Source organism: Pipra filicauda, unplaced genomic scaffold (genome assembly GCF_003945595.2).
Source record: "Pipra filicauda isolate LSUMZ 115617 unplaced genomic scaffold, ASM394559v2 scaffold66_size7647185_pilon, whole genome shotgun sequence".
Classification (NCBI taxonomy): Eukaryota; Metazoa; Chordata; class Aves; order Passeriformes; family Pipridae; genus Pipra; species Pipra filicauda.
The window spans coordinates 3241398-3529755 of record NW_024104831.1 but is presented as its reverse complement, the minus strand read 5'-3'; the positions used below and the strand labels follow the sequence as shown (position 1 = coordinate 3529755).

General features: G+C 38.5%; 2 protein-coding genes and 3 long non-coding RNA genes across 5 annotated transcripts in view; 3 read left to right on the top strand and 2 right to left on the bottom strand.

The window, feature by feature from the left end:
- The window catches only part of SCIN (scinderin), a 51052-nt gene extending 5482 nt beyond the window's left edge, over positions 1–45570 (top strand). Inside the window, exons 3-16 of the mRNA XM_027723243.2 lie at positions 1082–1243; positions 13382–13531; positions 29271–29363; positions 31753–31885; positions 33562–33650; positions 33853–34068; positions 35226–35347; positions 35532–35622; positions 38031–38201; positions 38718–38895; positions 39724–39845; positions 41502–41579; positions 42887–42947; positions 43896–45570. Coding sequence (XP_027579044.1) covers positions 1082–1243; positions 13382–13531; positions 29271–29363; positions 31753–31885; positions 33562–33650; positions 33853–34068; positions 35226–35347; positions 35532–35622; positions 38031–38201; positions 38718–38895; positions 39724–39845; positions 41502–41579; positions 42887–42947; positions 43896–44029 — 1800 coding nt within the window. The 3' untranslated portion in view covers positions 44030–45570. The remainder of the gene's footprint in view (positions 1–1081; positions 1244–13381; positions 13532–29270; positions 29364–31752; positions 31886–33561; positions 33651–33852; positions 34069–35225; positions 35348–35531; positions 35623–38030; positions 38202–38717; positions 38896–39723; positions 39846–41501; positions 41580–42886; positions 42948–43895) is intronic.
- Positions 45571–56680: 11110 nt separating this feature from the next.
- LOC113989036 lies at positions 56681–63964 on the bottom strand. The gene is made up of 3 exons (XR_005566238.1): positions 63236–63964; positions 62110–62203; positions 56681–57036 (listed from the first exon to the last, which is right to left on the bottom strand). It is a non-coding gene; the product is annotated as an uncharacterized LOC113989036 (long non-coding RNA).
- Positions 63965–64151: 187 nt separating this feature from the next.
- ARL4A (ADP ribosylation factor like GTPase 4A) lies at positions 64152–66170 on the top strand. The gene is made up of 2 exons (XM_027723226.2): positions 64152–64262; positions 64485–66170. Exon 2 carries the CDS (start codon positions 64551–64553, stop codon positions 65151–65153), a length of 603 nt encoding a protein of 200 aa, XP_027579027.1. The 5' UTR covers positions 64152–64262; positions 64485–64550; the 3' UTR covers positions 65154–66170.
- Positions 66171–100484: 34314 nt separating this feature from the next.
- LOC120324722 lies at positions 100485–247973 on the top strand. Its single transcript, XR_005566240.1, has 4 exons — positions 100485–100553; positions 126247–126303; positions 243913–243958; positions 247853–247973. It is a non-coding gene; the product is annotated as an uncharacterized LOC120324722 (long non-coding RNA).
- LOC113989038 lies at positions 125740–130613 on the bottom strand. The gene is made up of 3 exons (XR_003541106.2): positions 130533–130613; positions 129455–129593; positions 125740–125889 (listed from the first exon to the last, which is right to left on the bottom strand). It is a non-coding gene; the product is annotated as an uncharacterized LOC113989038 (long non-coding RNA).
- Positions 247974–288358: the final 40385 nt, after the last annotated feature.

The following is a 288358-nucleotide window of genomic DNA, read 5'->3' as shown; positions in this document are numbered from 1 at the left end:
AAAATGATGCTTTTGCAGTCCTACTGCATTTTTTTTTCCTAAGGTAAATAGAAAACACTCCCAAATACTTCTCACAAAAATTTTATATTTTGAAAAGGTAGTGTCAGCATTCTTGTGTCACTTCCAGAAGCTGAATATTTGAAAAGAATTTTTTTTTTATTTTGCAGCATCTGTGGGGGTTTTTAAGAATAAAGTAATGTATCTCCTGAGAATCTCCCCATAGTGGGAGCTCTGGGAAATGTGGCTCAGTCAGCCTTTTTTTCCCCATTATGGAGGCTTGTAACTTCTCACAGACTACAAAACCAATTTGAAGCTTTTAACTCTGCTTACATAAAAGAGTGAGTCATGTGCCCAGTCTTTTACATTTTATTTTTATTTGTACTTTCAAGAGCTAGTTTCTGTTCCTAGCCAAAGTCTGGGTCTCCTGGAGGAGTGGAGAACACTGCCTCACAGAGACAGACAGCCAAGCCAGTTTACAGGATTATGTTTATATTTATGACTATAGATTATAAATCAACAGTTTGGTCTCACTTTCCCAGTTTGGTACTCCTTGCTAGGTTGTCTCCTAAGTTGCAAATATTCCTTTCATAAAATTACAGAGCTGCTGTGGAATTACCCATCCCTCTACACATAACCGGCGACTGAAACCACCTGGACCTCTGAGAGTCAAGTTTGGAAAACTTAAAAAGGAGCTGCATATTTCTCTGCTTTTCCCCAGTCCTTATTTGACAACCTACTGACTTTTGTCCTAACAATGCGGTTCAGTGTTAGCTCATCCTCTGCAGGATGCAAGATAGCGCTGTAAATTCTGTGTTTTCCCTTTCCTTGTTTATCTGAAAACCCTTTGAAGCAGGGTGGCGTCTGCTCCCTTTGCTAAAGGTTCACACCTGAGAGTTCAGCATCAGCAGCAGTTTCTGTCGGGTCTCTGGTCAGTACTAGATTATCAACAGTAGATTATTTTGGCTTCCTTCTTGCTGCATAAACTTTTTTCCTCTGGTAGCTCCTTGTCTGTAGCAAAAAAAGGTAAGTTTGCAGAAATCAAGCTGAAATAAAGCTGGCTGCTTTGTTTTGTTTTATTCAGGCAGGTGGTGTTGCCTCTGGATTTAATCATGTTGTTACTAATGATCTGAGTGCCCAGAGGCTGCTGCATATCAAGGGCAGAAGAGTTGTAAGAGCCACAGAAGTCCCCCTGGCTTGGACCAGCTTCAACAAAGGAGATTGTTTCATTATTGACCTTGGAACTGTAAGTGTTTCCTAGAGCAAAATAATAATGGCCAGTCTTCGCGAGCGAAGATTTTTGGGAAAGGTCTAGAGCAAAATACACTGAAAATAAGACATACAGCATCCCTGATAAGGTCTGAATCATCCCCAAAAATCAGTTGTGCATTTTAGTCACTCATGCAAACCAACAGAAAGAATCTGCTTTACAAAATCAGTTGGTAACTTGGACGGTTTGAAACTACCCTACATGTTTCCTGAAGCGTGCACAGATTATCCTTCAAGAAATAGATCTCTTTTCCATTAAAGGCATTTGGATTTTTCAGTCCTGATGTTTGAATAGCTTAAGCTGTTCACAGTAAGTCCAGTCTGACTTTGACGCTATCACTGGCTCACTGGGATTGGTGCTAGTGTTCAGAGCAAAACACAAATTCAACCTTCACTTAAGAGCATTTCTTCATAGGTATAGAACTTTGATCACGACAATTCACCCTAAAGAAATAACTGCAAAAGTGGTTATGAAACTACTTGAATATTTCAAGGGTTCACTTGAGGAGCAATCACTTGCTTCAAGACTTTCTGCTGAGAGCAAGTAGAGACAGCACAGAAGAATATGGACAGAGATGGGAAGATAATTTTGCTTGCTTTAGATGACTTGAACTGTAGTACTGTCACCTCAGAATACATGTTAAGACTTTCTGATACTAAAAGTAGCATCTAGGATGTAGTCCACACTAGTTACCAATTTGAAGTTATTCCCACAGCTGATATGTCAAGTGTATAAAATGGAAAGCATATGAAAGAAAATAGCATCTGCAGTTATTTTTAATTGTAGTGTTCGTCAAGGAAGTGGTGAGCTACTTCGAGATTTCAGAGCTCCCCTGACCTTTTGAAAAATGAGATGAGCTCAAATGTTGCACATTTGGCTTTTTCCTCTGAAAAGCATCCCCTGGTGTGACAGTTGAAGATAATCGATATGATTACTTGATACCAATATGGCTTCGATTTATTATGATTCACAGCCTTCAGAAGGAACACCAACCAGTGTTTTTTGAACAGTATCCTATTCCTCCTATATTAGTGTGATCTAATCATCTGAAACAGCCAGGTGATCAGTATCCAAAGTTATCTCTCAATGTCACTTTGCAAAAGAGACTCAAATCATCTATTCCCTTTCAGTTAACACATGGGAGATGGCAGAGTTGGAATTAAACATTTCTAGAAAATGCTGCTTTTGCATTCAAGCTGTATGAGTTTTCTGGAGTTAACCTCCCATGGACACCCTGTGAAACTGGGTGTACTTCATGAATTCAACTTGCCCTGGCCCTTACTGTGCCACAGTTACTTAGTTTACCTAGAGTAGTTACTCAGGTCACACTGCAGACATGGCTATGATACTGATGAAGTGCACTGTGGGTATATTGCAGTGTTACCTGTATAGCTTGGGGTTCATCGCTTTTGGTGAGATTTGAGAGTGCTGTGACTAAACGATTTAAATGTAATATGGCTTTAGAGTCTTTATCTAATGCTGAGTGTACATTGTGAGCTTTTTTCTTTTTTTAGTATAACATCACTCTGGTTTCTAACTTCCTGTTTGACAAGACAGAAGTCAAGCAGCAATGCAACCCTGTGCCTTTATAGGAAGAAAGATTAGATGTGATTTTTTATTTTTTTTTAACCACTCTATGGGAAATGTCAGTCAAATCACATGACTAATAACAGTTCTTGGTCTTGTCATGTCGGTTGTGTAAGAGGGATGTTTTTTCTTGGATGTATTGACAAGTTAAGGTAAAGAGTGTTTCAGCATCCAGACATTAGTAGTTACTTCACCATAAGTTATTGTATAAACCAGACCATGCATGTGGGAGATGAAAAGGCAACGTGTGACATAGTTCAGGATGAAGTGCCTGTAGATAAATGGGTGTGGTAGAAAATATATTGTCACAGGGGAAATCTTGAGCAAGTTTTATATGAACTATATTTCAAGCTAGAATAACTGTATTTCAGATTGAAATTTTCCATGACTATGGGTCCATTGTAAATAGATGAGTCTTTACAGGACCTCTTAATTGAATGTAAGGGTCATTTAAAAAAGAAAAGGATTTTGGCTCAAGTAGATTCCTTTACTTAATAATCGAAATAAGTCATCTTAAATAGGATTGCTCTTGAGTCTTGGGATTTATTGCAGGGCACTACTGACTCATTATCTGAGGATAGTGGGCAGTAATTGCATAAAATAATGAGCTTATGATAAGTGCTTTTAATATCGAATTATTGTATCTCAAATAAGATGAATTTCCAAGATTTACTTTCCCCAGTCTCTTAACTAACCAGAAGGATGGCCTCCATGGTACTGCAAAATTGCTTGTGCAGTCCATTTCCTGTTAGATTTTATCAAGCCACTTATCTAATATAACAAAAAATCACTTCAGTTTTCCCATTGAGCTCAATTACTGCAGTATTTTAAACCCATGGTTTGAACAGATGAGGGAAAATTACAGAAGGTAATAATGATCAGGAATAAAATTGTTACTGGTCACTAAGGTTTCCCTCGTGTGGATAATGCTTTAAGTAAAAAGTATTTGTGTGCATTTCTAGCTATGTTTGCAAATTTACAGTTCATGTTCTGATGGTCACCTCATACCTAGATCATAGAATAGATTGGGTTGGAAGGGACCTTTAAAGGTCATCTAGTCCAATTCCCCCTGCAATGAGCAGGGACATGTTCAACTGGATCAGGTTGCTCAGAGCCCTGTTCATCCTGACCTCGAATGTTGCTGTGCAAGTTATTCTACCTTGATCCAGAGTTCTAACTCTATCAGAGTCAAACCTCAGCTGGAAATAATATTGAAAAATAGTGTTGTAACTCTTTCTTGTTTTGTTGGGTTTTTTTCTTTTTTTTTTTTTTTTTTTTTTTAAACAAGAATTAATGTTGCCATATTTAGTGCCATTCATTTGAGTGCAGTGCGGACTTCCCATCCATTGGCAAATCAAAAAGCTGTTGCTGCAGCCCTTCCACAGCCCTGGGAAACCTCTTTTCTGAGCCTGACCCTGCTCTTAAATGTGGTTGGGATCCCGTGGGTATGTCTTGCATATGCACAACCCACACAACACCCTTGGTTGATGTGTTACCAAGCCACATTTACAGCACTTCAAATACCCTGCCCAGGTCTAATCTTCCCTTCTTTGAACTGTTTTTGGCTGGAACAGAAAATATCTGCAGAAGGCAGAGAAAACACTGTATGTGATATGAGGGGAGTCATTAGCTGCGGGTAATGTGTGAAGTCTTTTGTTCAAGCAATCTTCTGTAACATCATGAACTGAGAGCATTGGCCACTACACTGATGTTCCTGTACAATGCATGATCCAGGAGAGTGCCTGGGGTGCCAGACCCTGATTTAAGATTTGCTTTTTTGTCTACAAGGGTTTTCCATGACACCCCTTTAATTAACCTGGGGATCTCTCCAAAGGGAGCCTTTGGGACAGGGCAGGAAAGACAAGTGCAGGGCAGTTGCTGAGAAGGCCTGGACACCTTACTGTGTCAGGTGCTGCTTAGTGTGTCCTATCCTGGCATAGATCTGCTCAAATCCTCCCAGAAGCTGTTATCTTCTGCCATACTTCCCATCCTGTCCTGAGCTATTCCTGGTATCCCACCCAAGAGGCACCAGGATGAGTTTGACAGTTGTTGGCCACCATAAACTGTCTGGCCTTGCTCTGTATTTCCCCTTTACCTCCAGATGCAGCTCTTCCTCTATAATACCATCCTCCAGCCACCTTCCCTTGGCCACATCCATTTTTCCCCCTTCATCTCCAAGACAATTCTCAAAACAGCAAGGAGCATGGGAGGGCATGGAAAATGACCACAGAAGGTGAGGAAAGAGCTGAATCATTGTGCCATTTAGTGAATAACATACACACAGTTTCACAGGCTATTTTAGGATTTATCTAGATGCATATGTAAATATACTCTATATGTTTTTATTTCTGATAAGATGTGCTAAAGATTTTCATCTTTTGTCAATTTTCTTGGTTTAAAGTGGGAAGGAAAGTTGTCAGTATTGTGAAGTTCACCCTATGTACACTGTTGTATGCTGGTGACTTACAAAACTGGAATGTTGGGATTGGAATGATAATTTGTGTAGTTATGAAAACATGAAGCAGAAGTAATGGGAGTAACAATACAATAAAACAACATGAAGTGATCAACTGATTTTATTGAAAGCTTCTCAACTCAGTTCGGGAAGCTCTGCTGTATTAAAGCTGTTTAAAGTTGTATCCTTAATGACCAGCAAAAATATCCTTTCTGCATTTGTTTGGATAGAGCTTTGTAAAATGTGAGACTTGATTCTCTCTGTCTGACTTACCTCTTGATGGAAGGCAGCAGCAGTGCCATGAGCTAAGTGACTGCAGAGTGCAGGGAGAGGGCTGTGCACCGCTCAGCCTCCTTGAAGAAATTAAGAAACAGTTGTTAAAATAAGGGTGTGAGGAAGGATGTGTCATAACTACCAGTCAGTTTTGAGCTTGGGTCTGATTGCAGTTGAAAAGTTTTGTCAGTGCAATAAAAGTTCTGCGGATGAGACATTACCCTTCTGCCAAAGGAAGAATGCAGATGGTGAGGTGATAACTGTAGCTCAAACTAAGTGAAAACTGAAGATAAACTATATTCAGTTGTCCATTCTTCCCATTCCTACAGTGGTGCTTATAAACTGATTTATATACAGCCAAGAGGTTGCTGATTTGAAAGCATGTACTTTTTAAGGACTCCAAGGGAAAATGATGATGCTAGAACTCAAAAGTATGAGACTGAATAGAGCTGTTGTGACATATCTGTCAGTATCTTCTTATTTTGAACTCCTGACATAATAGGTATGTCAAAAGAAGACAAAATTGCTGCCTTGCACAGATACTAGAAAAAATACATCAAGCAAAAAGATTGGCTTTTTATGACAGCTGCTTTTCGTAAAAGCTGTTAACTTGGTATAGATTAAATTATGTTTACAGAAAGAAAAGTAACTTCTGCTTTTTAACAGTAAAAGACCAAGAGAACAGATACTTGCTTTATGATTATGACTGTGGGGTATGATTCAGCATGTCAACCTTAAGCACAGTTGTTTTGCTTGCCTCTAATCTCCTTGCCTTCTTGGCTGCACTGTCTCTTTCAGTGGTTTTGCTTCTCTTCCATAAGAGAAAACAATTCACAATCAGACATTAACTGCTTTAGTAAAGTCACTTTAGGTGTAAACAGGACTGGAAGATTAGATTCTTGCATTTTGCAGTTCATCACTTTAAGTTTCTAATTGCTTTCCCTGGCACTAACAACTGACTCAGGTAATTTTTCCATGTTTTTCCATTCACATATTTCTCCTACAACTAACCTCTTCCCCAAGTTTCCCCCAGCTTAAACTATTGCTCATACTGTAGCAGGAAGCTGCTAAACAAGTAGCAGAGCTTGAAGAACTGAACTGATTTCATTCTTTATTAACTTTATAGACTTATTAACTTTATGGACTTATTAACAACATTAAACTGTGGTCATATCTATACAATGTATATCTTGATGACAAGCAAGCACCTAATTTTTCTGTAATACTGTGAACCAATTACTTTTACAACTCTAGTAGTGTTAAATCCAGCATTCTGGAAATTGCTATAGTGTCAAAGTCATCAGATGGAAAAAGAAATATTAAGCCCTTTTCCACCCCTATACTTCAGTTAGAGTATTCAGAGTATGTATTTTTCCTTCATACTCTATGGACTGGAAAGCTTCTCCTCACCCCCTACTTGTACACAAAAAAATGGTTGGACCAGAGACCATCCTGTAAGCTTCAGGCAGACAGGACATACATGCATGCCCAGGGGTTTGGTTAAGTTAGTTTACTTCCTGATGTTGTAGAAATCCAGATGTTTTGCTGATTGAGCTGCTGTTATCTAGAATTTATGTCCTTCTGGCATTCACCCCTTAATGCACTGTGGTATTGCAACAGCTGTTCTTAGTACATACTAGCAAAAGAGTTGTGAGAGGAAAACTGAATGTACTAACTGCATCACTCTGCTATAGCTGACTTATTTTTAGTCTGAAAATTTGTTCCATTTGAGTCAAATGGGAGACTCCAGGACTAGTTACAAAGTCACTATTGTAATTATACTAGGACCAGGCTCATGGTGGCTTCAGCAGCATTCTGGCTGAATGAATCCAGAGTTTGTTTTGGATTATCAAAACTCCACAACTTTCAATGGTTCACTATATTACAGTTTCAACATATGTCAGAGGCAGATTTGATGGATATGTGAAATGAGGTTTTTTTTCTTCTCCCTGCCTGTATCAACAATTCAACAATCAAGACAGGGAAGAAATTGAATAATTTAAGAAGACTAATGTTTTTGGAAGGCTATGTTAACTTGGTTGAATTCAAATATTCTTCTTAATATGTATCATCAGTTCCTAGAAAAAAACTGAATGTCAATGAACTGACAAAAAGTGCTGTATCCTAGTAAGTTTTATTCAGTTTTACAGTTCAGTTATTTTCCCCCACTGTGTGGACTTAAAGTACAAAAAGGTAAATCAGGAAAAGCTCCACACTCTTGCTTTAGGGCTCTGTTTTATTTCTAAACATTTGGTGTTTGAAATATGAACACCAAGGTAATATGCAATTGTTTTACAAATATCTGGAATTGAGGGCATTGAAAGCATTTCTGTTGCTTGTAGTTTATATGTAAACTTTTTTCCAAGTTTATTTGTGTTTTGTATTGGCATTTTTTTCCTTTAAACCTGTCGACTTTAATTAAGGGACTAGACTTTAACAAAGAAGAGTTTCAGCTAAAATTAACTCATGCCTTATCTGAACAGCTGTTCATCAATGACTGTGAAGAGAATGGAGTCTCAGTTGAGTGCATGCCAATCATTTTGATAGTAGAATGATACGTATAAAAGCTTTGCCAGTATTTATGCATGTTCCATCTGACTCTAGCTTTGCTGTTGTTTTTTTTTTTCTTCTTCCCTTAGGAGGTGAGCATTAGAAGTACTGGGTCCTTTGGGCATTCCAACATCACAACTTCTCTCTGACCCACCTTTCTTTACAAACCTCATCAGCCTTTCTTCTACCTGCTGTGAAACCACTACAGTGGCTTTCTGTATTATGTAGTTATTTGTCTGGACTCTGATCTGCTTCTGAACAGAAGCAGATGAACCAAAGAGAAGAGAGGAATTAAGGCAGTTATAACTTTACAGACCTTCTTTTCTTGCTTTTAGCCTTTTTGTTATGGGTAAAGCTAATGTAGTAAGGTGTTTCACAGGAGTGAGCAGATTTAGCTGAAGACCTTTCTTTTGTGCTAAGTCCTCCTGCTTTGTAGCTGAGCCTCTGATGCTCCTAATGCTGTGATTTAGAGGAAGAGAAGACAGCGTCCTGACTGACATACATTAAGTCAGCATAAATTGTTATGTTGATGTGACAGGATCCACACTATAGATTTAGCTGTCTCTGAACTAAGAGTGGTAATTTTTTTTTTTTTTCAGTTGAGGTGCAGTTACATTCTGGGAGCATATGCTGGTGTAGATGCAGACAAAGGTGGACAGGTTAGGGTGTATCAGGGCCTGCAAACAGTGAATGGAGGCACACCAGCTTATGTGCTTTCCCTAATGAAAGATTGAATTTTTATTTTAATATTTTAAGATTGAGACTAAATCTCTTAAACATTTCCTTATTTTCTACAAAAATTGAAGTTTTGCGACAAACTTGCTTCAAGTTAGAGTTTTGAAACCTATTTAATTTGTTTAGCTTTGTAATGTCTCTTAATTTAAGAGAATGCAAATCAGCAATTACAGTAGGAGCCTGGAAATTAGTAGGTATTTCAACAAAGATATAAGTCTAAAACACTTGCATGTCTAGGACATGTTTAACTAGAGCAAAAATGAGTTCTTCATGGATTTAAGCTTCTTGGGTTTTGCTGTCATTGTCCTGGCTAATGTCCACAGAAAAGATGTCATGATGCAGAGTTTATTTTCATTTGCCTACAAACTGAGCAGACTGCCAGTTGAATACAGAGGTGCCTATGTGTTTAGAAGGGGAAAATTGGTTTTTATGTCACTTGTGAAATGAGTGATTTTTATTAATTTTTTTTTTAACTTCTCTTGCTCTACGTGCCATCTGGGGCTGGACCAGGAAGCAGGAGGTGTACTTTCACAATCCCCTCCATATAGGGCAAAGTGCCAAGGTGCTCTTTCTCAGAGTTACATGAGCCATGCATAATCATGCTGCTGCACGCTTCTGTATAGTTGGGTCATTTTTAATGACCTGTGGAAATATCATATGACTTCCACAAGGTCATTTTGTGGGCCGAAAGCTACATGGTGTGACTCTTGGGGATGGTCCTGTGCAGGGCTAGCTAAGAGTTGGACTCAATGATCCTGGAGGGTCCCTTCCAACTCAGCATATTCTGTGAGTAGGAGCAGTGAATCCTGATGTTCTGACTAGAAGACCAAACTGTGTCCCCAAAACATGCAGATGGGGAGAGACCTTGCTATAACCACAGTAGTCATGGCACAGAGCTTCCCAACCCCCCTTAGGAACTCTGGGGTGGTCACTGTGATTATTCATGATAACATTTTCTCGCCCTTAGCTGTTAATTGTCCTACTGTGATCTGACAAGCATAATTATATCAATAACCATTAATAAAAGGTGGCAGAAAAGCTTTCTTCCATAGCATCTCTCTCAAACTCTGTTAAAGAGATTTTTAAAAAAACAAATACTGCAAGTACAAACTTCTGAAAACAAACTGAGATTGGCACAGGAATTACCGATGAATGAAGCTCCCTTTATTTTGAGACGAGTGAACACTTGAAGTCTGTTTTCATTTTAATGGAAACATTTTTTTGGCAGCCCACCAATTCAAAATAAAGTTAGAAAAATAAACCTAAAAATAGTGAGGGTGTCATACAGCTAAGAAATTGTGAAAGCACTGAGTGAGCTAGAGCTAATATTTTGGCCATAATTGAGCCCTTTATATGTCTAAAAATAAATACAGGAATACTGAAATACAACCCAAAAGCTCAGTATTCTGTTGGACATAGATAACTAGCTGACTTTATTTCGGATAAATCCAGATCTAAATATTAACCTTGTCAAGAAGTGGCTGTAACTTTTAAAAATCTTTTTCTGGCTTGAAATTGTTGAGAAACCCAATCTGTCTAGAAGTTGAAATGGATAAGTTATATCAGGAAGACAAACTTGTAAATATCAAGCTGAGCTTCTCTACCATGAGGCCTCGAAATTAGATGCATTACAAATGAGATGATTTTACTTCAGAAGACAAAATTAATGAAATCTAAGCTCCTGAATGCTTAAGCTATTTGTTTAGCATTCATTGAAAATACAGAAAACTATTATATGCTTGGGGACATTTTCATGACTTGTGACTGCTTGTTTCCTTTTATTAGATTATATAGTACATGAAGTTTAGCTTTCAGGCTTTTAATAAAGAATACTGTCTTTATTCTCTAGTGCTGAAGAGAATCAGGTTCTTGTTTCTCTAGCTTTTAAAATCAGGATTTTTTTAAATAACCAGGAAAGATGAAGCTTGTAAAATCCAGATCAAGGATGTTTTCAGACACTGCTTGTTGATCCAAGCTGTTTTGAGGGATTTTTGTAGACCAGAAGAAAGTCTTACAACATAAGATTTCCCAAAGTTGCAGCTAATAAAAAACATTTATTTTAGTGTATGACAAAAGTATTTTGGCTACGTTATTATGTGCAAATGTGGACTCCATAAGGAAAATAATGAAATCTGCAAATCTAAAAATCTGAAGTCCATTAGTGAAGATTTTTTTTTTTTCCTCCTTCCTCAGGCTGATTTGAAGCCTAGAGCCAGTGGACTGTAGGAGAGCTCAGTTTAGTCACTTGATGACTGAAGGCAAACTGGGAGAATAAACTATGAATGTGGGGTAGCTTGGGTGCGGTGCACCAGGTATATACTAAGAAAAGAAAATGTGAACTTATTGTCCAAGAAGTAAAGGTCTTTGTAATTGCACAATATCTTTTGTGGTCAGTACATCAAATATGATTCATTTTGTAGATGTGACTGCTTGTTTGAGGTTGCATGGCTGTTTGCCAAAAGACCTACAGAAGGCTGATAGGCACAACTGAAGTTGAACTTTTAACCTTGCTGAATGAGTAATCTCCACAAAGTGCAGCATCCACAGTGAGATAAGGCAATAGCTGCCTCACCTCCTCAGCTAGTTCTCTATTATGACTTCTTTCTCTTCCTTATTGCTTCTATAGATTGTGGGAGATAAAGAATTCCTGTTTATTGCTGCACTATCCCTAGTGACTCCTGTTTTCTCACATAATTGCAAATAAGCTCAATTAGTAAGAAGTAGGCCAGGATGAGAATGAAAAATTTCCCCAAATTTGGAAGAAGATGGCTGAAGCAGTGCATGGCAATAACAACTGTACAAAAAAAATATGCTCAAATTGAAACTTTTTACTTCCTATACATTAAATTATCTAGAAAATTCTGTTCCCTGAGTACAAACAGTATCTTTTTTTCTGGGGAAATGTGGAAAGTCAGATTTAAGATAAGGTTCAAACCTGAAGCCAAATATGTCTCCAGATTCTAGATACTTAGTAAACTGACAGTATTTAAACCAGAACTTAAGCCTACAGTCAAGTTGGTAAGGGCAAGCTGAAAACCTCACAGCTTTCATTGCATAACCATCTTCAAGTTGAAAGGGATACAGTTCTGGGAACCTGTGTTGTAATTCTGATGAAGCTTAAAACTTCATCTTTGAAGATGCTTCTGAAGGGAAGGGAGCTTGGAAGGGAACAGTGATATCATGGAGTTTGTGGGGATTTTTTTTTGTGTCCAAGCTAATCAAGAATAAATATCAGAAGTTACTAGCACTGTTTTGCATACAGATTGCATCAACATGAGCTGTCTCCTAACAACTTGCATCTGTTAGTACTGAGAAGCTGTACTTCAGCTCTTGCTTGTCTCAAACCACCATTTCATATACTATTAAAAAATGACAGTGGTCAGCAGAAATAGCTTAAAAAGCTTCTTTGAATGAAATGCGTTTTCATCTCAAATGTAAGTTTTATACAGTTATATATGCATTGTAAAACTAACCCCCAGTAACTTAGTGAGGGCTCTGATTAAATTCTTATTTGCATTTCACAAACCAGTTCAACTTTTATTTAAAGTTGAAAATTACTGTGTAATTTCTACTATTTGGGCAATTTGATAGAGTCGTGTGAAGAATCAAATTGCTTTCTTCCAGGAGAAGCAACCAGCCAAGATCAGTAATTTCATTTGACTAGCTCCTTCCAGCTCAGCCTCCAGTGGCTCTGTGGCTTATGTTCTGCCTCTTGGTAATAATTTTCATCAAGACTGAAGTCCAAATTCTTTATTTTGAAATGATTTTGAGTTCACAATGAATAATGGGAATTGCCAAAACTGGGGGTCCTTGGTCTGTGGTGTGACTGAACCAGGTGACCTGTCTTAGGCTGATTCTGGTGGCTCTCCTTCCTGAGAGGTGCCTTGGGCTTATGCTCCATTTTGGCTGAATTGCACTTTCTTTGTCATGTGCAAATCTTACCTATTCAGTCAGATGAGAGAAGGCCTCAAAGGCCCACAGGGTGATATCTGGTGGGGCTACTGTCACCAGAGCATGCAGAGCTGCTGCTGCAGTGTCTGAATGCTCCTTGTAAAGCTGGCAAAGATGCTGGGGTGGATGGTCCCTGAGTCAGCAGCTTACTTGCATATCACAGAATCAATTAGGTTTGAAAAGACCTCTGAGATCAAGTCCAACCTTTGACCAAACACCACCACATCAGCTAGACCACAGCACAAAGTGCCATGTCCAGCCTTTTCTTAAACATGTCCAGGGACGGTGATGACTCCACCTCCCTGGGCAGCCCATTCCAATGTTTAATCACCCTTTCTGTGAAGGAATGTCAAACTTAAATCTCCCCTGGTGCAGTTTGAGACTATGTCATAGATACTACAAATATCTATGTGATTTAATGCAAATCTCTGCTAGAAAGTATTTCTGAAAGATGTAGCTTCACTAATGTTCTGGTGGTTTAGATCCAGTAAGATTAAATAAGTTTCGTAATTTTGCTGTGTTGAATCCTATTGCTAATGTATGTCTTCTGTTCATTATTTTAGGAAATCTATCAGTGGTGTGGCTCATCATGCAATAAATACGAGAGGCTGAAGGCTACTCAGGTTGCTGTTGGTATTCGGGACAATGAACGAAATGGAAGGTCTAAATTAATTACTGTGGAAGAAGGGAGTGAACCAGACCGGCTCATAGAGGTATTGTAATATGCAAACCAGTTGCTGACATAGCTAGGAATAAAAAGTTTTTACACCTCAGGAACTAGATTGGATTGGGCTGAGTACAGGAAAACAGACATAGGCTATAGTAGGCCAGTTTATACCTTTACCTTCCTTATCTAAGCAGTGTTAATTGGACATTACAGTCTGAGATAATTAATCATCTGAGAGTACTTTTTCAAGAACTTAATGTTTGGTTTTTTGAGTTAGCTGTGGGGTGACTGACACTATCTGCTCTGTGTGAGGAATGAACATCAAGCTGGGACAGCACCAAAAAAGAAAAGACATAGAATTACTGTGTCTAGAAAGTAAAAAAAAATGTAGCAAATTGCATGTTTATGCACAGGGCCAAGCACACTGCTTTGCATACCCACTTCTATTCCACCTTCGTATGCACCTAGCCTCTAAAACCCTAGTAAGGCCCTTCCTCATATATTTAGAAAGTTTAACCATTTAGTTTAAAAATAGATTTTAGATTTCATAACTGAGCTGATCAAAGTAGAGTGAAAAAAAAATCTCCAATTTATGAATTTTATCAAATCTTGAAAAATTAAAAAACACTGAGTTGTTGCAGGCCACGTACTAATAAAGGCATTGTCATTTGGCATTTGTGTCCTAAATTAAGCTTTTCCCATTTGTTCTCTAAAAAGCAGGAAGAGGAAAGCAGGGTCATAAAGGAGTCCTTCAATAAAATGGAGTATATAGAGTTAGAATATTGCCTCGTATTTCAGGAAGTAACGCTAGCAGTGCATGCAGGTGTAACATTACTTTTAGTGGTGCTTACATTCGGTGTGGTCACATGCAATATAACTAGTTATTGCCTAGGCTGCAAAACATGCCAGGTGCTGAGCCACCAGCCTGTGGATATGCTGGCTGTGGTGACCCCTTTGAATGGTCTGTCCATATCCTTGCAAAAACTTTTTTTCCTGTGGATCTGTGTACAGTCGTGACTGTGCTCAGATGGGAGGTGCACCAGAGATTTTTGAAGGGGGAAAAAAATCCCCAGTAAACAATCCTGCGTCTGGCTTTTTACTTCCTTATACAGACTTTTCACATTGGCTCTGTTGTGGCACCTTTTACACCTATAACTTTTATGAAAAGAGCACAGGTTGACAATTAGAGCCCAGCCTTCTGCTCCTGATTGGAATCACAGCATTGGGTTGCAGCCCGCTGCAGCTGTGCCAGGGTGGCACTGTGGGAGCCTGCTGGCATGGTCCCTTGGCCCCAGCTCCTACTGCCAAGCTCATCCTGGGTTTACCACTGGAGGCTTTGCACGGGGCTTCTGATAAGCTTATGTGTGAGCTGGGAGCATCGATCAGGGCAGCTACACTTTGCACCTCTTATCTGGCTAAGGTGCAATGCAGGTAAGTCAGACTTCTATGCCACCACAGCAAGGACACAGGCCAGCTGCAGGGATGGCTATTGGGAGCCCAGCTGCCACCCCCTCAGAGGCTCTGAGCGGCAGGGATGTGCTGGCCTCACTCCTGCATCTGTTTTCCAGACTTTCATCTGTGTGTAACTGTTGTTTTGTAGCAACCTTGACACACAATTAAGAGCAGGAAAAACACCAAGGTTGCGTTTTGATCCTGTAGTGCATCGTTATCGTATCAGGGAATAAATCTTTTCTTCACTTGCGCAGCAGTATATGAAGAAGTTTCTGCTTTTCCTTTTGGATTGTGAATATGGAGGGAACAAAAATGGGTAGTCCAATGCAACTAGATTCATTGCTTTTATTGCCACTGCTGTAATGAGCCCAATTTGACTGAGTGAGTCTGCAGTAAAGGTTTATCTTCTAGTCTGCATCATGCTAGGTAGCCTTGATTTTTAACTGCTGCTTGCATAACGAGGTCTGCAACTCAACTGTGGCTGTCCCAGTGCAAGCTCTGAAATGTGCTGCTAATAAGCCACAAGAGTAGTTAACCTCACAAACATATAAAACCTATTAATCGCTATTCCTGCTTAAATTGTATCCAGTTCCTGGTGCTCTTTATTTGGATTTCTCCTTGCCTCCCACAAAATTGTCTCTTAACTGCTGTTAAGTTAACTGGGCTAACTGCTCTGAAGTTAACATTGGGTTTGTTTCTTCCCTCCACATCAGAAAGGATGGATTTTTGGCATCTCCATGGTTCTTGAAAAAGGTTGATTTATTTTCCAGGGAAAATAATTATGTACTTTAAATATTCATTTTGCCACTGAAATCAGAATGAGATTTCTTAAAATTATCTCCTCTGACAAATGTCAGGAATTGTTCCCCTTCCTGTTAGCTAGAAATCTACTTCCATATCAGTGGCTGAACTTGCTCATGCAGCGCGAGTAGGAGTGTGTTAACGTGCTCAGGCAGGGGCTGACATACCCACCGTGAGTACCAATGTAAAAGCTGATAGTGGTCTTACTCCTACTCCATAAGCACAGAGTTGTGATTCCCAACGAGAAAAGCAGGACTTCTGTGCCTACACCCCACCATGTAGGCAAGACAGGCTGATTGAACTAACCCTGCCACACATCTGTCTTGCTACAGGATTAGCAGAGGCAGCCATGGCTGTAATGAGGTGGTGTTTCCTGGCCAGTCTCCTTTCCTGTTGGGAGCTGTGGCACTGCAGGGGAGGTAAACTAGTCTGACAAGTTGCCTGCTCCCAACCATTTTTAGCAAGAACTGAGAACAGGCTGGCACTGCTTGAACAATTTGCCCATGGGAGAGAACTGTCTGGAGCACGCTGTACAACTGGGTGTATTGCTGTGGCAAGCCAGCAAGATGTAGCTCACTCGCCCTGAGAAAGGAAAGTGACTGGAAGCTGGGTACATAAGTAGTCTTGACAGCAGCAAGCTCTTTTTTAATCTGCTGTAGTGACCAGGGGCCACTTGGGAACACACAGCGACCATCCTGTGCTCACACTCAGGAAATGCAGCATGTCTGGAAAGCTTAGACCTGCAGTGGGTGCACAGAAGTTCTCATAAGATGCTTCAGGAATCACTAGAACTCTGACTGTGAAGATGAGGCAAAACCTTTCTGTGCAAGCACACTGAAGGTATTTAAATCTACCTAGTTTCACCTCTGTGTTTGCACTTTAGGTGAGGTACTGACTTGCAGGTTTAAATAAGCAGTGCTGTATAGGGTTGCTGCCTTGGAAATTTAAATAATAAGCAGACCACCTTGGACAAATTGCTGCTGTTGCTCTGACTGGTCTCCACAGTCACAGCAGACCATAATAAAATTCACCAGATGCCAACTCAGCTCTGATTTTCACATGTAAACAGCTGAATAGTTCCCCATTCTTCTGAATCTTAGGCCTGAAAGTTCTAATTGTGTTACAGGAAATTTTTCACCTGCATGGGACCAATCCAAAAACTGGTCTTAGCAATGCTTGAGTCAGTTTGGGAGCTCTCAATTGACTATGTTAGGGTTAGACCTAGCTACACTTTTTTTTTCTCCTTTTAAATTGAGGAAGACTAAATATGTGGTTTCAAAGATATCCTATGACCAAAACCATTAGGGTCAGTGCTAGCCCTGTATGACACCCTTGGGCCCACTGTGCTGACACTGATGCTCATCCATCTGACTGCTTACAGCGGTAAGCAGAGATCTCACAGCACTGTATTTGGACACCCAAGAGATCACTGAGACCTGAGAGAGCAGCCAAAGTAGCAGGTAGCCAGGCTTAGGACAGACAATTTTCCAACTGTAGTTGGAATCTCTGCTCTAATTCTGAAGGGAGGACAAAACTGGAGAAGCTAAAAATAGTTTCCCGTGGTCTCGTTATTTAGCATTGTGGGAAGTGGTAAGCAGGATGAGTCAATGACTCATTGCACCCTGCTTCCTTTCTCCAGTGAAGTTATTGCCCACTGTTTGACCAATGAATGTGTGACCTGTGCTTCTGTTTTCAGAGTAGTGGCAAAATGGAGAAACAAGGAGTCAGAAATGTCTTTTATCTGTGAAGTTTTGTAGTTGGACAGCAAGCTGAAGGTGCTTGCAGCAATACAGGAAGCAGAAATTAAGTTCTGAGTCACCCAAGGGAAAGATGTAAAGCATCCAATCCTCCATGCATACTGCACCAACCCCTTGATCTGTTATCATACCTCTAGAGAGGAGTAGAGGGGAAGAGAAAGTGTTAGTATATTTGTTTTCCTATATTTGTGCAATTGGAAATATTAGACACCCTAAAAGATTTTTAGATTGATAGTACTGTTCTGTCTACATAGACTCATCTCTTTGTCATAGATTTTAAATATCTCAGGCAGCTGTGACAGTCTGTCTGTATGGTATAAAAGCCAATGAAAAAGTAGGATAGACTGAGTTTTACCAAAACTAAGTGCTGAGCCTGCATCTGTGCCTTCTACTTAATTATGACAGGTTCAGCTAACACTTTTAAAGATAGTTCTGTTCTCTCTGCAGTCAAACCTGTCTGATTCATAGAACTGCTTTATCATTCCCCTGCGAGTTACTCTCTTAAAACTGCAGCTCTTTGTACCATGTGATTGCTGCAGGTTTCACTGCTGAGGCTTTTGGCTTTTGTTTTATTTTTGTAATTTTTGATGTTCATGTTTGAAACAATGAAACCTGAGAAATGCGATGGCTGAGGTGTAAAACCACAAGAAAATGAAGCGTCATGTCAGTAGGCATCTTTGAAATTACTCCTCTGCCTTTAAACAGAAAATGCCATGACTTTTGTTTACTTAACATTTGCAGTTGTCGCGTGCCTGGTTTTTTTTAGCTTTCTAGTGGCCTTACAACAGGTGGGTCATGACGTCTCATAAAATACTTGTGTAAATATTCAGTTATTGCAAATATTGAGCAACAGGGGGAACCTCTTTGTCCTTTCTGATAACACAGCCTTTCTCCTCCTCCTTTTTCTGTAAAGCCCCTAAGCAATGCTTAATCATGAGAATTCCTGAATGCCATTGTGTTCAGTGATGATTGTTTTTGCCTATGGTGTGAATAAATACCATGCATGAATGATTTGATCATATTACAGCCAATCACACTTTTCTGCCTTTGTGACTGAAAAGGGACTGGTAGCACCACACAGTGCTAGCTCAGTCCTGTGGATAAAATCCCAAGAGCACAGGCAATAAAGAGATCCCATTGCAAATGCAGGTTACAGAGGCTGTTTCTCTAGAGACCTCAGTAATGCAAACATGTTGAAAATGTCAAGTTCCGGTAAACCTTAAATTATCTGGATAGATATCTGCCCATAAGGACAGAAGAGCAAGATCACTTCTTCCTTTCTTATTAAATTCAAGCCCTTAAAAATCATATGTTACAAACCAAAGATAATTTCCAAGGGCAGCATGGAGCACAATGAGGTAGCTTGGCAAAAGTAAGTCTTGCTTTGAATTGCAACTAGCATACGTGGGTGTGAGAGTGCAAGGGCATGCTTCTCTGAAGGAGCTGGGCAGGTTCCTGCAGTCTCTGGTCACACGGATCATTACATAAGGCTCAAAGACCAGCGAGTGCCCCACCAATGAAGGTATTGGTTTGGTACGTGCTACTTTCCCAAAGCCAGCAAGAGCAAGATCTGTCATCGCAACTCTGCAAAAGCAAAAGCTGCTCTTGCTGCTCTCATAACATTTGCATTGCTTCTTGTTTACTTAATTTTGGTTGTATTATGAGCTCATCATGCTAAGGGAAGGCTTGTTTGTTTTATATACAGATGAGTAGAGGAACAGTGGGAGTGAGGGTGATGCAGGAGGAGGAGGGGTAACTTCTTAGAATAATGGTCTGTTCTAATCTTTTGTGGAATACAAACTCCAGGTGTTTGTTAGAGTTAAACACTTGTTTAATCATGTAGCTTGTACACAGTTTTACCCAAATGTGACATGTTTTTAAGCTTTGAATTGCATGTAACTATTAGGGTCCAGCCTGACCTGTTCACAACCAAGAATATACCCAATATGAAAAATACATTAATGAAGTCCTATCTATGGCTTTGGAAGTAAGTAAACCAAAGTATTTTATTATCTAAATTAAGACATATGGAAAAAAATGGACATGATTTCAGGGAATTTTGCGAAATGAATATTAGAAATGAATTTCGGTCCCAGGGCAGAGGCAGTATTGAACAGTATGTTAAAAAAGAAAGTGAATGCATCGAGAGAGGGATGAGGGCAATGGAATTTGTACCTGTCCCCAGTGCAAAGACTCAGTAATGCAGGCACTCAGAAGTTAACTACATTTTCATGAGAATGCGAAGACTTAAGCAAGCTAGTGCACAGAAGATAGCAGAACTGCTAGCTCTAGTTTCTATCAGTAGTTGCACTGGCTGCTCAAATGAATAGCCTTCTCAGGCTGCTTTGAAACTATGGGTCAAATTTACTCCTCAGGAAGACTAATATGCTTCTTCACTGAAATGGTTTTGGATATATGCAGGTACCAGCAAGAATTTGGGTCATTTTGAGCGGTAAGAGTTTGTAGGATACAAACTCAATAGTAGTCCGGGGGAAAAATCCTATATGTGCTTGTGTGTCTTTCACAGCAACACCTGTCTAGTCTGCGTAGTGGCAGTTTATTAATCATTACACTGTTTGATTAAAATTTATGATGGGCTATGAATGTGCATACAAAGTACAAACCCCTTGCCCTGCAGGATACCAGTTTCAAGCTGTCAAAACCAGCCATCCTTTGTATTTACTGAGCATATCTCCTTCCTTAAGGACAGTCCTTTTTCTTGATGCAAATTTGCATTTAAAGGAAGCAGTTACACAGCCTGTACTCAGACAAAACATGCATGGCCTGGATTTCAGTACAGCTTTGCTGCCTTACCCCAGCTGAGCATTTGGCCCAGTGTTTTCCCCACACCCGGGTAGAAAATCAGGAGTTTTGCCCAAGAGTAGCAGAGGCTGGTAAGGAGGACTCTTCAGGAATGTTGGGAGTTACCCATAATGTTCTTCAAGCTGAAGTTTTCACTCTTGGCTGCTTGAAGCCAGGTACTTAAATGACAGGGAACTAAATAGTAGCTGCAGGTGGCAAATACATCTGAAAGCCAGGCTTCTATTTAAGTCTCTAAATACAAATTTCAGTGCCTGCATTAGAAATTTAACTTCAGAAAATAAAATGTTCAGGTGCATCATACTGCATGGCATGAGCTAAATCCTTTATGAACAGCTCTGCTACGATCGAAAATCTAATTTGTTATGCTAGGAAAGTTGCTTCTATACTAGGTATTTTAGTGAATTTCTAAGATCCTAATGATTTTCTGGAAGTGCTTGTGATCAAATTATAACATGTCATTTGCATTCTTGTGAGTTAGAAAACCACTCATCTTTATTATGTTTCCTTCTTCAGCAGCTGTAGCACTTGCGAGGTTACCACATTAGTCAATTATAATCCTATAATTACATGTTAGAATATTAATGGAGTTTGTAATGTCTTTTTTCCTTTCTGTGCTAGACTATCAAGAAATCTATTGATGAAAAAGTACTATAATTTTCAGTTATTAAATGAGCATAATTAAGAAGACCAGGAAAAAGACAAGAGTTGTTAGCAGTTATCTCCACGTGGAGTTGTTTGAACTTATTTAAATGTACTTCCTCACAACAGGGGAATTTCATGGAGAAGACCTGAAAGGATAGATTTTCCTTGCTGTATAAAAATCTCAGAGCTATGATCTTCCTAGAATCCTGCATCTCCCCAAGACAAATGCACCTTGAAGGGATATGTTTTTTTTTCCCCTTTTTTTCTGCAGGTCTCTCTCATCCCAGCCTCTGTGCAGACCAACTGGGATCTGTGCACAAGGTTGCCTTTGAATTTTCTTAAGTGACAGTTCTGTAGTGCAGGGAAGGGCTCAGGGAGGAAAACTTCTTAGTCTGGGGTTTTTTTCCCCAGGAGTCTGCATATGCACAGACTGGTGTTCCCCGTCTAGGCTATATAAGACTGGAGTAAAAGTCCTCTCACACCTGGGCAAGAGTGAAGAACAGCTGTATAAAAGAAAGCTTTCCGTGTGTTGTGGGATCAGTTCAGTATTTTCACCAACACTGAGTGTAATGCTGAAGGAATCTGTAAATATAATTATTGTATTTACTGCAAGGTAGGTTGTCAGGGCCAGGTCTTCTGCTTACATAACTCCCTATAACTTTGATACTATTTGGTTTTACCTGTAAAAACTAAGAGGTAGGTAAATTAAGATGGATTAAAATACTGCAGTAATCAGTGCTGCAAATTCTAACTCTTGAGACCTGTAAATCATAGCCACTTTGTTGCACATTTTGGCTCCTTTACACAAAATTTGAGCAGGTGTAGGAGCTTAAAGACAGAAATCAGTTAGTGGAAGGCACCTAAACTAGCAGGAGCAAATTATTTTCAAAGAGCCAAGCAGGATGTATCTCCTAGAAAAGCCAGGTGAAAGAAACATCCTTGCTCTCTATCTTTTTCTCTCTCTTAATAAATATTTCATTGATTTCAAGCATCTGCAGGAGACATTAGAGAAAAATCTGTCAAAATACCCTCTGATTTGCTTTTTTAAACATTAAGGTCCAAATCTGTGCTCTGTCTTGGATGCAGGAGTTTGGGTGTCATACCAGAGAAGATCCTCTGGCATACCTGGTCCATTTGCTGTATGGGACTAGAAATGCTGAGCTTGTGGATACAGCCAGTGGTGCACTGGGAAAATTTTCCAATGGCTCGGGTAGCTTTTTCCACCTTTCTATCTCATTGACCAAGTGCTGAAACACCTTACTGCAGCTCCTTCTGTTCAGCCTGCTGATGCTGTGTGCTACAGCTGCCTGCTGCTCTTCCAGCTGCTGTGCATCCCTTGGGAACACTGATTTTCTAGCGGGGTCTCAGGCTGCCAATGGCAGGCTGCTGCCTTCAGCACAAGCTCCATGGAGTGTTTGCCATACTCCTCTTTTTACTCCAATATTGCTATGGTCCAGCCTGCCACAGCCTTGGGACCAGCCTGTCTGGTGGCTCTGCAAATTCCCAGCTGCAAAACTGGAGGCACTTAAGGAATGAAAAGCTGAGAGTTTTGTGGATTTTATCAGATAAATGTTCTTTGTGTCTGAGGTTCCCTGTTGGCATTAGTTACTCATTTATTTTATTATTATCTAACACATAAGCATGCACTGTCAATGCAGCACATAAGATATTTTGTCCACAGGACTTTCAAACAGAGATCTGCAAAGCTACAAAGACTTCTGTGTGTGCCTAAATTTATGTCCCAATAAAGCAGAAAAAGATGTAGAGGTGAGGTGATTGCTTAGTGTATTTTTAATTCTGCTGCGGGTAGGAGGTCACTGAGCAGCTCAGTTTTCCATGTTCATTCAACAGCAGTAATGGCTACAAAAAGGCTGCTGCGTTTGCATAGTCGTTGCCATTCACCCTCCTGGTTTCTTTAGTGTGGGATCACTGTTCATCTTGGAGGCATCCTAAAAGCCGGATATTTGATGACAGTGTAGGCTGGGGATTTCCTCAACTCATTTCATGCACACCCAGTCTCAGAGTAAATAGATACTGCCAGCTGTGCAGTCCCAGCAGGACAGAAGGTAGCTTGTTTTACTTTGGAGCCAAACTATTGAAAAAAATTGAATTTGTACTCTCACGCCTGATCTAGATACTTCTTTTGTGTATCCATGGCCAGTTTCACAGAGCAGAAAATTAATTTCAGAATATTGTAATCATGTGAGTAAAGGGTTCATATTCAAATTATCCCAGACAGATATGCAAAGTTGCAAATATTGTATGAAAAGCTGCCAAAGCCTAATGCCCTATTTTTAGGAAGTTAAGCATAGAGCTTTGAATAAAATTATGATTTGCATTTGAAATTCCTGAGACAACAGAAACTGGCTAAGAATGTAGGCCATAATTTATGCATCAAAAGTGCCATGAGTAACTGATGTTTTGCTATTTTGTAGCAATCTGAATTCACAGGGATCAGGTTTGGACCATAATGCCAGAAAGTCCTATGGATAAATTAGGTGGTAAACCCCAGAAGTCAATAGCATGCCAGAACTATTTGCTAATATAAACCATCCTTTTGTCCGCTTCTCTGTGCATTATGGCTGTTTCCCTCTTATTTTCAATCTGCGTTCAGACGGGTGGTAGGTCATCTGCTCAAGGTGAACATGTAATGACACCTTTTGTTGCTGGAATAACTAGTGAGAGGTAATTTCAGGCAGAAACCCTGGGAGCAGTTCAGTGAAAGGATAAATTGTTTTTCCTGTTGGGAGTGTAATTTTTTGTAAGACTATGAATGTTTGCTCAGACTGATGGAGAGATTTCCAGGTTACAATAACCAGTAAAATAGGCGTATTTGGCTATTCATAATGTGACCAATGTCAAAAGTAATTTTTGTGTGGCCCAGAATATCCTCACCAGTGGTTGTGCTCTGGCAGAGGAACCAGTAACCTAAAATAATTAGAAATTAAACTTTTGCCAGTTTAGCAGCGAAGCCCTAAAGCCACTTTTGCCTGATGATCTTCTACATAGGTACCTAGGGTCAGCCAGGTAGTTACTAGCCTGCATCATATTCATCCCTTCCTCTCTGTGATGGATTTTTTTCCTTTTACTGGCTGCTGGAGTAGATGCTTGAAACAATATTTACTTCAGAGAGACATTCCTTGTAATACTCTTCTCTGCTTTGAAGGTTGATAAAAATCTAAGCCTTTATCTACCAACGAGTTCACACCGTGCCTGTCTTTCAGATGTGTTGTCCTGCACAGAGGATTTATTCTGCCGTAGCCCACATGTGTACCTTGAATTTGTGGAGCAGGATATACTTGCTTATGGCAAAGCATGCAAGACAGTAAATGATAAGCTACTAACCCTGATTGTTTTCCAGAAGTATTAAGTAATAAAATGTCAGGCCATCTAGACAGCTTTAAGCTAGTTAAATTTCTTGCTTTTCTTTTTAGGATATAAAGAGAGCAGTTTGAGTGGTTTTATGATCTGACATTTGGGATCACAGCCACAACAAATAGTTCAGTTTCAGGCCCAGAAACCTAACCCAAACTGTATATATTAAGAAGAAACTCAAATACAGTGCTAGTGTACACTGTATAAAACTGGTTTTCTCTCTTAATTAATCTTCACCTGACGTGTTCTTCAAGTATTGTTTTCCTGCTTGGATTTTCAGCCTCACTGAACTCCTTAAACTTCTTACTCCCATTAAATAAATATCAACTATTTTATGATGCAGAGCAGGCTTCCCCAGTTATGAAGACAATATTTGCTATTTACCTTGTCACATTCCTTCAGATTAGAAACCTTTTGTCTGTGATTTCTTCTATTCTTTTTTAAGGGTGGAATTTCACTTGTGAGTAAAAACATTGGTTCTGTGTTTTGCACTTCTCTGACAGGGTGCAGGTATTTACAGAGAAGAGCTTGTGCACATGCAATTATGAAACAGGTTTTGCAGGCAGGTTAAGCTACATCACACTTACCACAAGAGTGAACTTGGGCAGTTGTTGTAGATGATCCATTGGTTTGCATTATGATATTCTTGTGCTAACCTAAGAGTTTCAACACAAACATCTAACAGAACTTAGGCAAAAATTTTAAAATTAATGCAGATTGACTTTGTGTTATATCCCCCAAGACAAGATCTAAAGGTGTGGAGTTAATGAATACTTTTGCTAAAACAACACTAACTCCAGTCTGATCTCTCACTGAGAGGTCAGCTGGCGTTAGGCTGTAGCTATGTAAAGCAAGGTAGGCTTTGCTGTAGCCAGCTGTAGATATCTTACTCTGAAACAGCTGTGAAGCAGATTAAGCTGTGATTGGTCAAAACCCCTCAGGTATACCATGAGGTTAGAGTGTACACAGTGGCAGTCACTGCAGAATAGAGGCACTACGCCCGTGGGCACCTTTGCTGAGGCCAGTGTTGCTTGTGCTTTTCTCTTGATACGCTGCACAAAGGAAGCAATGGTGGGGAGAGGATAAACACTCTGTGGTGAGTAAACAGAGAGCAAGGAGTGGTTTGACACTTTAAATTGTCAAGGACAGATAAGATGAAGTGATATGAAGAATCTCTATGGTTTCGAAATAAGCTGCAAGGAAGGATGCTAAGCCCAAAGAATGAAGAAGCTGGGGCATCATGGGTATGCTTTCAGGGCCTCTAGTTACTCATTAGATTATTTTTACAGTAGCAGTAAATAAAAAAAATAATAATCATAATAATATAATGATGCTGTTATTAAAAGGCATTTCAAGACCTGTGAGTGCAGCTTTGTATTTATAAGAGGTAAGGTTTGAAGTTTGCCAGTATGGTTGGATGCCTGTGGAAGAGAGTGACTAGGCTGTCTTGCATCCCGAAAAGAGCATGGCTATTTCTAGGTGGTATTTGTGGGTCTGAAGTCTTGGCATATTTGTAAATTAGGGTCTCAAACCTCAGAGCTTTCAGGAGAGCCAGCCTAGGGCTGTTGGTACACTGGGTCATAAGGTGTCAAGACCCAGTGGAGCAGCCTGACTGTACAGAATTATATGAGCAAATTCCTGTGTAGATAAGCTTCCACAGGATTTGTGTGAAACTAGGAGTGTATGTAGATAGGGGTCAGAAGACCAAATGTCCTTTAAATGGTCTGTTGGTATAAGTCATTGTATTGGGGTACTTTGCTGAAAAGCTTTTGGAGCCTTTGACTGCAGTTTCAGCTGGCATGATTTGTTTTCTTTTTGATCCATCACATGAGAATTATCTATGGAAAGGGAGGTGCCCCAGAGAGCTGCAGCTCAGCCAGCTTTATGCTTGCATAATGATACAACCCAATTCCAATATACCAGGTAGCTGTTGTTTAAGTAGTATTGTAATCTTCTTGATAAAATTATCAGTTGTCAAAACCTCCAGGCATATGCATTTGGACTCAACCATAGCATGGGAGTCTGGCTTAGAAGGAAAAAAGATTACTTCTCTGGAAGGCATTTCTTTGAGAAAGAACTTAATTTTTTTTTAGCATAAACTTCTTTCTGTTTAAGCACAGAATTTTTTCTTCCATGATCTATCTTGTCTTCCAGTCTATAAGACAAACAGGCAACAAATGCATGTTGGAAATTACCTTAGTCATTCCTAGCAATACTTACGTTTACTGACTGTATTTCATACAGCATCACTTCCTATATTGAGTATATATAGTGAATGCTGCATATCTTCACAAATTGGTGTCTTTGCAGCCTTAGGTCATTTATCTTGTATCATCTTGGGTTTTGATACCAACACATGAGGGTACCCACTAGCAATTCAGTGCAAGGCTTTTTTCTGATGGCCATGTAGGCTGCACAGCTCTCCTCACAAGTCCTGCATTTTCTCACCTGGTGGGAGGACCTACAAGCACCTGAGACTTCACATGCAGGAGAAAGAGGCACCCTCAAGGCCCTTCTCCATTTATTTTTGGGCTCCTCTGAGAAGCTGCAAAAGAATTACAAAAAGGAGTATCTTTTCTGCTCCCCTGCTGAAGCACAGGGCTACTTTTGGCCAGAGAAGCTACTATGTTTAGTGAATTGTGAATGGATTTCCCTCGAACCACAATGTTTCTACCCTTTCCAGGGCACTTCATCTCATACCTGTAACTGCACCTGCACAAAGGGGGTTCTGACCCCTCTCTCTGTGCCAATGAACTGAGATTTCCTAAGATCAGACTTTGTGAGTCTGACAATAATTCTCTACCTAGCTCAGAAAAATATTTCTACATGCAAGTTTAAGACATGAAAGGTCAGGCCAGTGATCTAAACTGTGCTGGGCCCAATTTTAAAGCCCAATTTTTAAAGCATAGGTTCTGCTTGGTTTAATTGCCACCACAGTGGAGCACCTAGACTGTGCTGTGAATAGAGAGGCTTCTTGTGACAAGATGCTTTCACAAACACCAACAGGCACTCTTTGTTTAAAAATATTCAGAGTGACACTCAGATAGCTTAAAAAAAATTATATGACTTTTGATGATTTACAACAATGCTGTAAAATAATTTTGGTGCCACAGATATTCCCACAGCAAGGGAAAACACTGACTTTAACTGCATCAGGAATCACAATTTTGTTTAGTGTTTTGGGTTTTTTCTTGTAAATACCTAATTAAGCAGACAACTAGCGAGTATGGACCTGTGGGAGTTTTATTAAAAGGACTCTTTTACCTTCTGAATTGTTACTGAAAGTCAAATGTTACAAACCTCACAAACTTGTTCAGCATCTATTCAGGCAAAGAGGTATGCCTGTTATTTAGCGATTTTATGTCCCTGGCATTACAAGAACAACTAATTCTTGGAGTTCTATGGCTTATGTGCAGACTGGTAGGAAGGGAAACATTTTCAGAAACCTTGTGCCAATAAGCCCCATATGCCCCCTGTTTTAACCATTCACTGGTAGTACTCTGTTATGAACATGTAGCCCTACTTGGCCTGTAATAACGAAAATCTGCAGCCATGTAGAGTAAATTCAGGAAATGCTGGCTGATACCTACTGAAAAGCTACTGATAACATCTTTCTGAAACACTCAGGGCATGACTTTCTTCTCTTCAATGAGTCACAGCCAAAATATTTTAGCTTAAACTGCAGCAATCACACTTGGTAAGGCTATTTTTATTTAGTTTTCTTTTTACTGTTTTACTGACTTTACCAGGTCAGAAAACTCCACAGATGGCAGATTTCTATTAAATATTTATTCTGTATTGTTTTTCTTTCCAAATTCTTTGCAGCTGTGTGCTTTGTCAGGCTTTCCTGTTATCAAATATTTACAGTGTTTTTGCATGTGACTCCATGTTATATGCAAATGCACAGCATATTAAACATATAATGATCAAGTTAATGGGAAGGCTGGCACTGCCCTTGTACTTAATGTTAATATTTAGTCACTCAGACGTATCAATTATTACCTTTGCTCTGGGACATAATTTCATAGAAATCCATAATATTCTGTATGTAACATTTGGATCTGGTCATATATGAATCATTGAGGAAAGACCATTAACAATTAAGTGTAACTAGGATCTAATCATGACTACTGACTACTGACCCAACATATTCTTGATGAACCTCTGTAAATTTATTGCAGTGATAGTTGGTATAACATTGCCCATGGCATAAAACTACCATGATGAAAAACACCCACAGTATTAAAATTGATATTCTAGTGGTAGAGCATGAACATGTATTTCTCACGCCATAAATTAGACCCTAGCTAAATTTTCCCCATTAAAATGAGATTAAGAATCTGGAATTTTAAAGATTATTTAACTCATAATCTGATATTTTATATTGTTAATTGAAATAATTTATAATTTTAACTAATATATTTTGTTCTTTATTTTAATTTTAGTATTGTTAGTATTAGTTATTAATTTAGTATTGTTAGTATTGCTCTTTAATTTTAGTATTGTTGAACATTTTAAGAATAATATCATTACAAAAATTGTAAGATGTGTATGCTGACAGTTTAGAAGTTACTGTTAAGAAAAAGGGAAGATAGACATGAACACACACATAGAATAGGATCACATAAACGTTTGTGTGTGTGTGTGTATCCATGAAGCTTTTCTCCATATATCACTTCCTATCCCAGTACAGATGACCAGCAAGTTGGCCTGTGGGAAAGACATCATGGAAATGTAAAGCTGCTGGAGATCTGACACAGTTTTTAAAAATTATCCACATGTTGGTGAACAAGCTATCCATGCGTTTGGTTTTAGATTGGATTACATATAAAGATGATCCCAATGATTCGAAAACTGGGACAACACATTAGTGTTTATGTATTTATGCTACTGCACCTACTCTCTCTGCATTGAATTTGTTATTCTTCTGTACAGGTTTTAGGGAGCAAGCCAAAGCTTCCTGAGTGTGGTGATGACGATGATGAGCTGGCTGATATTACAAACAGGAGAAGCGCTAAACTATACATGGTAAGTCGTTTATTTGTTTGTTTGTTTGTTTATAGTTAGGTACTCTCAATACCCTGCATTTATTCATTCCTTGTATGTGGAGTTCTAGCTTCATTTACAGAACTGCTGTCGTTTTAGTTAATTTGCAGCCAATGGACAAGTTTCTCAAAGGATGTCAATCAAGACAGCCCAGGTAATTTAAGGGAAAAAAATTAATTACATTTCTGTTTACTCAGGAAACAGGGCCTATAAACCACTCAGTGCAGGTCAAAGAAGAATTAACTGGTCTTAAATCATCCTGTCTTCTTAATTTAAATAGTGAGAGTTTTAGTAGTCATATGTTATTTAGTTATTCTTAGCAGAATTTGAAAGATAGACAGGTTTTTTGTACATATTTTATATGTACAAAATCAAAGGAATTTGAATGCCAGATTCCTTTCTTTTGCAATGCCCTTTTTCTCCTTTCTCACCTGCAATGGTTTAAGTGTCACTGCCAGAAAAATTAGCTATAAACAAAATGGATAAATATTTTCTCCATTTAAATCAGTGGGAGTTTTTTGTTACATTCAGTAAAGTTATGATAGGCATACTGCTGTTTCCTAGAAGAGACATGGAATTTATTCTTGGATGTATCAACACAGTATCTGATCTATATATAAGGTTATGGAACTATTTCTGAAAAGCAAACAGACTCCAGGCCTCTATTTTTTATCTTTTACTTTTTTGCCAAAGCTCCCCTTTCTTTCATATTCTCCCACCTGAGAAAATATTTGGAAAAGGGGGATGTTTTTAATGAAATCAAGAAAATACTTTATCCTCCTTCCCCCCCAGTAAAATAAATAAATATTTTCTCCTGAAAACTGCAAGAAAACTTTTTTTACAATCAGCTCTCACTAGTGCTGAGATCTGGACCTTTCTCTTCAGCACTTTGGCTCCTGCAATGAGATTGCCCAGTGTGACAGAAAAGAATCTCACCGGTATAAAATGTGCTTTATTCTCTTCCCCGTTATCACTCAACAAGGAGGATTTGCCCAACAAGTGGCAACACTGACAGCACATAGTGCTACTGGATCCCCAGGTGTGTGACCTTTTAGGATGAGTCACTCCCTCCACAGTTCCTGAATCCCACAGACCGCAGCAGGATGGAGCCACCTCTCTCCCTGACTCTTACATGATTTTTCCACTACCCATAAACGTGGCTGGGGCTTACAAGGAGCCTGTGTGAGGTGATCAATGTTACAAGGCCATTTTTAGTCCCAGTTGTCTATGTGTTTTGTTTAATCCACATTAATCATTCCTTTCATGCCAAAAAATCTGGCGCATCTTTATAGCAGGGTTTTAGGTGAAAAAAATGGAATAAAAAAGAAGGCCTGCATGTATGATCAGGACCACTGTAGTAAGACATAAATAGAGAAGAGAAAGGGCTTGAATGATTTTTAGAATCCTAAGAACTCTCTGGAATTTTTGTGGCTATGTAATAAATTCATCTGAGTACACAGTCCTGCTAACAGAGCTCTATTAGCTAGATTTAAATGTGCTGCAATATAACAGTGAGTGCCAAAGGCAGGAGACAGATCTATGGTGAGCCCTCAGAGTAGGTATAATAGTTGATTTTTATTTGTTGTGTGCAGTGGTACATTCCTTCTTGTGCTTCTGTAATATATATCTTATTTATATCTTATCATAATATATATCTTACATTGTAATGTAAGATATAATAGTGTATTTAAAATTAATATTTAATTACAAAAGGAAATAAAGACTGCTAGAAAAGTTATTACAATAGTAATAATTTATTTTCACTAGCAATAACTGGTCTTTTCAGCTATACAGGAGTGAATTTTAAAAGGTTTTAAAGGTTTACATGAACTTACAGTGGTGGAAGGGGTTACAAAGCAGATTCTGCAACAGGTTTTATATTACAGTTTCCAATTAAAGAACAGTAGGTTATAAATGTAGGTATTTTATTTGTTAGTGTCAGCGTAAGACTATTTTATTATTATTTCAAATGCTGTTTTTCAGGTTGTACATGTATCTTTGGCTTCAGTGTGGGTGGTTTGGTAGCAGGGCCTTTACCAGTTCAGCCGAGGACATAGAAGGGACTGAAGAAAACACAGATTTTTTAACTTTGAATAGTTGAATTAAAGTGGAAGAGAAACGAATTTAAAGAAGTTGTGTGACAGGGACTCAAGAAACTCCCTAAAATTAACACTACATCTCCCTCTATTGGATGTAAAATGAAATGAAACAGAAATAATCATTGACCTACTTTACTTTTCAGCAGTACACAGATTTCATATAGCCATATATAAAGGATTGGCAACTGATTTTTATGGTAATTTTTGGAGCAGAAATTAATTTGGTTATAAAAGCCAGAGTTGATCTAAATTTGAAATTATTGCTTTCTTAGGTGTCAGATGCAAGTGGATCCATGAAGGTTTCTGTGATAGCAGAGGAAAACCCCTTCTCTATGGCTATGCTTTTGTCTGAGGAGTGCTTCATTTTAGACAACGGTGCTGCCAGGAAGATTTTTGTGTGGAAAGGTAAGAGGTCACTTCATTGGAAATGCAGAAGCTATGCAGAGATACTTAAGGAGTTGACACAACACCCTTGGGACACTAGCAAGAATTTAATACTGGCTGCTCACAGTACCCTGAACACAGTTCTTCCCTGGTGTGGTCTGTGGACAAGGATTGCTCACTTGTATAAGGGCCAGAAGACTAAGTCTTGTCTAAGGATCCTGGCTATTTTTGAGGCACCTGTAAGCTTGGGTGCTTAAATGCTTATCTGAGCGGTAATTACAAAGCAAACATAAATAATTCTATGAGTTCTCTATATTGTCATCAAATCCCTGTCTTCTGGGGCACTGGACACTGAATGTTCTGTATGGGTAGATATCTCCATACATTGCTCCACAGAGGTGTGAAATTGAAAGATGTGCATCCCAGGCATCAACTAAAAGCTTGCAAATACTTTGATGCTTCTCTTTTTTTAGTAAATATTTCTCCGAGGTATCATCAGTGTGTGTAGTATTGTCTACAATGGTTTTGTCTGAATGTTTCCCCGGAGAAGAATACTACTACTGGGGAATTAGGTCTGTTGTGGTGCTGCCATTAAATCCAGTGCTGAGTACCTCCTTTTTTTTTTTTTTTTTTTTTTTTTTTTTTTTTTTTTTTTTCAGAGGTAGTGTATTAATTATTCTTTGGCATTTGCATTTTGTTTTACCATGCGAAATAGCATATAATTAATTGATAACCTTGTCAAGACTCTCAAGTCAGTCCAGGAAGCATTGTAAGCATTTTGCTTGAAAACTTCATTTGCAGTTAGGGAAACATCCTTTAAAAGAAAATATTTTGGAAATGTTATGCTCAGATGGCCTAAGGTCTATCTGAATCCCTAATTTTTGCTCCATGTTACAGCTCCTAGAAGAACCAAGCCAACAGGATCAGGCACAACATAAATAAAATATGATTTAGGCCATTTGACTGTGGTCCTTTGTGCTCCTGTGTGTATCCTCACTTTGCTGCTGCCAGTAACAATAATGTGTGAAAAACCCTTACTAGACTGTGAGTCTCACCCTTGCACTGGAGACTGCAGTTATCATCTCTGCTAGACATTCTCAGACCACTAGGCTGAGAAGTGTGAATTACTTCAGTAACAGTCTCATTCGATATGGGATACAAGGTATAGCTTATCAGAGCATCTGATCAGATTAAGAGTTCTTTGGAATATAGTCACTGACAGCCAGCTGGGATGCAGACCCCTACACAGTGTCATCCTACAGGGACTTTCAGAGATGTCTAACACTGAGTAAAGCTGAGCAAGGAGCAATGGATAGATAGGGAAGGGTGGTGGTAAATAGCACAGCCCATCCAGACAAAATGGATGTTTCTAGTACTCAGACTGTGGCACTGCCTGGAGAAGTGGAGGCAGTTCTGGAGGGCAGCTTTATTTACCATATTGCAGCCCAGCAAAGGAAGAGTTAGAAAATGCCCCCCCCCCCCAATAATTTATCTGTTTTCAAAGCTACTGAGGTGCTGTTTCGGTCATTCAACTTTGTGTGAATCTTCTTGCTTATGCTGTGTCTAGCATTTGTGTTTGTTCAAGACTGAGGAAAGAGCAATGTCAAAGAGAACCTGGCTCAAGGACATCTTGTGTTTGCAGGTTCTGTGAGCTCATTGCCCTTTCCCATGTGTTGTTATCCTTCTGTTTTAATCAGGCAAAGATGCTAACCCTCAAGAGAGAAAAGCTGCCATGAAGAATGCTGAACAATTCATACAGCAGATGAATTATCCTGCCAACACACAGGTGTGATCTATTTATGAGGTTATACCAGGACAGTGTGAGCTCTGTTTAAGACTTTGTTTTTAAGTCAGAAAAAAAAATATTTTTAAGGGCTTATAAGACCTAAGGGCAATATTTCACTAACATATAATTCAGGAAAGTTTCTGTTTGAGTAACTATGTCGGTTTTGCTTTCCTTCCATTTCACGTGTCTTCCTTCATTTCAGATTCAAGTCCTTCCCGAAGGAGGTGAAACGCCAATTTTCAAACAATTTTTCAAAGACTGGAAGGATAAAGATCAAAGTGATGGTTTTGGCAAAGTATATGTCACAGAGAGAGTGGCTAAAATTGAGCAGATTGAATTTGATGCTACCAAGTTACATGAGTCTCCACAAATGGCTGCCCAGCATAACATGGTAGATGACGGTTCAGGGAAAGTAGAGGTAATTTTTGTGTTGTATTAAATTGTATCCTATCTATTTAATGTGTTCTGCTACTACTACTGGGATAAGCTGCTACTCTGTGTTTTAATTTTTATACTGTTGTTTAGAGTAGCACTACATTAGTGGTGATGTTACTTCTACCATCAGAAAAGGTGCTTTGAAGTAGAAGGTGAATCTCTTTTAGCCGTATGCTGGGTTATGTTCTTGTGGTGCTTATGACGAAAGACGTACCAAAAATAGAAATCAAACAGCAGAAATATTCCCCCTTCTACACAATACCATATAAATATGTATTTTAAACATGATCCTTAGCCTAGAGAAAAACTTCTAGCTCATATCAGCTTGAAATCTGGAGTGGGAAGACTTGCCCTTGGAGTCAGAAATTCACATGTCTTTATGTGTGTATCCAGTCTGGTTTCTAGAGGAGCCTTCTTTGTCCCTACTGTGTCTCTCGGGCAACCTGGATTTGGAGAGAAAAAGATGACTGTACAGCCTTTCTAGATCTGTCCATATCCCACTTCAGGATTATCTTTGGACAACACAGGGCTGGCATGGCATTGTATCAGCTTGGCCTGTTGAGTGCAGATTGCTTGTTGGGTTTCTGGAAGAAAAAGAAGGGATGAATACTTACTCATTGGTCTATTTTCTGGGTTTCTGACCTCACACTTGGATTGGTTCATAGGCTTGAGCCAAAGCAACTTAGATCTGAAGCATTCTTTCTGTACACTTTTAGCAGTATGTTTTTGGAGAGCAGTTATTAACTGAACTGGGCTGTAGAAATCTGCCTAACAATATGTTATCTGACTGTAGCATGCCTCTTCAAAATGATATGATAGTTTTATGATGAATAATAGTGTTGGGCCATTCATGTCACCTTAAGATGTTAAGAAAGTAGATTCAGCATAGCATTATGAGGTGATTGTGTGCTACTAAAGCATAAAGACAAAGAAAAGTGTATTGCAATCCATTGTTGATTATTCCTTCATTCAGTGGGCACAGGGTGTATCTATCTACTTCATGAAGCATCCTTCTTGGTTTTATTCTGTAACACTTGGGAACATAAACAAAGGTCACTCAAGGGATGAGACAGTAAATTGCTTCATAAAGAGTTTCAGGATGAAGTTCAACATTCTCCAGTGACTTCCTTGTTTCCCCAGATCTGGCGTGTGGAAAGCAGTGGCAGAGTTCCTGTGGGACCTGAGACATATGGACAGTTCTATGGGGGTGACTGTTACATTATCCTCTACACTTACCCCAAAGGGCAGATCATCTACACGTGGTATGTTTGGTTGCCTTTGCACAGACCTCCAGCACATGGATATTATTTTGTACTGACTTTTTGTCCTTTTGAGTAGAACCATGTGTAAGTGCAAGATTGTTCACTGTGCATTTGTCATGCATTATAAGCTCTGGGTGATGTTGAAACTGAACTTAACCATTGCCTTTCTCCTTGTCTTCCTCAGGCAAGGAGCACATGCTACAAAAGATGAACTGACTGCATCTGCATTTCTGACCGTTCAGCTGGATCGGTTGTTGAATGATCAGGCTGTGCAGGTTAGTGTCTTTTGGATAAAATTCAACAACAACAGAGCACATGATATATGCAAATTTCAATGAGAATTGAAAGGAAGAGGTTGCATTTAAAGACTTTAAATGTCAATTGCTTGTGGTCTTTATCACGACAAGCACCATGGGCTCCTTTTAAAGTCAATGGAATTTTCCCATTTGAATCATCCTTTCTGTATGCAGATGTCCAAAAGAACACAGATATACTGGAACCTAAAACTGCCTTTTCTTTCCTTTGACTTTCACTGTTTAAAAATTACATTTCAGCCCTGCCTAGACTTACAAACTCTGTGCATGGCCGATGAAGACTGAATGATAAGATCCTCCTGGGGCAACTTGCTCCGAAGCAGGTGTCTGGCAAATCTGTAGCCTTGTCAGAGCTCCCTGTCTCCTTTTGATTATGGTGGAAGTTGTGATATTTAGCACAGACAAGACACCTGACTTTTAGAGGGCCAAAACTGGGAGATATGAAAGCTACGTGACTACCAGAACAGGAAAGCCTGCTGGAATTGTACGACAGGGTCTGACTTGTCCTTGCCTCAGTGAGGAACGTAACTTGGGTTTTCCCATCCCATAGTGCTTGCATCTCCATGAAATACACTTCCTCGTGTGCAGAAACGGGGTGGGCAAGGCAAAACATTGACAACTAAATTCATAAGGAGATAAGCTAGTCCCTGGTTTGACTAGGGTGTGCTCTCCTTACATCAGTTGGGAAAAGTGGTGGGTAGGTGAAGACATGCGAGGTCTCCTCTTCTCACAGAAAAGGTAGAGCTGTAAGTTGGCAAGGGAAAAGCAGAGATTTTCTAGGCAGTAGGAGATAATTCTGTGATTCCCATTTCTTGAATACAAAAGTAAAGGGCTTCCCCCACCCACCAAGGTACACTTAATTCAGATGGCAGACCATACTTTTAGCCATTAATCGGTTATGATTTATGATTGAAATTATATTAAGGAAGGATTAGAACACTTCTAGGTAATTACTGCTTGAAATATTCCTAACATGTGTTCTATATTTGGACAGAGTCCAGCACAATATGGTCCTGCCTCATACCTAAGGCTAATATTAATACTAAAGTTATAATGATATTGCTACTAACAACTGCAATAGTAAGGTGCTTAAAAAGTCTTTTTATTAAAGCTGCAATAGACATGATACATAAAAGTACTTTTAGCCTGCAATGATTTTAGGAATATATATGTATGTATATGTGTACATATACGTAAGTGTATATATACATGCATGTGTATTTATGTATGTGTGCATTGCTATGCAAATAAATAGAATATGTTACCTGTGCTTAATGTCTGTATCAGCATTATTTGAAAGGTTTAAGTGTGCTATTTCGTATGGTCACTAGATGGCACGACAGTACAAATGACTATTAAAAAGTCAGGCTTGTAGGAATATGTTTCACCCAGCGGTGTTTGGAATTTTGGGTTTCTTTCGAGTTTGTTTGGGTTGTTTGTTGGGGTTTTTTGTGGTTTGTGGTTTTTTTCTGTTTGTACAATCCTACTGCACTTTGTCATCTACAAGTATACATATCCTCTGTTATCTTTATCAGACAGTCTATCCACCTGTGATACAAGTTAAAGCACCTGCTCCTGCCCAGCTGCAGCCACCCCTTTGGGCACCCCAGCTCCCAGATGCCCCAGGCCTCACCAGGGGCTCTCCAGTTCTCCCGCTCTACTGGCTACACAGCATGTCTCATTCCCTTTTTTTCCTTTCTTTCTGGGAGTGAAAGACAGGGAGTTGCAGCCTGCCACCTTGGTGGGTGGTACTGTTAATGGAAGAATAAATGGTTGTATACAAATAACTTTTATCATACATTAACCTAAAATCAGCTGTTCTTCATAGTGCAATGCAGTTTTTTAGATGGCAGTAGCATCTTTTGCATCTGTAATTGAAGTCCGTTTTTGTCATCCATGTTATCCTCTGAAAGATAGATTTATGGTCAGCTTTTTCATCCCCTTGCAGATAAAATACATATAAAAATAATGAATAAGTTGAATAACCATTCTCGTCTGCTTAAATACAGAGTACCTAAGCTTCCAAGATAGTTTTTCAGGGGAATTAAGTCATTGTATAAAACACTATGAAATGACAGTTCTTCTGAAAAAGAGTGATTTTCTTCTTAGCAGCCATTTTAATTAGCTAAACATTATGTTAGAAGTTTGACTCTTGTCTTTGTGTCAGCATGATTGACAAAAAAATCTCATAAATGCTCTAACTCTGTATGTCTGGAACTATATTTTTAGAACTTTTCAGCTTGCTGCCTCTCATTTGTGCTGACATGCTTAGCATTATTGGCTGACACCCCCATGCTCTTCAACAAAGACCGAAAATAACTACCTGTGTCCTTTTGTTTCTTTTATTGTATTTCTTTACATATGTACAGATCCGAGTCACTCAAGGCAAAGAGCCTCCACATTTACTGAGCTTGTTCAAAAACAAACCACTTATTGTCTACAAGGATGGGACATCCAAGAAGGAAGGTCAGAAACCTGCTCCACCCACACGACTCTTCCAAATCCGCAGGAACCTGGCAGCCATTACTAGGATTGCAGAGGTAAGGTCACCTGCTAAGTAAATCAACTATTCCCCATGGGAAACAGTATAGCTGCCACGAGCCTCTCTGACTAATCTTTTTGGATAGTCACAATTGGTAGGAACACAAAACTACAAGTGCAATCCACTGCTCTGTGTGACCAACCCATCTCATAAACCAAAGAGAATATGCTGTAAATGGCTGCAACCAATCTACATCATTCAGAGGACACTGTAAGAATATACATAGTTGACAGTCAGTTGACAAGGAATAGACAAGTCAGCAGCCCGTAGGAGACAGTCTTTATCCTATTTTATGAGATAGTCTTTCCTACTGCAAACAATCCGAAGTTTTCCCTGCCAGTCAGTTTTCCCTGTCTTAAGTTCTTCTCTAATTTTTATCAGTATAAAACTAGGGAAAAATTGAAGACCAAAAGCATAGCTGATTAACACTTCTAAATATTTTATATAAACATGCAAAATAGTGATTACATTATTTGAAAATTTGAAGAATAAAAGAATTTCTTTTTTGATCTAGGTTGATGTTGATGCAATGTCACTAAACTCCAATGATGTCTTTGTTCTGAAACTGCCAAACAACTCTGGCTACACCTGGATAGGAAAAGGAGCAAACACAGAAGAGGAGCTAGGAGCTCAATACATTGCCAGCATTCTTAAATGCCAAACTGCTAAGATTAGTGAAGGCCAGGAACCAGGTTAGTATGAGGCCATGTGGCTGCTGAGACTACACAGCATGCATGGTGATACCATCTAAATGGTTTTTGTAATCTTATATTTTGTGGGCAGAAGCATATGCTCACACTCTGCCTTTGAAAATCCAACCTGACATTTACTGTGGAGATCCATCCAGAACTGGCTGATGCACAAGTAATGCAATGCCTTAGAAGTCTGTAGGACAGTAGCAGGAGCTGCAGAGGAATGGGGTCCTTTCTTTACCCTGAGTGCCTAAGAACGGAGAAAGATAGCACATTGCTAAGGCTAAGAGAATTGGGATTGTTCAGCCTGGAAAAGAGGAGGCTTTGGGGTGACCTAATTGCAGCCGTCCAGTACCTGAAGGGAGCCTACGAGAAGGATGAAGAGAGACTATTTGCAAGAACATGAAGTGACAGGAGAAGGGGAAATGGCTTCAAACTAAAAGACAGTAGGTTTAGATTAGATACTAGGAAAAAATTCTTTACTGTGAGGGTGGTGAAGCACTGGAACAGGTTGCCCAGAGAATTGGTAGATGCCCTATCCCTGGAAGTGTTCAAGGCCAGGCTGGATGGAGCTCTGAGCAACCTGGTCTAGTGAAAGGTGTCCTTGCCGAGGGGCACTGGAACTTCCAACCCAGGCCATTTTATGATTCTTGCTAGGTTTGCAAGTTATATTGTTATTTTGACAAATTGCAGGAAATACTGTAAGAAAATGCATTCATCTTTGAGACAGAAAATAGATTGTTTGAGGATACCTGAAACACTGTCTAACAATCTAAACCACCAAATGTTAAATCCAGTGGTGAATAAATTATATATTGTGTATTTCAGAGGAATTCTGGAAAGTACTTGGAGGTAAAAAAAAATATCAGACTTCATCACAACTCTTGACAAAGGCTGAAGATCATCCCCCTCGCTTGTATGGTTGTTCTAATAAGACGGGTAGATTTATTGTAAGTATCTGAAGGATACTTTCCTCTCTGTTTTGTAGTTTCTGATGTATTTTGCCTTGGGAATCAGTGGACATTAAATGAATTTGGGGATCTGGCTTAGTTAACTGTGCTTGGCAAGAGCTAGAGAGTTGACATTTGGTGCTTTAAACAATTCAAATGCAAAGGATGGACAGAATAATTAATAAGGCACAAGTTTGCATGCAGAGCCTGCTCTGGTCTGGAACTATAGGCTTGCAGATGCAAAAATATAAGGTGCTTGCCCAGTCAAGAGCAATTTAATTCTTGCAGAGCATCACCAGATTGCTATCAATTTGCTGAGAAAGTACAGGTCAGTGCCTTGCCTCTTGCATGTTTGGTAGTGATGGTGAGGAAAAGAAATGTTGCTTGCCAAAAATCCCTAGCAGTCTGAAATTTTCCATAGAGATTTAAGATGTGTAATTATGCCTTTAAGGTATTGGCCTGTGCTCAAGGAGGTAGGAAGACCTATTTCCTTGGCAGAAGTACCCAGAGCTATTCACTGGGTATTAAGTCTGTAATTCAGGCTTAATTGCGTACTGTATTCTGGGAGGGCAACACCGTGTCACTGTTTGGCAAGGATGCACTCATTTTTAGGTAGGGGACATAGTTGCCTATCATCTGCAGTCTCCTTAAAGCACAGTCATTTGGAAAGGGATTAAACAAACAGGATCCTTTAATAAGGACTTTAAAATCTTATGAGAGTAGTAAAGTGTATTTTTCTAACAAGCTTCTAAAATACTCCTGTGAAATACAGTAATAGGAACCAATCTGTCTTTAATAGTCTGCTGGGAGCTATGGACTTGCTTTTTATCTTAAATTCCCTCCAAATTCTGAGAAATCCCCTCTTTCCTGTAGCATTTCTCTAGTAACTGAATCACCACCATTAGAGGTCCCAGAAGAGGCAGGTCAGATCATTCTGACCTTCTGGCCACTGTAACACAGGGTGGGGAAGAGGAAGGCCTTTTGCACCATCTGCTTATCGTTCCTTTAGCACTCCTACATGACCACGCATAGCCAAAGTCTTGGCAATCCTTTAAAAGTAGGAACCACTAGCTACATTATTATCTCCCTTCTCATACAGAATAATGTTGAACTGCCTTCCTATCTGCCTCTTCATTCTTGGAAGAAGCAAGCAGTCTGCCTTTCCTTTGGGTGCTAATCCTCAGTGGCTTAGTCAACTGTAATGTCCCATTGTTTATGACTGGGAGGCTTGGTTGTGTGTGTATTTCATCACTGAGCTCATCCACTGCAAACCAAAGCAGTTTCTTTTTCTTGTTAATGAATGTAAGCTGCATGAATATATCAGCTGATATCAGCTTGGTTGGTTCAAGATGCTCTATGGAAACATCCCCATCTCCTTCTGGCAGACCTGAGTCCCAGCTTAACTGTAGTCAACAATTACAATGTAAACCTTTGCTTGCCCTGAGGTTATCCTACCAATTCTACAAAACCGAGAGGTGCTTTTATAGGACATGCCATTATGTGATTTGGTTTTGATCCTTTAGGAGCAAAAAGAATGGCTCACCAGCCTTTGCACTTATCCTTTAAAAAAATAGCTTTGGTCTTTGCAAAATTGTATACCTTGACAAATCATTAAAAACAAAAAAAAAAAACCTCAAAACATAATATTCTTTTCAGATTGAGGAGGTCCCTGGAGAATTCACTCAGGATGATTTGGCTGAAGATGATGTCATGTTGCTGGATGTTTGGGAGCAGGTGAGCTGTGTACTTGACTACTGCTTTTTGTGAGAACAAGGATAATTTATTTTTAACCACTTAGTTCGTGAGATGGGAGAAAAAAACATATTGTGAGAATGGAAGCAGTTTTGTTTAATTTATACCATATATTATATTTTTTGAGCTATATGATGTGCTAGTGTGAATAGCATGATTGAATTTCCAAGCATAATGTGAAACCATGTCAGGCACTTCCTATTTAAACCAATAGAGCCTGCAAGAGTATAAGCCCCAGCAGTGTTCTGGAAGGATTCTCAATAGTGCTCATGATTTTATCACTAAAATTTATTAATTTTTAAAAAAATGTTATTGCATTAAAGATATTTAGAAGCCACAAAATACATGTAGCAGCAGCACCTACAAAAAGTCCTAGTAGAGAAACGGACAAACACTAGATCCTTACACAAATTTCTTCATGCTAGAAACTGGGTGGAGGGTGACAGAAACAATCTCCATCCTTTCCTGGGTTCACTGAAACTGAAAACGTGGAGAGCTTTTTGAATGGCAGACAAACTCACTGTGGATGCAGAGAGCACATCTGTTTCTCACAGTATATTCTCTCTACCCTTCCTCTCCTCTTGGAGGGAAAGGGGAGGAGGCCACAGATCCCATGCTTTTCAGCCTAACCCTTAAGGAACAAAAGGCTGAGGTTTTTGGAAATGAGAAGGAATGTCCAAGGTCCATGTGGGAAGGAGTGATAGGTAAGGTAGAGGAACAGCTGGTTGGAAAGTAGCTGGGATATACTGACTCAAGTAAGAAGAAAAGAAGTCTGGGACATGTAACTGGTTTCCAAAAGGATCCTGCGCAGAAAAGGAAAAAAAAGAAAGGAGTGTGTGTGGGGGGTTGCAGATCTAGGCTCTGGTTGCTGGGTTTTTCAGTGCATTATCTAGCAGTTGCCTGGGGAAGCACTGATCACAGGGCACAAATGTTGGTGCACACACAAAGCTCAAACCAGAGACAGTATTTCTACCTGCAACCAAAGGGCAATTTCCTGGGCAAATTGTAAAAGATATCCATGGAAAAGGTAATTAGATTTCCTTTCATCAGAATGCATAAAGATCCAGCCTTCCAGTGTCATAGAGAGCAGTGAGATTTCTGAGGACATAAGTACAGTCTTTTCAAATGGAGAAAAAAACATCAGTTGTGCTTTGTGAGAGCTGTGTATCTCTGCAGTCTTTTTCTTCTCTGCGTTCTTTCTCCTAGTGGAATCAACTATTTTGTACTTTACCAGCTGTACACAACTTCCTTATAACAACATGGGATCTGTATCTTTCCTCTGTTTGCAGGTTTTTGTCTGGATTGGGAAGGATGCTAATGAAACTGAGCGACAGGAATCCGTTAAATCTGGTAAATCAAATAAATTTGGCAGAATTCTGAGTGAGGTAGCATCAATATTACTTAAAGAAGAGAATAATATGATGTAGAAGAAATCTATTTACATTTACAGTGTTTAAAAGTGTTACTGGGCTTATTAAGATTTAATACAAAAGATGATTATTTTTGCCTTTAAATGTGCTTCAAAACTCTGTAAGTTTATGAAGGATAAAACTAATCAAGATAGCATTACTAGGCTGCAGAGCTTTTTAAAATATATATATATAGTAGAACTCCATGAAAAGAAACTGAACTGAAAAGAGAAAGAATTTAAAAGGAGGTCCCTACTGAGCTGTACCCTCACTAATGTATATAGAGATAGGAATGCCAGCAAGTCCTTACACTGCCACCCTTCACTAAGTTAAATTTTCAGGAGGAAATTCCAGTTGCAGAACAAATCAAGACAACTTACATGGAATGCACCTCCTTGAAAAATCATGTGTCACCTCTGGTGTGACTTCACATAGCTGAGCCGTTCTGATATAGTTTGTGCTGAAAATGCTTGCATCTGTTTCCCTGGAGCAGCTGGGGTTACCTGGCTGTGTTCCCGATATGTACTAATGTCATGTTTTGATGTCAAGGGAAACTACTCTGTCTCTCACATGGGAGAAATGAGAAGCCTGTGCATCCTCACAGCACCAGCAAATTCTTTCTCCTGTTCAAGAGCCAAAACCTAGCTGTATGGCAATGAACTGATCAGAACAGAAATCCCTATCCCTCTGTTTTAACTTCATGAAAAATTCCTTCACTGCCAGCTGGGAGAAATCAGCAGTTACCTGATCATTTCATTGCCTTTGAAATAATTAATTGAACACTGTATTATAGTAGCCCTGGGCTCTTTCACTATGGCTTTTAATGTATTTTTTTATACCAAAGGAATGAATTAATATATTACATGTTTTATTTCCTCTCTGCTTTTAGCCAAGCGCTATATTGAAACAGATCCTTCTGGCAGAGATAAGGGGACCCCCATTGTAATCGTGAAGCAGGGGCATGAGCCCCCAACATTCACGGGCTGGTTCCTGGCTTGGGACTCCAACAAATGGAAGAACTGATCTCTCCAACGAGACTCCAGCTTCAAGCCAAAGAATGATCAGAGCCCAGCTACTTTCTAGTGTTTTTAAGCATAAGCTTATGAAACAATATGATGCATCTGTTTTTTCACTTTCTTGAGCTTTGATATATTTCTGTGAATAACCTAGAAATTCTTAGCACTGGAAAGGATAAATGATAATTGTAAACTGACCAAATGGGATGAGTGGGGCTTTTCTAGTAGTAAGTACAGAAAGTGCTACCAATCTTTAATATTTAAAGAAAGAAATCTACTTTCTTTAATCTATCAATTATTCAAACAAGCTGTGGATCAGTTTATTTTAATGAGCTAAAATGGACCAAATTCTGCCTTCACTTAAAAAGCCAAACTAATACCACAGAAATTCCTTTAGATTAAGGTCAGCATAATATTGTGCAGAATTTGGCCTGATAAAGGAATAATTCTATATCTGTTGCAAGGGTAGGACTGGACCTGATTTAATTGCTAGGCCAGTGTATTGCTACACTTACTTAAAATTTCAGATGGTGTCTGATCCACAGTGGGAGCTGTGGCTTGCAGGAGGTATTTTGAGAAAGCTGTGCTTAACATGTTTACTTGCTCCACATACATACATGTGGAGCTTTGGACTGAATGCTGTTAGAAAATGAAGTCAACAAAGGTTTTTTTGAGAGACTGTCTAGCTTATTGTTATGAATTCCTTTAGATTTGTCTCTGTGAACCAGCTCCACGAGGTCTTTTTATCCAAAGTTCTTAAACATGTTGTAGTGCACTAGTGCTTTGAAGTGGAAGCAGAAGAAGCAACAGCTTCAAAAACACATACTCTGCCTTAACCAGACTGCACTTAAGCCATACTTTGCCTCAGTTGCCTTACTCAGCAGTACTCAGTTCGTTTTAAGCATGTGGATTGTTCACCTCGTCAGGTGCAGGATATCTTTCTAATTTTCTGTGCAAGTCTTAGACAAATATCAAGCACATCAAAAGCAAGGAAACGTAGCATTTCTGGGAATTTGGATGAGTATGCACCATAGAATATGGCCTTCTCTTTTGTCTTGGGCACAGTAACTTGGGCTTTTTTTTTATTCTGATGAATTTAAGAATACATTTTCAAAGTGGCTTTTATTTGTAACTTAGCCAGAAAAGTATACTTATGGGCAGAGGGAAAACTTCTTCAAATCTTGAGCATGGCTTTGATCATTTACTCTGTAATGCTTGTTTTAAACAACAATTTGTACAGCTGTAAATCATGTCAATGTGGCTTTTCAATGACAGCATTTCAGCGGTTTTATTATTCCTATAAGTGAGGTTAGAAAGTGAAATTTTAGACATTTTTGTATTTTTTTTAACATGACTGTGGTTTTGAATCTGGGTAATGCAAAATAGCAAATTTAGTCTGAGCTGATAATATCAATGATAAAAGAATTGCAAAGCTAAGAGATTAATTATAGGAGTTTGTTAGCTTTAAACATTTGTTTAAATGTCTGCTAATATAACTAGGCTGTACTGAATGTAATTTCATTTAAAATAAAATTACAAAAAACAATATTCTATATGCCAAGCTGATCTTCCTCTCTCTGACATATTGTTAGTCAGTGCCTCCACTGGTATCTAGCAAGACTTCCTAAAAAAACAAGTAGAAACCTTCCTTTTTAGATGGACAATGCAATGAGAAGTTATTTGTTTTTACTTTGGTGCCATTTTACGCAGTGGAGGCTTAACTCTTCCCAACAACTTGAAAGTTACAAACCTAAGTGAAAATCAAAGAACTGGGTGCTTATTAGCTTGTTATTTTCATCTTTAAGAAAAATTACCATTGTTATCAAGCTCTTTGGTTTTATAGCTTTTTATTTGCAAAAATTATTGACTACAGAAATAACTGTTTTTTAAAATAGGAGGAAGCAGGTTTATGTTTGTTTTTAAAGGATAGATCTTGCTTTTTACTTGTACGAGTAGATAAGATGTCCTTCTCCTGCTGGAATGAGCACAAAGACCTTTTCAGTTCCTCAGTCACTGAACAGCCTGTAATTATCTGATTGTCGTCTTCAACACATACATATGATTCTTCTCATTTTTAAAAAATAACAGTTATAGTAGCTTCTGAACCAAGGATTAGACAAGATTTGCCCTTCTTGTACATAAATATCTTCCGGAACACTGAGGGCTCTGAACTGGCACAGTCTGCCAACATATTCTCCAGCACTGTGAAAGCCTCTTTTCAGTTCCCCCGCACAAGACAGAGGAGCTTTTGTGGTCTCCTGGCCTGGGCGTTTGAATTTGTAATACATTGTCCTGGCACATTGATTACTGATGTTGAGAAGACCATTGAGAGCTCATAAGGGAACAGTGTTCTCAACTGGGCTTTAAGCACAACAGCTGCTAGCAACATTGTTCTTAGGTTTACTTGCCAGTGGGGAAGTTTATTTTTCATACATATATGTGCAGTACACACTCTTGAGGGAGGGAAGGAGGACAGACAGGATGGACTATGAGTGCTTGGAAGTGTTAAAGATTAAGCTGTTTTCAAGAAAATATTTAAGTACATAACTATGAATACACATAGCAAACCTATCTGCCTTGATCTCAGAATAAATAGAAAAAATTCTGTAGATAAATACAGTCAAGTTCAGTCAAGAATAACCTACGTGTGGCACTATTATCAAACTGTAATAGCATGTTCACTCTGTAAAGGCAAAATGAGACCCTGATTTAGCAGTTTCATTATGCTACTAAACAAAAAGCATTCATGTTCTATTGGTTGCAAATGCACCATCATTTTTCATCTTTGTTTTATTTCATTGCAACAGAAAGGCATTAGGAATTCTTAGAACCAACAGAACATCATAGTACTATATAGTATTTATATGACATAAAATACCATGAGCTTAGAATATAACTACAGATTGTGCACAGGAGAAGAACCAATTTATGGAATCACTGCTCTAAATACCCATTTTGACCGTAGCACATAGTGCTATGTAGCACCAGATCTGCTGTAAATGATTATGTTAAATGTAGCTAAATTAAATTGAACAGTTTGATTTCTTGCCAGTGTAGATTCACACAGGCTTCACCTGCACCAACAAGAAAATAATGGAGATGGGAGATGGTAGACAGTGGGGTTGCAGTATTATCCCTCAAAGGAGAACTAAAGAATTATGCAGAAAATGTTTTGCTCACTGGACTATAGTAGGAGGTGCTTTCAGACATCTGTATAGGCTACATGAGCAATTCTTGTTATGAACTTTGTAATCTTCTTGTAGTCTTCATTTTTACTGGATCTAAAAGGGCTAATAAAGAAAACAAAACCAGCCCAAACAAGTCTATACTTTTCCATGGACTGAAATTGCTCTTCAGTCTTTTCTTTATAGGAACTCTTTTCTCTATAGGAAAGCTTGGGAAGAACTCTTTTCTTTATAGGAAAGCTTGGGAAAAAGCCTTTGAACTTTGCTTTAGGATACAACTGCTTCCTCAGAATCCCACTAAAGTTCTGCCTTTATGGCTTAATTGAGCCAAATGTAAGTATATAAGATAAAAAAATTATTATCTAATGAAACCAGAGCTAGATAATACTTTGATGTGCTGACTTTACAAATTCTTGCTTTTTCTTTTTTAAAGTCAACAATTTTGTCTTTAGATAAAGAAATAGTACACTTTTCCCTTCTTATGGCTAGGACTTCTGCTGCTAAAATCAAAGGAACTTTTCAGTTAATTGAATGGCATGGCAGTGAGGGTGTGGCACAGCACTTTGGGTGGCAGTTTGCGCAGGCAGGGCAAGCAGGAAGGGCACAGCCACCCTCCCAGCTCTCTCTGCTGGGTTGTGAGGTAGGTGTGTGACTGTGGGTTTGGTTTTTTTTCCCCCTGCAACTCAACTCGACCCAGCAATGGTTTCCAAACAAGCAAAAGCCGTTGCTGCTGCTTTCCGGGGGAGTGTGCTAACCCAGACAGAACTCCCCAGGAAGGATGCAGCTGTTCAGGTCTCTGGCTGCACTGAGTGGCTGAGCCTGGCATCAGTACCAGAGGACAGCGCGAGAGACGCCTGCCTACGATGCGAGCAGGTGAATGATTTGCTGTGCTTAGTGGCAGAGCTCAAGGAAGAAGTGGAGCGGCTGAGAAGTATTAGGGAGAGTGAAAGGGAAATAGACTGGAGAAGTCATACCCTTTTGACCCCAACAGAAGTCCAGCAGGGGACGGTGAAGCCCTGCCCCTCCTGCCATCAGGCAGATGGAGCAAACCAGGTAGAGGAGGGGGAATGGAAACAGGTCCCCCATCGAAGAGGTAAAAGAATCCCTTCCCAACCCCCATCACGTCCCCCAGTGCCCTTAAAGAACAGGTATGAGGCCCTTGACCCAGAGAGTCAGGCAGAGGGCAGTCAAGAAGGTTGAGTGCCTGTGGATCAGAATCAGGGGGAAGGCCAAAAAGGCTGACATCCTGGTGGAAGTCTGTTATACACCACCCAGTCAGGATGATGAGGGTGATGAATTATTCTACAAGCAGCTGGCAGATGTCTCAAAATCACCAGCCCTTGTTCTTATGGGTGACTTTAACTTGCCAGATGTCTGCTGGAAACTCAACACAGCAGAGAAGAGGCAGTCTAGGAGATTCCCAGAGTGTATGGAGGATAATTTCCTGTTGCAGCTGGTAAATGAGCCTACCAGGGGTGGGGCCCTGCTAGACCTGCTGTTCACAAACAGAGAGAGGCTGGTGGGAGATGTGGAGGTTGGAGGCCATCTGGGGCACAGTGACCATGAAATAATAGAGTTTTCAATACCCAGGGATGCAAAGAGGACCATCATTAAAACTTCTACCCTGGGCTCCTGGAGGGCACATTTCAGCCTACTCAGAAGACTGGTTCAAAGGGTACCTTGGGAAAGAGCCCTTGAAAACAAAGGGGTCCAGGAGGGGTGGACATGCTTCAAAAAGGAAGTCTTTAACGCACAGGAGCAGGTTGTCCCATTGAGCCAAAAGGTTCAGCCAGCCTGGCTGAACAAGGAGATTTTGAAGCGATTTAGGGTAAAAAAAGAGGGCTTACTGACTATGGAAAAAAGGGCTGGCTACTCATAAAGAGTTTAGGAATATAGTTAGGTCATGTAGAAAGAAAATTAGAGAGATAAAGGCAAAATTCAAACTCAATCTAGACACTTCTGTTAGGGATAACAAGAAGTGCTTCTACAAACACATCAATAGCAAAAGGAGGGGCAAGGAAAACCTCCATTCTTTGTTGGACATGGGGGGGAACACAGTCACCAAAGATGAGGAAAAGGCTGAGGTACTTAACACCTTCTTTGCCTCAGTTTTCAACAAGAAGACAAGTTGTCCTCAGGACAACTGGCTTCTGGGACTGGTAGACAGAGACAGGAAGCAAAATAGCTCCCCTGTAATCCAGGAGGAAACGGTTAGCAACCTGTTGAGCCACTTGGATGCTCACAAAGTCTATGGGGCCAGATAGAATCCATCCTCGGGTGATGAGGGAGCTGGCAGAAGAGCTCGCCAAGCCGCTCTCCATCATTTACCAACAGTCCTGGCTCACTGGGGAGGTCCCACATGATTGGAAGTTGGCAACTGTCACGCCCATCCACAAAAAGAGCTGCAAAGAGGACCTGGGAAACTACAGGCCTGTCAGTGGCTGGCAAGGTTATGGAACAGATCATCCTAAGTGCAATCACACAACACCTACAGGATGGACAAGGGATCAGACCCAGCCAGCACGGGTTTAGGAAGGGCAGGTTCTGTCTGATCAACCTGATCTCCTTTTATGATCAGATGACCCGCCTGGTGGATGAGGGGAAGCCTGTGGATGTGTCTGTCTGGACTTCAGCAAAGCCTTTGACACCATCTCCCACAGCATTCTTCTGAAAAAGCTGGCAGCCCATGGCTTGGACAGGGGCACTCTGTGCTGGGTTAGGAACTGGCTGGAGGGCCGGACCCAGAGAATGGTGGTGAACGGGGCTGCATCCACTTGGCGGTCGGTCACTAGTGGTGTCCCCCAGGGATCAATGTTAGGTCCAGTTATATTTAATATCTTTATTGATGATGTGGATGAGGGGATTGAGTCCACCATTAGCAAATTTGCAGATGACACCAAGCTGGGGAGGAGTGTTGATCTGCTGGAAGGCAGAAGGGCTCTTCAGAGGGACTTGGACAAGCTGGAGAGATGGTCTGATTCCAGTGGGATGAGATCCAACAAGGCCAAGTGCCAGGTCCTGCGCTTTGGCCACAACAACCCCATGCAGCGTTACAGGCTGGGGACAGAGTGGCTGGAGAGCAGCCAGGCAGAAAAGGAGTTTGGATTGACAGGAAGCTGAACAGGAGCCAGCAGTGTGCCCAGGTGGCCAAGAAGGCCAATGGCATCCTGGCCTGTATCAGGAACAGTGTGGCCAGCAGGTCCAGGGAAGTGATTCTTCCCTGTACTCAGCACTGGTGAGGCCACACCTTGAGTCCTGTGTCCAGTTCTGGGCCCCTCAGTTCAGGAAGGATATTGAGGTGCTGGAGCAGGTCCAGAGAAGAGCAACGAGGCTGGTGAAGGGACTCGAGCACAAGTCCTATGAGGAGAGGCTGAGGGAGTTGGGGTTGTTCAGCCTGGAGAAGAGGAGGCTCAGGGGAGACCTCATCACTCTCTACAACTACATGAAAGGAGGTTGTAGCCAGGTGGGCGTCGGTCTCTTCTTCCAGGCAACCAGCAATAGGACAAGAGAGCACAGTCTTAAGCTCCTTTTTACAGAGAGAATAATCAGACATTGGAATGGGCTGCCCAGGGAGGCGGTGGATTCTCCGTCCCTGGTGATTTTTAAGATGAGACTGGAAGTAGCATTTAGTGCCATGGTCTAGTAACCACAGCGGTGTTGGATCAAGGGTTGGACTTGATGATCTTGGAGGTCTTTTCCAACCTGGTTGATTCTACGATTCTATGAAAACACAATCAGATGTTTAAACTACTATACGTCCTTAATGTCTAATTACATCCTCTCTTGACTGACCCAAACTTACTTTGACCTCCTCTGCCTATTAGCACATTACCTTATGCTAAAAATCAGTATACTACACTCACTTCATTTAAAGCTTCCAAAGTGCAAGAGGGAGAAGGGCAGACCAATGGGGAACTGGGAAAATTAGTGGATGATTGTTCTAGCCCTTCTCCCCTTGCATGTCATTTTCCTCTTGGCATTAAAGCATATTTGCATTACAGGGGGAAAAAAGTATTCTCTACAGAACAGAACACATAAGCTGATTTTTATGTTTTTCTTTTAAATAATAGCGAGCGGAGTTATTCCAGAGGAACAGGCAGAAGGGGAAACAGTCTATATGCAGCTTCTTCCTAAACACATCTACACTTCCACCCTGTGAGTGCTGTCTCCTCAAAGAGATGATATGAGTATACTGAGAACCACACAACTGGACATTTTACCACCACATTTAATCAGTCAGCAGTGAAATGTGGGCCTCCATGCACATGAAATAAAGCACTAAGCGAAAGCATTGATCTTTATTGTTTGTTAGACTGCAGATCATTTCCTCAGAAAATCACCTGGATGGGGGCAAGCAGGGACAGTAAAGGTATGTGCAGTGCTTCTTTGGGAATGTATCAGGAATCCAAGCAGCGAGGTTGGGACAATCTGAATGATATCCCACCAAAAGGCCCAGAGATAGACACATTTGCTTTAGCAACAACAATGCTTTGATTATCCTAACAAAGCCTCTTGACCAGTGCTAAAAGAGCACAGTTTTCTCCCTGCTGCTCTTTAACAGATATCAAAGAGGTGACTCAGGATGATTTTACAGCAGTTGGCAATATTAACATCAAGGCTGGATGCAATCAGGTGATTTTACTATCACTTACCCAACAGTCTACCATGTTTTTTGTTGTCTGATGCCCTTCCTACAGAAGAAACAGCTACAGAAACAATCCTGATTAAAACAGATCACTGGTAGGAGGAACGAAAGATAAATTTCCCTCTGGGCTTAGATCTTTACAGAGGTGGCTCTGAAAGGTCACAGGCTTCCTGTAACAGGCATGGCAGCACAGCAGAGTCTGCATTTAACCAGTTGAGTGGGGCTGTAGATCTCTCTAGATGGTGGCAAAGATTGCTGTCCTTCCCAACTCTAACCAGCTGCTCTTCTACTGGATTTGGCGAGAAGGTAGTTGTAGCAACAGCGAGAATGGACAGGAGTGGCAGTGAACATCTCAACCAAGGACAACAGGCAAGAAGCCCACTCTAGCAATCCCCTACTCTCTTGCTAGGTAGGCCCAGTCAACATTAGCTATCTCATGTGCCTTCTGCTGCCAGACCCTGTCCCATCCTGGCATTTGCAGATGCGCTCCAGCATCCAAATAATCCCACGTGTGAATTCCCAAAGCTCAAAGTGATTTTTTTTAAGATTGTGTGAGGAAAGGTGATGACAATTTGTCTGCTATTTAAAGCAGCAAACAAGGATTCTGCTACCTGTATTTCCTGTGGTCTCTGAGAAGTAAATCACTGAATTTCAGTGCTTCTATTCTCTACCTATTAAATGAGGATTTCTTTGATCCTTTCCCTGTTTATTTAAGCTGCTCTGTCTCTTACTGTGTGTTTGTACAATGCTTGACCTAGTGAAGTCACTTCTCAGTACTCATCTTGTAGGTACTGCTCATAATCCAGACAGCTGCCCGGGTTATTGGTGCCAAGCTGCACAGACTTGCTCAGAGCAAGATTAGTGAGATGAGTGTGATACCTTGGAGACCTGCTGAAGCACAGGTGCAGCTCCACCAGTGGTGACATTGGGGCAGCACAGAAAGGGCAGGGGCCAGCTCAGCTGAGAAGTAAAGCTTTTATGTTATAACACAATGTAAGCAAAAATAGATACCTCACCCTTGCAGCAGTACTGTGCAGGGGTTGCTTTGTCAGGGCACTCCTTTAAAGCTGTAACCATGGGTGCATCTGCAGCAGGTCTTCTTCAGATTGGGAACAGCTGCTCTGGGGATTATACATGTGAAAGGAAGACAAAGCTCTGCTGTATTTACAAAGGAATAGCAAAATCCTCAGGTAACTCTTTACTTTGACCAGGAGAGTGAGAATATTTGCTTTTAAAAGGTATGGCATCTTTTCTGGTCTCCCATGTCCTGAAATTTTTCTGCTGCTGTTGTCAAAGACGAGAGGCCTCTGCAGTACAGCTCATTTTGTTTCTGGCAAGTGGTGTTTTCTGAGTGACTCAAGGACTGTGGTTCTGGTAATTTATTGGATCTTTCTTCTATTATTACTGAGTTATACTGGGTAACAGACATCCACTGATACAGGGTCCTGTACACCATCAGGAATATGAACTAAGAGGACCAGAAAGTGTCCACTGACTACAGATGGAGGGATGATGATTACCAAGTATCTTGTTCATTTTGAGGCTTTGGCTTTGCATTTAAATGTTACCTCCACTGGTGAACAAATGTCTGCTGGCTGCTGCTGCTATTGGTTTCACACAATTTCACTGTTCTCTCATAGTGAAAGCTTGGAGTTAGGGCAACTGTGGTGACTGCTAATGGCTATTGTTTTATCTCAACTCTGAAAACCACAGAAAGCCATACTTGCTTTATGTGCCAGACTGCTATGCCTTCAATCAATCCTCTGCAAGGACTCAAAGGTGAGTGATTTGCAAGGAGTGCAGTGGTGCTAACCTAAAAATCCTTCTATTTGCAGTTGTGCTGAGATGAAAGACCATGCAGATGTCAATGTCACTAAATAAAAGGGTTGGGCTCTTAAAGTGAGACTCAGCAGGCAGGATCTCTAAGATTTAGTAGCTGGCTTTCACAGAATGACCTATGGCTTCAGAGGCCTTCCATCTTTAAACTATGAGGAAGGGATGCAACCATTTGTCCTCTTTAAAGCTTTCTAATGCTTCCTTTCAAGATTCAGTTTGGGTTTGCATCTACTCGTGAGCTGTATGCATCATATATTTATCATAAACTTGCCATCTGAAATACAAAGTCTTCAAAGCATGAAGAATACCCTAAATAGACCTCTTCTGTTAACAGTGTGTCCGTGCTTACTTTTTTCCTTACATAAAGAGGTATTATTTGTTTTATTTTTCTTTCCTAGTAGTAGAGAGGCCTTGAATGGAATAATTCAATTAGAAAAAACAATTATTATGTTTATAGTATCCCACTGCTGCTTCTGCTTCCTAGAGTCCTGCCTGGACTCTTCCTTAATCTTCTCTGATCAGTCCTGGTAGAGGTGAAGAGGAAGACCTTCAAAGAGGAGATGAAAACTGCAGTTTTTTATCCTTGCAGCAGTCTGAATTGCTGGCTCTTGCAGTATTGTCTATTCACTGGAGTTAAGTAACGTGATTAAAATCTCAGCTGAAACAATCTGTTCCTCCCCAGGTTTGTTTATCTGCCTTCCTTACTTTGTTTAAAGCCTGCTAAGTAGTGTTGTGTGGCCATGAGAGTCAGAACAGTGGAAACTTATATTCTGATAAAATGCTGCGATATCAACAAAAGGCTTAAAAATGTATGTGTTTAAAAATTAGTATTTTGGCAGGTTTTTATGTGAGTTTACAATTCTTGTGGCAGCAGCTGTTTGGTGCCAGATTCTATGAAAAACTTCTCTTTTTCAATATTATGAAACTGGAATATATGATGTGGTTTGTTTGAATCATATTCCCTGTGAGAGGAAAGCAAAAGTGATTTTGCAGGGACAGATTTTATAACGTCTTCAAAGTGAGTTTACTGTTGTTTTCATCCAAGAATTGAAACTTAGGAGCGTGACAGAAAGCTTTCTGCATAGCACTCCCGTGATTAGCTTGAAATCAATTTTCAAGTGACTTAGCTTCTAAAATTTAGCAAAAAGTAGGCCTAATCTTGCATTCACTGAGGTAGCTTAGAAAGAAGCCATGGTGAGCTGATAAGATTTAAAAACTCTAGACTACAGCTGAGCAAGGAGCTGAATTTACTGGTCCCCACCCACACAGTGTTTGTCTTCCCTAAAACCTTGTTCTTTCATCTTCCTCTCTTTGGTTTGTTTCTTTTCCCCTTTTTCATCTAATCATAAATACAAGCTTGGGAGCTCCCTAAGATAAGAGTTGGTTTTCCTTTTGCTATAATGTACTGTAATAGGCTCAGATTTCACACTGAAACTCTCAAGTGTTATAATTGAGAAGAATAATTACCTTTTGTTTTTTGCGTAAGTTTTAGAAACTGCAACAAATATCCAGTACTTAACTTCTGCCATCGTCTCTCAGTGGCAGAACTGAAGCCTTCATGCAGCAGTTTAGGCTAGCTGGTGAAACTTTCCATGGCCCTGGGGGAAAGAACTCCTTTGGAGGCACTGAAACTCTGTAGTTCTTATCACCTGCAGCCAAACAACTCTGTTTGGGCTTGAGAAAAATCCATCTAGAATGCTTAGCTCTCAGTCATATTCTGCAGACTGAAGTCTACTTTTCATACCAGAAATCAAAGCATTCCCTCCTTTCCATTCCCTCCTGTAAAGCTGATTTTTAACACCCTCCTGCTTCAAAACAGAATTTATTGTATTGGTCAAAATCCAAATATGTTCAGGGGCTAGATACAGCTGCCACACACTTGGCAAAGCTGTAGACCTGCTATATCATGGTTTGCATGTGCTACACCTTGGAGTGCTGTTGGGTTGGAAGAGGGGTAAATGCAGGTAGGTCTCAGCTCAAAACTCCTAGTACCCAGTAAATCTCCAAATGAAAAGCCACTCCAAAGTCTGACCTTCTTTGCAAGCTAAGAATTGGGTCATATATAATTCTGAGTGCAAATTTATGTTTTATTTTGCTGGGCTAGATTAAGTATTTTCCCCTGTGCGCTTGCCTAAAAGACAGATTAAAAGATCCATCCAGTGACACAGTTTTTGAAAACTCCTCTAAAGTGCCTCACAACTATAGAGCTAAAATGAAGTGCCTGGGAAAGACTTGCAGGAAGTGAAGCAAGCAATACAGAGGACGAGACCAGTGGACTGCACATATGCTCAGTGGGGTTTACCAGTCTTCTATGGTTGAAAAACACCAAGTTAATTTATCTGTTAAAGCATATATTTGTTTTTCTTCAGGAACATTATTAATCTATTAATTACTTCAATAAAGAAATTATGACTACACTTGAGCTCAGTTATCTGACTAAAATTAATAATAAATTGTTTCTTTCTTTAAAAAAAATAAACCCTTCCCTTGTATCTAGGGAGCCAGATACAGCCAGGTCTTTCTTTTTACTCTAAGAAAGACATGCCAGAGAATAGATATATTTCATACATACTTGTTCTGTACGTGACTAGAAGTTATAAGGAGCACTCACAAGCTCCCATTATTAGGAGCACTGACAAATCACCCAACAGTGTTTGGAGAACATCAAACAAATTGTTTGTGCTCTATTTCATTGTCTCAGTGGGGACTTCTTTCAGCTGTTGCCTCTAAGCACCAAGCTCAAGGAACTGTGATATTATCACTGTACTACCCACATTATTATATACTGAAGCAGAGACTTTAGATTTTCCACAGCCCTCCTGGGAGCTTAGGCATATCTCCCATAAAATTTTATTTCCATACACTGCAATCTCTGTGAAATCTGCTTCTATTGCTGCTACGCGTTTTTTAGGAGAGGTGAGCAACTGAGTTTCCTCTTCAAGGTGTGCACTTAACTTGATTTACAGAAAGTTATTACAGATCAACAGCGTGCTCGTTTTTAGAGTGGACCCCATTTATTGGATGGACATCACCTCTCAGCTGTTGCCAAAAGGGTCGGAACACATCCAAGAGCCAGCTGTGCTCACACCACATGGGCACAGCTCCAGCTGCTCCATGCTCCAGGCTCCCTGCTCCAGCCAGCAACAGGGACAGGCCAATCCCTGCAAATTAGTGGAGCTTCAATGCTTTGTCTTTTGTGACTGTCTTTGAAATTCTCTCATGGCAGGTTTCAGTGCACTGCATTTGTCATTTAGGCATTTCGTTAATTGTATGGCAAGTCCTGCTCTGTGAATTGAGTGCTGTATGCCTCTTCCTGTCCTGGCACTTCCTTTTGGATATGTACAGTACCTGAAGAACAAAGCATGGCTTTTAAATAAGTAACTGTTGCAAGCAGATGGATTGTTAGGAAATAACTGGCTTAAATGAATGTTTCATCCCATAAACACTTAGTAAGAAGCCTCAGTCAGAACTTGTATCTTTTTTTTTCCATGACAGTAAATTAACTGAGATACAAGTTAATCAAAGAAAAGCCCTCTTAGTTCTGATGTTCAAGGTCTGTTTGTTTTTCCTCTCTTTTACAATTCCAGCAAATCTCAGCACCCTTATACATGTTAAATAGTTATAAAATATTTTAAAAGTTCTTTGGAAAAGAAAAAATTTAATTGTAGTTTTTTTTCTTTCCTTCCTTGTTACTCTGTGCTAGCTATATCACAAAGGAAATAGCAGTATCTGTTACATTACTAATATTTCTATTATTATTCTGGAGCTGGGAATATACCCTCACATATTAAATCTAGCTATGCAGAAGCAAAACAAAACAGATGCTGCTCTTGTATTTGTATTTGAAATTGTAGTACTTTTAATCTGCTTGCAAACTGCTCCCATTGTACTAAAGTGCTATATTTAAAAACTGTGCAACCCTTTTCAAAGGAAGCACTGTGAGGAGATGGCAGCTGATGCTGAAATCTCGGCTTGATAGAATATTAAACTATTTAGAATTACGCTGGCATACGAAAAAAAGCTCTAAAGTGTCCATGGCTTTCCTGGAGCAAAAAAATACTGGGAAAAAATAAAGATCTTGGAACCAGTTCTGTAACTGGCAAGATTTTCAAACAGTAGCATTGAGTAAGCCCAGCATTCTCAGCAAAAGAGTGTGACTGACTCAAGTCAGTAGTTCCAGAGGGGAAAAAAACCAAAACAAAACGAAAATGCTGTCACAAACTTAGGGCAGGGGGTGGGGAACCTGTTGCTGAGGTGAATATGTCTTTGATCAGTGTAAAACCATTGAAGAAAACATGCAAGCCAAGGCTTGCTTTTATGTAGTATCACACATTGGACATTTTGGAATTACTCATGATGCAGAAGGCTTCTCTTGTATACTGAAGGATTAAGGTAGGAGGTATCTTTTGTCCGTTTATTAAAGAAATGTATTTGTTGGGGTTTTTTTTAGTGCCAGCTGCTTAGTGGGGGTAAGGAGACTGGAAAGCAGGGATATATGCAACAATAATGTTTTTTCTACTTGTTAAAACTGCCTCATAACTAGTCGTATGTCTGGGTTTGGATTTTGTGACTACTAACTTTGTATCATATGAAGATGGGATCCATGCTTAACCTTTACTAATTACACTCTGCTATTAAATGAACAATAAGAGAGTTTGAACAAGCAGACAGTTTTGCTATACTAGTCCTTAACACAAAGATGCTGCTGGGGACAGACCTTTTGCTGTCCCACCTGGCCACAGGAAGGAGAAGGTACTCTACTCAGACAAACACGTGTACACAAAGTGGTCAGACTGTTCTCTGCAAATCTGGAGTCACTGCCATTACAGCCGTCCCTTTAGAGGATGGAGCAACCAAAATTTCAGAGTTTGGAAGGTGGAGATTACAATTTCAGTCACTCTGAGCCAAGACTTGCTCAGTGTGACTAAGAACATTTATGAGCTAGTACCACTTTCATTCAGCTAACACACCTAAGCAGCACCGAAGATGCAACAAAGTGTGACTGTCAGTATCAAAGAAGGAGTCTTTTTGTTTGTTAGCCTGCTATGTGGCATTATTTATATTTATGAAAATGAAAGCAGCAAAATGTAAATGTTAGACTTCATGTGAAGGTAGGTATGAAATGAGAATAAGTTTAGTTAACTGTTTTAATCAGTGGTAACTTAAATTGTAACACACAGTGATTCCATCTCCTAGTGCTCTAAGCTTTGTTATTTATTGTGAGGAAATAAATCAGATTTTCTACCACCAACTCCTTTTTAATAATCAAAGCAAAATAATTCATGCAGCATGTAAGTTATCATAAAAGAATCCAGCAGATGTAGCAAAGATGATAAAAGGCTTCCTTGTGCAAAACATTTTGTATGTCAATTTAAGAGATGGTCTTAAGAGCAAAACTTCATGTGTTGCAATTTGTCAGCTATTTCATTCTTACCACTCATTTTCAAGGCGGTTCTCAGAGTCTGTGGTGAAACCACTGTAGTATTTTATTTAGGAACTCAATATTCTTCTAGAACCATATAATGACAATTCAAAGTAATAAAGTAATACTTTTTTAGTTCTAATCTTAGATCTAGGGTATAGTTGAAGAGGAGTAAGTTCAATTTTTGAACGTACAATGAAGCTACTGTTGGTTACTGTAATAATTATCATTATTGCTATTACACATTCATTAATACATATTACGCTAGCCTAGGTCTGCCATGTCATTGTATTGAAACACTGTTGATTTTTCTGTTTCATACACATTGAGAAATCTGCTCTGTTTCCACATGGAGCAGCAAGAATTGGTGGTATGAGGCTGCTAACACGTCTCTTTCATGAAGACGGAGGGTTGGGATACCATTGCTACACGCCAGCTTCTGTAGTCGGCAGCGCATTTTCCCTGCAATAATTTCATCCTCCTTATGGCTTCATTCCTTTGTGTTTTACAACTAATTCAGCTCCATGATGCAGCTGGTTCCTTCCTCTCCCTCCTTCAGCATTTGCTCCTGTGTGCTTCTGTCCTTTACTCTTCTGTACTTCTGGCCATATCCCCCTGCATCTGCAGTGTATGGGCTCTGGGTCATTTCTCTAATGTTTAATTTTTCATTTGATTTGCATCAAATTTGTTACACGCAACACATGGTGCTATTAAAAAATAACTCTAAGGTGATTAGCTATTGAACTGGATAATGAATGTCATTGGCCTATTCTACAGAATGATGGTATTTAATAAAAACAAAAGGAAGACTGTGCTTATCTGGACAGGGAATTTCAACCCCACTGACTTTGCTTTGGAAGGAATTTCTCATCTGCTGTGTCACTAGATGTGGTTGTATAAAACAGTCATATCTACTTGAGTGGAATTTACCTTTAAAATGACCAGCACTAATGAAAGCTCTGATTTAATGTCCTGCTACAGTGAACCTCTCGTGAACTGCTAGCTTTTAATTTCCATGAATTGCTATTTCCATATGAAAGGCAGTTTCTCCTGAAGAATATGTGAAGCCTTGCAAGTAGTTGTTTGATGATCCTTTGCATTTTTGTTGTTATCCGGGCACTGCAAGATAGCTCCTGTGGTGCATGTGGTGATGTGCATTAAAAGGTAACCTAAGTCTCTGCTGGGTAATAATATTTAAACTTCCAAGAATCTTATCTTTCCACTGTATGCTGATTCTTTCTTGGCAATATTTCAACCAATTTCATGGTCCGCATCCCTAATAAGGACTATCTAAGTTTCACAGAGTCAGTTAATAGCTGCAGCATTGGAAGCCTGGTCCTTTCAAACCTGTCCTGAACCAAAATTATCCCTGGACCATTATGGAATTAAAAGAAACAAAAACCCAAAAAACTACTTTACCATAGTGAGGAAGCTGCATGTTACGCAAGTACTGCTTCTTTTTCTTGAAACACAAAGGTTTGTCCCAGGCTCTCTTCTGTGCGGAAAATATTTACAGACTATATGTATAAAACATATGTAGAAAATAATATATCACTATTTACACTGGTAAATTGGTATCCAGGAAAGGGGAGAAGGTTTTTAGCCCAGAGAAGCTGAAGTTGCAGTTGTTTTCATGAGCTGAGGAATGCTGAGCCAGAAAGAACTCAGATCTGTAGCCATTAGGTAGGAAATGAGAAAAGTATAAATACATGAAATGACTCCAACATAGAAATTAGGTGCCTCCTTATTTTGCATTAAAAAGTCTGTACGTGGCTCGAGCCTTTTTTTATTGTTTCCTCTTACATGTATCTTGCAGTTATTTTCAGCTGTCATCTAAGATCAGCCTGCTCCCCCCATTTAGCTACACACTTGAAAAGAAAGTAAGTACACTTCTTTCTGTACACTTCCTTCATTCAAGACTTCTACAGGATAATCAAAGCCTTGCTTCACCCTTACCTTCAATTATCAAAGGTTGAATGTGTCAACTCTCCTACACTCCCACTAATTTAGATACCATTACTCCATAACACCTGGAACACCTGCCCAGTCTGTACGTTTGACTTCTAAAGTAGCAAGAAGTGTATGGGAGGAGTTGATCAACGTGGATTGTTATTTAATAGTTGTTTTGCAGAAATGCCTACAGGCATTAATTAAGATCAAGGTGCAAAACACTAAGAAGACTCACGGTGAAAAATAGTCCCAGTTCCGGAGAGTTCATAATTCACTTCATAGCAAGTTACAACAGGTAGATGCAATAAATTAACTGTAGGGAGTGTCCAAGCATTTTCTGGAGAGCATGGATAATTTTCATGTATATATTTACAAATATATACAAATGCTCATGTTCCTGAAGATGTTAATTTCTACTTTTTCTTAAAATGACCTTCCCGATGTCATAAAACTCTTCTTCCAAAAAACTGCATAATCTATCAGATTCCAACATGTGGTGTGTTGGATATGCTATACCTTAGAAAAACATCAGTTCTGTATCCCTCCCTTTTCAAGAGCACTGAAATATTATGTACTGACGGCTGTACAGCAGAACAAGAGATAAAGGCAAGCTTTACACATTTTATGTTTAAAATTAAAATACCTTCAATAAGGGTAGGAGCTGGCCTGTATCCCTCCTTGTGGAATTAATTGTAAAATGTGTTATTAAAAAGCTGTGTAAAGTTTGAATGGATCTTGGTAACAATCAGACGTTATGATTTAGAAGAGTGTAATATCTAATAGGCTTATTTTTGCATTAAAAATAGGGGATACTTAATTTGTAGGTGAAGATAAAGGTCGATTTGATTTATTTCAGCTTGTCAAGTTTTATGAATAAATCTATTATCTCCAGTAATATTCTGTAACAAGGTACTTCTAGCTGGTTTCCTCCAATTTTAAATTACTGAAAACCATCTATGAAATAATTAAGGCCCACTTTTACCATTACTATAAATGCTTTTCTATTACGTTGTATGTAGTGTAAAATACTGCCAAATCAGAAACCTTACCAGTTGGCCTCAGGGGTAGTAACTTGCTCCTCCTTTCCATAGAAGTAAAATCACCTTCCTATACAAATAGACCACTTCCTCCAAAGAGAATCATCTGCAAGATTAGGATGTAAATAACTAACAAACTTAAAAGCAGTGAAACATTAATCTCAGATGTAAGCAAATTAGAATTTTATTTTTAGTAGGACTGGAATGGGTATTTTAACATTTCAATAATATGAAACCTTGCCTACAGCACATGGTGGAATTTTTGTTATGTGCCTTTACTATTAAGTTACTTCTCTTTTATATAAAATTCTCTGATATTTAAAATACAGAGTACAATGCTTTCAAAGGGGAAAACAAGAAATACGATTGCCTGAATACACTAATGATTTCATTCCTTTTCAGCAGCCACATAATGACATCTTAAATTCTTCCAGAAAAAAAGCAAGACTAGTATTGAAAATGCCACTTTTTCTTTTTTTTTTTTTTTTTGCTGGAGCCCAGCTGGTCAGAATTGGATGGTTGCCCAGAGAAGCTGTGGGTGTCCCATCCCTGCAAGCGTTCAAGGGCAGGTTGGATAGCGCTCTGAGCCACTAGTGGAAGGTGTCCCTGCCCACAGTAGGGGGGGTTGAACTAGATGATCTTGAAGGCCCCTTCCAACCCAAACTATTCTATGATTCTATGATTGCAGTACGAAGTAGAGAAACTTGGATTGGTAGAGTAGATTAGCACACTAGTACTAGTTAGCAGTTAAACATATGCTTTTATCAAAAATATTGATTAAATTTTTATCTAAAGATGAAGACTTCTGCAGTATGCTCTGCTCTGAAGCCAGTGTGTCTGATCCTTCCTGGTGCCATTTTACACTGAGCTGGTGTACATCCAGCATAAGCAGGAGTAACCATCTACATTGCCACAGCTGTACAGAAGTTACAGTGGCAAAGGCTGTAAGGGAAAAAAGCTGTGGGAAGGAACAGAATGATGGCAAGATAGCAAAAGTAGCTGAGACAAAATACTCCCCAGGCCTCCTCTAAAACCTGTATGTCCTGGAAACAGTAAATGGGTTATCAGACATTAGTAATTAGTTCCGGGAAAGGCTTCACTGCTCAAATCAGGCTGCAATATTAAAATGAAGAATTACTTAAAATATCCCTGTGCTATGGGAAACCTTCCTCGTAAATAAGCTAGGTGCTGTGAGTGTTCACTCCGACCCGAGCGCTGCTGCCATCTCTGTGTGCCAGGCGTCCCTCAGGACCGCCTCATCCATTCCGTTATTCCCGGCTCCTCCCGTCTGTGTCTCCCGTTTCGCGGGGACAGGCGAAAGGCAGGCACAGTACGTGCAGAGAGCGCACAGAGCCGGACCTCAAGCCCTGGGGCACTGATATTCAAGCAAAAACTGCAGAGCACCGCGCCGACTGCGCACCGCACGGTGCCTCAGCGGCGCAGGGCGCGGCCGACCCCAGCCCTGCCGCAGGTGCGCGGGGAGGCGCCCCCGAGCCGCCCTCGGGCCGGCGGGGCGAGGCGGAGTGACAGCTCCAACAGCCAATGAGCGAACGCGCTCCCGGCGGAGAGGCGGAACACCGCCGGGCCGCCTCCTGGGTTGGTGGGAGAGAGTCGGAGTGACAGCACCCACAGCCAATGAGCGCACGCGCTTCGGGTGGAGGGGCGGGGCGCTAAGGCTGGCGGAGGGGCGCCACCGCCCGCCGCGGGGGGTGAGAGGCTGCCGTGGGCGGAGGGCGCGGCCGCCGCGGCATTCCCCGAGGGAGGGCAGAGGGAGTGAGCGAGGCCGCTCAAAGCAGGGCGTGGGCGGGGAGCGGTCCCCTTCCCCGGCCGCGCTTGGCCTCGGGTAGTCGGGCTGAGGGCGGTACGGCCCGGGCTGTACGGTGAGTGGCCGGCGCCGACAGCCAATGGGCGAGGAGGAACGAACCTTCCTCCCCGCCCCAGAGCTCAGCAGGACCAATGGGAACCCGCGGGGCGGGGCGCGTGAGCCTAGCCGCGCGCTGGGAGGGGCCCGCGCCGCCAGATGCAGGGGAGAGTCGCGCGGGCGGCGGCGACAACGGCAGCAGCGGCAGCACGAGCGCAAGCACAGGCGGCGGCGCGTGCAGTGGAGCGGCGCGCGGGCATGGGGGCGCGGGCAGCGCGCGCCTCCCGGCGCTGAGGCACCAGCGGTACGAGCGGGGCGGGGGGGCTGCCCGGGCGGGGGGGCTGCCCGGGCGGGGGGGCCGGTCCGGGCGGGAGGGACGGACGTGTGCCGTGTGCCCTGTGCCGTGTGCCCTGTGCCGTTCCGCGTTGCGCTGCTGCCCGCGGCCGCGCCCGCAGTCGGGGCGGCGGCGCTGTGGCCGGCGCGGCGCAGGCGGAGCGGGGTCTAACGACGTTCGTGTCGTTGTCAGGATCCGAGTGCAGCCGCGGGAGCCGCCTCTGCTGGTGGCAGCCTGCTGTCACCTTCCCTGCTGGCAATGGGGAATGGACTCTCGGACCAGACGCCGATCCTCTCCAGCCTGCCTTCCTTTCAGAGCTTTCACATCGTCATCCTGGGGCTGGACTGCGCTGGGAAGACGACGGTGCTCTACAGACTGCAGTTCAATGAGTTCGTCAACACTGTCCCCACTAAAGGATTTAATACTGAGAAAATCAAAGTGACGCTGGGCAACTCGAAGACGGTCACTTTCCACTTCTGGGATGTGGGCGGCCAGGAGAAGCTGAGGCCGCTGTGGAAGTCGTACACAAGGTGCACCGATGGCATCGTGTTTGTGGTGGACTCCGTCGACGTTGAGAGGATGGAGGAGGCCAAAACAGAACTTCATAAGATTACTAGGATATCTGAGAATCAAGGAGTGCCTGTCCTTATAATTGCTAACAAGCAGGACTTGAGGAACTCTCTCTCCCTTTCTGAAATCGAGAAGATGTTGGCAATGAGTGAGCTGAGTTCTTCAACACCCTGGCATTTGCAACCTACCTGTGCAATCATTGGAGACGGACTCAAAGAGGGACTGGAAAAGCTATATGATATGATAATTAAGCGAAGGAAAATGTTGAGGCAGCAGAAAAAGAAGAGATGAGTTCTATTTTGACCTTTCTGTTTTAGAGTAGTTACATGGTCAAAATTTGACTTAAGACAGCTTCCAAACCCAGGCCTGCCTGTTTGGATGCCGTTAAACTTAGTTACGTTAAACAATCAGTTGCACAACCTTGCTGTGTGAAGGAAGGCTGTGCAGTTGTGGAACTTTTTTTTTTTTTTTTTTTAACTAGTCTCTTCTGAGTTTTATGGCTCTGTATTATTTCAGAAGCCCTAATAGATGATGTAATGCTATCAGGAAATGGATGTCTAAATAGCCAAATAAAACGAGGGTTTTCTGCTTAGTGTTGTACTCATACGTTTGAGGGTGCCCTCTGCAAGCAGTTTGCGTTGAAGGTGTTTGTATTTTTAAACTTCTAATGCTCGTAAGTGGAGTGCTTAGGTGAACATTATACAGCTTTAAAAACATGTATAAAGCTAGTAACCCATAATTCCGTTGAGGCTGTTTTTTTACCTTGTTTGGGGATTTCCATGGAAGCTTGGCCACATGTGTAGGTTTGGGGTTTTTTTAATTTGGCACTTTTTGAAATTGAATCATGTTCAGTTCAAATACTTGAAATTTTAAGTGCTGTGGATTCTTCAACTCATAAAAGAAAGACTTTGACAAGTGAAAAATGTAAACAACACACTGGAGCATGAAAAAGTGGTTTCCCAACATATAGCATGTTTTTGATATGTAAGGTTTTTATTTTTTAGAAGTAGCCATTCATCATTATACAGTGCTAATCAGGTTTAAACTGTTACTCAAAATTAGTAATTTATTTCTGAATGGTGAGTCCTCCTAGTATGAAAGTAAAAGTCAACGAATTGCAGTAAAGAAGCTATAGAGAACAGTTCTGACTGCTGTGGTTCTAACCAGTGCGGCATTCTTTGCTCTACTGGTGACTTCCTGGCAGTATAACATAACGAAGTAAGGATGGAGGTAAAATTAGCAGACCACATCTTGTATCTTCCCAAAATACCCCATTTTATTAAAGTGGTATTGCTGCGTCACTTTCAACGTATGCTTTTTTTATTGTGACTCTTACAGTATTTTGTGGTTAGGAATGTAATAATGCTTTATACACTCGAACATTAGACACTACCGGGGGCGGGGGTGGGGAAGGGAGGGAAAGGGGGAAGAAGATTTTCAAGATGGGCCTGTGTTCTGCTTTAATTATGCTTTAAGCTGTTCTTGTTTACAGAGTGTGCAAACAGTGTTAACTGGGCAGGATAGTGCTTGACGGAAAAGGGAGGGTAGTTTTTCTTACTGGTACAGAGCTTCAAGTGACTCTCTAGATACTTGGTTAGCAATTGAAAGGGCTAAAGCAGAGCCTGGATTTTTAAGACTAACTTTAGTGGTGCTGTAAAAATTCATCAGAATGTTAGATTATCTTTAAACTTTTGTTGGAAATACCAGATTAAAGAAAAAGTAAAAAAAAATAGCAAAATCTAGTTCCTCCTCTCGACCAGCAAAGTAATACATTTTTCTTACCTGCTGCCATGTATCAGGAGGATGACAGCTACAAATCTGAATGTCAATCGATGTAATTTAGCTATGTTTAAAAAAAAAAAAAAAATCAGACTTTTTAACCAGTAGCTGTTTGACCAGGAGGTAACCAAAAATGCACTTTAGTGTCTTCAATAACTGAAAGTGACAGCTGTTTGTTTTTTTTAATGACATCTTGGTCCTTTTTGAATAAACTGAAGTAGCTTCCAGTGGAGCTTTTGTATGGTGGTTATATATGTACCTGCACTGGTGACATTGTAAGTCACTTACTCAAGTAATGTCTATATTTATAGAAATGTGGATGACTTCTTAAACCTCAATAAACAATTCAAAACAAGCCTGCAGAGAGAAGGTGTCTGACTTCTTGTACTGCAGTGGTACATTCTTATTGACCTCTGTGCACATAGTTCTGCTGTTATTAGAATCAGTATTTCTGTTGAAAACCAAAGTCATATAAATGTGGTGAGGTTCATAAATGTCACGGTGTTAGAAACTGAAGGTATGCAATTGAAAACTTAAGATCAGTGGCATGTCTGTATATTCACAGAAGAAACACTAGCTGCAGTGGCTCCTTTCTGAAATGATAGATCTTGCATAATTTGAAAAGTCTCTTATATAGCTGAACCTATTTTGTTATGTGCAATGTTTAATAGGCACTGTTGGGCATATATCACTTGTACTCACAGGTGGTTCCTGATTTAGTGTCTTTAGGCTTGTGTGTCTGAAGCTGTCTGAGGGATTCACGTGTACTTAAGCCTCCTCGGATTTTACAGCAGTGAGTAGCATGTGTCCAGATGGGAAGCTTCTAATTAGTTTCAGGACCAAAATAGAGACAAGATGAACTTTGTTTAGCCTGCAAATGAAAATGGCTAACTTTGAACAAGAATATCCAATCATGTGTCTCAAAACTGATATTTTCATTTCTGTTTATGTAACTGCTGGCACATCAAAATGTAGGTTACTACTAGTCTGGAGGAAAAAGCTATGCTATCAGAGTGATGCTGAGCCCGTGAATTTGGCATGTAATTAGTATAATCTGGCTAATATTTACCTTCCTATCAGATGCATTGTACTACCAGATGAAATGGAAGGCTGGCTATTTATACCCAGTAAACTGATACCAAATACTAATTGCTTCATCTTCAGTATTCATTAGGCTTCTATTGGGAATAGTTGAAAAGTCATACTGCTTGAAAAAAAACCCAAACAAACTGTATTTTGTACTGCATATTAAACATGCTGGTGTTTCATCCAGTGGCAGTCTCCCTAAACTCTTCTACACATAAAAACAGGAATGAATGATTTTAATTACAAAGATGTGATTGATCTGCACCCTAGCAATCTGGAGGAAAAAGAGAAGGTGGAGATTTCGAAAATGTTATGATCGTTAGTGTTAATACTGACTTGGAAGTAGAAGACTTTGGGGGATGAGTTTTACTTTCAGGCTATACCTTTATCTGTACTAGAACTGTTTTGCTGGAATTTTACAGTGACTGTTCTGAGTACAATACACAAGTGTAGCTGTACCTCTGAAACTGGGTTTTGTGTTACTATGGCAAAGTCTTCAACTATAAACAAAACAGTGATTGCAGTAGAGCATTCAGTATTGTAACACATTGAGTTTCTGCTGGCATAGTCCTGCCAACCTGGGGTCACTTTCTTCTGTATGATGAATCGTCAGTTCTGACCTAAATACTGGTATGTGTAAGAAAATCTTTAGAGGAGCTGAATAAACAGATGTAATTTTGTTACAATGCTGGAGTTACACATCCTAAAAATTTAAAATACTGTTTGCTAAAAGGTGCTAATGTGCTCTGTTCTTCAAGATTCTAGGTAAATACCTTTAGCTGCTTCAACTTTAAGGCAGTAAGGAATTGCATTTAAATCGGTGTAGCACTACTGAACAAACCACAAAGTCTAGTAACCTTATCACTGCTGTTTTAGCTTACAGAAGTTGGTATGGCTGTTTATGCATATGCAATCATTTAGAGTTAACCAGGCTTCAGGGTCTGGTCTCTGTTTTCTAGCTGCATAGCTGTATGTTAGCTTAGGACTGCTTCAACTAGGAAAGATACTGTAAGATAATGAGACTCTTTCAGGTTCTAACATCACTTTTTTGATGATGCACTGAATGTGCACTTACATTTGAAAAAAAAAATGTACTTTCAACCAGGTGACAGTTGAAACCTTTTTCGCTTCAAATTTTCATGTTTTATTGAGACACGATTGATCCTTTTTGTGGAAAGCAATACTTGCAGCCAGTCCGTGGTTCCCAGCCTGACTTGGGTGCTTCTGTACCACTCTGCACAGCACTTTGGTCCTGCAGGAGTTCATTACCCAGGACTCAGAGCAGGGAGGAGCTGAAAGCAGTCAGACTCCTGCAGGTCTGAGTGAAGGCAGTTCTGCCTTGGTGGAGTTATCTGCATCTTGGGTCATTTGTTTACGAATAGCAGGGTGTTAATTAGTGTCTGGCTGAAACTTTGTTGAGAGCTGAGTGTCATTCTTGACATAGGAAGAGGATTTAGGTACTGCATTGATACTACAAAGGACTTGGTAAGGCAGAATGTGGACAACGTAGGCAATCTCATCCACTAACTATATATAGGGCACCGGCCCCGACATGCCGGTCATTGAGTCAGCTGTCAGATTGCAGTGCATGAAGGCTAGCAAATGTTTGCTCATAATGCTGCAAACTTGTTATGAGAGAGAGAGATCTAGGCATGAATCAGTGCTTTTAGGATCAGTGTTTTCACTTTACTGGTGGGTGACTCATCTTTTGAGAGGGTCACAGTTTACAGCCTGCCCTGATAGATTCGTGTCCCCAAGCCAAAACAACCCTTGTTGCTGCTGGGAGGGATGTGTAGGGAGATGTTTGTTTAGTTTGAGGGATGAGGAAAGCATTTTTTTTTTATTTTTTTTTTAAGCCTGACTGACATAGGTATGTGGAGGCCTGTCCCTCATGCTGCTCTGCAGGCTGTGATTATTTTTAGGAGCAGTATGAGACTGCAGAGCTGTGTGAATAAACTGAAGGGAAGCACACAGCCCGGCTTCGCAGCAGGGTGATGCCGGGGTTTGTCATGTGGGCTCCCACAGCCATCCTGCCCATCTGACAACAAACTTAAGGGCCGCTACACAGCTGGTACGTTGCCCTTCGTTAAAGCATTGGTCAATCTCCTTAAGCTAGCCGTAAAGAAGCAAAAATGCAGTTTTGAAGACCTAGCTGAAAAACACCCCACACAGCAAATGAGGGACTTTCGTTTTCTCCCTACCGGTGTCCTGTTCTATTGGTGCTGGCTGGGAGTGAGCCGAGGGACCAGTGGGTGGGTGATGCTGCCTGCAGCCTGCCTGCTCACTGCAGGGCCGAGTAGTCACTGATTTTATTCAAAGGCAACCACAAAATCTAAGGAGAAAAACCAGGCAGGGAGGCTAGACAGTACTTCTAGGCTAAATACCTGCTTGCAAAGGGCTCACGAAAGTAAGAGATAATAATCCCTGGGCTTTGAAGATTATGGTTTCTTAGTTCCAGCTATATTTACACAGCTGCTCCACAAGAATTAAGAGCTAAAGATGACAGAATAGTTAGGAAGGAGAAGGTCAAGTATGGTTGTTGACTGTGGGGTATGTGGAGGGAGAGAAGATTTGAAACTTGTTTTTTTTCCTAGCTTTTCAAGACATATTGAGCCCTAGGGAAACAGATGTGCTTTTAGACTGCTTAATTGGTTCAAAATCTTTATTATTTTATGCACTGCAGTTTTCCTATTGCTGAAATAAACAATACCTCATTTAAGAAAGCCACCTAATCGCTGCAATAATCTCCGAGTCCATTGACAAAAGAGAAGGTTAGCAGGGGTGTTGAATCTTGTAAAATGTGCTGAGGGCTCCTGGCTGGCTCTCAAGCTGCTGTATGTCAAGGTCCTTTCTAAAAATAACAGAATGGTAGAATTTAGGTCAAGCAAGATAAAGGTGTGAAGCCTGATACCTCAGACGCTAACTACACATAGTCCAGAGGTACCACCAACCATGTAACTGCTTATCTTCTGTTAACACTGTGAATTATAATTTAGGATAATTTCCTTTGGAGCATAACATTTTCATCCCTTTCCTATTTCAGTGTCACTTGCCCTAAAAGCTTTAACAGGTTGTTTTGATATTGGAACATCATTGAGTTGGGTGTCATAAGGAAGAGTTTGTGAATGAAGAAGGTCAGGAAAGAGTGTCCACCTTTGCTTCAATGACTTGATTAGCTAAAACCAGTCTTCTTGTAAAGCGGGCTTAACATGGACAAAGGTGATCTAGAAGAGAGAAATTTTCTAAAAATATCTTGTTTCTAATACCAGCTGAACTACACTGGTCTTATAATTATTGTATGCTGTTGAAGCCGTGGGCTGCTGCTGTTCTCTTGACACCAGTTGCACGATGATCTCTAAGATGTCTTCAACCATTTATAGGCAATGTGTAAGGTCTCCATGGTAATTCTGAATTTATATATCCATGATGTATGTTTTTAACTATCTACTTGAGGTGTTTCTGTGGGTCAGTTTAGTTTCTCATAGAACCTTGATTCTTTTTGAAGCATAATATATCAAATGTCTCTGCAAACATAGTTTATTCCTATTTGGTTCCTGTTATAAGTGATACAGTAAAATGGCAATCTACGGATTGTTAATAACACTGTTTCTCTTGAACTCCAGGCATTGAATTTCTATTTTAATCATATATATATATATGTATACATATTACATTTTTCTTGATTATCCTGTATTTTGTATAGGAGCTCAATTTTGCTAATCTTAGAAACATTAGCCTCCCTGATTTTAATTAGCTAAGGAAATTGACTTGTATGTTTAAAGTCACTGTAATTTAGCTGTAATCAGTCATGTTACACTGGAGACAAATGGGATTCGTGGACTGAGCCCACACTGATGCTTTCTGACAGCTCTCCTATTGTCACATCGATACACATCCCTCGCTGTGTCTGTGGTGGCACTGGTATGAGCAAACTGTGTTTCTATATCGTTCAGTAACTGTGTTTCTGCCACTCTGTCATAAAACTTATATACAATATTTGCTTATGTCCTGCTATTGCTATTGTGACTGTGATAGGAGACTGAAAAAATTCTGTACAAACACCCAGCTGTACACTGCAACTTTAAAACAAGTACATCAAAACATGTAAATTAGTGCTAAAGTACCAGAGTTAATGCTGGAAACCGGAAGATTGGTACATCCAGCCCAGCCACTTAGTGTTGGTCATTTTATCCTTGAAGTCTCTTCATCTGTGTGTAAAACAAGAATCTCATAATTGCTCTTACATTTAAATTCATTCTTCAAAGTGCTGGGAGCTATTAAGATATTATAGTAATACAATGAAATTGAAAGTAATAGAAGGACTGTAACACTAATTCAGATTTTTTGATTGACTTGCAGCATGTTTGTGTTCAATAGTTATGCATCAGGAAATCATACTATTTCAAAAATAATTCGAGAGTTTAAAAATACAGTTCCAATGTACTCTATTATCTCTGACTGTATGTGCTTCAGCTTCACAGAAAAAAGTTACTGTATTTGAAAACAATAACTTAACTTCATATGAATCAGTGAATATTCATCAGTGAATATTCATAAACTGGATTGTTTTATGATCACCTGATTTTTGTTTGCATTTGATCATAGCTATTAAGCAAAAGTACTCAAAATTGTGTTTATGTTTAAATTAAATTGGGATGAATATATAGTCTTCCAAATCGGGCATATAAGAGTTTTCAAGTAAAGGTGATTTGCACAGATCTCAAATTTAAATAACATATGTTGTCTTAAAATAAGCTTTTATTTGGAATATTTACAAGAATGACTGGAGATGCCTTTGAAAAGATAGCTTTATTTTATATAGTACAGTGAGAGAAGTAAGTTAGAGTGATTTCAGACCTCAGGATTCAGAGGGTCTCCTGTTCTCGCAGGCTTTCTTGGCTGTAATGAATCAGTCTGCACAGGATGTGGCTGCTAACAGATGATAATGCAAAGTGAAGGGCTGGGCCATGAAAAGCCCCAGGGTGGCTCAGCGTGGTGCTGAGTTCTCACGAAGAGCTGATTGCTTTCCAAAAATAAGAACAGGAACTAGGGCAGATAATCCATGTAAAATGCACTTTCCACCCTTACCCATTCACAACGTTTTATTATTTTCAGTTTTATGGAGCTTTACATGTTGATTACATACATAATCCATCCAGGCACATACACCTACCTACACACTTCTGTTGTATTCTTGCAAACCCTGTTTCTGAGAATTTCTCTGTGATCTTGTTTTGTGGGTATAACTTGAGAATATATAAATAGATTCACATTTTCCCATCTTTTAAACCCAAGTGTGACTGCAAACATGACAGCACTAGAAATACGATTCTTTGAAATTATTTCCTCTGTTTTAAATCTTTCATTTTGTTAGGATAAGGTAATCTGGGCTGTTCACATTGCATGTGAACCATGCTCTGGTGATGCCATTACCAATGCTCAGAGTTCAGGTTGTGTCAGCACTTCTTTTATAAATATAAAAATATCCTTATTTCACAAGCTTAATAACATAATAAGCCTTGAAATTTCATACTTGTCTGAAACTTGGCACAGAGTATTAATTTTGCCTTTTACCACATTAAATAAAAGTATATATTAGAGGAGAATATAAATAAACAAAAACCCTTGTGATTTGCAGCCTTTTCTATCTCAAAGTTAATTTTGTTTATTGAAATGAAATGGTGTGAACTCACAGTTCTAAATGGAAACCTTTGAAATTTTTTTCTTAAGTTAAATGTTTCAATTGTTAGCATTTGTAAATCAGGCCTACACATATCCCACAAACTTGAAGAGCTCATTCATGGTGAGTGAAATTCTCTTATCAGTGTCAGTTGTAGAACTGGACATATACAGAGAACAGAAACATGACCATACCTTTCCTTAGTTTCTTTCATATATAATTTCAAGTCCTTTCATTCGTTAAATACATTTTCTTAACAGTGGTGATGTGTAAAAATAAATCAAATACAGGATTTTCTCCATCTTGTGAAAAAAAACACTGTGCTTGTAAAATTTCCAGTCTGTTTCCTAAACCATTAAAAAAAAAAAAATTGGAGCAGGCTCCTTTCTCAGTAGAAGTGATGAATCTTTTGATGTTTGCTCTCCCCATCTAGATAACCCTGAAATTATCCTGAGGGTTACTAAGGGCATAGCTTGCCTGGGCATAATATCTTCTTGCATAGATGCACACATTTTTTCTTAAAGGTAAAACTAATACGGGGATCCTGTATTAATGATGGCTTTAGTCTGACCTAAATCACTTCTGGCTTTTTCCTTATGGATTCACTTAAGCCTCTGCACAGGGGGTATAGAATCTGGCTGTTTGAATCTGTAATGCTTTATTCTTGCTTTGCATTCGTTTCATGTGCACGTACATGCCTGCACAAAGCAACTCTTGCACTTCCTTACCAGGGAGCATTGATCTGCTCAGAGGACTAGACGTAATCTTCACTCTTGCTTTGCCCAGCCAATTTTATAAAGGGCATAAACCTTAGATAGTTTAAAAAAAAAGGCACTTTTTTCCCTACTTCCTTTCAAATTGCACTTTCAGTGGGATGGCCATAATTATCTATTTTGTGTTGGAAAATCATTACTCACTTCAAGTGCTTTGGGTCAATTTTAGAGTGCCCTTCCATTCAATCTGATTTCCTTTTCTTTTTTACCTTCCTATTGAAAGTTTACCACATTTATAATGCCCTTGCAGGAGCAATGCGGTGTGTTTTTAATATAATACGGGCACAGCAGTCAGGATTCATTTTACTTAATATTAGACCTTTAAAAATTAGGTATTCTTATCCAATTTAGACATCTCTAGGTCTTTTTACAGTTCATGGAAAGAAACGTGTTCATTTAGGTTATGATTCATCTTAGTTCAGGAGTAGTATCTAAGGCAGGTCAGATAAATTGCCCTGTGCTGTGGCTTGTTTCTCTCTCTGCTCTAAGAAAGCATAAGCTGATTAACTCAAATATAGACACCTGCCTTTTACACCAACTGTCTATATTTATATATGAAATGATAGCCCCAAATCTGTGCCAGGTACTCTGTTGGAAAATGCAGGTGTCTGCCATTTGAAATCTGTGTCACTGTATGGCAGCTGAGAGCCTCATGCAATGCTTTGCCTTAGCAAACCCACCCCAGTGCTTGTGGGTGTTGCTCAATGACAACGCTATTTGCAGAAGGAAAATAGAAAGACCAGTATATTAAATAATACATATTTTAAAATGTGCAGTGAAACATTTTATTTACCATGAAGACCACATTTCACAGTCCAAATATTCTCATTAGAGAAATTGTAAACCAAATTACTTCCTCTTACAGTGTTTTATGGCTCAGTAAAGCTACTTGTGCATGCAAAGGTAGTTTGCCACCTAATTCAGTGGGTGTGAGATAAGGCTGTAGAACTGTGCAACAAAACTGTCATCTAGAAAATCATCTAGAAAAGCTTTTAGGTATTAAATTTCAATTATTTTTTTTAAAAATGCAAGTAAATCCCTACCTATTCACTGATACTGTAATTGAGTCTAGCAGCACCTGTGCCTGCTTCTGCACGTGTTGGGAGTTGCAATCGCTCTGGTGTGACCACAGAAAGGCTACTAGCAATCAGCTCGAAATTGTTAGAGGGTGAGAGGGATTTGGTGAAAGAAAGTTTTCTAGCTGGTGTTTAGGGCTGATCTGAGCAGAGGAACAAGATGTGAACAAGGAACTCTGTAAGCAGAGGAAATTATTAATTTCCTGCTATGGTGTCTCCAGGTTTCCTTCTGTCTAACAAGGTATGAGTAACTGAAAGCCTTTCGGATGAGAAACCCCTGACTTTGGATGGGATATGAAAAAGGGACTTCCTTGTCCCTCTATTGTGAAAATTGTAGTAGTTTAATATTTTCTTAAGTATCTATAATGGTCAAACTTTTTGTTTTTTGAAGGGTTCAAAAACCATTACAGACAATGCTCTGGGATTACATATAACTTCTTTCTTTAGGGAGTCAAACTGAAATGCTGGAATCTGAGGTAAAGGGAGGAAAAGATCTTGAAAATAGAGGTTTTAGGGTATAGTGTTATGGCTTTGATTTTTAGTGAATGATTACACTGAGCATGTTGTGTTTTTCTATAGGCTTGGGGAAAAGTGTGAGACTTTGTTTTGCGGAGGTAATTGCTTGATCTTAAAAGAAAGCTGTTGTGCAGGCTTACTGGGAGATCCGCATCCCCTAAATCACCATATCATCACATGAAACACAGTGAGGGTGTACCTCCTGGAGGCTTATCTCTGATGTGAGACCAGGTGCTATGACATCCTATCCGTTATCTCTAGTGAGAAAATAACTGTATATAGTCTCCAAAGCAGATATTATCTGCTTCCCTAAACATCCTGTTCACTCTGTGTAATGTGTGAATTAAACTGGGTTGTGAAGACGTCGAAACTGAAACTGAGACTCCTGCTGGAAACCTGCATTGTGCCTGTTAGTTCACTTTTCTCTCTTCCGTTGCAGATGTGCTTAGAAAGCCTTTACCTGTTGCTACTCAGGCCTGTGGCAAGGAATTAATAATGCATAACAGAAAATTCTGCATCAGTAAGTGGTTGCACTGGCATTCAGAGAGTTTTCAGCCCTGGAGGAGAATGGTGCAGGGGTATACTCCTGCAGAGGGCTAGAGGACCAATAGGCTACACTTGGATGTTTTGGGTAGAGTGGTTAGGATTTTTCCTGTTCCTAGGATTGGAATCCAGCAAGCATTCATCTCATTTCATGTTGATTGTTGGGCCATTGATTTTTTTTTTTTTTGACTGATTTATTACAAACTGAAAAGTAGAGATGTGGGAGCAAAGACTTGAAACAAAAAAAACACTCATAAAAATGCAGTCTTAAAAAATATATGACAACATTTTGGAGCTATTGTTAAAAAAACCCCACCACCAATCCACGCCCCCAAAAAACCTGCAGTTAACGAGTGACTCCAAGTTTTCTTTAGTAATAGTAATACTTTATAGAGTGGAGGGGAGTGGGTTTTGTTGGGGCATTTTTTGGTGTTTTTTGTTGGGGTTTGGTTGGTTGGTTGGTTGGTTTGGGGATTTTTTGGTGGGGTATTTTGTGGTTTGTTTGTTTTGTTTTGGTTGGTTGGTTTTTTGTTTGTTTGGTTGGTTGGTTTTTTGTGCAGAGTAAGCTACAGTCATACTCTTTCATCAAACCATTCAGTTCAGCGGCCTTCAGCAGTAAAGCTTCATGGATGCCTGCTGGAACAGGGCTGTTGGTGAGCTAGGTGGCAAGCACAGGAGAGCTTTTATTCAGCATGCTGAGTAGGTGTTGGGTTACTTATGTTGCAAAGCTAGGGCTTGTGTGCTGGCAGTCAGAAGGAACCTTTCTTTGGCAAACTCTAGACTTACTTGAGCTCTGAGAGTCTGCCTCATCCAGCTTGGTGATGGGAGTCCCCCAAACAGTGTGTTCTGTGCAATTAAAAGCTCTTACAGTGCTAACAGCAGTTCACCATGAGTGAGGATCCAACATGTGTTTTCCCTCTTACAGCTCAGACTCCTGTTTCCTGCAGTGATGGTGTTGGACCCTATACATATACTGTACTGTGATTCTGAAAAGCTTGATTTAAATCCCACTGTGGATCAAATAATCCTGTATCCAAGCAGACTGCTGAATTTTCTCTCTTGCCTTTAAGAAGCTCACAGAGAACACTGAGGGTATTGATACTCTTTTATAAGGAATGGAAAGCCAGGATAGGATATCTGAGAAATATTTCAATGGGGAGAGTAATGACTAATTTGTTGTTACTCTCTTTGAGGAACCCTTTTGATGCATTTCTTTGGTCAGCTGTCAGTGACATCTAGGACTAGAGGCTGTCAGTGTTGGTGTCTCTGGCCTGTAGAGCAATGCCACCCACCCAATGCCAATCCTTTGCCTAACCAGCCAGAAGCTTTGTCTGACCTCTGTGGGCTCCAAAATGTGCTATGCTGCTCACAGTCTCTCCTGGGGAAAGTGATTAAAGCTGCTCTGACATGAGCTATTGCATAACGATAGGAGTTGGACTAGGTAATGTTTCTGTCCCTCTGAAGGACAGAGGTGGGGTAGCTACCACGGCTGGTGGTCGGGGCCTATTTTTAGTGTTCTCTGCACCATGGTGCTCTGTTTCAGTTTGTGCTGGTTTGGGAAATGATCTGTTTTTTGCTGAAGTTGACGTGGAAACAAAAGCAGTGAATATTTCTTATGATTTCCATTTGGATACTTTCACTGGTGACTCTTGGGCTGATAGGTGTTTGGAGAGGCTTTGCTTACAGATGGGTGTAAGCAGAGAAAAGGGAAACAAAATGGGGGAGTAGGGACCCTCAGGAAGTCCCTGCATCTGAGTGACTGAGATGGAGGTGCTGCCCTGTCCCAGTGTATATGCAGTAACACCAGCATCACCCCATTGTCCTGCCTTAGCACCGCCTGAGGTCTCCTGGCAGTCCCGTGCCAATATCCTTGTTCCAACATACCTGGAATGTAGCCTTGGTGTGCAGCCACATGTAGCTGCACCTTGTGGAGGCAGCCCTGCAATTCAAAGTCTCCTGCTCCTGTAGAACAGTCATACCTCAGGAGGGGTGGTAGAGCCCAGCCTGAGTACTCAGTCCTCAGCTGTGTGATCTGAGGAGTGTGAGGGGCTGCAAAAAGCTGGGGATCAGGTGGGTGGCTGGTGTGATGCTTCTGCCCAGCCTCAGTAGGCAGTGCTGGAGACCAGCTCCCAGCAGATCTTACTCTGTTTTATGGCGGATGTTTGCAGATGTTGCCTTAGGATCTGTTCTTTGTCACCGCTTGTCCAAGGCATGTGGGGAGGTCTGGTCTGGGCAGTGTGTACTTGATGCTTTTTCCTAGTGCTTAAAAAAAACGCAGTGCCATTTCTGTGGTTTTTCATGTGTGCCTGGCCTTTTTGTGGCAAGCTCCTTCAGTGTCTCCTCTTAGAAACATTTCTGTGGCTTACAAGTGTTAACAACTTCTAAATGTCTTCACTGTGATAAAGTGAAAGGGATATAATCCATTGGAGTGCTACTTTTCCCAGGGGAATATTGTCTGGATAAGGGCTTTCCTATAACCAAAGTTTGAAGTCTTTTAAGAACATTATTTCCAGTATTAGCATTTCCTTATCAGCTTTTTAATCTTTAAAAGTAACTTGGGGGTGTTTATTCAATCTTTGGATTATCATGTATTTATTTATTAAGCTCTATATTAAGGCCAGATTTTATTTTTCAGGTGGAATCTCTGACTTCTGTATATGCATAGGATGAGGCAGAAGAGTTTAATTTTTTTAAAAAAACTGTAAACAGCTACATTCTTTGGCTGCATCTTTATTGTATGAAGTATTCCGTAAAAATGTTGCTTTGCATCCTGTAGCTGTACTGGCACAGTTGCCTGTGCAGCTGTATTATGGCAGTCACAGTGAGCTGATCTGGCTTCAGGTAAAATTTCTGGGTTAGCTTCCAGATTATCAGTTCTGACTGCAGCTGGCTGGACTCTATGCCAACACAACTGGAGGAGGCTAAACAGAGATTCTAAAGATAGGGCTGAATGGTGGGAGTACCTTAAACTAGTGCTCTTGCTGCTGAAGAATTCTGGATTGTGAAATCAGGGCCTTGATGTTTGCTGAGTAATAACAACATGCACAAAATATAATTCAATAAAATGTTTTTTTGTTTGTTTGTTTGAAAAAGCTGAAAAAAAAAGTACAGACTTGAAAGCATTCCTAGACAGGTATCATTGGTTACACTAGCTGCTATCAGCAAGATAAAGAGCTGGAATTATTTTAAGCAGAAGTAAGAGGCAAACATTAGTTCTTAACTGTGTCTGCTTTAATCTACAGAGGTTTCATATGATTGCTGTTTTGATATTTTCTCCTGTTATATCACTGTACTGTGTACTACAGCATTTTTTTCAGTCTCAAAGCAATGATTCTAAGTTTCTGAAAACTGCAAGTATGCAATTGCTGTACTTATGGTGATTTGGTCTCTGATTCATTAATCAGAATATGAGCTTGTTTCTGCAGAACAGGGAAATTTTATAGGCTAGAATGTTATAAGCCTCTTTTAAGCTTCTAAACAACTATCTCAAAAATGAAAAGAGTAAAACTGAAGGTTGAAAGCTCTTATTACATTCTAAAATTTCCAAGATACCTTGAAGTTTGTGAGGGCAATTACAAGATGTGATGACTGTCAAAGAGGAGGAAAATATTTTTTGTGTATTTTCGGATTTGGTGTGGAGATTTGGTTGATTTTTGTGGCTTGTTTGTTTGTTGTTTTTTAATCTTGTGTTTGGTTTTTTTCCATTTTTTTTTTTCCTAACCTGCAAGGATGGAAGGATGAAACCTTGATCCTCCTCTGAAGGCTGGCAAATAATGCCTGGAGATATCATAGTGGTTCAGGACAAGGAACTATCTGTTCTGAGGGTCATTCTATAGTACCTCAGCCTGCTTGACTATTTCTCGATGTGCATAAGGAAAGTAGACTTTGATCTTAATTGTACCTATGCTTCTTCCTTTTCCTCTTCTTGTTCCCCCACCAATTCTGTAGGGGAAAAAATATGATATCTTAGAAATGTCATGCTTGCTTAAATCATTTCTAGGTACCTTCTCTTAAAGCTTTGTGTCTTCAATTAGTGTGGGGTTGTTCAACGTGCATAATACTTGACTTCAGTATTAAACAATATTACAACTTGAATTCTGATGTGAAATTCCTTTTCTTCAAGTTTCATATCCAGTTTCTGAAGTGATATTGCCTACTGACAGCTTCTCAAATCATCTTGGTCAACTCGGTTCTTGGCTAGAAAATTTTAGACATGTATGAAAGCTTATGGTCATAACAAATCAAAATGTCACTTTTACTTCCAGTATTGTTAAGTTTTTGAATTGAATGTTTGAAGTAAGACATTATTTGCTTGGCTCAGATGGTGTTTATTTTCCTTTCAGAAGGAGGTGAGCTGTAGCTTCTTTTGAGATGGATGTAAATCTATAAAGACACAGTAATGATAGTGTTGGCTATTGTCAGTCCATCAAATTCTTTGATTAGTAATTAGATTACCTGGTAATCCGGGGAAGAGGATGCAGTTGATCTTCCCTGGCACAAGAGCCTCTCAATTCTTTCTCTTTCGCTGCTAGCAGGGAGCAGTGGCTGCTCCCAGGGCTGGAAAATACCTGTGTACCAGAAGGTTACTGCATCTGGGCTCCTGGACAGGTCAAATAGCTGTGAGGTGCCACTTCCAGGTGTCTTGAGCAGTTTGGGTGCCCTCACTACAGCATGAGGAGGTGCTCTGCAGAGAGCATCTATCTTGTTGGTCATGGCTGAACCATGGGAACTGATGACTCACTGTTGAGGCCTCTCTATCTCTGGTAACTATGTAAACTGGAACTTACATATACAAGCTCCCTCTTTCGTGGTAAACTATCCTCTGGCTTCCTGTGTGTGGATTTATTAGGGTTTAAAAATGAGTGGGTGTGTACTTAAGGAAGATTCAGACTCTTCATTCCCTTCTAAATTAACAGCTGCTTGAGGCAGCACTAGGAGCCTGGGCTGTCCCCATTGGATGCTGCATGTTCCTTGGCCTCCCTGGCAGTGCTGCCTGCCACACACAGCATCCCTGTTCCCCCTACCCAGCCAGACCTGAACCTAGGGCTCACCTCTTGCCTTCTGTGGTTCTGCTTGTATCTGTCTGTATACCTGGGCTTATATGTAGAAAATACTAGTAATGTATTCATTGCTTTATTAATACAAACAGTCACAACTCATATTTGGTCCCTCATAGCCTTTTGCTCAGTCTTGCTTTTTCTATATTTATTTAGACAAAAAATAGATACAGTGATATTCTGCTGCATTATCTAAAGTGAAAACAGGCTTAGCGAAGGGATGTGACAACTTCATTGTGATTTCTGTGTCTTCTTGGGTAGTGGAGTGACAAAAGATCTTGAAATTACTGAAAACAAGCCTACTTTGATGTAAAATATAATAATAATAATAAAAAGAACTGATATGATTCTCTTCATCCTAATTGTCTGTCTTGTGATGTACAGGCAAATATCTGTTATGTTCTTCTTAGTCTGCTATTGCATTAGGTAATTGTTTTTTCTGTCACACTTCATGTCAGGAATTTATCCTCAATAGAATTGATTAATAGATGCCATACTCTTGTTACAAGTGTGAGTAGCATGTCTTAAGCACATCAATAGGAGGCTTCACCATTTTTATATATCAGCCATCTCCATAAAGAATTGAACTTATTTTAGTATAACACCATCTGTTAATTGTTTGGTAACTCCTTAGTATAAATAGATATTCATATATACTTTGTGAAGCATGATCATTTTTTTAATACACTCAACTCCCTAAAGCAGAATTTATTAATGGTAAAACATATATATAGATATACTTGCCAACAACTGAATTCAGGTTTATCATGACTAGGTACCCTTGGTGCCTGCTCAGACCACACTTGGACACCAAAAAGATGCAGTACCTGCTTTAGCGTTTACAGACTACTTTGCTAGACTTGAAGTAAGTGGGAGGGCACTGAGGAAAACAGGAATAGCTGGAGGAAAGAACAAAAGCCACGCTTGTGTGGTTGTGTGGCTTACGTCACTTCGTTAAGTAAACAGGGTGGTTCTGCTAAGCCTTCTGACTTTGTAGTTGTAAGGATACGTGCCTCTTGTACCATGCCAAACCATCCCACTGACAGAGAAGTTAACTTGTTCTCCATCTACCTGTCATCTTGCCAAAAAGCACTGTGTAGATTGTGATGTGGGGGATAAGATCAAATGTAAGGGATCAGTAGCACCTTTGGGAATATCTCCCTCACTCCTTCTCGTGGGAGACTTGCCTGCTTGCTGTCCCCAGCTGTTAGTCTTATCATTGCATTGTCAGTATTTTATACACCTGTTCTCTTTGTAATCTTTTCTGCTGCGGTCATTCTCTGGTAGGGGGTATTAAAAAGGCATATCCAACAAAGATGTACTTATATCTCTTATGTGCTGGACTTTGTGCTTCCGTCTTTGAAACTTTACCTGGCAAAGCAGTGACGCAGAATGACACCTTGGCAATATTGTTACGTGTACTGATGTTGTAGGTGTGATCGCAACAGAAAAAAATGCATGTGCTGATATAATTTTGCTGGGGAGGAAAGTGAAGTTCAAACATCATACCACAATAAAAAACCTTTACTCATAATGTGAAGTTACAGATAAGGAAGGAAATTCCAGTTTTACTAGTCTGTCTGGGGTATGTCTGTGGTCTTGGTGGGTCTTTCTCATCCTACCTAATCTGAATCTGATCATATAAACTAAAGGGGATAAACAGAAAAGATTAATTTCAAAGGAAAGATTGTCACTTTTGCTTGAAACAAAAATGCTTATCTGGAAGTCTCTTTCCTTCTGTGGTTTGTGAAGGCATATGGGACCAATGCAAGTGCATCTGTTAGCACTGGTATGGCCACTAGCATGTATGGAGAAGTCTTTGTCACTGCCTAAGAAGTTATCTCTTTCTTTTCCAACATCCTTAGACTGTCATCTGCCATAGTGACTAAAAGACTTCCTCCCTTGAGCTGTTACTGTCTTTATGTTACTGCTCCGCTACAACCATGTGCCTTCCTGGCTGTGTATGGTGGACTTTGGGCTTATCTCCAATCCTCATTTGTTGACCAAGTCTGTTATCATCCTCTGGAATGTGGCTCTGGCACACCTGGAAGGAAAGGATGAGCTACTTTTCCCCCATACCATATACTTAATGGTACGTGCCAGGGTATGGCAGAGGCAAAGTCCTTTCAGCAGTATCACAGGACTGGCTCAGGTAGCTGTAATAGCCCATGTCTTCTCTGCATAGGCCAAGCACTGCATGTTTCAGAGGCAAGGGGGCCTGTAAGGAGCCTGAAAAAAACTAAGTAATGAAGCTGGATTTTTAGGAAAACTGTGGGCTTTGCACTCTTCCTCGGTCAGCGCGCTTAAAATAGTTAATTTTGGTTAGTTTCTTTCAATGGACAGGTATATGGTCTTTGGTTCTGAACTTAAATTGACTTCTGAGGTAATCTATCTTTTCAGTACATCTGGAAGTGTAGTGGGCTCTGGTCTCCTTGTAGCAGGAGTCTTGAGCTCCTACTTGCTCTGTCTGATGCAAATGACTACTAATGGTCTCCAGCACTGTGTGCAGAGGTAGTTCTACATTGAGGAAATGATTCTGAAGCAGCTTAGCTGGCTAAACCTGGTGGCTGAATTAAGTGAATCAGCATTCCTGGTTTAATGAAAACTAAAGTGTGTTACTGGAATATCAGTCACACTGCCTGATGACACCTCAGCTGATGTGACCACTTTTTGGATGTGATACAAGATCTTTGCTTCAGCACTTGCCTGACAGTCAGCCATTTCTTATTTTTCCTTAGCTGTGATGAGGTACAAGTATGTATGACTGTTACTACAGTAACGCTGTAATTGAATGTTCTAGTAGGAACGTGTTTATCTTAAAAACTATATTTATCTTTTTGTGAATAGTCTCAATTTAGCTAAGACCCTTTCAAAGTGAAAGTTTAAATTTATTCCACTGGAAGATGCTTTCTTGCAACAAACTTGGAAATGTATAATGAACAAATTGTGTGTGTGTAGAGGGTGTGTTGTTTGAAGAATAGGGGTTTTTTTAGAAAATGAGTTAGATGCCTGAAATATCTAAATACAGCAAGCTATAAAAGCTATTACACTGATTTTCCCAACCAGAGCAGTGCAAAAAAAGAAGGAACTAAACTGAAGAAGCCAAAACTGAAATTCTGCATCTGATTTAATGTATGGAGCCAAAAATAAAATATGTGTTTTACTTACTTACATATGCTTAGATCAAGCCTTGAATTTGAAATGGGGACAAGGGGACAATTTCAGCAGGTATTGACTCAGATTCTTATTCTCTTCCCTCTTAGCAGAAAGTCTCTCTGCTGTAAGCTAAGGAGGACCAGATCCTAGCTCCTTCCCTTCCCCAAAGTCTGTGAGTCCTGCTACAGCATCCTCCTGAAGCCTTTGGGCTATCTGCTTGCGATAGTAAATGCTGCCTATCACAGATGGAGCTTTAGGCTATTAACTAAATTTGTTAAGCACTGGGAATACTAATGAGCAACCACACTTGACACTGATGAAGAGAGTTAAACAGAAGAACTCTCAGGCTAGTGAAGGCTAGCTTTCTTTGGAAGGGATATTTCACTATGAAATCTCTTCTCCTTGGTTGGCCACTGACTGTATTTTGTTTCATTTTTCCAAGCTAGACTGTTTACCTTCTTTTGAGAGAGAAGTTCAGTTGTAGAGTTTAGGAATATGATTTTATTACAAATTCATATGTTGCTGGTGCCTTTGTTCTTAGAATTGGGACAACAGTTGTATTAGTCTTGCTATACAATACATTAGAGTGACTGAAGCACTGAAGTATGTTAGAACTTGTAACAGGACCAGTGCTCTCCCAATTAGTAGATTAAGTGGTCTAATTTGTATGAATATTGTACTTAAGACCTACTATGGACCTGCACATAATTGTGCAAAGGGCTATGCAATCACAGACCGAAATGTTAGTACTCAGCCTTGTAATTTAAATGAGATGACTAGGAATTAGAGGAATACAGGATGATGGAAAGTGGGAAGAACAGAAGACAGCAGTGAGCAGATGCTGGTGTGTGATGTGGCCTCACGGAAGACAACCATCCTTCAGAACTGGGATAAAACTGGTAATGAAACAAAACTCTGCCTTCTGAGGTTTCCTAGTGCTGTCACCTAAATTAGACCCATTCCAATAGGAATAGTGCTTTGAATATTATAATGATTTTTTTTTTTTGAACCATGAACTTAAAACGCCTTAGAAAACCATGCTGAAGCCTCTCTATTCATAGGTTTTGTCCCTTGGAGACTGGAGTTGGTAAGACAGTTCTAGAGCATGTACAGGAAGGAAGCTGGGGGGTTTATTCACTTCTGTGAGCTGAATGCTAATACTGCTGACTTTGGGAACAGGTGTTAGTAGTCTGGGAGAATTCATGCAGGTGCAATGGCTCCAATCCCTCCCCTGGGAAATGATTTATCAGCGGCTTAAAGCAATAGCTAAAACAGCCACCTGCCTTATGCCATTGCAGTTAGCAGTAATGTTGCTGTGTGAAAAATGCCATAGGTGTAGAGAGGCCGTGGTCTCTCCCTGTCCTAATCAGGAAAGAACTGTGCTGAAAGCAGAAAGTCTCTTCCATGCTTCTTGAAACTTTTTGAAGTTAATGATTTATTTGGCTGGCTGGATTGCATGTGGTTCTGAGACCATCTTCAGGTGATCTTACTGAAATGATAAGGCAGGAGAACTCTTACCTCTCCTGTTATTATTGTTTGCTTAGGTGTATACGTATTTCCTGCAAAGCCAGCTCAACAGAGCAACTAGAGCCTGGCCATGAAGTCATCTGTAATACAGGAAAGCTATAAATTCAAGCTGTTCTGCAGTTTGCATAGTTTACTCTTTTGAACTTGGCAGTTTATAGTTTCTTCTGCATGTTTATGGATTCTGCTTAGACTCTCCAAGACATTGAGTTTTTCATGTTAAAAATAACTGGAAAATAGGGAGAACAGAGTGCCTCTGAAAATCTTACTTCAAGCTATTGTTTCCCTTTTTTAGGTGAAATAAACTTCATGTGAGGTTGTGCTTGAATGTCTTCTTGATCTTTGGACAAGAAGAGTCTGGTCTTGGCATTCATGATCATTGAATGATGCGTCAGAGTTTTTTGATTTTTTTATTTTTTATAGATTTTAGAAGTAGTTATGTAGTGAATGTAGATTTTAACGTTCCAGTATTTACAGTAGAAGTAACTATGTCAGCTTAATGTTTGCACATACCAAACCCCATCCCATATCAATCCCTCAAAATTCTGTTAGCTGTTTAGTTTTCTTTTCAAGGTAGAATTGCAGAAAAACACCTTAAGGCCTGGACCAGAAGATGTAAACATAGGCAGAGTGACCTTCAAGCCCAGAACTTTGGAGGGCCTCCAAGGACTCAGCGTGCTGTGAGGAAAATGAAGATGATAAAAGAGGGGTCCCAAACTCCCCCAGACTCGATTCCTGAAGGGGTGTGCCAGGAGGTGGAATGGGGCAGAACCAGGGAGTGGACACACAGGGATTGGATGGACATTATTATAAAATCATAGAACCAGTGTCCGGACGCACACACAAGGGTATGTATTCCTAGGGCCTGGAGGCTCATTAAACCTTCTGCTCATCTTATCTCCTATACTAAATTGGCCTGGAGTCTTTTTTCTCCGTGATCTTTTAGGCAACAGAATCAAACTCTGACAGGATGCCTGGTCCAACTCCCTGCTCAAAGCACAACCAGCTCTGAAGTTGGGTACATCTGCTCAGACCCTTGCCCAGCCAAGTTGTGAATATCTCTAAAACACAAAAAGTTCCACCTCAACATGAGGAAGAACTACTTTACATTGAGAGTGGTAGAGCACTGGAACAGGCTGCTCAGGGAGGTCATTGGGTCTCTCTCTCTCTCAACATTCAAAATCCACCTGGACATGTTCCTGTGTAACCTACTCTAGGTGACCCTGCCTTGGCAGGGGGGTTGGACTAGATGATCTCCAGAGGTCCCTTCCAACCCTAACTGCTCTCTGATCTCAAAGGATTGAGATAATACAGTGGGCAGCCTGGGCTAGTATATGGTCATCCTTATTTTGACCCTCATCCTCTGAGGGAGCCAAGAGGTTCTGATGACTGACCCTTTCAGCCTAATTATTGGTCCTGTAGTTCTCTAGTTCCCATATGTGCCAACCATCCATCCCATACCTCTATGACTGGATATGGTCTGGACACTGAGGGACACTGTTGAAAGCTCTGGTAGAGCCACGGTAAAGGATATCCATTGCTCTTTCTTTGTTCAAAGTCACCCTTTTCTTGGTAGAAGGAGATCATGTCAGTTGAGCACTATTTCCTTTTGGTAACTCCCTGTTGCCAGTTCCCCATGACCTTCTCATCTTTACTGTGGTTATAAATGGCTTTGAATACTTGCTCCACAGTCTTTCCAGGGACTGTGATCTAGTCTGCGGTTTCCCAAGATCATCCTTCTTGAAGAGGAATCTGACCTTTTTACCTTTCCACAGTAATTGGGGCCCTCCTGAAACTGCCATGACCTTCCAAAGGCAATTGAGAGTGGTGTCCCAGTGGTGCTGGCCAGCAATCTCACTGGCCTCATTTGTCACATAAGCCCATAAGATTGGACAGATATTCAGATATCTGCTCTCCTAGGTGCTTTCATTAGACAGATGAACCAAAAAGGCCTGAGAGCACACCTCACCAGTAAAGGCCTTTTCTGCTTCCGTTACCACCAAGTCCTTCAGCCCCTTCAGCAACAGAACCATGTTTTCTTAAAATTGCTGTTTCTGTCTCTGTACCAGGAGAAGACCTTATTGTTTCCTCTTGCACTTTTTCACTAATTTTGGCTCCAAGGGAGCTTCAGCCTCCCTGTACACCCAGGCATTGTTCCTGTTTCCTTCAACCTTCTACTTTCTAAATGCTTCTGTGACATCTTATGAACTCATTCGGGGATGTAAACGGACTACATAAAATACCTGCCTTGGGACTTTGCTTGGGTAAAGGCAATATTGTTAGGATTAAACCCCCCAAAATAGTACCCTACTAGCATATATGAATACCCATGACTGAGGGAACTTGCAGTGCTTGAGACAGAAGTGGTGTGTGGGCTGATAAAGTACTTGCAGGTATGTAAAGGGACTGCTAAAGGTGATCTTATTTTTGATGAGAACTTATGAATATTCACTCACTTCCTTCTCAATTTCAGCAGTCACTTCCTATTGCAGCCTGTTGTGTATTGAATTGTTGGGGATGTATTCTACACCCACTCTTCAGGTGTTGCCAACTCTCACAAGCACTCTTGTTCTGATTAAAGGAATTGCCCGGTTATATTGCCTGAATTCTTTTGGCCTTATTCATATTAGCCTGAAGGAGGAGGGAAGAAAAAGCACAAACTTTAAAGGCTTTAAGTAAAAAGCCACAGCAGAGGCAGCTCATACTGGTGTAGTACAAGGCATCATCAAGGTAGGTGTTACAGCCAACCTCCCGATGACTGGCTATGAGTCCAGTGAGCTATTACAGCACTGCTGATGCTTCTTTCAGCACTCATGAGGAGGGGTTTATCTTGTGCTCTCCTTAACCCACTAACTTCATTTTGGTCTCTGTACAGCCTGCTGAAACACTTCTGGGTGCAGAATCTCCTGTGAGTAAAGCATGAAGGAATAATATAAAATTTCTCTGAGCTAGGATGAATATCAAACTAAGTTGTGTGTTACTTGACAGATAGCTCTGCTAGAGATGAATGGCTGAATGAGAGCTCGGAGATGTAATGTGGCTCTTAATGCCTCAACATGTTTCACTGGAACTGAGTTTTGCTTTATTTAGCTTGGGAAAACAGACTACACTACGACGTCCATTTTATAAATCTATTACTAAAACTGATTTTTTTTCAGCTTCTCCTGCCTTTAAGACTGCAAGAAATCCCCAGGATGAAGCCAGAAAGAACATAATCTGTTGAACTGTGATGCTGAAGCAGATTTGCAAACATCAATAGTGAATAAAATATTCTGCTTAAAAACATAAATCACTACAATCTCTGAAATAGCTGACTATGATAAAATGGCAATGAATTTTTCATGAAATAGAGCAATAGCACCAGATGGCTACTGGGCCTGTGGGAGAATCTTTCCATTTCACATTAATTCTGAAGAACAGTGAACAATAAACAGCATGTAGTAATGAACTGGTCACTCACAATGTAGTGACCCTGTTAGTTTGGATCTAAAATAAATGGATGGAGTCAGATTTTTTCTAAACTGGCATATTTTCCTGGACTTCTGTCTGAGGTCTGGCTCTATTAGTTCTTGTCTACACAGGTCTCTCTGCAATGTGTACGTGGGTGGTGTTTGGCTTAAATTGCTTTATACTCACACAGTTGTCTTGTGTCCTTTTTTTATCTTGTCAAATCCTGCTATAATTAACCTGCATTCAAAGAGATATTAGTTCAATATGGAATGTATAAAATCACTGCAAACATTCATGTGAACTTTAGCCATGTCATATGAGCTACAGTGGTAGTGTCTGCAGTGCACAGCTTTGCTTGTTGTTTTGGAACTCGTGTTAGTTTAACTTTGTACTTTCCAATGTTGAAGCAACACTTTTATTAAACACTGGTGTGTGCCCCTCTGCATTTGTCTGTTACTTAAATTTATGGCAGGTTCTAGCCACAAGTGTCTTATGTCTACCATCCTCTCTGCTGCTCTTAGTCATGGGTGGTGACCTGGTTTATCATCCCTAGCAGGGATGACAAACTAGAAATCCTAGAGTAAGAGTACAAATTGCTGTTGATGTAACACTTAGGGAAGCAGTAATTCAAGACTCAATCATGTCACCTCTCAAAACCAAAGAAAAATGCTTAATTAAAGATTCCTCAAAAAGAAAATTCATTTTCCAGAAGCCTGGGGGGGTGGTGGTTTGTTTTGTTTTGGGCTTTGTTTTTTTTCATTTGCTTTTTTTTGTTTTGTTTTGTTAGGGTTTTGTGGGTTTGTTTTTTTTTCTCAAGCCTAGGTCACATTCTTGCCTTAGATTTGAAAACCTAAATAAAATTTTCTACTTTTTTATTTTCAAAATGGCATCTAAGCTAATTTAACAAAAACAAAACATGGTTTTGGCTATTATTGCACGTCTGACCACGGTACTTTTGAGTAGTGGGAAATGGATTTGAATAAATGGTTGTGTACGTAGAAATGACGACTGCCTGAAACTGTTGCAGATTAAGATTTAATGCATACTAATCCATATGAAGTAAAAGATTTTTTTTTTAGTCATTTGATTTCATTTTACTTATTTTGTTAAGTACCCTCTACAGTTTACAGCCCTTCTCCACAGCTTTTCTGTGGAGAATTTATCTGTGTGTACTTTGCCCTCATCAATCTGCCAACACATGGGTGTATCCACTCTTGGAAGTGAAGCTCAGAGTTCTTATTTGGCTTTGTGGCGGCTGATATGTCCACACTGCACAGTAAAAGTCACGTTATCTTTAAGGAGAAACAGCATAACTTTATTAGCCTGATGATATTCTTCAACTAATGTGCCTTGTCTTCCTGCAAAGTTAGCCAGGCCGACCCCGGTGAGGTTGGCTGACATAGGTTTCTAACTAGAGGTGCTCTAAATAATCAGGATATATATTCCTGAATATACATTTCAAGAACTACACAAACCCATGAGTATACAGATATCAAGGCAAGGTATAGCTCCTGTGTACAAAATAGATTGGAGGAATTGAGTCTAAATTATCTAATTATCTAAATTATCTAATATTAATTTATAGTAATACTTTAGATTAGCCCCCAAAATATGTTAGTCAGACACCAAATTACTCTGCTTGTATAGGAAATTAAGATGTGTGGCTTGGTGGGTGAAAGTGAGGAGGGGATAGAGGGCACCTGATCTCCAAGACTGGATCTTGGAGAACCAGTGCCTAAGATTGGGCTGTGAAGCAGCAGGCTTGCACAGCCCCATGGATCTACCTAATGCCCTGAGGGACAGGTAAGGCACTGAACCAGAGAGCAGATGCTGTCTCAACACCAGCAGTTCAGCAGCAAATTACTGAACTGTATTTCAATATGGGCTGTTTCTGGCCACAGAATTCCGGTTTGTTTGGTGGGGATGGGGTTTGTAGTGTTTTCCATGCTTTCTTTAGAGTATTGTACTGCAGTATTATGATAAGCATTCTTTACAAGCCTTAAGCATGCTGCACGCTGCAAAGCTGGACAGGTTGAATCTCAAAGCTGAGACTATGGCAGGAAGTGCTGGAGTGAGAGTACGGTGTGTCCCCTTCCTTTCAGGAAGACGGCATAGTTTATGTGGTGAAGTGTGCTGTTAGCTGAGCTGTAACTCCTTGTTTCTGAGTTCACGAGTAAGTCTTACCTAAAGCAACTGACCTGTAACTTCTGGATTTTCTTTTGTTTAATTTAAACCACTTCAAATATGACCCTGAAACAAAATGAACAGGAAGATTTAGGAGTAGACTTGACAAAGCCTATTAAAAAAAATTGGCGAGGAGAACTGAAACTGTGCCAAGAAGTTATGGATGGGTGAATGGATTAAAACAAGAAGTTTAGAGGAGAGGAAGCTGGGCATTGTGCAGGAGCACGCTTACAAAGTACGTAACGTTACTCCCGTGTAAATATGTGCAACATGCTTCTCCAACCTGGCTCTGCAAGATTCTTTTATGAACACAAGGTTCAGAGCATTATCTTACAGTGGTGTGACCCAGCAAAACCAAGCAAATGAAAGAAGCACCCTTTCAGTGTTAGTCACTGTGACTCTATCTACACATGCATGCTGATGATTGCATATACAAGCTGTATTTCAGATGTCATTAGGCCTATGTTGTAACTGTCTCAAAAAGTACACTTAAGATTTTATTGTTGTATTTAACTGTATAAAATTAGTAACAATACAACAGTTCTATGCCAAAGTCATTCCACCTTAAACAAAACAAGCCATTATCTTCCTCTGTCTACATTCTCTGAGTATAAACACAGGACTGCTTTTGCTGGCTAGAGAACTGTGCTCTGGTTATTTATAGCATCGCAAAAATCTTTCCAGATTCTCTTGTTACCTATTAACAGACCATTCTTTTTGACAAAGGACAAAATAAAAATATCACAAGTATCTAGAATTATATAGGGAAAGGACAGAGACTCCTGAGACAGCATTTCTGTTGTCCTTTTTGCTTTTCAGCAGTTGCTTCCAAGTCACGCTGCTGATCTACAAGATACTCATGAACAATTCTCTTGTCTTGTGAAAATACCCCATGAAAAGCTTCATGATTCAGAGAAGAGGAAGATAACCTCCTCTACGGCTCTCACTGCTCCCTGATATCTTGTTTTACTGAGGAATGCTGATTAGCTGGACCTGAGAAGTGGTGTTCTGAGCAAAACAAATGCAGATAGAAGGAAATGTGTGGTTATGTTAGTCTCATTTCATGTTTCCTTTTTTTTTTCTACTCCATGCAAAGTCATGCCTGTGCCTGCTTGCGTAACATATATAAAAAATACTGTACTGTGGTGTAAAGAAAACATAGTTGAACATCTGAAAATCTATCTAAGAGTTAAATGAGACTTTCTGAAATAACATAGGAGAAAGTGGAAATGTTTCAACCCTCTGGCATCTGTTTAAAGCATACTGCAGGAATGAGTCCATGGTGCTGGTGGCTCAGAGCTCTTCAAAGGCAATTTTAAAGTGATGGTGTGTACACATACACGTGCAAATATACACGTGTGTATTTGGAGACTTGTGTGTGTTAGGTGGCTGCCCCTTGCCTCCCCTCTCCTTGAACCCTGGATCCTACAGCTGCTGAGAGCACAGAGTCAGGGCAGTTCCCAGTGCTGGTGCTGGGTTTCTGTGGCACTGCTGAGGTCCCTGATGGGGGAAGGAAGGTGTGTGGCTCCATTCACTCCTCCTGAATTGTGCAAGATGAGCGTCAGCATGAGGTCAAAGAAAGAGTCAAGTGCATTGATGCCATATAGTGTTTTTTTTTTCCAAGTGTTTTTTTTTTCCTTCCTCCTTCCTGATCTTGTCTAATTTTTTTTTTTTTTTTTTTTTAATCCTGGCAGCGCCCCTTTCCTCTTCTGCTATGACAGCATGAAACAGGGCAAGTGTGGCTTTGGTGGGGTTTTGAAATCGAAGAGTATATTTCCTTTCCCACTGCGTTACGCTGAGTCAGGGCGGTGGAGGGGTGTTCCTGGCAGCTGCCTCATGGCCGGGGCTCTTACAGCCGCACCCGCTGCCAGATAAACAGAACACTCTGTCTGCTTATGAGTTCTGTACTTTGGCCAGTTCGTGGCGTTTTTTCAAAGCTGTGCTATTGTTGCTTTTCTTTTGATGTGCAAAGCTGAGCAGGAGAGTGAGTGGCCTGTTTCTGCAGCCAAGAGCTCGGGAGATAACAATGTTATCAGAGCATGAGATGAATATCCATGTAATCGTGTTAATATTCAGATAGCACCGACTTTCAAGAGATAATGGAAGACTTTCAGACTTTCAGCCAGGCTCTTCTGCTTGTAACATGTAGGCTGGGTTAACCCACTGAAAAAAAGGGATGTGTACGAAGTTTCTGACCTTGATTTAATGTAGCTGTTAACAACAGAAAACTCAAACCCAGCCGTACTTCTGTATGTAATTAGGCAAGTAATAAGAGGAGGTTCCACATCAAACAGATGTATATCACTGCCCACAGCTAAGCAAAGCACATGCAAGGACCAGGACTAGAGTTAATGCTCTTCCTCATGAACAGGGAAGCTGAGGAAACTGGTTTGCGCTAAAAAAGCCTTGGAAAAGTTAACAGTAGTACTGTTGATTCTCTTACAGGAGAGAGGTTATTTGTAAGCTTTTTTCATCAATAGAATGTGTGGGCACAATGCCAGGTGGGAGTAGGACCAGCATTTTAAATTTTTAGGATAAACTGTACAGCCTTGTGCTCTTTGAGTGGATAAGGCCCTTGAGAAGAATATATTTTAAGCTAATGGGATGTCCGTGTAAAAATCAGAGGACATGTTCAGAGCTTGCTCTTGGTGCAAAGAACAAGAAGCTCTAATGCTGTCTGCTGTCTCTGCTCCTGGAAGCCACCCATGATTCTGGTGGGAATTTTCAGACAGGGTTGCTTTGATTTAGATTTTTTTTTTTTTTTTTGTACCTAGCTAAGGTGAGTTCAGTAGTCTCCCTTAGACTCTATTAAAGTTACTTTTCAGTTCTGTGTACAATTTGAGAGCTAGGCAAACATGTTGTTCTAGATGTTGAATAGGTGCGTTGTCTAGGTTTTTTTGCTGCAAATGTCAGAAGCGCCTTAGGTTAACTACAGGGCTAACTGAAGCAACAAACTTACATCCAAGATCTGTATTAGATGATATATTAGACTACTGGTGCCTTTGTAGCTCTCTTGTCCTTTGGTTCATAGAGCAAGGGAGTGAACTTAAAGTGCATTTTCCTGTGGAGGCAAAAGCTAATTCTGAGGCACTTGAGTCTTGCAAGTCTTCTCTGATCCTGAAAAACCTACTCTAGACCTGCAGAATATTATTGTGTTATGTATGCACAATAGTCTCAGTGAGATTTCTGAGAGGAAAACAAGGCATTGGGACTATGCAGTCTGCAACAGCCATTATCGTTAATAATGTATTAAAAAGAAGGTTTATAGCCCTGAGGCTATCATCTCAATGATGCATAATCTCAGAAATGCCAAGGTGACTCAGGGTGACATGATGGACCATGACATCTCTGAACTGCTCTGAAACGTGTCGTTCCAAATAGCACACATGGTGAAATGCACACAGCAAGCAGACACAAAGACTTAGTTGCCCTCTGAGTCATAAACACTCTTCTCCTTGGCAAGGATACATAGCAGCAGTAGTGTGTATTGTCTTTGCCTCATGAAAATGTGGGCTCGCTTTTATGGTCTGTAGCTAATTTAGGGATGTGAAAAATTCTGTGGGTAAATAATAATTTAATTTCCCCCTTTATCAGGATAGAAATACTTTTTGCTTGTGTCCATAATGGGGGAAGCTAAGTATGGCTCAAAAACATTGTGGGGTCAATAGGGACATACTTGAACACTGTTGCAGTTTAGCTGAAAGTTCTTAAAATTAACAATGTCTATCTGTGTGTGTTGGTTTTCAGGTGTGTCACTATACTTCTCTCTCAGATAACATTATTCTTTTTATGACAGCAGCCTCTGTTCATACAATGGTGCAAAACCAGCACTGTGTTCTTGTTTATAGATTGCATTAGGGCAGCTTTGAGCTCTTTCCTGGGGTCAGTGCAAATCAGAGTCGAGCACTGAGGCCAAAATTGCACATCTACTCTTTGACCAGTGTTGCTGGTTTGTTTGGTTTTTTATTGGATATTTTGGTGACACAATTCAATGTAGCAAAAAAAAGCATGTTGATGATGTGAAGGGAGTTGTAGGAAGAAATTTATTGGAATTATCCAATCTATAACAGAATGTCATCAAATAAAGGGCAATTCATCAGAATGCCTTAATGTCTTCTTCAATTGAAGTAGGTAGTTGCAAATTCTCAGGAAATAGAATTCCTAGTAGACACCAGGTGGTTGAGCCACTCCTCCCAACTTGTGACCTGATGTTTTCATTTTATTTTTATATGGAGCTTTTTAACAATAGCCTTTTATTATGTTTAGTGGACTCTTTCTTTTTTTTTTTTCCTTTATAATGGGCTGGGCTTCCTGAGCAGCAGAATGTTTATCTCAATTGATAATTACCCAGCAGTTTCTCTCAGAAAGCTCTACTCTTAGAGTACACTATCAATAAACTTGATCTGCGCTTGGCATGCTAAGTAGGTAATTTCATTTTAGCACCAGTTGACTTTCTAAATGAAAATAGCCTTGCTGGTATAACAGTGCAGCTGCATATTCGTTGGGTCCAGAACAAAACTGATATAGACCCTTGCCACTTCCAATTTTTTTATGCTAGAGGACTGACACCTAAGTTATTCTTGGGCTCTGATGTGATTGAGGCTGTGCACTGGGAAATTTGTCTTTGCCCATTGCATGTTCTAGCACAAACTGACTTTGGGTAATGCTAATGTGAGTCAGAGCTCTGTGGTAAACATCTGGCTTTTGCTGAGTTAGTAGCCAAGCTCTCATTCATTTCTATAGAGTCAGGCTTGTAAATATCTTTTTTTTTTTCCTCTCCTCCTGCCTCTGACACAGAGGCAGATATGAGCACATACCTGCCTATACGTTTTGTTTTAGAGCCAGGTGACCATGTTAGCTGAGGTGGTGCCATGCCTGAGGCTACAAAGTCATGGTGAACGGCTTTGTCTGATAAGTTGGGCTTGATGCTGTCCTAACATGCTCATGCAGACACTTCTTCTTTTCCAGCATGGCACATGAACTGCAAAAACTTTCATCTGCTTGGCAGAAGCCTACAGTATGCAAACAGATCACTGTCTGACATCCAAGTGAGTTATACACCAAGGCTGTATTCTGCAGTTCTTCTTTGTAAAATGATGGTGATTCTTTCATCGTTTTGTAAGATGCTTTGGATGAAAGGTGTTTAACTGACGTAAAGTATTACTGCTAGGAATGTATCTCGTTGTTTCCAGCTGCTTATGTTGCTGGCATACCACCCAATTCTCTTCCTCTCAGGCATTATTCCAGTGAGACAGAACTACTTTTAACTGCTCTTCATGAAGTGATACCCTCAAGTTCATGGCTTTGCGCTGTTTTACCACCCTAATGACTGACCTTGGTTGTACTAATGCTTTTCCTAATCCTGATAAGAAAAGTAACTTTTGCTTTTGTGCATCGACTCTAAACAGGTCTATCAGGTTTAATTAGCTGTTTTTAGTCTGTGGCACAGATAGGTATACATAGGAAACAAAAGAGTCCTAGAGATTTCTCATAAAGGCATGGATGGTAAAGTCAGAGGTCTTGGGAGTGGTAAGGAGTGAGGGATGTTACCTTCTTCAGAAAAAAACCAATCAAACCCCCCTAAACAAAGAAATAAAAAAAAACTTCATATCCGGTTCCTTTCTAGCTCTTTTTTCTTTTCTCCCCTGGCCCTGTGGCTGCATTGTGCTGTTGTGAGAGACCTGTTTGGATTGCAAAGTAGCAGTTTGCTCTTGGCATGTCCTACAAGAGCCTGATGAGAGAGAGGAGTCATTATCTAGTATCTGCCAGCAGCTCCGGGAAGAAAGAAATGGAATTTAGGTCTCCCTGAAGGTGTCTGAATTAAGAGAAATGCAGCCTTCAGGTGGTTATTATTTATAATATAACCAAGGGTTAATTAGGAAAACCCCTGTGGTATTTTGAATGTTTGAGGGATCTCTTAAAGCTGAGAAAACCAGGCTTTGGGATGGAGGCTGAAGTCTTAGGAGGTAGTCCCAGGGGACTTTTGCAACTCTACGTGACTCTTACTTTCACTGGCTCAGCTGGCTCTTTTCTAAGCTGTGACGCAGATGTTAAAGCAAGAATAGGAAAGTATTAATGCCTGATAAGCAGCAATTTGCAAAGTCGCTAAGTAATTCAATTTGAAGCAGATTACCATATTTATAGTCTGAATGCTAGCACTTATCCTGGCACATAGGTGGTATAGATAGTCATGATATTAACTGATTTGTTACATATTTGTCATAGGGTGTGTATTGTTTTCTCACCAATGCTGAACTGAAGGCTAGCTCTAAAAGCATAGGAAAAAAAACAGCTAAGGCTTTAGGTACCAATAATTCACCACGAGGAGTCTGTATGTAGGTATACTGCATCCTCTGCATCTGGTACACATCAGTTTTTTGAGCAATGGCTCGATAAACCTAGAAATCCTGGCTACGTCCTTGAAACCAGCTGTGTAAGAATAAAATCTATATAAAAAGAAACAGTCTATTTTGCAGGAATATACTTCAGGCAGCTGTGGAACTCCTACTGAAAGAAATTGCCAGACTCTGTTTCTTGTGGATTTTTTTTCCTCTTCAGACAATCTTGACAGAAAGTCTTCAGTTCATTTTCCTAACAACACAGAACAATTCAAAGAGCATAAGGTACTTCAGTGGTTCCTGCTTTGTCTCTAGCTGATATTTCAGCAGGGTACAGGTCCCACAGTGTCTGATTACATATACAACCTTAGGCCTTGGATACACCAACAAATACATAAAGCATCCAGGAATTTATTTCCTCCATTTATATGGTACCGTGGAAAAATTGTAGAGTAAAAACTTTTCAGTTTCCTAAAATACAAGTTTCTCCAACATCTTATCTGCTTAAGCAGCTAAAAATTCTCTTCACTAATATTATAATGACTCCAAAGTTGGGAAATGGTTTATCTGTTGTTTGTTTGTTTATATATGTTTGGGGTTTTGTTTGTTTGTTGGGGTTTGGGTTTTTTTTTTTTGTTCAATATCAGATACTTTTCAGCATCTCCAGTCAAAAGTTTCTGTCTAGGACATGATATTAGGTTTTGTGGGGTTTTATTCTTTAATACTTTACTTTGATCTCATAATTTGTTTCCTGAATTCTAATCAGTAACAAAACCAGTTAGTTCTGTGTCACTCAATTCTCATTTGAGATCTATGTGTTAATAAAAATCAACATCAAGTTGCAGCATGGGTTCTCTTCCAGGAGTATATTATGCAAGACAGCAGCAGTAAGCTGTGCTCGAGAAGCCTGTCTGAGAGCACGTAGCTGAAAGGATGGGGCCGTGCTTTTTTCTGCCTTGCACTGCTGCACAGATCATAGCAGGGCTCCAGCATCATGGAACTGCAAATCTAGGCAGATGTTCTTTAACAACTGTTTTGATGTGTGGTGCTTATGACAAGAAAACTCATTTAAACTTATGTTCCAAATCAGTTGAACTTAGATCCTAAAATTGAACCCTCACTGTACTCTGATTAATCTCCTTACTGTCTTCACAGCAGGAGCTATTTCTAAAATTACTGATGTGAGCGAGAGACTTTCCCTGACTTTGAGAGGAGTTGGACCAGGCATCTACTTCTATGTTATGATTTTTTTTTAGCAGCCTTAGCCTGATGGAGTTAGTGCACTCAAGATTATCTTCAGAACTGCATCGATTATGACCAACAAAGGATCTTTCTGTTATCTCTTAATGTTGAATAAAATAAGAACACATCCAACTTACAATGATAGCAAAATGCACCTGTGGGAGGCGTAGGCACAAAAAATGAAGTATATTTTCCTGTTTTGGCTCTTTGGTCACAAATATACTCTGTCTTGGACCCGGCCCTGCCAGGTATTATGCAGGGAAGTTGTGCAGATGGATACTCCTATCTCCACATCTCCAGGAGGAGATGTGGAGAATGAAGATGGGGAGGAAGGACTGTGGGGTTCACTCATGGCAAAATCTTGTGTCTTTGTAAGATGAAATTGTGGAGATTTACTCTATGTATTAGCAGCTGTCATTTTTTCATTGAAACCAGTATCAAGAGACAGATATTTGCAGTCAGTTGGCTATGAGCAGAATTTCATTTGAGAAGGATGGTTCCTAGTCATTGTAACCCTGCTCTCCTGCAGCTATTATGATGTTATAGCTATGTTACTTATCCTCACAAAATTGTCACTTCAGCTTATTATACTGTCATTAATTCAACAGGAACTTCTTGTATACTGTACTATACTTGTACTTACCGTACTATACTATACTATACTTAAAGTGCATCAAACAGCAACAGGAGTGTAGTATCCATCTTTTTTTAAAAAAAAAAAGATTCATTCCAAAGAACTAAGTAGTAAGTGGATAAGAAGCGTGGGTCAAACTTGCTATCTTTCAATTGTGACAATGTACTCTCTAATAGCAATATGTAATAGGTGTCCAGTGATGGGAAATCTGCCTAAAAGGGAGGTTAGAGTATTGCAAAAGTAGTTTTCTATAGAGTTATGGATATAATAAAAGTTATATCAGTTTCATTGGAGTGAAGAGTAGAGGTAAGGATAGAACCCATGAAAATGGTGGTCCACCTCCATGAAGCAGCCAGTGGGTGTTTATAAAGAGAGTGATCCGTGCTTGCCTCCCAGACTGTGCTGTATGGCCCAGCGACACAGGCTGAGGGTGGTGATCAGGCAAAGCATTCCAGATTCGGGCTGTTGCCATTGAGCCTTTTTGTTTTGTTAATTGCTTGGAAGCAGGGAGGGGGCTCCATCAGTGCGCAAGTACCTGATCTGCTCTCTGTCTCCTGCTTTGGGGCAGTACTTCTCCCCTGGGGAGAGCTCGTTATCCCTCCGATGCCTTCAGAAGCTGTTGGCTGCTGTTAGTGCTGCTGAATAACAATCAGGTATTTTCTTCTTTCTTCATATTTTCTTTCTTTCTTTCAAGCTATCTCCTCTGAAAGCTGTGACTCGCAGCCTTTCCACCCCACACACCATCTGTTGTTCTCTGTTTGAACCCTGCTCCCAAGATGACCCTCTGTTTTTGGTGAGGACTTATTATTAGGATATATCTGCTTGCTTTTCTCCTATGTATTTTCCAGATGGACAGTAGCCAATGGCAGATACGATATGAAAAATACAAAAAACCCCTATGCTAATACTTGTAGCTCTGGAGAAAAAAAAAATCATTATTTTAGTATAAACCTCTGCTCATGGGTTCATTTTTCACTTTCCTCTGCTTTCCCTGTTGCTCAGTTTGCTAAGGGCACTGCCTCCCACTTAATGCAGGTGTGAGGCAGGTGTTCCTTATGACTGAAGATGATCTATTTGGGGTAAGCATGTGTCAGCCAAACTCCCCACCTGCTTTTACAGTATGTTCTTTAATGTCAAGTTCAAAGGATGGCTTGAAGGTCAAAGGAGATTTTGTGATTGTTTTTGGTTATATGTCTGCATCCTTGGTATAGTAACTAGAAAAGTAAAATTGAGGGAAGTACAAGCAGCTGAATTCTTGTCAGTTGATATAATTTGAATATTGACTACTCTTATGTGTGTAGGGGAAGGCAGTTTCATGAAAAAATGCCAAAATGAGTCTATGAGGTGAGATGTGTAGAGACTGTCCTTGAGACTCACCTGTTAATATTGGATAGCTGGTGCTGATTTTGGCTGGGGTTGTTAGTATGGAGTTATTTGTGCTGGAAACAGTGTTCATAATTCAGAAATCTCTTAGTTACTGATATGTAGTGCTTACACTGAGTCAAGGCTGCTTCTGATTCCCATCCCAACAGTGAACAGGCTGGGGGTGCACAAGGAGTTGGGATGGGGAACAGCCAAGACGGCTGACCCCAACTGACCACAGGGATATCCCACACCATATGGCATCATGCTTGGCAATAAAACTAGGGAAAAGGTTCACTGGGGAGCTGCTGTTCAGGGACTGGCTAGGTGTCGGTGGGTTGGTAGTGAACAAATGTTTTCATTTGTGTTGCTTTTCTTTTGGGGGCTTTATCTCTTTCTGTTATTTCTTTTTATAATAATTTGTTTTATTATTTCAGTTATTAATCTGTTCTTAAAAGTGAGAATTTTCTCACTTTGACCCTCCCAATTCTCTTCCCTCTAGTCCACTGGGGATGTTGAGTGAGTGAGCAACTGTGCAGTGCTTAGTTGCCAGCTATGGTTAAACCATGTCATAGCTATGCCTGATTGGGGGGTGCAAAAGGAGGAGTTTGGCTTTTTTTTTTTTTTTTTAATAGGGGGGTTGTTCCCCTTTTTTTTTTCCCATAAGTGTTAGTGATAGTGCTTGCAGCCTCTGAAAGATCAAATTTAGGGGATATTTCTATGAGTAAAATGAACACACACAAAATCAGTGGGTGTATAAAATTGTATTGTAGCAAATTCTTTATCCTCTTCTAAGTCTGTCTCAAATTGACTGTAGCACAGACTCATTTATTTCCAAACTGGTTCCTGTTTTTTGCATTATTTCACATATAAATACATGCTACCGAGTGTCTGAATATATGGTATCTTTTGGTTAATTTTCTATGGAAAGTCAAGGTCTCTGAAGAGAATTTCTTTTTAAAGCTGAATGGAATTAGAAGCTGAAACATAGCAGTGCTACAATGAGGATAAATTTATACCAAAATGATTTGCATAGCTTCAGTAGTTTTCTGCTACCTGGAAACCTCAAGAGGCTAAATAATATTCTTACCTATCTGCAATTTATAAGGGCTATGGATATCTCTAGTCCACAATTTTCTCTTCATAGAGCTATGTTTCCTATTTCTGAGCCTGGCCCGTTGGTATATTTGTGGAGGTAAAGAGGTTTTTTTCTGCAATGTCTTTGGGTGTGTCTGAAAAATGTTTTCTTTTGATAAAGAATTTGTTTTTTTTTTTTCAGGGCAGCCCTTGCCATAGAAACTCATTTTCAATTTAATACTGATAGGAAGCTGTTTATTTTTTTAAAAGTTACAAACAAGTAATACTTCTTTTTTTTTTTTTCATAGCCATGTCAAGATGGTGGTTTGATAACTTGCTCAAATAGAATCTTAGGGTCAGGATGACAGTACTTGAAGTTTGGAGGTCAACATGTTCCTTTTGTGAGGCCACTGCTGATAGTACCACTCCAGCAGGGTTTTCCTGAAAGCCTTTCCCTGTGTTTTGGGCAAACATCCTACTGGTAATGGGTGGTGGTCAGACGGCTGGTGTGACTGAAGAGCTTTATGTGTGACACTTTAGGACGAGGCAGTTGTGTGAGCTTCCTGATGGGGCCCCAGTATCTTATCCCCTTTCTGCCCTGTTCTGGAGCTGCCTGATGGCATGCTACTTCTTGTAACCATCCCTGCAGTGAGGAGAGAGCTCACTTGCCTAATCCTCCTACCCCTTTCTTTCCCAGGGAAAGAGAAGAGGGAGTGGAACGGAATACACAAATGAAAATCCTGGCAGGGGCACATGAGCAGGGCTGTGCTGCAGCACTGTGTTTCCACTTCCGTCTCTCATGTCTCCCATCTGGTCCTTAAAAATGATCCCTTAGGTGGTCTGATCGCAGACAACAGTAGTCATTGCTGTGAGAGTCCTTTTGGTGTTACTGGTTTTGATCTGCTTCTGACTGCATGGAGCTTGGGCTGCAAGCCTCAAAGTATGGGATTCCTTGTTTGGGATGGCTCCCTGAGCAGCTTTCCAGAGAAAGATTATTTATTCCCAAAGGTATTTTCTCTGACTTTATAGAAGAGGCCTTGGTCTGCTGCTGCTGCTGCTTCACTAGGAATGAGCTGAAAACCTTTGTTATTTGAAAACTGAGATATTATGATGAGATACATAGATCACATGGGTAGCTGGGCAAAAAGTATTCAGTGTTAGACAGATAAAACTGCTCAAAACCACTTCCTTTCATTGTTCTTTCCAGCAGGGCTGTTCACATAGTCTGTAACTTCAGTTTTGGATTAGATAACTATGAGAAATCCTATACATATTGGGTTTCCTGGGTCAAAATTTGCTTCTTATAACTGATCTTCAATGTTTGCTTTTAATTTACTCTGAATGTCCACCTTGGCAAACTTACTCTGCCAACTATTTATAAAATATGAATGCAAACAAACAAACCCCTAAGGTTCAAACTGAAAAGTTTTTGCAGACTTCATTGAATTGTGTTTACTTTCTATTTGCCTTATGTTGGTTTATTCCCTTTTATTAAGGTGCTGGGGTGGTAGCTTGGAGCATTTTTATTTTATTTTATTCCCTTTCTTTATTCTCTGCGGCTCAGGAACACAGGAGAGAATATATAGGAACTGTAGCCAAAGAAATCAATTTCCTTTGCCTTGTGTCCAAAGAAACTGAGTTATGGATTTCATGAAAATGTGAAGTCTGAGCTGCCCCGTGCTTTCTCCCATTCCAAGCATTGATATGGGATCCATAGATTCTGTACCTGACCATGCTCTCCAGATTGCTACCATGAGATACTTGAATAAGAATTAATCAATTAAGACCTCAGGAACTTTTTTTCATGAAAAGAAAATCAAGACAGTTGTAATGAGAAGAGAGTTGCAAACAAATAATCTCACTTCTTAGTCTCAAAGGTTGAATAATTCTGTATGTATTAGCAGAATAAATTACAAAGCAAATGTGCTCAGGCACTGCATCCAGAGGGACTTCATTTTGCAGCTAATTTATTACTTGTTTTCTTGTTAGTTGGCCTGTCAGAAGATCTACTTATCTCCTGCATGAAGTGTTATCATTCTGGCTAAATGCTGTTCTCTGCTAACAGGATTAATGTTTTTCAAGTCGAAGAATGAGATATTGTAAAGCCCAAGAATGAATAGCCCAGCAGTGGACAAACACCATTTACCTGGCAAACATATGTGCCTTTTCATTTGTATGTCATTGGCTTAGGTTAAGCTTTCCCTTGACGGTTCATGAGCAGAACATTTCAGTGTTTAACATGAAGGGGCAGGACCAATTAAAGCACAGTGTGCTGAGGAAGACCTGCTCTTGTGGTCTGGGCAGTGAAGCACTGGGCAGGCGGCAGATGCTTGTCCTGCTGAGTCACTAGCTGTTTGGGTTTTGTCCTTAGAGCTCTGACTTCCCGAGTCAGCTGAACATGTAATTAGCACAAGGCTTGGCTTTTGTCTTGTAATTGTACTCTTGGAAACCCGGGAGCTTTGCATTGTTTCAGTGCACCTCCCTAACTTGAAAGATGCGGTAAACCTGAAATACAGTGTCAGAGGGTTGGTGGGATTTTTTCTCCCACCACGTGTAGTAGCTGGGGCTTGAAGGAAACTGCTGTACGTTCCTCACCTTGCTGAAAAATTATCAGAGCCGGCGTGCTGGGTGTAAACGCCCTGCACAAAGTTGTGCTGGGGGCCGATGGCCTCACACACTCAGCCTCATGGCAACGCCCAGCCGGGACCGAAGCAGAAGCCCACAGCTTCTTGCTGTACCCCATGGTGGCAGCTCCATTAAATAGGCACTTTCTTTTAAGTGATCAGGAGCAATATTTTGGCCATACTAGCTAGTTCAGGCATCAAAGTCACTGCTAAAAGTGTCAAGCATGAAGGGAGCCGAGGACTCCCATAAGACCTGTGTGTGAAATTGAGTGTAGTTTGCATAGCAAAACTCTTCATAGGTGAAACTCTGCCAATTAATTCAAGATGTAGTAACTGGCAGCAGTTCAAACTCAGAAGGCCATCCAACTGTTATTCTGTTTTGGGGGGTTTTTTTGCCTTTATTTGTAATCCTTGCTGGCACAGTAAAGGAATGTGCATTCTTTTTCTTATTTTTGCTGTGTAGCTTTGCAAGCCTCTTTGCACAAACAGGGTCTGCTGATTTCAAGTGAAGCAATGTTCACTGAAGTGATAATCTTTTATTTGTTTCCAGAGAGGTGTAGATGTAAATAAATTAGTCCTGAATTACTATTGGCAACCCTCTCTTCGAGTTCAGGCATGCTCCTGGCAGTCATGCCTGCATGCCAAGGAGTTCTTGGCTAATATCTGTCAATAGAAACCCTCACTCAGTGCAGGCATCATGAGTTACTGGTTCCTAGATTGGCTCAGATGGAAGGGATAGTCTTTCGCCTCTTTCTCCCATTAATTAGGGGGCCAGGTACTGAATTATCCAGAGCCCTGTTAGGAGAGGTGGCCGCTCCCCTAGGAATGGAATGCTGTTTGGCCATCACTCTGAAAGCCATCCCTTGCCACCTGAGGCTTATGGTTAAAAGTATAAACCTTATATATCCTGTGTATTGAAAGCAGAGATGGGCTAGAGACAGGTGTGCAGAAATAAAGTAATTCTTTCTCTGTTTCTAATGGATAATTTTAATGCCCATCCCTCTGTTTTTTATTGAGCTACCAAATATTTGAGGATACTTGTGAGAAATATGAATGTTTCATGCTAAAACTTGCCTTTATAAAAGGAGGCTTGTGATTAAGATATTGAATGTCCTCCTTCACATGGAAATTGGATAATTTGAGTGTATAGTAAACATTCTTCATTCTCCTGCTGAAAATTTCTTGATCAGTTAATTATTCATGACATTTGTTTTAGCACTCTTTCTACCAGTTCACTGACCTCTCTGCTTTTTAAGGCTAGAACAGATTGATGCCATTTGGATTAGAATAGAGCTGTTCCTGTCAGAGTAATGACTTCCCTGATGTTTACCGAACTGAAAACAAACCACACAGTGGATCTTCTACCTAGCAGGGCCGTGTTTACATCAGTGTAGAAGCGTAGTTTGAAGGTGTTTTACCATATAAACCTAAACCCCAAATGTTTTAGTATTATAGTAAGCTTAGGTGATTTAACTCAACTATGAAAAATCTCTAATGTTAATAAATTTCTTAAAACACAAAGACTGGAATTTAGGAATCTTGGAGTTAGGTGAGTTTTTTCATGTGCATGGTTTTTTTTCTCACTGCAGATAAGATCCTAAAGAAATATTACTCTGGGACATTTAAAATTACTAGAAACTGAAGAAAACCAGTTAAATTATATATGTTTGCCTGGGTAATATATGTAAAGCACATATTTATTATACAGGTGTAGGCGCAAGAGAGTTGCTGTGGTTTTTGTACTTGCACATGTTTAGTATGCTTTGTGCCAGTGATGGGAAAGGCGTGGGGTTGAACTGAAGCTGCAAGGCAGGAGAACTTTTTGGAAAGGCTGGCTCCTGACATGGGCAAAGGAGGTGGCCCAGAGCTGAAACTCCAAAAGAAATGCATGTTAGTTGTGGATGACAGAGCAGGAGGTCAGGGCAAAGGGAAAACCGCAGGAAAAGGCATGAAACCATCAGGTAACACAGCAAAGTGCTGGGAACTCTGCTTGAAGCAACAATGAAAAAAGAAAAGGAAATGTTCTTGATGATCCTAAGTTGCAAGGAATGTGCAAGTGCTGCTGAATTACTTTAGGCATGTTTGATCTTAAGTCCTGTTGGAAGGATAAATCGAAAGGTCTGGTTTGGATGAGATAGAAAATGAATTTTGTAATGGAGTAGTGGTTTGGAATGCTATGCAAGTACTAAGAGATCCACAGGATACCTCTACATAGGCCAAAGGGTGTGTGTAACTTCAAAGTGAAGTGTGTAAAGGAGACAGAAAGGGACTTACTTAAATACTTTTTTCTGATTACGAATATTGAGTTCAGAATAGAGCTGTTTATCTTCACTATGGGCCTGAACACTTCCCTCCCAGTTACAGTTAGTCAAGATAGTATAAACTATTTCTGTTTCTCCTTCCTTGCTGTTTACAAGATAAACAGTGCTGTTGGGTTTTTTCTTTTTTCTTTTTTTTTTTTTTTAAACTGTAGGTTTGTGATTAACTTCATGAAGGAAAGCTAAAATGACTTAATTTAATTTTTTGTGTGTGTGGTCCCCTCCAGTTTTGTCTTCCATATGTATATCCTCAGAGAAGAAGCTCCAGTCCTGGAGCAGCTGCAGTTTCTTTTGTGCCAATGCTTGTATACAACGGAGCAAGACTGAAGTTTACTGATTCTTATTTTATTAAATTTTTTTCAGAACTTGTAAATGAGACAGGCTTTATTTAAGACAAACTCCTTGATGGCTTCACAATGTTTCCCTGCAATGTATGCAAAAAAGACTTGAAATCTATGGTGTAAGTGTGCACTGAAACTCATTCTTGATTAATGAGGAGGAGTGTGTGGTAGAAAATGACTTGAAATCATAGTAGAAATTTCCGTTCCCTTCTTCAGCAACAATGTTGAAGGTAGTCATAGTTTGCTGACTGCTTTAGAAGATATCTTGATAGCAGAGACACATATTGTGTTCCCTTGAAGAATAAGGAAGAACAGAAACTTGCTTTGTTCTTTAGATAAGACGGTTTCTGTTCTCTGTCTTTTCTACAAATCTGGGGCTGTGTGCTGGGGAGAATGCCAGGGACTCATTAATCTGTTCCTCTGTGCTGGTGTGAGGTCAAGTGGACCCAGCCCTCCCTAATACATGTTCTACTAGTGTCTGCTCTTGAAAACCTTCAGGGGTGATTTTCCAGTCTCCCTAAATAGTCTTAACTTAGTGTTCCATCACTTTCTCAGTGCCTTCAGAATTCGCTCTAGTATTTAAGCTCAGTGTTAGTTATCACAAATAAGGCTAAAGTTCTTGTTTCCCTGTTCCTAGTGGCCATGAAAAATAATTGTTTGATGCCTTATTTTAATTTGAAAATTGATATTATATCTGCCTCTGGCATTTTTTTTCCTAATCAAATATGGTAGTTGTTTGGTTTTTCTACTACTTCTGTCATTTGCTTCTGAATTTCCTACCTGAAATTTTGTTGTAGTAGAAATATGGTCTAACAGATCAGGTCGACTTTGCTGAGGTTTTATTAGACCTGTAAACTGGACATACGCGCTTATAATTACAGTGTAATTACAGCTTCCATTCTGGATTTCCAAATGCTGTTTCATTACACTCTGTCCTTTCCAGAGCCCTCTTGCATACTTCTCATTTGGTTTTCCTGTATGCCTCTCAAGGGTGAATTTTACTTTAGTATGCCTCCAGTTTAACACAGACAGCTGCTCAATGAAGAAGGCAGAGGGAGAGTCTGTTAAATGCTAAAGGGAAACTAAATTCCTTAGCAGCTTTTTGACTCCTGCACGAAGGTAAACTAACAAAAGTACACTGGATTTCCCTGTGGGATGCAGAAGGGTGTCAGAGGTGTGAACACCAGTCAGACCATTATGATCATCTATAAAATTTCACCCTGCATTTCCCACAGACATCTTGGTTCTCATGGCTGAGATAGGGCAGCAATATTTTACCTAATACCAGATGTCTCTTTCTGAAGACTTCAAATGATTGATAATATGTAATCTGTGTAGATTATTTGATTAATGCTACTGCAGAAAAAAGTGTAAATGAGGGATTCCTCATCAGTCTTTACCTTTTGTTCCGCTACTTTGGACCTTTCAATCCAATATCCTGTGTTCCTTATGAACATCCGGCAGCAAACGTGTTTATTTTTTCCTACCCCAGGTATTTTTTAAATCAGCCAAAAGGCCAGGAAATCCCCTACCATATCAGTGGTCAAGGTTTATAAGAAATTCTTAACATTTGTTAACAATACACCTCAACACATTCCAAGGGGATGTCTGTTGTAAGGAAAGGAAATTAACTGAAATGGTGCTCTGTAAGTGTCTGTCTCTTCAAAACAGCATCCCTTGCTAGTTCATCCCCGTGTCCCTGCAGCTGTGAACAGTGGCCCTAGCAAGAGCAGAATCATTTAAGAATTTTGGTTGCACTACTAAGTGTTGAAGTGAAAAAAATATTTCACTTATGCTGTGCGAGTGGAACAGCCAGTTTCTCTCCCAGGGAGAAAAAGCACAAAGCTGAACTGAAATTACTCATTGTTTGTTGCATTTGCATTCAGCAGGAGTGCCTGTTCTGGAGGGCCAGTGCTGCTGAATCACTGATTGGGGTTTGCTTTCCTACAGTAGTGAGAGGTGATGGGTATGAATAATGCTAAGGTCTAAATGTGTGTAATTCTTATGCTGTCTTTATTCTCATGGATATGTGGGACCTTGCCATGTCAACAGCAATTCCACCCTTCCCTCCTTCATCCCCATCAGTCATTTCTAAAGCTATTTGCATATGAATTCCTATGGGCACCTCTTGCAACACAGGGGCTGACCTGCCAAAAGTAGGTCTCCTAGGCTTTCAATCATCTTGCCGCACATAATAGCTAAATAATCTTGCCTGCCTGCTAGAAAATGACCTGCACACTGAGGAAAGGGCAGATGAGGCTTCATACTGCGGGTTAAGTGCTCGGATAAGCACGCTGGTGCAGAGCAACAGATCACACAAAACTATGAAGCTGCTCCCAGCTTCCTGATGTGCAGATACCATCCACTAAACCACTCAAGGTATTGACTGGACTCAGTGCGTTAGGAAAGGGTCCATAGTGTCTATTCCCCTGGAGACTCCTCTGCATTACCCTGCTTTCAAACATGTATCTCTGCTGGCATTCACAACTGGTTAATGGAGTCCACTCTTCCCACTAAGTTAAAGTCTGTCTGTAGAAATCTTTTGTGAGGGTCAGTTGGTAGCACAGCGTATTTTAGTGTGGAAGGTGCTGGTTTCAGAAGGATAACATCAGAGAGTGTCATCCTAAACACTGCAAGGATTTGGAGCTCTTATTTCTGCAGAAGTGGAGTTTCATCCACAGTCTAAGTATTTCACCACAGATAGCAATGGGAAAGCAGAACCGTGGCATTTGTAAAGCTGTTTTTGCTTAGAGGATGGTGCTGTGAGTGCAGCTGTTGCTGGCAACCAGAATGGCTTGGCACTAGGTTAGGCAAAATGGCATTCACATAAAGAGTGGGGAAACATGAAAAGCAGTTGTAGGAAATACTCTTTGGAAAAGTGCTTCCAGATTCAATAACATGCCATAATAATTAATATTCTCCTTATGCTGAAGCATTTACATGTGGTTATATTGAAAATATAGGCTTATTGGGGCAATATGTAATGTTATCTCAACAGGACAACTCCATCACATGGAGCAAAGAAGCTAAGTATGAGCTGATAGTTTTATATATTGCCCTTATCAAACTTTCTAGGCATTGTACAGTGCAACCCAGTACATAGCATAATAAGTTAGGAGCAGTAGTAATTGTATTTTTTTCACTTATAATTATAGGGTTAATGAGTTCTTGGAAGTTTTAGTCAGTGTTATGTTCTTCTGGTCATTTTCCAGGTGGACAGTGAAAGTAAACAGAGATTGTTTTTCAAAATGTTCACATGAATATATCCTCAGTATTTCTTCTGGGAGAAAGCACAGCCTTCCTTTGTGATTGGAGGAAGTGATTCCTTTTTCTTTCAGTATTTTACATAAGATTGCAGAGATTAATAATCATAGGAGACAATAATTTTAAGGTTTCTTGGGTTTTGGTTATGCATTGAAAGCTTGAATTCTGCAGGTGCAATTTATCCCTAGTAAAGAAGGAGTGATGATCTTCAAAGAAACTGCCATGTGCCAACTTCATGTAGGATGGGACTAAAACAGTGCAGAGCTGACAAGGCTGGTCTGATACTCCTGACTAGCAACAGGAAGCTCATGCTTTTGCTGGTCATACCTCTTGATGATTAAATAAAGAAATTTGAAATTGTGATATGAATTAAAAAATGTAATGATATTTCTAAAATGAACTCATGCAGGAGATGAGAAATACAGAAAACTGATTTCCAAGACAGTCTCTTCAAAAGAGAGTAGACAGCAGCTTAGGAAATTGCATAGAAGCTTGCATTTCTGCCGTCAGTGTTCAAGTGATCCTGCCGTTTAATAATGCTCAGCTTTTAACTCAAAATCTTTTGCCAGAACAAAAATTGAATGAATTGCACAAATAAAAATACCAATGTAGCTTTAATTTTCACATAGATATAATCTGTTGCTATCATTGTTTTTCTGAAGAACTTTAGTTCATTCAGGGTGTACCTACCTTATCTCTTTAATTGACAAGGTCTTACATTTTTTGCCTTCCAGAAGCATGGTTATGTCTAACATGCAGTAAATCAAATGAAGAAAAAGTATTCAATTAGGCTAAGTGATTTGAAAGAAAATGTTAATGAGGCATTATACCTAGCATTGAAAACATCTATCCCGAGCTTTCGGATGCAGATGTTAATGTATATGGAGACTTACTCACATAAAGATTCCTGTTGAAACCCATTTTCAGTCTTTTACTTGTAGATGGCTTGATTGTTGATGAATGCATTAATTTGTGAACTTTAAACTAGACTGAAGAGAGAGACTATTGTTAACAATCAGGCTGTGCTTTCTGAAAGTCCAAGAAAAAACTTCTAAGCCGTTAAAAACAACAAAGAAAAAAAAAATTAAAGGCTGTGTGTGAGAACTCTTGGAATGCTTTTGTTCTTCTAGAAAATCTACCTTTGCTAGTAAATGTTTTCATTTATTAAGAATGATCTGACTATTTCCAGCTTTCTCTGAGAACTAGTTTGTGTTTGTCATCTCCTAGAAGAGCCTCTTAAGTTCTCTTTTATTTCTACTGAATAAGGTTTAGAAATACTTAAACCATTACTCTCTTTCTCAATGGAATGTAATTTATGCCGACCCTCCTTGAAAATGTGTCACAAAATATGTATTTTTTTTCTTTACCTATGACTTTGAGCACGCTTTGATATTCTCAAACTTGTCTTCACAACCATAAAGTCATAAAACTAGAACTAGTTATTTTAAAATCAAACCTAAATGAAAGCTGAAATGTTTTTGCAGATAGTCTGAAAATAAATTTTTACTCCCAAACAAATTCCACTGTCTCATGTAGATATAGAGCACAATAGCAGACTTGCTGCATCCTGAGGGACTGTTTTCTCTTGGTAATGCTTTGGAACTGGGATGAAGTCAGACTTTTTTGAAGAGCAACACCTGAAAGGAAAATGCATAATATATATCCTGTGGTTAGCATATATTTCCTATGATGAATTGTTAAGAAGGTGGTAAATTGTAGTCAAAACCTTGATGCCAGAGGACCATGCTTATAGGTAGGAGTAAGTGATCCAACTCTTAAAGGGAGAATAAGTAAAAGAAGGATCTGCTATTGCTGTTGAGAAAAAGGCTTCTCTGTGGTTCTAATAATGCAAAGAAATGACAGCTGCTGCTTCTGTTGAATATCCTCTGGCATCTAAAGCCTGATTCCAGCTTTGTATATCCTTTCCCAACCATGTTGAAAGACAAGGATTCTTGGTTTGAAATACAACAGTAATCTTGCCCTGACTTTAAAAATCATTTTCATTTAACTTCAGCTACTGAGGTTATGTGCAATTTTTATCCACTTACTATAATGTCATCTCATCAGTCTCCCAGTGCAGAAAAATCAAAGGCTAGGTCTCTTTTCCTTAGTGTTCAGTCATGTAGTTGATAAGGACTCGTTATTAAATTGTTTTATGAAAGAAAAGTGGAAAGCAAATAAATACAACACAATGAAACCTGTTATCCCAGAGATGTAGTGTGTGTGCATTTCCCCTCTCCCCTTGTAGTGCAGTGTGGAAATATGCTTGGAAACTGCAGCGATGGGACACAACAACAACAACAACAACAACGAAACCAGCTTGGTTGTCCTGTGTCAAAGAAATAAAAGCAAGGGAAAGTCTGCTAAAACAAACATCTTGGACTGTGGCAGCAGAACTTGAAAGATTGGACCTGCCTAATGACAGTCTGTAAGTCCTAGCTGAATGAATTTGCACAAAGCGCTAATGAAGACAAACAGTCTATTTAGGCGTGCTGGAAAGCTCCCATTCAGTGAGCAGCTGGCATGAATGTTGTCAGTCAAAAGACACAAGCAGATGACAAATAACTGAATATGTGGAAAAAATGAGATGACAATGAGCTGATTTCTCATTAACACTTCTTTTCTTCTTCTTTAGATATTATAAACACATTATTCAGAGGTGGTTGTACTGGCCTCCTAAATGCCAGTAAGTCACTGCAGTGTGCAGATGGGAAGCCGCTGCCGGGTGGAGGACAGTCCCCCTCCGCTGGAGCTGGGTGCTTTGCATCCCGAGGTATTCACCACTCTGTGCTCCCAAAGTAACTTCTGTGGGGCACAAGAAAGGCAAATTCTGTGTAAACATTGCTGTGAAGCACTAACAGACTTTTCTTGCTCTGATTAAAGAAAAATCACCATTTTAAGGAAAACTAGAGGAAGGATTACTGTCACCAGTGGAGCTGGCAGAATACCTTAAGGTGTATTATCAAAGTAGAACAGCCTATTATTTTTTTTTCCTTCAGTCGTCACAGATTTTGCATGTTCTTTTTCTTAGAATAATGGAAACTATTAAATAACTGTGAATTAAAAGCAATTAAAAATGTTGCAGAATTGCCTGGAGAGGCATTCTGCTGTATGCCAGCAGTATAAATGGCCTTAGACTGCAGTGTTTCTGATTCAGCTTCACATCCCGTGAGACAAACAGGACTATTGGGCACAATGGTTAATTTTATATTCTAGAAACTGGAATCCAATATTAATGGGACTTTTGCAGCCAAACTATGATGTCTTCAATTGTCTGAAATTCTTAGACTTGGTGTTAAGTTCCAGCATTCTACCACCCTTCCTCCCCCGATCCCCCATCTCTATCAGACTTGCCTTGCACAGTCATGCTTCCTTTTACAGTTTGGTCCTTGTTACAAATTCAGGAGGTACAAAGCAACCAAGTCCCATATTGGTGTTGTGTTGAGCTGCTTGTGGGTTTCCTACATTTTTCAATTAAAGCAAGACATTGGATTGGGCTACACTTGCCCATGGTATCCTTATCTGATGTTTGACTTCATTGAGAGTTTAAATCCTAAAGTAGGACATGTGAATTTCTGCTTTCTAAACTCAAGTGCTCAGTCCAGCTGAATGTGACGTTTCAGTCTTTACGAATGAAATGTTTGCGTTGTACACAGGGCTTTTGTTTCTTTGGTTCTTTTGTTCCTCCTCTATTCCCCAAATAGGTGGACAACTGCTCTCAAACTGTTTTTCAAGTTATATTGTAGGTTGTCCAATTTAATAGGACTGAAAGATGTGTGTGTGTGTGTCTGTTCATATGTATAAATAGATACTTACACGGTCAAAATGTTGCTTTTGCTCCCCTGAGGAGAGGATTACAGTGGCCAGCTGATAGATCCAGTTCCTTCATGTACTTCAAATCCACCACAACAGATTCAAATTATTAGTTATGCAGTATTTACAGTACTTGCTTCCCTTTTCCACATAATCATCTGTAGTCTGAAGTACTTACAGGCATCTTAAAATCCCACTTGGTGCTTATTTACTCTTTTGACATCATGTTGAAAATATAGCCCTTAGCCATTTTCCATCGATGAAAGGTGATGATACTTTCTTTAAAGAAAGAATTTTGCACAGCTAGGGGACCCTGGTCTGCTCCAGTAATACCCAGCATGAGGTTAAAAACTAACTAAACAAAAGATCTATTTACTGGGGCTCCTTTTAGTGCACTCAGCTGTGCTTGGGGTATGAGTCTCTTTCCCCATGTGATGGGAGGCACCTGCACTTGCTGCCCAGTCATGCTGTGGAGGTGTTTATATTTCTCTGACTCTAAGAAGTTCAAATTTTACAGTACACTAGAGATGATGCAATTTTAGGCTGCTGCCAAAAGGCTCCTTTTATGTGTCTCCTTTCTGCTATCATGAATGTTTTTTAAGTACTGAGCCGGTTGTGCTCTGGCTGTGGCTCAGGGCTTTAGGCTCCCTGAAGGTGCCTTTTTTGTGCCCCTTTCTGTGCTCATTGTTGCTTATAATATTTTCACCTACCCGCATAGAGGCTATCCACAGAAGAGAGAAGCTTGGGCATGCTTGTTTGTAGTACCTCATTGGCCAGACTCCTCTTTGATTTAGACGGGTGCTGGTATGGCCAGACCTGATTGTCTAAACTTCCCTTTCTCCTTTACAAGTTGATTTTTTGACATGTTGTGGCCTTATGAAGACCCTGAATGATCAGTGATAAATAAAGCAAAAATAAGAAATAAATAGAAAACCTACTCAACCCCCCAGAAACATCCTTAGACGTAATGCATTTTTCTCCTAAAAAGCCCAGCGTTCCTGAGGGATGCTAATTGGTGCTCTATTATGTGCTGTATTTTGTGGGGATTTGGATCTCTGCATATTTTAGCAGTGTCTGTATCCCTGAATGCACATTGAATCAGCCCCTTTCTCCTCTGTGTCAAAATACATGGTGACAGTTCATGAAAATAACATCTGCCAACAAGAAGAATGCTAGGCAGTGGAGCAAGAGCTATACTGCAGGCACTGAACTGGATCTGGTTCAGCCTTTTGGTGCTTTCCAGTATGGCATGGCTTTTTTGCACAGTGAATACATATCTTCAGCATAAGTAATGGCAGTTGCAGTGTTATCTTTTTTTAAAGGTTTTTAAGGTTGTTGTGTGTAATTTGTAACAAAGCCAGATGCATTTCTTCACTACCTGTGCTGTTAACACACCTCACTTCGCCTTTGTGATTTTTTATCCATCTTAACAACAGTTAAATTATTGTTCGATATTTTTGTATCTCAAAATCCAAGACATATTGGCACTGTAAAAAATAAGCTTGAAGAAATACCCCATCCTGAGATAACCCTATTCTGCAAAGACTGTAGTTCATTTTTATTTCTATTTAAGTGATGTTTCCCATTGATTTTAGTGTTGCACTCTGAATAACAATTAGATGGTTAAATAAGTATATTGGAATGATATTAATCAAGAAAATAAGCAAATGACAGAAATAATGAGCAAAGAGTGATGAAGATAGAGAAGGATTCATATGGAGTTAAATGCCTGCCTAGGACCAGCTTTCTTTGCTTCCTATCCCTGCCATGAATTGCCTGCGTGCCCAAGCAAAAGCAATGGGTAATGTAGGACCTTTTTTTTTCCCCCCCAATTTTGGGGGAGGGTTTTTGTTTGGTTGGATTTTTATCTGATTTATCTGATTACAAAGTTCTTCAGCTTTGATATGTATGTTGATATGTATGCCAGGTAGTACACCCTGGGGTCTTAATTTGGTTACAGACTCAAAATAGTACTGTAATAGTGTTTAACGATTGTCATGATGGGAAGATACAAGTTTAGCACTACATATATCAGATAAATTTTGGGAATGCTGCTGCTTTCGTGACATGGATGATGTTGATGGGATTCTATCATTCTGGCTGTTCACAGCCACTTTTGTCCTCATTTTGTTTTAAGGCACGCTTTTTGCATTCAATTGTCCCCAAAGGAAAAATGGTTGTGCAGTCTTGGAGAATTACACTAACGGGAAATTACTTGAAGTTGGTCTCATCTGAAACATGCCTACAGCATCCTGAATTCTGTAAACTGTGCCAATGTGTGGTTGAGACTATCAGGAATTTCCCAGGTTAGACTTGTGATTTGCAAGCAGTTTGAGTGATGATCCTGAAGATTTTAATATCTCTAGGGTACAAGCACTGGAATAGTGTAAAATTATTGCTACGAGTATGAGGACAAAAAGCACATATGAAAAAGATTCAAGTGGCTGATTTTGATGATAAAAGAATAGATAAACAGGCACATAAGACTTTTGTTAGAAATAAAACAGAAACAGCAAACTCGAAGTTTCAAGATATAAACACATCATAAGCTGTCAACATAAATAGTACCATGAAGAATAAAAAAAAAAAAACTCTTCTATTGCAAGAACTCTGTCTGTCTGCAGTGCATGTGATGTGATAAAGGATTTTCTTTTCTCTGTGTGGTCCCATTTGATTACAATGCTAGTGAGGCCTGGCCGCATTCCATATATAATTAATTGCAGCTTTGGTTTTAGATTGCAGCGGGGCCGGGCTGCCTCTGCCCCTTGCGCTTGTTCACATCTTTAGATAGCTTTCCACCATGCCAGCTGGTGAGTGAATAGAGCCTTTCACAGGGAGCCCAATAGGCTTGAAAGGTTGAGTCATTGTCCTTGTTGCCTCTCTAGTTAATCTAGTGACAAACAAGGTTGGAGCTGCTGCAGTTGACATTCTCTTTATTGCCTGTAATTTCAGCGTAAACAGTGTGTGTAAAGGGATTTCATCTTTTTGCCAGATCGTTTCTGTTTCTTGCTGGTTTTGGAAGGAATGTATTCTTTACGAAGAGATAGCAGTAAAAAACCCTTATGTGTTAGGTTCATTTGTTTACTCCTAGTTTCCAGCAAAGCAGACAGCTAGCTGAGCGCCTCAGGTTGTATGTTCAGGTTCCAAGTTTTACAATTTATTTTTTTTTATTCCTTCTGAGGTTCAATTCTCTCTACTCACATAAATTATTTCTGCATTGCATGTGAAGTTAAGTTATACCAACCTATCGTTTCAGTTCTTGCCTGCTTGCAGGGATGTGTTTTTGAACTGTTATTTATTTATGCAATATACAAGCTTAAAATTAAAAAAGAAAAAGGAGGTCTATTTTCTTCCAGGCAAATGTTAAAGATGTGAAAAAGATTATTTTTAATACCCTTTTGGATAGATGCAAAAAGTAGAAAATGTAATCTAACTAGGAAATTCTATAACAATAAAAAATGTCCTTTCTATGAGTAATTTTCAATTCATTTGAAAAAAAAATTTTTTCTAAAATACTTCTGATATTACTCTTATTAAATACTAAAAGATAAACAACTTTAGATAGCATGTAGTAAAAAAAGTCAGAAGTGCAAATAAATTCCATGTAGGGTTTGACACCATGCTTGTTTTCATAAGTGCTTTTGCTTGGTCATGATATCTAAAAAGTTGGAGGCCTTTTTAAAGTCTTTTGTGAGCTCAAGACAGAAAGAGGCACATATACCAATTTCTCATTTCCCTATTTTCTACTTCTCTCAAAATCAAAGATGGAAAAGTGAGTAAAAAGGGCTAAATCAACATCCAGCAAAACTGTTTGCTGGCAATCTTGTCATTTATAGAGACAGGATAAGCAAAAATGCAATTCTGGCAGTTACTTTTCTTCTGTAATGAATTATGTGTAGTACAAACCCCCCCCCCCCAAAAAAAAAAAAAAAAAAAGCCAACAACTCCTAGGCTTCCTATAGGAGAAAATTCTTTTACAACAAAAAATGTAGTCCTGTTGTAACCTCCTTCCATGAGCGTGATGCAGACACATGGTGAGCCCTTGGCACTGTCTAGGAGGCTTCAGTGTCCCTGAGCTGATCAGTACCACCACCAGCATTGCTTGGGCATAACTTCTTGCTTTACCCTCCTTTATCCTGGAGAAGCTGTGGAGAGAAGGGAGTGCACTGAGCAGCAGCACAGGGATGTCTGGGCTGCCAGAGAGGCAGGATGTGTTCTGGAGCCTCTTGGATAGAGCGCCTGTGCTACTCGTATATCTGTGCTTTACGAGATTATCTTCAATAACAGCTCTTGTACACCTGTTTCCTTGTTTTAACAATAAATCAGCTTTCTGGAATCAACCTGGGCCTCTGCCTATGTCTGCAGTAACAAATGAGCAATATGCACGTTTCACAGTTCTTAACAGGCCCAATCTAAGCTTGCACAAATGTACTGCAAGTTGAAGAGTTTGGTTGGTGCAGAGGCAGTTGAAAGAATTGTATTGCAGAGGAACTGGGACCAAAACTCTCATTAATACTAAAGGAGAAGTTTGCCTAATTCCCTGTTAACCATGCTGAAAATCTTCCCCAAGAGATACAGTTTAATAGTCATAATTTAATTTGATTTGCATTACCCCTCTTTGCCTAATTAAAAATGTATATAAAAAAGCAGAAGGCATGGAGAAAAGAACTGTTAAAATCCTCAATATTTGGGACTCGTTGTGATGTTTCACCAGTGCAGTAAGAGCAGGAAGAAAACAGCCCATCCTTTTGTAATTCTGCATGACTTGGGACAGTTATCTAGCTACAGTGGTGACTGATGGGAAATGTTGACTTTCCTGTCCATTAATCTGAACAATATGCTATTCATTTGCAAGGGTAGTAAGAGAAGAAATTTGATTACAGCACAGGTCTGAGGCTTGCTTTAATTAGACTAAAAGCAGGGGGTTTTTTTGAACCCACTTCTATATTTTCTTTATGATTGCCTTTAAATTGAGATATTCTTCTATCATGATAATCCACAATGAAATCCTCTCTCTCTCTCTCCTCTTTTCTAGTGTATAATTTTGTTCTATAATCTTACTTCTCTTAATAATCCTACAGACTTGGTTTTTTAGAGTAAATAAGCACAGCTACATTTAACCAATTCTTGATGGCCTATAGACCTTTCTACTTTTTTTTGCGTTGCTCTCCCAGGATTGAGAACAAGTTAAAATACTGTGTCTGATGATCCTTTTTGTTTGGTGGGTTTTCCCCCCTAAAGATATATTTGAAATTTAGTGTTCCAGAATAAAAAGGAGGGGGTGGGAGTGGTGCATGAGGAGACACAGAGAAGGATTCATTCCTTGCTTCATTCTGGATGTGGAAGCCGCACACGTGATGTAGCCTGTGTCCTTCAATCTTGCTGTGCAGCATTCATATTAGGCTATCTGTTCCAGGAGTCTCTGTGGCTGAAGGTCACAGGTTAAATGTTATTTCATGCTGCATTGGGAAAGTACAATTTGGAAGCTGCCTCGAAGAAAAATCTGAAATCCAATGTTGAATGATACTCATAGAGATTGGTAAAATCTCAGTGTATGAAAGAAGAATTTTATTTTTTTTTTTAATTCTGCCTTTTCTGCAATAAATAGCTACTTGAGTAGGTATTAAGTTCTGCACGGAAGTTTCCTGCAGAGGGTTCTCTGCAGATTTGTTATCATTAAGGAATACCTTGGAAAGGATTAGGATAAGACTCTTAGCAAACTAAGTATCTAGAGGACATTCTTGATAACATGTGACTGCCTTCTGACTTTTGACCTTCCCCTTTAAAGTGTTGATGTCAGGATAATTATCATGAGGCTCTATAGAAAATCAAAAGTTTAAATTGTTCCCTCCAATTAAGATGGTTTTTTAACATGGAAATGAAATATAATATATGTAGAAGTCTGTATTGGTGGTGATAGTTCATGATGGTGACATAAAAATAGTGCTTTTCGCAGCTGCTGAATTGTATTTTGATCCAAAGAATAACTTCAGCTTCACTGAAAGATTATTAATAAAGAATACAATGAAAGCAAAAATGAACAGACTTTTGGGTCTGACTACTCTCAGTTCTCTTCTGATATCCCTATCTTACCATCACCCTTTGATTCACACCAAAAGGGGGATCTAATAGATGGTTGCCTTGCCTTCATGCTTCAAGACATTCTTTTTTTCTTCACTGTCAGCAGTGATGCATCTTCACTAGTGCTAGCACAGTCCACTCTGAGGCACTTTACTCTCACCCTTGTGAGATGAGCCAAAAAAGTTTACATGAGGTTTGGGATCAAAGTCCAGCAGGCACCTGACATTCTCCCACTTCTTTCACTCAGAGCTGTTTCTGAGGTAGCAGTAGCAGGTATCATTTTAGGAAAAGAAAAAATGCTGGTCACACCCCAATCACCCTTATAAATAGACTTTCAGAAGCAAATACAGAGCAATTCTACATTTAGTATTCCTGTGGTGTTTTAAACAGAACTAGTAAGTTTTTGCTGGACTTTGATACTTTTCTTTTTTTTTTTTTTTCCCACTGAAAACAATCACGTTTGTTCTGCCTAAAGAGGAGATTTTTGTTACATCCCCTTGCAAATGGTTCCTGATCTCTGTTTATATTTCCAAATTTTTCTTCCTTCCCAGCATAGTCAGTTTGAGGGAGGAGTAGAATCACTATGGCAGCAGGCTGCTTCCCAGACGTGTCAGAGAAACCTGCCAAGTTTCTTAGGTTTATTGTGAGTGGTGCTGAGATTCTCTTTTGTGTTTGTCACGCAATCAGTTGAAAATAGCAGTATTTGAATAAGGATTTCACACTCCCTTGTTCTATCCCTGGCATGGCCACTTGTGTTTCATCATCCATGTCAGTCTCATGCTTGTTCCTGAGAGGATGGAAAGGAAATGGTGGGGTAAAATACTCCTTAATTTGCTTCTGAAGACAAAGGTCTCATCATGCCTCTTGTACTGGAGCACTGGTACAAATCGAAACAGCAGCCCCTGGAGAGTGTTCAAATGGGGTTTTCTGGAACTGCGTCACATTTGTTTCCTCACTGGAAGGTCAGAGGGCTCAGAGAAGTCCGTAACAGCAGATCAGTCTTGTTGACGCGGCAAGACTGAGCTGTTTTTTTAAATTGTGTCAAGGGTCAGCACCTCCAGCAGAGCAGCTATTGCTGTTCAGGCAGCCAGTCCTAGCAGGGAAACTCTCAGTGATAGATGCTCCTCTTGTAGGTTGTGTTATTGTCATTGGGAAAACACTTCCACAGCTTTGGCATGTGCTTACTGCAATCTGTCACATTAATTTCCAAGCTCTGTTTTGGAGTCATGCATTCAAATCGCATCTGGGAGATGCTGGGATGCCATACCTGGTCTTGGATTATATACTTTTCCAAGCTGAGGGCTGTGGAAGTGTGATAATACCTGCCCTTCAATACTACAGATCCGTGAGGAATACCGTTGGGTCTGATTTTGTGGCACCCTTATAGATATTCAGTTCTGTACTGCAGACAAGTCCTGAGCCTCCAGCTATGTCAGCTGTTTCTTATCACCACAAGAACACATCTACATCAGATGACATCAAGTCCAAAGAATGATGTAGCACCTTTCCTCATAAGTGTGTGCGCTTTGTTTTTGGGATATCCACTGGAGAATATAGGTGGTGCTCCATGCCTGTACACCAGGTTTTGATGTATGGCTGTGTTCTGGTTACTAAATGTATTTTATAGGCTACTCTGTTGATTCCCTGCGAAATGACTGAGTTGAATTTCATCAGTGTTTGGAGCTAGAACTGCCTCCGTTATATGGTTAGAATTATTCTTTACAAGTATCAGTTTCTTTCTACTGACTGTAAGGGAAACATAAATTCCTAGCTTAAGTTTTTCGAGTCACCCTGTTGGTCTGTGTACCTCTGCAGTGCTGAAGTAACTCATCTGAATCCAGCCCACACTCTTTGAAGTACCTGATTTAGAGGCTTTTGTTGCATTGCTTGTTTGTTACTTGTTATTTTTCTCCCTTTTGCACCAATAGCAACAAAGAAACCCTTATTTCTGTGCAATTCCATCAGTTGCATATAGAAATACAACAAATACCTGGGAAATCAGAATGGATCCCAGAAGGGCCTTGTAGAAATTTCTTTTCCAGCTTCAAAAGGTACTATTTACATAATGCAGTAGCTTCACTGAAATGAATGAACTGTGATTTAATGCAAGACCTTTTGTCTTTTATATCGTACATTTAAATAAAAGATGTGTAATTTTAAAATAAAAATATTTGAATTAAAGATGTCTGGTTAATGAATTTGTGAAATTGAAGCCTGTTTCTGATGCACAGCATCAAAACCTTTCACTCTTATTTTAGTAAACAGTAAGAAGCAGGTTCATATTAGCTAATCTAATCAAGTCAAATTTAATATTATCTTAATCTCAGCTGCTCCCCGTGCTCAGTTTCAATTTATGTATTACTGGGTTCCCTCTGGTCTGCTCTTCTGCTTGCCTTTGTCTGTTTAAGACTGTAGACAGCTCAGGAAGGGTCACTATCTTCCAAGACAAGCATGGACAGAAAAGTAAGTATCTGTTCATACTTTTCTTGGCTTAGACCCACATCCCTGCTTTCAAAGGACCTCTCTAGGATCTCTAATTCTTATAGGAAAACAGTAATATATTGCCATCAAAAAGTGTTTTCCATACTGTTTTTTGGTTTGTTTGTTTGTTTTTTTTACCACAGTTACATAATTCTACGGAAGTGTGGAGAGTTTCCCTTTGTTCTAACCAAAGGCTTTAGCTACACTGCAAAAGCTTCTCTATATAGGATTTTTACAGCCTATAAGCTTCTGTAGGCTTGTCTCCTTAATAGGTTTTCCAATGAGTTATTCTGCTTTTATTCATGGCTGTAGTGCTGTTGGAGTTTTCCCCTCTGAAGTTTTTGGGACAACTACTTGCGTTAACTTTCACTTGTTGCTTCCCTTATTCTCAATTCCCTTCTAACCCTTCCTCACTGGAAGAGTGTTTTCTTTATAAGCTAGGAGCAGCTCAGAAATGCAGGCCTGTAGCTTTTACTCACTACAACTGTTGCATGTACCTCCCTGAACAGCTAGCTTAAAGGAAACCATTTTCCAAAATGCTAAATGTTAGGAAAGATCACCCAACAGATGCTTGATGTGCCATCTGTTACAAACAGGAATGAGGCTGCAATGGAGGAAGAACACACTGAGGAGAATAAATCCTGTTTCTTACTCTGTGCTCTGCATATCCTGCCGTAACATCATTTTTTGAACTAATTCAGGTTTTCTTTGCAGATTTGACTTTCAGCTTTTTCCTAACATGTGCAAACAGACGTTGCAGCTGCTTCTGTACGGCATCTCAGGCACTGGTCATCTCTACTGCCCTTCTAACTGGAAGTGTGGTGCTAGCAAGTCCCAGCTGCTCTTAGAACAGGTGATAAAACTCTTGCAAGAAGAAGCCTTCCCAAGGCTCATTTTACTCTGGCCTTCAGGTGTATCTTTGAAGTTCTGAACTAGTCCTCTTGTTATTTCCTTCTGGTCTTATTTTTCTTAATCAGATGATGGAGGACAGCCAAGGCTCATCTCTAATTCTATTTTCCATGCTTTATATGCCCCAGTTGCAATAAATCTCAGACTACATTGCTCTTTGGCATCCAAGCATATTGTGTTGATGCTACGGAGAAGGCAAAAAACCCCTGCAATGAATCTAAGACTTCTTCACAGAAGGCTACTTCTTTGACCCTTGCAGTTGCTGTCAAGTGGGTAGCTGTAGCCTGAATTCCTGTTTATTTATTTATTTATTAGTGAGGGTGTGTCTAACAGATGAGAACACGTCCAGCTTTCACATGGGAAGGAGAAGTTGAGATGCTGAGTGCTGAGCTAAAGCTCACATTCATTTCTTGAAACACAGTGCCCCAATGACTAAACTATAAGCTTGAATGAGATAGGGTCATGCTCCTGCTTTTAAGGCTGGTAATGGTGCAGAACAATGGTTACATCAAGATTTTCTAGTACTAGTGATTTTGGTTTTTACTTGCTTATACCACAAGTGTTGAGATGAGGATTTCCAACAGTTTTCTCCTCTCTGTTACAGACTATTTAGTGTTCTTCTAAGGTACTTGCTATGGGGTAAGAAATTCACAAGAAATGCCCTTTCAATAAAGGACTTTTCTATCTTTCTGTGCCCCCCCTGCTTTCCAAGCACGAGGAGTGGTGCCTAAAAGAACAGGTTCTGTAAAATGGAAAGTGTGAAACCATGTGTAACTGCATTGCATGTTTTTTGACAAATCTGAGGACAAATGCTTAAAACCACAAAAAGACTGACTGCTCTATGCATGGCCTCACTGAACCCTGGTAGTGCAGGCCCCCTTCCCACAGAGTGCCCTTTACATTAGCAGTAACCCAGAAACCTCTGTTAATGGCTTTCAGAGAGGCTAGACAAACTTCCTCAGAGTTGTTATTCTGAAATAAATTTTTTGGGTTGGGGGTGTATATTTTGTTGGTGCTTTTTTTTTCTTTTGCTGTTGTTTTGGTTTGGTTTTCTTGTTTTGTTCAGGTCAGCTACTTAAGATGTATGCCAGAAACCGAGAAGCTACTGGAGTGTGATAGCAGTGTTTATGACTGCATCAGATTCTGATAATAGCCAGCTTTCAGACTAATTCTACTGTCAGGAATACCATGTATGTGACTGGAATATAAGTATTTGTGAATAGATCACAACTACTTGCTATTTCCATATTTATATAAAAAGAGATATATAATTCTTGATAGTGAATTGTCCTCTTTCAATTCAGAATTTTACTTTGCTGTGATTTGAGGGACTTTCAGATGTGCATTATCCTAGTAATAGCAGGCTTACCACAGTTGGTGAATAAGTGAGACGTAAATGAGAGCAGAACCCAGGCTGTGGTATGTACTGCAATTACTGTCTGCATCAGGGAAATTATAATACCTTCCTATCTGGTTACGGTAAGACTAGTACGTCATGAGGAGTTTTGCCAGGGGAAATCCGTATGTCTGACACTTTTAAGAGATCAGAGTTACATTAGAAACTCTTTAATAACTAAAACTCTGTTGAGCCTTATTCATCCAGACACAGAGAAAAGTTTTTGTAGCATAACTGAATGTACTTCTGAAGGTTAGAAGTGTGCAGCACTGCAGTTCAATACACTTGCAGAATTCCCGAGGTCTGCAACCGTTCAGAAGTTTCTGTAAGAAATAAATTACAGAGCAGCTCTCAATAAGGGGGAACTGGAAGAACCTTGTTTCCTTTGTTTAGAATAGAGTCAAAGCAGACTGAAAAAGGGAAGAAAATATTTCATACCTCTCCTTATGAATTCACAGCTCTCTTGTTTCTTTCTAGTATGTAACATAAACTGAGGAGTTAATTTGTTTTTAATTTATTTTTTTTTTAATGTCCCTTCTAAATGCAGATTGTCTGTCCTGGAAGGGATTACTGCAGAACTGGAGGATAAGACCCATAAGATAAGAATTCAGCAAGGGAAAAAGATATTTCATCAGGATGCTACAATATTAGATTGAATTAATTGCTCATTTACATTCCAGGCGAAAGACTTAGAGAACGTATGAGATGCTGGGTCAGCAAGAGGAAAAAGAATGATGGTAAGGAAAACTTTATCAGTTTGACTCTTTTCTGTATGATTGCTGCTCCCAAGTGGATTAGAGGAGTCCTACTAGAGAAATAAAGGATAAGGAGGAGGAAATTGACAGATAGAGATATACCCAACCTTGTTTTTAAACAAGATCGATAACAATGCAATTCTGAACTGGCTGGACAAAAAAACCCCACACTTTGGCATATCTCCCTACTCATCTCCTTGGCTGCTCTTCATATTCTACTTAAATATGTAGAATAAAACTTATTTCATTATTTCCTTGAAATATCAAACTGCTACTGGGAAGGACTGGTGAAAATAAATTTCATTTGCATCTCTCATAGGGATCACACATTGCAGCCAAAGTAGTGTCACTGTTTTAATATTAAAACACTACCAAGGTTTTGTCCATGGTGTTGCACGTTCATGTACCTGGCGTTGATACGGCTGGTGGTGCGATAATGCAGAATAATGAAAAACCTGAAGAAGGTGTCACATTTTTACACAACACTTGAAACTGGTGTAGGGAGCAATTATTGTTGTGTTAATATTTGGTTTTGATAAAAATGACAGCCATATCTAGACAGATGTGTTGAGTGAGTCACAAAATGGCAGGTTCTGATATAACACTTCTCACAGGGAGTGTTTGCCAAATGCCTAAGGTGAATGTGTATGGTGTTTCTACTTTTACAATAAGCTGAGCAGCACACCAGTATCCAGTCCTTCCTAGGGCTGGAAAATCTTCTCAATAAGGAGGAAAGCCCCCTCAACTATTGTTAAGTCAAGTAGTTCCATGAGACAGAGTCTGGCTTTTATATAGTAGCTTCTTAAGGTTTGTGTCTCTTGATGGATTTTCTAATGTTTAAAGTGGTTTGAGGGAATCTTTTTCTGTTTTTGAGGTGTTTGTCTTCCTCCTATAAGGATTTCTGGATTGTAATAAGGTTTTCCTTTCTATTCCCTTAACTATGTGGAACTTTTCACCTTCTGGCACATTTGGTTGAAACTGATCAACATGTCCTGGGATGTGAACACACATGGAAAATCAGACAGCTTGGAAAGATAAAAACCTCCCAGGCCAGTGACAAGAACAGGAACATTTACATTAGATTTCCTTTTGCCAGGCTTGAAATAAAGCCATTGTCAAGACTGGCTGGTAGCTTTAGCCCTCATTGAGACAGCTGAACCTCTGCGTCTGAACCAATTACTATGGTTTTAGTAGGATTGGGCAAAAAGGCAGCTCAATTCAGACTGCTTTATTGGCATGACTACTGTTACAAGCTTTGCCAAAAGGCACGGTGCCACTAGGGATTTGAGAGATTCAACGTGTCAAAATTATTTTGGTCTTAAAATGAGTGCTATTTGATACTTGATTCTTCAATGATTAGAACTGGAGAAGGTTTTGATCTCTGTTCCTGATCTTAGAGGTTTGGATAAATAGTTTTGGTAATGGCAAGACTCACTTCGTGAGTCTGTTCATCTAAAAACTGACAAAGGCTAAACAATAAGGCTCTTTCCAGTGTTTAGAGGGAGTCTAGAAAATAGAATTTGGATTTAAGACACAAAGCACAAATACCCTAACAGAGTCTTTTCTAAAACTGAAACAGAGGCCAAATCCTTACAAACAGTCTGTTAATTTGCAAGTAATTGCTCTAATAATTAAGTGCTCAGTTAGCTGATATTTGGGAACTGTCATTTAGAATGACAATACAAAGAGTTAAATCCTAGTTTCCTTAAATCCAATATTAAAGCAACATCAAACAATGCCCCAGAATATATATGTCAGCTGTAACTGGGCTGGTTTGTACTTCTTGGAGTCTAAAGTTGTGTACTGGAAAATGTTAAGCTGATAAAGAGTAAAGAGCTGCACTATTTTCAGCTCTCTTATCCAGTTAGCTGATTAAAACTGTTTTATAGCTAGAATAGAGCATCTGGGCTGGTACACATAGCATTCATCAGAGACTCTAAATCTGTGAAAAAGAGCAGGAAAACAACAAGCTTGGAATAGACAGCCCACAACATCTGAACAATTTGTAGTTAGAAAACCCCGCTGATGCTCAGAAATCACAAGTATCTGCCAGTCCTTCAGGATTTTTTTCTCTCTGCAAGCATGTGCTGTTTTTCTGAAGTTCCTATGTGCCTTCTAAAAAAAAAGTTGAAGATGGAACATACTGTACTGAGTAGCAGCCAGCATTCAAAGAGGAAAAACAATTCAGACTGCGATGCTTCTTCTATCTCCCAATTTACCATAGTTTGCCTATAAAAAGGATGATAATTTAGGTTGTTTTCTTTGTTCCCTTTAAAGTTTTAATATGGGTACTAGGTGACTGATCAATGCCCTGTTGCTCCCATCTAAAACCTCCAAAGAGGTCACGGAGTTTATAAAGGATTACCTGCCCTGGGCAGGCCAACTACTAACTGTAGTACTGATATAGGCCTTAATCTTGTCCGTGGCTTTTAACCTGAGCTATGTCTTCCAGTCCCCGTAAGAGGCTCAGTAGTGCAATTACATGTGACTTGGTTTCCAGATTCTTAAAAAAGCAAAAATCCAGAAATTTGCTACTTCAATATCCTTTCCTGCAAAGAGCCCCTGTGAAGCACTTAAATTGCCACTTCTGGTCTTAACAGAAGATTTTTACTAGAATGAGTTGAGGAATCCTGAAACCAATTCTGCATTTGTGGAGTAAGGAGTCAAGTTAAAATAGACTTAATTTGAACTAAAAATACTTCACTTTTTAACACCACAAGTATAACAAAATAAGATATTTTTTCCTTTTCAACATCCAAATATGTTATGAACTGCTCAGTTATATTCATTAGAAAAGTGAATGAAAATGTAAAGAAAGTTATATAAACCTCTTCTTTGGGGTGACTGTGTAATTTTAAATCCTTATTGGTATGGGTTTTATTTTCAAATTCTAAGTACTTTTACAACTGAACTTGGATATAACGCTCTTGAAACAGTGAAGTATAGATTTTCAGAGGAAGTGAAACAGTGGAGAATGTTGAAATAAAAAGGTGCTATAAGTGATAATAGAGTGGGTTGACGGCACTGTGAAATTTCTGCTTTTGGTCTTGAAAGAAGCAGGACTATGTGGAGGTGAAACATGGTGTTGGATACAAAGTGCAAAAGTCACCTTTGGGGGTTCTTTTAAACTTACCTTCTTTGCAGATGCTTCACTGCAGACACTTGCTCTGAGCTTTGCTTTCTGAGCACTTCAGCATATGAAACTTCCGGGACAATCCTTGATTTAAGAAAATATCAGTGTTCTACTCTTCAGGCCACTTCTCACTGCCTTGCTGCAGGGGTGAGATGGGAAGAGGATGCAAGGCTTCAGTTTTCCATGACCCTGAGCTCATGGGCAGCCTTGGTGGCTTTGACCAGATGGTATCTATCAACTGGATGAATGCATCTCCAGAAACTGCTGTAGCTTGTTGGATGGGTGTCATGATTTAACACCAGCCAGCCACCAAGTCCATGCAGCCGCTTGCTCACTCCCCCACCAGTAGGACTGAGGGGAGCATTGGGAGGGTAAAAAAACCCGGAAAACTCGTGGGTTGAGATAAAGAGAGTTTAAAAGAGAAAATAAAAGCTACACACACAAGCAAAGCAAAATAAGGGATGAATTCACTACTTCCCATGGGCAGGCAGGTGTTCAGCCATCTCCAGGACAGCAGGGCCCCATCACACGTAAAGGTTACTTGGGAAGACAAATGCCATCACTCCAAATGTCCCACCTCTTCCTCCTGCTTCCCTCTGCCTTATATACTGAGCATGATGTCATATGGGATGGAATATCTTTTTGGTCAGTTGGGATCACCTGTCCTGGATGTGTCTCCTCTCAGCTTCCCATACACCTCTAACTCACTTGCCAGTGTGGCAGTACGAAAAACAGACAAGGCCTTGGCTCTGTGTAATCACTGCTCATCAATAACAAAACCATCTCTGTATTATCATCACTGTTTTGAGCACAAATTGAAAATATAGCCCCATACTAGCCCTTGTGAAGAAAACCAACTCTACCCCAGCAAAAAAACAGTGCAGTAGGGCTGACACAGGGGCAGCCTGGGGTCTTGGAGGTGCATCAAACCCTGTCTCTCCAGGGAGCCTTTCCAGCTAAGCACTATTTCTCTGGACGTTTGCCATCTCTGCTTCCCCATTTGTCTGTGGGCAGAGCTGATCTCTGAGTGCTTCCTCGTGCATGTGTGAATTTACATGTTGGGTTTTTCCTCACTCACCTGTTTTGCATATGTTGTGCAGATCAGACAGCAAAGTGCTGGTAAAGGTAACTGGTTTATTCCAAATTTACACCATGTAGCACTGTAAGTTCACAGGGCAACCTTTCATTTATAAGAACACCACCAATAGTGACATCAGACTGTGGAATGTCACTTTCCTCTCCATGGAAAAAGGTGGAGAAAGTCTGTCACTTCAGATGCTGAGCCTGCCAGGGATTGTGTAATGTTGGTAGTAAAGGTTTCCTTGGACATGGCAGTGGTTGTTCTACCTCAGGCTAGTGAACTGGCTGTATTTAGGGGTACCTCTGAGTCTGTTGCTTTCTTCTGGATCAGTTCAACTCTGACACTTTTCCTGGTGTGGGTTTGGGGCTCTGTCTCTCCTCGATTTCCAACACTGACGTTGTTGTCAGACGGGTGCCCTGCTGCACTCCCACCTATACCAGCTGTGGCAGGGCAACACCTGGCACTGTGTCTGGCATGAGAGAGCATGAGGGTGGCTGTAAGGACGAGTGTTTCCCTGGACACCCTGCAGCATCCCTGTGTGGTGTGGTGACCCTGAGCTGCCAGGCTGTCAGTGAGTGTAGGATGGCTTTTCAGCCCGCTATGAGAGGGGAAAGGCATTGCAATGAAACTTCTCTGAGGCTGGAGAGCTCAGCCTGAGCCAGAGGCTTTCCTCTCTCCTGTTGTCTGCGTATGTGCCCTGGGCCTGGCAAGATAATTAGTCCTTTGTTGGGCAATTTTTTTCTCATTTAAGTGCTGTGATAATGAGCTACAGTCAGTGCCCTTCATAACAATATGATGGGGGTAGCAATGCACCGCTAAGCAACAGGAGGTTGTTTTAGCCAGGTGTAGCTGGAAGGTGTGGGAGGGAGGTGGGGGTGGCCATGGCAGTGCAGGCAGACAGATCTGGGCAGGAGGAGCAGGCTGCCCTGGGCTCAAAATCAGGGCCCATGCAAAACTGAGAGAGGCTCCTTGTCTGCATGCTTACCCTGGGGAGGTTGATTTTAAAGCTGGAATGCAGTGAGACATTCTACTTTTTCCACCCTATTGCAGTTGCTGTTGCCAACCTCATTAAATAAGAACCTCCAATCTTTGGCCTGCTGTGGAGTGGGAGGGAGGACTGGCTCCTACTGTGTCTGATCTGGTTAGTTATTAATCTCGGTTCCTGCCTGATCCCTGCTTGTTACACAAATAACACAGGCTTGGAGATCACTTATCAAAACTATTATTCTTTAATGCAGAACTGTGTGTTACAGGCAAAGCAACTGCAGGTGCATGGGAATGATTGAGGATGAAGTTTTAGGGGAGAGGGAAACTATTTATGGAATTGAGTTGTGCATAAAAGAGTTTACTCTTATGGTTGAAAAAGAGACAAGTGATGCCACCCCATTCGGAGGGATCTGTTCCTACCAACTGGGGAGTTTGTTATTCACCTGTGATCCTGTTCCAATTTCATACCTGCCCTGTTGTAGACCTGTAAAAGGCCATTCTTTAATGTTGGAGATGGGAATATTTTCTGCTTTCTGTAGCTCTCCAGAAACTTTTCCTAAACTACAAGCCCCAGCCACAGGTTCTTGTCTGAGGTGGGATAGAAGGCTGAATTTGGGAACTGTGTTTGAATGTAAACTTCAAGCTGGACTGGAGAGGCTTAGAGTATCTCTTCCATTAAGGTTTCAAGCTGAGATCATGGTATGGGTCTTATCATGATTATCAGATGCAAATCACTCTGAGGTGCTACTTTTGTCTTTTCTTGTGTTGAATAGGAACATGTTGACTAGCAGTAAGATAGAGGACATGATAAGAACTAATAGTTACTTGGACAGGGATGTATTTAAATTTTGTTGTTGTCTTCTGCTCTACTATGACATACATTGCAGCACTGCTGTCCAGAGTAACACACTGTGGAAGGAAATTAACTTGTCTTCGCTATATGGAAATTGGGATGTGATTTCTGTTGTGTTTGAACTAAGGAGAATGAAGCTGTCTGTGATGCAGCTATTAAATTTCCTTTTTTTGCTAGTCGTGCCCTTTTGTTATGGATTAATTGCACCTGGCTTGGTAAAGGGTTGTAGAAGGATAAAATTTTTTAATTGGAAATATCCAAAACTATTTTATTACAGTAAACCTTGCCAGCCAAATGCTATGTGAACATGATTTTGTCTAGTTTTGCTCTTAAATAGCTGAGACCTTGGAGTCAATTTAATTCATTGTGTTCCATGTAAATGAGGCTGTACTAAATGACTTCGGGGTGTTATCCATGTAGGTCTGAGATGAGGAGTCTGGGGGAAAATGATAGCATCTGACTGATAACTACTACTCACTAGGGAAGTCCCTGGCCTTCATTTCAGTAAAGATATGAGCACAAATGCATTATTACACTACTAAAAAGCCAGAGGAAGAAATTCTTCTCCCTGCCCTTTTTTGAGGGCACTCAGGTCTTTATCTTTCCAGGCAAGAGCAATTTTTGCAACAATCTGTCTTCTTGAGGGATTAAGTCAGTGTCAAAGAGAGGGGAGGCAAAACTGTTAATTGCAGGCAATTCAGCTGGGGTAAAAATGCAATTAGAAGAGACATTGTGGAAATTGCAAATCCCAGGGACTTTTTCCTTATACCAAGATTCTCTATACTCTGATTCATGTGTTCGGGCCTGCCAAGTTACTCACTTGGTAAAGCATGACACCAAAACCAGAATTTATCAGCAATTTATGGTGAAGACATGGAAAACCTCTCAGGCATCTTATGTCAAATTGCATGTTTTTCACCTGCTAGTGCACTTGTTTAAGGTGGTGTAGACCTACCTATGGCTGGGTAGTTTTTAAAGATACACACTTTCAAGCAGTTGACAAGAACTGTTGTATGAAAAAGTCTGTATAAAACCAAAGTTTCAGGTAAGGCTATTTCAGAGCTCAAAAATAGATCACTGAATGGAATGAATCACTTGTTCACCTAAATGTGGTGCCTGAAAGGGTAGGATCTGTTATTAGAATAGATGTTTTGTAAGTCCTTTCTTGTATTAAGCACTTGATTCAGAAAGGTTCCCGTGCGGCTCCATACAAGTCAGGTTTTGTGCAGTTACAATTTCAGCTCTGAGCCGGACCCGTGCTTCTCATCATCGCAGTCATCCTTTAGAAATCATCTAATGCAAAATTAAAAAAAACCCAAAACATTAAGATTTATAGAGAATTCTGAAATTAAATACATATAAAGAAAGATCTCTTACCATACACAAACATTAACTCATACAGCTGACATAGTGAATCCTTTCCAGCATTCAAAAAGGTAATTTTTGTTGTTGTTTGTTTGTTTTGTTTCTTTTTGCTTTGTGGAGGTTAAATACAGAATTTCTGTTATAGAGAAATTATTGAAAGAAAACTTGTCTGTATAAAGATTCCTTTCCAAGCTCTTGGGACTCTGGCTTCCTCAAATACAAATACCTTATATATTCAAGCTGGGATGTACAAAATTTTGGTGTTGAATTCAGTATCTACGTGACTAGAGCTCTATATCTGGTCTGACGAGGTACTAAACTATTCACAGGCACTTCATACCTTTCTAATGCTTTCTCTGATAAAAAAGGTAAATGCCATGAAATTTGCAATCTATCTACCACCTCCAGGCATAGTGTTTAGAATTGTTGAAAAAAATCCAAACAAACAAACCTGGGGAGGTAAGAATACCTGAGAATTGATCCATGGCTGAAGATGAAAAATGTAATTTGGCTAGAATGTAATTAACATCATGTTATGTGGAAGAGATTCACTGAAGAGGAGTGTCAGTTCTGATCTCCATTCTTTGATTCTTGGTAGACATTGAACAGGACACTAATGCAATACATCTATCTCATTTCATATGAAATGGCAGAATAGAATGAAGAGATTTGTGAAGAAGTTGAAAGAGTCTAAATAAAAAAAAAACCAACCCTTGGGAATGACAGTTACTTCTGAACAGCTCGGGCCCTGAACTTTGCGAGAAGGATTGTTTTTCAGGGATTTGTTTTTGATTTTGTTTGGTTTTGTTTTGGTTTTGTTTCTTTGTTTAGTTTGGGTTTTTTTCTGTTTGTCTGCTTTTAAATAGTATCTTTAACTTGGGTTGTGGCATTTGAATTCCATCTAGTTGAGCATGCTTTTTCTCACACTGTAGTCAGAAGAGTGGATGCAGCTTGTTCAGGTACACCTGACCTATTCGGGAAGTAGCCAAACTCGCTTAAGAAATAAAGATGTGGCAATATAAAGCAGCTTTAGCTCCAGAAAGTTTTTTATGTTTCCACATAAAAACTGCTGTAATTGAAGCATTGCTGGTGCTTGTTGGTGTGATTTCATGCTTGGCTAACACCAACTGAAGTCAGTACTCCTGAATACCAGAGGTCCATTGACTCACCAAGAAAAGTTTAAGCTCGTCCTGTCTTTTTTCTTGAGCCTGCGGTCGATTTTGGACAGATGTCTGCTGAATTGAATCTGCCTGCTAATATAGATGAATGGTAGTTATAAGTTTAGATTGACAGCAGGAAGTGTGGCTTGCCACTTCTCACAGCAGTGGAGTCTTAAAGCATCAGCACAACAGTGCCCTGAGCTGGTTTCAAGCTGACTCAGACAAGCCTACACAAGGTGTAGTTACAACTGTGCTGTTTGTATGTGCAAACCTGAGGTGTTAAGAGTGTCATGGCATGGCAAGAAAAAAACTACAACTTGAGTAGTATTAATGTTACTGAATTCTGGAATGTGCTGCTTTACAATCGACTTGAAAAGAAGTAATACATTTCTCTGCTGCTATAGCAACTGAGATTTAGATGTGTCTTCTCTTGAATGTAATCCAGAGCATCATGTATCATGTGCCTAGGATTTATGTATAGGAGAGAAAGGGTGCTACAGATGACTTAAAAGAATGTGCTGTGGTCGTTTCAGAAGTTACTACCTGCAGCTATCTGTTCTGCTCTTCTGTAGGAATTTCTAGCATCCATATTGGAGCTGGCAAAGGCAATATGTATCGACATCAAAACTCCCTTAGAGCATAACCCGACATTTCAGCTTAGACTAATAATGGCTCATGTTCGTAAGAAGATTTAGTTGCTGCTGCTCAACAGGGTCTGCCCTACCTCCATAGAAAAAGGGTGGAAAGGAGAGCTGAACAGGAATCTTAGTTGCTTCTGAACTGTCCCACTTTACACTGATAACATTTGTAAACTGTGGCAGCTGAGGTGTTGGATACACATCCTCTGTGGCTGCCCCTATGAGAAGGCACAGACATTGTAGAGGGAAGTATTGGGCAATGGGAGATATTCCTGTTATCTGGCCCAGCTATACCTGCCAAAGAAAAGGAGATGGAGCTGTGCTGTGTCAGATCATATGGCATTGTGCCTGTGGTGCAGTCACACATTCCTGTCTACCAGTGTTGCTTTTGGAAGGTAAGCTTTCAGCAGAGATATAGAATAAATAGGATGTGCAAGAGGCAAATAATTTATCTGTGACAGCAAGGTTTAGCAAAGGTTTGTTTGTGGCTTCTAGATGTCTCAGAAGACCAAAAGTACCTGGTATGTGGACCAGAGTGTTGTCTAGAGTTGCCAGTGTTGAACTACTTAAAACTCACCAACACGTAATGCTGAGGAAGAAGAAAACTACTACATGTCTACTCAGTGTAAGAGGTATCAAGGTAAGAGTCTGGTACCCTACAACCTTAATTCTGCTAAAGTCCTTCAATTTGGAGTTGCCATTCTCCTTCAAGGCCTCAGAGAAAAACTACCTGCTAAAGTAGTCTGCTCAGCTGCTCATGAATAGCACGATTAGACTATTAGAGTTGCACTAGAGCACCATGGTTTGTGCTATCTGGCAAAATACAGGTGAAAAACTAGATCCTTCTCTGTATTTTCATTATCATAGTACTTAAAGATTTGTTAACATTTTGCATTGAAATATGTGTTGTAGAGACACTTATTAACCATCAACAGAAAAGCCTTCAGTTTGTGTGCATTGGAATGAAAACTTTTCTGTGGTCAAGATTAAGAAAAACAGTGACAGTGTTTCTGTACCTCTCTGTTTTGGTAGTATGGTTCCTTTGATTAGTACTTCATTTTGTGTCAAAACCTGACTAAATTTATTTCATTATAAAAAAAAAAAAAGAAGCAATCAAATCTTATGCTTAGAAAATTCCTTTGAACTGAAGGTCTGCGAGAGGTCTTAGGCTGTATTCTTAACCTCGTGGTCTTATATCTGCCAGTGGAAATAAGGCCCAAGAGCAGGTTTTGCAGTAAAAAGAAAACATCTAATTTAGTTTGGTTTAGGAGTAACTGTAAAGACCATGCTGTTCTTCTGAAGGGAGACCATTTTGAAAGAAAATAACTTCTTCTTTTCCCGACATGCATAAATATTTAAGTTTTCTAGCATGAAATATTAACAACAGGAGGAAAAAAGATACCATCTCTGTTTTGGGGTTTTTTTGGCCATAAATAACAGAAAAAGAGAGTTTAAATAATTCAAGTTATTCTATTAAAACAATTACAATATTATCTTTGTGCCTGAGAAGTATCATATGTACAATTATCTATATATGTAGGAGTAAGAACTATAAGCTCATTCTACCTTGTTGGAAACATTTGTGATCAAGAATTTCTGAACAGCCTTGCAAGAGTCAGTGAATGACTGATTGCCAGGTCTGGGAGTTCTTAGAGATATGTTATCTAAGTTTTAACTTCTTTCCATTAAACTTTCTTATACAAGAGTTGGATGATGATGACTGTGTCACGTGTTTGGGAATAAATGCCTAGGAGATAAAGGGGGCTACAGTCCCCCTGCCGTTTCCTCTCTGGCTGTGCAAGAGAGAGATACAGTTCTACCCAGTCTTGACCTGAAATTTAGGAAACAAATGTTTTATCCAATGGCTGTGAAAACCATAAAAGATGCACATACTCTTCTAGGAACAAAGAAATATTGGGCAGGAGCCTTCCTTCTTCTGTATGAGTGCCTGATGACAACTTACAGGATTCATCTGCTCCTGTTGTTCTTGTGGACTTTGTGGAGTTTTTTTGACAGAAACTTGAATCAGTCAAAAAGAAATAAATGTACTCTGAATTTATGTACTGGGTCAGGTGCTTTGGGAGTTTATGCAGAGAAGTTGTAGACCCCTGGGCACCTGGGGTGGGAGCCTGGTACTTGGTGGCTCAGCTCAGAGTGGTTCTGCACCTGGTGAGGCCAGGCGGTGACTGGATTGGGTTATGGTCTGGTTTCTAAAAAAAGATAAAAAAATATTTCTAAAAGTCTTTTAGAAATATTTGTTCAGATTGAGGTGACAACTATGTATCTAGCTTAATTTAAACAAATATATATTTGGTGTGCTGCAAGCCTTACATTTTTCAGTTCAAAATTCAGACTATTGTTTTTAAAATCTTTATTCTTATTCTGTTAATATGTTTTACCTCACTCTTCTAAAGCATTGAAATTCCAATTTTCCTGGTTCCCTTGATTAATGCAAGTAGAATTGTACATTTTCCAAATTTCCTCTAGAAATGCTGCATTTTCACAAACAGACTAATTTTAAAGGCTCTCTGAGATAAGTTTTGAGATAGGATCTCTGAGATAAGGTTTGTTTGTTTGGTTTTGTTTTTGTTTTTTTAAATAATATTCAGGTTATTAAGCTACATTTACTTTTTGCCTCAAGTACTTCCATACTGCTATTTTCTAACTGCTAGAGACTACAGCTAGCTGGAGGGAAATCAGAAACAGTTTAAAATCCCTTCATGAATTATTTTGTCACATCAGTGACAAGAATAACCTGATAAGTAGTGGCAGTATGTTTGTCAAATCAATTCCACCATGAGGCTTCCTAGATAAATGCAATGAATGTTTACAGACTGAACAGTTGACTGTAAAGTTCCTCTAATACCAACCCTCGAGCTTCAAGAGTCTGTGTGCTGAGTAGCATCCCTTTAATTAAGGAAACACAGGTTGACCTTTTTCCAAGCTTCACACTTCTCTGTCAGATGTCTTGTCATCAAGTGCTAGTCACCTTTTCACACTGTTAAGATATTGAAGAAAACAACTAGCAACCAATACAGGTAGAAAAAATTATAACCTCTGTCTTTAAAACTTTCATTAATGCAGTTTGTTTCATTAATACAATTGTTTTCCTCATTGCATGGAGGAAGGACCAAGGATTGTGTTATAAGAAAGTACTTCAGACTGAGATATTATGAAGTGCTTAAGGACAGATCTCTCCTGATGTGATCATAAAATCATAGAATGGTCTGGGTTGGAAGGGACCTTAAAGATCATCTAGTTCCAGCTCCCCTGTCATGGGCAGTGACACCTTTCACTAGACCAGACGGGTCAGAGTCCCATCAAACCTGGTTTTGAACACTGTGAGGCAGCCACAACTTCTCGACTCTAAAGAACTTGTTTGTGGTACTTTCAGCTGTAGCTCTATTTTGCTGGAACAACTAGGAGTTATTTTAATGCAACTGGGAGCAAACTAGTGGTGCAATACCCAGGGACTACACTGAAGCTTAGCACATCCCACATCAACTCCCCTACCCCACAGAAGATCAGAATCCATGTGGGAAAGAAAACCTGGATAGCATTTTGTTGGCATGGAATCTTGGTGGGAAGCAGTCATAATAGTAACATTATTTTAGAAAGAACAAGAAAGGCCAAGTGTTTCTAAAATATTTTATTCATGTTGTACATGTGTAAAAATGATGACTCAGAGATTTGAACAGAAATCTGATTTTTTTGTTCTGAAAAACAGATCCTTCAAAGCACTTTCATTTTCTGAGATCATCTGAAAGCTTTTACATAATGCTTTCTTTAGAAAGCAGAGGAAAATCTGAAATTTTTTGCAAACCAGGAGCATTCTCATGTTGGTCTGTGGTGAGTTGGCCCTGGCTGGATGCCAGGTGTCCACCAAAGCCACTCTATCACTCCTCTTCTTGATTGGACAGGGGAGAGAAAACATGATGAAAGGCTTTTGAGTGTAGGAGATAAGGGCAGAGACAGATCGCTCACCATTTGCGGTCATGGGCAAAAGAGGCTTGACTTGGGGAAATTAGTTTAATTTATTGCCAATCAATCCAAAAGGGATAATGAGGAATAAACCCAAATCCTAAAACACCTTCTCCCCACTCCCCCTTCTTCAAGGGCTTCACTTTGCTCCTGATTTTCTCCACCCTCCTCCCTACCAGCAGCACAGGGGGACAAGGAATGAGGGTTGTGGTCAGTTCATGACATATTGTGTCTAGTACTCCCTCTCCTCAGGGGGAGGACTCCTCATACTCTTCACCTGCTCCAGCGTTGGTCCCTTCCACAGGGTGTGGTCCTTCAGGAAGAGGCTGCTCTGGTGTGGGTCCCCTGCCAGCAAACCTGCTCCAATGTGGGATCCCCTCTCCATGGGTCCACAGGTCCTTCCAAGTGCCTGCTCCAGCATGGCCTTTCCACAGAGTCAAAAACTGCCATTGGGCACCTGCTCCAGCATGGGGGTCCTCTGTGGACTGCAGGTGGATCTCTGCTCCACCGTGGACTTCCATTGGCTGCAGGAGGACAACTGCCTCACCATGGTCTGCACCATGGTCTGCAGGGGAATATCAGCTCCAGTGCCTGAAGTACCTCCTCTGACTTGTTCTTCACTGACCTTGGTCTGCGGAGTTGTTTCTCTCACATATTCTCACTCCTCACTTTGGCTGGCCAGGGTTTCCTTTCCCCCTTCTTAAATCTGTTATCCCGGAGGCACCACTGTTGCTAATAATTCAGCCTTGGCCAGCATTGAGTTGGTCTTGGAACCGGCTGGCATTGGGTCTGTCAAACATGGGAGAAACTTCTAGCAGCTTTTCACAGAAACCACCCTCGTAGCCCCCTTGCTGCAAAAGCTTGCCACGCAAGCTCAGTTTATGGTCATAACAGTAACATTACAACAGCTTTGTAGAGGCCTGAGTCATTAAGCGATGGCAGTAGAAATGTACATCCTCAGTGTAGTTAATTTCATGTAAAAGCTTAGAGGACAATCCCAACTATCAGTCCTAACCCCAAAACAAATCAGATTACGTCAGCTGCACCAATGCAATTGGTAGCGGATATATGAACATCCCCTGGTGTATATCATGGTCTCACAGATGGTGTTACCAGAGGGTTAAGATGGGACATGCTGTGGTAGAAGGTGGGGAGGAGCAGAGGGGGCAGCTCCGTGCTCTAGTTAGGCCACAGACTACATGTAAAACTGCTGCTGTAGACAAGCAAATTTTGAATCTCAGCTAAGGTGAATCATATGGCAAAGTTAAAAATGGCAGTGCTATGTAGACTTTAGATTCTCAAGGGTTTGACTAAACAACTCAGCTGGGGTTGTCCAGCCTGGAGAAGAGGATGCTCAGGGGAGACCTTATCACTCTCTACAACTACCTGAAAGGAGGTTGTAGACAGGTGGGGATTGGTCTCTTCTCCCATGCAACCAGCAGTAGGACAAGAGGGCACGATCTTAATCTGTGCCATGGGAGGTTTAGGTTAGATATTAGGAAGAAATTTTTTACAGAGGGAGTGATCAGACATTGGAATGGGCTGCCCAGGGAGGTGGTGGATTCACCATCCTTGGAGGTTTTTAAGAGGAGGTTTCATGTGGCACTTAGTGCCACGATCTAGTAACCACAGCGGTGTTGGACCAAGGGCGGGACTTGATGATCTCGGAGGTCTTTTCCAACCTGGTTGATTCTACGACTCATTGATTCCTCTCCCCTCATTTGATCCCTCTTGACTGTTTATTTCCTATAGAAATGGTGTGTGCTGGGCTCATATGGATGACTGGTACCTCTGTTCTAGGCAATTTACTGCTTCATAGGACAGAGTTAAGAAGAAAAAAAACTCATCTGCTATTGTCTTCTAGTCTTCCATGGTGCACTCAGTCTGATCCTCAGTTTTGTGCCCTTTGGACAGTTCAGGCTTTGAGGATACTTATTTCAAAAGGCTTTTCAGGTGCAACAGAATGACTTTAAGTAAATGTGACTCTCAGAGAGAAGGGAGTCTAGTTTTGCTCTGGCTGAAAACAGGCGAAACAATGATGCTTTGACAAATGTTTCTCTTGGCTCTGGAAGTGGGAAGATGGGAAAAATGTTTAGCTAGTCTGGGTAATGCCTGTATTGTAGATGCAGATATATACATGTATCTTGCACATACTTGTGTGTCAAAACGGCACTAGAAACACTGAAGCAGAACTAATTTTAACTGAAAGAGGTAACCTTATTTCCAGTGTAATTTCTACTCTAGCAGATTACCTTTCTACCTGTCATGCAAACAGAGCACCATACAAAATGCTTTTTTTGAGTGAGAATGGTTGTCTCTAAATATTTTAGAAGCATATTTACTGGAAATGACTTGTAAGTGAGCATCTATTTAGTATTTGCTAGGGTGACCACATTGTATATGCATAAGCAAAAAGAATGCTCTCCTTTCTGATAGAATGGGGAGATGATACTGGCATTAAGGAAGTTCAGCGGTTGTCACTAAAAGATTGTCCCTAATTCTTCCTCTTTCTTCCTCTTTTTTCTGCCTGTCTCCTGCTCCAAGCCTCAAGGATCTGTCTTCTTCCTCTGCTTTGCCCTTGCTCTGTGACTCTCCAGAATGCTTGGTACTTAAATTCACTACCCCAACAAAAAGCTATTAAAAAACTACACATATTTGGTTTTGATTTTTTTCATTTGATTTTTTTGACTGGACAAGTGAGTTGAAACAGTTTGTTTCAAGGCTAGATGCATTTGTTCCAGTGCCAGTGTAAGGGAGACCACAGGAACATGGAGCTGGAAGGGAGTAGAAGGAAATATGGAGGAAGGACATCCATCTTTCTGCAGCCTTGAGGTGTTAGACTTGTTCAGTTCAGTATTGTGTAGTTGCCATATGATGCCTTAGGACAAAAATAACTGACTAATGCTTAGTTTTAGCTTTAGAGAAAAAAAAATTAGGAGATCATGGAAAGATCACGTATTATCTCTTGTTTTACACATTTAATTTGTTTCCTGCCTGTAATTCAGTGTCTGTCTTATAAATAGCATCTGGAAGTTGCTGCAGAAAGCATTAGCAAATATATTTAATTTAAATTGAATTTTTCTATGAGTAATCATAGTGATCGGATTAGTTCTCAGTAGGATTTGTTATTTAATAAAGCTTTGTCTGTAAAACTGGCTGTGAAAATTCTGGTCAGTATAACCTCAGCATGCAAGTATTTGCACAAACTTCTACATGTACAAGGTCTTGGACTAAAATTGTTTAAGTCACATTCATGAAAGCAATCCCATTGGGAAATAGAAATAAACTGCTTCTCTCTTGTGGTCATTCAGTAGCTAATATAAAAATTAATATTGATGTTGAATATTCAGTGAATAATCTGTTAGCTGAAATATGTTTGTCATTATTAAAAAACTGGCTTAAGGAAAAAGATAGAAGCAGCAGAAGGCTTGTAAATAAGTCTGAACTCTACAAAGATTCCTGCCTTGGATAAATCAGTGGCACTTAAAGTGTTTGAAGGGATCTAAGCCAGTTTACATCGACTGTTTCCCATTTCCACTGGGGACTAGTATTTGACCAGATATAGTTCTAATAATGGTACAACTCATTAACATTTTTCAAAGTTATGTATTCAAGTGGTATTTGGCTAGTTTTGTAAAGAGCAAATTAATGTGAGCAGTTCAAAGTGTGTTCACAGAATTCACATACTTTGGGAGGTAAAGCACTTTCCACAAGTTTGGATTTAAGCCTTGTTCAGGAATATTTGGTAGCCTGCTTTTTGCTTAACTGCACAAACTATCTTGGCTTTGAAGTTACACTGTTTGAATGCAGTCTCTCAGGCTTCACGGTGAATTGGCACAATCTTTTCTCCTCTCACTCTGAAAAGGCTTGTCTGAAATTGCTCACAGGCTCTTCAGCTGTCCCTAGTTCCCATTGCAAAAATAAGAGCAGGGTAAAGCTTTGGCCAGATCAGGGTTATGAAAGCATTTAGATTGACATGGAGCTTTATTAGATGACATGTTTGAGGTAAGACCTTACTAAGTAGTGGAGGGTGGGGAGGGAGTTTCCTTCATCTGCATGGTTTTACCTGAAGCCTACTCTTAAACTCTAATAGTTTCTGTCTTTCCATCAACTGCCTTGTAACATAACATGATTATTTCAGTATGGGTCTCTGATAGGTGTTTATCTATAGAAGTGGAAGGTGTTACTCCTTCCCCCAGGTGAGTTTAGTGGGGAGTGAAGGAAAGTGTGTGCTTGGCTTCTGCAGTGCTGCTGGTCCCTGCCTGGCTGATAGCTGGGGACTGCCAAAGAAGGCAGCATTGAAGTGACACGACAAGTAGTGAGCAGGGATCCATGCATGTGTCCTGTTTTGCCTATTCCCCTCAACAAGTGATACACTCTGGAGAATGTCCAAGTCCACCCTCCATCATCTTCCTCTTCCCTTCTAGTTATTGCTTCAGATGACAATTATCAACTTAAGGCCTAACAGAGTAGGCTTCAAGCAGCATTTAATAACTCTGAGGGTCCCAAATTCAACTCAAAATAAATATGAACCATAACTTGAGATATAGTCTCATCAAATAGTGTTAAACTGGACAGCTCTCAGGCAAATACCTTCTATTTCTTCTTCTTGGCACATTTCTTGTCCTTCACTTGCAGTGTTCTTGCAAGATCTGTGGTGGAGACGATGTAAGACATAGTTCATGTGTGATTAAAGGTTTGTTGTATTTGATTTTTACTGTCGATATTTTTTTCTGCAGTTAATCATCTGCCTTTCTGTAGAGAAGAAAGAGCAAGAAAGTTTCAAATATTGGGTAAATTCCATCATTGAATTATTTTTATTGTCTTAATATGTAGTGTTAAATTTTGTGAGTAATTAACAAGATCAATCCATAGCTCACCTGGGCCTATGTTTGCTGCAAAAATATATTGCAAGTGGAGTACACATTTTTTTAACAGCATTTTTATGTCCAAACAAATACCTGCTTTTCTAGCCATTGATCAAAATAAAAAAGGTTGTGAACTGAGGTTTGAGGGCAGAAAGTTTTTGGTGAGATTTGAAGTAAGTATAATGCTATTGGTGGGGGTACTTAAAGGTACATGGCCCTTTGAGGCAGTTAAATAGAGCAGTGCTGAGACAAGAAGGCATTTTAATTTGGTGCTTCCTTGTGCTTGGATTCCTCCAGTTCCTCATTAGCAGCTCAGCCTTATTTGCAATCCTGGCTGGTTTCTCATACCATGCTGTTGTGCTCATTGTACATGTACCTCTGGCTATCAGTACTCCAGTAGTGCTGGAAGCAAGCCAATCTCTCCCTACCAATAATAACTCTACTTATAAGATTGCCCTCTAGTTGAAATACTAGCCCTTGGGTTTCTGCTGGAGAAATCATGCAACATACTTCATTGGATTTGGTTAATTAGCATGGCTTAAAAAGAAGAAAAAAAAAAGCCCAAACTGTTCAGCAATAAAAATGAGCGATGCAGAGCTGTGAGGCTGGGACTGATAAGGATATGATTGGTGTGTTTGCTCTGCAATTTCACTGGTATAAACAGCTTTGAGTTGGAATGACAGAGTTCAGGAGCTTTGTGTAAGCCCAGACCTTTGGAGGTTAAGGGAATGCATTAAACCCTCTGGTAAGATAGTTGTGTGCATGAAGATAGGCACACTTAGAAAAAACCCAATCAACCTTGCCCTCCTCCCCCTTGGAGCATATCCAGAGAAAAGAACCCCACTCTTCTCAAAGATGAGAGTTAATAGCCAGACTGAGGGATGGCTAATATTCTAAATTGTCTGTTTTCCAGGAAGCAAATCATGTCATATACTTGCTACTTTCTGTGCTTAATCTTTGTGACTACTGAATTGCTCAGGCCCAAAACCTTTTTCAGGAAAAGTACATTATAAATGTGTACTCTTGATTAGTGGAGTCACAAGTTATGTCTTTTGTTTTGTGAGAGCACTTGATAAAGTAGAAAGGTTAATCGGAAATATTTTCCAGAGATTCAGTACAAAACTCATAAAATGATCCAAGAAATAAATCTGTCTTCAAGAAGGTTGGGCATGGGAGGAAGTGTATTTAAATTTTACACTCAGATGATAGATTTTCCAGAAGCACCAACTTCCCAAAATTCTATTTTCCCCGTTGTGTTGTCTTACTACTTTTCTTTAACCAATCTGGCCTAGTCTCTGATGAACAGCTATAGTTTGTGGATGTACCCAGAGAAAAGAAAGAACTAACTGAGTTATTGTCTTTGTTTTTTTTTGTGAAAAGAGCGACATCTGTGCAGTATACATGAATTTCTAATCACAGGGAGTATTCTTTGCTGCTCTGTTTCAGGATAACTGTCTAAATGTGTATAAAAGTTTATCTTTGTCTGATGAAACTCTACTATGTTTAGGCCGGTTACTTCAGGAACAAGTGTAGTTCTTCCCGTTTCCTTCCTTTTCTGCCTACTTCCTTCTTGAATGTTAGAGGAAGAATTGATAAAGATCAGGAACTAAAAGACCCGTGGGTTAAAGTTGCTTTTGAGGAGTGGATTGCCCAAACCCATGGTGCTGCTAGTCTGGAACTGCTACAGTGAGTTTGTCTCCTTCTGCACGATGGAGCATGATTCAGACCAGAGTAGTATTCATTTCAATAATCAGAAGAGCTCATGCAGTCTGCTCAGTGACCATGGGAGACCAAGCTAAACATGCCTGTCAAAGTGTCTTTTCTTAGATTAATTAATCTCCATTTAACTGTTTCATGAGACAAAACCGAATATGTTAGCAGTGACTAGTTTTTTTGTGATATTTTTTTCTACAGCTGGATTCAGATTGCAGGAGTCCTGCTTCTGCATGAAACATTTGGTGTTTTGGACTTTAATTTATATTAGAAATGATTTAAGATGTTAGTAGGTAATTGGTAGGATAAACTCTCTGATTCCTGTTAGTGGTCATCTTGGAGGTGGTAGTATATTATCACCCCATGTTGTTGGCCTAGTCGCAAATTAGTACCTCCCATATGGAGGGAGGGAACAAAAAAAAAAAGATAATATTTTAAACCATAAAAAATAATTTTTCTAAAAGTGATTAGAATGCACTTTAAGCTATGAATATTCACTAGTGAGGCACTGAGTATTTGCTAAAAATGCATATCTTTTCTTTGCAAGAAAAAGTAATAACCTCACTTCGTGAAAATTCCTAAGTATCTGAAAAGTATTCCCATTCTTTCTGTCTTTATAAAGATGTTTTTAATAGGAGAAAACTGAAACTAAACCCAGAGGGAGTTTCCAAATGTGGCTCATTGCATGACTGCCTGAACGCTACTGCTGGCAGGAGGGAAGGGGTGGGCAAGACAGGGACCACTGTTTTTGGCATCAACCCACAACCCTCTCATTCAAAATAGTTATGAAACTGAAGATATAGTTTCAGGATAGCACTGAGCTAGGAAAGGAAACCACAAGCTATGGTGAAAGAGGCAGTCCTGCTTCCCTGCTCATTCCTGGTATGCCATGTGCTCAGCTGATTCCCTTGTTCCAGCACTAGCACTTGACTGACAACACTGTGGACCTGTTCAGACATCTCACTCAGCTAGGACATATAACACGGGCAAGGAAATGAATGGTCTTTTGCTTTGATTCCCTGAACCAGAGTGTTATGTGTTCAGGGAAAGCAGAGAGTATGAACACACAGCATGGGACGCGGATTAAATATGGGCAACGGAAAATTCTGAGAGATTTAGTTGTGGAGTAAAATGCAGACACAGAGGATTTGAGTAAAATCTGTGGATTTGACTCAGAGCAAAGAATTCAATTTGGGTGTCCCACTTGCTGTTAATGAACACAGCTACATTACTACTGGGTCATTTGAAGAATGAGTTGGTATACATGTGGGTGACAATTAGGGAAAAAAATAAATTTGGTTTTAGCTGTGCTAGGTTTTTGACAGAGATTGAATCTCAGTTATATAAAAGTTAAGTGGTTATGGTGTTTTATTATTCATATCCCTCCTTCTTGATATGTAATTTCTTTTCATGGACTTAAATTTATGCACACTACATGTGTAGGAATCAGAAACTTCTTGCACATATTATTTCAGTATACATGCTAGTCTCAGGTTGATTTATATTTTTAAGAGTTTCCTAGTTATCCCTTTAGCTGTTGCAGTTAAAATGGAAAAGACGTTAGATTTGAGGGTCAAATTTGGCTGTTCACAATGGAGCTGAACAATTTGTCTGTTTTTTATTGCTACCAAACATGAAAAAATTAGGGACTCGATATTAGTGTTTTGCTAGAGTTCCCTTGTACAGGCTTTTTCTTTGGCTTTTTTGTACAGCAGAGGTTTTTGCTGGATATTTGATCTTCAGTATGTAGTGTGAGGTTTTCTCTTTAGTCATTATTAGCACCTTTTTACACTCTGTCTATATTAACTGTACAAGCAGATGGACAATTTTGTCTGCTTTAATTGTATTTAATTTAGCCTAAGTTTGGTTGCTGGCCAAGTACTCATCACCTGTGGATTAGACTTGGCAGTGCTTTTGTTTCTCGGCCAGATATTTTGTTCACAGGATTATTTCTTTTGAAAGGCCACACCAAAGTAAAGCTGAAAAGCAAATAAAACACATTACTGGATTTCAAATAACAAGAACTGCTGAACACATAATTTCTCTTATTTTGGTCCTTTTAGGATCACTAATCAGTGCTTTTATTGGCATTGCTGCCAAAGACTAGGACATAAATAATTAGCTGGAAATTATCTTTTTTTTTCCCCCTTCTTTCCTGTTCCCTGCATGCAGGAAGTTTAACACAATACATCCCATTCTCTTAGGATGGACCTCTGCCTTATTGTTCTTAATTTTCTTAAATAATAATAATTAGTACGTCACAGGCTAGTAACAGTTTTATGAGACAAAAAATTAGTTTGTACTATTAACTGTAAAACACCCTGGCTTGGATCCAGCTCTGCTGTTCCTTACAGCAGTACAATTTTGTTGGAGTGATGTCTCTCTATCTCTTCTTTACAATCACTGAAGCTGAGTGAGAGGTCTCATATTTTCCAGCACAATTGTCCCAGAGGACGTTTTTTCTCTCCCTGTCCGCTGTAGGGCAGTTAGTTGCCTGTGTGTCTGGAAGAGAAGGTTAAAAAATAGGGAGAACCTAATGGAGTGTTCAGTCATCTAAATCACAGCTACGCTGACTGATGTGACCACTTCGCTCATTGGAAGATCACTTGATGCTAGACTGAGTCTCAAAGGTCCTGTCATACCTGTGTTTGATCAATCAGTCTGGGTGATATTGTATAAATTGATTGAAACAAAGAGGGGGATGTGGGCTTAACACTGAAGGAGATTAGCTATTGATATCTATTTGAAGAGTCAGGTAAGCATGATATCTGCATAATATGCAGGAAGACAGGAACAGGACTTACTCCAAGAAGCCTTGACTATCTAAAAAAAAATTACTGTTTTAGGTGTCTCATTAATTTTATTACCTGCGATAGGTCTTACATAAGAACAGCTTAAATGAGGAAAGGATATTCTGCTTTTTTTCTTTAATAAACCTAGCTTATAACATACGATATTAAAAATGGAAAAAGTCTCTCTGAATGTGACTCATACCTATTACAGTGGGGGTATTTCTCTTGAAAAATCCTTTGCCTACTTTAAGCCACAACTCTGGAAAGCAAGTTGTCACATTTAGCTGGTCTAGCCAACAGTTTCCTCAAATGGTACAAAACAAAGCTTCCATCCAGGAACCCAATTTGTAAGGCAGTTTTTATGCTGGTCAGTATGCTTCATCTCAGTAACCAGTATTTCATCCCTTTTTCAAGTGAACCTCAAAAAAGTCATTATACTCATCATCTTACTAACCTAACTCTTTCTACCTTTCACTAGTCTTTTACTTTGCTCCACTAGCTCAGGTCCCATTGCCCTCTCTTATTAAGCTCTTGCGACCTACTGTACCTCCCTGGAGTCTACTTTTTAACCCTCTCTAAAACAGGCTATCCAGAACACTGTTTTACCAAAATCACTGCAAAGGTGGCTAGAAGGGACCTCTTGAAGTCCAGCCTTTCCCACAAAGAGGGATTATTGCCACCAGCAGTTCCAATTTTGAAAACTGCCAAAGATGGAGATTTCATAGTCCCTCTGAGCACCCTGGGTAACCCGACCCTCTTAGATTTTTTCATTGTAGTCTCATTTGGTGGTGAGTTTTTTGTGTGTTTTTTAAGTTTTTCCTAGTGTCTCAGTGCTCAACCTGTGGTTCTTGTCCATGTTTTTATCACGCTTACTGCTACCCACAGAAGTTTGACTTTGTTGCTATCTGTAACTGCCCTTCAAGCCGTAGTAGAAACTCAACATGGAGCCACTGGCAGTGGCTTTTCATGAGGCGTGCAAAGGTGCAGCTAACCTCATTTATTTGATTTATGTATTTCAGCTCAGACCTGGTCATGCCTCTACTTCAAGGTGCTTTGAAATTTGCAATTTCTCTACTTTACTTGCAGCCAAGTAATGACCTTGGACCACTAAAGACCTGTCTTTGCTATAGAAAACAAAGATTTCTGGAGATGGGTATATTAGTCAGGAATACTTAATGACAAAATTACTGAGTCATATGGTTTCTTCAGATGAAAGAATGTGGGGCAGGTAAAACTATTTTGTCAAAATGGTTATTGTGGATTTGGTTTCTTTCCCATGAAAGAAGCCTTGAAAAGGCAGGATTAACCACGACAGAGCAACTTGAGCCAGGCTGCAGGAATTAGCTGCATTCACTCTGAGGTATTTGGAGTTGTACAAAATCACTGGCAAAGTGATTCTCTTACTTGTATGTTTACTCTTATCACAAAGGGCCACTTTCTGAAAGTTTGTACTGTTTTTTGCTGTAGTTCCTCCACCAGTAGGGTCAATAAATTAAATCATCTGGGAAAGGGGCAAGGTACTTTCAGTGCTGGCTTGAGCCCTGTCCATTAAAAAAGCATCAGTACATGGTAACTGTCATAAAAGTCTATTGTGACTTAAAAAGCTTCTCTGGTTAATCTTTTCTCCATTTATGCTGGAAGATGGAACTAGGCACAATGGAAGAGAAAGTCTGATATGGGTCAGTTATTTACAATGCATTCAGCTTGCTTTTGTGTCTGAAAAGATTTTTGTTTAGTTATTGTATGATTAAAATAAAAGATGGAGGAAGCTGCCAGGGGAAAGAGCTCAGGATTTTTGGTAATTGCTTTTAGCAACATAAAAATAGTAGTGAAACAAGGCTACCAGATATTTAAGTCTTGCTGGAACAAACCCAATTTTAAAAGACATTTCTAAACTGTTTAATAGTCTACTCTTTCCCCAGATTCCTGTTTTCACACCTCGTTATTGACATAAGGATATGGTTGGGGTCAGTAGCAATTTGGGAAAGAAAGCAGAACAAATTTCCTGATTGCCATGTGATAGTACATCTGCCATTTCAATTTAAGCCAGCATCTGAAGCTATTCCATTTGTAGGCATTTGGCTAGATTCTGATCTAACTGGCATCAGTTCTAGACTTGTGCAAGTATTCTGTAAATCAGAGTAACTCCAGTGTAGTAAGCTGTGTAAGAGGAGAGTAAGAACTATTTTTACCAGGTCAGTCCTTTTGTGTAATGTATTCAGTCTCAGCACTTCAGCTTAGTCTCACAGTGTTATCTTATCTGTTGTAATCAATCTACTTGAACTTCTTCTCTGTGGTGTCCCAGTCTACTCAAATATTGGGTGTAGAAGACAGGATGCTATCACTTGTGATCTGTATCTTAAGGCAACCACTGTAATCTGCTAAATTTTGAAGGCTGTCTTTATGAGGTTCAAGCAAAATTCTAATCTAAGGAGGCCTTAGTGCAAGCAATTACGAGTTGTAGGTAGAATGTTCATATGCAGTAAAAGAAAAGCTCTATTATATGGCCTAATCATGAGTATCATTCCGACAAGTAGTTGGGGTGTATAATTCCCACAAGTCTGTTATTTGCCTGTGATCCAGAATGTCTGTTCTGACTATAACTGAATGTGTTTGGGGAGAGGGGCAGGTAGCAGTGACACCTGGTCATAGTGAACTATGTGTTGTAACATGCTCACCTGGGTGTAACCCCAACAGGAAACTAAGAATCAGGTTTTCTATATTGAAACTCAAGTAAATCCAGTTCGGGAGATGAAATATAGTCTGGACATAGCAGAAATTAAATATATTCTGTCTGAATAACCCATGTGGAATAATTTACCTAATTCCAAACAATTTGGTTCAATAGGTGTGATGAATGTTATAAATAAGAAAGTGTAACTACTTTGGAAGAGGAATAGTTGAGAATAAAGAGAGTGATAATGCCACAAAATATCCCAAAGAGATTAGTGCTCCTGTTTATTAGATTTTCCTGGGTGAATTTGGAACGATAGCTCTCTTAGAGCTATTGGCCAGGTCAGTGACATTGCTTGTACTAATCGATACAGTGTGACCATTATTACAGGCAATCCTTTAGTGGAACAACTGTCTGAATCTTAAATGTCAAACGATAAAAACTGGCAAAATCTGATAATGCCAATGTTTCTAAAGATACACAGCAGAACATGAAAGAAACCTTCATGTCAGAAGATGATAAATCACAGAGTGGTCCACTCTGAAATCCTTTCAGTTTAGCCTTGATTTAGGCAGGATATTTTTTTCCCTCAGTGTGTGTTTATATTTCTGCAGCTAGAATAGAGTCATGTAAATATCTGAGATTTTTACTAGGGCTCTGTGCAGATGCAGTTCATTGTCAGATGCTGAAGTGAGTGGTAGAGACTGCAGGAATCATTTGTTTTCACTGATCCCCATGTTATCTCCTCACCGTGCATTTTGTACTCAATTATTTTATCATTCCTAGAAAGTAATGTTATAAGCTTTTAGGATAAGCAACATAGCTAATAAGACTTTAAATGAATTCAGAAATTTTTCTTCCAGGTTATTCTGTGTGCTATTAGTGCTATTACACTTTCTGTATTTTGCATAGTCTTCTATGCAGACATAACCATAACCTTACTTGCGGGTTCTTTTAGGGGCTAAAAAAACCATATGGCCATCTTCATTATCACTCTTGAGATAGTTGTCAGGGGTGAAGCTGTCTTGTTTCTGTATTTTTATTTTTTTGTTGTTACTCTTAGTTTCAGAGTTCTTATATGCTTTCTAGTTTCTGAACCTTTATTAGTTCATATCCTTAGTCTTTTCTTTGCAGTCAAGTAATTAGGTGTGTATCTCTTGGAAACAAAAGCTGAGGTTTTCATAATCTCTTTTCAGGACCTGGCACCTGAAGGTGCAGTTGAAAGTCTCCATGTTTGACAGTCACATTTGTCTGTAGTTAGTTTCAGTTTTTATTCTTGAGGTATGTATTGATTTTCATTTAAACATGAACACATTCAGACCGCTCACAGGAAATTATGTTTCATTTTAAATGCAATTTTGAGTGTATTTGTGACAATAATGTTCTGAGTACTGTATTGGGAAATCAAACTGTTCTCTGTTCAGTTGAAATTTTTTATCCCTTGCCTTTCACTTTTCAATTTTCCCATCCAGATTACACCAATAGTATACTGAACAATTATACCAGGTAAAACCAAAAGGGTGGTCCTAAAGGTTGTCATGCTCTTATATAAGTCTTGGAGACGTTAATCTTGCTCAAGGTAAGAGCTGAGTGTCTGCAGAAAATGCCTTAATGACATGGAAAAAGTCCCTCCTGTAGGAGGGGAAGAGCAGCTCTATCTATGATCATAAAAGGAGTAGCTTGGGTAATTTTCTGAGACAGGGATCAGCAATCACTTTTGATAGCTATGGACCTTTTTACTAAATGGTCCAAAACTAATCCCGTAAGGAATCAGAGGCTGTATCAGTAGCAAATATTGGACTAAATGTTCTTTCCTCATATGCAGGGTCCTGGGCCTATTTGTATCAGATGTCTTTATAATTTGTTTATTTTCTTTAGCTGAAACAATAATAGAACAGTGATTTTCTCTTTCTGTGTTCAGAGAAAGTTAATTTCTAGTAGCAGGAAAACTATAAATGAAAAGATCACTCAAATAGAAAAAAAATACTTTTAGTTTTTCTTTTGTGACATTAACAAAAAAACTTAGTTCTATGGGGCTGAAATAATTTTGTTGCTATAATTTTTCAGCTCTGTGATGTGTAACTGAAATATAAAAATTAAAACTACTAAAAAAAAAGAAACCAAAAACCTACTTTTGTTTGGAAATGTATTTTTCTCAAAGTGTGAAATTGATAGTTGAAGACTGCATGATAATGAAGTGGGTATAAGACAGTGGAGAAGAACAAGCAAGTATTGCTCTTCAACTTCTTACTTATCTTTCCTTTTGCTGACTTAAATTTAATTTTTCATTAATAATCTTGATCAAATCACTTCTGTGTGACCAGCAGTCAAAATGGTTTAAGTGTGCTGAGTAGGATAACAGTACCTTGGTCTATAGCATGTGGCCACTAAATTGTTTTACCATTGTGAGGTTCAATGTGTTCTTTTAAAAAATATACTGTACAGTCTTGCTACAACTCAGTGGAGAAGGGTCTTTTGTCAGTGGATTGATAACTCCTCATGGTGTCCTACTCATGTCTGAGTTGGTCCATAGATCTGGATTCCACAAAGATCCAACCCAAAGACTTTTGAAGGGAGTAGAAGTGTTACTAGTGTCAAAGGCCCATTTCTCAGCCTGAACAGTTCAGGTTGTAGCAAGGAGAAGACAGAGGAACAATCTCTTTCTAGAGCTGCAACTGAGTAATCAAGTAAATGCTTCAGGCCTGTGCTCAGGGACACCTCCATGGGTGTTGCACAGATGACAGTACTAGGTCTAGTGAAAGAAAATGAAAATTGAGCCTTAAAAAAAATAATTAAATACTTTAAAAAAATACGATATTTTGTTTCCACCTTAGTTCTTCAGGTAATGCTGATGCTGCTGAGTAGCTCAGTTATTTGAAAGGGTATATTGTTTTTCACAGTCTGATCTTGTGTAGTAGAAGACCTAGTCTAATGTTTGGGAGTGCACTGTCCAGAAGTTGCCTCTGAAAGACCTAATGCTGCATTTGGATCTAAGTTATATAATTACATTTTAATCATGTCCTTGTTCTTTAAAGTAATCTAGAAATGTTTTGAATAACTTCAGTTACCCTGGATTTCTGGTCAAAATATTGGAAATCACCGAGTTTTATATGTGTGCCATTTACAAATCATAAATAACCAAGCCTCACGTGGAACTCTGTCCAGACACAGGTAATGGCTGTTTCAACAAAGCTAGCTGAACTATAAGAGAGTAGTGAAACCTCCAAGAAACCATTATAATGATTTTACTCATTATGAACACTTTCATCCTAATTATGTATAATTTGAAGTAATACCACAAAACTCACGTACCTCCAATTTCTCCATGAAACTGTAATGGAGAATATGTTACTTAGATGTTTTAACTTATTTTTTACCATTATATGGTGGTCCTTCTGTTCCTTTCCCTAATTCTCAGCTCTGTTGGTCCCACCAGTTTGCTTCCCTGCAGATTTCCAGATCCTGTTTTCATCTGCTTTAAGTCAGCAAAAGAGCAGCAAAATGCCCAGTTGCTTGGTGTTTGGGGTTTTTTCTGTTTGTTTGTTTTGTTTCTTTGTTCTGATTTTATCCTGTGGTGTTTAACCTGGTTCTCCAAAACTGCCTGATGAGCTGATAGAAAGTAAACAGTGGAGAAAGTAAGCAGTGGAGAAGAGAAAGGTGGGAACAGGCTGGAGGAACTGTACTTTTCAGCAGTCTAAACTGTTACTGCACAGTGTGACCCCATACTTCTGCATTTCAACTTCCTTTATGTGAGGGACTTATTTATGGTAGCAAAAGCATCAGTACATGCCACACAGCAGCACCAGGACCCTGGCTGCTCTCTCAAGTTGCCACAGCCAGACTTGTGACTGCAATGAAGACAACCTTTGCTTAGTGGTATCTAAAGCCTACTAAACCTGTGGTGTGTGTAGCTGCTTATGTAAGATAAGCGTATAGGAATGCATGTTACCATATGTGGCTGCATGAAACAGGAGATAGAGGGAGGTTAATAACAAAACTGGAATTTAGCTGGAGGATTTTGATAATATTAAAAACTTTGAGAGAAATGTGAACAATAAGATGTTTTTAAATTATAGTAGGATTGAATTACAGATTGGCGATATAAAGTCTATATCCTTTAATAATTGGAAAAGCAAGGAGACTGCCTGTATCCTGAAAACTGCTTTCAGGAACCTTTGTTTAAGTGGAAAAAAACCCCAAACCCAACAAGAAAAGAAAATATATAAACACAAATATTTCAGAGCATGTAAATGACATCATATTGATATTAAAGGGGATGTTTTACTTCTTTAATCTGATGATTAAAGGGACTGTTTAATTTTCCTGTGAATTTTCCCATATGTCACTATGTCTTTCTTGAGAAATCAGCTGTAACTCTAATAGATATATTTTCGTTAATGCCTCAAAAATATCTTTATAGAAAAAAACCTATGGATCTTTCTCAGCTTCTGCTCAAAACAACCAGTGTAAGGTTCACTCACAGACCAGACTGGATTTTTTCCCTGCATTTGTTTCACCATTAATATGGTATCCATGCACATTGATTAACCCTTGACTTCATAATTTTAATGAAAACTGTGTAAAAACAAAGCAAATATATCATTATTAATTGTTGTTTGTGAAGTACTTTGGGATGTTATACCTGGATGAAAGCCAAGCACATAGACAAACCTGTCTATTGGCAGGAGGAAATTAAATATCTTAATCCTTCTCTGCTCTCTGTTAGAGAAAAAAGATTGAAGAGAATCTCAAAATATATGATATGTTATTGTTCAGTTAAGCAACTAAGTGTTTGTCTTGTTAATCTTCATCTTAGATGAACTAAGCAAAGTTTTGTATTGAAAGCTGACTACAAATCTCACAGGAGCTGGCTTCCCACTGAGGTTTGGTATTCTGTCTTGGCAGGAACATGAAAATAAAAGAAAAGGTTTGTCCAAAAATCTGTTTTCCTAAAATTTTCAGTTTAGTTCTGCAAACTATTCTTGGTTTTGAATGCAAAATTCTGTCAATCATAGTTCTGCCAAACAAGACCATTGCTGGCCTATGAGTTGTCATGCTGATTTTAATAGGTAGGCTCCCCAGCAAAAGTCTTAGACGTTGCAAGAGGATTGATAAAATAACATCTATTTTCTAAAGGTAACTTGACAACTATTTCAGACCATGGCATGTCCTGCAAAACTGATGACCTATCAAAACCCTAGTGTTGAGTGAAGAATATATAGGCCTGCTGTGTAATATAGCTTTTACACCACATTGTTTTTCCAGCAAAAGAGAGGTTCAGTAGAACCATTTATAAGTTAAATGAAAGTAATCTTGTAACATTATCACTTCCTTTTCTTTTTCGGAAGTAGTTTACTTCTAAAAATAAATCTAAAAGCAGTGAAACACCAATGTAAAAAATCACATTAGATGAGACTTTCTTTTCTAAGACCACAGCTTATGTCTAGGAGATGCCCATCTAGAGCACCTGATGACCTCCCAGAAGTGCCAACTTTCCCTGTCTCCAATTTCAATCAAGATCTTCAGGCACCTTAGAGGTCTTCTGAAGTGCTGCTTTGTTTACTCTCATTACAACAAGATGCCAGACGTTGGTGAATCAGGTCCATCTTCTGTTTATGCCTTAGTGCTCATGATATTGCGTGTATTTAACAGTATTTTCATTACCTGCACCTGTGTATTGTGCCAAGACATTGTTCAGCAGGCAATAATCTAGGGAACCATTGTACCACTGCCTTAATTTATAAAGGTCAAGACCTGGTGCGATTTGTCCACAGAACAAGTGTTTGCCACGCAAATTGGGACAGACTGAGTGAGCTGAACTTTACATGGCATCACTAATTTATGTAAGCGTTACTCATCAAACTAATTAAGCAAAATTACTTTTCCTTTGAGCACAGAACGTCATGGCCATTATCCCTATGCTAACCTTTAAAGAGTCTTTATTCTTTGTAGAAATATGAAAGTTATTTTAAAAAATAATTCTTTGTCATACTGCCGATGAAGGGCAGATTAAAATAAATTTGGATGCCTTTCTCAGTTGGAAATGAAGAAAATTATGGCCCAATATAGGGAATAAACCCTAACAGCTCATTTTGTACATCATGAAAGACACTTCTTAACTTGATGGTTACTTAGTGAAGCTACTTGACCTTATAAAAATAATGAGGTAGCTAATGTACCAGCACTGCCTCAATTTCAGGATGTGAAGCTATTACTGTCAATACTGCTTGAAACAGTACAGCTTCACTTGGAGTACAATGCCAGGCCCAAAACGTCTCCATCTGCACAGACCTTTAGTATGTATACTTTTAAAAGGATCTTTGAATTGCTTCAGCACCCGATGGTAATTCTATGTCTCATATTTATTCCAACTGCTTCTAACCAATACTGGAAACTTAACCCCAAAACCTGGATTTCTTTAGAATTATTAAGAGTTTACATGGGTAACGTGACGAAACTTTTGAGCAAAATCCCTAGTCCCAAGGTCTGCCTCCCACAGTCCTTTTTTACATTAGAGAGAAGGAGGCAAGACATGACTAGTTTATGCATACACCTGGTGTGTGTTTTCTGCAGAGACATCACACTGGCAGCAAATTATTTGATAGAATGTACAGTATTCCTTTAAGGATCTTAAGAATTCTTAAGAACAGTGTTCCAGCTAAAATGTAGAAAAAGTGCTAGAACACAGCAGTTTTCTACAGGGATGTTGCTTCATTCACAAATGGTTTTGTCTCCCCAGATTCCCAAGTTACAAACGAGTGATGAAGCAAGGAAGCTTAGAAGCTGATTTTATTACATAAATTTCCCCAAGAAGGTAGCACAGAATTTACAAGCCCTTTCTCACGTCTTACATATCCAGACATCCTTACAGCAACATAACGTGGTGTCAAATGCCTTGGACTGTAGATGGAAATACTGCTTAAAATTTGTATGAGATCAGGTTTGTCTGATTTTGGCTCTGGGATTCAGTAAGTGCCCAAACAGTTGGGTATTGGTGCAAAATGTAACTGAGAGGGTAAAATAAGGAAAACAAAGTGTGTGATTGCTTATAATTTTTTATTTGCTTTTATATTTTGAAATATCAAGTGAATAGTCTGGAGGTCAGAGGATCTTTTAATTTCTGAGAGGTGTTTCTCAGAAGAAAATATGCTGGCAAAGTAATGAGGGAAATGTACATTATTAATTTTTTATTCTCTGTAGGTAGGTGAGATATTCAGGTTTCCAACTCTTCACTCTAAGAGGATATGATTCATTTAAAATTCTGATCTGATTTTTAAAACAAAACCAAAAGCCACAACTTTTTTTTCTGAATGTGACTGTGAATCTCAGAATGTATTTTAGTCACCTCTACTTAATATAACTTTTGTTACATATAGTTATGTAACAGGAACAGATTGCCCAGAGAGATGGTAGATGCCCCATCCCTGGAAAAACTCAAGGTCAGGCTGGATGGGACTCTAAGCACCCTGATTTAACTGAAAATGTCCCTGCTCAACGTAGTGGTGTAGGACCAGATGACCTTTAAAGATCCCTTCCAACCCAAACTGGTCTTTATTCTAATTATAAAAAGATACATCTTTAGCAATTGCATGAAGTCTGTAGATTTTTCTGAGTGTCATCTTGCATTCCAACTGTTCAGTGCACTGAGATTCTCCTGTGTGTGTGCTTTCAGCCTGTGGGAGCCAGAGCAACATTTTACTGAAATTTGTTGTTTTCAACGCCTTTGTAAATTGTTGGTTCACAATCTACTAATATGGCCAGATATGGACAGGAACGGATTGTCCTAAGCCTGGAAGCCCTCTGCCTATATTAATGCACAAATGTTATACCCTGAAGTGATAAGCTTGGAGGCCAATTCTATCCCAGAGGTTGCTGGTTTGATTACAAGTTGTGCTCTTCTGAAAGATACATCGATTTCTAGCTTTGATATATGAGATTATCTCAAATAAACATATATGTAAATGCACATATTTATAAAACTATACAAATATGCACATGTGACAGAGATAGGATGTGAAAAATTACAAGACTAGAATAAATTGTAAGATTAGAATACTATTTGTTGAATCACAAGATATACGAAAACCCTACTATTTTAAAAAGGAGCAGCTGCAGTGTTTTTCATTAACAGATGCACCCCAGGCTAGTAGGAGTTTTTCCATCAGGATAACATGTCAAGAGTAGGGAAGAAACACATTATCTGTACTAGCAGTTCTTTCTTAATTCTGTTTGCTATGATTTAATTGAATAAAGGCAGAAAAGCAACTTAAAGCACTGTATACATGAGGGTAGTTTGTTCCCCAGAAGAAATTGTAGGGATATTTCTCTAGGTTTTGGCATGTGTATCACGTCTCTGAATTCAAATTTGATAGGAGATAAATTGTCTTAGATCATGAGGATTTTATCAGTTTATTAGTGCTGCTACATAAGCATATAGGGATTTTTGACTTTGGATATCAGTTATGACCATTCTTTAGATTAAGTTCCCAAGAGTTGATTCTCTGTTTGAAATGCTTCTAAAGGAATTTAGGGTCTGTAGAGTAGCTGTTTTTTCTATTACAGCCTATTTTCAGGAGAAAAGTCCTACCATTTAGGTTATATCTAGCCTATATTCATGTTAGTAGTTAATTTGGTACAAGATGATGTCTGCACAATGTAATTTTTATGGTTTTGTTTTGGGTAGTTTTCATTTTGTTCAGTCCTTAGGCTGAACATCTAGCAGAGGATGGAGCATACTGGATGTCCTCCTGGAAAACATCTTGCAGCTTATTATCTCAGAAGGAAATCCAATTCATCACATGATTTTGCAATGCAAAATAAAATTCAGGAAATGGTCATGACTGGGAGATCTGCTTCTGTAGTGCCATCCTCATGTAAGTAATAAATGTGGATATATCTGCACTCCTGCTTAACTCTGTCTTCATGTTGCAAATGGATCTGTGCGATAATGGTTATTTTCATTTTTTTTTGTATTTTTTTATTTTCCTTATTCAAAATACATCAAAGAAGCTGGGCAGGAAGTGATTTCTGATTCTGCAAAGTACTTTGTGATTACACTTTTCCTGTTTCACCACCCAGGATAAAGTTGGCAGCTTTTAAATGTCTTCATGAAAACTAGGTTAAGGGAGAGAGACTCTGAAAACTGCTAACAACATATTTTCTTCTGAGAAAGTTTGGTCTCCTGAGAAAACTTTTAGTTCCAGTGAGTGAATTTGGCAATTTCAACAAAAATGCTATATCAGCTTAACTTTAAATTGCAGGCTAATGATGTTGATAAATGAACTTTGTGAACTAAACTTCTTGAGTTTTTTGTTACAATCTGAGTTGTACTTTACAAATAAGATCCAAAGCAGCACAAAGCAGCTGGCTTTAGGAGAACATTATCTCAGTAAAAACAGATGCAAAGATGCAAGCTGATTGCCTACAGTACTCTGCCTAGCATCATCTGGTGCTATAGAAAGACTCACAGAGATAAAAATGGAAAGGAAAGAAGATTCACATGAAATACTAATGTAATTTCCACTTGCTTGCAATAAAATGTGCTACTGAAAACTACTATCTAATGAAATAGTACTGACCTAACTTGTCAGCCGTTTATTAAATATTTCATAAGTAATAATGATTAAGTATTTAATACCTAACCATGAATGTATAACCACAAAGTATTACCATCGCTGATGAAAACTTTCATTAAGAAACGGATGTCTCTAACAAGTATTAAATTTATTTGTAAGTTTTCTCCTAAAGAATATATCACGAAGCAGAACCAGAAAAAAACATCTATACACTCTGGATGACCTTTCAGAGAGGGTTCTGTGATTTTTACTTGTCTTTGTATAGATCTTTTCTTAGCACATGCAGACTGCTTTACATTTTATATGTGGAATGGATGGTGATTCTTTAGCTTGTTATATACAAGAATCAATAAATGCAGAGCTGAACATATTCAACAAGGAGTTAATTAAATACTATTAGATCCTGTTGGTTATTTGTTTTTTTGCTGTTTTGTTGGCACTTTTTTCCTCGCTAAATTAATGGTGTTAATGATAACCACCATTGAAGACAATTTGTTTAGTAGTTTGATTACTAAGGGCCTTCTCTATAAATAGAAGCATTAATTCACAGGACTAGCTGCTCCCTTATAGAGGAAAAGTGATGAAGATTTTATGGTTGGAATTATATTATTTCTCATTCTGAGTTTTGCTCTTGTCTCTGCTTACCACGGAGTTTACCAGAGACATCTATTATTAAGAATTTCTTCAAAGGAGATGGGATTACAGGGAGAATGCTCCACATATAATTCCCAGTGAAGCTGTTGATGTCCCATCCCTGGTAGTGTTCAAGGACAGGTTGAATGGGACTCTGAGCAACCTGGTCTGGTGGAAGGTGTCCCTGCCCATGGCAAGGGAGTTGTAACTAGATGATCTTTAAGGTTGCTTCCAACCCAAATTATTCTATGATTCTATGATATATTTGAGCTCACAGTTAAAACTAAAAGTGCATGTTTTTTGGAATTATTTTGCTCCATATATTTGCCCTAATAATAAGCAAAAACATAATTTTCTCTGTGCCTTTGACATGTTAATGAGTACTTCAATTCAGCAGATACTTGTACTGTGCAAGTAGTGAAGAGATGATACTCAGAAGATTTTGTTACAACACCATATATTTTTTAAAATATCCAATATTTAAATAGCACTATCTAGAGCCTTAAAAAGCAGTTATACCTTGGCTTTCAAGTGCTTTGCCATGCCATATTTGAGTATGTTGGCTTCTGTCTCTCTGCCATCTCCTGAGATCTCCAGTACAACACAATGAATTGGTGGTCTCTGCTTTTCATAGTGCAGATGCTGATCAAGACTGCTACATGTCTAGAATAAGAGGCATGTATGCATGTGCTATCAACCAGGATTATTCTGAGCTGGATATCTTTTGATTCAGGAGTTGTTCAGCCTTTTCAACGCAGATGTCCAGGTGGTGATCTGAAGGAATGTTCTAAAACATAGCCCAATTCAGTTAGAAAATAGCAACTTCTGCTTTTTTCAGGAGATATGACAATGGTTGTGGATTTATGGAGGAGGAATTTCAATCAAAAAGTTCCAAAACAGCCATAGCCTGCCAAGGTGTTAAGCGTATGTGTGTGCATTTGTGCTTTTCTCACAAGTTTTTTCTCTGTGTTGCACTGCAGAAAATTTAATGGTACAGGATGAAACTGAAAGATTCTGGATATATATTTTATTTTAAGACAGTTTTATTGCATTGACTTGCAATGAACTGATAAGACACATGCTAGAGGTTGCAACATTTTAGATTATTTTGAATAAGAATCCAGCTAATCTGAGAGACTCATGATTTCTTTTGCTAATGAGACTTGTGCACTCAGACAAGTCCACTGGTGTGTTTAGGCCTCGGGTTTTTTTTTTGGCAAAGCCCTTTGCAACAGCACAACCTGAAAACCTCAGTACAGCAAGGAAAATTGACAAGATTGCTGTTTAGGGTATTGACTCTGTGAACATCTTTGGGGCATATCAAAATAACCAGAGGAATCTTTGGTTACTTGCTCATGGTCATTGTTAGGCAAACCTTGTTTAAGAGAAAATACTTTTTCTTCCCTTGGTTTGCATTGGTTCACCAGTGTGTCTCCCATCCTTTCTGCCTTCATTAGCACCCGTGCTGTGAAGTGATTACTGTAGGTGAGGAGATTAAAATCTTGCTTGTTAGGTTTCAATTGCATCTTCACACTTCTGAAATCTTTTTAATTAAAGCCTCTGAAAACTGTATTTACTCTTTAAATTCAACACTTAGCAGCTGTAGTGAGAAGCAAGCCCCTTCGCAGTAGAACAGCTGAACTACCTGAGGGAGGCCAGAGCTTTTAAGAGATTACATACGCCCTAAGAGGTCAAGGGCTAATTTGCTACTGCTAGAGCTTTCTATAGCAGTACAAGACACTTAGCTGCATTCATTTCAAGACCTCTAATGTGACTAAGTCTCCTGTACTGCTGTGAGAATAATCAAACAATGGTAGCAAGTTCCACTGTCCTTGCTATGGCACATTCAGAGAAGACAATCACTTCAGACTTACAATGTGCTGTGGATCACGTCTTCTATCACAATGATTAGTTCCTGAAAGGCATAAAAAAATTGCTCAAAAATGCACTGACAGATCATGTTAGATACTAGATGCTTGAAGTTATTGCATTTAAGCTCCCAGGATATGAATGGTACCACCTACACCCTTTAGATGAATAGAGAATATGGCTTTCACCTGTAGTGCACTCAGAGACCCTTTCTCTCTTTTCTTAGCTGGGGTAAATTGTATTAGTACAGAAGATGCTTTATAGGAATCCTATGTGTTTTTATCAAGCCTATAAACTAGCTGTTAATTGGCATCATTTTGACTTCCTTGCTACAGAGAAGTCCTGGAGCTCATCTAAAAGAGACAGTCACCTCCACGCTCTTACTCAGTATTACCTTGCCTGAAGAGCAGTGGTCACTTTACAGAGCTGGTGTGCTGACAGTGAGGAGAGGCAGGTAAGGGAGTGCAGTGGGACTAGTGTCAGACATCAGTACCCCTCCACCTCCTCCACTTCTCTGTGTGAGGGGAAGCCTTTTAAAGGAACGACAAAGTGATTTCTGGTGCTTCAGGAAATGGTGCCCCTCTGAGCTGTTTTTCACTGTATTGAGGAGAAATGTGTCTGTTGCCTCTGTGCAAATGGTATAAGCCACATAGGCTGATAGATAAATAAGTTCTGGTGTGGCATGTGTTGGACTGTTGCCTGATAGTTCTAAGATAGCGTGGAAACTACATGTAAAATTGGAATAAAGAGACAGCTGGTGCAGTTTTTCCTGGCTGAGGGAAATCTTCATTGTTGACCAGCATTTATTGCATCTGTCATATTATTTTTTGACTCTAAAGGATAAAAAGATGCTGCAATGTGTCTCTAGCCACTTTACTGTTTTATTTATAATCAACCAAAGATCTTTGTGGCATTTCAGTGCATTAAACACACAAGTTAATCTGTTTACAAAAATCATTTTTATTCTTTTCTTGCTATAGTGATCCATGCTTTACTCTCTTCATAATCCATAATAAAACCTCTTATAAATGTAAACTTTTTTTTTTGTTAATTGTTATAGTTTTAGGGGGAAAAATGAAGTTTCTACTAGCTTCCTTAAAATATGTTACTCACATACAAAACAAACAAAACAGTGCTTATCATCTGGCCTCATGCAGGAAAAGGAAGAATTTCCTCATGTAGAATGAACACTGTCAGAATTGGCTGTCAGTGACAAAAGTGAAACCATCATGTATCTTTTCTATTTGGAGCAATCAGAGCAGCTTCTTTTGGCAGTTGTTACCTGACAACCAGTTTCATACACTTGCTGATACATCATTAAAAATCTATCATTGTTAGTAAGCTGTCATCATAGAAATCAATGGATAAGCTTTGCTGATACTGTGTTTCTCCTGCAGAGCAAGATCATGCAACTTAACGACAACCCAAAGAAAAACCTGTGTTGTGAAGCATAATTATTAATTCCAAAGAAAACTGTTGGAGCAAACTTGACAGAAATGAAGCTAGTTGATTGTACAGTCTGAATTCTGAAATATTCTTGTTTTAAAGTGTCAGGACTGCATCATATAGGAAATTCTTTGTCTGTTTGAATAAGATGGTTGTTCTTGGTGCTGTCATTTGAACCAAAGATATTCTAGGTACCAGCTGGGGTCTGTGATTTGTTGGGATGAAAATTCTTTGCAACACACCATTTAAAAACTATGGTTTAGGATGTTATCCTGCAAATTTCTTTTGTTCTGTGGAAGAATAATCTTTACATAAGTTACAGACTTTGTAATAATTTATTGTGCTTTCTGACATATAGCCACTGAAAATGTTTTCTGCCCTAAATCTACCCAGTATGAAGGCAAAACAAAACTTCAATATGAAAATTTCTATGTGTAAGCCAGTAAAGGTACAAGAGGAATAAATGGAGTAACATACTAGAAATTAGCAGCAGGTATGCATCTATCAAAAATTTATAGAAAGGACCTGCTTTATACAGCAAGTAATACCAGGAATACAAATCATCTCCTTGAAGAAATCTCTCAAGACTTTCTCAGAGAAAAGTTGATGACTAGTGACTGTCTTTTCCTTGTTGTATTTAATCCGTGATAGTTATTTAATAGTGAATACTATATGCTAGAAATTAGAAACTTGTTAGTATTTGTTTTAACAGCATTTATTCTGGGCTTTACATTTGTTCTACTGTGAGAAATAATGTCTCTTTCAACACCAAAGCCAGAACCAAGGGGCACGGATAGAGCAGCAATTCGTAGCTAGTATAATAAAGCCCATCATTTTTGTGACACTGCAGAGCTCCCAAGAATTAAAAAGGGCAATCTACTGGGCTTAGTTTCATTTGTGACAGAGCAGTGGGATATAAAGTATTTAGAAACCTATTGCATCTTGTGCTGGCTTTTAGACAGACATATATGATTGTAAGTAGTAACTGAGCTGATCTTTTCCCACTGTCATTTTGTAATTTTAGTATCAATGTAGTCTCCAGGATAAGAAATGTCTCATTTTGCTTTCCAAAGAAACCTTTATGGATGGCCAGATATTCCTTAGTTTCTGCCAGAATTCTGCTCATAGTTCCTTACTGTGAGTACCAGTCAGAAATCTATTAACCTAGTGTAGGGCAAAAGGTTGCCCATTCCATTTTGGTCAGGCACCAAATTGGAACAAACTAGACAATTCATGCCCAAGCCTCTGGAAACAGGCAAGTTGAGATTTTCAAATATCAGAAAAATATGAAGAGGCCTTGCTACAGAAAGGTGGTGCAGGAATCTCAGTTCTATGGGGAAACTAAAAGAATCTGTAGGATCATCGAGTGTGATTTTTTTTTGCATCTGTGTACTGGTGTCCTTAGTGCTTCTTTGTCGAGGGCCAGCACAGCCAGCTCACATTTCCACAACAGTGGGGCATATATGTCCTATATTGACTGTACTCAACTTTGAGATGCGTTGTGTTTGGGGCTTCTATTTTACTTTACATGTGAGACCTAAAAACACCATCAAACAAGGCAACAAGTGTCTCAGTGTAGATTTGGCTGCCCAAATTTTAAAATCATGATTATTCGGAATTGTATTTTATAATAACCTTGTTCGATTTTGAGTTTGATATTTAAAGGTGAATAAAAGCTGCCACAAAAGGTAAGTGAAATGTCTTTAATGTCTTTTAGTTATGGATAGACCTTAAAAATATAACAACTGAAATTAGCATTTTTTAATCAGAAAATAGATGGCAATCACTTAATGAGAGACATAAAGCAAGAAAGAACACAAATACTTAGCCCTGTAATCAAAGACATAGTTTCACTGTGCACATTAGCTGGATGTTATGCTATCTATGTTTTTGTTTACTCATAAATCTGCTTTTTTTCTCAAAAGTATAAGAAATAAAAAGCTACTTATTCCTCAGTAAAACTTCTCTATCTCATTAAGAGATAATGTAGAATAGGTGACCCATCTCAACACTCCAAATTGAATTAGTGAGGGAAGTAAATAGTGGAGAAATGTAGATCTGGGGGAAGGAAGAGAGTACAGTAAACAACTAAAGAGCATGCAACGTGCTAATAAAAATTGGCGAGGACAGTTAGAAGAATAAAGAAGGAAAGGAGAAGTGAGAATATTAATGAAAGTTGAAAAGGGCAATTTAAAACAATTTGAGACATAAAACCGTCTAGACAAGTGAGAAAAATAATAAGGAGGTAAGAGAAAAGTAAAAGCACTATGCCCCAAAGGTGAGATTTTCAAAGGAAAGATGTGCAATGAGCTAGAGTTAATAAATTTGGACTATTAGCTATTTGCTGAGTTTCTTAACATCTCCCTCATCTTTGTTGTACTTCATCGAAAGAGAAAGAGCTTGTTAGAAGGTCTCTAGTTAAAGTTGTACTGGTTTTGACACATGTAAAGCTGTCAATACAAGTATTTCGTTGAAAGAGATAAAATCTGACAAAATGTTGTTTGAAATTGGCATAGAAAAGAGGGAAAGAGAGTGTATTTCCCATAGCCAAAAGGTGAGAGTATGGACTACCAGCATGTCAAGACCTGACCTGCAGACTGGGAATTTAAAATTGTCTGCCACAAACTGGAGAGTGTTTCTTAACTGCTGAGCTGCTGTTTTTCTTTCTGAGATTGGCCTTTTTGCTAGGTTTTGTTTTGTGCCATTTTGCCTTTTGCACAGAACATTTGAAAAGTTCAGATCCACTCTGAGTTCCCAAATCTGTTTTGACTTTTTTTTTCTCTGCGTATTTGAGTATTTGAGTTTTCTTTTGTGTGAATGACTGAGAATTCCTGTTGTTTCATCAGTTGTTCATAGGGCATCATTGGGTTATGGTTTTTGGTTTGTATTCTTCACCACAATTTAACTCTAGAGGGGCTTTGTTTATGTGCTCTGTTTGAAAGCCATGAGGGACTTCTTACACTGGGCTGGTGGTTAGCACCTTGACAATGGAAATAGCGTTTAGAAAACTGTGTTCCATCTCCTTTAAAGATAGCCCTTTGCTTTCAAACTACACTGTATTTATACGTAGTTTTTTATATCAGGCCTGTTCTAGCTTTGATGTCCCCTTAGATATTGAACTCTCAGTGTTTCTCATTATCACTCTCTTTTTCCAGTTCGAAGTGTGTATGCTTTTTGATTTTGGTTTGGGTTTTTTTTTCCCTACAGCTCATTTCTTTTTCTCTAGCTAATACCCTTTCTCTAGGCCTTCATTTTGAATTTAGTAAACACTCTAGATTAATTCTTTGCATTCCACAGGTGCCTGCAGGACAGGGGACTGTGGAAATGAATGCTCCTAATTATCCCTTTTGTACATTTGCCAACTACTCTCTCTGACTGGTCACAGACTTTTTGTCTCAGCCTTCTTTTTGTTTTATGAAAGGTGAAGTTGTGTGTGTGTGGGTATATATGTGTTTATGTCTATATAGGTGGATACACACGTAAACACACAAATATGTGTACACATATATTTTTGAATTTAAATCTCTCTCCTGGTAATTCTCAGTTAATAGTCTGCTCAGTTAATAGTCTGCAGTATTTACTTTTCTGGAGAGTAAATTGAGTGCTTTGAACTTGTTTTGCTTTCACCAGAGTTACTAGAAGGGATACATACAAATTTGGCTGGCTTTCAAAACATTACCAAAACCCTTGTAATTACTGTCATCGTGTCACCACCTGCGAGGCGGTACCTTCTAGTGGGGTGGGTGTGCCGTGCTTTGCTTTAGCTTTTATGCTATTAATAGGGAAAGCACAGAAAGAGGTGAGCATGTAGGAGCTCCTGAGTATGGTACATGTACCTGGGAGTGCATGAAGTTTCCCAGTGTCAGACCCATTGTTCCCCAAGCAGAACCATTTGTTTATAATTGGAATAATAAGCATATTTTGGCAGTCCTCCATCCGAGGAACATGCGTAAGAAACAAGTGTCAAGCCAAATGCAAATGTTACTTTAAGCTTCAAATTAGACTTGAATATGTAGTAGAACGGTGTTTAGAAACATCCTTTGTTCTAATAAAGTCTTTCAGTGGTAGATAAAAGAGCTGACCGTCAGGGTTTTTCAAACTCTGACATTGTTTTTCTTTACATTTCAAGAGCATCTTGCATTCAACAGATGGAATGATGAGGTGCTACTTTGACATCACATTGATGAAAAATTGCTTTTTTGGGGTGAAACCCACAAATGTGTTTCCTTGAATAAGAAATAAAATGTTGAGTGTTTTACTGTGTTGTTACAGCTCAGCACAGAGCTGCTTCATTTTTAAAGCTTCTGGTGGCTGTGTGTGGGAGGCTGTCAGGTGGAGAAACCCTACCAACCTTTGTCCTTTTGAACTATGTTGCAGAAATCTTGCATCAAATCATGGTGCTCTTGCATTGTGTTGTGGAGTAACTAGGTGATGATGTTGCATGGTGAAGTGGAGCTACATGAGCAGAGTAATCAGCTTCCAGAGAAATGGTCAGGAATTAGACGTCCAGTTTTAAGGAGGTGAATTGTTTCTTACTATCATGCAGGAGGACCCCGGTTTTACTCTGCTCTAATCATGTGTATAGTTTTAATTTCTTTTATTACTTCATAAATTCTCCAACTTATTTTTCTCCTGTTTTTAGTACCCCACAGAATGAAATGGTTTCACAAGAATTGCTCTTGTTTGAATTGAGGTGGGAGCAAGAAGAGACAGCTGAGAAAGGCAAAAGACTGATATATACAAAAGAAAAACACATGTGTATTAGAGGTCCTGAACCATTTCAAGTCTTACCATGCATAAACAAAGCCAGTTGCAACGTAATTTATAAAGACTCTCACTGAAACTTATAATTAGAGGTTACACAAGGGCAGGTAACATTTCAGAAACAGGTAAGACATCTGACCCAACATGCCTGCTTACTGAAATGGAACAGCCTTAGGCTCTCCTGAGATCATTGCAGAGCAACTCCCCAGATTTTGATTAAAGGCCTATCCTTCACCTCTCTGCAGGTCTATCCTTTAAGAAAGAGAAAACTTCTTCAGACTTCTGATTTTCTGAAGGCTCCAAAGCTTCTCACATTATTTAAAAACTGGCAAAAATCACTTCCCAGAAAAAAAAAATCCATTTTGCATTTGACCTTTACTAGTTGGTGTGCTTATTAGCATTCTAGTTCTCACACCATGTTCTCTCGGTGACAGCACTTACCCCCACCTCAGCTGATAAAATTTAGCTGCATGTTTTTCCTTTACTCTTTTTGACAGCTGCTGTAGAGGCTTTACAACAGAAGGCATTTGAAGTCGCCTGACAGAATTTTGCACTGCTGGGGTTTAAATCAGTCTAATACTAGAATACTTGCACTTTGCCACCTCTTTGACTCTTTGGCTCTGAGACCTGAGAGCATTGTGTACAAATTTGAATTTAGCATCACAATCCCATGTTTTTGGGGGGTAAACTAGATGGCCCATCCACTCAAGCTGATATGGCACTTCACCTGCAGAATTCTTGATCAAACTTAAACTGATGGAAACAGATAAAAATATCCTTCTCACTCACTTTTGATTTTTCAGTCTTTTAATCTCTTTTTGGATAACTGGTGAACCTATGGACCAATTGCCTTGCCTGCTCTCACCACTTTCTTTTTTTTTCCCACATGAGTGAAACAGAATTCCTTCAACATGGGGAGGAGAAGCAGGTAGCTTCATCTGAGGATGAGATTTTGGGAGCAGGCTGCTCCACTCCTCTCCAAAAGAGAGAAGGAGCATGCCCACGGCACCTGATGGAGAGGCATGGATGCAAACCCTGGGTAGAGCAGCGCTTGCTCTCTGGTGTTAACCCTTCATTGATAGCATACATTTAACACTCAGTCAACAAATTTGATAGTGCAAGGTGAAGGATCTGTAATTCCATGTACATTTCTTGGAGACTATGTGGAAGCAGGAATGCCAAGGTGGAAAATTCACTTCGCCTTTGCTTTTTTTGAATAATATCTGGAACAATTAATAGATTTTTGCAAGTGCATCAGAAATAGATATTCAAGGTGAGATTTTGTGTGCTAGCTGCCCTAATCTAACAAAAACCTGTCATTCTTCTTTCTACCTGATCTTCTGCCAGGTTAGTGAGCTAAACCAGCTCCAAGACACTGAAAACAGTGGGGCTGCATTACCACGGGCAGGGGTGGGAGAAGAGTGAGATCATCTCATTTGACTGGCAGCAAGCCATTCGATCTTTGAAATGCCACTCCTGTTCCTGAGCTGTAGAAAGGAGCAATAAGCAGTGCTCAAAGAAGTGTGTGTGTGTTCATTTTGATGATACAGCTTTTCATAAGTCCTGTGCACACTGAGAGTCTCCCCCACACATAACCTCTAACCATGGGTTACCACCTGCACAATATCTCTGAAGTTATGTCAGTTCAACTGCTTATGAATATGTGAAGTAAATAAACAAAGGAATCAACCAGTCTGGAAAATAATTATATAAATTGTTATTGTTAATATTGTTAACCTCAATAACTTCTTACAGCTCCCTCTTTCAAAGGTGCTCATCCAGGGCTGTATGATTGCTAACGTGAGGGTAGGCTGAGGCTGTGCCTGCCTGTCAGTAACTGTGCAGTATTGCTCTGTGTATATTTAAATTCACTTATTTTCTCAGAAAGCTCTTTATTTCCCCACCATCTGATGGTTCCAAGATGAAATGAATGTCTTATGTACTTTGGGTGATAGGCCCAGAAATGTGTGTCTGAATAATCTAACTGCTTTTTAATATAAATAATAATTTTATAGGAAAAATATATGGGTAACAATAAGGATTGGGGATGTGGAGGTGCTTAAATGAAAAACAGTGCAGAACATCTGTATTTGCAGAGAAGGTAATTTGTTTCTTGCTGTATTTTCTGGAAGTATTCCAGTTTGAATTGAGACCTTGTATTTTTTACGCCCTATTCCATGAGATTATTTAAAAAGACAACTTTGGATTTCAGAGAAATTCTACCTTTTGTGTCAAAACATATTGATGTTTGATACATTGCTATGACTTTGGACTAAAATATTCTTTGATTTCTCATCCATGTTTTTCATATTATGTTTCACATTAACACAGATTTAGCAGACTGTGAAAGGTGGGATTTTCCTAGTAGATATGTTCACAGAAGTGACAGTCTCTAGGTGGGCTTCTTATTTCTTCCTCCCAACATAAATGAAGTCCTATTCTTCTTTTATACTTGTTATAATACTCTAGAAGACTAAATCTACACTAACTCAAAAATGGGAAAATTTCGCCACAGGTTTGCTAAATGTGGTGATTTAACTCTCAGGAAAAAGTTGCTTTTAGATGTCAAGGCTGAACCACATAGGGTGTTGTTAATATTTTGGAACACCCTGCCACAAGCAGTAAGACAGCTAAATATTTTTAAACATCATAACCAAATAGTTGTGGACTCTTTATAAGAAACCGAACCTTGGATTGTCATTATAAAAATATGTGCTCATACTCCTGTCGATGTAAGAATAACCATATGCCATAGTTATCCTTGCACTCTGTTCATTCTCTACTAGAAATTCTTACTCAAGTAGAGTCAGAAATTTTGTCATTTGGCTGGAGTTTCTAGATACATGACAGGGCTACAGTCAGGCAGAAATCCCAGTACACCAACTGAATGTGCACAGGAAGGTTTCATGATGTTCTTCTAGTGAATTTGTAATTCTGCTTTGTGTAATGAATTTGTACTTTGATTTGTGTCAGATCTGCTCTGTGTGCATAAGTTTCTATGTATCTCAGAGAACTCAGACTTGCAATGCTACACAGAGCATGTATCCATGTTTAATTCTATGACATCTGAGTGAAAAACCACGACAATTCTATATTGACCTGAGCTGCTTAATTTAAATGGAGGGAAATGGAAATTTAGCTTATAAGATAAAGATATATTAAACACTGAATCCAGTCTTCCAATGGCTGAAGTGTTATCTGAAATGCTGAGGTCTTGTTTTCTGCCATTGCTTTGATTTGAAACAGATCTCTTGCTCTAGAATGTTGTATATTGCAATGACTGATTGAACTCAGTTACTGTGAAGCGGGTATATAATTATCCACACCCCTACTAAGAGTCTAAGAGTGGGATGAGTCTTTGACAACCTTTTTTTTTTTAACCATGTAACAATACATAATTATTTCTCAAGCAATCTACTTGTAGTCTAAATTTAGGAATTATTTCTCAAGCCAGCTGTTCTCAGTAAAATTGAGAAATAGAGATGATTTAGTGGTTTAGTGAACAAAAGTAAAGATTGCTCAAATGCTAAATTTTTTAGTGTTTGAAACCCAAATTTAATTCCCAAACAGTCCAACCTTGCTCAGAAATAAGAACACCAAAACATCTGTAGAACAGAATGGCAGAATAAAAAAATCTAAGGTTGAAAGTAATTTATCAAGGCAGGACAATCAGATTTAATTTTTGGAAGTCTGTCTCTACAAGAAGTGCTTAGATTGAGAAGAAACAGTATTTTGAATTATTATTATAGAAACAATAATCAGAGACTGATGATGATTATCCTTTAAAGATACTGTAGTCTTTGCCATATAAATGATTCAGGACATTGCTGAAATGAGTTTTTATGCCAATAAGGCTTTCTGTTGCGTACTGTTTCTGGCAAGAATAGAATATGAACATATGTGGTATACAGTACCAACACAATTGGGTTAAAGTTTATTTGCAAAAGACAGACTCCTTACAACGTTTAGTATGTTAAATGGATATGTAAGCAGTGATTGCTTTATTATCCAGAGACCCTGCAGCATGTATGGCTATAACACAAAATCCTAATCAAGAAGTTTTTGACTTGGTTGGCTACTATCAGCCAGCTATCAAGGCAAATTTTTGCAAGGGAGGAGCCCCAGCTGCTCAGGAAGCATTGTACACCAGTTCCAACTCCTTGTGCCAGTTTTGTGACTAAGAGAAGGGCATGAAACCATGCTCAACTTCTCAGACCACAAGCGTGCTGCTTGAAGCAGAAACTGGAATAGCCTGAGACTCCTGCAGAGATACTCTTGTGTAATGAGCCATACTTCAGCTAAGAGGTTTGTTTTCTTGCTTTAAAAAAACCCTTAGAGTATCTGAATAAGGGGCATATGATTAGTTTCACACCATATTCTGTAGAAAGGGAAAATCATCATCTGTGGAAGTCTTACCTCTCCACAGCTGTATGTAACAATGAGAGAGGGGCAGAGTGCCAAAACCTGCAAAAAGTGGTAAAGCATTGTTGTGAGGTGCATTTATTTTATTTGTGTGTTTATTTTGAAATTTTACAGAAGTCTAAACATGTACATAGGCTATCCTGATTCATGGTATTTTCAGGCTTTGATTTCCTTACAAAGCATGAAAATTAAAAGGAAAACCAAAAGTATTTGCAGACCTGTTTTCAAAGGAACTTGTTCTTAAGAATCTGTCCTTAATACCTTAGCAAAGATAACTTGGAAAAGAAGAATGGATTGTTGAGTTTTTCTCCTCTTCTAAAGTGGTTTCATAGTCCTATTTCCCTTTCAACCACAGAAATCATGCAAAATGAACCATATTGCATTATTGCACCATTGTGTACCTCACAATGATTTTCTTTTGCTTGTTGAGGATAACACTGTACCAAGAAAGTCCCTGCAAGACATTTTTAATCCAGCAGTGTTAATAAAGAGATGCTGAGATAATTCAAATCTGTGCAGCTGAAGTACCTAGTATATTAATTTCACCACTCTTGTCTATGCTACTTACCACTACAATATATATTGGAGATATGGACTGTACAGACAATGTCATGAAGGATATAGACATATATTGGAAAGAATTCGGGATGGTAATTGCTGATAATCTACAGGTAAGCAAAGAATCATCAGGAGTAGGCGTGTAATGAGGTTGTGATCCAATTCTTATGTACTCATAATATATCCTATAATAATAGCATACAATATTGTGAGACATTCTAATCCCTTTATAGGTCATATGGAGTCATGCTGCTTTGTGTTGATAGTGTGGATCTAGTGTCAAAACATGGTTGACCAGCTTCACCACATTCCTCCAAAGCAGTAGTTAGCAGATGTGTGTACTCCTAGGTTTATTTGTAGTTTGTTTGTTTGTTTTGTTGTTGTTGTTTGTTTGAGTTGTATTTTTTCTTTTTTGTTTGTTTGTTTGTTTTTTCTTTTTTAACTCTATGTAGCCAGTCTGGAGTTCCTGATTGAAATTCTGAAGCATTGTAAATAATAAGACAATTGACTTTTATTTTCTTTTAAAGTAATGCCAGTAAATGAAAGCTATCAGCTAGATCAATACATCATTTCAAAGGCAAGTTTAAAATCACCTTGCATAGGTTTTATCTCTAAGTTTTAGATGACTACACAGAAGGTGTCTGCAGTTGAAATGACCATCTGATTGCCCTTAGCATTCATGTGGTGTGTCTATATGCCCATGCTCCCGTACAGGCTCAGGGTAAGCACTGCTGAACTGTAGGGCACAGCTGTGAACTCAGTGTAAGCATCAGCCTGAGCACCTCCTTATATCCTGCATGCCCTTCTAAGGAGAAGGGATGGCAATGCCCTCACCTGGCAGCATTGCCAGACGCTTGAGGGAAGGCAGAAGGGGTTCTCTGGTGTTGCCTTCCTACTGCAAGGACATTGTACACTGTCCTGCAAACAGCCTGTACCTTAACTTTGTGTCCAGGCAGAGCTACTATAGGCAAAATGCTGACCACTAATGATACAGTGTAAATGTTAATTTTGAGCCTAGCTTGCAAAATTCCCCTGCCTGGATCTTGTCTGCTTGTACATGAAATCTGTCAATGAAATTCAACAGAACATAAATTATGCTCTCTGATCACAGCACTGAAAGGCCACTGACTTCATCACCCTTTTCTTCCAGCATCAACTTTTATTTTGGCAGTTGTGAAGGATCTATTGTTCTTTATTATATCTTTACTCTGCTGAACAGAGTCCTTCTGTTGTAGCACCAAATAGTCTGCAAGGTGTCTATCACCAAGTGGCCATTACGTACTGAAGTTCTACTTTTTTTCACTCTTCTGTTTGTAGAACAACTAAATTGCTCTCTGTGAAGGGTAAAATACTGAAAAAGAAACCTTTCTTAACTGCTGTTTTTTGGGATACTATGGAACGGGTTTCCATAACTCACCTACTTAATTTTACTTGGAAAACAGATTTTTTTTTTATTCATTGAATATTCACTCTTTCTATAACACTCTTCTAGAAGTTTATAATGCTGTATTAGCAAAACAGAATAAATGGAATTATAGGTTTTTGGTTTTTTGGGCTCTTTCCCCCTTTAATTGCTATCTGAAGTACATAAGCTTGTGCAGTGAGCACTTTACCTCCCCCCCGACTTTCTCAGTCTCTACACTGCAAGAATTAAAGAACCTTCCTCTCCTCTCTTCCTTTAAAAGACATTTATGTTACTATGGTGAGGAAAGCATGTAATGTAGTATTTGGAGCTACAGACTAAATATAGCTATTTTCATAACTCATTTTAAGTGTTACACCAATAATTTGCTGAAGTAATTCATATTACAAATTCAAAATTTACATATATATACTTGACAAACATTGTAGGAGTTCAGGAAGGTAAACCAACCCTGGCTTTAATCCAGCATTCACTTGCCCTGAATCCAGAACTGGTCAGGTCTAAAACCTCATCCTTTCCTATTCCAGACACAATTTTCTGGTAAATGTAAGGGAGACGAGAGAAGTTTTTGGGCTTCCAAAATTTCTAATTTTAGTCACTTTTTTCTTTCTTTTCGTAATGGATATATACATGTAACCAGCATGACTTACTGAATCAGGATTTTTATTTAAAACAAAAACTCAAACTGGAAAATAGTGATATTAAATCTGGAAAAAAAACCCAGTAAATTTTAAAGAGTAATCGGGACTCTATAGGAAGACAACTCTAAATTGTATATCACCACAGTCTTACAACAATCTTTTCTTGAAGGTGTCATTCATGCAGCTCCAAAATGAAACTGGGAATAGGCTTTTCATTTTTCTGGCTTGTTAGCTTCAGTTATATTAGAAGGTACTCCTGTTTAGATGTGCTGGGATGGTTTTCTGGTGTGTATTTATAAACGCTTGCCGTAGTATACATAAGTTATTTGGATGAATGATCCTTTAAGTTACTATATTCATAAGTAAACTAGCAAATAAACTTTTCAGTTCATGACCACTAAAGATCTTATTGTATTAAATAGAGTATCTGAATAATTTACCCTTTCTCTTACTATGGATAATCAGTGTACTGTGAGTTCAGAAGTGTTCTTTCCAAGAGCGTGGTGAAGAGTAGGCTCAGGAGGGCTCAATTGATGTATTTGCACACTTTGCCAAGTACATTGAGAGTATCTGAAGGATCTATGTCTTAGATGGTGTATAGTATCACTTAGAAAAGGCTGAAGGAATAATTCGTGACTGTATTACTTTATTTTGTGCAGAGGCTTTCTGAGAAATTATCCCGTCAAAAGTCTGCAGTTGCCTGGCAGTGAATTCGACCTTCAGTTTCTGGACAACTCTGGTGCAAAAGACCCAGCAGTGCAGAGGTTGGTGTCAGTGCCGGGTGAGACATGGGCATCCCCACTCTGGAGAGATGCTGAGGGCATGACATCTGCCTCTGGGATGGCTGTGAGGAAGGCACAGGCAAGTTGGGAACCCTGGCTGGTGGGATGAGGCTGCAGCTCTGGGGGCAAATGCAGGCAGAGGCTGGCAGCGGGCTGTGCACCTGCACAAACTGAGGGGAAAGTCCAGGTGATGGCTCTGTTTTACTGGATAGGATTTTTAAGTGGATGTTTTATTCTGATGAAAAACTTGGCAACTCCCCTTATTACATCATGCAACAAAAACCAGGGTGCACATGACTAGTGACCATATTTGAGGAGCTGCCTTAATGACCTATTTCCCACCACACATCAGCAAGATGAATGGGACAGAACCTGAGTTTGGAGAGGATCATTCAGTCACCCCAGCCATGAGACTGTCCCCTTGTCTGCTTTCCTTCCTCAGGCACAACATATCTCTTGCCTTCAGTGTCAAATAAATCAGAAGTCCCAGGCACAACTCAGCTTCCGGGGCTCTCTGGTCTTAGTTCATACCCTGGCAAAAGGAACTTGAATGAAACCACACCATTTAGTGTGACCTTAAACTTAAGTTGATCTAATGGAAAGGCGGCACTGGAAAGGGCCAGAGCTGCTCATCCTCTGTTGCGATCTTCTGCCATCTATGGATCCACAGGTCTCGCTGATTGTTGTTTGCAGGATGAACCAGCTCGCTGCATAATCAAAGAGAAGACTTCTCTTTCTTTTTAATTTCTTTTCTTTTTTATTTTTTTTCTTTTCCCCAGCAAGGTTAATTGCTTAGATAATTTACTTTGCATAGTCAGAGTCCCTTAATTTAATGGAAGGTAATTGGCAGGAGGGCATTTCCCATCAGAGCAGGAAAAACAGTTCTGCCAGCTTAGCCCTTGTGTCAGACCTTGTGCCTTGACTTTGACAAGAGTGCCCCACACCCTTCCATGTGCTCTGGTGTGGATGTGTTTGGTAAACACTGAACAAATAAATAGTTATGATAAAGATGGATTTCAGGAATTTTCTCATTAATCAGGAAAACTTATACCAAAGCTATGATGAACATTTGTGGTGCTAAAAGGCAAAAATAATTTCCATTCAGCCTGCTCTAATATTCCCCTTTGTGAGCAATCTTGTTTGCAGAATTCCAGCCTAGCTGGAGTTTTGGTGGGCTGTTAGGCATTGTTCATTTGATCTGATGCATTTTTTGAGACATATCTGAAATATGAAACAGTATTTTCTACTTTAACTTGCTCATGGGGACTTCTGAAGTGCAACTTTCTAGTTTGCCTGTATTTAAATCTGGGATATGTCAGTGATGGTTGTACTAATGAAAGCCACTCAGAATAACAAAGCCCAGATTGTATTTTTGGACAGTAAGCACAGTAGTGCTGTTCAGTGAGATAACCCAAGGGAAAAAGAAATAAGAATGACCTGCTTCTTAAAGTACAGAATTTTCCTGTTCTTTTTGTCAGTATGACTTGATCTACACCTGTGATTTTTGTAAAAATGTGTAAAAGGAAGGAATAGTTAAAGGTTGCTAAAACCTCCCTAATTTTGAGAAAACTTTTAACAGAGAAAAAAAATAGCTTTCCTGGATTTAGAAAGTACATCAAAACCCTAATTCTGCTAATATTTTTATAACAGTCTTGAGAACAGTGAGCTAAGAAAAAAATTGTTGCTGTTTGGCAAGCTTTGTGTGCTTCTCATTACTAATTATTGACTATTTGGAAATATGGTACTGTAGTATTCCCATTTCATTCTTGTCCTAGCTCATTGCTTTTAAATGTTTTATGACTGTATTGTATTTACTGATGATATAAATGCACCTAAAAGTGAAAATTTAATTTATTTTTCCCTTTTCTGAAATACGTAAACCTGGCATCAAACCTAATGTTTTAATTCATTATTCTGTGGCATGCAAAAATGAGTTGATAAGTGTTCTAGTGCAAGTGGCTTTATGTTTTCATCAGGGATAATATTTGACTCAAGAATAACAACAAAAATAGGAATATGCCAGCAATGCATATCAAAACAGCACTTTATTTCTGTAAATATATTTCTCCATATCAGATAACAGCAGTATTTTTATATTTGTAGGCGTGCATCTAAGATTAAGTAATTATAGTAGAATGGTAAAGTTCCAGACTTTCATCCGAATTTAACTGAAGTCAATGGAAGTCTTGCAAAGGGCTGTAACCCTTTAAGCCCATCAGCATTTGGGTAATTAGAAACTGCTCAGTTGGACCTCTCATAAAAAAATCCCTTTATTTTCTAAACTTAGTGATCTCACAGCATATAGGAAGAGTTTGCCCTACTCAACTTAATGTGAATTATGAGCATTATCCTGATTTTTTTTCTCAGAGAGTTAGGTTAGGTATAGTTTGCTGTTTCAGGAGCCACTGAGCTGAATCAGTGTTGCATTTCTGTTCTGAAGGGGATGTGTTGCTCCAACTCTTCTCCTGCCTTTTCCTGCAGACTGAGCCCCATGTTCTGTTCCCTGGTGGCTCTGAACCTCTCTTTGTGAAAGTGTTCAACTCAGTAGTGCCATAGGAAACCTCCAGTTGTTTTTGCTGGTTACGTTTCTGCCAGGTTAGCAAATTGATTTAGCTCACAAAAGGGATCCGTGAAACAGCAGAACAGATGTGAAGGAAGAAGAGGAAGTGCACAGACAGGAGTGGTGGGTAGCTCTGGAGGTGGGAAGTTTTCCTCTTCAGCGGCTGCAAACTGCGAAATCACCCAAGCTGGCTAGTGAAATCTCACTCCTTGGCTGGCACTTGCTGGCTAAGACTTTGCCCAGCCACTGTTCCCTGACCAGTACAAATCCTTTAGAGCTACAAATTTTGAAGTGATTATTTCTGAAATGTATTTTGGGTATTGTATTTTGTTGATGATTGAAAGGCAGCTCACGAACAGGCCTTTACCATGCAGATTTCAGTCCAGTTCTCACAGAGCTGGAGCTGCCTTTCTGGACAGTTGCTGGCTGGTGGCTGAAGCACAGCTGCTGTCTGCAATCGTGCAGGATGAGATGGAAACTTTGCAGCTGTGTTTGCTGTTGGGTATCAGTTCCTGCTCAAAGAGCTTTCAGCTCTTGAAATGAGCTTTCATACGCATGGAATTTTTAGAGATTTTTTTTCTTTAATATTAGCTAAAGGAAATCTGTGGTCTTTTGAAAGTTTTTGTGTAGGGAGAACAAAAAAATAATAGTCAGATTCTTTCCAGTGCTGTCAGAAATAGAATCACCCTGTAGTTAAATAGCTCCTGTAGCATGCTTGTATCCCAGAACACAATATTTTTTGCTTTTTAAAATTTTTCTTTAAGTTCTTGCCTGCTTCAGGCAGAAGAACATCTTATTTCCCTATGTTTTCAATAGGAGCTGTAAGCAAGTCAAATATTGTTTAATTCAATGTTAGAAGGTATCTGATGATGTGCTTTTGGCTAAATAATTCTCCAATGGGACTGTAAGCCTACCTAGGTACTTGAGATCTAATATAAACAGGTATGCTCCTCCACAGAAAACATGCCTAAAATGTTATATTTATTCCCATTTCCCTCATTTTTGATAATATAATTTCGACAGCATATAGCATTATCTTCCTTATTTTCACATTAACATGAGATATAGATCTAAGGAGGAACATTCTGAAGGAGCATTAACTTGTCTCTTTGCAAAGGAGAAGTAATCTCTGGAAAATAGATACTGTTTTCACATACATCTGAGTAGACAGATTTTAAATATAATTTGGAGTATAGAAAATCCCTACATCATTACTGATTTTTTTTTGCAGCTGTTTTGCCTTTCTGTTTTAAGGGTAACAAATATTGCTGCATTTATTCACAGATAAATTATATATTTGTTTATTAGCATGTCTGAAGGGTTACATTGGGATGATCTTATGATTAACGCAAAGTCTGAAGGTGTGGGGACTGTTATGCAGTTCTACTCTATTTTTCCTTTAGTACTAGTTAATCTATTCGTAAGGTTAACTTGACTTTTTTTTTTGTTATTGTTATTCTCATGTGGAAATTTTCAACCATAAAACCCTAGTCACTGTCTGATTTTTATGATATTTTAATGCAAAACTTCAAGGTCACAAGAAGTTTCTACACCTGAAATATTTCAGACAAAATATCACAAATATCAGACACTTCTTTTTTTTTCAAAAACTTTTTTCACTGAAAAGTGTTACTGAAAAGCAGCTGAGACATATTCAGTCAACTCCATTCTTTGTGCCTTCAAACCTGTAAGTCAGACTAGTTCTGTCTCAAAGGTCTTCCCGTGAGAGATGTGGCTGCTGGAGTTGTGTGACCTGAGACCAGAGGTAGGAGATGGAGTTCCTCTTTTCAGATGGGAGAAATTTGGTAAGAAAACTAGTTAACTAGTAACTTTGTAGAATTTCTTGATGACAAGTGGCACCAGAGCTTGCAAACAGTCACATGGAAGACTATAAGATGGTTGAGAAAGACCAGAAGATGAAGTGACCACATTATGTGGCCATTAAGATAGACAGCTCGAGGAGACACTGTTTGTGCCATGCAGAACGTCTTGACTGCAACCTCAAATAAAAATGTAAATGGGGTTCCTCAAAACCCAGGTGAGTGTCCTGGAAGGAACTAAAAGGATAGGACAAGGTGTTTCGTCAAAAGCATGTGAAATGCAGCTTAGCCTTTTGGTGAAGAGGTGGAGCCCATCATAACCAGGCATCGAGACTTGGAGCTCAGAAAAAGGTTTTAGGCTTGAGGTGTTTCTTTGGCAGTGTTTTTTTTTTTTTAATTCTGAAACTCTTTTACCTGGCAAAGTGATTGTTTGGTGTAAGAAAGAGCCAAGGAATTTCAAATATCCAGCTACCCATGAGCCATTCCAGTAAGCTGCTTGGAGATTTTCCTCACAGAGCACATTTTGGGGTGTAACAGACTGCATCGGGTTTTGAAGTGTTTGAAGATCTTGGGGGAGATAAGGAGTAAGAACACTTAGGTATTGTCATTCCTTCATCTTGCTGTTTATTTTTACAATCAGAATTAGTCTTGTTGAAAAACCTGGTTAAGCTTCAAAGCATAGGTATGTCTCCTCCTCACTATAAACACTTTGACTATGGGAACGAAGAGACTGTAAGAACTTTCTGCCAGAAGCAAGACAAGTTGCCTTAATAAGACACTCATAATTATGATTTTCCCCCTTTGTGACATTTAAGCATATCTATCTAGAAGACAAAATGTTTTGTAAGCTAATCAAGACCAAAGATGTCTTAATATACACTTATAAAACATTGAAACAGTTTGGAGTAGAGGCTGGGATTCTCCTTTTTCTTCTGTCCCAGGAATCCCTGGTTGTCCCTGTAAAAGGAGCAGAAAGGTGACTGTGCAGAATTGACTGGGAGAGATAAGAGTTATAAAATGGTTTTTGTTTTTTGGGTTTTTTTTGGTTTTTTTTTCTGACATGTGAGGTGTCCTTAATTTATTTAGTATCTTTAATACACTTTCTTTGTGTGCTGACTTGTGTGTGTTTTTCATACACATTTAAAGATTAATGGCCTCTACGGAGGAGGGAAGTGAATAGGTAAGGACAGTTATTTTATTAATTGTCTGCATTTCTGTTTCTGACTCAGTAGCCTCAGTAGCAAAACTTTGCATTTTTTCATTTAATATTTAATTTATATTTTTATATATTTGCTTTGGAAACGATAACATAGCAAAGCATTTGTTTTTTATAGAACCTCTAATTTTACAGTCCTTTCAGTAATACACCTAATGACTGGAAAGACAAAGTTGATACCACATTCCGCTCTCTTTTTGACAGCAATGTTACTAGCACTGTTCTAGGTGTTGTACATATGCTAGACCTATGCAACACTGAAACATTAAATTTTACCGTTATAGGTGAGAGCCCCATTCACCAACATTTATGAAGGCATAAGGAAATCACATGAGTAAAATGTATGAGGTGTAGATATGAAATTCAAATCTCAGACATATTTGAATTTGAGGACAAAAGTGGATAGCACAGTGAGACAACCTGGCCAGTAAGGGTGAGAGAAATTATGGGGTGAACAGTGTCTCACCAATGGTTTTGTCCTGAAAATAGTAAACTCTATGTGGTAGTTTGGTCTAGGCCTTCCTTGGTGACCAGTTTGTAACCAAGGAAGGGTCCAGATTTACCCAGTATTCCCTACGATTTTTACGTAAGCCAGGCTATAAGAAGAAAGGAGGGAAGGCCTTCACTCTCTTTCCTTCCGGCGGCTTGGAGGTGCAGGTTCCCTGCTGTTGAGTCTGCCCTGTTGGGGAGCGAGGCCTGGTTAGGCCTTGCCGACCTTGGGAGACAGAGGTTGCCGGCGATCGTTCCAGGGCGACTTTCGGTTGTCCCAAGGAGAGTAGTGAGATATTTCTTTGCTAACTCTTTTAGTTGCTAGATATTGGGCTACTAATCGGGATATATATATATTTTATTTTGGTTTTGTTCCTTTTCCCTTCCCCCTTCCCTTTCCCTTGTGAAATTGTATATATATTTCAATTGTATATAACTGCAACATAAGTGTAAATATATATATATATATTACTTTAGCTGTCTCTCTCTCATTTCGAGTTTTTCTTGGTTGTTTTTTTCCCTCTTCTCCCTGAGGTTTGGGGGGGGCGGACACACTTCTTGTGGTAAGGTTTGGAGACTTGGCAGGGAGCCAGCTTCAAACCATATCACCCTCTAAAACCAAACTGTTGGCATATATTATATATGAGACAACATTACTGATCTAAGTATTAACCAAGGAAGTGAAAGCTAGGTTAAAGACTGATCAGATAATCAATAAAAACTTAAAAGTGTATTGAGAAAATGAAAAAAACCCCAATAACTAAACCAACCAAAACATTTTTAATTTTGTTTTCTTTCCCTCTCCTGACCTTTACCAGTATTTTCACACACTAATTAAGACACATCCTGTAATGGCTATGTGAGTGTGGAAGAACAATGTGTACAAGCATGCAACTGTGAAAAAGAATGGAGTGGGGGAACCCTAACAAATTGCTTCACGTGTAACGCATGAACTAGGTAGCTGTAGAGCACATCATCATTCTTATGAAATGAACTTCTAGTCCTCATATCAGTATTACACCCCTGCTGTTTGTATATACTCTGTTTTTTAGGAGTCTGTTCATACAATATTTGTCTCAATCCCTAAAAACAGGGAAGAGTCAAACACCAATGGTTATTCTCTGTCCTCATTTCATTTCTGAACAGAGATCTGCAAGTATTGCTGCCATGTCAGCTCCTGCCTTCAGATGTTTTTGCATTTATCTCATTGTGGACAACAGAAGTGACAAAAAACAGTGAAGGGGAAGTCATGACTTCTTTTGCATGTAAAAATCTAAGTGGAAAGAACCATTGAACCAAACACTGCTTCCACATGAGCCTGGTGTGTTTATGAGGCAGAGCACATTTAGGTCTGGCAAGGGGCTATGCTGTCTTAATGGCACATGGATGGCAGAGTTGCCTGGCAGATGAAGACATTGTTCATGTTGCCCTGTCACCTTATTATAAAATGTCACCACAGCCCTATGCCCGTGGCCAAAATTACTTTTAGGTAAGCATTGTGATTTCTAGGACAAATGGTAGGAAATAATCTCTCCACTGTTTCAGAAAGATCTTTTGCCCCTGGGCCTCTCTTGCCTACAGACCTGTCAGAGCAGGAGATCTGTACATCAACTGTTTGGGAGTGTGACTCACTATCTGTGAACTAAAAACAATCTTCGCAGCAGATCTGAAGCTCAGGTGTGAGTTTGAGAGTCCAAATTACCTTTTGGATAGTGGCCTCTAGCTACTGGCTTGTATAGGCTAGTTTGTGTGTGCATCAGGAAGAGAAAGGGAAAAAGAGCAGTGTGAAAGACAAGGAGCAAAGGAGGAGTGATGGTGTAACATGGTGTAACTGCTGCAGCTGTGCAGGCAGATGTGCTTCCAGGGGGGTAATTCTGTACTTGGTGTGAATCCTCTGAGAAGTTCAGTAGGGCTGAGCTTGTCTAGGTGTCTCTGTCTTTCCTCCCACCTTGAAAAAAGCAGTGAGAGAAGAAGGTTTTAGACCAAGGACAGCCTAGGAGAAGCTTTTGGACATCATTGTTCATAAGTCCTTCTTGCCTGATTCTTCCTTTTACCTATGGAAACAGGATTTTGTAAGTTGTCTTTTGAACAGATCCACTTATTTGCAAAGACATTATTCCATCAGTTTGCCCTGCAGGCAGGACTACTCATGCCTTAGGATTCTTAAGTATGTAGCACATAGATTTTTAGTATAGCTCTATAGTTTCTAACACTTTAAAATAGCGGTTAACAGTTACTAAACTCCCTTTCTCATGCTCTGTATCAAATTCCCAAAATTCTTTAAGTTTTGTTTAATGTTCTTTTCAAGGAAAAGATTTTAGTGAGTACATCTTGTTTGGGACATGTACCTAAAAAGAAATCATTGTAGTCAAAGCAACCTCGAAGGCCCAGAGACCTCAGAGAAGCTCCAAAGAAGGCATGTGACCTGAAGATGATGATGCTGAAGAAGAAAGGTGTCTTGAGACCTCTGACTCAATTCTGGGAAGGCATGTCAAGGGGTGGACCTGAGGGAGGTTCTGGGGATGGACAGTTTTCGGGTTGGATGTATCCATTAGATATGATAATTAATTAGTGCTATAAAATTGTAGAAGCCTAATGATGTATGGTAAACTATCATACACTTATGTATTCAGTGTGCCTTAAAGCGCTTTAATAAAGACTTCTCTCTACTTTATCTTATATTAATATAGTCCAGAAAGTTCTTTTCTTCCATTTTTAGACAACACTACACTGAAAAGACTAATTGATTGGGTCAAAAGGGAAAGTGATACTTCCTGAAGAAGTTTCTCTTGAAGTCTTTACTGACAAAAAACCACATACAATGGATTGGCTGTGCCAGATGGGGATAAGCAGTTTTCTTTTTTCCTTCAAGTGGTCTCTTAGAAAATAGAACCCCATGTTTCAAAAACTCTGCATCTCTGAGGGTAATAGATTTTCAATGAGAAGGCCTCTCAGAGTGAATGTCTGCATTACAGGAAAACATTTCAGCACTCCTTTTATGTGAAAAGTGATTAGATGTTCTTTATTCCTTGAAGTGTATGTGTTTGCCTGCTGTATTTTACTTCTACCCTTGTATACATGGCTTTTCTCTGGATAGTGGTATAGACTTGTAAAAGAGATCTCTCAAGTACTCTGAAAGGCTATTGAAAAAGCGTGTTGTAGCATGTGCAGTCTTGGTGGTGTCTGAATAGTCTATAAATACGGAAATCCTGTGATGTTTCAGTAATGACTATTTTGTTTTATTCACATGGCATCTGGGGTTTGAATAATATTATTCAGCCCTTACTCCTTCTTGTGATGTAGAATCTTATTCTTACATGGGTAAAGATGCAGCAATAAAGAGGCAACATTTTGGTTCCTACTCTGACATAGGCAGAGAGAAATACTGCATGCAGGATTAAATAGTAATACTTTGTTGTGGCTTTTATACATTAACTTCAGTGTAGTGATTTGCAACAATCTGGACCTTACTGAAAAAAATCTCTTTGAAGTAACTGGCAGTAGTTTTTAGTTCTCTTGAACTTTCATCTTGGGGAATGGGAGCTGATTTACTGAAAAATACAACCAAGTGAACAAGCAGCAATATATTTTTAATGGGCTAATCTTTTGTTTTTACTTTGTGTGCACTTCTCAGACTTCTTGAGGTGATTGACTGCTTTGTAATTCTTTGTTCTAGGGTAAACATACACAAACATACTGATGTGGCTGTGTACTATTGTCTGTGTACATGTGGGCTTGTGTTAAAACATTGAATCCCTAAAACAACCTATTTTAACTTTGCATAATAGTGACCACAGGTTGTAGTAGAGAACCTTCTAAGCTGCAGATGCGCTGAGAGCTAATATTGGCAGACGTGCAAAAGTGTCGCATTGATTTTTGTCCATAAAATACAGAAAAATATTCAAAATAAGGCAAGAGGAATATGTCTAACTCTGCACTGCATTAAAATATTTATTGTGAAATATTTAGCACAGATATAAATGTTTAACACCAAGAGTGCACTTATGGGGTTTTCCATGTTTCTGTTAAATTTTAGGTATAAATTATTAGATGGTGGCAAATGAAAGGGAAGCAACATCATGTTCTTTGTAGATATGACCCAATGTTTGAATTATTCCAAAATGTGAAGAAACGCTTCCCTTTCTGGTCCACAGAACTGAATGTTGTCCAAATTAATTATTATGCATGTGAAATGTCCTCATTGACACGATGTTTCTCAGTGGAGAAAGTGCAATATATGCATACTAGAGTCACTCTGAAAAGCAGAAAGCAAGATTTTCTGCTCACCTTTTGATCTCTCAGAAATCAGTAAGTGACAGAGATGCATTTAACTGTGTTAAGTCATCAGGGAAGACTAAAAAAAATTACCCACTTTTAGTAAGCATCTAATTTCCAAATTGCCCCAGCAAATTTAATCTGGTGCTGTGAATTCATAATTAATAGTTCTTATAACAAAATTATCTTTATTGTACTGTATCAGAGCCCTTGCAGTATGCTGCAGCACATGTGCTGATAAGCAGGTGCTTTTTAAAGATTGTTAAAGTCTGAAGAAAGTCTATAATTTCAAATTGTAAAAATCTGAGTGCTCCATAACGGAGCTTTCCTTGTATGCACTGTTAATTTATGTTGTGTTACTCAACTTTATCTGTCACACATAAGCATGTTATCTTCCCCTAAAAATGTGCATCTTAATATGAGGTAAGTCAAGAAATTAATTCTGAGAAAAGTGCCATTGCATGCATGTATTTGCACCCTGAACTTTGGGGCCACCAACCACAGAGTGTTACATGGTCACTCTAACTGCAGCCACTGGGTGACTGTGCTTCCAAACATGTACAGGTTTTGAGCATTCGTCAGAACAGATGAATGTTCTTTGGTGAAGCCGAGTAATGTGCTATAGTTTATTGAGTACAATGGATCCAGTAAGAGTATGCACCATTAACATTCATAACAATAAAAAAAACTGTGTTGTTGACAAGAGTTGCATTTGTCAGTATTTGGTTTGATGGAGTAAAAAGCATTTAGTAGACATTTCATTGCTGTGAAGGAAAATGAAACACTTCAGTAAAAGCAATGCCAGTATCTGCACTGCCTTGGTGGGGTTGCCATGACACCTGCACATGTACTTCTATGGTTTTGCATGGATTATTTAAAAAATCTCTTACCATGACTATTCTAGTTTGAAAATCAATGCCATGTTGAAGCTACAATCTGGAACGTGAGAAGCTCCCAAATCCCCCTAGCAATGATCGGTACTTTTTGACAGGCTGTGTTTGTAATGCGATCAATTGTTTTTTAATCTGTAACTCGGTGCTGCACTGGTTTTCAAGTTGCACTGTTGCACTATATTTTTGAAAGAAAAATGTTGTGATATATCAAGCTTCAAAACTGATTTATTTTCATCCTCTTAGCTCAAGCTCAGTTTTCTAGCATGTGATGGTGCAGTATGCAGCAAATTTGTTGCCTGGGGCAGTTTGAGACTATCCATAACTTCGTCACTGGTAAAGAGACAGCTGGATTTTCCCTGTGTATTAGCAGGACTGTGCAAGTTTTGACAGTATTGACTCTTTCTTACTCACTTTCTCTCATACCTTCAGGCAGGTAGATTCTCCTTGTGGATTAGAATGTTTTAATGTGAAATCAAAGTCATTATGAAATGTATTTCTTGTAGAAAGTAGAGGATAGAATAAACACCTGTGCACAGCACATATAAAGCTAAGGATGGGATAGATGCTTTTAACACCTGTTGATTTATGTGAATCTATAGCTGCCATCCTATCTCCAGTCCATCTCCACTTACTTTTGAAAGCTTGTTCTCAGGCTTAACCACCTTTTTTCTTAAAAGCACAGTCAGATTAAAGAGATTTCACACTTTTTATAATCTCATCTGATTGAGCAGGAGGATAGTTAAGAGACAAAACCCAAACACAGTTGTTCACCATTTCCTTAAAACTTGATCAATCTTCAGGCAACAGAGTATTGTAGAAGTAGGCCACATTCCCAAAACAAAGCCAACATTTTCACATAGTCTGATACTTGTCTCTCTCTTGGAAACTGATGATTAGTACTGTTCTAGAGACTGATATACTTGAATTTTCTGTCTTATTAGCTCAACAGTATGGAACGAGCTGTTGTGATGTATGGGCAGTGCTGAACAGCCAACCTTTTTGCCGTGTCCTTTCATGGGACACGAAGGTCTGGGTGTTGCTTTTCTGTGATGATTCATTTATGCTTTTGAGTGCCTGGTTTGGAATTGTTCTTTAAAACTCAAACAGGTCAGTTTTTGAGATGCTTCAGAAGAACTGCTCAAGAAACCTCCATTTCCTCCCTATTTTTCACACTGGTTGTATAGCAACAGCGAGCAGGACTGGAGTAGGCATTAGGTCCTGAACTTACTTAACTGTACAGGAGTGGGAGCAGACTGAATGAAGGTTCAAATGATGGGGTGCCTCGCTTGACCAAATGTACAGAAAACAGCTGAAATACTAGGAAAAGATGTGGTTCATCAGCTCAGTGCTTCCATATGAAATGTGTGACAGAAGTATTCTGTGGGAGGATGGAGGTAAATGCACATATGAATGATTACCTGGAGTCTTGAATGAATCCTCTGCTTCAGTGTCAGCTTACACACCGCAGCACAGAGGCTTCCCAAAGTGGAACAGACATTGCACACAATGCTGTAAAGCTGAAAAAGGGGCAGTCTTCTGAAAGTGGCTCAGCTCATGCTGTGTCTTTTGCATAGAGAAGAGCCTTCTGATAATTCTGGCATCTCATTTAGAAAACATTGCCCTACTTTTCTGTAAAGTGGAGCTCAGAATGCTTTCAAACTGTCAGGCTTTCTGCATGGAATGGGAGCAATAGTAGTCAGAGATCCTATGTTTTGGAAACAAAACTGAAAAACCTACAGTAGTATTCAGGGAATTTTGTGTGCCTGCAGACAAGCTTGAGGAATGGAAGTGCTGCCACTGATTCTACAGAGAAAGAAAAAAGAGAAAGGGAAATATGATATATGATTCCAGAGGATGTCCCTTGAAAGCATGTGATTCCAAATCTTGTTCTACAGCCAGACTTCCGTTGGGTTTCACTTTTTTTTAATCTATTTTCCTGTGTTTTTTCTCATTTTTCCTTCCAGATCCATACAATCCAGTCTCCATGGACTAATATCCAATATGACTGATGTACATTGCCATACACTACTATTTGTTGTAAACTTAAAAGAAAATTATGCTGTTGTCATTTAAAATGTTTTATCTAAACAAGCCAGTATTCCAGATTTTTCCTATTTCCAGTTATTTCTCTTCTCCATATATAGAAGATGAAAGGATATATCTGAAATGTTTTAACAGATTCATCCCTACATAGTGTTGACATACTTGGTCATCAAGATCAAGCTTTCAGTTTGTCAAGTGGGAGACAGAGAAAGAAATTCACTGTTTTATACAGAAAGCTGAAGGCAAATGAGTAGTTATAATGGAGGATCTTGGAGGATCCGTAGGGGATTGTGAAATGGCTGTTGAGAGCTCTCAAGAATGAGAAGGCCAGGTAATGTGTGTTGGCATTTTTCTCTTGGATGTTGTTGTCTATGGTGCTAGCTAAAGGATGTAGAAATTCCCAGTATTTTTATCAAACATGAACATGGTCTTTCTACCGCTGTTACAGGTCCTTAGGAGCGGGTGATCTGAGAGTGCAGCAGGAATTCAGCCCTGAAGAAACAACAAGCAAAAGCTGTTTGAAGGAGTGGGAAGTGGTGTCAGAGAATTGCATTGTTCCTGAAATTGCTTACGGCAACTGCAAGGTCCCTTCTTAAAAAGATAAGAAAGTATGATAGTGACACTAAAATGGATACTGGGTTCTGCTCAGCTGAAGGATGCCTTCTGAGTGCAGAGCCCTACATGAGGGGAACCCAATGCATCAGCTTGCTGAGCATCCTGCTGGCCAAAATATACCTGGGTGTTGTGCCTAGAGGTTTTAATTTTGGTGCAAGGTAATGTTTTGGCAAGTGAGTAGAGCAAAGGAACAAAAAGGATTGACGGATTATATTATGATCCCAGTCCTGTGATTTCAGGGACACGTACAGACCCTCAGGAGCTTTGTAGATCTTGAGTAGGATGCATTCCAAACAAAACAGTGTCCCCCAAAAAACACATCCTGTTTTTAGACAGTCCATTTCACCTCTGGTCAGTGGAGAGTGACAGCCTTCTCTAGCATTGGAGAGAGAGTGCTGGGTTTCTTTCTACAGTGGTCTTAAATAAGGATGTTGAAATCGTGTCTAGAAAATTGTATTGGCTTCCCCTGACAATAGAGGGAGATGATGTGAGTAGCATAGTCCAGATGACAAACTTTTATACAATAAATATTAGGCAAGAGGAACACAGCCTCCTGATTCATCAGTTCTCTTCTTTCATTTCTCTAATGGTGCTGCTGACATTGCTGACCAGAATTAGTGCTTTTAAAAGAATTTACTTAAATGTGTTTAGAGAATATGGCATCCTGCTCTTCCATTAACTTCATGTTCTCCACAAGATAGCAGTGCTGTTACTCAGAAGTATTCCATGGAAAGAATTCAGTGTTTGGGGTATTTATTAGAACAGTCTCTATTTTTCTGCCGTATATTGGTCGTAGGAAAAACTAAAATGAAAGTAACAGACTTGAGCAGAATAAAAATAGAAGATTTTTGTAATTTTCTGAGAGAAATGCATTTTGTCATTGGAAAATGGGAAAAATAAGAAGCTTGGATTTACTTCAAGCAGCAGCAAGCTTCAAAGACTCACACAGAAAAGAAAAATCTGCATGACTGGCTGGAAGTAAGATATTAAAGGTTGATATAATAAAAGTGCTTCATATAGCACCTTAGTATGGCTGCAAGTCTATAAATGGCTGACTCATTTTCCTAGACTTTTGTAGTCATCTTCATATATTGTGCAATATTTATTCTATCAGGCACCATGTGTTAACTTTTCTTTTGCAATTCAGTGCACACATTTGGAAACACTTCAGTGTACCCCAAATTAAAGTTATTCATCAAGACAACAAAGCTAGTTTGCTTAAAGATTCATGGTTTTTCTTCTGGAGAAGCAAGTTAAAAAGCAGCTCTCCTGCTATATTACTGATGTTTAATATTGACTCTTCTACTGACCAGTATTTAAAGATCACATGCTCACTGCTTGGTCACATTTAACATTCTGTCCAACTTCATACACTGTATATTTGCTGTTCACAAATTTATGGGGTAGGTTGACTCTAACTGGCAGCTAAGCCCCCACTCTGCAGTGGGATAGGGGAGAGAATTAGAAAAGCAAAAGCAAGAAAATTTCATGGGCCAAGATAAAGGCAGTTTAATAAGTGAAGGGGGAAAAAAAAAGAAAAATCACCAATTGATGCAAAGGCAATCACTCGCCACCTCCCACCAGCTAACTGACGCCAGTCCAGTCCACAGGTAATGGCTACTTTGGAGAAACTCCCTCTCTTTTATTGCTGAGAGTGACCTTATCTGGTGCATAGTGTCTCTTTGGTCAGCTGGGGTCAGCTCTTCTGGGTGTCTCCCCTCCCAGACTTTTGCCCATCCCCAGCCTACTGTTGGGGGGTGCAGTGAAAAAACAGTAGGTCTTGATCCTGTGTGGGCACCACCCAGCCATACTTAAAACACTGGTGTGTCTAGCACTCTTTTGGTCAGCAATCTAAAACAAGGTACCATACAGGTGCAGTGAAGAAAATTAACTCTGTGTTGGGCAGTCCCAGTACAATATAGCATCTGAGTTAATGCTGCAATCATTTTATCAGCAGCTTATTAGCAGTTAGCAGGAACCATTTTTAGAAGTTAGGGACAGAATATATTTAGGAAGAGATATATTTGCTTTTCCTAACTTCACAATATCCTGTAGGGCTTTATCAGCAAAGTTAGGGAAGATTAGAGTCTCCTTGATGTTCGTCTTAGTCACTCTTCAATTGTCCAAAAGAAGTCTACTGTAGTCAACTTCTTTCATAGCCCCCAAGTCCAGTACTTCATTTTAGATTATATATCCCCAAACTCTAAAACGTATACGGGGAAATAAATGTGAAAAGATACAGTTTTCATATCAGTAAAAATCTTAATTTGTAGGGTTTAATTGGTTTGTAAACAATAGCTGAACATTCAGTATTGATTAAATCTGCTGGTTCGTAAAGACATTTTATATACATTTCATTGCTATTTGGGATTCAGAAAAGGGATATTTGCATGCAGTACCTGAAGAGACTTTTAAAAAGGTGACAGACTATAAGTACATAAGCACCTTGCAAGAGGCTGTAGCTGCTCCATTTATTTATTTTTTGTTCTTTGACAGGAGCTACTAAAACAAATCACCAATGTCCAAGTGGTAATTACAGTTAGACTTCTTTGTTCTCGATTAAAAGTGATTTGTCATTAAGCAAAATCAAAGGCTGCCATTTAGTTCAAGTACAGACAAAATGTACTTGTATAATAAGCTGCACTCCCTCATATTTTAGGCTGTCTTTAATCATGTTGTGAAATCTAGATTTTAAAAGGCACACACATAATAGGGAATTGGAGTATTAGCATCATTTGTTCTTAAATTTCAATTATATAGTATTGTTTCCTTTCAATTCAGTAGAAGTAATTAAGTCTATCATGCTGGTGGTCAATCCCCAGATGCAGCTTGTGCTGCTACTTACTTCAGAAATACATTTTACTACAGACTTTAGAGTAGCTATAAAGAAACAAAAATTGTCAGTCAATCATTACAGCAGAAAAACCTTGGCATAGGAGTAGGAAGGACTGAATTATGTTTACACAGGTGTGCACCCTGATAATGTTTGCTTTGGTTGAATGAGCCTAGGGTTTCATTGGTGGAGCAAAAATAAAAGGTTAACTCAATGGGGCAAATTCACAATAATTAAATTTTTTCTAGATGCGTTCCAAGGAAACTGAGGAACACTGTTGAGAAGTTCAATTTGCAAGCTTGAAGTCTTATTTCATATTACTTTAGAAGCCTAACAATCCATAATCCTCTGCATAAACATGTTTATGCCCAACTAAAATACGTTGAGTCCCATAATCTTTGTACTGCCTCGTTCTTAGAACTGAAAACTCTCACACTCTCCGCCTCACTACTATTTGAAAATAATTGTTGAAACTTATGTTTCAGATTCTCAAATATCATAAACTGTTGTAATTTTTCGACCTCGGAGGAAACAGACTTTACATAGGCACTTACTTAGCTTTTGTACATATTGATGCAAAAGTTCAATAGGATAACTGCTTCCTACAGTTTTGGACCCCTAAGGAAACTATGAACAGAATATATTGTTTCTCCAGATATCTCATGAATCTACTGTGAATCCTCAAAAGAATGAGTAAGAAAAATCAATATTTGGGAAGAACACAAAACAACATACATTTTTAAGAGTCATTACATTAGCAGTAGTACTGATATGCACAAAATGTACAGCTCACAGTTGGGAAGGTGTTATTTCAAGGCAATTTATCCAAAAAAAGCACGTATCATGTTGTTTGAAACGTAAAGTCCATAAGGAAATAACCTCAGCCTCAGTACTGTGTTACTGGCAGAAACCCCACCTTGACTGTGCTGCCTTTTTCCCTCACCAACTCATGCATGTGACTACCTCAGGAACGTGTTCTTGAAAAAATGCTTGACTGTTCCTGAATTGCACAAAACTTTCAAAGGTGTGGTTAGGCAACAAATAAACATAAAGCAACCAAACAAAAATTCCTCAAAAGTGTGGCAGCCTGTAAATGTTCCCAAGGAAACCAAGTCAGCATGCTCCTGCTTGCTGGTAATGTGGTAGGTGTTTGCAAAATGTATGAACTTCTCTGATCAGAAACACTATTAAAATATCTCAGCCCAAATCTAATTTGAACTCTTGCAAAAATGTTAATATAATGATGTGAAAATTTAGGAAAGAATTATTCTGGTTATGCAGAATATCTTCTCTGTTGTTTTGACATTTTTTTGGAACTAAGCTATAGTAGTATAATCTTTTTCTGAAGCTTTAAACTGATGCCATTGCACTGTGCTTTCATTGTGTATGTAATCATAGATGAGTCGCTGAATTTTTCTTCATATTTACAATTGGACCTTATAATGTTTTTCATATGCCCTTCATTAATCTCGTAGCGTAAACCGAATTTAAATATACAATATAATGCTATCATGTCACAGTATTATATTATGTCATTATTTTTCGACTAAAATTCTGGGGAAATGAACAAATGACTTACAAGATTCAGACATACATTTGACATAAAAATCAATGGAACACTAACTTTTATGTTTTTTTTAAACCACCATATTAAAATTAATTCTCTATGGTTTTCCAAGTCTGTAAGCAGAGGAGGAAGAGATAATGTTCTAATGTCCTTTGGTTTTTTGTAGTCTATTTCAGAAGAATCTAACTAAGAATGGATTATTAAAGATATTTTTGGACATAAAGGTCTGATGTAGATTGAGACCTTAATTTTAATTTCAACTGTCTTAATGGATTATTTTATGCAGGTTCTGTGAGGCTTTTAAAAAAAATTACTACCCTCACCCACTCCCTGAACTGTTCCTGTCCCTCTTTCTTTTCTCTGTTCCTTGTATGTCTGGACGATAAGTCAGGATTTGGGGGCAGGAGCTCCGGTAAAATTTCATTTAATGATACCACTTAACTGGGAAGTGTCTGCTGCATCATGCCACAATTTAAACAAGATAGTCATATGAAGAAGACTAATTTCTTGTGAGAATACAGTCTACAAATATTGTAGAAAATATGAAGACTTTTACTTAATGGTTTTGTAGACAGGCATGTCATGTAGTCTGTGAATCATCACATGTTTAAAACACCAGCAGACCTTCCTAAAACTTGGACTGTTCTAGGGATATCAGCAGCAGGAGCTTTTTGGGCAAGATAATCCATTAGAAGCACATGTTATCTAACAGTGTGTCCTGTTTTTCCTCAGGTTTCTGAGAGAATACCTGAGGACTGATCTTACTCCTTTCAATAAAAGAGAAAGGTGTTAGAACATCACAGTTAGTTTAAGTTGCAACTAAACTGCTAAAAGAGATGGTTCTGCCCTTCCCTCTTCATGGTTGCTTATTTCCTCTTTCCTCAGGGCAGTACAACAATCTCCAGTGAACCCTGCAGTGGCTGTGCAGTGAACCAGGCTGGGGAACTGAACCTGAAATGGTTACTACTCAGACATGTTTTCCGAGGAGTTCTGGCTCATTTCCCTGGTACAGCTCAGCCTGTGTTAGGGCAGATGGCAGCACGTGTCAGGGCAGAGGTAGGGGAGCAGCACCCATCCTCACAGTAGGGGCAGAACTCACCCCAGTCTGAGCTGCTCTGCAGACTGGGATGCCAGAAAAACCTTTGGGATTTATTTGGGTCTGTTCAAAAGGAGTTTGAAGTGAGGTGTTGAAGTGTGATTGAAAAGCTGTACTGCACTCTAGAATCTCGCAATACCAGAATGTCTTGCAAAACTTGGCTTGCTGTCTTGTTCTTAGTCAAAAAGTAAACAGGTCCAGTAAAGTAAATGGGAACTGTGTTATGTGCTTGCACGATTTTACTCCATATGAGGGAAGAATCTCTCAATGCATTTAGTTTTTTCTTTTACTACCCCTTTACTCAAAGACCTTTCCTCTCCGGGAGGTGAAGCCTTGTGTTTCTGCTTGGACTTCCCTTTCTCACTACTGGACTCATCTCTCCTCCCTTCTATCTTTGAAAAATATTAATCACAGATTGACCATCTGACTGAAGTTCTTCCATGCTCAGTAGGAAGACTGACCATCATTTTCCCTGACAGCCATTTTTCACACCTGAGATAAATGCTTGCCAGGTTCCCAGCTCCAACTCCACAAGCTTGGGAATTGTATCCATGTGTACAAGCAGAAGTGCTGTCTGTCAGGATTGGTATGAAGATATTTGAGTATTGAAAAAAATGCATCTTTCACAATGGTTTTATGTTTAAAATTTTTCTAGGAAATTAGTCAGCTTTTTACTAGTTTTTCTTTGAAAAGGTTTTGTGAGGAGAATTTTATCTTATAGTGTCTTGACATTTGTTGATTGTCATTAACAGCTAGATTTTTTAGATCCACATAAATTTCATTAAAAAAAAATGAAAATGATAAAAACAACCAGTTGAAACACTATCCATAATTTAAATGTTCTGTGGAGTTGTAGAGTCACTTAACTTCAACTAGTCTAGGTTCTTTTCTTAGGACATTTCAAGCAGACTTTTCCGTGAAGTTAAGCATACTTTTCTGGCAAAATAAACATTTGCTACTTCTACTAATACATCATTATTCACATTGCATGCATATTTACGATTCTGGTTTTGATGACTACAGCATAATGACTGTATTTGCAAATCAAAGCCATGTATAAATTTTTAACATCCACACCCATGCATGGGGACCAGAACATACAGTTCAAAAAAAGAAGTAATAAAACATTCTTAAGAACTTTCAGCATCATTATATACTGCACCAGGATTTTTTCATTCAGACGTTTTTAAAATACAGTACATGCCAAACATTGATCCCAATTCAACTTTTGTGTTTCTTTTTCATGAATAGTAATTAGCTCAGGACTTTCAGTAGTGCTTGAAACAACCATTTTTCCCCTCTCAGAGTTGTAAGCATGGATTTTTTTACTACTAGAGGGTTTTGCTCCTGTGGTAGATGATGGTGGTAGTGTTTCTTCAGGGATTCAGCAGAATGCTGTTGTATTGTGCACAGATTTGTGTTTTCTTGCATAGGAAATTATAGTGTTGCTAATTTAAGTCAAATAGTTGTAATCAGGGTTAGAAATAATGTCAAAGTTACTCTACATAGATCATGGACTGGCTTGAACTTAGTATGTCTTTAATGAAAGAATTTAATTATGGATACAAAACAGTTTATTCAGCTTCCAATGCATTTCAGTTCTTTGGGGTAGGGGAAAAGGCAAACCTCAACAATCTCTATAAACATCTATGCGGTTTTCAATTGTCACAGGATATAGGATGCTGTGCACTCATTGTGCTTAGACTGAGTAATTTAAATAGTAAATGGGATGTTAGGACTACTGTTTCTCATTAATTCTATGTACTTTTACAAACAGGGTAAATATCTGTCCCTGATCTGGTAATGAATCCATTCTGTGAGGAAACTGTGGTGTTAAATGTAAAAATCCAACTATGGTCCTGTTGAAGCAATTACACCATTTCCTAATGACCTCAAAGGAGTGAAATGAAGTCTGTACTATTCTGCTGATTTTCTCGTAGTGTCCAATACGCCCTCAGAAGATAGGATACTGGTCCAAAGTGAAAACCTATGCCTGGCAGTGAGAGCTGTACCTTGGAAAGGCTGTCATGTGCAGCAGTGTGGGAAAAGCCCAACTGCCCTGTAAAAGTAACACAGGATTTGGAAGAACAGCTGTGAAATAAGCATGACTGGAATTCAGAAAACTTCTTACTAAAGGCTACTACAGCTGCTACTTAGTTTCTAGAGCTAAAACCCAAAAAGAGGCACATGCCTATGATCTAAATATATGAACAGCATAACTTGTTTTGTTATCTGCCTTGTAGAAAAAGCAGAGAGCCTATAAACATCTTACTCCATCAGTGCAGAGTAAAATAGTGACACCTGTACAGTAGCACTTCTAGTCTTTACACAGGTTTAATACTTTCTGAGCACAGAATACTTGTCTGATTTCTCATGGAAGTTGCTGTCTCATCTTGCCTGTTGGTGCAAGCATGGAATAATACAATATGAGTAATGAGCTGTTTGTGCAGGACAGGTTCTGCATTGAGCTCTGACCACTGCAGCTCTACATGGCCTTTGCAAAAGCACTTGGGAACTTGCTGTGCCTGTATAGAGCTGAATCCTTCTTTCACTTTGAGTACTGTGAGCACCTATGTGTTTAAAGGAACTTCAGCTGTGTTTATCTGTTAGGTAGAGCTTCCAGCTAATAAAAAGCAGTCTAAAAGAGGCATGCTTTCAGCAAATATTAGGTGCAAAGAATAACCATATACATAACTATATATACAAAATTTTTCAAAATTACAGTAAATGCCAAATTGGCCCTAAAAAAAAAAGAATAACCATATACATAACTATATATACAAAATTTTTCAAAATTACAGTACATGCCAAATTGGCCCTAAAAACCCGCAGTCCTAGGAACATTATTTTTTTTTTTTCTTTTTAAAGGCAATTGTATCTCCTTTCAAATTGAGCAGCGGTGAACTTTGTGAGTTGCATCTGCACTGCTAGTGCAATTTGCTTGCTAAATTCATTAACTGGACGGTATAGGAAAAGTCATGCTGTTTGCTACTGCAGAAGAGTAGTAACCTTCACAGAAATGTTTCCATGAAGGATTTTCTGCACGTTAGATTTCAATCCACATAAAACCCAGGGCTGTGATTCTTGCTTTATGCTGTCACAAAGTGTGCAATTGCTCAGAAGAGACTTCTAGAACCATTTGGGTGCAATCTTGTGCAATGTGCTGTAGGGTTACCCTGCTTGAGCAGGGAGGTTGAACCAGGTGACCCACTGTTGTCCGTTCCAACTGTACCCAATTCTGGGATTCTGTGATTCCTTGTGCTGATCAGAAGTACCTACTGGCACTTGTGTCCCAAGGGACACACTGCAATACTGTTCTTAATATCTGTTTGCATGAGATCTGAAAACAGTCTTTTGTCATGGCATGTGTTTGTGTGCATTTGTAAGTACCTAGTTCTATGGATGTTTAAAGAGAGGAGGGATCAAATCAACATGTTTGTGATACAACCTTTGAATTTGTCGTTCAAGAAGGTCATCGTAGAATTGTGTAAATTTTGTTAGGCATTAGGTGGTCATCTGTGCTTACTAAAACCTTCTATTTAGCTTCAAAATAAACTTGCTCTTGGTTAGGACTGCCCTTGCAGAACATGCTTTCTTTCTGCAGGTTCTACCTCTGTCCTAACTGATCAGTATCTGACTTATGTGTGATAGGGTCAGAGACCTACTTATTAGGGCATCCTAGCCAGTGCTGGTGTGTTACTATGCAAGAGCTCATAATAGATAGTCAAAGAACTCCCACTACACCTGATTCAAGTAACTGATCATAGGGAATGGTAAGGGCAGTGAGTAGAAACCTCATGTCCCATTTCTAGGCTGTCCTTATGAAAAGTAGCATCTATGCTCAGGCACCTTTCTGCTGATGTTAGGTCTCTCATTTTTTAAGTCATGGTGTCACATCTTCAAAATATGGCTTCTGCATATTGGTAACCATGTATTTAGAAACAAATTGATTATGAATTACAGACTGCTTTGGAAAACTCATCTTAAAGTAATGCTACTGATGACCACTGTTAACTGCAAGTACAAAAAAATGAAGGCTCTTTGGAGGCTGCTTATAAAATCTGCTGCTTGCTACCTTTATCTTCCTTCTAACCATCACAACAGCTATTAGGTTATTGCAGGCATTCAGTCATCTGTGCTCTTAACTTGCTTATGCCAAAGAGACCTGCCTTTTAGCTTACAGGATTAATAGTTGAAGTATGGGTGCTAACTAGAACTTGCTTGATTTGACAGTTGTTTGGGTTTTTTTTTTCTTTCTTTCTAAAGAACAGAGAAGAAAGAATGACTCACAAAACTCAGTGCCTTTGTCCAGCCCACAGCAGGAACAAGCAACATTATGAAATAGGTGAAGTGCCAAGAGTAGAAATGTTCTCTCCTACTGGCTAGAGCAGAGGAACAGTTTAGGTTTGTCTCACTCATATTGCTACTGTCAGAGAGACCAGTAATTACTGTACTCTTGCTTTTAGCAATTCCTGTGGGTTTTTTCCATATAAGGGCTGCAGTTTTTCTCAGCACTCGCAAGGAGAATAAAGAGACAAAAGGTATGAGAACATTATTGTCAAATACCCTCTTTATTGGGGTTTTGCCCAGGAACCACACATCAGTGGTTGTAATACCTTCTTCCTGGTATGTCTTTAGTGCTTTGTCTTTGAAGTCTCTAATCAACACATTTTTCCGGATGTGAAATCACCTGAGATCAGTATTATGCCAGACCCTGCATCAGCCGTTGATATGATGGCAAATGAAAACTATGCCCAGCAAGGCTGTTTCTGTCTCTAGAGATGAAGCAGCTGCTACTTCATGACCAAATGGAATTTATGCAGCAAATAATTTTTTATATGCATTAAAATATTTTAAAGAAAAGCACATCTCAAAACAGAGAATGCTACTTAAAATAAAATCAGAAAACTAATTATCTTCCAGACTCTAAGTCTGACCTACAGATTCTGTAAAAAGACTTCTCCTGGTTCAGCTTATATTTCTCTGAGATTGGATAACAGGTTATTGTTCTTCCATAAGAAATCTCAAATTATCTACTACATAGTCAGTCCCAAAATTTTTAGCTTTGGCTATTTAGGTAATCCATTATAGCGTTCTTGTAGTTCATTTGTTGGGCTTTGGGGGGGGGTGTGTAGAAGCAAAAAGCCTAGACAGCTGAAATTATTTTTTTTTCTCCCCCCCAAAACCCTTTGTAGTTCAGAAAATACTGACTTTACACATTCAACAACTTCAGTGAAAATATACTCAACATAGTTCTTTGCAGAAGGCAGGTAATCTGTCCAGCTTGTCTTTGATTTCCTTACGAGACTGACAAAGCTCTAAGTATTTTCCTCCCGTCGTATTCCTTACATCTAGCAATTCTTTACAGTTAAAATTCAGGTTTAGTCTTGGCTCAAGTGCAAGCAATTTCTGATCGGTGTAGATCCTAGACCCTTAAGAATCATTTATTTGGTTATCTTTTATGGTTTGGAGCTTTTAAAGGAAAAAAAAGGAAGTGGAAATTTACTCAAGCTAAAAAGTTTCTGTTTGAAAAGGATTTTTTTTTCCTTTTAATTCTTTCAGTGACTGAAAACAAGAAACATGTATTAAAACAAAAAAGAGGCTTGGGGATTTTTGACCTCTGCTAATCAAGACTGTGGTACTGAACTTAGCACATCCAGAAACATGACCAAATTAGTGGGAAGAGATTTGGGGAATTTTGCCTGTAAGAGCCTTACAGCAGCAGCTGTTGGCAGAACCATGTGTTATGGTTTGGAGTCTGCTGGTCAGGGGAGCATTCTTTCCACAACAAAAAGGGGATGTTACATTACTCCCTCCAGTTTGAGAAAGCATGGATGCTTCCTAAATTAGCTAGCCATTACCTTGTTTGTTTATATTTTGGGTTGCTTGTATGGCTGCAGAATAGCTTAGATGGCAAAGATGGCAAATCTTGCATATTTAACATATTACTTTATTGTTAATAACTGTACCAAAGCCATCTGCTGCCACAGTGAGCTACAAAGTCAGAAACAAATGAAGTGAATGGTTGGATATCATACGTGTTTTACAGCAAATGACTGTGTACCGATCAATAAGGGAAGAACTACTGCTAGTCAGTATATTTAGGCTAATTGATACTTGCCTGTGTTCAGAGTAGACAAGATCTGAAATTGCAAGTAACTATTATCCTAATTTTATATTGTGGTAGCAGTGGAAAACTAATTCACGTACTTAGTCCTAGTGAGCTAAACACTGTGCAGTCACAGAGAGGAAAAGAAAGTACCTGCCTGAAGTGGATACACTGCAGAGGGTGGAAAATTGAAGATGAGAGGACAGTAGGAAGAGAGTGATATGATTGCAATAGTATTCACGGCCAGTGTGTGAAAAATTGGTCTCCAGAAATGGTGAAAAATCATAAAAAGGTTCTTTTTTAATTCTCTTGTAAAATTTCACCTTATCCTACGCATTTTTCAGTATTTTTCTGCAGCCAGAAAAACTCCATGCTTACTAAGTTTATGAGGTCAAAGAAAGATATTTTAAAAATTCACACTATATGTGGGTGAGCTCAAGTCAGTTTTGAGTGTTGTTGATTTCATCAGGTTTCAAAGAGGTTGTTGAGTTCTCAGATATAATTTAGGTCCTTCAAAATTTTGGGAAAAACACATCTCTAGGAAGAATAGATAAATCCTTCAACTCAGCCACAAGAGAAGCTTAATTCCTCTTTTTCCAATAGCTAAATCAGCTATCTGTGAGCTGCAAATCCGCAGGGAATCAGTCTTTCTTGTAACTACACTTTGGCATGGTCTCATGGAACTTCTCATTTGACCAGGTGATGTTATTTTCGGCTTCTGTTGGTATGAGGATAAATCAATACTGATAATGGCAGGTATTTCTTTTATACAGTCCCTCCTAGCTTGCAAAAGATGGACAATGTCATATTTGACTGAACACATCAAGAATGAGCATAAAAGACCGTTTTTTCCTCACCATTCTCACCCAGCCCAGTACTACTTTCTTCATTGCTTCTTTGACCACCAGCTTGCCTTGAATGCCGTTGCTTCAAGCAATTACTGTAATTACCATGTTTTTCCTCAAGGACATGAAGTGCTATTAGCCAGTGTTTTGTGCCATGCTTTAAGTGCCTGCTCAGTCTGCCTGTGCTTGGAGCCATTCCGTTTGTTGGATTAGTTTGATTTTTTCCCCTTCAGCAATCTTGTTTCATATTTTTACTTCCACAAATGATTGCAAGGTCTAACCTAGGTAATTTTAAGCTGATAAGTTTGTTCGTATAACAGCAGTACTTGTTGGAAGTGCATGGAAAATTCCTATTGATGCTGAAACTATTTCAGTAATTATGAAAAATGAAAAAATATTTCTTTTTGGATTGCTATATTAGTGCTTAGATTTTAGTTATTACTGTGCAACTATTAAAATTACAGTGTGAGTTCCATTATATTTAATTAATAGTTATCATCTCACTTGGCAGTTCTGTATTCTGAAAAATATTCTTAGACCTGCCAACTCTCTACAGCTCTACTTTTCCCAAATCAATTGTAATAAATGAAACTTGTACTGATACATAATTTTTGTTTCTCAAAGTGGCCTTTGTTGTGGCATCAAGATTAAAACAGAGTAAGACTTGAAGAGAACTAAGAGAATAATTCGTGCATATTATTGCCTCATTTATACCATATGTTCCCAATCAGCTCTGTACAGCTTACTATGAAAATTTCACAGCAATTAATGCAACAACAACACAGTTTTTAACTCAATACTAGTGAACAATAAATCATCTGGTGTTTATTAATTTGAAAAGTTTCTTGACTCTGCAGTTGATTATGATACTCTGTAGAGCTTGTGAAACCATGTACTCATAAAAAAGGGGAGATATATTTGTCTTTATATGCGCACCAAGAGACTTCTAAATTTGATATTCTGTATATGTATTTTGTTTCCATTCTTTTAAAGTGGAAAATGACAAGATTGTAAAGTGAATTTTATGGATATTCTGCCAGACCCTGTAAGAAATGAATGCCCTTTCCGAGGATAGTGGCACTCCTTTCAAACTGGTCAGGTTTTCCATTTACTCAAAAGGCATCAGAAGATGTTCTGCAGAAAATATACCATCCTTGGGCCTAGCTCTAAGTATATATTCTATGCACGGGTTTTTCAGTTTATATATAGTATAGGAATGTACATGATGTCCCTGTCCTGAGTGAAAAATGACAGAACTGTTTAGAAAAGATATCAGAAAGTAACCAGAGACCCAAGGACAACCCTAATCAAATATTCACTGACGTGGGTAACACAGTCTTTTGCTCATTTTAAATCACACCTAGAAAGCGATGAACTATGTCCATGTGTTTCACTACTATTTCACATATCTGTAGGGTAAAAAACCCAGACATTTTATGGACTGGGAGTCTATACTGGAAATCCTATCCTTATCAGCGCCTGATTAGGATCTTAGTAGTTTACATTATACTTAATGCATTATATCTGGTTATTACATTCTACCTTTTAAACAGATGATAGTGTTTGAATTATATGAAATGTATCCACTTATAGATGTTCCAATCAAACTATAGGTTATCCCGCTAACATTTACTTGGTTATTTAGAGTGGTTAGTGAAGGGTCAGAATCACGTTTATAAAATAGGCATTTTCAATGTCATTACCATGAAGAAATCTTCTGAAAAAGAAACCAACAACCAACCAACCAAACAACCTCATAGAAAACCCTCTCTGGATTGATAGTTCCTACTAGATCAGGGAAAGAGAAGCTCTATTTCAAAGGAATGTGAAAGTATGAAAGACCTGTACTGTCAGGATCTGGATAGTTTAAGGTCAGACTTGGATATAGATACAATAGGAGAGTTTAACTTTGGAAGAGAGTGGAGATTTTTTACCTTTCAAGTAGAACTTTTAAAATGTAGTCAAAATGCCAGTCTGGAAAACAAACCTCAGACATTTCTGTACATAGGTTTAAATATCGACAACTCTTTCTACTGTCCCTTTGTCTCATAGAATATTCAGTGAGTTCCAGCCTTACCTTCATCTCCTATGTTGCCTTTTTCTTCCATATGTTTAAGTTCAGAAATGGTGTCAAAGGTTCAGTTATTGGACTGGACTGAAGTTCCGTGCTTGTCATGACTACATGATCTGATCTTAGATGATATATATGCAGGCACAGACTCAGGAGAATAACACAGATAGCAAAGGCTAGAAGAGTGGACTTGAATGTCAGCAGGCAATTGTCCATGTGACCAAGAGTGTCTGAATCATGTGATGCCATTGGCCCTGGACCTTAGACAGTTGCACCTTCTAGGCATGGGGGAAAAGTTGTTTTAGGTTGTAAAGACTTTGTTTTTACTCTATGAAAAAGCCCAACAGAGCAGTGTTCTCAGCCAGGCTGCCTGTGAAATGGATTTTGGATGGCAGCACTGTAATTTTTCCACATTTGGAAATATTAGTCAGAAAAAACGGCTGAGGTGTTGGAAAACATTCATGGTTAACCTGATTGTGATAGCGCCCTTGTGATTTTCTGAAGCATTTGCAAGCAACTTTAAGTCAAATAACCCAGTCTTTCTCTTGTGCTCTTTGGTAAAGACTACCTTCCCTGGTGCACACACTGGCTTACTCGCTTTCTTGATGTTCATAGAAGAAAACTCCTTGAATCTCTGGGGTATTTTGTGATGAACAAGTGAGTATCCACTGGCTATGTAATCGCATTGTGTGGGACTGGTGCTAGAAATAGTATTTTTTTAGTACTATATTGGTCAGTTTTATGAAACTAGATGAATTGTCACACAGCTGTGTGTTATTTTGATCTGGCGTATGATGGGACTTGGGAAAAATAAAGCTCAAGTCCTCCAGTCTGATGAAGTATCCTGAGAACAGACCTCCCTGAAACAGTTTGTTGTAACTAGTGAGACAATATTGGGGTGTGTGTGCAGATGAGGGAAAACAATCAAATATTTACCTACAAGACTAACTCTAGGCTTAGTCTTTCATACCAGGGTGACTGGTTGGTGTGTGCAGGTGTAGCAGTAAGTCCTGGTGTGTGTCTGGGGCTGCTGGGTGTTGTTGCAATACATATAACAAACATTTAAAACATGAGAGCAATGCAGACAGATGAGTGCACTGGGTTTACAAATGTTAGATCACACCCACAAACTACTTTCCTTTGTGTACTGCCTGAACCTGTGGCACATTCCAAGGGAGAAGTAAATGGATATGTCTGAGCCGACCTAGCTCACATACTGCCTGCATATTAGTTGTGCTGGAAAAAGAACAACATATATTGAATATCTTTATTCAAGCCTATATGATGCTGGATAATATATTTCTTTTTGTATAGTGGAAAAAAAATTAGTAAGTGCTTGAATGCAAAGACAATTAGTTAAGTTATTAACACCAGAAATTATTTTTAATCTAATTTATGTTTAGCATCAAAGCAAAAGTTTGTCCTATAACCCTTTCTAATAATATCTCAATATATGCTTTAGAAATAATACCATCATTTCCTACCAGCTGTTGCACAATTCTGTGTTGTTATATTGTGCAAAATTCCCAGTGCACAAAATAAATACACAGTTTTCTGTAGTTGGCAGACTTATAAACATTTTTTTGTTTTGTTTATGAGTGAAGGAAGACATAGGAAACAGAATTGTGGTGCTTTGGTTCAGTCTAATCATTAATGAGAGTGAAAAAGAGAGACAAATCTCAAAAGCATTGCCTTGAAATGTCTTTCCTTCTTAAATGGCAATGAAACTATTTGTTCCCTGCAGCTTTATGGAAAGCAAAGGTTTAATTTCACATACAGTCACTACTTTGACATAGCACGGGCATTTGGATATTCACATAGTCCTACATTCAGCCTGGACAGCCTCGTGCTCTCTGGCACGCACACAGCAGGCAAGAGCTCTCCAGCTGTGCACCTGATAGAACCATTTACATCTATTTACACTGTAAATCCTTCTACCTGAGAGGCAGAACTCTGTACCCGGCAGTTGCTTGCTCAGGAAGGAATAAACTGCTTTTAGGACAAGGGCAGTGCAGCATGTTGCTTTGCAACTGTAGGGAGGAGATTTGTGTTCTGAGTGTGCTTTCAGCGGGTGGGCAGAGATATTTTTTTTATTTAGCTTGAAAGCTACTTAATCACAGAACTACATTATAGAGGTTCTTCTGCAGGTCTTCCATAAGGAATTTTCAGGGCTCTCTCAGTCAATAACTAAATAAAAGAAATCAACTTTTTATTATTTGATTTGGCACAGTGCACTATGTCAGCAAGCCTCCATGTATTATTCTGAACCAAAGTTTCATTTAAAGACATTAAAATGTGGATATTCCTTCAGAAATAACTTTCCAAGAATTCCGTCAAAACTGAAATAAGACAGTTGTCATTCATAGGTAAAAATTATTAAAATAAGCTAAAAATCACCATTAAGGTTACAGTTACAGGAAAATAGACATCAGAAAGCATAAGCATGAGCAGTTTAAATATCAAGCTCTTTTTCAAGGTCCTCATGAACCTTGCTGACATATGAGAAAGCATCAAAGCATCAAGATAATCATCAGTACTCACACTCTGCCTTATGAGCCATCAAACCAGATTCATTTAGGACTACCAAAGCATAAAGTTTCTAGTAAAGATAATCTGCCAGGTTGTCTTGGCTGAAGTAGGTGTGGTCTTTGTAAGCCTCAGTTTCCAAACCATGTGCAGTGAAGAAAAGTGCCGCTAATTCGAGCTGTTACCTCCCTTGTGCTAGATGTTACTACTTGTTTAACTACTTCTTTCCGTGGCCAGGCCATGTTTCCTTCTGAGCGGTGGGATGAGTAGCAGAGGGTTAACTGAACACTCCTTAAACCTTCCCAGGAAGTTTTTTTAGAACCTGTCTGTCCAGAAACCTAAGGCTTGAAGGAGAAAGAACTTTGCTCTGTAAGCAAACTTAAATTTACCTGCATTTCACAAAAACAAACCAAAACCCAAAAAAGAAAGCAAAAAACCCCTGAAGTTTTGACATTGTGGTTTCAATCCCTGCAATATAGTTTAGGTGTATCTTATTTCCCAGCCCTACTTATAAAGCTGATTTATCATAACATACCATACATACGTTGATACCAGGTTAATCACCCCTAAAAACCTGTTATTTTTTCAAAGCAGCCTGATATGGCTATGTACTAAACTCTTGTCACTATTTTATGGTCGCTGGGCTCTAATTCTCTAGAGTCCTTTAGAATTGCTGGGCTATGTTCCTAGCGCTGTGATCCAGCTGCTAGGTGGTTAACATAACATTATACAAACACAGATGTTTCCCTTTCTTTTGTGAAGAATAACACTCTTAATTGCAGCTGGAGAACCAGAAATATTGTCCATTATCAGCACCTCTCAAAGAGGTAGAGAGAGTAAAAGAACTAGGGCTCGTTGCTAAATAATTCTGGCTGAATAATAAATAAGTAAGTAAAAAGTGTTTAATCCAGCAATACAATTAACTTTACACAGATTTAAAAAATAGTTTTTATTTGAAGTATTTTCTTCAAACACGGGCCTAATAAGAGTAAGAGTTTTTATTTCTGAGATGGAAACACTGGTTTAAAATAAGATCTCATAAGCAGTGCCAAATTTACTTTGATACACTGAGTCTGGAAATCTCCCTGTACACTCTTTTTTTTTCATCAGTCAATCATGGAAGCATGACTTCTTAAGCTTTATTTTTCTCCCCACTTGGACAGATGTGCCCATTGTCTGCATTACACTGAAAAGTATTTTTCTTCTAAAGACCTCAGTGAAGCTTACAGTCAAATGCAAGATTTTCTTAATAGGCTTTTTTTCTTTTGACTTTTTGGCCTAGTAATTGAGAGTATAAACTACGTAGAATGAATTTCTATCTGCATAGAGAGAGAAAACAGCGCAGATGCAGCCTGAAATACTTAAACAAAGTTGCTGAGGCAGGTCTCTTCTTGCTTCTCTGTGTGGTGTAGGACTGCATTTTTTTATTTAAAACATTTTTCTGTAACTTTTTTTTAATTTAAGACCTTTAATTAAATGCTAAAGAAGCTGTATTTTTACCTCAGTTTACCTAATGTTGTGAGTCATCCCATGACAAGGTGCTTTAGCTGTGCTGTGAGAGATACTTGCTGAGGTCTGTCTCAGGCAGAGCTGCATGGTGCAGTTACCTCATCATGAGATGTCTTGTACTCGCTATGCTTTAAAGTTAGGAGGGTGTGTGCATTGCTCTCTCAATCTAACTCTTGCAGGATTCTTCTCTTTTGATGTCAAACTCATGAGTCTAGTCTCTTCATTCTGCTGTGAAATAAAATGAGATGCACAGTGAATACTTAGTTAAAGGATAAGAAAGCTGTTCCTTAGCAAACAGCTGTTAAAAAAATTCTTTTCAAGTTGTTTTACCATTGATAATAGCTGAGCAACCTGATCTAAGCTGCAGGTTGGATCCAACTTTAAATTTGGCCCTGCTCTGAGCGTGGGCCTGCTGCAGAGGTTCCTTCCAGAACAATCATGATTATTCAATCATTTGATCAAGTTTTAAAAAAAATAACTTTGAAAAATCACTTCTTCCTTTACTGAACTGTTTTTCTGTATTTTTAATATTTTGTTTGTCATAGGGCTTTTCTTTACCATATTTCCTAGTTAATAAAATGTTTGCTAGCTAACCAGAAATACTGCAGATTTGCAGTGCTTCACATCAGCAAAAGCTGCTAGTAGCCACATTTCTTTCATTCTATCAGAATTTGTTCCCTGCGAGGTTTAGTGCTGTGCAAATAGACACCCATTTGCAGAACTTCCCCCCTTCTCAGGACTCCTATTTTCTATTTCTCAGATCTTTTTGTGGAGGCTCCTGTACAAGATCTCCTTAAGCCACTCGAGTTACAACTTATCTGTAAGCTTAAACTGTTTAAATATTAGGTAGTAGCTAACCTTTGTTCTCTGAGGCCGAAGCCAGTTCCCGGGCCTCACACAGGCAATTCCTTCAGCACGTCTGCAGAGTAATGACAGTGAACAGCTGGGGGTTGGCAGCTCTTTTCCCAGTGGTCTCCTACTTTCATCCTTTGCCCTGCTGCAGATTTTTCAGCTACAGGTGTTGCAGCTGATTTCCTTGTACATCTGCCCTTGAGAAGTAGGAGGAGGATCATGCTCATATCTCTGCTACTCTGTTCACATATAAGCTTAAACTACTCACAGAGGTCAATCTGTGTGAAAATTACGAAACAGAGTGGCTGAACTGTGGGCAGATATTTTTGCCTTTAGCACTCTCAAGAAAAGAGAGAGAGAAGACAGCCGTGGTTGCAGTAATAATATCTCCATCCACTGCAGTTATGTGCTTCAATGGACATGTCCCAGATTCTTGGGATGAAACCAGAGGAAAAAAAACAACCCTGCACTATTGTAAATTTTCAAGAATCTTTATTTCTGATCTGAATGCAAAAAATTAATTTGTAGTTTTTTATCTATAAGACAACATGACACTTTTGTCATGCCCTAGAGGGTCTATAATATAAAATCAGGGAATGAGAGTTGCAGGCCATGTCTCTGAGATAAACAAGCCCTAGGTATCCATCTTCTTGTTCTTCCTCTCTTCACAAGACTTCGCAGTGCGAAACCTGGCATATATTTTAGATGTACTGTCCGAATAGTGCAGTGCTTCCAGGTAGGAACATGCTGGCATCTGCATGCCATTATCTCTTGATAGTGGAAAAGTACAAGCATTACAAGCTCTGGTTTTTCAGCAAATCTTGTCTTAACAAGAAAGATTTGATTCTGCAGTCTGAACACAGGAGTCCTACACAACATGGCCTGCCAGGGGTTTACTTTAAGCTAGAAGTACTCAGCAGATGAGACAGATTTAGGCTAGATATTCACTGAAGCACAGTGCAAAACTCAGAGTCACCTATAGGCATAAAACAAAGGAAATTGTGTTTTTCCATGAATAAGACAAATGAAAAAGCAAATCTCCTTGTTGCTCCTTCAGTGACTCTAAGTGTGAAAGAGCTCCAGGACAAAGGTTTGTACTCATTCTGGAAAATATTCCAGGGCAGGGCAGCAAAGAGTGAGGGTCAGGAGACACAGAACGAGGTGGCGAGATGTGAGTCCCGTTTCCAACATTACCGAGCAATTGCTGTTATTGAACTAAGAAAACACAGCTTCTGTCTTGTCTCTTTAAATAGAGATAAGTTGGTTTTGAAATCCCAGCTTTGAGAGGAGCTCTCTAGGTGTTTGTTTTCACAAAAGATTGAACAAAATCCCTAGACTGTGTTACACAGCATGTTTAATTGACCTAGAAGTTGGTTTTAGCCAGACCCAGCTTTTCCATCTCCCATTCACTGCCAAATTGACTGCCAGATTCTTCTTCAGAAAACCATGTCTTGCAGAATTAAGGTCAGACTTCAACAGCCTGAAAATCATAGATCCTCTGCGCACACATTGTCAACCTCCTTTCTGCTGAGAACTCTGCACATCACTTACATGCACTTACACTCTCCCTAGCAGCTCATGCAGAAAACAAGTGCTAACCTGTTAAAAATTATTTTTAATCACTAATTTTCAGAGTCCAACAAATTAACAATTAGAAGATAATAAAGTATGTTAGAAAGTGCAAAAGCAGGAACTCTAGCAAGCCATGTGTGACAGAAAAATTATAAAAGAGATTTTTAATTGATCTTGGTTTTGCTTTCCACCACACAGCTCACCTTCCTCTCTTCTGACTTGCTAGCTGTGACTTCAGACAGTGCGTGTATAGCGGAAGTGATGTCACACTATAAAGCTGCCTCTATTATCAGAGCACTATTCATATAAAAAGAACTTTAGTAGAGGTAGCCAAAGTTTTCTGTTGGATTGATTCCGTTGGATTGTTGGGGATGTGCAATTTTGAAAGTGAACTTGTGTCAATACCTAGGTGGTTTTGAATCAGGTTTAAGATGTTCAATGGAAATTCTTGCGTGAACACATTTCCCTCTTCAAAATGGGGAACCCGGAGGCACCTTCAGTATCTTCTTAGACTGCACACTGTGTATTATTGAAAGACAAAATAAAAGACATCTTACCACCAATTTAGAACCCCCCTTCCCCTTTCTTATACACTTTGGGTTTTATAGTAACATTACTGAAACTATATCATTTCAGAGGACAGATAAATTATGAAGTTGAATTAAATACAGATGATGTAAAACTTTGTCAAGGTTACGGACCAGGCCTTCACAGTGCTTCCTTTGTATTTCACTTGAATCAGTGATTATCTTCCTGTTCCAAGTCCATTCTCTTTCCTCCTATTCAGGAGTTTTCTATTACCCTCCAGACTATTGTATGACTACGTAAGTAACACAAAGTCCTTTGTATGGTAGAAATCAGGCACGAAATAAACACACCTTTATCCTGGACTCTCAAAACCTTCCTTCTTTCTGCACGTAAATACAGTTCCTATTCAAAAAAACACCAGAACTTTATGAACCCGATGTTGCAGTGTTAGCCAGCTGGCAAACTCTTAAAAGTGCTGGAAGATTTCTTCCATGAAGTCTTCTGCCTCTGTGACACAGCTCTGCTGTTGTGAACAATTGCTCAGTAATGTGACTGTTCCAGCTTCCTACACTGACAGTCACAGTACTGACTTTAGCCTCTGTAGGAAAGGAAATGATATACAGACACATGAAGTGGGGAGTCTGGGCCTCTTAATGACACCAAGCTTTGGAATTTTATTCTTTGCATGTGTTTACTCAGCCCTTTCCTATTCTTGTATCCTGCATAATAAAATCATTTATTCAAGTGCTGTTTTCTGCCTTTTGGTTCTGCACAGCGATGCAAGAGAGGAAAAAGGAGGAAGGAGATTCTTCCTTTGCGCAGGTTGCAATCCTTCCAGCTTCTCCTGCCTGGTGTCAGCAGAGGCACCTCACAAGGAAGGGCAGGGGTCCCAGCAGCCATCAGCAGCTGTTAAGCACATGAAGAAGGAGCTGTGATTTTCATTGTTCATTCCGATTCGTATAATTTGGGTTAGTGAGGACTATGATCCTACCACACAGAACTACTCAAAACAATAGTCTGGCCTCAGACATATGCAGTTATTTGGTATTATCTCTTGTACTTTCTCTTGGAACAGGTATAATTTTTTTCTCTCCCCCTTCCCCCCAGTCCTTGCATCAATTTCCCGCAGATATATGAACAACTTGTCCATGCCTGACATAATTTAACATACTAATGAGTCAGCAAGGAATTAGACTCTGCTTTTGTACAATACGTCTCATGTTCTGTACTCACTAAAATTATTGGAGTACCCAGTGTGATTGCCTTAAGGATTCCTGGGGGTGATTTTCTCACCAATTCCATGATCTGGGTTCAGGGCTTTTTTCCACTACAGCTGTCAAAATTGTCCTGTGATCCTGAAACCATTTGGTCAATTGAGCATCTGTTAGACAACCTCTGCCTTGCCAAGGGCCTTCTGTTCTTTGTTGTGTACTATTTGGAGCTAAGGAGAAAGATGGGAAGTGTCCATCATATATGTGACACCAGCAAAAACTTGTCAGTTGGTTACTTGACCCCTGATCTCCTACCAGGGATCTCTGAAGGAGAGTATGGATTTTTATTTTATAGCAGTGGTTAAATTTTGACTTTGCGAAAGTCTTTTTTCTCTCTTGGGTTTATTGATAATTTCACTCCTGTAACAGTATATGGTACTCAGATGCTTTGTTAGGATTTTTAAAATGCTGCGACCACAGTAAGCAGAAACCAGTGGCACTTAGTGCATTTGCTTTGCATATATTCTTAAAGGTTTGCATATGTTCTAAAAATATCAGTGTTGTTTTGTTAAAGAGAAGTTTCCTTTGGGTGAAATGCCAGGGATTTAATTTACAAGAGTTTAGCAGAGGCATTGCTGTAGATTAGAGTGGTGGAAAATTGTGAACTGATGACATGGGTGGCAGAAAATTCAAGAAAAATGTATTACTCTGGGCAAAGTTAAATAGAAATGTCTTATTTTAAAAATCAACTGGAAAGACTCACCAGATTATATATATATACACATAACCTTCAGGGTGAAAGTGAGTCCTATACAAAAAAGCTCTGGTAGCTGAGTGCATTAGGAGCCTTGTCTTGCTTTTACTTTGATCCCCAATGCAGGAGAAAATCTGTGCCATATATTCCTACTTAGTATCTATCCAATACAGTCCAGAATAAATAGCATTTGTCTGGAATGGAAAATCACCTCTTAATTAACTTTTGCACCAGCATACACATTCCTTTTACTTCCTCAAGTGTGAATTAACATAACTCAGGCTGGGATTTTCAAAGGAGCTCTTTGGTGAATTAGTTGTCTAAATCCCATAAAAGCTAATTCTGAACAGTATTTCTTTGTCATGCAGATATTTGAACTCACTGTTGAGTAAAATACAGTTTTGCAATTTTATTTTAGTTGCAGCCCATGCTGACTATTTCAAATGATTTGGACAATGAATTTGGTAAATTAATTGTAAAAGCCTCTAATTATTTTCTATTGTTCCCTTTATGTATTTATCATTAGGATATATGTCAACTCTGGTTAACTGTATTTTCTTGCGATATTTCTAAAATTAAAAATAGTATATTATCCAGAACACTCTACATGAACAAAAAACTGAATCAGCAAAAGAAAAATGTATGTTATAATTTTTCATTGATAAAATAATCTGACTAAGAAATAAGATTAAAAATGATAACTAACACATAAGGGAAAGGCTAGCTCTTCTATTAATTACTTTTAACAAATAAGCTTCCAAAACATCTGTTTGTCACTGACAGACAATGTAGAATTTAAGATACTTTGAGGGTGCATGTGCTAGGTTGGAGTTCCATTGGAATATAATGAAGATGGAGATGATGGTAGAGGTTCAGTGGAGACATTAGAAGAAATGCATGGTTAGAGGCTAGGTTAGTGTCCGTTAGATGGGAGCGGGGAATTTTATGAAACAATGTTATGTCAGCCATAAGAGGTCTAATCAGAAAAAAGAAATTTTCCAGTGCCTAGAGGCTGTGGCAAGTGAGTCTTTGTGGACTTAGAAAAGCAATATGAGGCGGTCATATTGTCTCTGAATTAGACAATAAAGGGAAAAATACCCCCAAAGTCTCGTTGTTGGGTTTGTTTTGGTTGTGGGTTTTTTGTTGTTGTTGCTTTTTTTAGTATTCTCTTTCTATTACCTCTCACAATAGAAGCAACTAAGAACAAAATACGTATTCCCAAGATTCAACACTTTTTCATATTAAAAATATGGTAGGAAATGTTCTTGTAACATTGACATCAGCCCCAGCATTCTCTTAGTAAGTGGGTGAACTCAGACTCTGAAAACTTGGAAATAAATCACATACTTCATCTACTAAATCCTTGAAGTCTGGATTTCACAGTTGGGTTTGAAACATTCTGGGGAGATGGATTTGCCTAAAAACAAGACTTGAGGGCTTTGATTTGTCTCAGCCTATGTGTTCAGACAAAAATTCCAGACCTTTCAAATTTTGCCAGGCACAGTTTAAAGCCAGGAAAATGGTGCTTTATTGTGTTTACAATTTGGTGTTATTGTTATTTACTATTTGCTTAAATCTGATAGTGTGTTCAGTGCTGTGCAAGACATAGATTTCATGCCACCTAGCCTGAAGAGTTTATAACACAGAGAACAAAAATAAACATCTCCAGGGCTTTAAATTAAAGAAAAAAAAATTAAACTAATATTCTCTGTGGTACAAGAATTCATTTGAATTCACTCAAGCAAAAAGATAACATCAACATTTAACTGTGTTTAGTTACAAATATTAGACTGGAGAATTAAAGGGATGAATAGTATTTGGCTTTTAATAAAATCCTCCATTCTGCATAACCTCATTCCTTCCTTGATTCTACACCCCTGCCTCGCCGCCCCCCCGCAAAAAAAAAAAGGCAGAAAAAAAATGGGAAATGTTACTACATCACATTCCTTTTTATAATCATATCTTTCTGCTGAGGGGAAAAAGAGGCACAGCAGGAACTTTGAAAGATATGCTTAATTTATTACAAAAGTTTTAAACAGTGAACAATGAAGTTAGAAAATGTATTTAATACATATGTGCAACAAAACCTTGCATACTATAAAGACTTCATATTTAAAACAACTCACATCCCTATAATCATATCATTAATTATAGTTGGACAAATTTAGTGTTTTTCTACACCTCTAACACAGTGGCAAGGAATAGAACTAGGATTTGCAGAAATTACATATCCCAGTATTTCTGTGATGGATATTTTCTTTCTCAGTGTATTGCTGCCAGATAAAAAAAGAATTGAATTTTTATTCAAAAGCTGGAACCATCTGATCATATGAAAATCACAAAAAAATCCTTCCCTATCAAGTCTAAAAAGTATGCTCGAAGAACAAATGCCTTTCCTTTTTTTCTCCCTGGGATTACTTGACAACCTAACACATGCACCCTCAATGTGCTCTGCTTGAAAGTCAGAATGAAAAATCTGGGAAAAATCACCACATACAGCGTATAAGAATGATGCAAAAGGATGCTCTGTGCCCCAATATCTACGGTTGCACATAGAAAGGATTTATCCACTGTGTGAAGAGCAAAAAACCCCAGGGTTCGTTCCAAGCATATATCTCTTACCACAAAAAAGGCTAAGGCAGCTCAAATCCAAACATTTTGGCAATGAGGGAGGACTTTACTCTGAGTTTTACCTGTTTCATAAAGCAGCAAAGACCAAAGTAGAATTGTGTAACCTTAAAAGAAGGAACTACCTTTGAAATTCCCCTATCCTGAAATATTGTTAGATGCAGAACTTCAAGCAGAGTATTTTGCCACCAACATAGAATATTGTCAGAGAGATTAGAAAAACTTTTTTTTTAACTAAACAAGATTTAATTTTTCTATTTTCTTGAATCAGGGATATCAGCCTCTTGATATTTCTTTTTGATAACAGAAAATCATCACAGTCTATGATGATTAACTTTAACTAGTGCACATTAAAATACCTATTGCAGTTGTTGATTTCATCACAATCAGTAACTGAAGATCTCTGACCCTGTTCATGATGTTTGTCTCCATCCATTTAATTTTCATTGAGTTATGGGAAAAACAATGAGTGTAGGGATGGGAATTAGGACTCCTGAGCTGTTTCCAGATCTGCAGTGCTTTTTATGAGCAGCCTTGCTGGAAGGTATTTGCAAGTACTCAATGCTTTTAATTCTGATTTGTTGGGACCAGTGGGTGCCCAGCCTCTGCAAATGCTAGGCCTTGCTACTTGGTGAACTTCAGTTTCCTCAGCTACATAATTTAGACCATAATGTGTGCATGCCTCACAGAATGAGTAATTAATTAACGTTTCCAAAACATGTGGAGAGCCTCTGGTAAAATATACTATGAATATGCAACAAAACCATTGTTCACTTTGGTGTGCACTTCCTGGATTCCAGCTTTCTAACCAAGCAAGATCAAGTATAAGAGAAAGTAACAACAGTTTTCAAAGTGCACAAAGTCTGAGGAAAAACATAAAAAGTGACACTGGTGTTATTACGCCCACATGGCAGCTGACTGGAGAAAGCTTCACTAATCAAGCACTTTGTGACTCTCATATTTTTCTGCACTGCAAGCTATTCATTGAAAGCTGCAGCCTTACTGCACGTAAACAAATCAGTATCTTTCCATAGCTGAGGGATGCCAGAAGCTGAAGAGACAAACAACAACAACAAGACAAAGGCACATACCATCAGAAAAGAGAGAAAAAAACCAAAACACCAGAGCACTCCGAGCTCCATAGCTAATGGAAGAAGTGCTTGAGATGGCAAAGTGCTTAGCTGCAAGCCCGGGGGCGTAGTAGCATAGCAGGATAGAGACTCGCCATGCTTGAGTTATAACATGTGGATCCTGGCTAATATATTGTTAACACAGTGCTGAAGGCCAAATTCTCTCTCAGTAGTACAATTTGAGCTGAACAGTGCCCTGAGGGCACAGAGGTGGAAGGGGCAACAACCCAGCACATTTTTGAAATGTTATGAAAATAAGTGAGTGTTGCTCATGTTGGGAACGGCTCTCAGGAGAAGATTACACAAATATAAAAAAATGAGATGTTGAGCTCTCCTACAGCAAGTAATTAGAAACTGCAAATCATATCTGGCTCTTTGGGGTGTCTTTGTACTACAGATCAAAGTACCTTTATAATGCAAGTGTTAAAAGAAATTCAGAAGCCTTTTTCTGCTCATATAAGGCCTCATCTTCAGTGAAATGAATATATACACTAAGACTGGATTTAGCAGCTTTTGGATTAAAATCCTAGTGCCAGGAAGAACTGCACAGAAGAAACATTGTAAGAGCAGTGTACTTCAGCAGAGAAGTAGGCTGTAGAAAAATATGTAAATAACATTGAATCTCTTTCTGGTAAATATCTAAGTGTTCTCCTGCTGTCATTCATTCTCACACTGAATTGCTTTCTCTCTTGTACATTGTGCAGATTTGTTAGTTAGGTACTACTTGTTTTAACTCTGTTTGCAGTTATATTTTAAAACAGAAAAAAAATTAATCTGGACTATTCAGTAAAACTCAGGGAATCTACAATGACTGTTATTTAGATTCTGCAGAAAATACAGATAATTATTTCTTATGGATGGCTTATCAACTCTTAAGATTTAGATAAATATTTTATTTGCTATTTGATGATCTGTTAAAGTGCCTGAGAAATTATCTACTTTTTTCCACCTACCTCCTACTTGTGATGTATGAATGAAAAAATAGCTTTTTTCCTCATCTGTTGTAAAAAACATTCTTCTCATTTACAAGAACCAAAAGAACAAGAAGAAGGAATGAAAATCTGAAGAGAGAATATGAAAATGAGTCAACTGTGTCACATTTGCAATCACTTCACGGTACATTGAATAATAACTCATACCACCTCTTTTTTTTTTCTTTTTTTTTTTAGCAGTGAAACATAACTCTGAACTAGTCTTTGCACAGGATGGAGTTTGGCCTCATACATAGAATGTTGCCAGTTCTGCCTCACATTCCTGCTTGGGAACACCCCTTTCCCCAAACCGGAGGGTTTCTTGAAGGAACAGGAAGGGTGGTCCAGGGTCACTACCTAATGAGTCACACATGCCTTGACAGGTCCAGGAAAATAAATGTTATTAATTTTTTCAAAGTCATCTTTAAATGATGACTTGAGGACAGTTAACACAGGATCTAGTTTCTGGAAGTAGATAATTGTTGAGTTTTAATCTAGCAATATATAAATACAGCAGTGCAGCACAATCTGGCTTAGACTTCATCAGTCAAATATAGGAAAGGGCTCACATTTTTAAAAGTTTAGTGGGAAATCCTTAGGTTGTTGAGGCGGATTTTTCACTGTTGGACACTTTGCAATACTGGGTGTTTTTCTAAAGAGTACAATGAACTTCAAGTTGAACTTGGTGCTGCAATGATACTCTGTGTACTTGTCTTAGAGAAGAGCTCAGACATGAGAGTTTCTGTTCCTAAAATACATGAAACAATAACACAAACGGTACCCCACCACTCTGTATGTTTGTTTCAGTGGAGTTATACTAAAAGATATCATAGGCATCATCAATTCAATCCAATTTAAAAAATGGTCTTTTGTGGTACATTTGTTTAAAAACCATTTATGTCTGATTTGGTGCTTTAACTTGGTAAAATGTATTTATGTCAAGTTTCTTAAAAACTTCTCCAACTGCTGTTAGTGAAATGAAGTTAAAAACAAAACCAGTATATCCTAGAAATGGAATTTGCCCTTTCACTTGCAGTATTTCTCCAGGGGTTTTTATATATAGTTTTATTTGTTCTAAATAAAAAACCAGACTCTCTGGCAAAATCTTATGACAAAATTCCAAAAAATTCACCTCTTAAAATTTGGTAGAGAACAAATCTTCTTGTTATATGGATTTCTGTATAAAAGGCATTATTTCCTTTCCTATTTGCTTGTTAATCTGGAACAGAATGGTAGGAAATTATTACAATATATAGTGATGTGAAGAGGATATTTATCCAGGTTTCTGGCAAGGAGTTCAGTGATAAGAGAGAATTCTCATAGGAGATACCACTGGAACCATAATGAGAAGGAAAAAGTCTTACAACCATTTACTTTTTATTTAAATATTTTATTTTAAATTTGATTCTGAAAATCGCAGACAATTTCAGTTTCCTAGGAAACCTATCTATTAAGATGATTTATCACTGCTTGTTATTTTGTCATCATTCATGCCAGTGCAAAGTGAGTTAAAACACTACTAGCTTTGTGGTAGCATGAACGTGATCTAAATATGAGTTTTGCACAAGTGCACAGCAATGAATAATCACGCTTTTGGGAAAAAGTTGTTATACTGATGATTATACAGACTTACTGGAGACCCAAACAATAAGCCTCGAGGGTTCTGTTTTGGAGATGCTGTGTTGAATGCTTGCAAGGCCTTAGCCTCAGAATGGCTAGAATTAACTTTTAGTCTTCCTGTCTTTTAGTTTGAATCGTCAGTTGTCAATTAGTTTTCAAGCTTATATTCATGAAGCGCGTGGGAAATAATAATAGCAATTTTAAAGCTAGGACATCTGCCTATATCTTTGCATGATAGTATATTCCTAGAAAATTTTTAAGGAATAATAAATATTTTAACACAAAAAAACAATTTTAATTCAAAGAAAACTAGCAACAGAGCTCTTTAAAGTTGAAAATTTAGAGTCACTCAGGAAGAACATTGATAAAGGTCTTATAAGGAGTTTCTTACCCACCCTAGGACTTTGTGGAAGATCCTCATTTCCAGTCAACATTATAGCTTTCTAAGTGGCACCAAACTATACTCTGTAGACTTCGGTTTCTTTGTCTTCTGTGAGGCTGTCTGCACCCAGTTCCCAAGTCCTTGCTCTGACTGTCCTATTTGGCCCACCTTGTAGCCTTGAGCAGATAGGAATTGTGTAAGTGCCTGACTCCTATTCCACAGCACTCCACCTCACCCTGTTGCTCTTTTCTGGGAAGAGAGACATAATTACTGAACAAATGTAGAGCAAACAAATAAAACCCTCAAAACAAGCAAATTCTATTATAGTAATTGCTAAAGTTCATGGCCCTAGTTAGTCATTGAATCTTTCTTGCAAAACAAATTGAAAGAGTCAGTTGAGTTATGATGTCTTTCTCTCCCAAAACATAACAGTTATGGTTAATGCCCTCAAATTTGGAAGCCCTGTGTCCTTCCTCTTCTACCAAACCAGGAAAAGTGGTATTCAACATGGTTTCTTATCATTCAGATAACTCTTTTATCCTTTTATTGTAAGGTATCAGGCTATCTCATGATACTCTGGATTTAACATTCCTGTCAAAGCTGGTCCAAACATTCATATTCAATGATGAACACAAATGTTTGATGATCAGGGTGTAATAAATTTTTCTCTTTTACTGTCTTTTTTTCTAAGGTGAAAACAGGGATATTTACTGTGATAGTCTCTGTTTTGTGGCAGAGGGTAAGAAATTCTTGGAATCAGACTCTGAAGGTGGAGGAATCCAGTTCTAGGTACAGGAATGCCTTAGTTGAAAAGTTGCTGCCAGCTTCCACATTACAGGAGCTGCATGGTTTTGGCTGCATCAAGAAGCAGAAAAGAAATTAGGAATGTCACAAAAATTAGATAGCTTCTGTTTGAACTCTTACAAAACTTTCAGTTTTAGATTTAGATGTGAATATACGATGCATTGTCTTAGTAGCCAGGGTAGAGGAGACATTTAAAATAAAGCTGAAGGAAAACTACCAAATTCAGGAAAAAAATTCAAGTTAAGATTGGATTTCACTTCAAATTGAATAGAAGGATGAACAAACTGGTGTAAACTAGAGTTGCTCAATTGGTTTAATCAGAGGAAAGCAAGGGCATGTGTTGCACTGTGTTGTAAATCTACGTTCTTTTCTTCTTAAAGGACAAGGCAGCTCTTACTCCTAATCTGAACAGGAGAATTTATGCAGCTACACTGACACAATCATAAGAAGTGACATGGCAGTTCAGAATGTATTTTCTATCAGGGCAGGATGCTTTCCATTAGGTGATGTGTTACTCATGTGCAGTGTAGAAAACTACCAGAATTAAGTCTTGAGGCTTTCTCCCTATTCTGTATTCTACTGCCATTCATCTAATCTTGCCAAGTCAAACTTTGCCTTGCTTTTAGCTTTTCTCAATGCTGACTGAAAGATATTTTCAATGAGAATTACTAGTACCGACAAGTTTGGTTGCAGTCCTAATGTAATGCTTTTGCTGAAGTGACTCAGCAGGCAAATCCCTTTAACAGATATTAAATGTCAGCCTAGGAGACAAGTAGCCCCTGCTGAAATCAATATCTGCTAGTATAGCAGTCATTTAATGGTATTAATTAAAACAGCAGGCTGCTTCTCCCACAGAATTAAAGATAAAATCCATATAAGAAGGTGATCTCTCTATATCCTCTGCCTTTAAATTTTTTAAATGTTAAGGCAGGTTTATTCGGAATTGAACTTTTTTGACAAAAAACTGCTTTTACAAGCTGGATGTTTATAAATGTCCATAATAGGTGTATCCCTTTGTAACATGATGAAAGTGTCAAAATCTGACAAAAGGCTGACATACTAATAAGCTGTGTTTGGATTGAAAACAAGTGGAGAACAACCATGAAATTCTACCTCACTGACAAAAATAACAACGAAAATAACATCTCAATGATTTGAAGAAAATTTAAATAATGTATTCTTAAGGTTCTGATTACATATCCCAGCCAAAACCAGGACATGTGCCTATTATTTTAGTGGAAGAAGTGTTATTTCAGTGTACATTCTGATTGGCAGTTTTATATGCAGGAATAAGATATTATTATTAACAATAATAAATATAAGGTGAAAAGGTAACGGTTGCTGTTTTTATTAGCTCATATCACCCCAGGAAGCTGAAATTGTAAGAGACAAAAAGAAAGTCTGTGATATTTATAGGTGAATTAGCAGGGACACACCCCACCCCATGTTTGCTTATACCTGTCACCAAATGATTCCAGTTTTCATAATTCAAATTGGAAATAACTTTAAGGGTGTTGATAAGCATTTGAGTGGAAGTGACAGCTCCTTTAAGGGAACACGTAATTCAGTCTTTATCCAAAAACCAACCAATTAAAGGCAACAGAGACACTACTGGGTGGGAGGGGGGGGGAATAAAGAAGAGTGTTGCAATTACAGATTTCTTAATTACAACCATGAAATCAGAAGGATCCTTTAAGTTCATGAACTGTACTGGACAGGAAGGGTTTTGTTTTCCATTCTAGAAGGAACTTGATTTAAGTACTTCAAATGATTAAGGCCTTATATGAGGCCTGTAGGGCACTGTAGGACTTCCTTTCTTATGTTTTGTTTCTTTGGAAATGGAATTAGTATTTCTTGAACACAAGAAAGGTGATCCAAGCTGAAGTTGGGAAAAAAACCCTGTCTTAAGTGTACAGCAAAACTATTATTTGGAAAGAGACAGGTAGAAAAAAGGAAATATCAGCAGAGACACAGATAGCCCTTATTTTCTAAGGCCTGATTTTGGGAAACTAAATAATAGAGCGCTAGAGATTAAAGTAGCCTCCCTTGCACTTGGCTTGGGGGTGAAGTTCTGCAGGAATGGTTTTCTGCAGCTTTGGTTTTCTCTGATCTTCTGTCAATGGAGTCCTTTCATTAGTATAACAGTCCCTAAAAATTGTGGCATTATTTTAATGTTTGGTGGTTGAAGTGTAACAAATTCTATATCACTATTGTGTACATGCCTTGAATAAACATGACATATGGTGTCTTAATAAGAGTCGCATGATATTTCTGAAAATCTTTCTAATGTAAGTAGGAGTCATGGATGTTAAACAGTATCAAAATTCAAGTCAATTTTATGTAAAGACCTGAATATGGATAAGTATCATGGAATTGTAGAATAGTTTGGGTTGAAAAGGACATTTAAGGTCCTTTTCCTTTTTAGTTCCAACCCCCTGCCATGGTCGGGGACACCCTTCACTAGACCAGGTTGCTCAAAGCCCCATCTGACCTGGTCTTGAATACTTCCAGGGTTGGAGCATCCACAACTTCTCTGGGCAAGCTATTCCAGTGTTTCACCACCCATTTCTTCCTCATATCTACTCTAAATCTGTTATCTTTCAATTTAAAACCATTAGCCATTGTCCTATCTATATATGATTTTACATTCGTCTGAAAAATTTGCTTTAATGTCCAATTTATACCTCTTACTTTTCCGATAAAAAAAACCAAAAACGTTCCTCACTACTAATTATACATGCAAAAGGCTTATGAGAAGCACCCATGTATAGGAAGACTGAAATGAAGCTAACAGGAAAATCCTATATCAGATTACAAATTTGAGACAAAGTCAATTAAGTCATAGTGTTAATGAGAGGAAGCCCTTGTTGAAGTGATAACTTTGATTCCGTGAGTTCAATAAAGCTGTAATTAATTTGGGTTCAGCCTTCTTTGCTGGCTGAAATTTGAAACAAAACTTTTAAACAGAAAAGTTATGGGAAAGCAATTTGACCCTTCTGTTTACCTTCCACATATCAGATTAATTTTAAAGCAAGAATGATTGTTGTATAACTAATAAGAATTTAGTGAAATTATTATGACTCAATGCTTTAAATGATACTTAGAAAAGAAATTAGAAGTCATTGAATTAATGCATGCTATTTAATAGCTGACCTGGCCAGGCAATTTGTAATCTGAGATTAGAAAAGATCACTAAACAATAAGACTTATCTGCCCATCAGACTGATCTCATTAATAGTGATCAATATGTCTTTTCCCTGATTGTAAGTATGAGACAGTAAAAGAACATCCACACCACTGGATTGGGGACAGTAAAATAATAATCTAGCTTTTAAAACAAATGCATTGTAATGTCTCTTTGTGTGTGCATGTGTATATATGTCAGTATGAACATATGTGTATATATATGTATGTGCATGTAGAGAATTTTTTTTAACAGTGTTTTGGAATTTGCATGTAGAAGAATCACCTATGTAAAAATAAAAATTTCACTCTTTCTATTACTGGGAGGTGAATATTCAGCTAGATAGATCCCCCCTCAGCCCCTCTCTGGTTCACTGAGAGAGATTTTGACAGCAAGAATTAGGACCAATTTCAATCTTAACTGATTCACATCCCTTCTGGATTTTGTCCCAAGTGTATAAAAATAGAAAATTATAACAGGATTAGATTGCTGCACTTCCCTGTTTATTAGCCATTATTACTCACTGTATTGTTTGTTTCATTTGTTTGTTTTGCTTTTGCTTCCTGACAAGACCATTGAAGACTGCCTGCAGAGAAACCACTTACTCAAATTGCTCCTTGTGGAGGGAAGGCAGAGTTTTAGAAATGAAACTTGGAAAGCTAAGCAGCAGATTCTGCCTTCTTTTCTGTGTGGAGAAGGTTAATTGACTTTGTTGCCAGTTCTGTGAACAGCTGGGGATGAATTCACTACCTCTGTGCAAATTTCAGGTTATGAATAAATAGAATATGATGACTTTAACTCAGGATTATGTGATTATTAATGTTATTTGGCTACAAAACTGGCTTATCCTAATACCCCATGCAAATTATATGCCTTATTCTGTTATAAATAGGAGATTTAATTGATCAGTGAAAAATGGAGGCAGGCAGTAGAGGAAGAAGCTGTGGTGGCTGAATAGTGCCATCCCAACCTTGCTGCCAAAGTGTTTTACCAAGTGCTGAGGCTAAAGGTAGACTCTTACAAGTGACAGGCAAGCAAGCTTACTCTTACCCTATTGAAAGACCATTATTTTCTCCTACTGATGCACTGCAAAAACCTGAAACTTTAGATTCCTAAGGTGTCTTGAGTGTCTAAGTAAGTTCAGAAAGGTTTTCTGAGATGCTTTCCTGAGTACACAAATAGCATTTTAGGCTACCAAGTGCTTGGTTAAGTGCCTGCCTTTGAGATGTGATGAAATTAGACCAAGAGGTTACAGAAAGCTTTGCTTTACATTTGCTTGCTTGAGAGCAAAGTGGAGTTAGCAACTTAAAGGCAAAAATGTTCACCAATAATGGAAAGAGCATTATGGCTAACTGACATGTTTTTCTAAAGCTCTGTGTGTAGTCTTTTAATTATTCATGTTATTAAATTGAGTAGCAATCAGTGGAAGTATGCTTTCTGTTTCTCAGTACTATCAAATCTGTCTTGAGAAACTTTACATCCCTATTCCCTTTTTTTCTGAAATAACATTGGATTATCACTGGATCCAAATTCCTGGCCTTCAAGCATCATGAGTGAAATGATAGATGACTCCCTGACTCTTGAAAGCTGAGGTGTATTTGGCATAGAGAAATGTTAAGAAAAAGAAATTCTTGTCTCCCTGTGTTAAAGGGTACCTTCTGCTAGGTTAATATCCAATATATTACGAGAAGACACTCTAATATAACTAAGAACAGACATCATACTTTAATTTGACCACAATTTGGATATAGTACATCTAGTTTAATTATAGGATATGGATAATTTTTTCAGTGTCTCTGCCAACCTGAACTCTACACATGAGCAGATTTATATAAAAATCTTATTTCTGTCATCTATGCCTGGCATACATGCTTACTTATATGTCTTTAACTGACTGTGGGTAAACTGTTTACAGTCAAGGGATCTTCACTGCATCCCATCTTCACTGCTCAAGAACTGTTGTTGTACTAGGCCTGTTTTTCTCCAGACTACAGTATCATGTTAGAGTTGTAAATACTCCATTTTCCATAGGATAACTGCTTGTTATTGCTTTCTTTATGGAAGGTTAAAAAGTTGCACTACCCAAAGATAAACAAAAGCAAAACAATTTAGCCATACACTCGTGGTCAATACAAGAATTTGCTGTCACAGCTGAACTAAATAAGACAAAGCTGTAAGCAGGTCAGGAAAAGTTCAGACACAGCAAGCCTGACAATCCTCAGTCCTGAAGCCTCGTAATTCTGCATGAAGCATGTGGCCTGTTAGCAACGGCAATACCGCATTACGTGGTTACCTGGTTACATAATCTTTTATTTATTTCTCTTTTTGTAGCATCTTGCCTGAGACAGCAAAGAGAAAGCTGAACACTCATATAATGATATTATACGGAATCGGGTCATTATTCTGGGCAGAGAATTCTCAGTAATTCAGTTGCTGAGTAACCACAAAGTCTATGGTTGCAGCTCATCACTAGCATAGTCTGTCTCTGATGGGTCTGCATGTTAGTATTACTTCTTTCAGGTATACTGCTATGGCAGGACGCCACTCATTTTTCTAATAGGAGGATAGTCCCAAATCTACTCACTGGAACTACTAAGAGTAGATAAAGTTAAAAAAATGCCAGAAATGGGTTCACAATAGTGAGAAAACTCATGGTTTTTTCCCAAGCATTTCTCAGTGCAGCACAGGTTGACACTAGCCTCTGGACTGCATTCGCACAGAAAACTGCATGAGAGCACTGTGACATCCATATGATATGCTTTTTCCTCTGATGACTACGATGACCTCTGGGGGCAAATGGACCAATCTTCCTGTTTGCAAATATTTCAGAGATCAGTTTGGTTATAAAAGACATCAACATAATTTGATGTCAAGTGCATGAAGAGAGGTGAGGAATGGAAAACTTTGGTGATTATAATTGAGTCACTTTTGTCAAAATCCCAATGTGGCTAATTCTAACCAGAGAATATTATGAGAATGGTGCTTCCCAGGCAGCTGTAGTCATGCCTGAAGGGGGAACTATTTTTTGCTGTTGTTTTACCTCATTGAACAGTGAGTGCATCTATTTCAAACTTACTGAAAGAAATTATTTCCAACTTACTGTAGGCAAGCCCTGACTCCTTTAACCTAGTTGTGTTAGAATATAAGAATATATGGTAAGAATATAGTTATGCTTGCCCAGAGACAAGCTCTAGCTGCAAAGTGTGTCTGAGCTCTTCTCTTGCTACATTCATGCCATTGCTGGTGTCTAAACCAGTTAGGGTAATGTTAACTTGTATGGGTTATGACTGTAAGAATTGTGCAGTACTGCAGAGGACAGTGGGAAGGGATTTCAATCCCATTTATTGCATTACAAAGATTATCGTCTTTAATTTGGACTCTGTAAGAAAGAACTGTTTCTAAATGAGTAAGGACAAGAAAGAGTAAATTTAGGACTTAGCCTGAATGAAGAAAAAAACATATTTGGAACCACAAAACAGATTTGGTCCCAAGGGACCCTTAAAGATACATAGCCCAACCCCCCTGCTATTTCACTAGATCAGGGACATCTTTCACTAGATCAGCTTTGTCTAGCAGAGTCTTCCGAGCCTCCAAGTACAGATATTTCATAAAGTGTCCAGGAACCATTTCTCAGAGTTTCATCCTCCCAGTGAAAATCTTCCCTTGTGTCCAATCTGAACTTCCCAACTTACAGTTTGCAACCAGTGTTCCTTGTTACGCTGTCTGGCAACAACAAGAACAGTTTGCTTTCGAGTTTTTGGAAGCACTCATCTACTTCCCACATGCACTTTGGTCAGATTGCCCTCAGCCTCCTTCTCTTCCAGCTCCATAAACTCTCGAACACTGGAAATTTTAGCAGCTTTTTGATCTCTTCAAGTTTTTCTACATCACTTCTGACCTAGAGACTCAAAACTCCAGAAAGTCCTTGGCTCACAGAGCCGTGCATCATGTCAGAATATTAGATACAACACTACTGTGCAATCCAACTCCGTAGCTAAGACAGACTGAGATGAGACTTTGATGCCTGCGGTGTACCAAGTTCCAGCTGCCTTAAAATACAACTGATGTTCGGTTTTTTTCCCAATATGGTTTAATCTCTGGATGAACTAAATTCCATGAAAGGAAAAGTTCATATAGTTTTTTCTCCCAGTGGATAGGTCAGAACATTTTCATTCCAGTAAATCTGTCTCTTATATTTTCTTTATGCTTTGCATTGTTTTCTGGATGACATTTTTGGTTTGGTATTTATGGCCTGTAGGAGATTTGAAAGCAGTATTTATTTCCTGTAGTTCTAGAGGGGAGAAAAGACATCTTTAAATGTCTCCAGAGCTGTTGCATAAACTTTTGAGTACCCGTATGGGGTTCCAAATTACCTGTAATAACTCTGGAAATGCACCAGTCTGTTTTGGAGTATAGCCGGATGAAGAGTCTGTTTAATGAGCAGCAGTTGTACAAAACCAAACCAAGATTTTCTGGTGATAAAGAATAAGATGGGGAGTAGTAAGGAATGCATTATAGTGCTGCTATACCAATAAATCAACAATCTCATCTCAACAATGATACTGTAGTTCTTACTCAGCCTCAGAAAAGATATTGAATGACTATGGAGACTTCACATAGAGGTGCAAAAAGTGGTAGAGGGAGAAACACTTTAACCCGAAGACAGTTTAAAACATAGCTATGCTTACTTTAGAAAAGCTTCAAATAATAGTGAACTCAATAGTCAAACAGTTTAGTAATTTGGAGTGTCTGTTGCATTGGCAGTGTTGGCTCCTTGAGTCAATGGATTTTGCAGTTCAAGGAGGAACTGAACAAGACTTTTGGAATAAGTAGTACTAAGAAAAACATGTTACAAGGAATAAAAAACTTGGTAAATCAAAATTTGATCCCTCTCCAGCAACTGAAAACTAGAACAAGGCAAAATTATCCCTATCCCTGTTCCTCAGCATTGGATCTGATCTCAGGCCAGATCAGGGACTCTTTGGTCCTCTGTTATGGCAATTGAAGAAATTTTTATGCTGACCATGTGCACACACTCAAAAAGTCTCAAGATCTTCTATTTAGTTGATACCAGAAACTTACAATATATATTGTGATAATTTATTCTCTCATCCCATCACTCCTTTTGCATCTGGTATATCTTTTATGATATAGAACAACACAATTGAAGACATTATGCTTGTTTTCTCAGTTTTTCATACTACAGATTTTCAATATGACTCCCAAGTCTGCAATTTTAAACAAGAATTTTTAAGCTTCATTTTTAAGACTTTGGTTGTATTATATTACTTTTTTTGGTGATTTGCCTAGAATATGTTCATGTCTTTTTCCTAGGTGGTTACATTTTTAGGATCCAACAATATGTATGAGTAATTTAAATTATAATGCCTCTTGTCTCCTTAAATCTGGTAGCTCTGTACTACAGCTTGTTACTTAGATGTTGCTTCTACTACTAATTAGAAACTGCAAATCAAAGCCTAATTAAGCACTTCAGCTATGAAAACTGTGCAATAGCAAAGAGTAGGTGGATTAAACTGTTTAATACTTGACACAGCCTGTGGAATGAAAAATAGAACAGTGAAAGCATGTTCAAGGAATTGTGAAAATAAGGTTCAGATGGTACAAGCTGGAAAATTTATGCTATATAGGCAATGCTGTTCTGTTTTTTTATGCTACCTTCTCCACAACTTCCTTTTTAGGCATACAGATTTTCACAGTTGGCTATGTAATTTAAGAGCCAGATAATGCCTTTTTTTTTTGCTCCAGCTACCAACCCTGTTAGTATGTATCACACTGAAGTTTTACCAGTGTTGTTTCATATTGGTTAAAAGGGATTTGAGTTAGTCTGTCCATGAGGCTACACTCAGTGCAATCTTGACATGTTGATTTAACCTGAGATGAAAATTACTTAAAAAATGTCAATGAACTGTGAATTGAATTATAGAAGACATACTTATCACATCTCTTGTCTTGTGGAGTTGAAATCACACCTTTAATTAAACTAGAACAGGTTTGACTGGAGAGGAAACCTTTAACTTCAGATGTAGTATGCACCATCATGCAATCTGTCACAGAGAGCTAATGTGTTGAACTCAATGTCTCCAAGCACAATTAGTAGAAATTTCACTATCAGCTTATGAAAATATGACATATAGGCATTAAGATTTTCTTTAAGGCTGCATTACTAAACTGTGTTCTAGTCAAGGGTTTATACACAGATAATTTCACAGGTGGTAGGGAATAATCAGGGAAAAAAATGGTTCCTGATACAGGATGCTCTTTCTGAATTTGAAGAAATTGTTGAAGGTGTTTCCATCTTTTGATTGTCTAGCCTACTTTAAAGCACACAATCTGCAGGATTTAGACCTGCTAACACTAGCTGAATGCTACACGACCTTTCAAAAAATATGCAAAATTTTGAATGGTTTTACTTGTTTCATGAAATTTTTCACTAGTGGAGTCCATGGAGTAGTAATTTCAGATACTTTCAGATGTGAAAATCAAATTAATCAAATTTAAAATTTTTATTACTTGTTCTGCATGCCAGCAATATGATTCCAAGTTTGCCAGCTTTGGCACATCAATTTAACATGTTGTCAGCAAATCCAATACAGACTGCTCCAATTACAAATATGACATTCTCCAAATAACTCCTTATAAAATGCCTTCCAATTGATAAATAATCCTACAAAAAAAACCCCCAAAACCACACCAAAAAAAACCCAACAAAAAACCCACAACGAAACAAAACAAAACAAACAAACCACGAAGGAAATCATTACCTCTTTGGGAATCAAAGGGAAAAGTAAAAACTTTAAAAAAATTATCCTTTATGGTGGATTCATGGAAAAATTTTGACTGCTCCTGGGTTGAACTGAGAATTTCTCCTTCCCCTGTGCATCCAAAATAATTTATGAGTCGATGGTTAGGTTATGATACTTTTCTAAATGGGACTCAGACTCAAGCTCTTCAAAGTGAGAATGAAATTTGTTGAAGTTTCAGTTTTAGGTTGGATTCCCTAGCTACATGGAAATCATACAAAATAATACAATATTGCATTGTATAAACTATAAATTTTTCTTTGGCAAATCTAAGGATGATCTGTGATTCTCTGGTTTTGTATTCACCTGAAAAGTAAATTGGTGTTAGATAGAGAGCTGGTTATGACTTTCAGGCCAAAAAACAGACAGCAACTGTATTGCTCAAATTTAATGCTGTTAGAATGAATACAGAAAAATTTGGTTTCATTCGAGGACATCACAAATAGTTCCTAGTTGGTCTGTGTAAATGTCCTATGTTTTTATTTGCTTAAAACTTTCGAAGGATACAATGCATAGTTTTCAAAAATCAGTCACTTCAGTTGAATGAAATTCAGCTAAAAGGTGCATATAACTAGTGTAGCAAATTACAAGCAGTCACCAAACCTAAAAAGTTATTTTGTTGCCCAAAGAAACAGTAGTTGTCATTATCACTCTGTCTCTGTGACAGTGAACACTACCAACACTTATACTGTGAGAGAATTTTATTATAAGTCATTACCAAATTTCAGCATCTCTGGTGAGAGATGGGTACTCTGCAATTACGGCTGGGAACACCACGTAAACCAAAACAATCCAATCATGCCACAAGAAATGTAGCTGTTTCTCATGTGATTTCTGTGCATGTTAAGGAGATCTGTTTTTTTTTTTTTTCCAGTGCACTGTTAAACACAAATTACGTTTTCACTTTGTACCTTGTTTTGTTTCTAACAAAAAATGTGCATGTTGAAAGGATGCATAGACTCAGCAGTCTATGCAAACAAAAAGCAAACAAAAAAGATATATGTAGGCACAATACAATAGAAAGGAAGCCAGTAATGTCTGATCTTTGTTTTCTACTACAGTAACTAGCAAAATATATGACTATTCTTCAGATTCCCTATTAGTTAATTATGCCGTGAAATTAAGGGGAAAAATTCTATTAAGTACTAATTCTCTTTTGTTCTTACTGTTCCTAAAAAATCTTTACATGACTTCACAGCTGACTTGCTCAATTTGAGCAATGTTTTTTTGCCTCTAGTTTGAATGTGATCCAAAGAAGTGTTTGTGCTTGATACTAATTAACTAACTTTCTATTGATAGGGACTTTGTACTTAAACTAAATAATATTTGATGGTTTGATAGCCTCTTGCCTTCTGCTTTGATAATATCTAGTGAATATTTTCATTGGTATTTATTTTTATTCTCAGATCACTACTGAAAATAACAAGAAGAACTCTTACTTTGGTTTAGCACTGAATCTTTTACTGTCTGCTCCCCTTTCTTGTCACACTAAAACTGTGCTTGTACTTGATGTGTGGAAAGATAAAAAATGTTGCTTATACCTCTGAACATTAAGTAAAACAGCATATCTTGACTGTAGAGAGACTATTTTTATACCTGTGTCAGCTTTTCCTAAATTGCTTTTCAAATATGTAATCCTGAATTATGCTTTGAATGCCCTTTCTATTTCTGCTTCTCAGTTAACAAAGTCTTGTCTTTCTTTAATAGTAACTTTGACTGATAGAGTTCCAAATTCATCTTTAATGAGTTCTTTTAGTCAAATTTTCAGTCTTTTACTTCTGAGCTTATTTGTTCCAGTGAGACTGTGTGTCTGGCTCTTCTACAACTTTGTCTTTTTTCTGAATCCATTACTCTATCTGTGCCAGTCACAAAAAATGTCACTTGACTCTTTTGTCCAGCTGTTATCAAAAAAGCACACTGATACTACTTGAAAACATAGTGGTACTATAAGGCCTTTCAGGCAGCAAGAGAGTTTGGGGACAACCACATTTGTGGCTTACCTTTCCCTTTCTGATCCATGGTCACTCCCATCTCCATAAGCCGAGTCCTTTGCTCATGTTTGGGCTTGAAGCACTGAACAAATGCTGCTGTCACTCATGGCTCCACCAAAGGGCACTCAATCTCCTAGCACAAACCTCTCTGCATGGGCACCTGCCTATCACCACAGTTCTGAGCAGAGGTTGAACAGGCTGTTGTGAACAGAGATGCAGTGTCAGAGATATACAACAGCATCGATGCTTAGTAAGGCTGGTATCTTTCAGTACTGTGCACAAATGGAAATGCATTTTCTCTCTTTGAACTCATGTATCGCCTGTTCAGGGTAAAATCCTGACATATATTTCTGTCTCCAATTTGTGAATGTCCAGACATCAGCTTAGAGAAAGCTCATCAGTATTCCAAAGTCTTTTCCTCCCTTTTCTAGTTATTGTGGACAATGTCAGCCATCTGTCACCTAGACCTAAAACCTGAAGATCACATTTGGCTCAGACTACTACTAGTTCTTAACTTAAGTCTTACTTATCCAATTTATATAATCTCTCTAGGATATGATTTATTTCTTCTTGAAGTGAAATATTCCTTCCTCTTATTTTTTATTATACTTTTTTTGAGATACACCTACTATATGTTCTACTACCTGAGACCTCTGAGACACTCAGTTCATCTGCTTCAAAGCACACATAGCAACAAACTTCATCACCCTCCTTAGGAAGCTCACCAGCCATTTGTTTCTGAACTAAAATAAAATGTGTCTTTCTATACTCAAAGTGGTCAGAAAAGCTCACATATTGTGAGTTCAGACATGCATCAAAGGGCCCCAGAGTCCTGAAGAGGTTCACAGCTGGATCTCTCATCTAAGGAGCACCTTATTCATCAGGATGTTAGCTAAGCTATGGAGTCATGATCCTTTATGTGGGAGTCAAAGTGAGAACTAAATACAGGAGATATATGTAAGCATCACTGAGGCATTCTGGCATGTCATTAAGAGGCCAAAGATCAGCTGGCACTGGTAACAGGTACATTGACAGCAACAGTGAGATGGAAGAAAATGTGAATTTGAACTCTGTCATTAGGCTGAAGAGTTTATGATGAAAAACGTGGAAAAATCTGAGGTAGTCAGCACATTCTTTGCTTCAGTCTTTAGTGGCAAGGTCTCATGTTCAGGGAGACAGGTGCCTCACATAGTAGAGGAGGGTCAAATTATTGACTATTTAGGTAAGCTGGACTTACTCAGGTCTGACACCAGGTCAGCATGTGTGCTGAGAGAACTAGCCAACATTGCAAGGCCACACTTCCTACTACCTTTGGGAGCTTGTGACAATTGTGGGAAATCCCCACTGGATGAGAAAAGAAAATGTTCTTCTATCTGTCTAAAAGGCAAGAAGAGGGATTTGGAGATCTGCAGCCTGTTCAACATCAATTCTGTATCTAGGAAACTTATGAAACAAATCCTTCTACAAGTCTTTTCCATGGTGAGGGAAGGACAAGGAGGAGGAACAGTTAACAAAGATTTACCAAAGGCAGATTGTACCCGACCAGCTTCTCAGTTCCTTTTGTGATCGAATGACTAACTCAGCAGGTATGGAGAGTGCAGTAGATATAATTTAACATGTTTTTATGAAGACTTTTGTTATAGTTTCCCATGGTATCCTCTTAGACAAATTGAGAGATATGGACTGGTCTGTATTAGGTGGGTAGAGATCTGGCTAGACCAACCAGTGCAGTAATCAAAGTCCATGCCAAACAATTTCAAGAGTTATATCTCAGTGGTTGATAACTGGGCCAATTGTGCTAAAGATAGACTGAGGGAAATGCATTTGTTTAGCTTGGTAAAGGGAAGATCTACCTGCAGTCTTCCAGTATCTAATGAAGAGTTTAGATAAGATAAAATTAGACTTTCCATAATGAAAGTACAAGAAACAATACAACAAAACTGGACTTAAAGAAAGAGAGAGAACCTCCAGAGGTTATCTACAATTTAAAATTTTGTATGATTTTGGGCTTTTTCTGCATGTAGAATCCTGAATTCTTTTCTGCACAGTACCAAAGCATCAGTGGATGGGATGTAAGGTGCCTTCATTTGCCCTCCTGTGAAGTGGAGGAGGTGGGTTTTCAAACCTTTCATATGTGGGGCTTTCAAGAAGGAGGCTTCTGTCTATCATGTCCCATATAAAAGCTGTGTACAAAGAAAAGCATAAGTATTTCTTTAGAGGGATTTTTGAGTAGATCTTTTTACTTCAGAAGAGAATTTTAAGCTGTGGATCCCAGGCAGATAAGGGTGCTCATGTTCCTGTTTCACATTTCTTACATAGTATTTTTTTGGCAGCTTGCTTTCTGCTTAGCCAGAATATTTCTCTGGGTTTTTATTGCGAGCTGATGGCTCTCCTTGGCAGTGGATCCAGTCTAAAGCTCAGACATCAGGCTCTGCATTATGAAAGAAATAATTATTAGCTCTACATTTGAGCCATTATACAGTGTAACACTGCTAAGAAGGTCAAAAGTGCACAGCAGAACATTCCTCTGAAGTTTATTTTGCAGATAGTCTGTTTCTTTGTTTTTAATCTCTTTTGCTGGCATGGTTTATGGCTAGTTTCATATTTTAGAATTCATGATCCAGAGTCCTACTCGTACACAAACATTCTGCAAATGACTTTTCATACAATTAAAGTATACTGTTTGCTAGTTTTAGTTGCTTTAGATCCAAATGAAGACTGATCGTATTCTTCCTGCATCACTGAGTAGACTAACTGTTTGATCTGCTAATTAAAGGATAGTGGTTTCTGAAAACACTTTGTTAAGACTGCGTTTGATAAATTATTTGTTTGAATTGATTCTATTCCAAGCTGTCTTAGCTTGTGGCTTAGGCATTAGTATTACAAGCAAAATATGTCTGTTACCTACCTCAACCATGAATACATTATATAAATGTGAAATGAACTTTTTCCCTTTGGTTTGCTGATGTGAGAGGATAGGATAGGAAATTCTCACAGCTGGCAGACAAAGAATTACTGTAGTTGCAAAGTGGTTGGAAACACGAATGTTGATTATTTCAATGAAAGAATTTAATTAGGCCTCCTAAGGAACAGGATATTACTGACATCACTGATTGCCAAAATGAGCAAAGTAATACAGCACTTACCATTGCAATATCTCTCTCTTAATGATGCCATTATTAGAATTTGGCTGGCATCCTGAAATGTGTACAATAGCTTGGCAATAGGATAATGATTTGGAAAATCACAGATGTAAGGCAACGATGTGAAAGCCAAAGGTTTACTGAAAAGAAGTCCAGATGAAGCATTTTTAGTTCCTCTCAGTGCCATGTATCTGTAATGTCCTGACTCTTTCTCATTACAGCAACATATAGGATAATTAAAAAAGGAAATAAAAATCACTGGGTTTTCTTAGTCTCACTTTCCCACAGGCAAGCTTTCATTCCTTTTTAGCTTTACTCCTTCCTTTATTAGAAAAGTTCTTCTACCCTATACTATCCCTATAGACAAGATTTAACAGCCCTTCTGAGAAATTTCTGGTTTAGTTCCTGCACCGATATTACATTAAGTCAAAGAAACAAGGGACTTCCCCAAGATCCTCTTATAGATCACTTTACAGATATTCAGTTTTCCAGTATGGTGGATTCACTGACCTAGATCAATTTCTGTGCTGCTCTACATTGCAACACTCATGTGATATCCCTAGAAAAGCCAGATCAGGGAAGACTCCTTTCTTGCTCTAATACACACCATTCTTCTCCAACACACCTGACAGATAGACTAGTAGTGGAGAGACACAGGTGATATAGCCGTAAAATCTGACACTATTTGTACCTCTGACAAATAATTTTCAGTTGCTCCCTATAGTCCTATTGCACCCCTTCTGTAGCATTTAAGCAGTCTAAAATTGCAGTAAAATCCGGCTCATACAATGTGAACTAAGTAGTTTAAATTGTCTGAATTTGAATAGACAAATGTAATCCTAAGATCTTTTATTTTCAGTTCATACAAAAATACTTAAGGGGAGGATAGAGAGGATTGAATTAAAAAGAAGAGACATATGTAGATGAATGGCACAGAATGGAAGAATGAAGAGGGGATATCTAATCTATATTTGGAACTTATAAATTCTCTTCTCATACTCCTTTTCTGTCTTCTCTGCAGAACAGATGTGGTTTGGTATGCTGGTATTTGAAACAACTGTCTTTAACAGAACCATTTATAGGAGAGATTGAATTTGGGATTCTGTTTTAAGAAAAAAAATACTTGACATGGAATTTACATTTGATATTCATATGCAACTAATATTACTCCTGGTAACTAGGAAAGGAGAAATATTTTTAAAAACTTCTTATGATATAAATATCCCAAAATACTTTGGATTGCACTTTACATTGAATAGATCTCTATGATTCTTAAAATTTAATTTCCATCTGATATTAAATTGCAGTGAATTCTACCCCAGTCCTCCATTGTGAACATACACTAATAGCAGATAACAAAGCTCTTTTGGCTCTATGTGCAGCTACTTTCAGCTCCAAATTCCTTCACACATTTTCAGTTGCTGGGATTACCCAGACTTTGATTACATTCCAACTTTACTCTGTTTGAGCCTGCAGCCTCTATTTCAGAAACAGAGCAGAGCTACCCCTTCATTCCTTTGCCTTGTATGTAGCATTTCCCTGTTTGTGACAGGTCAGCAAGGCCATGCCTCTGCTTCCCCTCTACTGCATCCTGAATCTCAAATGAGTCACCTTCCAGGTAATTCAGACTAATCTCTTCCCAATATTATGGTGTACCCAGAGGAAATTGCTTTTAAAGCAGTGAAATATCCAAAGCTCACCTTCCGACTATATATAAACCATTTGTATAACAATTATGGATTTGTTATTTAGCACTGCACTGTCATAGCAAAATTTGTTTAATAATAAATAATTTCCTAAGCTTTATGTAAATAAACTCATTTTTGCTATCGAAAACAGGTACACAGTTCTTGCTGAGATGCATATATATATATATATATATATATATATATATATATATGTATATAAGACAGATTTGGACCATAGCCTGTTAACCTCTAAATAATGACTAGAAATCTTCATGACTCTATTTCTTTTTCCAGTGGAAGAAGTGGATAAGAATTGTACATTTTCTTAGATCTGAGAGCAGCTGAGTATGTGATGTCCTAGGGGAAAGTAGAAGTCTGTAAGACTGTCAGCAGACAGATTTCTTGCTGCAGTGCGTTGACCTGGTGTTTGTATCCCCTCAGGTGGGGCTTTCTTAGATTTCTCTTTGTCTGGAAACTGATTAAGAGGTCTTATCGATAGTACTGCTCTCACCTGTCATGTGAGTGTAATCCTGGAAACTATTATGATAAGAAACAGTCTCTGAAAACTTCAAAGGCTTGTTTAGCTGCTGGGTGACAGCACAGTGTTTTGCCATGAGCAAGGCCAGTCAGCTTTACAGGAGGACAAACATTTAGGGTTTTACTAAGACATAGCTGAGTTACTACTTGTGTTACAGTAGCAACAGCTGAAAATGTAAAAAGGAAGTGAAAACACATCTTGAGCCTAATAATGTAAATAAAGTCTGTAGTAATGCTTTGGATTTTTTCAATTATTGCTGCTTGTACCCTAAACTGTGACTATATTTTCAGTATTGTTACCTAGGAAAGCTATGGTGATATCCATATACTTCAGAGACGTGTAAAAGCTGTGTAGCTGTGCTAATAAGGAGAATAATTGTCCTCTAAGCTTTAATGATCACATCAAATACCTTTGTTGCCTCCTCAGGACAATTTTTTTTAACTATTTATGGCACTACAGTATCCAGCTGGCCAAAACTTGGTGCTGCCGTTTTGATCACCTCTTCCTGCCATCTATAAATCCTGATCAGGTGTTCAGGTGATTCATTTTGAAATCTTGTAGTCTGAGTTCTGAGGTCCAAATTTACTTTTAAATGGTTCTCTACTAAAGAAAAATGTGCAGCAACTCTTATGTTATTACTGTGAATGATTGCTGTAAGGTAAAGTGAGATTTTTTTTCCCAAAGAATAAAGCTATTTATGTTTTATCTGTAGCAAGATGGTTTATGTGGAGGATGAGAAATTAGTCTTAAGATGACAAAGCTTAAAACAAATAAGTCTTTATGACACTTCCTTTTCTCAGAGTCATATCTCAATGACTGAATGGGGAAAAGAAAATATGACATGACTATCATTTGATGTATTGAAGAGCTACTGGTTTGAAGCAGAGCCTCTGGAGAAATGTTGTTATATGACAAGTTTATGACTTAGATTTTTATTCAATGAGATTTTCGAACTTGAATGAATGAGTGGTATTACAATCATTTGAAGGAAGTTATTTTAAGTACATATCACTTGTGACTGTCTACTGAGGAGATATAACATTGTGGTGTCACAGAGGCCTGGCTCCTGAGGTAGAGAATCTACTGACTGACACTTGATCAGAAACTATCAAGTATAAACAACAGATCAGAACCTTTTTGTTCATAAGGAAGATGATATGTATAACTTTTACTATTACAGAATAAATTCTTCTAACCACTACTGCATAAAGTTTGGGCATTATCTAATATAGTGCAGACCCAATTAAATAATTAATCAGGTATATCTCTTGTTGCTAATGGTAAATTACTTGTTGCTAATGGTAAATTATATTCAATAATATTATAGCTTGATTTTTCTTTTGTCTTATTTATATAATAAATCTAGAATTACCTTTTAAGAACATCTTTAAAATTCTCTTAGTAAAAGTGTCTGAGAAAGTTTTCAGATGTGTAGGTTTGAACAAAGGTTACAATTTAATTTTTTTTTAATATTTCTACCTTGCTTGTCTCAATCCAATACATATTTTATAAAGTATCGTAATAACTCTGAGATTAATCTGCATACTCCTTGCCAAGCAAAATAATTTGTAGAACTAGGAGAACATTGAACCTATTCTGTCAGGACCTAATTAATCTTTATTTACATCAGCAGTGTGCAGCTTTTTCTTCCTGAGGGCCAATTATGTCATTTCAAAAAGGTCAAGGGGCCACAAATCGATATTCAAACTTTTTTCCAGGCTCAATTAGACTGAGTAAGTTTTTGATCATTTCCTCCCCCAGGCTGCCTTTGTGCCTGTCACTCTGAAGAGCAGTGTGCTTGCAGGACCACTATCCCTAGGAGAAGTTGTTGAGGTCCTGCAGACAGAAAAAAACCTTCCAGCTGTTCAAGGAATTAGTCAATAGGACTCCCTGGGAAACTGCCTTCAGGGACAAGGGAGCAGAATAGAGCTGCCAGATCTTTAAGGATACTTTCCACAGAGTTCAAGAGCTCTCCATCCTCAGGAGTAAGAAATCAGGAAAGGAGGGCAAGAGACTGGCATGGCTCATTCAAGACCTGTTTTCAAGACCTGCTGGTCAAACTATAAGGCAAAAAAGAAATGCCCAGGCAGTGAAATCAGGGACAAGTATCCTGAGAAGACTATGGAGACACTGCTTGGTTATGTAGGGATGGGGCCAGGAAGGCCAAGGCACGGATAGAGCTGAACCTCATAAGGGAGATTCAAAGAATAATAACAAGGGCTTCTACAAGTATGTCAGCCCAGAAACTCCCAGAATACCAACTGTACCCTAGGCTGCATCAAAAGAGTGTGGCCAAGAGGTCAAGGGAGGTGATTCTCTCCCTCTACTCTGCTTTTGTGAGACCCTACCTGGAGTAATGTTCCAGCTCTGGGGTCCCCAACAGATTCATGGGTTCCCAAAATTCATGGACTTGTTGGAGTGGGCCTAAGGGAGGGCCACAATAACTATCAGAGGGTGGGAATACCTCTTCCATGAAGAAAGGCTGAGAGCTGGGGTTGTTCAGTGTGGAGAACAGAAAGCTCTGGGATGACCTTATTGCAGGTACTTACTGGGGGCCTATAAGAAAGATAGGAACAAACTTTTTAGCAGAGCCTGCTGAAATAGGACAAGAGTTAATGTTTTAAACTACAGAGGGTAGATTTAGCCTAGATAGAAGGGAGGAATTTTTGGGATGAAGGTGGTGAAACACTGGAATGGGTTACCCAGAAAGATGGTAGATGTTCCATTCCTGTAAACATTCAAGGTCTGATGGGACAGGGCTCTGAGCAACCTGATGTAATTGAAGATGACCCTGATTACTGCTGGGTTGGGCTAGGTGACCTTAGTAGGTCTTCCAACTCACAGTATTCTATAATTCTATGATTATTTTCCAGTGCCTGAATAAGTAATCAGAAGTTGGTGTAGCTGGCAATGAATTAAATTAAGCAAAAAATCTCTAGTTAAGACTCTTTTGCCCATGACAGGTGTTCAGGCTAAGTGCATGTGCCAGCTGTCCTACAGTCTGGAAGATTTACCTAAATCCGATTCAATAATCAAATGGCATTTGTGACCTCTTGCTGATGATAATTCTGAACCAGAAGCAAAAATCAGCAGATGGAATATTTTTCAGATGTGCAAATGATGTAATTATTTACATTAATGTAAATAATTATTTTATGCTTTCCATAAAGGAAATATGAAGAAATTAATATAAAAAATATAAAATAACTTAAAAATTAGAAACTGACAGAGCTTTAATTTGCAACCTATGCAAATTGTCTTACCCTGAAACCATCTGGTCAGAATTAAACAACTATCAAAAATGGGATAGGTCAATAACAAGCAAAAATGCCATGCTGATGCAGAAATTTAAGTGGAATGGAGTAAAATCACCTCTACACAGTGTGTAAGCCTATTTTTATTGATGAGTATGTTCTATCTTTTTTCATATGAAAAAATTTATACCAGATCAAATCAATGGTGATATGCATGTGTTTACATGCATTCTCATCTGCCATCATAATCTTTATATTCTAGTAAACTACTTTTTGATTCCTGAATTTTTGATCAGGAAATTGGAAGGTATTAAATCATCTTAAAAACACTGTTTTCCCTTCATGCAGAATGATTCGGGACAAAGAGTTCTTTGGATAGGAGAAATCTTAAAAAGTATTTCTCTTATTTAAGTAGTTCTATCAAAGTACAGTTAATAGGTTACTGTTATGAATATCCATCTTGACAAACAAAATTTTAACCTTTTCTAATGAACACAATTTCTGTCTCCCTGGTAAATGATACCACAGAGATACTATTTTTAACTTTTCTGTCTATCTTTTGTGTTTTCCTTAGGACTATGACAGCACTTTATGCATGTGAAAGACCCAGAGTTCATGCTTTACTGAGCAGAAACCAGTGATCTCTTCTTGCCTCTACCTCTGCCTCTACTTTTAATGTGTTTTCTATGTTCTAGAAACTCGTGCAGAATTCTTATGCCAGTTTGACAGAATTTTATAAGGGTAAGTCTTTTATTTAATATCTATCATAATCCATTAAGAATTCAATCCTGGATGTTGTCTGTCTTTGTGTAACCATTGGATATATAGACATGGAATTAAGAGTACAAACAGTTATGTCTATATGCAAAATATATTTATATAGGAGGCACTTATCCCTGTTTCACTTCAGGGCAATAGGAGTCAAGCTCTGATTTAATCACACACCGCCTTACTTAAAGATAAATGGTAACCAGTGGTAAATGTGTGCAAAAGACCACTGAGGCTACAGTACTTAACACAACCAAAGGAAAAAAAGATCAGAAATACAAAAAAACTTAGTTGTGTGCAATTGCAAATATAATTGCATATTAAAAGATGAATAGCAACTGAGAATAGCAAAGTTTCATAAAGTCCTTTACATAAAAAAAAAAAAAAGGAAAAGACTACAAATCTGACTCTCAGTCAACTAATCCTAAGAATAGCCTGAATTTTTACACGCATGCCAAGTTCATGTCCTAAAATCCTCTGGATCTTCTAAAAGATATGACGTCAGTATGAATTTCACATACCTACAAATATCATGTAAACTTAGAACAGGAAATGTTGGACTGTTTATAAGAGAGAGTATAGGACATTTTGTCTATCTTAAGTCAATGAGTTGTATGATGAGTGGCCCCCTAAGTGGTGAAGGTCAGCCAAGATAAATTGGGACAGCTAGGCAAGAAAAAGGATACATTTAGACAAAGTTAATTTACTTTCGATGCTCTAAAGTATATAATGTTTCCAGGAGTTTTCCTCATATCACAAGAGCTGACTCAACCAAACCTGGATCTGAAAGTGCCCTGGCTATACCAGGGCCATATATTTGATCTAGTGCCTGACATTAGGACTGCTTGCAGAACACAGAATAGACATGTGACTATTCTCAAATTTGAGTAAAGTAGGATGATCACACTTTTACACAATAAACTCAAATTTTAGTGCAAAGACGGTTTACATAACCAAGTGATCCACTCAACCACTAGTGCCATTTTTCCTGAAACAAAGGCCAACCTGTGGTGCTCTGTGCAGAGCTCAGTTAAGCTTTCTTTACAACTCCTGTAGTTACCCCCTATATTGAAGAGCACCTTACCTGTGCCTACCTCCTTTTAGGCAGGGAGGCCTTGTGGTGGCCACTGATATTCCACACCCTGGCTCAGACCAGTGTTAGTGATTACCTGTGTTGCATATTGAGATTAATATATAAATCACAAGAATGACCAGCCCTCAGGCCAGTGTACAGTGAGAAAGAAAACACATTTCAGTAGGTGATGACGGTGGGTCCATATCCACATATTCAGCCCCATTGTTTGGCTCTACGGGCTCCACACCATCATCATTTACATGGAAACTGCAAATGACTCATCAAAGATGGTGTTACAGATGTCCCTTTTCTTAAGCTACTGCCTTTACCTCTCAAGCTTGGCAAGTGCCTCTGACATGGCATCCAAAGGAGAGCAGCCACTTGCCTCTTCTTGCCTGGATCCTGCTTGCTCCAGATCTCCATGATTCTATAGGCAGGAGGAGGTCAGCCCTGAGGAGGAGGTCAGAGCTTGTGAGTCCCGTAGTATCGAGGACACTTGATGGCTGCCTGTCCTGACCTACAAACTCTGATTTCTTCAACATGCCTGAGAAGGCAGAAAAGCTTAATATTTTAATACCTTATTTACTTATTTGAAGATTTTTGATGTTACATGGGATTTTGATTTAGAAGAGTGATGTAGCAATATGCTGCAATGACATCATAAACATGATAGAGCAATTGTAATATCCTGTGGAATCACAATAGAAACCTGGTTCCCAAAACTGGTCTCTTTATGTTCCATTGTCAGGAAGAGGAATGTTTTATTCTGATTAGAGAGATCCCAAACAGTGTACCGAATAAAAAATAGTCTGGAAATCTTTAGTTAGTCTACACTGTGAGGCATTCTGTTTGTATTTGTTTCCTAATAGTTTGCATTTTGCTGCTTAATTTGTAAGAATGGATATTGGGGACTTTTTTTCCCCCCCCTATTTCTGTTTAAGTTATGGCTCTCATCCACTACTTTTACCTTCGAGTACTAGAAGGATAATTTTTGTACTCCCTTGAATACAAGCCCTGAAAGTTGCCGGGGGAACATGAGAGCTTGCATAATACTGGAGTTATTTGGAGATTTGGAGTCAAGGTCTCTGAGGTAATTGTGCATGACATTTCAGATCTGAGATCTGTCTGCATTAGGAAGATCTCACTGCACTTGAAATCCATCAGAATTCTTATTTCAGTGGCTCCATTGAAATTTAATTTCTAAAATCTGTCTTCAATAATTAGGATTATGTGTGATCCCTAATTAAAGTTAGTAGCAATGGGGGATCAGATTGTTAAAAACAATCATGAAGTGTTATCATTCATTAATAATATGAAAAATTTAGTAATCAAAGAAAATTCAGAATGCTTTGAGAGAAAAAGGAGGTCTATATTTGAAAATAAAAAATGATAATTTAAGGAATTATCTTACTGATTAATTCTTGGGGAATAAATGACATTTAAGTTAAAATTGTATGTAGTTTCCTCTACCTGGTTTCCTTGGATGTTCATATTTCGTTTTTGATATGTACCACTTAAAAAACCTCATGTAACGTGTAGAATATATGAAATTAAAAATGAAATACATGGTGTTACTTGACTGAACCTTTTTCTTGTTAGAAATAGGGGTTGAAATAAACTTTTCATAAAAGTTTATTCAGAGGTTACATGCAAAACTCCTTTTTGCTAGGATATGATCTAGCATCCACCACCAGGGAGGAAATTGAATTTCATAACGAGACCTCTAAAACGTTTAGGTCAGGTGTGTCCAGTCCCTTGGTTCCTTGAAACTCAGTAACAAAAACTGCAGCTGTGAAATAAAAATTGGGAAAGATCTCTTCTAAACAAAAATAATTTAATTTTATTCAGATTACCTAGTTCCAGAAAAGAGTATAGGCTTGAATTCAGTGGTGTGCAGCACTGCTGAACATAGGTTATGAACTCTGGGAAATGAACTCTGCCCTGGGATATTGTTGGTCTGAAGGGAGCTGGTGTTGCCTGCACTGAAAGTTCCCTGCCCTGTCTCTTTCATTGTGGGTGAGAACAGTTTTCAAGTGCATTCTGTCATGGGATGATTTTAGCCATGTTCAACATTGAGAAAAAGGAGATTCATATGGACTCTGAATCCAGAGTCCATATTGCCCCTGTGCAGGTCCAAGTTGCTGGACTTCGTAGTATATAACAAATTTTATATGTAACAACAGAAGGGGTGGAGAGTGGGAGCTGAGTTTGAGGAGCAGGCTGACTGCAACAATTTGTCTTGGAAAAGTCTTAGCACTAGAAATCAATTTGATGTGAAATTCCTTGTTTGTGCTTTTCCCTTGTAGCCAAATGTATGGCAGGGTTTTGCATGAAAGTTGACAATAATATTGTCAACAGGCATTTCAGCTTCTAGAAGAACGCGAAATTTAAAAGAGAGTAGTTGAGTGAGCAGGCTGATTTTTCCCAAGTAGTGCTTGACAGTTTCCTGTGGCAGACAGGGCATTGGTCTGCTTGGATGGTTCCTGCGTTGTTACAGCAAGTGCTAACTTCTGTCTGGCTTCTCTGTTCCCATTTGCTGTCCCTTTTGGGCTTCCATGGCATGGTATAAAATGAAACTGGGATAAAAGCTACAAGAACACTTTCTTATTAGTTTTATAAGCTAGAAAAATAAAAGCAAAATGGTTCCTATTCAGAACAACGATTTGAACACCTTATTAATCTCTGAACACAAATGTTTTGGGGATTTTTACCTTCTCACTGCTCATGCTTTCATTTTTTCTGTTTATTTATTTCATCTTACTATATGTAATATTTTAACCTATTGATTTCAGGAACTGAATTTGTCTATGGTTTGGAAAGGTCCCAGAAAATAATGAGAGTGGGAACCCTCAAGTGCTACTGCAATGCAAGAAATTATTGATTAGGCTAAAATCAGATTACTGGTTTACTCCTGCTCTACTGAGTATTTCATGACCCCTTATATTAAGCTTCAATGTTGTGTAGCATATTTTAGTCAATAAACAGAATTTTACTCTTCATGACCATTGGAAATGATGCACAATGCTGCAAGTATTGATCAAAGAGTGCTATTCTGCTAATTCCTTTGCTTGCAACAATGTTAAATATTTACAGATTATCCCTTAGTGTTGTGAAGAGTGCTTTTGCCCTGAAAAGGATATTCAGCCTTTGTGCTTTATACTGGTTTTACAAGTACTTTTTCCTCTTTTACAAGCTCTTTGACAAGTTCTTTTTCCACTTTTTTTCAAACAAATGTACATGACATAAAGACTATACTGTTTTTGCACTGACCACTTTTAATGTTTTATTATTGGCATGTTTGTATATATTAATTGGCATTTAGTAAATCAGAATTAAAGAGGAGAATTCCTCAGAAATAAAACCCATCGGTGTCTCATCTCAAAGTGCCTGCCATAGTAGGACAAAAAGAGCTTTATTGTGAGAAGTCAGATTACCAAGAGGACATATTAATTTCAAGTTTATTTACCCAATATTAATGATATCATATCAAAAATATCTGCACACAAAAAATTAAGTTATTTCCTTGTTAGTTTTTTATTTTGCTCTTCCTTATTCTTATCAAGAAGTCCCTTACAAGCTTATAGCTGAAGATACAGTGAAACCTTTAGGCTTTTTGTCTCCTGTACTTGTTCACTGACTTCTTATAACTGTAATCGCTTATCTTCAATTTTAATACTAATGTATTGAATACAGGCTTGATATTGTCAGACATGAAATGAAATAAGTTCCAGGAAATCTTCCTTCCAGTGATAAGGTGACAAACGAAAAAGAAAATAAAAATGGATTGTGCAATTTAAAATGCAGTTTGCTCACAGGAGAGTCTATAGCCAGCTGTAATGTGGTATGACTAAGTTCTATATATGCAGGGAAGGATTTTACACAAAAGCATTATAGGAGATGTACCGGATATTTAAAGTAACATGAAGACTGTTCCATGTAATGATGCTTATTTAATCTAACAAGAGCTAGAAGAAAGGTTTAAATACTTCTGTTTGCCCTCTTGCCTTTCCGTATGATGCCACATTATGGAGAAAGGTTGGCAAAGAAAGTAAAACAGAATTCACATGTGCTTCCATGCTACCTCTCTAAAGGTCTTTTTGCTACTTTAGAAAGAAATTATGTTGTAGATATATATGACGGTGCTGTAGAACAATCAGTGCCATAAATTGGAAATTTTATATGACATTTCTGGAATTCCTCTTCCTTTAGGTAGTTTGTGATTAATGGAATATGGATTGTAATGGTTTGAATTCCTGTTGTTGATGCTTTGGGAAGGTTTGGGGCCATGTTTTGTTCAAAGTTCAGCTTTCATCTGAGCAAAAACATAAATATCGAACTTTTCAGACCTTTAGAGTGTATGATCCTAAATGTCATCATGGGCATTAGAAGATACAGAACATTTTTTTAAAAAAAACCACATGGAGAGGACAAGGGGAAACTAGTACAAATTGCATTGGGAGATGTCATCCTGACATAGGATATTTTCATAAGAAATTTTTCACAGTAAAAACAGTTGTATGCTCCCCAGGGACATAGTAGAGTTCTCTCACTGGAGGTTTTCCAGGTGCATTTGGACAGAATGCTAGATAAACTGATTGAAACTTCAATTCCCATGAAAGGTTGGACCACATTATCTTTTGAGGTTCCTTCCAACCTGAAAAGCCTGGGAGATATTCTGTGACTGTATAAAGAACCTAATCTTCATCTAGATGGAAGCTGTGTGAAAAACTGATGATTACTGGGGACAGGGTTTGGGAGAATTATGTGGTTGTTGGTGCCCTGGGGTGGTAAATTAAGATGGCATTTGTCTCTTTCTTGTCTTATGACTGAGAAAGTTGTTAATGCTAAAGGACCAGTGCGGTGTTGCTCTCTTCTTTTCTCTGTCAGTCCTTCTCCATACATTCAGTAATCTGGTTTTAGTTAGCAGCATTCAAGAAAATGTTTTCTGGCTATCAGTAATTTTAACTTCCTTCAGTTCCTGTATACAGCGAAAAAATCTTTTTTTTTTCCCCCAAAATATCATGATATTTTTCCCCAAAGCATCAAGAAACTGAGGCATGGATAAAGAGAGCTGATAGGATACTTAACAACTTTTGCGCTTAGCATCCTGCTCAGTTGAATTGATTTGGCCTTCAAAAGATGCCTGTAAAATCAATAGCAATCTGAAACCCCTATATTTTTTCCCATAAAATTGCAAAGATAATTGCAATGTAGTCAAGGTGTGAACCTCCCAGAATGATTGTCTAAGGCTGGACAAAACCAGACCCCAGATCTTAAGGTTTCTAAACCTGGGCCTTAATTCTGAGACCAGAACAAATAGTTGCAATCCTCTCAATCTCTACTGACTGGCCCTCAAAATAAGAGTATAAGTTTTGGTAATGAGAACTGACTTTAGTTTAAGTGGTTGGGTCCTGTGCTTTTTGGATAATTTCTGTTTAAAATGTATTGCACTGATTTTTCTTGGTGTGTTTATATTTGTGGTGGATGGTTGTATCTGGTTATATGATTTATTATTTTGCATTCAATTTTTGAACTGATTTTTCATCATATATATGTAAATAAATTGCACTGCCAAAGTTGGGAATTGACCTTCCGAGATTTACCTAGAAGTCATGACCAGATGTAACCTCAGGTGGGTTGGTTGAATTGTTAAGATTAATGACTCCACACTTCCAGGCAGAATAGGAAGTTTACACTACAGCAGATATAAAGCCTGTATCCTTCATAAATGTGTACATCAGCCAAGGAGAGCATCAGTGAGTAAAAAGAACTGTCTCTTGTCTGTATACAATGATGCATTTTGCTATGCAAGTGATCAAAAAAGGGTTTGAATCTTGAAATATTTCCTTAATTTTTCTTACTATTTCATACTGTGGCATGAGAAGGTGGTCCAGTTTATACCTTGTAAGCCAGCTTGGCCTGACAGAGGTGGCTTTGTGTCAGTGGTGAGTGATTGCATGCTTACTGTGTCATTCATGTTAGCATTTTTGTTACAGTGGTGAGTTACAGAGGACGAGCTGCAGACTGTGATGTTTCACTGGGATGTACTTAGGCGACGAAAAGAGCCTTTACCTAACTACAAAGCTTTGAGAAAAAGTGAATTGCATAAACAGATACTCTTTAAAGCAAACTTTCTACTCTGTATTACAGCAGTGATTTCAGATGATGGTCTAATTTTTGTGTTCTTCAGAATTTGCTGTGTTTTGTAGCAGTTATGAGCAAGGGACATCTGAATGAAATACTACAGTGGGCTCAATGATGATAAGGGATGAACCCTTACAAGGGGCTTGGTTTCCCTGATATCTGTGGCATATATTTGGAAAGTATATTTGTGTGTATATTTGTGTGCTCTCTAGCACACAAATAACAACTTTTGGAAGAGAGAGAGGGTTAGCCTGCATGGATGAAAGCATTATAACCAGTTTGGTTTTGCCACTTCACCACCACGAGTAGACGAAAGACAAGAGTAAATACTCTGGTTTTAAGCCTAAGTGTTACATCTTTTTCTCCTGCCAAGAGCACCTGAGACTAAGTGCTTACCTATACATTAGGCTCAAGACTCTCACTCCATTTGCAACTTTTACACCTTGGTGCATCTCTACATTGACTCTATTTGTACTGCATGACAACAGCTGCTGCACTTTTCAGGACAGTGTACAGAGCTTGCATGATTAACTCTAAATACAGTTAATTCGTGTTCCTTTAAAAAGCAATGACAACAAGTAAACCTCTAGACCTGTCTTTGGCTTTCAGTGAGCTGTATACACCTTGAAATAAATCTTCTATCTAGTTGCATAGGGCAAATTTATCTTCCTTGACCTTGATTTTTAAGACCCCAAGGTCTTACCCTGAGGGTCTTTTTTGCTCATTCCCTGCCCCCTCTACATCCTAGAACTGCTGGACACAGTGAGGGTAGACAGCAGAGACCTCTGGTGCAGACAAAAGATGCACAGCACCAATTGGTGAGAATATATGCATAAAAATATTTCCCACCACGAATGTGTAACCAGCTTTTAATGTGGAGCATGGTACCAAGTGGAGTTTATGTACAATCTAGTTTTGTCTCATATCATTTTTAAGCTTCATTCTTCTATGCCCCTCTCAATGCTCCAGGTTCCCCTCTGCTTCCTTCAGGTGCAAGTTCTCTGTTTAACATTTGCTGAGATGAGTATCTGTGGCTGAGAAGCATATGGAATTTGACGTGGAGTAGGAAAGGAGCATTCTGTATATGCTTTAATATTTATGAAAAACATTTATTTTCTGGAGGGACTGTATTCTGAAGGTATCAGGTGCCCTATTGACTTGGTGTTACTGCATATTTCATTATTCCAGTACTGCTGTGTAGATTCTTGTACAATCAACTCTGCAACACTCTTATGAGCACAAAGAAATAAGAATAAAGCTCTTTAGTTTGTAAATTGGAGCAGAACAGTTGATATTCTCATAATATTTCAGCTGAACAATTCCTTTTATATGCTGCCATGACTGTCCTGCTTTGATCTGATTATTTTACCTTGGGGAGTCAACTTCAGAGAATGAGCCATTCTCTTTCCATTGTTCTTTTCCATGCACACAAAACTTTAGCAAGGTCAGAGCAGCTGTTGGGGAACTGGTTTTCGGTTTGGTATTAGTCTCACATTCTTCTTTCATATAGGCTTCAGCCCTCATTAGGCTCTTTTTTTCCCCCAATTTAAATTGTTTTTATCTCATTTTGCTAACAAATCTATTAATCAGGACCCATTCCTATGAATAAAGAACATTGATTCAAGAAAATATTGATCTCTCCTCAGGTGTTTCTTATTATACCATTCTCTAAGATGCTGAACAGAAGCTAATAGGGTGAAAAACACATTTCTCCTATTCTGTTTTTCAGTGCTGAAGAACAGAAACTCGCACAGGTATTGGGAGTCATTATTCACTCTGGTCAACAAAGAGTGTGGTTGCTTTGCAATGATTACTTGCATGGTAGAAATATTTGTATTTCCTGCTGAGTTAATTGGTGTTACTAGTACATTTTGGAAGACAGATAACTGCTACCACAAAGTCACTAAATGGGCTCTTGGCTTCTCCTTTTAATCCCCATGTATGTTGATTTGCCATGGTTAAATTAACTTAAGAATTCTTCAAACACACCTGAAGCTTTGGAATTTAAACATAAATTTATTCTAGGCAAAAAAAATCAAATGTGCGCTGTAGACCTACCAAAAGTCATTAATATGTATTATTCTGAAAATTCTTGGTGGAATAAATGTAGACCTTCAACAATGCTTCTTTCAGCAGTGCCAGCTCCAGAGACATTTAAATTAATTTTGGTTTTGAATTGAGTTTCTTTTCAAATTCCAGGCCAGATCAGCAGACATCTTTATTTCTCAGCGTTTCCAGTGAAGTGTCTATTATACTGGACTAATATGAAATGACTAAGAAATGACTAAGAAATGACTAAGAAAACTAAGAAACAGGCCGTTCTGAAGAAGATAAGAACTGGGTACAGGATGTCAATCAAATATGAATGTCTTCTGTAGGTTAAGGAGGTTGGGTAGAAGTGATTTCCAGTGTTAGTTTAATTTTTCCTCTGTCCTTACTGTGAGGACTGTTTCTATAGCACAAAACCAACCAGTCAAAAAGAAAGAAATACTGGACTCTTAATCAAAGACACTTTTTAATTAGCTTCCATTCTCTGTTTTACACAGTCAAAAAGGCTAAAAAGAATCCTTCACCCTGAACTGTCATTCACATTCATCCATCACCATGTTAGAAAAAAGAGCTTTTAAGCTAAAGGACAAATTAATCTAATGGTAGCATAACATAGACAAAGAGGCGAATGTCCTTGTACGCAAGCAGTTTCATGTGATATGAAAGAGAACTGACACACACGCATACACACCCTCTCACTAACACACAGATGCATCCACGTGTGCCCATACTCACACATATATATCTAATGTATAAAATGAAGGTTCATTTTTATTCTGGTTTTGGAGAATGAATTCTGTTTACAGTATAACCACCTGGGCAACATAAAGTGCCCTTAGCATTTTTAGAAATTAATGACATGAACTCCTTCCATGTCATCAGTAAACGGCCAACAAATTCAGTTTCTCATAATTCGATTCACTAAATAAATGTGTAAAGTACTGTTTCCTACTTTCAGAGCTGATTTTATAATCTGTCCTGCTTTTTAAATTTTTCTAACCTATTTTAATATAGTCAGTATATTATATTGAGTGTTTGCTGTCATTACAGAGTTGACAGCAAGAAAGATTAGAAAAGACCAAATATCACTCCATTTAAGTGGACCAAGCTTATCAGCAGCATTATTTTTGCCAGGTTTCTTAAAAATTATTTTGTAACGTACTAACCTGTCAGAAAAATGTTAAGCAGAAAACTTATTTCAAAAATCTTAACTCATCGGTACTCTCAGTATTTGCCCTCAATTTTTTGTAAATTAGACTAGTACTGGCAAATATCCTAGTCTGTGTTCTTGATTCCTTGCTCATTCTTATTCTTTCATTTACATTCTCACTAAGCAATGATAAAAAAACTGAATCATAGAATCAAATGATAGAATATGCTGAGTTGGAAGGGACCCATCGGGATCACAGAGTCCAACTCCTGGCCCTACATAGGACACCCCAAGAATCACATCATGTGCCTGAGACTGTTGTCCAAATTCTTCTTGAATTGTCAGGCTTGGTGCTGTGACCACTTCTCTGGGAAGCTTGTTCCAGTGCCCAACCACCCTCTGGGGAAAAAACGATTTCTTGATATCTAACCTAAATGTCCCTTGACTCAGCTTCATGCTGTTTCCTTGAGTCCTGTCACTGGTCATGAGAGCTGAGACTGGTACTTCCCCTTCTACTTCCCCTCAGGAGGATGCTGAAGACCATGATGAGGTCTCCCCTCAGTCTCCTTCAGGCTAAACAAGCAGCTGACTTCAGCTGCTCCTCATATGGCTTCCCCTCCAAACCCCTCACCATCCTCGTGGCCCTCCTCTGGATGGTCTCTAATAGCTTAATGTCTTTTTTATGCTCTTTTGCCCAAAACTGCACCAGACCAGAGCAGAGGTGGACAATCACCTCTCTCAACTGGCTGGCGATGCTTTGCCTGATGCCCCCCAGGGCATGGTTGGCCCTCTTGGCTGCCAGGGCACTTCTGAGTCACATTCAGCTTGTCACTGGCAGGACTCCCAGGTCCCTTTCTGCAGTGCTGTTCACCAGCCTCTCATTCCCCAGTCTGTACATACAACCAGAATTGTGGCAGTGCAGGTGCAGGATCTTGCCCTTGTGGAACTTCATATGGTTGGTGATTGCCCATCTCTCTGACTTGTTGAGGTCTCTCTGCAGAGCTTGTCTTCCCTCAAGGGAGTTGACAGCTCCTACCAATTTAGCGTTGGTGGCAACCTACATGAAATCAGGAACAGTGAAACTGCTTTACTAGTTATCTTTGCACATTTGATTTTAAAAATACAAAATTATAATAGGAACAACAGATGTCAACATGTAAATTCATTCTTCTAAAAGTGATTTCAACCAAAAAAAGAAAATATAGTCAGAACTATGCTTGGTGAATTTGCATAATTTCACATTTGAAAGACATAAGTGGTAATAACCATTGTTAAATTACTTTGTAATATGATTTTTCTAAATCTCAAACTGAATTTTCTACAATTACTAATTGAAGAAAATTAATTAGGCATGACTGTTAGAAACAAACAAAACCCATTGTTAAACTGCTCTTAAAAGTGAAATAATGATTTTTCTTTTTAAACTTTTCTGTCTTTTCTCTTGTCAGCCTTTCCTTATTGTTCTGGAGTGGATTTTCACATTTCATTTTGATCTTCAGAAAAAAAATGTGATGAGACCCAAAATTTAGAATCTAGGGTAGGATTCAAAATGAAGATTGCTTTGTGGTGATTTTACAGCATACTTCCTACTAACAAGTTGAATAAAACTGTGGGATGACCTTGGATAAACTGAACAGGGATGATTTGCAAGATGTGATAGTCCTATTTATCTGAAACTATATTTTATTCAGTATGCTTCGTTAATTTTGAAGTAAGCAGGAAACTCAGAGAAACTAAAGACAAGACTAGAGGAAGAAGCCATGCATGGTGTCACCACGCCCAAATCATCTTTCAGAGGTTTGACATAGTAAATTGGAATACCCTTCCTTAGAGTGGATCTTATGTAATTGTCCTGAGTTTCTGTATTATAAATTGAGGGCAAATACTGAGAGTACTGATGAGTTAAGATCCTAGTCAATGAGAGTCCATTCTTATAAATCTGTTAGAGTTCAGATAGGTCAGAAATGATAGCAATTGCGTCATGTGCACAGAGGCAGTCTAGGTTGAGACTTGAAAGGAAGCTGTTGCTGAAAGCAGGGAAAGGGCTCCAAAGAAACAAGAAGAAACCTATAATTAAAAAGGTCGGAAAGAAGCCTTGAGGGAAAGCTACTAAGCAAGACAGTGTGAGAAATCTAATTTGTATCTGAGTCTTGCATGGAAGAGCTTTCACAATTGTGTTAACCTTCTGCATTATATTTAGGCAGACAGAAGATCCATGATTCTATATGGGGTCATCTGGGGAGCTGGAGACACTTGTACCAACCACAAAGATAGCATTTTTCTTACTATTATGTATGGAGGGAAGCTCAGTGCCTAGTTTGCACTGCATACATACAGTTTGGACAGGTGAAGTTAGATGAGTTGATTGCCTTCTTAAGTGAAATACTGTGTTCACAATTCTTAAAAATGAAAATTGAACAATAAAGAGTAGTTCATAAGCTACTTAAACACTTGTCTTAGTAGAGTACAAGGGGAGAGAAAAGGTAGAAGATTTGGCTTTTGCTTTATTAGAACTTTTTGTTTTATTTATGGATTATTTTTTTTTTTGCCAAGGAATTAAATTAGGAATATACGAAATCATACTTTTATCCTGAGAAAAAGAAATTGAGGGAGTAGGTTTCTGCATATACAAACCCCACTCATAACCATATCCAAGGGAAGGACCTTCCCCTTAGGGCAATCAAAAATGCAAAAAATCTTTTGCCAGAAATGTATTAGCTTTCTGAAAAGTATCCTGAGAAAAATTCAAGGACAAAACAGTGCTTAGGAGAGTACTGTATGCAAAACTGTAGAGAATCTCTGACAGTATCTTTTTAGTAAAATACTTCAGAGATATGAGATGCTTATGCTGTTTCAGAAAGCAAAAGATTACTTCAGGAATGGTAAGATCATGTTCCCTACCTGCCCAGGGATGAGTCAATGAAGTCAGAGCTGTTTCAGCAACAGCCAGAAGGTTGGATTATATAAAGAGGAGGAAAACTGGATTTCTCACTGCAGTTTACTGCCAGAATTTTAGCAATAAACTCCCTTTAGCACATCAAAACCTGCAACATTGGTTCTGTTCTGTGGGAATTTCCTTGGCCTTGTATGTGCCTAGAAGATATGAAATGTGGTCTTATTTTAAAATATATTGCTAAACAATAGAACAAATGTGTATTATGCTTTGTGTTGACTTACCAAGCTGAAAAACATTAACGTCCAGTTCTGCCTGAAATACAAGCAGATTAATGGAGACTTTCAAGTGTTTCTAAATCCACTATTCTTTATTCAAAGGCTGATAGAATATTTTAGTGTTTAAAAACATATCTTAGGTGAAGTACATGTCTGCTAGAAATGCATTGTCAGAAAATATGTTTCTTCCCCTGCCGACCATGCTTTTTTTTTTTTTTACAGAAACATTTTCTTTGTAAAATTGCAAAGCACGCAAGAGAGAAAGGAGAAAAAGAAAATCAGTTCTATCTTCTGAAATCAGAATAATTTCTACCTATTTAGAAAGAGAAAAAAAAAATCAATCTTACATTTCAAAAAACAGCTGAACTTATCCAGAACAAATATTTTGGTGGCTCATGTATGTGTACAAGTGCAAAGTCCTGCTGGTTTGCAAAAAATAGCACCTGGGAGTATTTTATTTCAACCTATGCTCAAGAACTTCTCCCCATTCCTCACTCCCTAGCCATATTTTGTGATGTGGCTTGCCTGTTTTCCAAGATATTCACTTCAACATAGAGTTGCCAATGGAAAATAATGGCTGTTTTTTTTCTCCATACATACATTTTGCTTGACAGAATGATTGTGAACTCCTGGCAGTAAGATCAAAGAGTTTTTTCACAATTCATCTCTCTTGCTTAAAATATCTAGCAATCTCACAGCAAGTTCTGAAGGTTAAATATTAGGTCTACCTAATACAAGTATAAACATGGAGAGAAGGGGACTGACAGTGAGACTTTTTTTTTTTTAATTCTTCTATTTTCTTAATTTCCACTGTGAGAAGGAGCTGCTTACAAAGTTAACAAAATTTGTTATTTGACCAGAAAGAGTAGATGGCTTGAAAATAAGTTTGCATTAAGATCTTTCTTTCTTCCCCTCTTTGCCCCCTTTTATTTTGCTGGAGCAACATAAAATCCAGCCTTGAAGTTCTCATATCTGTTTTTCATCTGATCTGATAATGTTTGCAGTATTCTTCACTCTATTAAATTTTTTATTTTTTTTTACCAGTCCTTTATTTTATTCTGGTTTCATTTAAGGGCTGAAGATGTAATTTCTATTGCCCTCTGTGAGGTTCTCTATTAAATATTGTTTCTAATCAAATATGAAATACCTCTGCTATCAGCTATATCAAATCTTATTACTGATCTCATTAAACTAATATAATTAGGAAGTCCTGTGTTCTATATGGAATCTGAGTGTTGATGCTATGGAAAAGGACTCTACTAAAAAACTTTAAGCTTAAGAAGTTGACAGAAGTTCAAGTAATATCCTAGTATGTCACTTAGCTATTAAATTCCATTAGTTCTGACTTTTTACTGAACTGTATCTTGGAAAGCCTTTGCACCTGTATGAAGTGAATGCCAACTGTTGTCATCATAAGCCTGTTTTTAACAGTGAATCTCTTTGTCTTATTTTGCACTAGAGTATAGCCTCATACGGCATAAATCCATGTAACCTTCCAGAGTTTTGATCTTCTAAGCTACCATCATTCACAAAGGATAGAATACTAAACCACCTGTGTTCAGCAGCATTTGGTTCTGATAATAATAGTTATTTGCTGACAAGAAAATATCCATTATCACTTCCTACTTGAAAATAACAGGACAAGTCTTAACTGCAAATAAGAGCTCATAGTAGTTATAAATGTTCAAGGAAGCCTAGAATTCTCTTGATCCACAATTTTTGCCTAGCTCCCAAAGTGCTACCCACCAGATCTTTCGTTTGTATAAACTGACTCTGTACTGTTGAATTTTTAATGAATTTTGTAAGCTGAATTCTGATTCAGGGCATGCAAGCAGCTGAAAAAAACTCTATTTCAATTAGGTTGAAAGTTCTAGCATATGGAATGGCACAATTTACATGCAAAATTATGATCAATCGTTGGTTGAGCGATGAATACTGCTTTTCTGCTGGATTAACTGGGGACTGCAAGGTTTGCTTGAGACTCCTATCAGTAATTTGGGAAGTTTTTGGAGGTGCTTAACTTACTCTACTACTGTATTCCCTGTTTATTTATTACGGTTAAGAAATTTTTCTTTATGTTCGTCTCATTTTAACTGTTAGTCTTCGGCAAAGGACCTAACCTAATTACTGTTTGCACATGCTGACTCAAAGACTTTGATAAAATAAATTACTATGATGGAATTGGCCTAAAGCTCTTCTTCTTACTAATATGCCAAATGATCTTCTGGAGAAACAGAAGGTACAGCAACCTAAGCTATTTTTGTGATAACCCACTTATCCTATTACAGATCTAACTCCCCACTCAATTTTGCAATTTGAAGCAGGGTTTCAGTGAAAATCAAAGCATGACCACTGAGTTCAATTAATCTACAGTAGAGTATTGACAACTTTTAGATGTTTAATTCAAGCAATTCTACAGTTCTGTTATATAAAATTGATGTAGAGAACTTTGTAACTTGTTCATGAACATTCATTATTTCCATCCATTCTTCCCTTTCTAAAATTTCTAAAGAAATGAAAGGTAGCTGGTATTGTAGAAATCCTCATGGTACTGTCCAGTTATGACCTCTGGACCTCAAAGCTTTCACAGCAAAGAAAACAAAATGGATATGTTACCTTTAAATGCAACAGGGGCAGGAATGCTTTGTTTAAAAACATTTAATCTTGGCAAAAGAGATTAGAAAAGGGAAGCAGCTGCAACTGAAATGTCTGTATTGATTCAGCAGGCATACCCTAATGACAGAGAACAAAGTATGCAACTCAGCATGCCAATGTTTAGAATGTTGTATTCTTCTAATAGTGACATCTTTGTGAGGCATGTATTTTAGACTCCCTGAGAGGGTGCACTAGATATACCTCAAAATGCAGGTAATACTGCAGTAGAATAGTAAGAAACTATGTATTCCAGTTGCGTTCTGATATCTCCACAACTTTTCTTCAGGCACATTTGATCTGTGTGATTGTTTTTAACAATATCTATAGAGTCATGTCATATCATGACTTTATTCTTCATTTTTCCTATGTGTTGGGTGTAGACTGAAGTGTATTGGGACTCCTAGCAAAGAACTTCATTCACAGAAAGGAGGGCAGGGGCAAAAGGAGGAAGGATAAATCCTTTTCAAGTTCTATCTCCCCAGGCAATATGGATGCAACTGGCTTTGCAGACTTAGAATTGAGCATAAGCATGTCTGCTAAAGGCAGTACAAATAAGCTATTGTGAGTCTTACAGAGTGACAGTAAAAAACTAGTAATATTTGACTGGAATAACAACATTTTTTCTCTTTTCAGATTTTTTTTTTAACAGTATATACATGCCTACAACTTGTGAAAATGTTTACCTAATTTTTTTGTATGATAGTAAATTACAAGGTTAATATTCATAGAAATCACAGCAGAAGATGCCTTTTGATAGGGAGGTTTTGTCACCAATATAAGAACTGAGGAAAAATAAACAACTATCTTATAATAAGCAGAACTGGAGTAAAAACACAAAAACCCCAGGCCCAGAGAGGAAAGAACTAGTTGGATACTTTTTTTCTGAGATTGATTCAAATATTTCTGTGGTATTAATTTGAGCCAATGCATTGAAAGCAAAAATTTCCTATCTTGTCCTTAAATGTTAATTGTCATAGGCCAAGACACTATCACTGCTTTAGCACTGGATTCAATTTAAGGATACTAGTCACATTAAAGTATAACTGTATGGAATTTTTTGTTTTAGAGGGAAAACTAGGAAAGCTATTTAATTTTGATATAGTTGCAATGCATATAGCTTCTGTTCTTCCTTAAGAAAATTTGGTCTCTCCAAAAGTTTCTACTACACCTTAAAATTGTGATGTCATTAGTTTATTTCAATTTAAATTTACTTTAAAAGCCTTTCCTTCATGAATAGACTGGGCTGAGAAAGGTTGGTAGAGTATGAAATGAGTTCAAATACTTTGCCAGAAGATGTGCTGCTTGTCTCCTATTTTATGGATAAACAGTTCCACTGGGTGACTAATTTAGCTGTGCTGTGGATTTTTGAGTGATAAGGCTGTTTACCTTCCTCGTTCATTTTGATGTCTTTGATGCTGCATCATAGAACTCCACAGATCACAGATAAGTACCTTAAATCACTGCTGTGTAATATACTGCTACATTTCCTAATTTCATAAACATTCCTGGTTTCATAAACATACTTTAGGACAAACTAGGAGTGCTTCGATATATGATAGAGACGGGAATGTAATAATGAAAGGTGGTAAAATAAAGTTCTTTGCAGTATTGCTCTTTGGAATAAGACTGATTCCTGACAGTTCAAAATCATTTGGCAGATCCACTAGCTTTCCTAAAGATGCTTTGATGGGACCATAAATAGTGACAATTTTTTTTATTGAAATACTTCTTTTTTTCTAACAGTTAATGGTAGACTAGGAACAGGCACATTTAGAAGTAGCATGTATGTACCATCATATTTACTTGTCCATCAAAAACTAATCTAGGACTACCAAAATCAGTAGCAGGACTTGAACCCAACACTGGAATTTCCTTCAGAATTCCATGACAGTTATTCCAATGCCTTTGTTTTACAGAGGAATTGTCAGTAATGACTTGAAGTGAATGACAAAATATTATAGAGTTATTACTGCTGTCACACAAGGTTGAACATTGCAATGAGAAGACTTATGTAAAATACTGTTCAGTTTCAGACTGTGTTCCTTTTGATCTCTGTGTTAGCAGAACAGAGGTGTGTTAGAGTGTTAGGTTTGTATTTTTCTATTTCCTTGAAGATGTTCAAACACTCTTTAATGTATGCTTTGTAAATGGGCCTGAGAAAATGATGCAGAGCGTATTGTAACAAACTATTTTGTTCTCTTAAGTTACGTTTCCTTTGAAGTTTTCCAGTCTTTTACATATTTGCATCTTGTTAATTGTAAAGCAAGTTAGACCAGCAGAGATACTCTGCTGAGAAAATGAAGCATTTTGTTTGTTTTAACTTCTGTGTAAAACAGAATACTGCAGCATAGCTGTTCTCTAGTACTTTAAATAACCTCAGGGTTATGCTTTGGTATGCTTGGCGTTTTTGCAGGAAAGGAAAAGCAAAATGTTATCAGTCAGTTGTTCCAGAATTCCTGAGTTTTTAAATAGTGAATCACCCACCTAGTCAGGACAATCCACAATAGTCTTTAACACAGGTATTCAGCATAGAATACAACTGATTATTTATGATACCTTACATAACAGTTGTTAATGTTATAGTAAAGAAGAACATAAAGACTTCCAGTCATAGGCTCTTGGTGAAAAGAACTCACCATTTGCAAAAAGCTACTAAAAGCACAACCATGATTTTTTTTCCCAAATCCAGGATTGTTTATGCTATGATTCATTTCTAAGTGGTATTTGTCTAAACTCCAAGTTTAGCTTTTATTTTTCAATGTCTCTCTATCAGAAAATATAAACCATGATCTCCATTGGGTAAGTCTGTAAAACTAGGCACAGTGGTAAAAAACAGGCATTGCCTGTGTTAAGAATAGCTTGTCATGTCTTATTGTGACAGAAATTTTGTGTCCAAAGTAGGTGCTCCAAGATGCTTGCATGATATTATACATGAATGTTAGAAGGACGTGGAGCACCAGTGCTGGTTCAAATAGATAAAGCTGAGTCAGGAACTTATTTCTGTCGATAGGGTTTTTTTGGGGATGTTTCCCATTCATGTAATATACACACCTATAGCTCAAACATCTGCAAATTGAACCACAAGTACTACTCCTGACAGTCCCATGATAAAACTAGATAAAGCAAATAAAATTTCACATACCTAAATGATAGAGATTTGACCAAATTTAGTCATATAGGCTTCCTCTCTTATTGTTGAAGAAACCTGCAGAGAGCTACCCACCTAAAGATGGGTTTAAATTGCCATTTGGAGTCAGTGGTAGCAGTGTCTAAACCGAGATCAATGTTGCTCTGAAGTGGGCTGGGCTCCTTAATTCCTGTTTGTCTAAATAGGTGATCTGGTCAGAGCATGCTGTCTCTTCCTTTTCTTCTCCCATCTGGGCGTGCTTTCTGTGGAAATAGAGCAGAATACAGATACAGACCTTATCCTGATAAAGGGTTGGGGCAGAGATCATCCACTCATGTAGCTTACATATTGTCATTCTCCCTTGTCTATCCTCCTGTGATTTAGACTAGATGCCTGATTTTTAAATCTTTAAAGCTTTGTAAGAATATAATTCCAAATAGCAATTGCTTGGTATCTTTTGCTTTCAGCTGTGATTGGAATCTGAAGTTTGGGTGTACATTTTACTCTTTCTGCCTTCCTATTTGAAGATCTGAGGCCTGCATTTAGATGTCATTATAAACAAGGTTGATTCAGAACTCGTTATAGTCATATCCACCTTTGGGATCCTGAAACTGGAAAGCTTAGTCTCTGATTCAGCTGTCTGATATATTCTGTAATCACCTCATCCACTTGCTTATGGTCCTTGTTTCTTTAGATGATGCAATGTAAATGTTATGATTTTTATCTCTTGTGTACTTAGCTTTTAAATATTTAGGTGTGTGGTGGGTTGATAAAGCATGTCCCAGAAAACCTCCCACTTCTCAATTGGCCCTTTCCCTTCTTCAGAAAAAACAGCTATGAAAGTCCTCCCAAGCCATGGCTTATAAACTGGAATTGTAGAAATAATAGATCACACCTTTTCCTGATCTGATTTTTCTGTTTGTTCTGTCTGCCAGCCCCTTTCTTTCATGTCCTGGATTTGAGAATAATTATTTCAGTTTTAAAATTCCATCTAGATTATACAGAAAAATTATGTATATTTCATGAAAGGATTTAACTTTTATCCCCTGGATTCTGAAGAATAACCATTCTACCATTTTCTTCTCCAACAAAAGAAACTAGGTCTCTTTTTAACTTTCTCCCTCCACAGTTTACAAAATTTTTGTGTTGTCTGTTTACTGCTTCCTACATTTCTTCCTAGTTTACATCATAATTGGCACCCTTTTCATGCTTCATCATGCTAGTTTTCTTTTCTGTTTCAATGCTATCCATGACAATTTCCTGAAATGTTCCTGTTGTCCAGGCACCCTACACTGAAGGTGTGTGAGCCTAAAAGTTTATTTGTTTTAGGACCCATACGGATCATCAAGTCATAAAAGTCTGTGTCCGGATGGCAAAAGCAAAGCTTTGACATTGAAAGAATAAACCAGAAATTAATATGAACCCCTAGACATGGATATCAGGGTTGGCAACAATATCTCTATGAGTTTTGACAACAATATCTCTATGAGTTATGTTTTTTTTCTTAGCAGAAGGGAGCATCCTCAATAATTAGATCCTAGGAACATAATTTGCTCATTAAAAGTGAAAATCAGGAGCAGGTATGAAATAGTTAACAGGGAGGGCTTAAATTTTCTAGTACAATTATTTCGAGAGTCCAACAAATGAACATGACTAAACATACAAGGAATTTTAGAAGGATGATGACAACCTTTGTTCTTACTATGGTCACATTATGCATTTGATTGTGTGTTATGTGATTATGTATTCATGAAACATTATGCATTAAAATGTCTGTGAAGAAGACTTCTGCCTCAGTGCAAGGTCTCCATTCTGAAAGTATTTGTTGAAAATACAAATATACTAACATGTTACACCACTGTTTTTAATACTCAGGTATCATAAACAGTCTGGGATGTTAGTATTCCATACATTTATATTTATAGGACTTAGAAATTGCATAAAGTCTCCATAAATTTACCCCCCAAGCAAATCACACCTGGCTGGGTTTTTTGAAAGTACACATTTTAGTGCCATCATAATAGTACCGAGATAAACCACTTCAAATCCCTTAATATTTCTGGAAATCTTGCTCTTATTTGCATGTTCTCTTACAAGTGAAACATATATTCTCTTTTCTACAGTTTGAGTTCTAAATTTTTTCTCTAGTTCAAACTGATCTAATGAAAAGATTGATTTGTACCTTCCCTCCACCTGTGCCATTTCAAGGATAACATCCCTTACATTCACATGGGAACAGTGTGACAATTACAGCAAGTCATTCCATAGAAAAACAAGTGATAAAAGCAGTGAATAACTAAAAGTAAAAAATGTATGATCTGTATGAGTAGCTGGCTCTGTTCTGGTTGACATCTAATTGCTGTTCAGATCCCTAATGACACAAACTCTTTTTCACCCTGTACCAATAAGAACAATAAGACACACTTCTCCTGCTGATGTACCTACTTAGAGTTTAATTCTGTGATGAAGAATACACAGTGGAATTCATTTTCTGCATTTTGCTGACAGTCTTGAGCTATGCTCCAGTGGTTTACAATACTCAGATCCCTACAAGGGATCAAAGCTTCCTGTTAATTTCTATTACTCTGCAGAGAAAGCAAAAGACAAATGTTTTGTGTAAATTTATCTTTCCTTTCTTCGTGAAATTTCGTATTCCCATCTACGTAAAGATGGATTTGAGATTTATCTCTGAGTAGAAACATAATCCCTGAATCCTGAAACACAGCTATGTGCGTGTGTGCTGTGTTTATGCAAAACCACACTGAGACCCAGCAATTCTGTAGATAATTATTTAGAGAATCAATATTTGAAGTTAAGAAAACATAAAGGCCTGCAATCTCCTCTCTCTCTCATTCTTGACAATTCTTTCTTTGCACTGTTTTTAGGGGAAGAAAAAAAGCTTCTTGCTCTCTATAATCACTTAGAGGTAGTCTCTTACTCCCTTTAGCTAACTCTTGATGGGAATGGCTTTTGTTGTTGTTAGAATTTTTTTGTCCTCCAAACCTTTTTTTTCTGTTTCTCTTTTTCTCAGGGAGGAAAATGTGATTTTGCTATGCTTTTTTGCAAATATGGTACTACCATGTCTCAGAATCTTAAAAAGATGTTGCTTATCTCAGTATACTTCAAGAAGTAATATTGTTTGTTGTCAAACCAGGAATAGTAAACAATGACCAACCACTGCTTCACAGTTAGAGTCTTGAGATTCAACCATAATATTTTTGCTTCCTTTGCAGTACTCTGCTGAATGGAGTCAGTTGGTTCTGCACACTAGACACACACAGTAGTCATGGGGACTTTGAAAGGGCCAGGCACTCTCTGAGTAGATTCTGATACAAACACTTACCATATGTTAGAGCAATTTGAAGTTAAAAAAGGTTTGAGAAGCTTTAAAAGAGTGGGTGTATAGTCTGAATCAACCAATAATGTGTATTTTTTTTGCTAGATATTCCACCTAAATAATGCAGTCTAGTAAATAACTGTATTGTTTTTCCTTAGATCACACCCTGAGTTGTGGGGTTAGATTTAATGCTCAATCAAGATCTACCTAGACAATACTGAACATTTTTTATTTAGACACAAACTTCCAGAAAGACATTAGACTGGTAAAACTATGAAGCCTGAATATAAAAGCAATTCTTTTTATTATGTTTGAATTATCATCCTTCTGAAGTTCATATTTCTTAATTTCATTATTCCTGCATGCATGAAATTGATACAATTTAGAGAGGGTGTTAGAGGCAGCACTCCCTATAATTTCTCTCAAATGATAGGTGAGATGCTTGAAATTCAGTACAGCATGATTGTAGTGTGTGTTTATAAACAGCTGTCACCAGCTATCTGTCTTTGTTTTAAAGAATCAAAGAAAAATATCTTGCAAATCACTAATTTCACTTAAGGAGATTCTACCTAATGAAGAGTATTTTTGTGGATGGTTTCCTTAAATTCCTGTGATAGGACACTATAAAATAAACACACCTTACTAAAATGTCTGAATGAGAGTTCAGGGGTCCCATACACCACCTCACATTTGCAATGTTAAAATAAACTTCTGCGGGAATGTAGAACTTATGATACTGTACCAAAATTATTTGAAAAACTACTATAATTTGTCAAAAAAAATATTGTGAAATCTGGAACACTGTAGTATTTTTTTATTTCCCTGAAAAAATATGGAATATCAAAAGTCCTGTCTGCACAGAAAATTTTCAGAACTTTCAGAGGAGAAAGAAAGTTTAACTCCTTTAATTAAAAAGAAAAAATTAAACAGAAGTTTAGATTGGAATTTAAAAAAATAGGAGTTTTGTCATGAATAATGTTTGTAACAAAACACACAAATTTGAAGTCCAAATTATAGTAGTGGAGAAATCTTTGTGGAATTTTTACATCCTTAATTAGTGACTTTAATGTCAAATTAGCACCCCGCCTCTCCCACTGTGTTTTCAAACCAAAGAATATCAAATTCACCTACTTTATTCTGTTCTTCCTCATTCATCTGACTTGTTTTACCATTATTATGATTTGAAATCAGTTAAAAACCAAAAAAATGAAGTTACCTCTTTAGTAATTGAACCATTATAACTCTGAATGAAACAATGTGGGAAAACCCGGCTCAGCTTTGAAAAGAAATAGTTCAGATGTTAGTGTTAAGCTAGAGCATCATTTACTCTCACAAGGGGCTCATGTCTTGCCAGCACTTCCTTATGTTTTCTTATAATATGAAAAATGCTAAGTTCTTTCTGCTTCAGAATTATTACTTCATATTTCTTTGACTGGAAAAAAGATATAAGTTTTTAAAGCCTGCTACCATTTCTTTCAACTGACTTGCTTCATGTGACTACAGTCATTTCTAGGGATATTTTTAACCTAAATATAATACAAACCAATTCTTTGTTCCTCAAGTAAAAGACTGTGGTCTGCATTTATTTCTCATGCCAGTGGGAAACCCATACTTTCTCAGTGGATTATCATAAATGCACTCTAAACTGCTCTACCGTTTAATCCAAAGAATACCTGGATATTTTCCATCATTATAAACAGCACAGATGCCCATATTTAGAGCAGTAAAGTTCCCACATGTGAAGAATTTTTGGCATTTTCTACTGCAAGAAACTCTTTTATTCAATTAAAGCATATACAGACTTGAGGTTTTAAATGTGCTTTGCTGCTGTTATATTTCAGAAAAAAAAGGTTTGCTAACAGGCTTTTGGTCAATTTTCTTCTTAAATACTGATTTATTGAGAAATTATGTTACTTTGCTTTGAAGCAGGGACGTGAATTTCAGTTTGCTTAGTTTGTCAAAATTTTCATTATACAGATTACAAAATATATTGTATTCTCTGAAACGTGAAGCTACAGATATGTTACAGTGGGAATCCTGAATTATCCTAAATACTAGTGGTTTTGCATGCTGTTGACAATAAGAATATTTATTGTTGTTGTTATTCCTTTTATGGGTATAATATCCCTTTGCCTTTCTTGTAAAGTAATCTAACTATAACAATAGAAAAGTCCTGACTAAAATTAGTAGCTCTGACTTCATAAGAGTGTTTGAATTGTGGGCTATATATCAACCTTGCAAAACCAAGTGTACACAAAATATTGGATAGCTGCCCAGATAAACACAGTTCTCCCATATAATAAATAAGGCAGACCCCTGAAATAACTTGTGGTCACATAAATAAAACATCTTTATTTTAAAACAGATGAGAGAAAAGTTTTTTTTCTTTAGCACCCACTTTACTAATGTTTAAATGTCTGATATTTCCAAAGAAATGCCTTGTATTAAAGACTGGGTTTGTATCTTATATAATTTATACATAATATATATTGTAATTAACATTACATAATTATGTTCATATAATAAATATCATTTCATGTTATATTATTCCTGTGGTAAATGCTGTTCAACATATAAAGTGAGATTATTTTATCCCAGATACACATGAAAGTAGCTACTGTTTTACCTAAGCAAGCTTACAAATTGTCTTTGAATTTTGTGAGTTTAAAACCAAAAGTGGTAGTAGTTATGCTAGAATTTTATATAATTTAATCTGTCTGAGTGGGCACATAATGTACTGCTCTTTCAGAAAACACATGTTTTCAAAAGCCTGTGTTTCTGAATTTGGAAATGAGAAGGATCTTCTGTCATTCTGTCTTCAACTTCTGTAGAAAATAAGTGGTTGATAGGCCAGACCTTTAGCTCACCTTACTCTCTTGACATTTGCATCAGTATAGTAATTAGCCCAGCTGAGGATCCAGCCCTTCTGAATGGATGGAAGGAAAGAAACACAGCTGGATCTAACCTATTTAGCAAAGAAAAAAAAACCAGTATGTTCAAGTAAGGTGTAGTGTCATGAGAAAGTAAGTGGTTTTGTTTCACCGCAGAATATTCTAAATGTTTTAATCTAATTTATATGGTATCAAAGTAGGTTCTTCAAGCATATACAATTACCATTTAGCAAGGGCTTATGCTATTATTATTTCTAGATTTTCCCATAATTTTTACTTTAATATCCTCTCTCCTTTTTTTCGTTTGTGGTTTTTTTTTTTTTTTCTGCTTAGGGCGTCTTGTCTTTTGTGGTGCCTTGACCATTTAATAAGCATCCACATGAATTGTATTAGTCATCCTCTGTGTGATCTGATCCAAAGTCCACTGAACTGAATGGAAAGGCTACTGCTAACTTAATAGGGCACTGACTCAGCCAGTCAAGAGATTAAGAATGTGCAAATCAAAGAATCATAGAATCGGTTGGATTGGAAGGGACCTTAAAGATCATCTAGTTCAAATTGCCCTGACATTGCAGGGACACCTTCCACTAGACCAGTTTGTTCAACCCACCATCCAACCTGGCCTTGAACACTTGCAGGGACAGGTCATCCACAGATTCTCTGGGCAACGCGTTTCAATGGCCCACCACACTCTGAGTAAATCATTTCTTACTATGTCTAACCTAAATCTCTTTTAATTTAAAACCTTTTCCCCCTTGTCCTATCACTATATGCCTGTGTATAAAGTCACTCTCCTTCCTTGTAAGCCCCCTTTAAATACTGAAAGGCCACAACAAGGTCTCCCTGCAGGCTTCTCTTCTCCAGGGTGCACAACCCCAATTGTCTCAGAATTGGACCGCAGACCTGGAATCTGAGTCCAGTAATCTGCCTAGTGTTCAATAGATTGCCCAGATCGTTCAGGCAGCAATGAAGTTTAGATCCAGAGTTGCATTTTCTGAAAGTAAGGAGCAAAAGAATTCTGACACAAACCCCCACCTGCACTCGTTAGAAGTGTAGTCTCTGAATTCCACTTGGACTCTCAGGGTTAGTGTTCCCTTGTCTTTGCATCACACTAAATAAGATTTTTTGTTTGGGATCCTCTTTGATTACTTTTGTTTTCATTTATAGGAACACAACCAAATGAGAGTATCTGTATAACTGATACCACTTATGGTTTTATTTGACTTCTGCTAAGTATTCTTCTTCACTACATATCTTTCTTCCTTCACTAGAAAACCCTAAAACCAGAAAACCCCCAAACCAGAAAACCCCAAAACTAGAAAACCCCAAAGCTTTTGCTATCATATAATTAAGGTCCAATCTGCCTCTCGACATTTTTCTTAGAAAATCAAAACTTATAGTTATTTGATCTGTTAAGTAACTGTTCTTGAACCTGTTCCAGATCTGAAGGGCTATTCTTAGGAATGTCCTCAATATTTACTTAAATAAGATCTTAACCCTGGCTCTTTTTAAAAATGGTTTTTCATATCCTCATTCCAAAGAAAGTAAGTCACTATCATATACACAAAGGCTTGTTATATAAACCAATTTGTCCAGGTGAGCGAAATGATCTCTTGGAGAGAAAAGAGAGTCTGAAATATTTGTTTGATGTTTGTTTTCATATTGAAAAGATAGGTCACAGAAAGCAGGGGCAAGGTCAACTTCTGTTGTTTGGTATAAAGCTGAAGCTTAGCAAGTCCTATGAGGTCTAAGTTAGCAGTTTGAGCATTTCTGAATCATGCTACCAGGGTTAGAAATGCTGTGCAGGGTATGGGGACACACCTGTGTCACTCAATCCAAAACGGGTTGGATTTATCATGAACTTATCTGTATGCTGTAGTTGTCACTACAGTACCTTTTAATACTCTAGGTGTTAGGAGAATATATTAGTTTGGATATTCAAAACTGGGCCCAGAAGTTTGGGGCTGCACCTGAGCTAAGAAGCCCATCTCAGACCAAGAAGACAGAAACAGGAGACAAAGATACCCATGTGAATCTGATAGGAGCCGTTAGCACACCTGAATGTGCTGACATCAGTGGAATTACACTAGCGGGAACTAATAAATTGATGAAGGTATTTAAATAAAAGCTTACATGAATGAAGTATCTTGTAATCTCAGAAAGTCATCCTTTTAACAGCTAAAAAGCAACCAACCAAACAACAAAACACCCTCCCGGCCACTTCCAATTAGATGTCTTCTCAAACATCTCTGTATTGTATCTGTGAAGACCTATCTTCTGTGGAGTTTATCTAACATTTAATCACAGTTTGATGGATGCACTGATGTTTTCTTTTTAAGAACTTTCTGAAATGTAGACATGGGACTGATTGTGAAAAATGAAATCTGGATTTTTTTTTCCTTGCTACTCGACATAGACTAAGACAAACTACAAGGCACAAATATATACCATATCTCTTAGATAAAATAGATATTTCCTGACATTGTCTTTAAAGGTTTACATGATCCAGAAGTATATGTAGCTTTTTAGGTCCTGTTCTGCTGAAATATAATCTAGGTCCTAAACATCGTTAATGTAAATTGATAAGAAAATTTGCAAAATCCATTTGATAGCATCCCTCCTCATAAACTTGTAGAGCCTTCAGGATTCAGCTACAAGCATTGCTTATCAGTCCTTAGTATATTAACCCTAACCTTCACTATAGCCTAGTGATATATGCCCGGTGCAGAACCACCCGTTTATGGTAACCAGTAACTCTTACTCTGTTTGCCCCTGACATCCTTCTATTAACAGCTTAGTGAGTGGCTGAAGGGTAGTAAGGAAGGATTTTCTAACAACAAAACATCATGTGAATAAAGTCCAAATCAAAGCAAGTTTCCCCTCTGTTTATTCACCTCCATGTAATGGGTTGGTTAGGGATACATCCCTTGCCTTAGCCAAAAACTGAGATCCCATAGTGTAAAAAACTGCTTAAGATTGTGCTTTCTAGGTCACTTTGTGAAAAAAATCTAGTTAATGACATATTAAAAAATGATAAATCAAGTATATCTACTAATGTACTGTCAGAAGTATTGAAACCACATCAGAGTTAAAATGTTTTAACTAAGAAGGGAAAAGCAAGCAAGGCTTTGAATAATTGCATAATATTGATTGTGAGTGTCCTAGAACGCTTCCATCAACGCTGTCTCTGTACAATCCTAAACATCCACTGGTCAGATTATGTGACCAAGACATCTGTTCTAGAACAAGCAGCAGTCACAAGTATTGAGGCCTGTTGCTGAGAACGCAGCTGCGTTGGGCAGGACACGTCTCCAGGATGAAGGACCACCGCCTCCCTAAGATCTTGCTTTATGGTGAACTTGCCACTGGCTACCGCAAGAGAGGAGCCCCGAAGAGAAGATACAGGGACTCCCTAAAACAACATCTCAGCCTTGGCCATATTGATCAACATAACTGGTCTACTCTGGCCTCCAATCAGGAGGTCTGGAGACACCATCTGTAACGCTGCAGATGCTTTTGAGAAAGCACGCAGGATCACTCTTGAGGAGAAAAGACAATGCAGAAAGAATTGTGTCTTGCAGAATATACCATCTAAGGAGTCCTTCTGCTGTGTCTTTTGCAATCAGACATACCTATCTTGTATTGGCCTTTTTAGCCACCGACGTGCTTGTAACAAACGTGGGTAGAGCCCTTCCCAAATCTTCGTTCGCGAAGCCCAGCCATGATCGTGAGTGTATGCACTGTAAGCTTACCAGTGCATTAACACTCAATAATGATTGCTATATCCTGTTTGTTACAGATTTTTTTCCATTTTTTTATCTTATGTCTGCTTAGTTTACCAGAGGCTAGTAAGCAGATAAGTATAATCAGGCCTTTCACAAATGGAATCTGATAATAATCAGCACCAGAATGAGTGTGTAGAGAAGTAAAGGATCATCATATTTTTGCTTACCTTTTCTCTGTATTGTCTCTGCAGTTCAATTTCTAACCAATACCATTGGTAGCTCAGTAGTTATATAGATCAATAATAATATATGAATATGGAAGTGAACATGATGGGATCATACCATTGACAGCCTGATTCTTGTAAAGATCAATATAACTATTGTTATGTAGACTTCACAAATGTGTACATAAGGACTCAGAAAAGTGAACCTCCATCTGCCAAATGCAAATCCTTAGGGGAGTCTTCAACTTCACAACTTATGTGTCCTCTCACCTCCTGGGTTCCACAGTGAGACAATTGGAATACGAATGATAGTGACCATTAGGCTGAGCAGGAAAACAGCAAGTGTGAACACTTCAAGGGAAAAATCATAACATAGGTAATCAACAACTTACAGACCAGAAAAGTCAAGGAGATTTTCTTCTTGCCTGTGTTGCCTATAGGATAATGACCTGAACAGCACAAAAGTTAGTAGAGTTAAGATACTGCATAAACTAATTGCACATCTTCTGCTTCGTAGTACCTTTTAGGCATAAATGCATTGGTTTTGTCCACTAGTAAATTGCCTTGAATTGCTTTGCATGGAAGAATAGGGCAATTTAAAAATTGCACGAGTGTTTCCATCCTGACATAAACTCCCTATTTTCTAAAGCCCTTGTTCAGTATTTTCAGTGGGTAAGAGCATCTTTCCTGCAAACATATGTTAAGATATTTTGGTTTCTTTCATCACTAATCCATAAAAATATCCTCATGTTCCATCTGGAAAATAATTCATATTGCTTTTTCTATTTCAAGCTGAATGAAAAATTCATTAGAGGAGAATTTGGGCTGCTACTGCAAAAAACCCAAAAACCAAATCAATGATGGTGTAATTATTCATAAGTATAGTTCATTATTCGACCAGCTGCATACACAGGACATCACTGCCATTAAAGAGCTGTGAAAAAAAATACTTGTTTTTCCTCAACACTTGTAGCTCAAACTATTTTTGAAAAATCAGTGAAATTTGCATCTGTTTTGTCTTATGCTTATGATCTTCGAAGGAAACTGCAAGTTTATTGGCACTGTAAAGTCATACCTATGCACTGCATTAAAAATGGATCTGTTTACTTTCTTTGGCTTTATGAAAGAAAAACAAATGTATTAATCATTATGGGAAAAAGTACTGTTTATTTAAAATTGCACCTGTTCTTTCATAATAGGAAATACAGTTTGCGCCACGCTTTCCTGGAATTGTTGTCTGACTGGTGCAGTTATTCCCTAAATCTGATACACTTGTGTTGTCTTTCAAGAGACGTTTTATTTCTACTGCTTCATTTATTTTTTAAATGCCTGGCATGTTGCTCTTTACATTAGTATCCTAGCTATGTTTCCTGAGCTGCCTATGAGGATGCTTTTCAGTCCTGGACAGTAGCATCCAGTGTCTTCAAATCAGCATTCCTTGATGAAGTTGACTTAACAGTCAAATGCATGTGATTATGGGCCAAGTTGGAGGTAAAGAAAACAGTATTCTACAAATTAGAGGAACTACTTGAGAAGCTTTTTTTCGTTCTTTACTCTCCTTAGAATATTTTGTTTACTTTAATCTTAAGGTTTGCAAATCAGCCTTATAATTTCTACCGTTTGCAAGAATTGTACCTCTGCCCAGTTGCTGTTCCTTCCCTCACCCAGATGGCTTCAGTTTTAAAAGCTTTCAGGAAATATTAGAAAGACTTCATTATTTATGTTTCACCAATCAAATAAAAGGAATTGAAATTCACATTTAGCTTCTTTCTAAGTTCAGAACCTTAAATGCATTTACCTCTGAATGGGGAAATTGCTCATGTCCAGGCAGATCCCAATAAATTGCATTAGTAAGAATAGAAATTTAAATAAACAAATTTCTCCTGCCAAAATGGTGGGGAAGCAAACAATTTCATCTTCCTTAACAAATCAAGTAAAATTTTAATGGTTCTAATATGCATCCAATGAGAAAAATGGCTGGAAAACTGTTAATATTTAGACGTTTTTCTTTTTCAAGTAAAAGTTCATATTTGTAAAATTTCTTGTTGAAAACAAAGTTTGATCTGTAATTGTTAGTTTTTTCAGCCTGAAAATCTGGACCAATAGAAAAATAATTTAGCTACAGAAATGAGTAGTTTTAGCTGTGATAAAAAAACAAACAAACAAACTCCTTTTTCTTTATGTATTTCTTTTTAATGGAATTTTTTCTTTTCCCTCTCAGATTCTGTAGAAGGCTATAAGTTCATGCTGGTAAGAAAGAAATGAGGAGCAAACATAACAAAACAAGCAAAAATGTGAGAAAGTGAAGTAGTCAGTATGATGAATATTAAAAAAGAAAATATTATTTCTCAAATGGTATTGTTTGAAACAATTAAGGGTGAAATTTAGCAACCAGATGAAATAGCATTTTAGAGGCCTGAGACTCAGACCTTATTAAGCTAATTAAATTAATGACTGCTACTGAATGGAACATTTTTGTAATATCTGGCAATGTTAAGGGAAGGATGGTTATGAGGAAATGGCTTTGATTGTTATTCCAAAGTAAATCACTTTCAAGTGCAAGGTCTAAGAATTTTTAAGAACAGATGGAAACCTTGGGAAGTGAAACTCAGGAGAAAAGAAAAAGAATGGCTGTTTAAGTTACCAGTGCTGCAGGTATTTTGAAATGGTCTACAAGGGAAAAGTGACCTGTTAGCATGGCTCTGCAAAGAAGAGGTATTGATCAGAGTTGGGCAAACATTTTTGAAAGCCTAGAGCAGAAGCAGACTGTACAGTGCCATAGGTATACCCTTGAATATCACAGGGCCTTTGATAGTGTAAGATCCTAGCTCAAATGTTCGTCATAATGCCTGGGGAGACCACAGAAATGGTCTATTTACATAGATTTTGTATTTACAAAGGGTAAATACAATTCTGTGGTAGTTTATGGGAAGTTTTGATATCCTTCACTTGAACAATTAGCATCATACCTACCATTTCTTTAAAACACACATAAAGGCAAATTTTAATAAAGAAGACATAGAAGTATTGCTGAACACATGGATCCATGCACTGTTGCAGAGCTAGCTTTAGGCAGCTTTGCTAAGGTCATGTAAATGCGTCTAGCATAATAACTTTGGCGATTTAAGCAAATTTTCCACCTGGTAGAAATGCTCTCCCTGTCATATGGAACTATCTTCTGTGTGCTTCTAAATGGTTTTCACATTCTTTGAAGAGAACAGATTGCTTTTCCATAACTGCATTATATTCTAGAGCTTATGCTCTGTCATTGAAAAGCTGAGGAGATCAGAAACTAGTCATCTCACTATGTGGAATATTATTAGTACAGTATGACCTCGAGGAAAATGAATTATTTTTAAGAAAAAGCTTTCATTTTTAAAAATCAGATATGATGAGACCATTTTTATTATCTCTGAACATCAATCAGTGCATTTATGTACACTGCATGTCTTTTCCAGATCCTCAATAAAAGTAAGTTTGGTTTGGGAATTTAAAATTAATATTACCTTCTTTTCAGATCTTTCATTTTATTTAAGCACATTCTGGCATCTGGCAGATTTAAGGCAGAAAAGTATGTTTAAGTTGACATTTCTTATCACTAACATCTTCAGACAGGCAAATCCACAGCAGACTGCGGAGGGTTTTGTGTAAGTAAATGACTTCATGTGATATAGCCTGTCTTCTTGACAGTCCGGGTTGATTAAAAGGTTTTTCGTTAAATGGATTGAAGAATAGAAATTATTCTAAAAGCTTTAGGAATAAAAGTCACATATACTAATTACTTCCCAAATAGTTTCCTTGGGAAATCGTATAATTAATAGGGGTTTTTTAAGTTATTTTTAAAAGTATGTTCAGATTAGATTGAAGCTAGATTTGCACACATGCCCACTGTAAATGTGGCTACAATTAAATCATTCTGGGGGAAACTTTGCTCTGAGTGGGGTTGCAAAAAAGTAGTAATTTGCTAAGACTAAACTAAGACAGCATTACTAATGATCAGGTTATTGGACTGCATATCAAGAGAGTTGAACTCTATTCTTGTCTTGCACACTGGCCTACTGGGTGATGTAGTGGCCATTAGTGATGCTTATCTCCTTTGAAACACAATTTTGGTTCTACTGATGAAAAGGCTTACTGTTACTAATCTTTATTTAATACTATATTAATGTTATTCAAGACAGGTGTTTTCTTCTGAGTGAAAGCTCTTTGCCTTAGGAAGATTCAGTTGCATTGTTCTTCATGAGCTTTTCTGCAAAATCTCACCGTAAAATAGTCTAATATTTAGCTTTTTGCACATTTATGGGTTCAGGGAAAAACAGTAAATATTAAATAATTAATTTGAGCTCCATTAACTGTCTAAGAATGTGCATGGACTAGGTAATGTTAAACACTGCAGCACCTAATTTAGCATTTAAAGACTGCATCTGCTGTTGAACTGAACAAAGTGCTTGCTTAATGGTCCTGAGAATAGTACCACATTTTTTACCTATGATTCCATGGGAAACAAGATCCCTTGTGTATGGTTTTTGTCTGTGCCTACTGATGCTCTCCCAGCCAGCATCCAAATCTGGAGAGAAATGACATGCCAAGCACGATTCTCAGTAATCGGTTTAGAAGTTGCTACCATATGCTGGAAAAGACAGACTTTTGCAATTTGGATGTGGCAAGGTGGTAATGCTTCCTGTTGGGACCAGAGATTGGTTTTCTTCAGTGTTATAGTAGTAGTCAAATATAGGAGACAAAATATGACCTTTTGTGACTATTTATACATCATAGTTTGCTATTCCCGTTGTAGTTTTATCATAAATCATACTGCTGAGGGGAAAACACTGAAATAATTATGACTGTAGTAATAGTATGGGGCATGTGTGTTTTGTACAAACTGTTAAGAGTTTTCCAAGTATAAAATGTAGTATCATTTTAATCAGAGCCCATTATATTATCATATATATATATATATATATATGTTACTCAGAAGAAGCTAGCTTTTCTTGTTCCAAGGGCCACACATTGACGTCTTCCAAAAGCAAGATTCAGCAACTTTAACAGTAATGTACAGGGCAGTGATAGCCATGCCTATTCAAGGACAATGCCACTGTTGTCAGGACATCCCAGATGCATCACAAATGGGCAGTGTGTGCAACACCTTGTGACAATGACCCACAAGGCTTGTCTCAGTAGGCCTGGCTAATGTACTTTTCTCTACTGCTGGTGTTTGGACTGCTCAACTGAACCTAATCAACACCTAACACTGTTGCTTATGCAGCATAAATACATCATGGAACTGCACGGAAATGCTTATGCCATAATTCAGAAAATGAATATCCAAGATTGTTAGACTAATAGAATCTGCCTAATCTGTATCTGACTCAGGACAACAATATCATGCTTACGATCCTGAGAGATTCACCTGGGTTTGTTTGCTTCTTGGGAAGAGTGAAGAATACTAAATTGCTGTTATAGACAAAGATGAGAATTATCCTCCTTCTAGGGATAATGTTCTTAACAGTACAGTAATGAAATGTCAATTGAAAAAAGTAGGTAAAATTGTGGAATCATAGAATGGTTTGGGTTGGAAGGAACTTAAAAGATCTTGGCGATGAGGTGTAGCTAAACTGTATATTGCCTAAATCATGAATGTTTAAACTCTGTCTTAGTTCTGCTTTCCTTTGCTGTACCATTGGTGCTGTGTGTTCAACAGGGCAGATGCCTTCTGAAAAGATGTGGAGAACTATCTCCTGCTAAACTGCTAAGCAGTGGGGCAGCCATAGCATCTATGCAAGGCTAGAACTTCAATGTGCCCAGTAAATTCAGTGTGCCCAGAACACATTAAATTGTACACTGGCCTCTCTGTTCTTCAGACCCTGTGCATGGTTTCCACTTTGCAGGGTAAGATGACAATTTATTAAGGAGACACTTGTCCTGGGATTTGGCAATGGTATCCAAAATTCACTAATCCCTATCACCTCAAAACTTCTACTGATGCATGGAGAGGGCACCTCTTTTTTGGATGGTTTTTATTCTTATACTTAACTCCCTTAGCAGAAACCTCTTTTAACCCTTCCACTGGGTCAGGTACCTATTTTAAACTTTGATATAATACGGAATGATTCATGGTAATACGATACTGTTCACCACTTCAAGTCAGCTGCTTTGCTTTGAGGTCTACTCCAGGGCTAGGTGCATGAGCTGTGAAGCTAATTTTTGCATTCTTATTATATATGCAAAAATTTTCTGAACATCTGATCTCCCTTTTGTAGCTATGAAGATATGAAATTGCTACTAAATGATCCAAATGCTCAAATTATACCTGGACAAATTTTTGGCTAGGCTAGGGAGAGGTTAAACAGAAATAGAAATCCAAACACATTTTGACTCCATTCATGTTCTAGACTGAATCTGGCGTCTCTCATCACAAACAAGAACAATGTAAATCTTGTTAAAATGTAAGCCTGCTTTGGATGTAACCAGAGGGAAGACGATTATTAGAATGATTGCTCAGCTCAGAAGAAATCTTCATGAATTCATTACTTTCTAATATAAGCAGAAGTTGTTCCTCAGAAATGTTTATCTGACTTTGGGAAAACAGCAAAGAATTTGCTGTTTCCTCAGGCAAGGAATTTCATCTCGGATTACATAATATTTTCAAGTGCCCAAATGAGTAATACCCCAAATAACTATTGCAACAATTTCTACGTCTTTGAAACATCATGACAGCTCCATGTTGGATGCAGATTGTTAAACTGGTGAGAAATTGCTGATGGTAGAAATACATCTAACATCTTAACTAATTTGATTTCTATGAATTGCATCTTATTTTTCTGATTAAGACACACAAAAAAACCCCCACAAGAACTTTTACATCAGTATTTCCCATAACAGTCTTCCTTGCAAAATGAGAACAGTTTATTGCAGTCAGAAGATTTTCTTGTGGTTTTATTTACTTTTGATCATACCGTGCCTTTCTCCTTTCCTAACCAGTCTTTGATGTGATACTGTAGCTAGCAATGTACAGAGTTCTGGTTTAACCCAGTATATGTGCTGAAAATTCAAATTATCTTGTTAGAAACGTGCCTTTGAAGATATCAAGTAGTTCTGTGGTTGAGAAGAAATAATATTCAAAGAGAAATTCAAACAAGAATACATCATATTTACATTTCCTCAATTTGTGCAATATATTTTATATTCCCAAATGGATGGGGCCAGATCTCTGGATGACACCCCTATTCTATCAGCACTGTTAGCTTCTCATTGAGAACAGGGAGAACAGAAGGGTTTGAACAGCACACAGGAAAAAAATAACTCAGTTCTTGTGATGCTGCCATTAAACAATATATCACAACATGCCTTCAGTTCTTGTAGAATCTGAAATTCCATGATTTCTCTACCAGTTTAATTTCTGATCTATGGATTTTAAAATCTCACTTTTAATTTGGAAAGGAATGAGAATTTTTTTGGCTGATTTTATTCTCATAATCAGTAAGGAGAACCAAAGAAAGACAGCAGTGTAGGTATAAAACGTAGTGATGTTCCATTTTAATAGCAAAGGCTTCAGGTGTGCTAAAAAACAGGAATGGTATCATAAGGCAGTATCTGTTGCAGAATCTGAAATTTCAGCAGCACATCAAATGAAAAGGGTGCCTAAATTAGCATTCAAGGCAACATATAAGTTCTTTGCTATTTAGTCATTATCAAACATTTTTCGATATCTTACAATTATTTCTAACATCCTAGGAAAGGATAGTTTTAGGGGAGTTTGAGACTTCATTAATTTGGATTGTATGGGGTGTGGGGGTTTTTTGTTTGGGGTTTTTGCATGTTCAGATTGCATGCAAGACTCAAGACAATTCTGGAGGAAGCAAACAAATAGGTAGTCGAAACTGTTGTCATTGACAGACAAAATGAAAAACACTGGAGTTTTAGAATCTATCCCTGGAATAGTTGAGGGGGGATAACATCAAGACAAATAAGGAAGGAGAGCCAATGAAGAAATAATTTGCATTAAGCTAATTAGAAGACTTTGGAGACAAATTGTAAAGGACTCTGACAAAACCTAAAAGATATAAGATAGAAGAGAAATATGCTATCATATTGTAACACTATTACAATACCTGCATAAGAATTGTAGAACTTATGCCTTAAAAACAAAATTGCATTAATCTTCATACTTAATAGATTTGATAAAGAAAAAAAATTCCAAAGTAAATTATTAACCTCTTCTTTAATCCTTAGTTAGCCCAGGATGAGGTTCTTGGAGAAAATTCATTCTTTCTTACCAGCAAGTTTCCAATAAATATTTATTCTTCTCTGTGTGACTAAATAGCTTTTTCACTGCAATGTAGTTTCCTTCTGCAAAGCAAAGAAGAAAGGAAAAAGTGCTGTTCTTCTGTAGTGGTCTCTGTGAATTAAATAACTCTCCTTAGACATATATGGATGTCAAAGCTTTTATGGCAAACACATTCACAGTTTTTTCCGTACATTATTTGAATAAGATCTCCTTATCAATCACTTGAATTCAAACATGGCTTTTCTATATTCAGAGTATGTGGCACTGGAAAAATTACCAGGAATTTCCAAGATCGTTTTAACTTTGTCTGTGACAACACCTAATATGTACAAACAATTCAGAACTCGCAAGAACTATGGAAACTACCTGCACTGTTGAATAAAATCATTTGAGAGCATTAGTATTTAGGACTTGGCCAGACATCCATCTTCTCATGCAGTTCCATCACTCCCGTAACTCAAAAATATAGATAAGATAAATGTGCTGATGAAGAAGGCAGAGGGACATCATATTGTACAAAAGCGAGATAGAAGAGGAAGATTTGTTAAAGATGCAAAAGAAGCCAGGTTCCTGTCTGCTTGGCATAAGCAAAGGGTAGGAGAAGCCTGATAATACGATGTAGTGTCACAAAGCTGCCAGTCAGAGCTGTGGATAGATGAAGAAGTGGAGGGGGAAGTGAGGCAAGGGGAACCATCTGGGGTAGGAGGAGGATAGTATGAGTGTTGCGGTGAGCCTTAACTACCATACACTGGCTGGGGAATCTGATGTCAAACATGCAAGTTATGCCTGAGAGAGGAATCCAGTGAGAAGTGCACTTCTGATAATGCCTGAATTATGTCCTGTTCGATGCCGTAATCAGATGCCTGTAAGAGCAGACAGGTGACAACTTTTCAGATTTTCACATTTTATAGGTGATTACAGCTTATTTCAAAAGGTTAAAAAGAACACAGCAACTGAATGTGTTGGTGCTGTCTTTGCACTATTGACTGGAGCAGATGGCAGAAGTGCTGTGCTACAGAAAGAGCAGAAAAAAGAAAGAACTGGTAGCTTCTGTGAAACAGCAGACATGTTATGTTCCTTGCATCTGGTCCTATGCCCATCACATTTCATTGTGAATATTTTTGCCAAAAATCAATTCCATTTTGGATTTTCATTTAACTGTGATGCTTTCAGCAATTGCCAGAAAAGTTGTCTCACATTGAAAATACAATTTCTGGTCAAATGCAGAGAAAAATTTGCCTGAGAACAGCACAGCAGCAATGAGGAAAAGAGTTGATGTTTGGAGCTGGTATTGAACTCCTGGCCTGAATAAAACTGTGTAGAAGAAGCAGCTTCACTTATCTTTTTTAAAGTTAGTGTAGTCACTTACTCTAGACTGGGATTTTCCTAGTTTCTGTCAGAAAAATTCAGCAGTCTCGGATTTGTCTAGTACAGCATGGAAGCAGTTCTTGAGTAATTTTCTCCTTTTCCGTAATTTTTATAATTAAGCTACATTTATTGTGAAAATGAATTAACTCTCAGCAATATGCATTCAAATATAATTTAATTAATAAATTTATGACCTGATAAATAAAAAAGTAATTTATAAATAAAGCTATAAAACTTTTTCTTTAATACAAGCATATTTTAGTGTTCTGTCATGACAGCTAGAAATTACTAACTGAAAACAAATAAGGCCCAGCATGCAACATTTTTTCTTCTAGGAGGAAAATATGAAGCATTTATTTTTCTACCAGAGTCTGAAAGAAGACTAGATCTCAGAAATGGCTTTCCGTGCTGCTGTGAATCACAGACAAAGCAATTTACTCAAGTATCAGTATGGAAAGTTGGGGATTTGGTCTTCATTCTTACAGGCAAATTCAAAAGAAAGGTGCCCCATACACAGGCTTATAGAATTAATTCAAGTCTTAATGTGTTTTAGGGTGTTACTAAATAAATGTTATTGTATATTTTATATTTTATACCTCAATTATTTTAAAAGTTTATTTACCAGATTTAAAATGTAGAGACAAATTCATGGGGTTCTTTTTCCTTATCTTCAACCAATTTGGAAGAAAGTGTTTGCTTCCTTTTTCAGACACCACATTATTAAGAAATGAAAATTAATTCAGAACACACTTCAAGAGCTACAAAGAAATGGAGACTTGAAAGATAAGATTTTTAGAATTTAGGTGGTATTTTCCATAATTAGCACGTGACATATTTATAGTCCATTTAGACTGTGTGTTGATCCAAGAAACTGATTATTCACACAATTTGGTTACGTGGCAGTTATACTGGTTCAAAGAGGTGTTGGGTGGCATTACGAGAAGGAAATTTGTGGAGAGTTGCTACATAAGAAAAGGCTGCATGTGGCTTCAGGAGACTGAGCTTCAAATTTTGGAGATGAGTATAATATTCAGGGAAGTGTTGTAAAATGTTTACAAGGTTCTTACACTCTTCCTTGCATTTCCACTTCTGACAATGTCAGAGATTGGGCTATATGGTAAAGATGGGAAAAAAGCCCTCACATTTTAAGTCCTCTTTTCAATCAAATCTTAACTTTAATACTGTTCTTCCTCCCTCACACTTTATATGTGTAGCAAGCTGGTGATACAGAACTCTTGCTTTGCACTAGTTGCAGTCTGAAATGTACCTTTCTAATTATGATGATCTTTCCTGAATTTAGGTTGGTTTTGCCTCTGCACAAGGGAAAAAACCCAAAAAGTGTGTTACAATATCCAAAAGTTTTACCTATCCAGAAAAGGCAAAGTCAAGCACACTTATATTCAGTAATCTTGTCCAGCAGCATCATACTTGCAAAAGATGGTTGCCCCTTGGCTCAACTGGGTATGGTAGTTTTAAATACATTTTACAGCAGACACCTAGTGAAAAACTCTTCATTTTGAGGATTTTCAAAAAGCAACCTGGGCAAATTTGCTATTTATTATAAACTCAGAATTTCATCAATTTATGAGGTAATTCTGTAATGTTTTCCATCCCTCTGCACATCTCCATTGCTTTGGAGTTGTTTCTGATATTGAAGAACTGAAGTTATTTTAAAGAATTTTGCTTTAAATTAAAAGGATCTACTGAGTTATTATATTACATAATATCATACTGAGATTACTATATTATGACAGCATTTCTGCTTCTTCTAAGTGTCTCTTGTAACTTATTCCATGTCTATCATCGATGAATAGGAAAAACTGTCCTATGATTGTATGCTTAGATTTATAGCCCAAGTATGAATTTATTAGAAGCCTCTGACACCTTTGTCAAATGTACTATAATGAGAATTCTGTCAGGGAGAGTGATTAGCAGAAATATCCAAGTTTTGCAGTTCAGTGATTTCTTCTCTTCGAAATCACAGAGTTAAGAAATTTCTTACTCGCAATACCAGAGGATGAACTATATAAAGTGTCAATGTCCCTTTAAGGGTTGGCCCTGTTTACAACATGTGAGGCAGCAACAGAGACTTGGTAATTTTCAAGTGTAGAGGAGAATTGATATGGGGAGAGAGGTGAGTTCTCCTACTTAATCAGTGTTAGATTTGAACTGTATTAGATATTAACAACTCACTTTCCTCTAAATCCCAGAGTAGAACTAAAAAGCAAATTTACTCAAATTGTTCAGTATGCTAGAATAATCAGTGCTCTGAGACATTAAAAGTAAGGGCCTTCACTTTTGCCTTATGTATTTTTAGTGTGAAAAAAATATATATATGCATATATGTACACACATACATATCGGTAAAGGTTCTCTGCTGCCTTTGTCTTTTCATTTTAGGTGCCACAGGAACATTATAGAGATTTGGTAAAAAAATCATGCTGTCTCATTTCCTGAAGGGAGGAAGTCACTAAATCTCCTCATCTTAGACTGTGATGTTGGTCCTTTTCATTAATTATTGACTTAAAATTTGAAGTGGTAATTGCTTCTCTGCTACCATAATAATAAAAAACAAGTGTAAAAGCTTGAGGAGTGTGTGTATTTGATAAAAATTGAAGATTCTTCAAAAGAAGGAAAATAATAAGAATCTCTGTCTTGATGCACTGTGGAAGGAGTATAGAGAGAGAGACAAAGGCTGGAAATGCAAGTGAAGGACCTGATTGCTCTCCAAAATGGTTTTAAAAGCTTGTACAAATCAACAATGTGTAGCAGCCTCACATCGGGCATTGTAACTAGCTGCTTCAGGATTATATTTCTGTCTAGAAGACTTTTCTTGACTTCGAGATCCAAATCATGCTTGCAAATAAGTGCCTACTTTATCTATCTGCACAGCCAGAATTTACTTTGGTGCTTAGTTGCCAAGCCACTAGATGATATTTGAAAAGTCATGACAGTCAGGTCCCAGTGTCTGCAAAATGGGAAATATTGCACCCGTTGTTAAAAATGATAGAAAGGAGTACCCTGGGAACACCAGCCTGTCAGCCTCATATCTTTTCCTGGGGACAGATCCTCCTAGAAACTTTGTTAAGGCACATGGAGGACAGGGAGACGATTTGAGATAGCTAGTACAGCTTCACTTCCATGATGGAGTAACTACACTAGTGGACAAGGGAAGGGCTACAGGTATCATTTATTTGGACTGCTGTAAACCCTTTGATATGGTTCCCCACAACAGCCTTCTCTCTAGTTTGGGGAAACATGGTTTTGACAAGTGGACTTGGTAATGGATGAGTAATTGGCATCCAGAGGGTAGTGGTCGATTGCTGGATGTTCATATGGAGATTGCTGACAAGTCATTTCCCTCAGGGAAGCACTTCATGAACAGATTTGATCATTCTTTCTCTAACTTATATTATCAGGAAAAGGCAGGTAGCTTTTCTTATTTGCTAGTGAGTGACATGGTTATTCCATTAAACTCAGAACTACAGAGCTGAAGCTCCTGTACTGCAAATTGACTTCCATCCAAAGGAAGGTGATTGTTTCATACTTACCAGAGCTTTCCACTGATTTTTCTGACCTTGTGAGTTGTCATTTATATACACTACTACTATTGTCATTATCCTGGACTCCCACATTCAAGCATAATTTGATACGTTGTTCAGTAAACAATCTTCTACTGGAAGACTCCATGATACACAATTGTGTGGGAGTCCTTTTTTCTTTGAATGACTGCAGATACAAGTCGTGATGTCAGTTTACCTATACTTTATTTACTTGTTAAAATATGTTGGTTTCTACTGCTTCTAATGTTACCAAAAAATAACCATTTGAATTACACTTTCCCATAGATGACGTTTGCTACATGAAAATTTTACCTTGAAATGCCTCGTTTTCTATGGTTCTTCGTTGACATGATGAACAGCAAAAGGGATGAGGGAATAAATTTGTTTTTCTCTGTAAAAAAATATGAAAAAACCCAGTAATTTCACTGAGAAGTTAGGGAACATCCATGCTTTACGGTAAGGACTTAATATCTTACTCAATGTTTGCCAGAGTCAGGAGATATAGTTTTTGCTGTCCTTGTCCTGAAAGACTAAGTATGATCAGTAACGATTAATCTGAAGCTATCTCCTGTCTTCTGAATCAGAAGACTACATCCAGTGTGCAAATCACAGTATATAAAAATAAATATGGACAATAACATATGTAGGTGGAACTGAGAAAGAATTTCCATTGAAACAATATTTCTGGATGTCTCTTGCAAAGTACAGTGTCAAAACCGTTGACCTGTCCTAGCCATTTCCCACCTTGTATCCAGGCACTGAGGAGGAAGATTCAGTTGACCTTAATCCTACTGTTTCTTTCTTTCCAAGTGCTTGAACGTTCTTAAAGATTTTTTTTTTTTGGGTGCTGTTGTGAGTTGTACATAAATCTCTCTACAGCCAGTAGCAATTCATAAGATGCCCTGAAGGCAAGATAACTTCATATGCCATGATATTTTTGCTTGTAACTGTAAGAAAATTTACTACAATTTTTTAAAGTTGTAAGAAAGTCGACTACATGCAAACATACAAAATTACATACATAAAATCACAGCATATGTGCACACACAAACACAGAGTACACAAACAGCTGTAAATTATTTTGATGCACTGAAGAAATAAAAATAATAGACTCACAAAAAAACCCCACAAACTCAAACCCAGTTAACTCAGCCACAAACATTATTGAAATACTTTTCCTCTAAGTTTGGTAAGAAAAGCAACAATAACTTTTTAAAAGGCCATTAACTTAAAATTGCTTTCTCCTTCAGGCAAGGATTTTATTATATTTCTTTTTTTTCATTATTATTAGTTAAACCTGGCAATGTTTCTGGACAAAAATATAGATACGAAAACTATTAAAAATATTATTTCCTTGGAGAGGTCAATATAAAACAATACCAGGGTTATCCATCTTAAGTGAGATTTTATAAATATGAGGAGTGTCAGTGATAAGAAATCAATTTTTTTTTAGCTATTAAAGTATAATATATCCTTTGATAAGCCCCAGAGAAGATGTGTACGTGGACAACTATGAACAGTCTTGTTTTACTTTACCTACACTTGAAACTGGGCTGGACAAATCAAGCTTTGATCTGCTGGCAGTGTTACTCTGGAGCTACTCCTGA

What these genes read in the sequence shown, in the direction of transcription:
- ARL4A (XM_027723226.2), top strand. Translation starts at nt 64,551, where the DNA reads ATGGGGAATGGACTCTCGGACCAGACGCCGATCCTCTCCAGCCTGCCT.